Source organism: Grampus griseus, assembly GCF_964374135.1.
Source record: "Grampus griseus genome assembly, chromosome: 1".
In the NCBI taxonomy this organism is placed as follows: Eukaryota; Metazoa; Chordata; class Mammalia; order Artiodactyla; family Delphinidae; genus Grampus; species Grampus griseus.
In genome coordinates this window covers 166,793,114-167,041,958 of record NC_139017.1, presented here as the reverse complement: position 1 = coordinate 167,041,958, position 248,845 = coordinate 166,793,114, and the positions used below count along the sequence as shown (strand labels likewise).

Here is a 248,845-nt window from a genome sequence, read left to right as displayed (position 1 = left end):
AGTTTCTGCTGAAAGATCAGCTGTTAACCTTATGGGGATTCCCTTGTATGTTATTTGTTGTTTTGTAGTTTTGCTATTTGAAGGGCAGTTGGGTTCAATGTAACATCCTTGGATTGCTTCCATAAGTTTCTTGAGAATGCTGCTCCACTATTGCTTTGCTTTGCATCTTATTTATTTGTTATTGCGTCAAAATATATATAAATATGTATAACATTTGTCACTTTAACCATTCATAAGTGTACAATTCAGTGGCATTAAATACATTTACAATGTTGTGTAACCACCACCACTATCTATACCTAAAACTTTTTCATCATCTCCAGTAAAAACTCTGTACCTATTGAACTATAACTTCCCCTTCCCTCGTTCCCTCCAGCCTCTGGTAATCTCTATTCTATTTTCTGTCTCTATGAATTTGTCTATTCTAGGTACTTCATATAATGTATGTTATTTTTTAAAAAGTCTGCCTAAGTTATTTCATAGTTTTGCCTGGAGGCTCTGCTTTCTATCTTTAAAGTCCAATAGCTTTACAAGGATCTATCTTAGAGTTGATTGCTCAATGTCGATTTACATAGTACCCAGTGAACCCTTTTGATGTGTAGACCCAGGTCTTTTATTTCTAGAAAGTCTTCCTGGATTACAGTTTTAAATGTTAACTCTTTGCCTGTCTTTCATTTCCACCATTTTCTCTCTGACCGTTTTTACTTCTTTATCTAATTTTCATTCTCTTGGTTGTCTTCCTGCTTTTCTTCAATGTCCTTTAGTAAGTTTTCATTTGAATCTATCATCCTTGGACACCTTTTAGTTTAATCTTCGTTTATGATATGATTTTGTTATTTTCTTCTCCAAGATCAATATCAATTCTCATTTCATTTCTTCCCCTTTTTTTGGCCTATTTCTGCTGTCAGATTTTGTATTTCTGATTTGAGGTATTTTTCCGTATCCCTAAATGCTTATTTGAGGATATTTAATTCAGTTTGGAGTGTCATGTTAGTTTTCTTCTGCTGAGATGCTCTGATTTGCATTTATTTTCTCTTTTTTTTTTTTTTAACAGTAGTTTTGAATGTATGTGATCTGCCTTTTTATAGTCCTAGTCATTCATGGACAGGAGTTCTTATTCAAGCTTGCCCTCTGCTGTACGTCCTGCAGCCCCTGTTCAACATCCTTTATAAACAGTGTGGAGGAGGAGGAGGTGGTGTGGTGGGGAATTGGCTTTTCTTAGGTCTCACTTTTTAAAATTCAAGTATAATTGACTTACACTATCATATTAGCTTTCTTGTTTGTTTTTTAGGATTCTTACTTTTCCCTTTTTAATCCCTTCTTTCCTTCACTATCACATCTACAAGGGGACCAGCCCTACTCTATATATCTGCTTCTCTCCAGGAAGCAATGCTTCTACAAGGCTACCCTTTCTATTCTTTCCAGATTCCTCCCGGGTGCTGGTGCTGCTGGTGTCTATTATGCCCCAACTGTGTTCAGTGTCTTGACATTTGGTGTTGGACATCCTGAGAGTGGTTTTGTCTGTGGGTCATCTAAGACTGCCACGCCCCTCTACTGTTTTTCACAATGTCTCTGAAACCTTCTCTCCATCACTCTTGGCGCCCACAGGCTTGCAGCTGTATGTGGTGGGATTTCTGTTGGAATTTGGATTATTTCTCTACTTCAAGTAACTCAAGGTTCCTGTGTGGTTTTATTTCCTTTCTTTGTTGATTTACCTTCCTTTGGGGGGAGGGTGAGTGGGTACACTTGAAATTAGGGTGCTACCTTTGTCCTCCAAGCCTGGAAGTCCTGGTACATGCACTTGACATTTAATAAACACTGTCAAATTGGCCCTCACAGTGGGTGGCAGTACCCAGTTCCCTACGTCCTCACCAATGCTTAATATCAAATATCATCACTTTTGTTGAACTGATGGGTGAAAAATGTTACCTCATCGTAATTTTAAATGCATTTCTCATATTATTAATGGAATTATCGTTTCAAAAATTATTTTTCTTTTTGTATTTTTTTTCTTCTCTGAATGATCTCTTTAAATCTTTTGCTCTCTTTTTCACCTGATTGGGTTTTTTAATTTTTATGAGTTGTTTATATATATTCTGGATCATTAGCTATGCATGTTGCAAATTTTTTCTTCCAATCTGTCACTTAAAAAAAATTTATTTATTTGGCTGCATCAAGTCTTTGTTGCAGCGTGCAGGCTCTTCGTTGTGGCACGCGCGCTTCTCTCTAGTTGTGACGTGCGGGTTTTCTCTTCTCTAGTTGTGGCGTGGGTTCCAGAGCTAGTGGGCTCTGTAGTTTGCAGCACGCAGGCTCTCTAGTTGAGGCGCACGAGCTCAGCGTTTGTGGTGTGTGGGTTTATTTGTCCCGCGGCATGTGGGTTCTTAGTTCCCTGACCAAGGATCTAACCCGTGTCCCCTGCATAGGAACGCAGATTCTTTACCACTGGACCTGTCACTTGTCTTTTAATTCAAAAAATTTTAAATTGAAGTATAGTTGATTTACAATGTTGTGTTAGTTTCAGGTGTACAGCAAAGTGACGCAGTTTTTATATATATGTATGTATATATATATTTTTTCAGATTCTTTTCCATTATAGGTTATTACAAGATATTGAATATAGTTCCCTGTGCTATATAGTAGATCCGTGTTGTTTATCTAATCTTTTAATTTTATTTATTGTATCTTGTTTATAAATGAATTGTCTTCATGTTGCCAAATGTATTAGTCTTTTCCTTTTATGTTTTTTTTTCTTTATTCACTTGTACCTTTGTGTATGTGTCTTTAAAGGGCTTTTTAAAAAATTTATTTATTTTTGGCTGCGTTGGGTCTTTGTTGCTGCCTGCGGGCTTTCTCTAGTTGCGGTGAGCGGGGGCTACTCTTCATTGCAGGGCTCAGGCCTCTCATTGCGGTGGCCTCTCTTGTTGTGGAGAACAGGTGCCAGGTGTGCAGGCTTCAGTAGTTGTGGCACGTGGGCTCAGTAGTTATGGCGCACGGGCTTAGTTGCTCTGCAGCGTGTGGGATCTTTCTGGACCAGGGCTTGAGCCCATGTCCTCTGCATTGGCAGGCGGATTCTTAACTGCGCCACCAGGGAAGTCCAAGTGTGTGTGTGTGTGTGTGTGTGTGTGTGTGTGTGTGTGTCTTTGGATGATAGGATTATGGTAGATTTTCATTTCTTTAGAGTTTTTTTTTTTTTTTTATATTTCACTTGCACTATAGTCTTTTTTTTTTTTTAACATCTTTATTGGGGTATAATTGCTTTACAATGGTGTGTTAGTTTCTGCTTTATAACAAAGTGAATCAGTTATACATATACATATGTTCCCATATCTCTTCCCTAGAGTTTTTTAAAAAATATTTTTAGAAATTCTACAATTACCTTCATATTCGTGAATAGCGTCTTTTCAAAGATGACTTTGCCTACCCAAAGTCACGAACATCTTCTGTAATATTTCATCTAATACTTTTATAGTTACTGCATGTTTAGGTCTCCATATGTGTAGCATTTATCACTGTGATCACTGTGTGTGAGAACTGTGTGAGAGAGGCAAGATCTAGATTCATTTTTCCCAAGTGGATATCCTAACACGATTTATTAAATGGTTCATCATTTCCCAACTGATTTAAAGGGCTTCCTTTATCCTATACTAGTTCCCACGTATACATAGAATTGTCTCCCTAATCTATCCATGTTGTTTCATTTCTCCAATCCTACACCAACATGACATCATACTACTTACTAAAGCTTTATAACATATTTTGAGAGAACCAGCTCCCTCATTATTCTTTTTCAAAATTGTCTTGGCCGTGGTGCATTTTCTATTCCATGTGAATCCGCTTATCAAATTCCATGAAAATTATCTTGGAAGTTTGGTTGAAAGTACATGGAAAGTATAGATTAACGTGGGGGAGAACTGACATCTTTTATTATGTTGAACTTTTCCATTCATGATAAGGGTATTCATCTGCATTTATTCAGGTCTTCTTTTATGGTCTTCTGGAAAGTTTTAGTTTTCTTTGTAAAGGTCTCACCCATTTTTCATTGTTTTATTATTGTAGTAGATTCTTTAAAGTTTAGAATATTGTCTCATCCCTCCCTCTGCAGTTCCTCAACACTTATGGAGAGTCTCTGCTGAATCCTGTTGCTTTCACAATTAATTGTTATTATAGGTTGTATACATTTTCTAGTTGTTCTCAATCGCATCTTGCATGTGTTTCTATCTCCTTAACTGTAGGATAAACTCCTAGAGGGTCGAGCTGGGGTTTTAATTCCTGCTTGGGGAGGGGGGCATGCTTTGGAAGCGGAGGATCTGCTGCTAACAAAAAAGGGAGGCAGTTCGGGAAGGGAGAAGCAGGGGCCCCAGGGCTCAGAGTGGGGAAGAGAAAGGAGCCTGTTCACTCGGTCATTGGGAAGGGGAGAGTGTCAGTAAGATGGGCCTCTGCAGGACAAAATGTCTCCCTTCTGCACCTTCAGCCTGTGTGTGTGTGTGTGTGTGTGTGTGTGTGCGCGCGCTTCCCGAGGCGGTACTGTTTTTAGCAGCCTCTCATATTTTCATGTGAGATGAAGACAGACTGGAGTGATGCTTCTACAAGTAGGCAGCACTAGAGACTGCCAGCAAATCACCAGAAACCAGGCTTCTAGCCTAGATTCTCCCTCACATTCCTCAGCAGGAATCAACTCTGCCGACACCTCAGTCTCAGACTTCTAGCCTCCAGAACTGTGAGACAATAAATTTCGGTTGTATTAGCCACCACGTTGTCATAGTTCGTTATGGCAGCCCTGGCACTAAGACACTCTGGTAGGAGAGGGAAGCCTGTATGAGCCACCTGATCGGGACTGGAGGTCAGGAATGGCTTCCTAGAGGTGATGCTGAGCTGGGCATTGAAGGATGGGTAGGAGTTTATCAGCCAAAAGAAGTCAGCGAAGAGTATTCCAGGCAGAGGGAAGAATACATGCAAAACCCAGGAGGAGGCATGAGTGTATGTCAGAGACTCTTCCTTGAACTTCTTCGAATGCCCCTTCTCCTGCCTGGCCCTGCCCAAGCACCTGAGGCCTGGAAACCCACTGTTGACATCCTTTGCTCCAAGATAATGGAAAAATTATTTTTACCGGGAGGTCCCTTGAGCTCATGTGGTGACATGCATCATTCTCACCAGCAGGGGGCCCTTACACGGTCATAGGGATGAAGTGTGGCCAGGTGGGCATAGGCACTGCGTAACCTTCTGGCATTTGTCAGGGTCCAAGGCCTCTGCTCTGGAGAGGAGGTGCAGTAGGCCCTGGGGGTGCTAGCAGCTCTGTGCTGGCCAGGCGCCCTCCCTCAGCTCCACAGGACACACACTTGGACCAACATGGCCCTCGGTACAAGTACTTTATTTCAGTTACAATAGTGCCACACCCAAACTACAGTAGCACAAAACATGATAATACAAAAAATAGATTCCCAGCTCCAAACCCCACGTCCATGTGCCCACGGAGAAGCTGCCCCGATGGCTCCCCAGGCCTAGGAGGAAGGGGCCTCTCAGAGCGCAGCTGCCCAAGGCTCTGCGGGGGAGGCAGTGGGAGTGCTTCCTTTGCTTCCATCCCCGCTGGTCCCGCGTCCTCCTCGGCCTGCCCCCTCCCACTCCCTGAAGCAATGAGGGCAGAGGACGTTCCCTCCGGCTGGACCCTCAGCCCTAGGACCCCTGCTTCTGGCTGGCAGGTCCCAGTCCATGGTGCCGGGACTGCGACCCTCCTCGGGGAAGGCTGGAGGGCAGGAGGGTGAGGGAGGGGAGGGCGCCAGGCCCAGGAGAGCCGGTCCCTCCGTGGTGAGGTGCGCATGGCGGGCTCCCGACTCCAGCTCCTTCTCTGGCTCCTGTCCTCCCTTTCCTCTGAAGAGACAGCAGGCCTGCCTCTGGTGGGGGCCAGGGGCCTCACCTGGAGCCCACTGCCAACACCCCTGCCTCAGCTCCAGGGCCGACCTGAAGGTGGGCGAGGCAGTGGCTGAGCCTCTGCTCATCTTGGGCGAGGAGAACTCTGGCTCCCTGTGGGAGCGGGGCTGGCCCGGTGGCCTGGCTACCAGGCAGGAGGGCTGAGGCAGCTCCTGCCTTGGTCAGGGGTTGCCTGCTTCCTCAGGGCCAGCCTGGGGCTACATGAGCTCCACCAGGTGGGGGAGTCCAGAGAAAATGAGGCCACAGGGAGGGGACGACATTCCTGGTCCCCTAACACCTCAGGCCAGACCAACCAGGTTGGGGGAGCCTTCCCCTCGCAGCCTCCCGTGGCTAAGAGCATCCCCCAAGAAGAGCAGTGGATCTTGCTACAAGTATGGTCTTGATTCAGCCCAAGGGGCTGAGGGTGGGCTGGAGCCCAGGGCAAGTTCAGGGGCTCTTCAGATTCCTGACCTCAGTGCCGTAGACCTGTAGGTCAGAGCCTCTGGGTGGCTATGAGGGGCAGCTGTGTGGCACTGGAGTAGGGGGTATGGCCTTGTGTTCCAGTCAGGACACTTGGGGGGCTTCACTGAGGAGGCCAAGGGGCCCCTGGGGGCGGAGGGCTGTCTCCTTGTGGGGAGCCCAGGCGCAGCCTTGGATAAGGCACTAGAGAAGGGAGGGCGGGCCTGGCTGCGGTCCTGGGAGCCCGGCCCGGGCTAGTGGTAGAGGACGGAGCTCGAAGGGAGGATTTGGGCCCTTGGGCAATGAGAGCTGCTTTCCCTTTCCTTCTTCTCTGGGAGAAGAGGGTGTGCAAGGCAGAGACCCCAAAGTGGCTGGGATGGCAGGATGCTGCAGAGAGACAATAGGCCCCAGGACTGACAGGGGGCAGTCAGAAGGCGGCGGACGGAAAGAGGACATCTAGGGCACGGCAGAGTACACCTGATGGGGATGTCTCAGCCTCGCAGGGCTCCTGTGACCCGGATCCAGGGTGCTCGGGCACCTCCAGACAGGGTTTGAGGGCCCTGACCTGGCCTCATGCAGCCATCAGTCCTCTGCTGTGACTTCGGGGTCAGATCTTCCTTGCTGGGGTTCCCACTGTTGGACTCTGGGGACAGAGGCAGGCACACTGAGGGGGTGGTACCAACGAGCTGGCCCCTCCCTCTGCCGGGCCTCTATGCCTCTCCTCTCTGCACCAGGGGACCAAGAACCAGGGGAGGAGGCTGAAACCGCATACCCCAGGGACTGAGGCAGCTCTCCACTGGGGGACCTGCTCAGTGGCTGGGGATCCTGCTTCAGCCCAACCTTGCAGCAAGTGAGGAAGCGAGGGGGGGTAAATCAGTGGGGCTTGTCCACAGGTTATTTAGAAAAACAGAACATAATAAATATACCAATCCTTTCCTTAAAAAAAAAAAAGTGTTTCAAATGCGTTATTTCCCTGAAGATTTCCAGTGTATTCCACAATGTTTAAAAAATAGTTTCCCCAAAAATACATCTTTAAAGCACTGACACAGTGGTGTTTGTGGTGTATCTGGCGCTGGATGTGGGCAGGAGGCTGTGTCCCGCTGCCCGTGTCGGCGTGGGGCCCAGGCCTGGTGAGCAACCGGCCTGACACCCAAATGCCCATCAGAGTTGACACACGTGTGCCTGGGATGACCGGGTCTTCACAGGGGAGCAAATCTCGGATTAATGTGAGAACCCACATCACAGACTTGGTTCGGGCTGAAAACCCTCCAGCGAGAGGAAGGGGGCCCGTGGTGGCCAGGCGCCGCCCTGGGCGCCGGAAGGAGCGGGCAGCCTTGTTGGCCCCGCCCCGGGGGCGGTCCTCAGCCCCTGCCCTGCTTCCTCCTTGGCTCTTGATGCTCCACCCCTCTCACCACACTTCACACTTGTGACGAGGGTTCATGGGTGAGCCGGGCGGGCAGTGGAAGTGTTCCGAGAACTCCCTGGAGTTGGAGATGGAGCCGATGACCCGGAAGCGGGACGGGCTATGAGGATCGGTGATGAGACCTTCGTGCGAGCTCTCGGGCGTGCGGACGGAGCACCAGACCTTCGGGGGAGGGACATGGGAGAGGCCGGGGTCACCACTGGCCCCATCACCACAGCAGGGAAATAAGGGCCCCGCCTGGTTCTGAGACCCCGGGGGGCCAGGAGAGCCTGTCAAGTGGGTTAGGAAGAGACAGGGGCTGGTGGGACCCCATCCCAGCTTCCTCTGCTGCAACCAGAGCAGCTCTCTGTCTGTTCCGGGCATCTTTGTGACATTTCACCTGAACGAAGGATTCTGCCCCCAAACCACTTTGAGTCCAGATCAAACTGTCTAATGGCCTGGTGGCTCCGGGCACCAACAGAAGGCTACATGCTGAATGCCAGCTCAAGGAACAGCCCGGGACGTCTTGAGTTTTCAAGACATTGCTAGAACCCCAGAAGCAGAAGGGCCCTTAGCAGTCACCTCGTCCTCTCACCTACCTGATGCAGGAATTCCTCTAACAGCATTCTTGGCCCTTCCTTGAATTTCGCTAATGATGACGCTCACCTCCTTACAGGGTAACTGCCCTGCGGACGGACCAGTGAGCTAGGGCTTCCCAATTTGAGGAAACTTGCCTTTTGATTTTCAGAGCTCCTGGAACTCAAGACGGCAGACTGTGTCTGAGTTTGGCTTTTCTCTAATGAACTCACCTGTGCAAACCCCAGGAAGAAGAGCTGGTTATTGGTGAGACCCAGGGTGGGCAACGTCTGCTCAGCCCCGTACTTCTTCACCCAGTTCTGGTAGGCCTGGGGGGAGAGAACAGAGCTCAGGGTCCCCATGACACAGGAGCGAGCGGGGTGGGGTGGGGGCTACCATGGGAGATCAGGGAAGGTCTACCCAGCTGGGACAGGGACTAGCTTCTGGTGGTGGCCTCAGCTTAGCCTAGAGGAGCCGTCCTCTTTACCTGCACTCATTCTGAGGGGAGCTCATTCAACACTATGGCTTTGAATACCATCTACATCTAAATACCGACGGCTCTCAAATGCACACCCTTCTAGCTCCAGCCTCTTCTTGGGTATATTCAACTGCCCCAGCTGGATATCCAAGATGCATCCCAAACTTAACACACACACACACACACACACACACACACACACACACACACATATCACTTTCCCATCACAGTAAGTGACATCACCAACCACCCAGTTACTCAGGCCCAAACCCCAGGACTCTCCCTTGATTCTTCTCTTTCAATCAACCGAACAACCCAAATCTAACCACTTTTCACCTTTCCCATTGCTCTATCCTGTCTCTTGCCTGGACAACCTCACAGCAGCTTTCTAACTAGTCTCCGTGACTCAAACTGGTCCAATTCCAATCCCCTCCCAACTTAGCAACTCAAGTCATCCTCGTAAAGCAGGCGTTGGCAAAATTTTCTGTAAAGGGCCGGAGAGTAAATATTTTCAGCTTTGGAAGCCAAACACTCTTTTCTACAGCAACTCAAGGGTGCCACTGTGTGAAAGCAGACACAGGCACCATGGAGACGAATGGGCATGGCTGTGTCCCCCCCCCCTTTTTATTTGTTTTTATTGATTTATCCAGCCGAGGGCCGGATGTGGCCCAGGGACTGTAGGTCTGCTGACCCTGTCGTACAGGATAACTTAGATCATTTCATTCCTCTACTTAAAACCCCTGCAGCGGCTCTCATTGTCGCCAGAATAAAACCCAAGCTCCTTGCTCAGCTGGCAGAGGCCGGCAGCCTGGCCCAGCCCCTCCTCCGGCCTCCCCCCTGCCCTGGGCCCTGCCCTGCCTCCACGCTGCCCCGTCCTCCTTCCTGTCCTTGACCATGCCAGGCCTGGGTCCATCTCATGGCCTCCGTACTTACTCTCCTTTCCCAGCTTTCCCTGCCTCTTCCTCATCATTTAGGTCTCAATTCAAATGTCATCCCCTCCAGAAGGCTTCCCCTGGCCATCCTTCCCCCCATTTTCCTTTATTTCTTTGGCCTAGTTTATATTCTTCTTTTCCTTATCAATACCTGAAGTTGCCTCATTTATTTGTGTAGGTATGTATTGCCTTTCTCCCCCTCGCCACCCCATTAAAATTGCGAGCTTTAAGACAGCAGGATCCCTGTCTGTTTTGTCACAGAATCTCCAGCGCCAACAACAGTACACGGTGGGTAGAAAGTTCGCGATTCCCTTTCACTGACTAAGGGACGTCAGGCAAGTTGCTGAATGTTTCTGGGTTGGTTTCCTCACCTGCAAAACGGGCTTGTGATTCCTAACTGTAAAGCTGTCGGGGGCGCTGAGCACAGCGCCTGGCGCACAGTAAGGCCTCAATACCGGGCACCTCGCAGGATTTCTGCTCTCACTACCACGGGGAGCTGGAGGCTCTGCACTGGCCTCTGGTATCTCCCTTCCAACTCAGCTAACATCTCCGAGTGCCACTCCGGAACAGGCCCTGAGCCCAAGTAGTCACATGCTATCTTTCTAACACCCAGCGATGCAGGGACTAGGTAGCCACAGCCATGTATCCTGAGGCTCAAGGAGGCTGACTGACTTACTCCAGAACCAGGACGTGAGCCGGAAGTGGCTCTAAGACCACTGACCCCTCCCTCCTTTCCCGGGCCCACTGCTGCCTGAGTCAGTGGCGGCTTCCCCTGTAAAGGGAAGAACAGGCAGGTCTTCAGGTGGGTCTAGCCCAAGCCCTTTCTGGTGACCTTCAGTCGGGCTGGACTCAGAGTAGACAGTCTTCTATGTGCCAGTTCCGTGCTAGGTGCTTCATAGACCCTTTCAATCAGTCCTCACTGCCACCCATTCCACAGATGTGGCAACTGAGGCTCGCAGGGCTGCTGCGCTTGCCCCAGCTTGTCTACAACCACCCTTAACTGAGAAGCAGCTGGACAGTCCCAACCTTGGCCTGGGGTGTGTGAGGAGGGGGCCTCTTACCCGATAGGCCGCCTTGAGGCCCCCATTATCAGCGATGTTCTCCCCGAGGGTATGCCGGCCGTTCACCGGCTCCCCGTTCACACTGTAGTTGCCGTACTGCTCCACCATGCACTCGGTCTGCTGCTTGAAAGCCTCCACGGATGAGTTTTTCCACCAGGGCCGAAGGTTCCCGTCCTTGTCATACTCCCGTCCTGCGGGGTCGACAAAAGTGTCAGGTCAGAGGGAGAAGAGGCAGAGCCGGGACCCGTGCTGCTGGTTGTGCCTCTCCTCCCAGGGAGAAATGATCCACCCATCTACCACCCAGCACCGGGGAGATGAGGCCGGTCTGGGTGCTAAAGGAGCTGCATGAATCAGCTGCTGGGGTGGGGGTGGGGGATAGAGGAACCTGATCTCGGCAAAGGACCAGCATGTTCAAAGCTTCGGTGGAGCTGGATTCACTGTCAAGGCTGGTGAAGGGCCTCTGACCCTGAGCCAGGAGAAGGTGAATGCAGCCAGCAGTGCTAGGGTCATGGGACAGGGCCTGGCCTCCAAGGCCTTGCCTCCTCCTCCTTGGCCTTGGAGTCCCCAAGGCAGGAGGCAATGAGGAGGATTCTGGACATTAGCTGGTGAGGTGCTAACTCTTCTGACTGTGGTTGGACCAGAGAAATCTCTGGAGTGGTGGAGAAATGTTCTCTCCCCGCTGACTACTGGTACCCACCCCTGGCACTGCACACCATCCTGAAGCAGGGTGCTCCCCTTTGAGTCTGCCCTGTCCTCACAACCACCACACAAGCATCATGCCCATTTTACAGAGCAGAAAACAGAGGCCTGCAGAACTGATGGGACTTGCTAAGGTCCACACAATTGGCAGGTGGCCAGGCCAGGATATGAACCCAGATCCTTCTGTCTCTAAGGCTAAGACCCTTAGACGTGAAGGGAGCAAAAGCAGAAGCAGTGGGGCCAGGAAGCTGGTGGGGGAATCATCTGAAGGGGACCCCAAGGAACCTGTACCTTGATCGTCAAAAGCATGAGTCAGCTCGTGGCCCACAACGACACCGATGCCACCAAAGTTTAAGGCGCTGAAGGGGAGGACACGAAGGTGAGAGTGATGCCATGTGGGGAGGGACCACTGCTTTCCCAGCCTGGAGACACGGCAGAGTCCCGCAGGGCTCCAGTCAGGCCCCCGAGCCAGTCAGAGCCTGGTGAGTCTGCTGTGCCCTGCCTGTGCCCGCTGGATGCCAAGCACTGTGCCAGGTGCTCTGTGGCACCGCACGGTCCTCTTTGGTCATCCCAAGGAGTTAGGCCTTGGTAACTAACTCTATAAATGAGCAGACAGAGGCGTGGAATGGTTCAGGCATTTTGCCCAAGGGCCACACAATCAGCAGAGAGCAGGCCTGGGATTCGGACCCAGGCCTGTGTGGATTTCATTTCTGAGACAGTGCCCTCACTCTTCCCACCTTCCCAGCTGAGACTGTTCTAGAACGCTGTTAGAGGGGAATTTCCCTATATGTGGCTCCAACCCCCAAGTTCCCACCGTGCAGAGGCTTCCCGGGTCCCTGCGACCCCAGAGGGAGGCACAGGGAGTAAGGCTGTTGTTTCCATGGCAACATCTCCTGGCCGGTGGGACGAGGAGCTCTCAGCGAGGTGGGTGTGCACGTGGGGTCAGCTGTGGGCCACAGGGCTGGGCTGGGCCGGGGGATCCACTGAGGGGTGGGGGGAGGAGACGGGGCGGGAGCAACAGAAGCATCGCGTACTTGGGTGAAGAGCGGGTGTAGAACGGTGCCTGCAGGATTCCAGCCGGAAACACTATCTCATTCTTGGTGGGCGAGTAGTAAGCGTTCACCATGGGTGGCGTCATGCTCCACCTGCAAGCGAGACACAGGGGCAAGCTCAGAGCCTGCTGGGGGAGCGCAGGTGGGGACGGCCCATCTGGAGAGTGTCCAGAGCCCTAAGAGTGTGGATTCCCCTTGACCCCAGGCCCCAGGCCACACAAGCACACAACAGTCCCAGAAACTATTAACTTTAGCCACGTTAGCAAGCGTACCGTGAAATCTTACTTTATGTTTAATTTCATTTCACTGACTATTAAAAATGCTGAGCATCTCAGGACTTCCCTGGTGGTCCAGTGGTTAAGACTGCGCTCCCACCGCAGGGGGCATGGGTTCAATCCCTGGTCGGGGTACTAAGATCCCCCATGCCATGCTGCGTGGTCAAATACAAAATTTAAAAAATGTTGAGCATAAAAAAAAAAAAAAAAGAACAAAACAGATCATTACATACTAAAAAGTCGTTACAATCCAGGCTCAAAATGTATTGGTCAGCAGTTTTCAAAGTGTGCTCTGTGGACACCTGGCGCGATGGGAATCCCTCAGTTCCCTTTCAGGGGTTCTGTGAGGTCAAACTATTTTCATAATAATGTTAAGATGTTATTCGCCTTTCCCATCGTGTTGACGTTACACTGATGGTGTAAAAGCAACGCTGGGTAAAACTGCTGGAGTCCTAGAGCTGAGTCAAGCTGGTGGTACCGGCTGTTCAATTGGTCACCGTGTTCTTCACCAGAAAAAAAAAAGTCATTTTCACTTAAGAACATCCTTGATGACGCAGCATAACTATTAACTTCATTAAATCTAGACCCTTGAGTACAAGTCTCTGAATATTATGCGTGACCAGATGGGAACCACTCATAAGCATTTCTGTTTTTTTCATGGAACACCATTTGTACTTGAGAGGATGACGGGTGTTTGACAGACATATCCTTGAAAATGAATAGCGTGAACTCATCACCTCAAGGAAAACAACCGACACCATTTGTTGCCAATGATAAAAATGCAAGGTTTCCAAAAACCTGAAGTTTCAAGCAAAATTTTGAAAAACTGGTATCGGCCACCACAAACTTGATAGCTGCCCAACATTTAAAGACTTCTCTCTGGAGGTCAGCAGTGATATTAACAAAGGTGGATTTTTTTTGATATTCTAAAATGAAGAAGTTACTGTTTGGAAGATATGTGAAGTTCAGTGAAGCACTGTTTTCCCAATGACCAATGCACGGTGTTACAAAATCATATCGCGGTAAAAGATTCATTCAAAGCGCAAGACAGACCGACGGATTTTAGTGTAACAGAATATGAAAAGTTTATGAATATGGTTTCGGAGGGCGGTGCAACTAACCTTTAAGAAAGTTACACCTGTCGCGTTTTGGTATAGTATCAACGAAGGATGTGCACATGTATCAAAAAGCCTGTTCAAAGGTTCCTCCCTTTTCTAACTACATGTCTGTGTGAGGCTAGAATTTCTTTATTCCTATCTTTTCTTTTTTTTTTTCGGCCACACCGCATGTGGAACATCCCCAACCAGGAACTGAACCTGTGTCCCCTGTACTGGAAGTGTGGAGTCTTAACCACTGGACCACTGGGGAAGTCCTAGGGTTTCTTTATATATTTCAAAAACAATATATTGTAACAGAATGAAGGCAGAAGCAGATGTGAGAATCTGGCTGTCTTCTATTAAGCCAAACATTAAAGAAATTTGCAAAAAGTAAAACAATACCTCTCTTCTCAATAAATTTAAAAAAAAATTTTCTTTTTCATAAAATTTTCAGAGAAATCAATATAACTCCCATAGGGCTTCCCTGGTGGCACAGTGGTTAAGAATCTGTCTGCCAATGCAGGGGACACAGGTTCGAGCCCTGGTCTGGGAAGATCCCACATGCCACAGAGCAACTAAGCTCGTGCGCCACAACTACTGAGCCTGTGCTCTAGAGCCCGCAAGCCACAACTACTGAGCCCATGTGCCACAACAACTGAAGCCTGCGTGCCTAGAGCCCGTGCTCTGCAACAAGAGAAGCCACTGCAATGAGAAGCCTGCATACTGCAACGAAGAGTAGCCCCCGTTCGTCACAGCTAGAGAAAGCCCGCGTGCAGCAACGAAGACCCAACGCAGCCAAAAATAAATAAATAAAATAAATTTGTTAAAAAAAAAAATATATATATATATAACTCCCATAAACAAAAAAGCTTTGGGGGGTTCAATAATTTTAAGAGTGTAGAAGGGGCCCTGATGGTAGATAGTAATGAAACACTTGGCTTCCAAATGGTTTTTCTGGTGGGAAGGGCCAGTGGGGAGTGGAGTGAGACAGAAAGGATATTTTCTCCAAGAGCCTCGACAGTCACTATGTCTCCTCCAGTAAGCCCCACAGAGATGTATTAAGGGGTGGGTATATTAATGAGTAGGAGACTAACTTTAGATGGAAAATTTTAAGCTCAATTAAAAGACTTCAAATAAATTCACAGCACTGGGGCAGTGCCTGTGCCTTATTCTGGAAATCAAAAACCACCTTCTTGTACGTTTATGGGGAGCCCTGGTTGAAGACAACTCAAACCCCTGTTGTCCACAAGAGGGAGCCAGAGGCAAAGAAGTTGCCTTCTCTTTTCTCTAAGATTTACCCTGCAAAATGTTTTAGGCATGGAGGGAGTTTAGTCTGAGAACTAGTACTAGGCTGATTACATCTGAGTTTTCTAGGAGGCTATTAAGCTCCCCCCATCCTATCTACAGATAATGAAGGAAAGGCTCCGAACGCTGAAGTGGTGGAGCTGGGCGGTGATGCCAGGCCCGCTCAACTCCAGGGACGAAGCTCCGTCTGGCAACAGGCTGGGCTCTAAGGGCACACAGACTCGGGCTGATCTCAGCTCCCGGCTTCTGAGCGGGGTAACAGCCGCCCGCGCTCCTCAGAGGGCCCTCGTGACAGTCACATCCCGCACCCTACTCGTGCTGAAGGAGAGCTGGGCCCCCATACCTGCCTGCAGGAGCCCGTGCCCTCCCAGCGAGGCCCGGGGACTCACTGATCTCTGTTGGGCGCTTTCCGGAGCTGGTCGGCAGTGACCCTCCATGAGAAGTTGAAAAACCGCATGGCGTTCTCGAAGTAGAGGTCTGGAACCGCGGTGTACTGGACAGGCGGGAGCAAGCCACAGGGTCAGAGCCCACTCAGGTCCCTGAACGCAAACCGTGTCTTCTAAAACCGAGGAAACTGAGACCCCATGCAGTCAGGGGGCTGGTCCGCAGGGCAGAGACTAGAACGGAGGGCTCAGAGCTGCAGGCTTGGGCTCTTCCCTTGGCCCTCACCCTCCTGGGGCCTGCCCCCCCCCACCCCCTACTCCAAGGACACACCAAGAGCTTCACCCAGGGCCGCCCAGCACCCAACAGTGTCTCAAGGCACCAGGAAGCCCCTGCAGCCGTGCCAGGGCCTTAGGTGGGAAATATGTCCAGTGGGGTCCAGAACTTCCTGCGATGATGGACATGTTCTACGCCTATGTTGTCGGATACGGTCGACAGCAGCCACATGTGGCTTGTGAGCATTTCAAATGTGGCTAGTGCAACCTTTTAACTTAATCATTTAATTCATTTTGATTTTAATTAATTAGCCATCTGTGGCTAGTAGCTACCACGCTGGCCAGCACAGACCTCATAAATCCAGCTGGGATCTGTGAAACCTCAGGGGACAGGCGTTACTGCACACCTTCCTCACCACTCAGCCCCGCCTTTCAGCTCTTGCCAGGGGCAAGGTTCTCCCTTAGATCTGCTCTAGGACTTTTTGGCTTTACATCAGGGCTCTGGTAAAATGCTAGGCCCTTGGGGTCATGACTCCAATCCCGTGGGGTCTGCCTGGGCTGTCTCCAGGAGCTCCTCGTCTTATATCATGATACCCTGGAGCATCTAAAATTACTCTCAAGGAAAAAGGCTGCAGAATGAGTCCCATATTCTCAGAAGTAGTTTTAATATTCTTTGGTTTTAAATATAACCATGATGAGCGGTTATTACAATTTCTAAAATGCCTGAATTCACAAATTTCAATTATAAGGTATAAAACTTTATCTTTCGGGGCAGAAGCACAATCCGTTTAAAGGAGTGATTTGCCCAAAGGTCTAACCGCCAGGGATGTATCAACTACGCTTGTTGCCTAAATTAAGCTTAAACGTGCACTTGGGATTTATTCTTCCTCTTTCCCATTAGCATTTCCAAGTCCGAATGAGAGGTCCAGGTTTCTCTGGGGAGGTTGGGGAGAAGCCTGGGGATAGGAGGCAACTCGGGGGTCTGGGAAGTGTATGAGGGGTTCCACTCTGTACTCCGCCCCCTGATGCTTTAGGGACACCGATTCTCTCTACACCTTCTAGGATCTGTTTTCCCCCGTTATTTCCCACTCATTCAGTAGAGCTGACTGTGCTGTGCTGGTCATTGACTGCTAGCGGCTCTGGGGAGGTGGGGGTCACCGGCTGGCCCAGGAGAGGAAGGAGCAGATAACGGCTCCTTAGTTCGCGGTCCATGCCCAAACCCCACAGCACATCAACTCCAGATGTCTTGACAGTCATGGTGCCTCCAGTGGCCCACCCAGACCCAGCCTCTGCCCTTTCCCAAGCGGGGTCCCCATGGGTATTCAGGAATGCAAGGGGGCAGGGTGGGAGCCACTCACATCACTGAACACTTTGTCCAGCTCCTTGGGGTCCATGATAAAGTTGGGGTAGCCTATCATGTTGTAGATCGCATCCGCCTGGGCAGGAGAGACACAGAGGACAGTGAACGCCCAGCAGTGCTCTGTGGGTGCCGGGCTCAGGGTCTGGGCCAAGGGGAAACGGCCCAGCTCCTCCCATCTCAGAGCTTTCACGTCCCTTCCTCTTGTCTAACTTCCACTTATCCTTGGGGTCTCTGCCTAAATGTCATGTCCCGAGGGAAGCCTTCCCTGGTCACCACCCCCTGCTGGGCTGCATCTCATCCATGGTCACACCTCCCTTGCGCACTTAGCACAGTTTGTTTTCATACAGTCGTTAATCCGATCATGTGTTCAAGGCTGTCCCTCCATCGTGCTGGACTTTCCACCTCCTGAACGCAGGACAGCAACCGTGCTGCGCTCATTGGATAAAACTAGTCCCTCCTTCATCCACCCTCGTCTCTCTGAGGCTGCTGCCCTCTGTGCGGGACCCCTCCCAGCACCCGTCCAGCCTCACCTTTTCCTTGGCTGATTTCCGAGTGTCTTCATCCATCCACTTCAGGGTGCTCAGGCTCTCTTCAAACGCCTTCTTGATCTCCAGGATTATCTCGCTGGCCTGAGGAGACAGCAGCTGAACCAGTCAGGTCTGGGCACTGGACTTGCCTAAAGGCAGTGGGCATCCCAGGGAGAAGGATGACGCCAGGCCAGAGACTCAACTCAGATCCTGGCTCGAGGCCTTGTCCTCCAAGGTGCTGGGCTAAGGAGGGGGGCCACAGCCATGTTCCCCCAAACTCGTTCCTCTGAACACTAACAGCCTGTGAGAAGAGACTGGACTTCTGTAAACAGGGCTCCCTGGTCAAATACACTCAGGGCAAGCTTTGGAAAAGTCTCTTTGCTGTGGGACTTTTCAGAGCCTTTACTGGGTACCAGGCGCTGCAACTCTTTTTAGAGATGCCGGAATATGTAGCTGTTCTCAGATGTACTGGACCACAGAATTCCTTTCTGATGGACTGGGCTTTAAAATCTAGAGAGGTCGAGTTCTGAGGAGCGGTTTCAGAAATGCTCTGCTTGGGCTGGAGATGAATGGCTGCTTTTGAGGGTGATAACGTCGAGAGCAGACCCGGAGACTGAAGGCTCTAGGGCAGGGGAAGGTGGAGTCGGTCAGCAGAAAGAGCAGAGGGACTGATGGCATCAGCCACTAACAGGTAGGTCATGGTCAGTCACGTAATAGATTTGAGTCTCAGTTTGCTAACCTCTGACTGCAAATAATATCTATGCAGTTAAACTTAGAAATAAAAGTGGTACCAAGGACGTAACAGCTACCATTTATTGAGCCCTTCTTCTGTGCCAGGTGCCCTCTTGTGTGCACTATGTCATTTAGTCTCCACTGGCAGGATAGACACTCCCACTTCCATGTTCACGGAGTGAGATTATCCCAAGTCACCCAGCCAGGAAGAGGTAAAGCCAGGATCTGAGCTGGGGCCTGGCTGTCGCCTGGTGCTCAGCCATGAGGTTCCTCTGTCCGTCACCCCTCGAGGTCAGGGTGCTCTGTCAACATTACCTCTCTGGGTCCTGCCTGCCCCTTGGAGGTGGAGATGGCTGGAATAACCTGGCCGGGCTGCGGTGAGGGTTACATGAGCTACTACAGATAAAGTGCCTGGTAACCGATCATAGTAGCTATTGTGCCTAACTTAGATTATTCAAGGCTTTAGAAAACAGGACCTTGGAGTTAAAGCTGGAGCCCTGGCCTGGGGTAGGGAAGGTCCAGAGCAGACCAGAGCGTGGGCTGTCAGGCTCGTGAGGGGCCATGGCAGGAGTGATGTCACAGCCTGTGTGCACAGGGAGACACTTACTATGTTCTTGCTGTCCTCGGCGAAGGTCGCTTTGACGAACATGGGGCCCAGGGCGAAGCCCAAGGTGTTCTCTGTGTCACTCACGCAGAACTTCCAGCGAGGAAGACAGGTCTGGAAAACACAAGTCAGAGGGGTTACTTGGCCCCCATCCTTCTTCCCAACCCCTGGCTGTCTGGGAGGTAGCACCAGCTAGGCCCGTGCTCCTGTCCAGAACTTGAGGGAGACCTTTTCTGACCCAGTGGAAGTTATTTTAGGCACTGGACCAAGAGGCCACGGGATAGCCCTAATCACCGGCATCTACTACTTCCTGCAGAGCACTTCACAGATGCTGATGGTATCCTCCGGAGCCATCAAAATGAACCTGGGAGCCTGATGAGGAAACAGATACTCAGCCAGGGGAAACCGCTGGTCCAGAGGCCCCCAGCCACCGGAACTCTCACGTGCCTGATTCTACATCCCACGCCCCTTCTGGAAGAGGATGAGGATCCTGGTGGCAGAGAGCCTTGGGCAGTTAACTTTCTACCCCCCGGTGAGGCGCTAGCTTCAGCCCCACTTGCTCCCCTGCCCTGGCAGTCTTTGTGGACAGTCCCACAAGTGGTGGCCCTGCTCACATAAACCCCTGTGCTGCAGAGGAAGCCCAGTCTTCTTAACCCTGAAAAGCAGGTGGTAAAAACCACCCAGGCTCAGGGTAGCCTGCTTCATAACAGCCATCAACTGGAAACAGCACAAATGCCCATCGACAGGCAGATGGATAAACAAAACGTGGTATTTTTATACAACAGCACACGACTTGGAAACAAAAGGGAAGGAACAACTGATGTACACAACATGGATGAATTTCACAGCTGTTTTGCTGAGCTAAAGAAGCCCGCACAGTTGCGTGGTCCCATCTACGCCCACCTCTGGGGATGCTGGGTCGGGGAGACTGATGAGAATGGCGGGCAAGGGACCCTCCTGTGCAGAGCACGCTGGACAAACGGCTGATGGAAATGTTCTCTGTCTTGATTGGGTTGGTGGTTACAGGAGTGATTTCATTTGTCAAAACTCACTAACCTGTATACTTAGTGTATACATTTTATTGTGTGTAAATTACACCTTTTAAAAATTTTTCTTAAAGGCAAGAAGGAAGAAAGGAAGGAAGAAAAAGGCACTCCAGCCTTCGCTAAGTTCTTTTTTTTTTTTTTTTTTTTGCGGTATGCGGGCCTCTCACTGTTGTGGCCTCTCCCCTTGCGGAGCACAGGCTCCGGACGCGCAGGCTCAGTGGCCATGGCTCACGGGCACAGCTGCTCCGCGGCATGTGGGATCTTCCCAGACCGGGGCACGAACCCATGTCCCCTGCATCGGCAGGCGGACTCCCAACAACTGCGCCGCCAGGGAAGCCCCTCTAAGTTCTTTTAAACTCTCCCAGCCGTGTGTCCACTTGGCCGCCCTTCTCCTCCCCCCAACCCCACCCACTGCTCTTCCTCAGCTTCAAAGCCTACAGCTGGACACGGGCTGTACCCGGACCTGGCGGAGCCTGACCCCACAGGAGGTTGGGCCCAGGGGGATTCTAACTCCTGGGCTCTGTGGGGGCTCCAGGCTGGGACGGCTGAATCACGGACTGATTCTTATTGTCTTCTCAGGGGGTTCTTCGCGTAAACCCGTTCATTCACGCACGCGTTCATTAACTCACACAGCCAGTGTTCTCTGAGCAGTTCTGCTGTGCCCTGACGGTGCTATGTCTTGCCCTCTGGGCTCAGCTGAAATGCCCAGAACATTCGGGGGAGAGACAGGTGCATAAAAAGCGTAACAGCATCAGCAATAGTAGTAAATGTTTAGTAAGTGTTTACTGGGTGCAGGGCCCTACCCTGCAGAATCCTCGCTGTTAACCCGACGAGGCAGGTACCCTCTGTGCTCCTTTCTGCAGATGAAGAACACGGTGTGCAGTATGGTAGCCTTTGCAGCAGACTTTGCAGGGATTCCCTCATGTAATCCCAGACAACCCTCTGGTAAATAGGGCAGTGATGAGTTACCCCTTTTTACAGATGGGAAGACTGAGCTCCCTGATCCAATGAAGTGATTTGCCCAAGGCTGTATGGTTAGAGGAAGCACTGCAAACTCAGAACTTCTGACCCAGAGCTCTGTGCTATTACCTCCCTACAAGGATGGGCACCTGGATGCTCTATAAGGCTTTACAAATTAAAAGTGTTTTCCCAAATGGAGGCCATTCCCAAGCGTCCTGTGAGATGAGGTCAGGGATGATCCCAAACAACAGATGAGAAAACTGAGGCTCAGAGAGCCTGGGAGACCACGTGTTCAGGGGACAGAGTCCCTGCCTTGTCGCGTCTGTGACCCAGGCGCTCACCCAGGACTGGTCCAAGATAGCAGCAGGTAGGGCAGGAAGGAGACTACCCAAGGTCACACAGCGGGGCTGTGCTTTGAGTTGTGCAGGACGCAAGCTGGACAGATCTGGCCTGGACCCAGAAGCAGCCATGGTGGGGAGTGGGGAGGGCCAGAGAATGAGAAACAGATGAGCAGTGTCTTCCCCCCTCAGCCCCGGGGCATCTAGTGAGCCCCAGCTCAGAGCCTCCCACGTCCAGGGTCTCCCAGCTGCCCTTGCTTCTGCCAAGGCCTTCCTGTGTCCCACCAGCTTTCAGCACCTCGTTAGTCAGCGCAGCAGCTGCACGTTGAACCTGGTCCGGGAACTCTAAGCATACAGTCCAGTAGTGTTATATCTACTGGCTGTGCAACCAATCTCCAGAACTTTTCATCTTGCAAATCTGAAACTCTCCACCCATTCAACAACTCCCCACTCTCCTCTCCCCACCTGCTGCCCCTGGCAACCACCAGGAAGCCCAATTTTAACTTTTGGTTCCTGCAGAGTAGAGGCTGAGTGGTGCAGAGCTCAGGGGTACGGGCTGTGGAATCCGATGTGCTGGGTTTCAGAGCCACTCCACTTACAAGCTGCGTGACTGAACAAGTCCCTTCCCCTCACTGAGCCTCAGTTGCCTCATCTGTAAAATGAGATAACAGTTTCCAAGACACAGAACTGTTGTAGGAGCTTGGTGAGATAATGCCTATAAAAAGTAAACATCCAGTGACGATATAGTTTATTCATTATCACTAATAGTGAGTAGCCAAAAGTGCCAAACGTTGTAGTCATCCAGACCTGGGTGTGAATTTGAGCTTGGCTGCTTCCTTGCTGAGTGACTAGGGAAACCCCTTACCTCGCTGAGCCTCTGTCTCCTCATCTGTAACCCGGGGTGGGGATAAAGTGATGATGGAGGCGTGTGCCCCCGACACAGAGCCGTCTCTGTAACTACCATCCCGGGTCCTGGTCAGGCCCTTCCCGTATAAAGTCTCCTGGGAGACCACGTATTCAGGGGACAGAGTCCCTGCCTTGTCGCGTCTGTGACCCAGGCGCTCACCCAGGGCTGGTCCAAGATAGCAGCAGGTGGGGCAGGAAGGAGGGCAGGGCAGCCAGCTCTTCCCCTGGCCCTTCTCTGCGGGCCCAGGGTGGCCTTCGTGGCTGAGCAAGCCCCTCTTGTCAGGAACAGGGATTGTTCCCAGCCTCCCTCTCCCTCTGTCCCCTTCCTGCCAGAGGTGGGTGTACAAGGGGAGGGAGAGACAGAACTTTCCCCAGGATCAACTCCGGGGCCCACATGCTGCCATTCTCTGCCAGTCCTCATCTGGCTCTGCCCACTGCCCTGGACTCTGGGAGGGGCTGCAGGAGCAGAGTCCACCTGGCGCCAGCTCTGCTCGCCCCCTGGGGTCTTGCTAGCTGCGGTCCTGGGCGTGGGCAGGGTGTGCCGGGGCAGGGGGGCTTGGCACTCCAGCCTCCACTGCTCTGTGGCTGGGGCACCTCCTAGCTGCCTGCAGGGGTCCCGGCTTGGTGTATCCCCTCAGCACGTGAGGACTGATCGGTTTCTCTCAGCCCCCTCAGCAGACGTGGGGGCCTGGGGCACAGAACCCATTTCAGTGTCTCCGTACTGGGCTCAGAGTCTGGCACTTGGTGGCAGGGCGTCAGTGAACACGCACTAGCTGGCCGTGTGAACGACACAATGACCTCCACTTCCTTGGGGAGGTGGAAGTAGCTGGAGGGCAGGGGTCACAGTGGGGCAGTTAAAGCTGGTGAAGGGACTTCCCTGGTGGTCCAGTGGTTAAGACTCCGGGCTCCCAGTGCGGGGGGCCCGGGTTTGATCCCTGGTCGGGGAACTAGATCCCACATGCGTGCTGCAACTAAGAAGCCCACATGCCGCAACTAAAAAAAAGATCCCGTGTGCCTCAACTAAGATCCCGTGTGCCTCAACTAAGATCCCGCGGGCCTCAACTAAGACCTGGCACAGCCAAATAGAGATAAATAAATAAGTACTAAAAGATAAAATAAAATAAAATAAAGCTGGTGGAAACCACCTGGTCTGGGGCTTGGGAGGATAATGGTATCAGTGGACACTCGTGTCGTACTTACCGTGAGTCAGGGGCTGCTCCGAGGGTTTTAAATTTATGGTGAAAAAGTAGTATTATTGGGGGGGGTCCCTGTGTGAGAGGGGGCTGATGAGCATACCCACCTTGCAGGGATGTGACAGTCACATGAGTTACACAAGGAAAGCCTCATCACCGTCACCATTGAGAAGGAGTCGGAAGGGAAAGCCCAGAAGCCACCTTTTGCTGTAAATTAGCTAAATCACTGAGCGTCCTCTTCACACTTGAAGACGGTGTAATCACCTCTTCCTGGAAACTTCTGCCCACCCCTGGCTGGCTTAGATCCCCTCCTGCGCGCCCAGGGACACCATGGTGGATCCCTTCAGTGGCCCTCTTCATCCTCTGCCTGTCATCTACCTCCCTCGCGAGTTCTAGGGCCTGGCGCACAGCAGGTGCTCACCTTCTTAGTCCCGTACATGACTTCCATGAACTTCTCGTCGGCGTCCTGAAAGCGCTGATCGAGGAAGGAGCTTGTTTTCCGCACCAGGTTCCAGATCATGTAGTTGTTCAGCAGGCTGGGGCAAGAAGATGACAGACAGGCTCAGAAGTGCCCCAGGTTGGATGCACAGCAGCATTCCCCCCACTGGCCTCTAGGGGGCGCTCACGGAGATGTACCCTGGATGCTGTGTGGTACTGGGCTGAAGAAGGGAAGGAGTGGCCATTTCCAATGCTTGGGGAAGACCCAGCCAGAAGGCCAAAGATGGGAAAGCGGGCCTAAGAATCGGAGGGGAAGGAAGGAAGCTCTGGCCAGCCAGGCCAAGTTCTCTATGAATGAGAGCTCTCACTGCCCCCATCCCCAGGGCACAGAGAACCATCTGTGGCTGGTGTCACCTTTGCAAACAAGTCACCTTCACACATAGATATAGTGTTCACTATGGTGGACATCCAGCCTCAAACTGGAACCAACCTGAAAGTCTGACAAGTGGGGAACAGTGAGTAAATAATCATATTTATACTTGATGGAATATTATGTAGCCATGAAAAATGAGACCTGCAGAGGGTCTGGGACGACATGGGGAAGGTGCTTATGGTAAAGGTCAAGGGAAAAGCAGACTATACACGTGGTCACGATGATGGCGAAAAAAATCCACCTCTGTGTTAGAAAATCCACCTCTTGCTTTCTCTCTCACATACCTGCTTCTCTCTACAAACACATATACACATCCCATAAGATCAACATGAGTGTTTTGGGTAATTTGAATTTTTTTCTGTAGTTAAAAACATTTCTGCAACAAATCTTTACAATTAAAAAATCATAGGACTTCCCTGGTGGTCCAGTGGTTAAGAATCTGCCTTCCAATGCAGGGGACGCAGGTTCAATCCCTGGTCGGGGAACTAAGATTCCACATGCCGGGGGGCAACTAAGCCTGTGTGCTCTAGAGCCTGCATGCCACAACTAGAGAGCCCGTGTGCCGCAACTAAGACCTGACGCAGCCAAATAAATAAATAATTAAAAAATTATTTATTATTTTTGGCTGCGTTGGGTCTTCATTGCTGTGCGTGGGCTTTCTCTAGTTGCGGCGAGCGGGGGCTACTCTTCATTGTGGGGCGCGGGCTTCTCATTGTGGTGGCTTGTTTTGTTGCGGAGCATGGGCTCTAGGTGCGCGGGCTTCAAGAGTTGTGGCACACACGCTCAGTAGTTGTGGCTCGCGGGCTCTAGAGCACAGGCTCAGTAGTTGTGGCACACAGGCCTAGTTGCTCTGCGGCATGTGGTATCTTCCCGGACCAGGGCTCAAACCCGCGTCCCCCTCCACTGGCAGGCGGAGTCCTAACCACTGCACCCCCAAGGAAGCCCACTAAATAAATATTTTTTAAAAATCATAAATATTAACTAAATTATTAGCTAACATTTACTGTGTCCCATTCAGTGTCAGGCACTGTGTTAAAATACTTCACACAGATTATTTCACTCAGTTCTCTGTATTTGTATCCCCATTTTATGGATGAGGAAAATGAACCCGAAAAAGGGAAAGAAACGTGCCCAAGGCTACCAAGCTGGCGGGCGGAGGAGCCTGGGTACCCTGCAGCCTCTCACAGAAGCCAGCCCAGGGCCCATGTTCCTAGTCAGTGTGGCCCCCGTCCCGGCCGGGTGCCCTTACCATTTGTCTGTGATGTTGATGAGGGTGGAGACCTGGCTCAGGTACTCTTTGTCATAGACGACTATAGGCTCGGATTCGTTGATCTCCACGGGGTAGAAGATGGTGTTGAGGAACGGCAGCCAGTTGATGGCGGGCGCCAAGGCCTGGAAGGGAAGCAGACAGCGTGACTCTGGCTGGGCTGCTTCTCCTCAGAGCCCAGGACTCTAGGTCGTTCTTCTGAAGAAGGTGCCATTGAGCCCTCACCGCAGACAAAGCAAAGAGCTGGGCGCTGGCTGACGGTGCACTGGGCAGATGCGATGTCAAACCCAGGCTGGCTGACTGTTGTAAGGGACGCTGTACGTATAGAACCGTAAGGCACCAAACACCAAACTGTAACTCGAAATGGAATAAGAGGAGACACAGTGACAGCAGCGGCAGCCACTGCTGGTCAAGCCCCTCCTGGGCCAGGGGCCACCATCAGTGACACACATCTTCTCTCAGTTGGACCTCACGACAAGCCTAGGCAGTAGGTACCATTATCCCCATTTTACTGATGAGGAAACTGAGCCTCAGAGGGATCTGCAATGGATGTGTGTAGAATCGGGAGCCAACTGCCTGGGTTCATACGCTTACCAGCTGTGTGACCTGGAGTAAGTGGATGAGCCCCTCTGTGCCTCGGGATCTCATCTGAAAAGTGAGGCTCATCATCATCATAAAACCCACCCCACAGGGTTGGTGTGAGAATTAAACAAGGAATCCTGTCTGTTCTACTCAACATGTGGTCCTGTAACATCAACTAGATTCTATATGATCAGTCTTCTGTATGATTGGTAACTACAAGAATAACAGCAGTAGAGTGCATAGAATTCTCTGGTCCACAGGAGGTCTTTCTCAGGCATGGGATCTGGAAAAGCAAGCATAGGATGATAACCCCAGCAAGAGAGGAAAAGCCCTCAGCTTAGCCCATGCCCACACAGGAAGCCAGTCAGCTCTATTTTAAGATAATTTAAAAGGAGCACCTGCACACAACCCTCCCCACAGAGGCACATGCCACTTTGCATAACTCTCAGCTCCCAGAGGGCTGCACTTGCCCTTGGCCCGCCTAACGGCAGCCCCACTGCATAGAGCTCCCATCTGTCTATCTTCGGGTGCCACAGCCAGGAGTTCCATTTCCCACCAGGCAGCCTCCAGCCATGCGAGCTATTTCTCAAGGTTCCAATTACTGTCTTGTGAGTGTTTTGATGACCAAGTGGCACAACTTTAAAAAAAAATTGTGGTAACATAAAATCTACCACCTTAGCCATGTTTAAGTGTACAGTTCAGTGGCATTAAGTATAATATGTTCACGTTGTGCAACCATCACCACCATCCATCCACAGAGTTCATCTTGCAAAACTGAAACTCTGAATCTATTAAAAATAACTCCCCCATCCCCCTCCCTCAGCCCTAGACAACCACCATTCTACTTTCTGTCTGTGAACCTGACTACTCTATGTACCTCATCTAAGTGGAACCATGCAGTCTATTTGTCCTTGGGACTGGCTTATTTAACTTAGCATAATGTCCTCAAGTTACACAACTTTTGAATGGACTGCTCTAGTCCTATTTTCCCCATATGTTCTGTTGTTTTTAGTTCTTTTCAGTCCTGTAGTTTTACAGGATGCAAGGTTTTTCAGGACTGCATATACTGTGTTACAGCAAAAATGCCTGTAACGTCCATGGTATCTGGCATTTAGCAAGCAATCAGTGTTAGCTATTATAATCATTGATGAGCTATTGTAATCACTGCTCAAAGTCTCCCAAGAGTGGTCCTGGGACTGATTCCAAATTCTGACCTTTGTTTCCTTGAAAACGGGCAAAATGTGAGACAAATAAAGGAAGCGAGAGATGCCTTATAAATGGCCTTCACACAGGAAGATCAATTAAGAACGTAAAATCAGTGACATCGATGAATCTATAACCTGCTGGTAAATACTTATAATGTCCTCAGTGACAGAGGCAGCCATAAAAACCTCCCACTTGACAGTCTCTCTGGTTTTAAAGGGCAGCTCAGCTGCTGGGGAACAAGGACCTAAAAGGACTGAGGAGGGCAGGTCCCGTGGGCAGTGGTGTGCTGGTAAACATTTAACAACTGGCTCTCAGTGATGCCGGATAATTTGCATTCCCACCATGACCTACTGCAAACTACCCACAGAGTTGGGAAGAGCTGTGCTCAGTTGCCCCAATACATCCCCATCTGCCTGGCACCAAGGTGAGCTGGAAGAGCCCTGTTTTGGAGAAGACCTAGATTGGGGTCCCCACCATGAACCAGCTCTGGATCTCAAGTCACTTTGCAGCCTTTCTCTCAAATGGAGACAAAAATCCCTACCAAGGGGCTTCCCAGGTGGCGCAGTGGTTGAGAGTCCGCCTGCCAATGCAGGGGACACGGGTTCGAGCCCTGGTCTGGGAGGATCCCACATGCCGCGGAGCAACTGGGCCCGTGAGCCACAACTCCTGAGCCTGCGCGTCTGGAGCCTGTGCTCCGCAACAAGAGGCCACGACAGTGAGAGGCCCGCGCACCGCGATAAAGAGTGGCTCCCGCTCGCCACAACTGGAGAAAGCCTTCACACAGAAACGAAGACCCAACGCAGCCAAAAATAATAAATAAATTAATTAATTAAAAAAAAAAAGCTGACGCAGCCACAGATAAAATAAAAATAAAAATAAATTAAAAAAAAAAATCCCTGCCAAGGGTGGGCTACTCTGTGCCTCTCGGGACAGCTTATACAATAAATCGAGCTTCTTTTTTCCCGTAGCTTGTCCATTCCTCCCTCTCTTCCTGGCAAGAGCTCCTTAAGCAGGTGACCTCTGGGGCTCCCCATCAAATTTCTGTGGCTGCAAAACTTGAAGGTGTCCAGGTGAGATGGTCAAACAGGGCTCAACACTTAGAGCTACCTGACAGTGTGACCTGCTGGCAAAGCCCCCCGGGAAAATCGCCAAGTTTACAAAATGTCGCTGTTTATACAATTAACAAGAGCTTCCTAAACTGCAGGTGATTGGAACTCTCTGATCAGGGTACAGATACAGGGGATGATAAATCCCCGTATACTTAACACAAGCCTGTTCCTTTCGGGAGAGCAGGTGTTCTGTGCAGGTAAATTCCCGCAACTCTGAAACAGAGTGCGTGTTGAATACCAGGATTTTCACATTTTCAATCTTTACTGATTTAGTGAACACTTCACTTAAACCCGAGTGCCTGGGTCCATCTCCATGGAGACGGCTGTTTTAACCAACCAGGACATTCCACTTGTGACTCAAAGCCTTTGGGGCACACAGATGAGCTCTATTTTCCACACTTGCAGCCAAAGAGCACTGCTGGTCACCAAGCACCCAGCTCAAGTAGGCTTGCAACGTGGGAGAGGAACGAGGACGCTCCCAGGCTCTATCTCAGCTGAAGAATTTAGAGCAGAGGATGGGGCTCATTCCCAATCAATTTTTGGTGTGGAAGGTCCTAGAAAGGAACAGGAAGGTCCTCAAGCCCCTAGAGAAGCAACACAAGGATGTTGGATTCATGGGTCTGAATTCAGACTCTGCTGCTGGGGGCTTGCCTGGAACCGCCGTGTGTTCCTAGAACCACACTGTGAAAGGCTGGGGCGTCTTTCCCTGAGCCTCCTGGAGTCTGGGAAGAACACCAAATTTCCAGATACCAGGGAACAAAAAGACATTCTCTGTCCAAGGGTGGAATGAATCAAACTGGTTTAGGGCTGGAGACGTGGGCTGTCATCACCGATGACACAGGAATAATACTAAGATCGATTACTGTAATATGTTCGAATTGCATGTCAGTTTACAAGATGAGATCCCATCCTTTGCCTTATCTCACCGTCATGCAACCCCATGGGCAGGGCAGGCCAATTCTCATCCAGGACACCAGGCTTCAGGGGTCCAGGACTTCTTTAAACACTAGATATAATATTTTTATACGTAACCATGCCCATTTCTCCTGAGAGACGCGCCACAGTTTTCAACCTGTCCTCAAAGAATTCTGTGACTTAAAGTTAAGAACCACTGCCCCTTATGAGGGCAGGGGCTGTCCCTCATTTGTCTCTGTGTTCTGCAATGGAGCAGGTGTAAATGAGCAAGCAAAGCCCATTTTACAAGGAAGGAAACCGAGGCTCAAAGAGGGGGTTATGTGACTTGCCCAAGGCTCACGGTGGGGCTGGGCCAGAGCAGTCTTCTGACTCCAAGCCCAGGACTCACACAACTCCAGGCTGCTGCCTCTGCTAAAATCCTCCCCACCTTGGGAGCTCTGTAGCTGGGAGGGAGGAAAAGCCTTTCCTTGCTTGCTTGGAAGAACAGAGCGAAAGCAATGGTGAAAAGACATCTAGGGGCAGAGCCTGGAAGCCACGCTGGGGCAGATGTGCCCAGGGCTGCTGTGCTTTCTCGGCCACTCTCGGGCTGTCAGTTGCCTTCGTGGCCACTGCAGGGGGGAGAGGGACTGCTGGAGCCCTTCTGGGCTGAGAACTGGGCAGCTGGAGCAAACCAAACCATGTTGCACAAACAGCATCTCCCTCGACTTCCTGGCCTCGGAGCGGAAAAACAGTGCCAGATGGTGCCCAGCACAGGCTGCTGATCTCCATAACAATCCACTCAGCACCACTCCCCCCGATGCCAGCTTCTCTGGGGACCTAAAGGGCAGCTGGCACCCAGAAGGAGGCCAGGCTCTCTTGCCCTCATCCCCAGCCTTCGTGTGGGCTGCACCTCCGCCTGGGACACTCAGTCAGCCTGGCCCCTGCTCACTTATTCATTAGACTCACCCTCCCTGACTTAGCTCTGCCCCTGGCCCCAGTGCCCTGCTTCTTTTGTCCAAAGCACTCGGCAATGAGATTGAGCTTGTTTCCTCGCTGGTGTCCCTTACTCGCCTGGAAGCACGTCAAGAGCAAGGCCCCAAGGTAGACCCACAGACACCTGTTGGACGGAGGGATGGAGGGAGAAAAAGGGGTAGGGACCTAGGTGTTCTTCCCTAAAGCAGCAGAGATGAGCCAAACTCTAATGGATGGGCAGGACTCGGCTGGGCAGAGGAAGAGTGAAGCCTCCACACAGGTGGCCTGGACATCCTTCCGAGCAGGGAAGCACGGCCTAGCCGAGCATTCCTGGGCGATGGCAGGAAACAGGAAGATTGACTAAGGCCATTCTGCTGATTCCTCTGCGACCCCAGAGCCTGGGGGAAGGCTGGACACCAACATGCCACGAACTGGAAAGAAGGAACTGGCAGGCAATCAGTTCACTACCTGCAAGTCCCAAGCAGCCACCAGGGGGCAGGCTTTGCTAGAGGCTGACCTACAGACGAGACATCGACTTCTCAGATGGGTACACCCAGTGCAGAGGGCGACTGACCCCAACCCTGTTACAGCTCCAGGAGGTCACCAGGGGTCGTGGTCAAAAGCAGAGCTCCAGTGAGCCAAGCCTGAGTCCAGGTCCCAGCGCCCCTGCCACTTAGGAGCCTAGAGGCCTTGAGCACATCACCTAACCTCCCGGCTCGGAAAAGGGAGGTGACATCAGAACCCAACCTTCACGTTTATTGTGCACCAGGCTTGATGTACTTGAGCTTGAGAGACTGGAAATGCCCAGTCAATGTGAGCCAATATTATCACGACCACAGAGTCTCCCCAGGCAGCTGCTGTTGTAGAAAAGCAGCCTGGCGTAGGGCAAGAGACTGGCTTTGGCTGGTCTCCGGCTGTGTGGCCTTCAGCAGGCAACTCTAACTCCCTAAGCCTCAGCTCCGTCTGTGAACTGGGGACAACAACCATCCCTGCTTCATGGGGTTGTTCTGAGGGTCTGGTGAAGGGGGTGTCAACACCCCAGCCTAGTGCCCTCCATCCTGAGTTCTGTGCTGCCTCAGCCTCCGCGTCAGCAGAGCTCAGCTACCTGCAGTTCGGCTGCTGTCACTTTGTGGTAGAGGAGCTCCTCGTCCCGGCGCTTCTCCTGGGGGATGGTGATGTTGGCCAGTGCTGTCTCAAAGTCCAGGATCTGCTGCATCTGGGGCCGGATGGTGTCCTCGTCCCCTCCGCCCAGCAGCTTTCCCAGCTGGACCATGTAGTTCAGGTATCCCGTCAGCACCTGTGGGACCCAGCACCCCCCATCCGTCAGTAGCTGCTACCCACTGCCCACTGGACAAGGGGGGCAGGGTGGGGCAGGCCAGCTGCAGCCCTGCGCAGGGAGCCAGGGGGTTGGGGGGTTTCATCCAGGATACCCGCCGGAAACTAGCTTCAAGAATGGTTTTGGCAGTGCACTCCTTCCCTGGTTCCCCATGGCCCTCAGGATAAAGCCCACAAAGGTCCCGAAGTGGGCTGGTCCCTGCTGTCCCAGCCCACACTCCCTCCTGGACGCCCATCACATGGAAGCCACCAATTGGGCCATCGCTCAATTATTGGAACGCACTTCTGATCCACCTGCTCTACCAGGCCCCCAGATTTGAATTAGGTCTCCAGGTTACTTTCTCAGCTCACCCTTCCCTTCTCACAATTTATCATCATGCCTCTAATCGGGTGGTTAGTTACTTAACATCTGCCTCCCCTCCTAGACTCGAAGCCCCATGGGGCAGGGACCAAGCTGGTCTTGTTCACCACTATCTCCCCAGCATCAGGCACTTGGTAGCCACTTGCTCAATACAGTGGGTGGAATCATGAATGGACAGTCAACGAACCTCAGGCCAGGTCTCCCTGGGACATCACAGGAGGCAGCCAGGGGGAGGGAAAGGTGTGGGCTTTGGAGTTAGCGGATCTGGATGAGAATCTCAGCCTCACCACTGATGACTAGCTGTGTGACCTTGATAAGGTCACTTAGCATCTCTGAGCCTTATTTCCTCCTCTGTAACAGGCCAGGTAAAAATAATGTCCATGTGACACATAAGGCGAATGAAGTTCAGAGGTGTTCAGTACCTGCAGGGTGACTGGGAAGGCCAGAGGTGATGTGTGTATGAGGTGGGCATTATCACTGCCTCGCTCTAGAATGGGGACAAATGACACCTGTCCCCTGTGCCCACGGTGCCTGAATATGGAAGAGCCTTACTCTAGAATGGGGACAAATGATACCCCTCCCCTGCCAGGGACTGCCAGGTAAGGGACACCTCTATGCTCCTCTAGCTTCAAAGACCTGCAGAGGTGTGTACACTGAGGGAACACCGAGGGGGACGGACGAACCATGGAGAGAGGTGGTCTGGGCGGGAGCCACTCTCTGAAGAGGCACACCTACCTTCTCATTCTCGGTTTTGTTCAGGTAATAATCCCTCGAGGGTAAGCCCAGGCCAGACTGGTCCACCTGAAGAGAAAGGCGGGGGTGAGAGGGGATCTCCCGTTGCGCTCGCACACCTGCGCACGCACACCTGCACGCAGTCTCTGTTCGCTCCAGGGATGGCAGGCACATGGCAGTGGAGGAGCAGCTCAGGCCCCAGCAGGAGCACAAGCTGGTAGCCGAGGCCGCCCCTGGGATGGGCCCCCCAGTGAGGGGACAGACACATGTCGGGCTACATTCCTTCCCACACATGTGGTCAGCCGTGGGGATTTGGGGCCCTTCTGAAGGTCAGACGGAACCACCCTCCTCTTTAAACTCCTTCTAGGCTCCGCAGAGCACTTCTGCTTCATTGAACACTTCCCAAGGTGGTGAGCAGTCCAGAGCCACTCACAGCTGTGTCACCTTGGTCAAGTTGCCGAACCCTTCTGATCCTCAGGTTCTTTACCTGGAAAATAGGGGAACTATCTAACCCGCAGAGCTGGAATGAGGATTCAAGGAGAGAGTGCCAGTGAGGGCCTTGTTGGGTGCTGGGCAGGTAGGGAGGGCCAATCCCTGATAGCTCCTATCAGAGCCTTGGGCCGCACCTTGACATACCTAGAGTAGGTATTGCTGTAGTTCATTTGACTGACAAGGAAATTGCATCTCAGAGAGGCCGAGGCACTTGCCCATGGTCACGCAGTGAGTGAGTGGCAGAGGTGGGTGGGAACTTAGCCTTCAGAAGGCCCAACCCGGGTTTCTCGCTTCTGCCTCTGAGGGTGGGCAGAGCAGGGCTGGGGTCCCCTGGGTGTGCTGGTACTCAGTCTGGGGCAGGCTCTGGCAGGAAGAGGTGGACTCAAAGCTATTCCGAGCAGAGCCACAAAGGCCAGAGACTGAGCTGGGGTGACTGGGAGGTGACTCCAGCTGTGCCCAGGACTTGACATCACTCCTGGGACCCACAGTAACCAGTCAGAACCCCAAAGATTCACCTGTGCTGCAGTGACCCCCACCTACCCAAGGAAGGCAAGCCTGTCCTTTCACAACTTTCCTGCAAAAATCTCACAGTTGGGAGCCTCCAGAGATAACCAAGCTCAGAAACCAGAAGCCTGTCGCCCAAGGGCAGGTCTGCCATCACGGCGCTGCTGGTAAACTCAAAACAGGTCCTGGGGTCAGGCCCGGCCCTCCCCCCACCCCCCACCTTCCGGCCCCTCACCTGGATCACATTGCTGCTGGAGTTCTTAGAGTCGGCGCTGACGTAGACAGAGAAGAAGGGCGAGGTGCGGTAGTGGGACGTCACCACCTGCAGCGTGCCCTGGAAGTTGTCCTTGTCCCAGGGCCCCGTGATGTTCCAGCCCCCGAGCTGTGGGGAGGGAGGGGGGCCGGGGAGGGGATGAGGCGGGGTCGGGGGAGACCGGGTGTGGATTCTGACTCTGCTGCTGACTTGCTCTGTGACCCTCTGTAGTCCTCTGACCTCTCTGAGCCTCAGGAGTAAATGAAAGGGCTGGTCTGTCTTCCTTCTTTTTTTCTTTCTCTCTCTTCCTCCCTCCTTCCCCTCCCCTCCCCCTCCCCCCTCCCCCCTCCTTCCCCCCTCCCCTCCCCTCCCCCTCCCCCTCCCTTCCTCCCTCTCTCTGTCTGTCTCTCTCTTCCTCCCTCCCTCCCTCCTTTCCCTCCTTCCTCCTTCCCTCCCCCTCCCTTCCTTCCTTCCTCCCTCTCTCTGTCTGTCTCTCTCTTCCTCCCTCCCTCCCTCCTCCCTCCCTTCCTCCTTCCCTCCCCCCTCCCCTCCCCTCCCTCCCTTCCCCCTCCCTTCCTTCCTTCCTCCCTCTCTCTGTCTCTCTCTCTCTTCCTCCCTCCCTCCCTCCTTTCCCTCCTTCCTCCCTCTCTCTTTTTCTTCTGGCCGTGCCATGTTGCGCAGCTTGTGGGATCTTAGTTCTCTGACCAGGGATTGAACCCACGCCCCCTGCAGTGGGCTCCTAACCACTGGACCGCCAGGGAAGCCCCTGGTGTGTCTTCATTAGGGGTTTCTGACCAGTCATGAAAACATATGGCGGCTACTCCCTAGGCAGCTGGGGATGGGGATGGGAAGGAGAATCTTCCTGTGCTCTGTTCACTTTTGCGTACTCCATCACAGGAATGTAATTCCTATTAAAGCAGAAATTCAATTGTGCCTATAAAAAAGGGTCCTTATTCTTTAACAGGTTGGTGAGTTAAGGTCTATCAGAGTTTCTCTCCGAGTTGGGATGCTTTTCATCTCCTCAGTCTTCCCTGGTTGGGCACGTGCTGGCACGTGAGGCCTGTGCCAGCAGGGAGGGGCTGTCCCGTCCCCGATGCCCACAGCTCCCCACCCGGCTGCAGTGCCTCCCCTGAGCCCACCTAGGAGGCGGGCCTCTGGGGAGCAGCAGTTCCCCCGAAAACACCCACGGCCACCCTTCTGTGTGCACTGGGCAGTGCGGCCAGCCTTGGGCGCCCCCCCGACCCCCAAGTCCATCCAAGGCTGACTGGAAGGTGCCCAGGAAGAAGAAGACTCATTCTGCTCAGGGTGACGGGGGGCCCGGGTCAGCGTGGCCCTCCTCACAGGGAGGGCTCTGCTTCTGATCCCAGACTTTCTGTTGGTCCTTCCAGAACACACCCCTCCTCACACACAAACATGCCCCCTGAGGAAATGGAAGTAGCAACGTAGAGAAACATCTTCCCTGTAAATAGGGCCCTTGTCCCACTCACAGACGCCCAGAGACATAAACATGTGACAGACAGCCCCACATAAATACATACAGACATTCCCACCTACACAGAGATGTGCACGCACACACACACATACACACTCACTCAGACAATCTGACACACGTCAGCAGACAGATAGACTCCATGATCCAGCTGGTCAAGGTGGCTGGAGGTGTGAGGTGGCTGGGCCCTGGTGGCAGCTGAGAGCTGGGGCAGAAGCCAGGGGCATAGGCTAGTGGCAGGGGCAGGAGGAGATGGGGGCAGGGGGCAGGGGCGGGGGAGATGGGGGCAGGGGGCAGGGGCAGGAGGAGATGGGGGGCAGGGGGCATGGGCAGGAGGAGATGGGGGCAGGGGCAGGAGGAGATGGGGGGCAGGGGACAGGGGTAGGAGATGGGGGGTAGGGGACAGGGGTAGGAGATGGGGGGTAGGGGGCAGGGGTAGGAGATGGGGGCAGGGGTCAGGGGTAGGAGATGGAAAGTGGGGGCAGGGGTAGGAGATGGGGCAGGGGTAGGAGATGGGGGGCAGGGGGCAGGGGTAGGAGATGGGGGCAGGGGCAAGAGACGGGGGGCAGGGGCAGGAGGAGATGGGGGAAGGGGGCAGGGGCAGGAGGAGATGGGGCGTAGGGGCTCACCTTCTCGATCAGCTCCATCAGGGGTTTGGCCTTGAGCTCCTCAATCCTGCTTTCGTTCATACATGCACGGTAGTATACCTGGGCCTTCCTTTCTGCCTCACTTACACTGGCCGTGGAGTTTTCTGGAACGACAAGGGAGAGCAGTTTGCAACACACCCCCATTTGCACACTGGGTGGCCCTGGGCGAGTCCCTCTTGGAGTCTCGGTGTTCTCAGCTGTGACAAGAGCTGGGACTTGGGCCTGTCAGTGCAGGTGAGGAACCGCCACGGTGGGCATCTGACCGCCGTGGGCAGACTGGAGGGCTCCTCATTCACTGAGCATAGGTAAGGAGAGGAGACTGTGCTTCTCCCCGTCTGTTGGATGGGTTCTCAGACGTGTCCCTGGCCTGGCAGCACGGGCCACCCAACGGGAGGACAGTCTGCTTTCCCTGCCGGCTAGCGTGTGACCCAGATACCCCCGCCCGGTGTGTGGGACAGAGACCTGTCTATTTTTTTTTTCAGATCCCAGAGAACCTTTCTTGTGGTAAAGACAGGGCTTGGACGGAAGCTTTAAGGCCTCGTTCATTACAAACTGACTCTCCGCTTCTTCCTCAGAGGGGCCGGGCATGTTCATCAGACCGAGAGCTGACTCAGAGGCCCTTTGCCATGTCCCTTCCCGTCCCCCACAAGCAGCAACTCAGTTCCTGACACCGGGACACCCGGGAGCCTCTGTCCCTTCTCCTTGTCCTTGGTGCCCTGGCCGGGATGCCACCTGCTGAGGCCACACTCCTGCACGGGCACAAGTGGGGGCAGTGTCCCATCTGCAGCCAGGGCACAGAGGATCCGCCTTTCTCTCAGAGCCCTGCTCCAGACCCCCACCCCGCCGGGCCCCCGGTTCCCTCCGCTCCCGCCCCGCCTTGGGGAACTCCTCGCTGCTCTGGCCACTTTTCCTCTTTTCATTCTCATCCCTCCTGGACCCCGAAACCCCTTCCTTTGCTTTCCTTTTCCGGCAGAGCTTTATCCATTCATTCACTAAGTGGGTACTAGCTGCTCACTCTGTGTTAGGCTCTGCGCCAGCTTTGGGGACACAAAAGACAACGTCCCTGTCTCCATGGAGCTTCCTTTCCAGTGTGAGGACACAAGTAACAAACAAGTAAACACATGAAGAAAGAGCTCCCCTTGGCCTTCTGCATAGGATACTGTCAAACCCTACTCAGCCTTCAAGGCCTCTCAGAGGCCACCTTGCCTATGAAGCTTCTCCTGAGAGGTTCATTCACGAAGGGCCTCAACACTGAGCACCTATGGGTGCCAGGCGCTGGGCTGGCCACTAGGTTTTATGGACACAAGTAAGACCCGCTCTTGCCTCCAGGGAGCTCATGGTCAAATGGTGACACATACATGCAAAGACATGACCCCAAGACAAGATAGTGCTTTGACTAACGCAAATGGTTCTGGAACCCAGAGAAAGTCACACCCTTTGGTGGAGTGGGGAGGGCAGGGGGTGGCGTTTCTCCAGAGGATGTTCTACGATTTGAGCTGGTTCTGAAAGATGAAAAGTTACCCACCAGGTAGAAATGAGGGGAAAGGGTACTGGGTTTGGGGGGAGTGGACAGTATGAGGAAAAGCAAGGAAGCATAAAAGGGCATGGGAGAAAAGAAATGTTTGGTGTAGCCTGTTTCAAAAGGGCTGGAGTCATTTCCTGACGAGCCTAATTAGCTTTCCCAGCCCCTCTCCCGAGAGTTCCTCTGCCCCCCAGTTCTTACCACGAACAGCATCACTGGTGTCAATGGTCAGAGAGCATCAGCGCCCCGTCTTGCTGCAGTCAGGGTGACAGCCCTCAACAGGGGATGGGACAAGCCTGGGACTAGTTGAAGGGAGATACAGAGACAGAGGTCCAGGGGCCTGCGTGCTGAGGGTCTGTGGAGGGCACACACAGCCCTGGAGCCCACAGGCAACCACTGCTGAGCCCCGGAAACACCCGAGTGTGCCCCAGGCCCTACTGGAGCATGAGAAGAGCCTTCCGGAGGGGGAGCGCAGACGTGGGGAGAGTTGAACTTCGCCCTGCTTCTCAGACTAACGGAGCACAACATGAGGGAAAGCAAAACCCCTCCCAGGGGCCTTGTTTCTGTGACAACACCCGCCCCCAGCAGCTAGGCTTCATTTATTTATTTGTTTATTTTCCACATCTTTATTGGAGTATAATCGCTTTACGATGGTGTGTTAGTTTCTGCTGTATAACAAAGTGAATCAGCTATATCACCTAGGCTTTTGAAGAATCATCACTGCTCACCAGACTCCAGAAGCAGCATCTGACTCTGGCCATAACCCTGAAATGCCAGGCCAGTGTCGGGGGAGGCGCGTCCTGTGTGCTCTGGCCCACGAAAGGGCCTGGCATCTCCCTCCTCCATGGCCCCAAGGCCACCAAGATAAGAGGCCCAAAGAAAGACTCCCAAGGAACAACCCGGCTGTGTTGATTACAGCGAGTTCCAGGCGGAACCCCTGTTCCCCGACACCTGTACACGAGCCCCATATGATCGCTGAGAGGAGGGGGAATGCATCGCCTCCCTCTCTCCTTCACTGTCAAGGTCAAACTTCCTTCCTCTCAGCCCCACACCCTGGCTGTTACCTCCGCTTGTTTTCCCACAAATGTTTAGTAAGTTCTGAAGGTTTGGAGGCTGCCGGGCTGGGTGTGGGGAGGCAGCAGGCAACACGGCCACGGGCACGGGGCCAGCCTGGCGGGTCAGGCGGACAGCAGTACGAGCATCGCAAGGCATCTGATTATACGTGGGGCGACTGCTATAAGGAGAAAGTCCAGGGGGGCTGGAGAGGATGGCAGGGGGAGGCCTGGGAACTCCCTGCCGGAGCCCTGGGGATGAAGGATGAGTTGCATGTGGAGCGGCAGTGGGGGCTGTGCTGGGGCTGCCTCGCCCACTAGTCCATATCCTAGTCGCCCCTGTTCCCCCAGCACCGGCGGGCACACGGTGGCCCTCAGCGACGCTTGATGAAAGAACAGAGCTCAGGATCTGCTTCTGATGAGGACGGATGCCCTATCTGGGGGATGAGAGGGTGATGAGCCCGGTACCGCTGGAGGCTTGCACGGGGAGGAAATGAGGCAGGTAGGGCAGGAAGGGACAGGAGTGTGAGCCCCACCAGGGGTTAGCACATGTCCTCCCCCTCCCTCATCCTGGCTTCCCACGCTGATGCTGGCTGGGGCAGGAGCCCCAGGAGCAAGTGAAGCTCCTCCACTGCCCCACAGCCGCCCCCTGGCTCCTGTGCCCATCAGGACAACCCATGGCACATTCTCCACCTCCTCTCCTTCCTCCTCACTCACAGGGCACCTACTACCTGGCAGGCTCCTTGGGGGACAGGAATCGAAGCGAGATGGCCAGGTAAGAGGCCGCTGCAACAGACCAGGTGAGCGATGGAGTGATGGTGGGGGCTTGGGCCAGGGTGACAGCACAGAAGGGGTGAGAAGCAGGGGGAACGCGAGAGAAACAGGAGTCAAGATGCTGCCAGGCTTCCTTGGCCTGAGCAAGGGGGTGCTAAGATGCAGAAACTGGGGATGGAGGGTAGGCTCGGGGACTGGAATAAGCAATTCGGTTTTAGATGTTTTAAGTTTGAGATGTCTATTAAACATCCAAGTGGAACCCTGGGGGGAGTTCATAGAGCTGTTGTCTTGAATACTTTCAGTTCAAATAGGCACTGGAGTATACACATTCCTTACAATGTCCTAGAAGGCCCTATAGCATGCATTCTCAACTGGGACAATACTGCTCCTAAAGGCGGGGAGAGAATTAGTTCTTGGATGACAGAAACATCTTACTCTGTTTTTTTTTTGTTTTTTTTTTTGCCACACCGCACCGCATGCAGGATCTTAGTTCCCCAACCAGGGATTGAACCCATGCCCTCTGCAGTGGAAGTGTGGGGTCTTAACCACTGGACAGCCAGGGAAGTCCCCCAGAAACATCTTATTCTTTTTATGCATACATACAGTACAGAAACAAGCATACAGTATATCCGTGGTATTAAAATTTTAGGCAGGAAGCAGTCATTAAAAAAGGTTGAGAGACACAGTCCTGGATGATTTGGGCCCTGCCACCTCCTGGCTGCCAGCTCTAGCCTGTCTTCTGTTCCTCCCCTCTCGATTCCATGCTCCTACCCCAGGGCCACCGTGCTCACTGTTCCTCCTGCCGGCCACACTCTGCCCCTCACATCCTTGTGGTCTCTTCTCTGCCTCAATTCAAGCTTCTGCTCAAATGTCCCCTTCTCTGCAGGCCCATCCTTCCTGATCACCGTGGCTACCATGACCTCTCCCTTCTCTGGCCCTGCATCCTACTTGATTTTCTTCAAGGCCCTAACTGTTCACAACCATGTTATCTATTAACTCATTTATTTGTTTATTGTCTGTCTCCCCTGTGAGAATGTAAGTTCCACACACAGAAAAGACTGTTGTTCCTCACAGGATCCTAGGCACCTAGGGATGCCGGCACACAGTTAGTGGACAGTATGCAACTGTTGAGAGAGTGAATGAAGGCGTGTCTGGGAGCGCCACAGAGAAAGGCATCCATCACTTCAGCCTGAGGGAGGAGGCTGGGTTTCAGAGTGAAGTCAGGCCCAGTTAATTTTCTCCTGAGGAAAAGCTTGGTTTCCTTTAAGACACCCCCCGACCTGTTTACTTCTCAGAAGTAGGGAGCCGCCTGGAGGGATGGACAGGGCAGCGCCCAGGGCCCAGCAGGGGCCACGTGTTTGAGATGGTGGCACTTCCAGGGCCCCAGTGGTCTGGAAACAATCTGGCAGCCCAGGACCAGATAATAGGACTCCCAACTGCCTGGGTACTTCCTTTTAGGGACCCCAAATTCCAGAAACTTCCTCAGTCACTTCCCCAAAGTCCCAGAGAGGAAAGACAGCATACCATTTAATCGGCCCGCTTCTTCCTCTGGGAGTTTTTACTGGAACACCAGTTCCCACATCACCCCTGGGGAGGAAACAAATGCTCCAGCAGCCGGGAGGCTACAGAGATGGGGGTTCCTGGGATTCTGTGGCACTGCCACCGCCCCCCCCCCCCCCCCCCCGTGCTGCGGCCAGACCGGCTGGCCAGGAGCCTGTGGGGCCCCGACTCCACATCAGGGCAGGACCAGCGTTTGTTTTAGATAAAACCACAGACACAATTCAGACAGTCACAGGCCTCAGGAGCCCCATGCGGTGAGGGTAAGAGGGGGAGCTGATAAGGCAGTGCCTTTTTCAGTAGAAGAACGAAAAGCATGGCAAGACCATTCCCGTTTACTGGTGACTGCCGCTCGTCAGGCCGCGTGCTGGGGTCTTTCATCACCACACTGACACCCTGAGGTGGACACGGCCACCCCGTTTCACACAGAAGGGAAACGAGGTCCAGGGAGACGAAGGAACTCGCCTATGGAGGCAGAGCTAATGGGCGGCAGGCCGGAATTTGAACCCACGCACTTTTAAGCCTCCCGGAGAAAACGAGCTACTTCCTCTGTGTGTGGGCATGGCTGCATGTGTGTATCTTGTCACAGCCGTTTCCACCAGCGGGTGCCAATTTATAGGCAAGAAGCTGGGTAACTGGTCCAAGGTCACACCAGCGAGCAGAGGCCTAAGCTCTCTCTGCTTCCCTTTCCTCTTCTGCAGGTTGGCTTGGAAAACCAGAGGTAGATCTGAAGCAGTCCAGCCACCCCTAAGAAGCCCTGGATACCCACTCCCATCCTTGGATCAATTTATCAATCAGTCCATCTCACCACTCCCCAAGCATGAAAGAAAAAGCAAGGCCTGCTGCTGCAGGCGTGATATTGGATAGAAAGCATTTCAGACGCAGAGCTTGTCTGTAGAATTTCCGATGTGTACAGGAAGATGAAACTACATTAGACAGTAAATATTGGAAAAAGATCAAAATGAAAATAGAAGAGATGTCACAGCGTGACATGATTAACTGCCAAGTCACTGACAGTCACATGGACAAATTTAATGCTACCGGAATGATTCTGTGTGTATTTCTCAGGGAGACTGGTGTCAGGAGTAGAAGAAAGGGAAACCACTAACTTTTTCTTTATGGAATCTGTGTTACTTGAATTGTTACAACAAGCAGGCATCGATTTTTTTTTCGTGATTAATCTTAGAATATAAAATGTAGTAAATATGACAAGTACACAAAATATAACTGTAGCTCAAGCCGGAGAGGCCCTTGGGTATCCACAGAAGGCATAACGGGAGAAGCAGGTTTGACCAAAGTCTTGAAGGACTGGGAGGTATTCCAGATGGCAGAAGAGTCTGTGCTAAAAGCCCTAAGGCAAGGCCCAGCCTAAGGGGTGACGGGTCCAGCTGTACCTTTCCTGTGATGAAGTGAGGACACTCTTGTCTCCCCAGAGCCTACGAGGACAGCCCAAGCTGGCAGCTTGGGTGGATGGCAGAGTGTCTTTTGGGAGAGGCGTCTGTGTCTCGTGCAGCTGAGGTCACCCCCCTCCAGCCAGCAGGCAGCCAGAACATGCCACGGTGGCGCCTGGCCCAGTTCAACCCACCTGCTACAGGTCTGCCTGGATTTCCTCTGAGGGCGCTGGAGTCAACTCACCGTTCACAGAAAGAAGTGGCTTGCCCAAGGTCACACAGCAAGTTGATGGTAACAGCTGTCCTGCCTGGCCAGCTGACACAATCCTTACGCCTCTGAATTGTCCTTCTTCTCCTAGAGAAGCTGCTCCCCAAGCCAGCCTGGACAGCAGGGCACCCCTGTGTGCTCCAATCCCCACCAGCTCCAGCTCCCTCCTGAGGCCTGCTGGCTGACCCCTTTGTCTTGGGGGAGCTGAAACCAGCCTGGCCTTAAGCCCAAGAATGCACTGGCCCACACTCCTGCATATTTTGGTCACCCACTCACCTACTTCCTGCCTCTTCGGGAGTTTCCAGGTATCAAAGTCCCAGGTATCAAGGCCCATAAGTGAGGCGCCGTATCCAGACTGGTTTCCAGGAGTGAGCCCGGGGAGAGGGGATGCCAGGATATGCCTTGTGGGGAAGCTCTCGGTCACTACGACATGAGGTGACCCCAACTACTGTGTTCATCAGGCCTCGGCCCGGTCTCGCCTGGCCTGGAGAACAATATCAAGCGGCCTTGGGGCAAGGAGGTTGGCAAACCACACTTGTGGGCTGCCCTGTGACCGCTGAATCAGTAAAGAAAGAATACAGGTCTGAGGCCTCACAGGTCTGGGACTGAATTCCAGCTCCACCATTTCCTAGGAAATATGTTTCCTTTGTATTTGTGTCTCATCTGTAAAATGGGCATATACTCCATGGCGTGAATAAAATAATACAAGTAAACAACCCAGCATAGTCATGGATACACCCCATCCCTCCTTTCCTGATGAGAAGCTCTATCAGTGCTTCTATAAGAAATAAAATAAGCAATAATTACTCTTTCTTCAACCACCCAATTAATCCTTAGAACACACCTGCCAATGCTCGGCGTTGGTTCCCACTCCACAGGTGAAGGGCTGAGGCGGGCTGAGCAGGCTCTCTGTAGTCACACAGCTTGTAGGGAGACGTCTGGGCTGGAGCTCATCCACCACCGAGAAGGGCAGTCCTACTCTGCCGAGCACTACTAGGTGCTACACTCTGTGCTAAGTGCTCTGACCCATCACAGTGAGACAATACCCAGAGTAACCCTGAGTGCTAGGTGGCATCGTTATTCCCATTTCACAGAGAGTGAAACTAAGTTGTAGAGAAGCCGGGTCACTCGTCCAAGGCCACACGTGATAAGCTAGCATGCTAGGGCTCACTCCTGATACCACTGGGCCCTGGCCCCGGGGTCAGGGTTCCGGCTGCTCCGTGCCCGGCTCAGTGCACTCCCCCACCCCTACCTTGACCCTCAGGGACAGCGGGGATGTAAGGCCAGAGCCCAGGACTGCTGCCTGCGGGGTAGGGGAGGGGGATGAGCTCGGTCCTGGCCTAGACCCAAGGTCTTCCTGATAGGACCCAAGATCCTCCTAGAACCAGCAGGATCAGGACCCATGGGGGTCCTACACAAGGGGCAGTTCTGGACCTGACTGGGGAGTTAGAGGGCCCGTCCGCCTTTCTCCCCCATCCCCTCTGGGTGCTAACTGCTTCCCCTGGCTGGAGACCCTCTTCATCCTGGACTGGCAGGGTGTCCTTGGCAAGCTTGACTTTTCTCAGGTTCCTCACCCATAAAATGGGAACCACAGTTCCTAAGTCCCAGGGTAGCTGTGAGGATTAAGGAGGCAGTGGATATGATGAGCCTGGTACAGAGCACGGCACATAGCAGGCACTCAGCAAATGCCAGCCTCTTTCCTTCTTTCCTTCAGACTCTCAGAGCTCCGTGCTTCCTGCAGGCTCTCCCCAGCAAGATGGGCAGGGAGCCGTACTGCCCCTGGCACCTGCTGGAGGTGGTGTGGGACAGGGAAAGGACACGTGACCAGGAGTCAGGCAGTCCCAGCTCTGCCACCTGCTAGCCTGCCTTGAGGAGCTCTCTGGATTTCAGTTTCCTCGTCTATCAAGCAGGGTGAGCAACAGTTTCCTAGCTCCTACCTTACAGGGTCACATAGGGTGATATCTACAAAAGAGCTCTGTAAACTGAAAAGTACTGGGCAAAGGTCAAGGGTAAATAATAATGGTAAAACCAACACAGACAGCAGCCACCACAATACACCTGGCCCAGGTAAAGCGCTTTAAAGACATCTTCCCATTTAATTTTCCAAACCTGGAGGAGGCATGGTTCCCATTGTACTGATGAGACAAGAGCCCAGAGAGGTTATGTAACTGACCCAAGATCACACAGTAAGTGGCAGAACCAGGACTTGAACCCAGGTCCCGGTGACTGAAGCAGAGGCACTAGCCCATCTCGTTATCCTATCTGGACTGTTCCCCTGCTTTGGTTGATGGTCCCTGCGCAGTCCCTGGCTGCGTCTTTAGGTGCTGGAGAAGGGACATCCCTGAGTTCCAGTCTGGCTACCACAGACATATTTGCCTTTAGTTCTGGAATAAAAGGCTGGGTCCCCTTGCAAAGGCACTCGGGTAGCACAAAGTGCACAGGGGGCTTTGCTGCTCCTGACATATGGGGTTCCCTCAGCCCCGCCTTCACACACCACCCGGCTCTGTCCCTCAGGGAGACAAGCAGGGGGCTGCCAGGGGGCCCTGCCCAGCAGCTGCTGGGGGCCAAGAAGTGGTGGGTGGGTTTCACCCGCAGCAGCCACGCCCCCTGGGGCTGAGGTGGGGTAAACAAGCAAAGGTCTCCTTAACCTAGTTTGCTTATTTCCACTTTCGTCTTAAAGACACAGTTGCCTGAAATTCATAATCATCAAATTAGACTCTTTTCCTATCTCATGGGAAGGTTTCTGTCCCTTTGGGAAGATCTGCCCCCTTTTAGGTATCTTCTTCAATTTACCTACTTTTGAGTATCAAGATGCTTTTTTTTTTTTAAACTGAATAAGTATTTGTCAAATCTAAGTTCTGTCATTGATGGGATTAATTGACTGGCTTTTCATGACCTAGTCTCTCCCAGCATTTAGGGTCCCAGGATGGGGCAGGGGTCAGCAGGAGACAGGTATGGTGAAGGTCTCGGCCCTGAAGGGTTTAAGTCAGGACCTCTATAAGTTACAGCACAGGGTGTTTTGATTCCACATGGAGAAGCACCCAACAGGCAGATGTTAATTCAACAGACATTAACTAAAGATACAACTTCAAACAAGACCAACATGGGATTCTAACCTGAGGATGAAACAACCAACAACAAGGTCAACTAGAGGTGCTGAAGGCCTAACAAGGTATAAAGAGAAGAACTTCGGTTAGATGGCTTATCACGCAAGCTCGATTACCATGAGGCCAAGGAAGACTTCTGCCTACAATGAATAACTCTCAGATAAAACCGTTGTTAGAACTCTGATCAGCTCACAACCTTAAAATCTGATCTAGTGTGCTCCGCGTTCATTCCTTTTGCTCGTAACTTGCAAAACTCACAGTCAGTACTAGTCAAAACCTAAGGAAGAGCTTAAAGACAGAAGAGCAATGACCACAGCTACCAGTTCTTGTGCACCTACTACATGCCACACATGCCACGTCAATGCTTCACACATGTGCTCACTCGTTCTCGAACCTCTGCAGTTTGGGTATTATTAATCCTGTTCTCATAGATGAAGAAAGTAAGGCTCAGAGATAAGTGACTTGCTCAGGATCACGCAATGAATGATGGGGCACATTTAACTCAGTCTCACCTACTCCACAGCCCTTCGTCTCCCCATCCTGCCAAGCTCTTCCTTCAACCGGGCCTGGCCAGGTAGGTCTAGCGGACAGCCGTCCTCTGCAGCCCGTCCACTGGCCCCGCTGCCGGGTGCTTACCGAGGAGGTGCTTGATGATGGCTTGGTTGTGTTCCCAGAGGTTGCTGAAGGTCCCCCAGCGTGAGTGGCCGTCAGGCACGGGGTTGGCTTTGATCCAGCCGCCACAGGCATAGGTGAAGAAGTCCTGGCAGGGGTCCACCGTAGGGTCCATGGAGCTCAAGATGGAGCTGGTCACCGAGATGCAGGCGTCACTTAGGCACACCGAGGGGGTTCCTGGCAGGGGTCAAGGACAAGAGGCCAGTGAAGGGAAGGCAGGGAAGAGGCTATGGCAATATAGCGCAGGTGGCCTGGGGCTCTGGGGTGCCATGCCCCACCCCAGCCCTGACCAAACAGATTTGGAACTGGACAGTCACTAGACCACTACGGAGGAAAGATTTCAGGAGATTTACGATCTCCTGATGTGTAAAATTAGACTTCTGTCTAGCTGCCTAAAATCCTTTCTATGGCTTTAAAAATTACCCTGAACCAAGGTACTTCTTTTAATCAGTCCTTCCTTCCACAAATATTCATTGATTTTTTTATTATTCCCTGATGTTCAACAAATTTGTTTGCTCATTCATGCATTCATTTATTCAACAAAATAATTACTGAGTATCTTCCAGGTTCTTTGCAGAATGTGTGTCTGTGTGTGTGTGTGTGTGTGTGTGTGGTATGTGTGGTGTGTGGTGTGTGTGTGGTGTGTGTGTGTGGCATGTGTGTGTGTGGTGTGTGTGCATGGTGTGTGTGTGTGTGGTGTGTGTGTGGTATGTGTGGTGTGTGTGTGTGGTATGTGTGTGTGGTGTGTGTGTGGTATGTGTGGTGTGTGTGTGGTGTGTGTGTGGTGTGTGTGTATGGTGTGTGTGTGTGGTGTGTGTGTGTGGTATGTGTGGTGTGTGTGTGTGTGGTGTGTGTGGTGTGTGTGTGGTGTGTGTGTGGTGTGTGTGTATGGTGTGTGTGTCGTGTGTGGTATGTGTGGTGTGTGTGTGTATGGTGTGTGTGTGTGTGTGGTATGTGTGGTGTGTGTGTGGTATGTGTGGCGTGTGTGTGTGGTGTGTGTGTGGTGTGTGTGTGGTGTATGTGTGGTGTGTGTGTATGGTGTGTGTGTGTGTGTGTGGTGTGTGTGTGGTATGTGTGGTGTGTGTATGTGTGGTGTGTGTGTGTGGTGTGTGTGTATGTGTGGTGTGTGTGTGTAGTATGTGTGTGTGTGTGTGTGGTATGTGTGGTGTGTGTGTGTGTGTGGTGTGTGTGTGTGGTGTGTGTGTATGTGTGGTGTGTGTGTGTGGTGTGTGTGTGTGGTGTGTGTGTATTTGTGGTGTGTGTGTGGTATGTGTGGTGTGTGTGTGGTGTGTGTGTGGTGTGTGTGTGTCGTGTGTGTGTATGGGGTGTGTGTGTGTGTGTGTGTGTGTGTGTGTGTGTGTGTGTGGTGGGGATATAAAAGGCATAGTCCTTTCCTCCAAGAGTTAATAATTTAGTTGGGGATACACACATTATACAAGAAAAGTAAAAAGACAACAGTAGGAGAAATGTCTGTCATTTATTCTACCAACATAGACCGAGGATACTTAGTCCATGCCAAATGGGTGATGCAGACAATACGGTGCCAGGACTCAGGAAGAAAGAAAGAGTCTTAGGAATAGAAGGAACTATGAAACATCATTCCCACTGAGTACAAGGCAGCAGAGTTATCTCATTGGATCTTCAAAAAATAAAAGTGAAACAACCTAAGAGATCACTTTAAGGCCATCTTTACATACAAGGAAACTGGGGCACAGAGAGACTAAGTACCCTGCTCAGTGGCCACTGGGGTTTGAACCCCAGCCTCTCTCTGCTATGCCTGCTATGGGCCTGGAAGGGAGCCCTCCCGGTGATGACTGGCCCAGGAGGCAGGGCAGCCCCATCTGTCAGGTGCTGCCATGAGGAGGGATGGGAGCTGGCGCAGGTGGGCAGCGTGGAGGGCTGCCAAATCCTCCAAGTGCCCCCAACACACAGTGCACAGAGGAACCAGCTTCCTTTGAGCCGGTTCTCACAGGACATGGGGCAGAGGCAAGAGGAGGGGGCTGGACTCCCGAGGCGAGGTTGGTTGGTGGGCTCAAGCAAAGCAAGCAAACGGTGGGCAGCCTTAGCCGTGGCCCAGCCCCAGGTGACGAGATGAAGCTGACTGCAGGAGATGGAGGCTTGTGGCTAAGCACACAGGCCCAGCCGCACCGCCCATTGACCCAAGCTGACTGGCAACAAGAGGGACCGTTTCCTGATACGGGGGCGACACCCCCGTTGGAGGATGAGGACGCCAAGGCTCTGAGCAAGTGAACGGAGCAAGGTCGCTCTGTGGTGTGGGAGCGCCCAGGCTGACCCCACTCCAGGCTGCTTCGGCAATGCCAAGGCTGAGGTTTTCCCACTTTCCCTCACCACCCCTTGGCCAGTCGTGCCAGGGGCTGCTGCAGCCCTTCTGGCGCTTTCAGTTCCCCACTGCACAGGGAGGAAGGCAGCAGGGCAGGCGTCAGGGGCTGTTTCTTAGACCTGGGTTCAAATCCCAGCTTTCTGCTTCTGGCCTCGCGCAAGTGGCCTCGTCTCTCTGAGGGTCGGTTTCTCCATCTGGAGATGAGGAAGGACGGTAGAACCAGTTTCACGGTGATGATGATCTCATGGCTGGGCGGGGGGCTCAGCTCCCTGGAGTCTTAGGGTCCAGTGTTCCCAGGCCAATCCTCAGAGAGCAGAAGAGAATGCATGGGCTGGCAGGGTGGTCTTCCTCTCACTCGGAGACACAATGCCAGCTGGGGCTGGGCAGCCTGTGTGCTTATTAACATCTGATGACAAACCCAAAGTCCTGAAGGCTGACAAAGGGCTCAGAACAGTCGCACAACAGCACAAAAATCAGGGCGACTCTATGTCGAGGTAATTACTTGTTTTGAGATGACCGTACAACAATGAAAGATTATTGAGCCCTTAGGCATGAAAATAGAGAAAGGAAATGGTAGGGGACACGGCACCATTTAAAATATCTCTAAATGAGAACTTTGAGTCGCATGCCCCACTTCCCGACTAAGGGAACCTACCAGAATCTTTATGGGGGCAGGGGATGGGGGGAAAGAATTTCTGTGTAGTTTGAAAAAGCCTATTCACTATTATGATATAACTTCATATCTGGAAAAGGAAAAGAATACCTATTGTTTTTATACAACAAACTGCAGGAAGTAAAGCTTGACAAATACTTGGCTGGTGGGAAAACCCAGAAGCCAGCTGTTAAGAGGGTGATTCTCAGGGAGCAAGACACATCAGAGTGTGTGTGTGTGTGTGTGTGTGTGTGTGTGTGTGTGTGTGTGTGTGTGTGTGTGTGTGTGTGTGTGTGTGTGTGTGTGTGTGTGTGTGTGTGTGTGTGTGTGTGTGTGTGTGTGTGTGTGTGTGTAGGGGGACTTGGTTTTAAACCAAAATAAGAAGCCAGCCCCCAGGAATCAGTCTGAGAGGCTTGAGTTCTCCACTAAGCACCTAATCTGCTAGGCACACTGCAAGGTACCCAGGTGGTACTTAAGCAACAGTCACTTGATTATTTAACTATTACTGGTTTGTAGATGCTTTACCAACTATCCTTGGCCTACCAGGTGCTTAATGTACATGTGATTAATTAATACACGGTTTCCAGGCCCCCTAATCTCCTGTCAACACGTTCAAAACTCAGCTCAGGCTCCCTCTGCTCAGGGAAAACTTCCCAGACCCTCATCCTTCTCTGTGCCCCTTGGCTGCCTGGGTGTCCGCTATCTGAGCACAGACCATGCTATGTCATGGCCGTCTCCTTGTCTACATCCCCCACTAGAATGTGAGCCTGAGGGTAGAGCCAGCATCTTACTTGCATTTATAGTTCCTTTGCCCAGCATTGAACTTGGCACCTAGCAGCTATCCAATACATGGGTTTTTTTGTTTTGTTTTGTTTTTTGCAGTACGCGGGCCTCTCACTGTTGTGGCCTCTTCCACTGCGGAGCACAGGCTCCGGATGCACAGGCTCAGCAGCCATGGCTCACGGGCCCAGCTGCTCCGCGGCATGTGGGATCTTCCCGGATCGGGGCACGAACCCATGTCCCCTGCATCCACAGGCGGACTCCCAACCACTGCACCACTAGGGAAGCCCCCCAGTACATGTTTGTTGAATGAATGAATGGCTGAGTGCATAAAAGAGCTTTGTCCAGGCCTTGGTCACCACCGGTGGATGCAGAAGATGTTTCTTCCCTTTAGGACGTGAATGATCTGTCGAGCAGGTCCCAGATCCAGCTCACAGACTCGTCCGGATGGTGCCTGGCCTCGACACTAAGTAAGACACTTCAGAGTATTTTCCAGAGAATTTATCGTTTGTTTTGCTGTCACTGCTTGCAAAGCATCTGTAAGTTTCTGGAAAGGATGGTGCAGCAGGAAGGTGGATAAATATGTATTCAAGTGCCCAGACATAACTTAAAGGTGAGTCTTTCAGAATCACCAGAATTTGCGTTGACTGATGTTTGCACAGATGTGGCTGATGCCAGCCAGCACCTGCTGCTGGGTAATGAGGTTATTGTCAATATCTGGGGAGGCCTCTGCTTTCCCAGGCCCAGGCAGCTGATGAAGACACATGAATTGGCTCAAAGGTCACCGGATCCCCGGCCCAGCTCCACCCTGGGGGAAGAATTCCCCTCACCCAGGTCCAGCCTGGGGAAAACCCTTCTGCAGCCCCGAGGTGGAAGGGACAGACAGAAGCAGGATTCCTCCCTGCGGGCCCCACCTGGCAATGAAAGAAGTGTTTGGGGCCCAACCACTAGAAGCCAGGCCTTGGGGGCTCCCTTCTGGTTTCTGATGGAGAAACAGCCTGGGAACTCCTAGGGGCAATCTCAGGGCAATACTGCCTGCTGGAGTCTAGCCTGCTCCCCATTCACAGGGCCAAGAGCTGGGCAGACGAGGCTGGCTAGGGCCTATACTTCCAGGCAGGGTGTTCTGAACTAAACCTGATTTAGCATGAAGCAAGATGGCGGCTGCAGCAGGACTTCCCTGGTGGTCCAGTGGTTAAGGCTCCGTGCTTCCAATGCAGTGGGCGCGTGTTCGATCCCTCGTAGGGGAACTAAGATCCCACATGCCTTGTGGTGTGGCAAAAAAAAAAAAAGAAAGGCTGTTCCCACTTAATCCTCCTTCTTGCTCTTCGTTCATTCAATTGTTTACTTATTCATTTTGCAAAGTATTTGCACATCTATGGCATGCAGGCACTATGCTAAGCACATATGGCTAAGAAATCATTAATTAATTAATCAGATATGCATTAATCACCTGCTGTGCTAGGCGCATTTGGTAAAAATCTACAAATCATTAAATAGTCAGTTAAACAATTAAGCGATTATTTCTTAGGTACCACTTAGGCACCTGACATAGATTAAGTTCTCATTAAATGTTTGTGGAAGGAAGAATGAATGAATGAATGAGTGCTTGATCCAGGAGCGATGTAAGGATGACTCAGATGAAGTCTTGCCCTCCCTCCAGGCCCCCAAATTCCTTCCTCATTCCAGTGCAGCATGGCCACCCACACAGGCCAGGAAATTCACAGTGGAGAAGGCTCAACAAAACCTGCAGTTGACGTTCCCCAATCCTGTGAAGGTTCACGATGGCTCTGATGGGATGAGTACCACGTGACCAAGTTGATGGGGTTAAACTCTTGGCAGAGGCCCAGAGGCTACTCAACCAGGTGGCCTACTGTCATGAGAAAGCTGGATCTTGGGGCCCAGGGGAGAGATCCTGGAACTGACTGAACTCCCATCCTTATTTTTAACTTGGATCTGCCCTTTCCAGGTCCATAAGAGTTCATGGATCATTGATTCTGTGTAAGACACTTGCTACATACACTCAGCCAGACACAGGGAACCAGTCTCGGGTCGCGGACAGTGGGATTGAAGTGGGGTCTGATCATATACAAGGCAGGACAGAGAAATGAGATGACAGAGGTACACAAAGGTCCCTGGCTCACAGAAGGACAGATTTTCTGGGAGTACTAACCCACGCTGGAGTGCACCACGAATTACAAAGCCTGAGCTCTGGGGTCCGCCAGCCCATGGTTGAACTCCAGCTGCCCCACTCCCTCTCGCACTAGCCACGTGATCTTGGGCAAGTTACTTAGTGCCACTGCCTCAGTTTCCTTGTGCGGAAAACAGGGCCAGAAGCAACCACACCTCACAGGGCTGCTGTGAGGAGGCAATGAGATTACATCCGTAAAGGAGAGGGCTGGTATTTGGTACATGGAAAGTATTCAGCAAACGGAAGCCATTATTGCTATTTTGTTGGAACTAAGGATGGAGGACAGGGCCAGCCCGTGTGTTGTGACGAACCAGCCCACATCCTAACAATAATAGTACCTGGAGCTAAGGCTAGAGAAGGCCTATTGGGCACCAGGTATGTGATAGACATCATCTCGAATCCTCAGAGACAACCCCAAACTGAGCACTATTTTCTCCATTTAAAGTAGAGAAGACAGAGGCTCTGAGAGATCGAGTGACTTGTCCAAGGTCACATGGACAATAAGTTGCCCGGCCAGGATTTGAACTCATGTCCTTCTGACCCCAAAACCTTAACATCACCCATCTGCCCAGCTCCCAGGTCTTGGTCTGTTGCAGCAACCCCAGCCTCCAGACCCAGCTCTCTCCTTGGCCTCAGAGGCCAGTCCTGGCTTGAGCAGGGAAGCCCCCTTCTACAAGTGGACACAGCCTGGGGCGGGAGTGAGTGAAGCCCATCATGCAACACGGGTGCACCTACTTGTCCGGTACTGGATGCCTAGCGCTGCCAAGCAGGCCACCATTCCTGCCGCCAGAAGTGCTACCAGCATCACCAGCCGCTTCTCCAGCTGGGTCCGTGCGGCCCAGCACCTCCGGCCACTCCGGGGGCTTCGGAAGTTCACCTGTAGGGAAGGAGACAGGCGGGGCGAGGAGAACGTGAGCCCAGGGCCCCCAGTACCCAGGAGGAGGGGGCTCCACGGCAGAACCCAGCCCTGGGGAGACACCAGGGCTGCCTGATGTCCCCTCCTGCCTCAGGGGTGGTCTGGTTCCCATGGAATCGGTCCTAATCCAGGAAAGGAACCAGCACCCTGCTCGGCAGCTCAGATTCGCTGCTAAACATCCGAGTTAAGCAGTCAACCCAGCTGGGCTTGTGTTTTTTGTGTCACCTGATACGGGTAGAAGAAAAAAAAAAAGATCAGCTTTTCCCTGTTTCTCCAGTAAGGAGTTCAAAAAAAACCCAGGATGTTTGGACTCGCAGGCATCCAGCAGACATCCAGCTGGGCTCTCTCCAGAGCCCCAGCTTCAACAGGCCGGGGGTGACACAACCCCCATGATAACACAACCACAGTGCATACTTCCCGGGGCACAGACAGCCTTAGCGGTCGAAACCGTCATCATCCCACGAGGGCTGTGTTCTTAGTTTCTTTTTACAAATGAGGAAACCGAAGTCCGGAGAGGTGAGACCCTTGCCTCTCATCACACAGCTAAATGGGTAGAGCTCGGATTTGAGCCCAAGTGTATTGATTCTAGAGCCCGCCTGTGGGTCAGAGATTAGAGTCTTGGGAGATGTCAGGGGAGATGCAATGGAGAAATTGCTCCATTGGAGCAGGTCCTCAAAGGGAGGAAAAAATGTCCTCAGCCTAACAGCAGCTAAACAGGAAAGGAGGCACAATGGGAGGAAGTGGAGGGCGTGACAGGGCCTTCCAGGCTGAGGAGGAACCCACCAGTCTATAGCACTCAGAGTCCTCGGCCCGGCCCTCAGACCCAAGGCCAGCTGGGGGCTCCCCTCTGTACTACGAGGCGCTTCCTGCAAAAGCCAGGGCCGCGGGACAGGAAGGGTCCCCTGAAGGTGGGGTTCAGTTTAGTGACATTGTGGCCAACAGTCGAGCACCAACTCAGGGCCACGTTGGAAAGACCGAGGGGGAAGATAGACTCCCTTGCTTTCAGCTGCTCACTGCCCAGCAGAGAGGCAGATAAAGAAACAGACTGGGGTGGGCAGAGGTTCAGTCTGGGAAGGCTTCCTAGAGGTGGGGATGCCTGGGCTGGGTCTTAAAGAATAACTAGAAGCTGGCCAGGTGAATGGGGAGGGGAAGGGAAAAGGGGGGCCTGGATCCTAAGGAGTGCTGTAAGCCAGGTGAAAGACTGGGGACTTCCTCCTGAGGGCTGGAGTGATACGATTAGATTTACCCTTTGGAAAAGCCAAGGTGGAAGGAGCAAGGCTTGGAGGGGAGCAGGCATGCAGGCAGGGAGACCCACAGCCTGCCAGGAGGTGAAGGGGGTGATGTCAGGGGAGATGAGGAGACCCAGCCTCTGACCTGCGAGTGCCCCCCAACAGCTGAGGGGATGGCGGCCCCTAGGAGCAGGTCACAGCCTTCAGGGAGCCTCACACTGGCGCCTGGGGAATCTGAGGCTGGTCACCTTAGGGAAGGGCATTGAACAGCCTCACGGTCATCACTGGCTATTTTGTGAACAGAAAATGACTGGGGGGGCTTCCCTGGTGGCGCAGTGGTTGAGAGTCCGCCTGCCGATGCAGGGGACGCGGGTTCGTGCCCCGGTCCGGGAGGATCCCACACACGGCGGAGCGGCTGGGCCCGTGAGCCATGGCCGCTGAGCCTGCGTGTCCGGAGCCTGTGCTCCGCAACGGAGAGGCCATAGTAGTGAGAGGCCCGCGTACCGCAAAAAAAAAAGAAAAGAAAGAAAATGACTGGGGGTTACTGCTCTAGAGAAAGAGGAAGACAAGAACTTTTTGTGGAAAAAAAAAAAGGTGGGTCCTACAACCGAGAAAAGGAACTTGAGGCTTGGTGACAATGCTGTGGAGGTCCGGGAGGCTCGGACACAGAAGCAGCTGTGTCAGGCGGGGGTCAGGGCAGGTCGCCTCCTGGAATCCCATAAGAACCTTTTTAAAAGCGTGAGACATGCAGATTCTGACCACGCTACTGGTGCAGACACAGCCTGGGACGAGTTGACATGCTCACAGCAATCGACGTCTATAAAGTGCTTTTTCAGAGGCATCAATTCTCTCACGCAGTTTACCCTGGGCACCGGCATCTCAGAGGGCCCCCAAAGGACTTGCCCTGTCTGGGGATGCTGACATTTACTTTTCCTGGGCCCCTGAGCTGGTCTCACCTTCTGCCTCCCACTCTGGGCCTCTCAGTGCCCCCATTACCAAGGCTCAGCTCGTGGGGGGAGAGGGGTGAAAAGCTAAGAGATGGAGCGATCTTGGTGTAACAGGTATCCCGTCCCCTCGGAGGCCAAGGATCACAGCCGTCAGGGCTGGGGAAGCAGAAAACCCTCTCTTATGTGGACAGAGCAATACCGAGGTGCAGGGAAGCTGAGGAGGTGAAAGGGAGAGAAAGAAGAAATAAAAGGGAGAGGATGAAAGACAAAGGGAGGGAAGGAAAAAAAGAGTAATCATGGCAGGGATTGTTTGAGGGCTTTCTGTGCTTCTGGCATCACGTTCATTCTATTTTGTCGCTAGATGATGCTATTCTATCTTCACAACATCCCTAAGAGTAGGTATGAGTACTAGCTCCAGAAGAAACACAGGAAGTGGGGCGAGGAGACAGCGTGAGAAAACCCACGTCCCTCCCGAACCCACGGCCTCAGCCGAGTGGCCACGCTGCCCCCAGGAGCCGCGAGCCGAGCTGAGCCTCATTGTTTAACGTCAAACAAACAGATGGTGTTCGCTGCAAAACTTAAACAGAATTAAGTCAGAATTAAATTAAAAATTCCTATTTCTAGGCAGAAATGGCAAACGGAATTTGAAAATAGGGTTTTTAGCCTCTGTGCTGTTCTCTGCTCGACTTGAACGACCAGGTTGACGGGCCTCGTGGTTTCTGCACAAGCCTCACGTCTGAGGGCAGAAATCCAGAGGCATCCTCCCGTGGCAGGAGAAGTCACCGGGAGACTGCGCCGGGATCAAGGGGCCTCTCCAGGAGAGCCTGTCCAACTCCTGGGTGCAACGGACGGGGCCGGGGCTGTGGGTCTGAGCTGCCGTCTGGCTCCGTGCTGTCTCCTCCCTGAGCCCCTCTTGTCCCCACCTTGCCTCCTTCAGAGCCGGCCTTTTGGAAATGAGGGCGTGCTGATCATGAGAGAAGGGTCTGCAGGGACGTGGAGGGTCGGGAGGTTAGTGACGGGCAGCCCTCTTGGTCTCTGGAGAGGTAACAGGGAAGGGGCATCAGCTAAGGCGCAGAGCTGACGTCTGGAAGATGGGGTAAGGATGACCGTGAACGCTCAGCTCACTGGCAGGCTTAACATCCTAGCGACTGTCGTGTGAGGCAGAGAGAGAATGAAACAGAGAGGAAAGGATGCGCCGGCAAGACAGGTGGAGAGGGAGACCGAGAAGGAAACAGAGCTGGAGAATGAGAAAGAGGGAGGAACTGTCTAGCTGTCCAGCCCAGGAGTTCCCAGGGTTTCCAGAGCCAAGGGAACAAAGCCCTGATGAGGGACAGATATTCGGTTACAGAAGTGAGGGCCTGGTGCGGCAAGGTTCTGCAAGAACGAGTTCTGCAGGCGAGGATGGGACACCACGCCCGGGGCCCAGGAGACAAGCCAGCAGAAGGCGCGGGGAGCCTGGTTTTCAGAGGAAACAGGGGCTCCAGAGGGAAGGCAGAGTCTTTTCCTGAGTCACCGCCTGGCCCCCCAGCGACCTGGCTGAGTGGAGCAGCGCACAGGAGTCAGTCTGGCCAAAGGATTGGCAGGGAGCGCACCCGCTGCAGCCCGAAGGCCAGACCACTCCGTGGGGGCTGGCAAGGAGGTCTGGCTGCCTGCCTTGAAGTCAGCCTTTCGGAGCAGACAGACCAGGACAGCCTGGCCCTGCGTGATATCCTGCCTCCGTCAGGGTGTCAGGTTGGGGAAGTTTCTTCTAGCACAGTTTCTATACGGTGAGCTTCTGGCTGAGGCCACTGGGGCCAGGCCAGAGGGAAACTAGAATGCCCTCCTGTCCTCCCCATTTCCCTCCTGAGCCCTACCTGCCCCTCTGCCCCTGTGCCTGACTCTCTTCCAATGACTGAGAACAGCTTATAGTATAGTACCTGTTGGGAGGGAGGGGACTCCTCATATATAAACAGGATCAAAGTCTAGTATTTAAAAGAAGCACTTTCCAGCTCTCTTTGCTTCCCAGAGAAACACCCAGCTGCTGATGACACGACGGCACTGGAGAAAGGGCACCAATCCGAGAAGTCAAAGGTCACCCTTGACTTTTTCAAGATCCCTCATGCGTCCCTGGGCGGCCTCTGGACCTCAGTCACCTATTTTTAAAATGAGGAAGTTGGATGAGGTGCCAGGTCTGACCAGCTCAGATCCCAGAACAACTCGAAGGCCAGAAGCATAAAGATCTAACAGGCAGGTAGAGCTGAAAGGGTCTCCTGGTAAGCAAAGAGGTCTCTGTAAAGCACTCAGTGGGACTGTCTCTGAAATCATCTGCTAAAGACAGCTCTGTGCATGGCGGGGGGCAGGGGTAGAAAAATGAGAAAACCACCACTAAGAATTCAATATCTCAACTTTCCTTTTTCTTGAAAAAATTGATTTTTAGGATTAACTGGATGAGTTTCAAAGGTTTTGGTAAACAGTTGGGGCCCTCTGCTCCCCAGTTTAGGCTGCAAGTGTATCTTTAGCTATTTCTCTTTGGGCCACTGGGGTGTGGGGAGACCAGGCAGCCAGTTTGAGCAGAGCAGAGGCAAAGGTATTATATTTAGGGCATCCCTGAGATACCATGCCTGGTGAGTTTTGATAATGATCCCGGTAACAACCAAATGCATTTTCTGTTGCATTATACATGGTGCTTTCACTTATATTGTCTCATTTCAATCTTTGCAACACCTCTGAGAGGTGGATTAATATTAACCCCATCTTGCCAAAAAAAGCGGTTTAAGTGAGTAGTTTTCAGGTCTCAGAGCCCACGAGAGGCGAAGCTGGGGCTCCGTGTTAGAGATGGGGCTTTCAATTCTGTACTCAGTCCACAGTGACTAATTTTAGTTGACTGTAATTAACTTGTACCTCAAATATGAGATCAAGGGAAAGAAAAATCCTTTCTTTCAGGTGAGGTACAGGTAGAAATTTGCTCCAGCTAAATACAGCACTTTGTCAGCATGTTCAGGCAAAAAGGTGGCAAGTTTGGCTGAAAGATGCAAGTTTTCATTTACTAGTGTTGGTATCGATGACTTTGAAGTTCCGAGAACCAATGGGCTTCCAAACCTTAAAAAATCAAGCAGCTGATTTTTATAGCTGCCCGTCAAGAGAGGGAGATTTGGGGGGACTGGGTCCATTTTAAAAAGCCTAAAATTGAGGGAGCAGTTGCGTTTCTAGCAATCACTCACAGGAAATTATTCGAAAGTCTAGAAAATGGTCACCCACAGTGTTAGAGATATTGGGCCTACTGTCCAATTGTAGCAGATTGAGTAAATATACTTTTATACATTGGTACCGTAAAGTATTATGATTTTTATTGGTAGCATGTTTTGGAAGTATTTTTTTATTGTATTTTATTTTTTTGGTCCCACCACATGGCTTGCAGGATGTTAGTTCCCCAACCAGGGATCAAACTTGGGCACTCGGCAGTGAAAGCACCGAGTCCTAACCACTGGACCGCCGGGGAATTCCCTGGAAGTACTTTTAAAATTGAGGTACAGTTGATGTTTTCGAAGTTTTTAACAACATAGAAAAATGCTTATGAAGTGGCACTAAATGAAAAAAGCAGGACAAAATACTGTGTACTTAGAGTGAGCTCAACTATATTCTAAAATATATATAAGCAAATGTGAAAAACTAGAAGCGGTTATCTCTGAGTGGTGGGGTTACCGTTTCTTTGTAAATCTTTTTTTATACTTGACTCTTTTTTTTTTTCCCCACAAATGAGCATGCAAAGTTTTTATACTGGAAAAAAAATCCCTATGATTAAAAACATAAAATTAATAGAAAACTCTGCTTTGTAAGATGAGATAAATAGGTTCTTGACTCTTAGAAGAACGATTGTTAGCTAGTTCATGTTTGCTTTAGGGAAGTCGGGGAGTCTCAAGGAAAGCCAGGCTGGGTACCCACAGAAATGCCTCCAAATCCTTGGGGCAAGCTTTTTGGCTTTTCCTGTAGTAAAAATGGGCGATTTACCCAGTTTGGCAGTTTGGTGTACTGCCAACCAGTGGCAGTTTGCACTCCAACCACATGATAGCTGTGTGACCACAGGAATGTCCCCAACCTCTCTGAGAGTCAGCTTTGTCATGTGTAGCATAGCCACAGGGGCCCTTACCTCATGACCAGAAGAAAAAACAAGAATCCTAGCAGGCCCAGAAATATGTATTACATCCATTTTCTCTAACTCCATTTTAAAGATGAGGGAATTGCGCCTTAAAGAGATTAAGCTGCTCACCCAAGATCACAAGTGGTGTCAAATTCAAAGGTGGGCCCCCGGCTTCAGAGACTGGGCTGCCTCCACTCTGCCAGGCAGCCTCAGGCGGATGAATGTACTTTGTGACCTGAAAAAAGGCTATACCCACGTGGGCTGCTGTTGTGATGATGACAACACAGCATATTATTTTGTTGTGAATTCCAAAATGCTTCTGTGCTGATATATTTAGAACCTTCTGTGAAAGATGAGACTGAAAAAGATTGCTGATTAGACTCTGTTTTGATTTGGGAAGGGAAAAGTGCTGCCACAGGAATCTAATTTCCTGCTGGATTTAGCCTCTTAAGAAGGGTCTACGGGGAAGAGGGTCTAGACAGACTGGGTTTGATTTCTCACTCCCAGATTTCTAGCTCTGTGACCTAAGGCAAATTGTCTCCCCTTCTGGAGCCTCAGTTTCCTCATCTGTAAGTGGGAACAGTAATCCCTATAGCTCATGGGGGTGGTCCTGAAATTAAGTGGGATGATGTAGGTAAAGGTGCTCTATTCCAGTGGGCAGACCACTTGGGATCATGAGTTTGGATCTCCCTGGGCCTATTTAACCAGTCTGGAGGAGGGACTCAATCAACACTGTTTCCCTTTACTAATATTATTATCCCAGCTTCTAAGAGCCTGAGTAGGGCTGGGCCTGGCAGCCTAAGTTTCCACACACCCTAAGTTTGCCCTTCAGAGGAGTTGTGATTTGTTGTCAGTTCACTGGGCAGCCCCAATACTCTCCTCAATGCCCCCCTTGGTCAACCTGGCAGAAGTCCTCCTGGACTGCTCCAGCCTCTCTTTAAGCCAGTTTTTCGGAAGTCAGGTCACAGGGCCCCCCTTGGGCATCCTTCATATTCCAACTCGCTCCCATCCACCTGCCTGAGTCCAAACCCAACCAGGGCTGAGGTCCTGGTCAGGACTGTCCCAACTCAGCCCCACAGGGGAAGAAGAGCAAAAGAAGTGACACTCACTGGTCTGCTACCAGGCAGGGAGGCAGTGGGCATATTGGAATCCCATAGGGGCAGACCCTGGGTGGGGGAGGAATTGGGCTTCCTGAGGAGGCTGAAAGGGGCAGGGAAAGGGGGAGCAGAGGATGGGCTCCAACCCTCAGCAAACTCAGGGACTGGGAGGAAAGAGGAAGAATGGGGTAATGCCCACCAGACAGGGTGACCAACCACCCCAGCTGGCCGAGGACTGATGGGATTCCAGGGCTTTCCATGCTACAACTGGGACAGTTTTAGACTCTGCCAGTAACGGGCTGTGTGACCCTGGGCAGGTCTCTCAGTACTCAGGGACGGCCTCTTCTGTGAAAAGAGAACTGGACCAGCTCACCTCTACAGGATGCTTCAACTCTGCCACCTGGCCTGTAGCCCCAGTAGCAGGTGGTCGTCAGGAGGGTTTGGGGAGGTGCAGGGCTGGGGAGGGGAGGCCGGTGGGGGGAGTCCAGAGCCTCAGGGGCACTCCTAATCCAGAAAGACTTTTTCGACAAGGAGCCCAGAGCTGCCGGTCTGGCACTGGCCCCCTGCCTCCCGACTGGCAGGATTGGGGCGGGGGCGGCAACAGCGCGACTGCCTGGTGGGCCTGGGCTGGGGGCTCACAGAGGGCCCGGGTTCCTACCTGCAGGTGGTTTGGGTACACGTCACCCTCGGAGAGCGAGTCCACCAGGTCCTCCTCGTCCAGCGTAGCCCGCTTGTAGGTTGACATCTGCAAGGCCAAGTGCAGCACGGACTCTCTTAGCGCCTCCATGGCTCTCACGCCCGAATGGGGAAGCGGCCACCCGCCGCCTCCGCTGCCGCGCCCCGCCCCGGCCGGGACACCGAGACCGGCCCACGGACCGGCCCGCGGCGGGGGAGGGGGGTTCCCGCCTCCCTCCGCCACCCCCTTCCCCGCTTATGCAACACCGCGCCTTACCCCCAGCGCCGACAGCGCGGCTGCCACCGGCCACGGCGGCCACAGGCTCCGCATGGTGCCCCCCGCGACGCCCGGATCCTCGCCGCCGCCGCCGCCGCCGCCGCCGCCGCCGCGCGCCCTCGGGTCTGGCCCGGGCGGGCCCGTATGTGAGGCTGGGCCGGGCTTCGCACCACCTTCGCGGGCGGGGCCTGATCGGCGCGGCTCCGGTTCCCTCCCTGGCCGCGCGGGGGAGACCACCCCAGGGCCGGAGTCCCCGGGGAGATGGAGGCTGCTCCCTTTCCCAGAGATGGGGTGGAGGGGCCTTACCCCAGCAGGCAGGAAGGGGGCTCGCAGCAGCCCCTCCTTCGAAGAAACATTAAATTCCCCTTCAAATAAACCTCTATGGCAGATACCAAAAGTCAGGTATTAGGAAAGTGCCCCTAATTTGGCCTACAACAGTCAAGAAAGAGGTTCCTCACCACTGTCCCTTAGGGGCCCCAAGAGCGGTCTTGCCCATTGGAGCTAGAAAGATTAGGGGGGAAAAAAGAGGTGGTATAAAAAAAGGCATGTGTCTCCCCTCTCATTTCCGCCATCCTCTATCTAGCTCAGGGGTCTTTAAGTCAGAGTTCATGATGATCTCAGAAAATTCCAGAGAACTCTCCTGACCTAGAATGAAAAATGTTACGTGTGTGCGCTTGGGTGGCTGGAGGGGAATCCCATGCTTGTCTCCAGGCTCACAGGTGTGACCTTACCCTCAAAACATTAACAGCTTGGGGCCTAGTTGAAAATCAGGAAGGTGACCCTTCCCTCAGATGTGGGGTGCTCAGGCACTCTCCCTCCCACCCGAGACCCCAGACAACCCTACCCAGCAGTTTCCCAAAGGACCCTCCGTATCCAGTGAGACCTGGGATCCCCCGCATTTATACATTTTTTTCAGTTTTCCAAAGTGCGCCTCTGTTCATTCCCATATTTCACTCTCACAGTCACACGTGTGTGAAGGAACAGGCACAGAGGGCTGAGGTGACATCCAGGGTCACAGACACAGTAACAGCTCCTGAGGTCTCCTGGCTTCGCCTTCTGCCTTCTTATAGCCCTCTCTGCAGCCGGAGCGAGCCTTTAACAGGAAATTCTGATCTTGTTACCCTTGCTTCAAACTCTGCAGTGACAGTCCCTTTACCAGTCCCCCATGGCCCCTGCTCACCCTGACCCTCATCTTGTGCTGCTCCCACCTCACTCACTCAGGCCCCAAATTCTCTGGCCCTTCCTCTGTTCCTCAGATTCTTCAAGTTTCTCCTTCCCTCAAGACCTTTATAGCGCTGTTGCCTCTATCTGGAACATTCTTTCCTCATCTCTACTCCTCCCACGGCCGGCTCCTGCTTCAGATGTCAGTTTAAATGTCGCCTCCTCAAATATCCCAACCATCCCAAGTAGACACCCAAATTCTCGATCACGGCACCCCATTTTCCCCTTCATAGTATTTACTGCACTCTGTTATTTATTTATTTATGTTGGTTTTTAGGTCCATCTCCTTCCCCCTCCCCAGAATTGTGAGTTTTATCAGGGCTGGGACCTTGTCTGGCACAGAGAATCCCCATCACCTGGCATACCACAGGTGCTCAATAAACTTAAAATGAATGGTAGAACAATTAGAGGGGAAGTGAAAATTACTCTGGGGAAGTGCCTTTGAATCCCTGTGCATCTAATTTTGCACTGCCCAAAGACAAAGGAAACATGTCTAAGCACCCTGGGAGAGGCAGGGTGCGTGGGAAGAATTTGAATTCTGGGGTCTTCTGCTCCACTCCCACTGGGTGCAGGACTTCCCATTACCCACCCGAGAGAGAGAAAGGGCTCCCAGGCTGCTTCATTTCATGCTGGGCTACAACTGGGCTTTTTCTGAAATCAGGACTCTCAGCTACGCTAAGCCACAGGTGTTACCTGCCCCAGGAAAAGACCCTTGAAAAAGAAATTCAAGTCACCAAACATCTCTACTGCCTGGCACAGCAGCTACTATTCCCTAGGCTCCTAGGGGTATGAGGTGTTTGTCAGTTCTACATCCGTCATCTCATTTAAGCTCTTGGCTCTGAAGCAGGTATTCCTGGCCCCTTTTACAGAACCTGAAACTGAGGCTCGGGGAAGTAACTTGCCCAGGGGTAGTGAAGCAACGGCTCCTCCTTCCATCTCAGCTCAGAGGTCAGCCCTTCCGGAAAGCTCTCCTGACCGTTCTTCTCTGATCCCAAGCAGCATCTGGCCTCCTGTTCTGTATCCTCCGCCTCCCCAAGCCCCCCATCCCATGCTTCCTTCTGCTGAAAGCGCACAGCACCTTAAGTAGGAGAACCTTGAAGGCAGGGGTTGGGTCTCGTCAGGCCTTACATCCCCAAAGGCCTAGTCGGGGGCTGGAGCCTCCACAGGCATCTGAGCGAAGGTGAGAAGCGGAGGAGGAGGCTGGCAGCCCATCCCAGGGGCCGAGGCCAGCCTGTCCGTGGAGGGGTGACGAGGGAAGCTCACATACCTCCCGAGCAGAAATCCAGAAATCCGCGGAGATGAAGAGCTGTTTATTTTTCAGCACACAAAAGATGAGGGGCCCTTCCTGAAATGCTGCCGGCCCGGGGCTGGGGAGTGAAACCGAACCCACCTCAGACGTGGGAATGGCTTAGCTGGCTCTGCCCCATGGGGAGCACAGTGGGCCCCAGTCAGCAAGTGACATTCCAACGACAGGGCAGCCCTATCTCTTACCTGCCAGGTTCTGGGCGGGGCCTTCCACACAATGTCTTGCTGGATCCCCACACCCACCAAGAGCCCCAACCTCAGCAGGTATCACTTCCCTTTTAGAAGGGGGAGGGGACTAGGCAGGGAGAGGGGCTGGGCAGACCAGACACCTAGAATGAGCCACTGGGCCCAATGTATCTCTCCCGACCCCGTGAAGCCCTGTGAGGTGGCGATCACCACCTCCACTTTACAGAGGAGAAGACTGAGGACTGGGGAGGTGGCGGCACACACCGTCCCCCGCCCCTACTGCCCCCCACCCCTGCCCCAAGTCACCTGGCTAGAGAGTGAGATGCCGGGATGTGACCTCACCACGCTGCCTCCAGAGAACCCCAGGCACTCAGCTAGTGAGGGGCAGCGCTGGGCCTGAAACCTGGGTCCTGGCCCCCTGGTCCCGTGCTCTTTGTGGAGGGGGAGCTGCTTCTTCAGGTGGGACCTCGTGGAGTCCAGAGGCGCTGAGTGGCAGGGCAGCCAGCGCCGTTCTCCCTAATTCCCTCATTTGCGGTTGTGGGGATGCCCGCAGCCAGGGAGCTTCAGGGAAGGGGAAGAACCTCTGCTGCTCTGGGGAGAGTCTCTGCCTTGATCTGCTCGCTCCTCTCCCAGCTCCGCTGAGCCCCTGGATGTGAAATGTGGGCCTGGTGTTCGCGTGAGAAGGGCTTGGCGGAGACCAAGAATGGAGGAGTGGGAACCATGGTCCCCAGTCCTCCCGCTACACAGAGAAGGTGAGGAAAGCCCAGCTCTGGAAACCCCACCCTGTGCAAATCAAAGGCCTGGGGTGAACAGAAATGAGAAGTATTATAAATGCTCGTGTGTTTCTGACGACAAAGGCCTCTGGCCCCGGGGCAGGGCACTGGGTGTGATCCCACCGGGGATTTGCCCCGACTATGTTAGTCACTCAGATGGCTCTTGGGGTTGGTTTGCTCAAGGGCGGGGCTATCTTCCAAGAAATCTAGGAGCCCGTCAGAGGCAGCTGTAAGTGAAATTCAGAGGCTTGCGACTCCGTGGCCACATCCTCTGAGCCATTTTCACATTCTGTTTCTAAGTTTCAGCTCCTTAGGGATGCTGCCCTTTGTGGCCAAAGGCCCCATCAGTTCTTGCCTCTCGTGCCAGTAATTAGTTGAGATCTGTTGAATCTTTACATGTCATCTAATACACACTCAGGTTATATGTTAGTTAAATACTTACACTTAACAAGCACAATGATAGAGTGAGTAATAGCTCTAGTTCCAAACCTCAGTTCAGATCCCCACTATGCCACTTCCCAGCTGCGTGAGCCCGGGCAAGTGACTCAGGCTCTCTGTGCCTCAGCTGTCTCATCTGTAAAACGGGGATGAAAATAATAGCACCTCCCTCGTAGGACTGTTGTGATACTTAAATGGTTAATATAAAGTGCTTACAACAGTGCTGGGCACACAGCATGTGCCCACCAAGTGTTACCTGTTGTTATTTGTACCATCAATTCTTATCAAACACGAGGCTCAAAAGCCTGCAATAGATCCCCACCACCTAAAGAACAAAACCCAAACTCCTTAGCTTGGCATTCAAGGCCGCCTGGCAATTGGCCCAAACCTACCTCTCCAGACTCAACCTTTCCACGTACCTCTCAGGTGTGTGGCCGTCACCCTGACCCCTGATCTATTCCTCACTCAAAAGGAGTTTTCTGAGACCTTGATGTTTGTCAGGCCCTGTGCGGCAAGCTGAGGGGGCAGCCCTGAGCAGGACTTGGTCCCTACCCTCAAGGGACCTGTTTCCCAAGACTGTGCCCCCTCCACCCCAACTACTGCTCTCCATGACTGGCTTACCTCCTCCTCCATGAAGTCCCCCGCCTCAGTCAGAGGGAATTATGCCCTTCCCTCTGGTGTACCCCCGGCATAGCACCTGCATTTTGTTCAGGCCTTTCTGTCTCGCTGTCTTTATCCCAGGGATGGACCTCGGGGGGATGGGCAGCAATCATTTTATTTCCCTCCATCCCTGGTGTCCAGCACAGAACCTGGTATATAGATAACTGGTTAATTTGTAGCCAAGATTTTCACCAAGGCAAAGGCATCTGTGAGTTCAGCAAAGAAGAAACAGTGGAGTTTAGTTACTTGATGACCATGTAAAATTCAAATAGGACAACTGTGGGCAAGGGGCATATAGTAAAAATATAGTCATCACTCCTGAAGATGACACCATGTAACATCTATTACGACCATTACATTATCTGTGACATTGCTCAGTGTCTTTTGCATGAGAAATTTCCATGTGATTAATTTCTTTTTAAATTTACCACCAAGTTCTTGGAGGAGTGAACTGCTTCTTAGCTCTTTGATTACAGGAATCACAGGAATTGGCTGAGGAAGCTCACAGCCAGATCAGAAGCTCACCTATGGGCACTTTTCTGGTCCTTATGTTCAGCTTTGTCCTTGTCCACATTTTCCACTCTATTTTCTCTGCTCCTGATTTTTCATTTCTATTGCATATCATTATATTGGATGTGTTTCAGTTATAACCCATCAGGAATCCTCTGTGGAATAAAGTGAATTAGAAAAAACCTGTATCAGGAACATACCTTCCCTACTCTACTCTCCTGGGAATGCAACTTCAAAATATTTATTCAACAGTGGGAGTGAGGCAATAAAGACAGACCTGGGCCCAACTCCAGGTTCCCTGGCTCATGTGACCATGTCATTTCCCTTCTAAGGCCTCAGTTTCCTCATTTATGAAAAGGTTCAGTGTAAAGATTAAATGAGCTGAAACAAATTGCCTGGCATAGAGTGTCCCACTCCCAAGTGACCTGGCACCTGGGGGACACACTACAGCACCCACCTCATAAATTGCTTTTCTTTATTTTCCTTCGTCACCTTTCCCATTTGCTTCCGCTCTCATCCAGGTTTTCTGATCTTGGCCTTAGTTCAGCTGACATTTGGAGAGAATTTAGCTCTGTTGCTGTACTCCAGGCAAAACCAACTGACTTCCTGGGTGTTGAGGCTAACGTCAGCAATAAGTCTAATTACCAAAAGATAGTATGTACTCTTGATACGATGTGATAAGAATGGTACTTTACCTCTGTGGCTTTCCTCCCCAAAGCACATTACCCCAGTCTAACCCTAAGAAAATATCAGACAAATCCCAATTGAGGGACAACCTATAGAATATCTGCTGAGGACTCCTCAAAACTGTCAAGGTCATCAAAACGAGAAAAGTCTGAGAAACGGCCACAGGCAAGAGGAGCTTAAGGAGACATGACAGCTAAATGTAATGGGGTATCCTCAGTGGGATACTAGAACAGAAAAAGGACATTAGGCAGAAACTTAAAGAAAAGTGAATCAAGTATAGACTTTAGTTAGTAATAATGTATCAATGTCAGTTCATTAATTGTGACAAATGTACCATATATTAATAATAGGGGAACTGGGTGTGGGGCGTAAAGGAACTCTCTGTTCTATCTTCCCAATAATGCTATAAATCTAAAACTATTCCAAAATAAAACATTTGTTAAAAAAAATAACTGGCTGCCCCCTAAAACAGAAAACAAAGTTGTCGGCACTGACACAAGCCCAGCACTGCCCAGTTCTCAAGGTTCTTTTATACCCTCATCTTATTTGTGTCTCATGATCAGTCACCCTGTGAAATAAGCCCAGGGATCCCCATTTTACAGATGAGGAGACTGAGGCCAGAGAAAGGAAGCAGCTTGCCTGTTAGTGGCAGACCTGAGACTCAAACCCAGATCTTCCTGACCCTCTCAGGGCCTCTTCCTCTTTTTCAGGTTGACCTCTTCTGGAGACTGTAGGCTGCCCATTCGGGATGTGGGAAATAGGGAGGGATATAACGGCGGGGGTGGGGGGCTGGGAAGGGAGATTCCACTTTGTGCCAGATGGAGCTGGAGGCCTGAGCATGGAAAGCAGGAAGGTGGGCAGGAGCTAGGGTGCAGTTAGGAGAGGTTTGTTAGGAGTTAAGGGAGGCCTAAAGGTGAGAAAGACTGGAAGGCCAAGGGCACAGAGCATACATGGGAGGTCAAGGCTGCTAACCACCTCCTCCTGGGAGGCAGCAACCCTGCCGGCCAATGAGTCGATCACCCTAGTCTGGACCAGAGTCCCAGGCTGGGCTCCCCTTAACGTGCCGGCAGTGGGAGACTTGCCTACACATGCCGGGAACTGAAAAACATTCACCTACTTGGCCTGGTGTTGACTCACCTGCCTGGGGGCCCCGGAGGCACTGAGAGCCTTACCTAGTGCTGCCGATGGACCGTGACTCACCTGCCTGGGGGCCCCGGAGGCACTGAGAGCCTTACCTAGTGCTGCCGATGGACCGTGCCTCAGCGCCTGCCGAGGAGGCCCGCCCACACCCAAGCCCCAAACCTGGCTAGCAACCTCTTCCTTCTTCCCCGCGTAGGCCCTCCGACCACACCACCGACCGTTCAGGCCCCCTGCAAGGCTCCTACCATGCCTCTCTCCACCCCACCGTCCTGATGGTCTCCATCTGTCACCTCTGCCCCTCTGTCCAGGCCCACTTGGCTCTGCCCCGCCTCTGCCTGGAAGCCTTCCCTGATTAGACCCCCAGTCCGCCATCTCCCAGCTGGCTCCAGCAGAACCTTCTAAACTAATTGATACGATCCAGTCACTCTCCTTCTCACGCAGGCTTCCTGGAACTGGCAGAAGAAAGCATGAGCCTTGGCTGGGCTTCCAGCACTGCCCCCCCACCCACCCCAGGCCCTGATCGGCTCCTGGTGCCTCTCCAGCCTCTCTCACCCTCCCTCGCATGCTCGAACCTCAGTAAAACATGGTCAGCCCCCTAAACACACCATGCTTCCTCTTCCAGGCCTTTGCATGTCCACCGGCCTCTGCCTGGCCTTTGCTCTCCTCCCTCCCCTGGCTAACCCCTCAGCTCCCAGGCATCTTCCTACAGGCAGCCTTCTTGGACTTTACTGTGACCCTTGCTCTATGCTACCCAAAGGCAGCTACACAGCCTTCTAGCATCTCATCCCACCAGAGTGACCAGCAGCCAAGTGCAGCTGTGTGACCTTGACAAAGCTTCCTGCGCTTTGGTTTCCTCATTTATCAAATGATTATGGCATCCACTCCATAGGGTCTTTATACATATTCAACAAGATGCATAAAGTCCTCAGTCCAGTGCCTCACAGAGAAGCAGTGCTCAGTAGATGTTAGTGTGTGTGGCGGTGGGTTCAGAAAGGGCTGGCTCTTCAGGTCACACTGAAGATGATGGAAGATGGGAAGAGGAGGAACTGGGAGGACCTATGACACGCCAGGCACCGCGCCTGGTCTCCTTGACTCTTCCCGGTTACATAGCGTAAAACTACTGTAATACAAGGAAGGTCTAAAACTTCCCTAAAGTCGCACTTCTGGTAACTAACAAAGCCTGGGCTGGAGCCCAGGTGTATCTATTCCCAAAACTTGTGGTTTTGCCATTATGACAAATACGATGTCAGCCCCAACCTGCTCCATCCCTACCACTTCAGGCACCACCTCTTGGCCGGGTTAAAGGGGCTGGGTTGTCCACTCTTACAGCCAAGCACCAAGTTCAAGGCAGACCAGGAACATGCAGCGGGCACTAAGCTGTGCAGGATGACCAGGCTGGGTAAGTCCCAGGCCGGGAAGACCAAGCATGCCCAAGCATTTGTCGATATAATCACATAAAACTTCGGACAAAGCTAATCTGTCTCCCTTAGTGATATTTATAATGGTGATGACTGAGCTGCCCAGTAATTAGGCGCAGCCAGGAAGCAGTTCATGGAACTGGTTATAATTAGTATTTGTGTTACACAGGTGGGATGCTGACGACGGGGATGAGGGGGAGGAAGCAGGCGGGGCAGGAAGCCTTGGGGACTCCTTGGATCCCTAAACAGAGGTGGCCAGGGCCCTCGCACTTTGTGGCAGGCCCTGTGCCAACCGACTCCTGTGGATAATCCTGTGTATCTTTCATGATAACTCCATGATGTGGGCCCCATTATCCCTTTTCTAGGGCGAGGGAACAGGTTCAGAGAGGTCCTTTCACTTGTGCAAAGTCACACAGCCAGTGAAGAACAGAGCCAGGGTCCATACAGGCCTGCCCATCTTCCTCTCCAGCCCAGTGATGTCCTAGACATAAGGAAGTAATCAGGACTTGGGCTGGGAGGCAGGAGATCTGTATTCTGGACTGAGTTCCAACACTGCCTTACCCTGGGCCTCAGCTAGTGACTTCCCCTCTGCAGGACAAAAAGAGAAAGTGTGCCTGTCAGGCTGGGAGTGGCTGAGAGTGTGAACTTGGGAGCTAGGCTCCTGGGATTCTAAGCTCTGGGCAAGCCACTTAACCAACTAAGCCTCAGTGTCCTCATCTGTAAAATGGAGACCAGTATTGTCCTCATAGGGTTGTGAGGGTTAAGTTAAAAAACTCACAACAATGCCTGAATATTATCATCATTTATGGGAAAGGCACATGCTTTGGAGTCAGTTTTTCCATCTGTAAAATGGGGAGGTAGTTACTGGATTCAAACAGTGGTTTGAAAGCATATGCTTTTTAACCCCATAGAGCCCTCTATTTATTATTTTTAGTTAACACATCCAGTTTTTATTTTGTTTTAATTTTATTTATTTTTGAAGTATAACTGACCTAAACACTATGTTAGTTCCAGGTGTACAATATAGTGATTTGATATTTCTATACATTACAAAAGGATCACCACAGTAAGTCCAGCTAGCATCAGTCACCATACAAAATTATTTCAATATTATTGACTATATTCCTCATGTTGTACATTTCATTCCTGTGACTCTTTTATTTTGCCACTAGAAGTCTGTACCTCTTAATCTCCCTCACTTATTTCACTCATCCCCCTACTTGCCTTCCCTCAGTCAACCACCTGTTCACTCTCTGCATCTACGACTCTGTTTCTGTTTTGTTACATTTGTTCATTTGTTTTTTTAGATTACACATGTAAGTAAAATCACACTGAATTTGTCTTTCTCTGTCTGACTTATTTTACTTAGCATAATACCCTCTAGATCTATCCATGTTGTTGCAAATGGCAAGATTTCATTCTTTTATATGGCTTAGTAGTATTCCATTTTATATACACACACGCACGCACGCACACGCACACGCACACACACACACCACATCTTCTTTTTTTTTTTTTTTTTTGCGGTACGTGGGCCTCTCACTGTTGTGGCCTCTCCCATTGCGGAGCACAGGCTCCGGATGCACAGGCTCAGCGGCCATGGCTCATGGGCCCAGCCGCTCCGCGGCATGTGGGATCTTCCCGGACCGGGGCACGAACCCGTGTCCCCTGCATCGGCAGGCGGACTCTCAACCACTGCGCCACCAGGGAAGCCCCCACATCTTCTTTATCCATTCAACTATCAATGGGCACTTAGGTTGCTTCCATATCTTGACTATTTTAAATAATGCTGCAATGAGCGCTAGAGTGCATATATCTTTTCAAATTAGTGTTTTTGTTTTCTTCAGAAAAATACCCAGAAGTGGAATTGCTGGATAATATGGTAGTTCTATTTTTGAATTTTTGAGGAACCTTCGTATTATTTTCCATAGTGGCTATACCAATTTATATTCCTACTAATGGTGCATGAAGGTTCTCTTTTCTTCACATCCTTGCCAACACTTGTTCTTTGTTTTGATTACTGTAGCTTTGTATTATAGTTTGAAATCAGGGAGCATGATATCTTTAGTTTTGTGCTTTTTCAAGATTGTTTTGGCTATCTGGGGGTCTTTTTTGTTTCCATACAAATTTTAGAATTATTTGTTCCGGTTCTGTGAAAAATGTCATTGGTATTTTGATATGGATTTCATTGAACCTGTATATTGCCTTGAGCAGTATGGTCATTTTAACAACAGTAACTCTTCCAATCCATAAGCATGGTATATCTTTACATTTTTTGTGTGTCTTCTTCAATTTATTTCATCAGTGTCTTACAGTTTTTAGTGTGTAGGTCTTTTACCTCCCTGGTTAAACTTATTCCTAGGTATTTTACTCTTTTGGATGCAATTGTAAACAGGACTGTCTTCTTAATTTCTTTTTCTGATAAATCATTGTTAGTGCATATAAACACAATAATTTATTGAATATTAATTTTGTATCATGCAACTTTACTAAATTCATTTATTAGTTCTAATAGTTTTTTATAAGATCTTTAGGACTTTCTATATATGGTGTCATGTCATCTGCAAACAGTGACAGCTTTACTTCTTCTTTTCCAGTTTGGATTCCTTTTATTTCTTTTTCTTGCCTGATTTCTGCAGCTAGGACTCCCAATACTATGTTGAATAAAGGTGGTGAGAGTGGGCATCCTGTCTTGTTCCTGATCTTAGAGGAAATGCTTTCAGCTTTTCAACATTGAGTATGATGTTAGCTGTGGGCTTGTCATATATGGCTTTTATTATGTTGAGATATGTTCCCTCTACACCCACTTCATTGAGAGTTTTTATCATAAATGGATGTTGAATTTTGTCAAAAGCTTTTTCTGCATCTATTGAGATTATCATATGATTTTTATTCTTCAATTTGTTAATTCGATGTATCACATTGATTGATTTGCAAATATTGAACCATCCTTGCATCCCTGGGATAAATCCCACTTGATCATTGTGTATGATCCTTTTGATGTATTGTTGAATTTGGTTTGCTAATACTTTGCTGAGGATCTTTGCTTCTATGTTCATCAGTGATATTGGTCTATAATTTTTTTCTTTTCTTTCTTTCCTTCCTCCCTTCCTCCCCCCCACTCCCTCCCTCCCTCCCTCCCTTCCTTTGTGCGGTGTCTTTGTCTGCTTTTGGTAACAAGGTGATACTTGCCTCTAAAGTGAGTTTGGAAGCATTCCTTCCTCTTCAAGGGTTTTTGGAATAGTTTGAGAAGAATAAGTGTTCACTCTTCTTAAAATGTTTTGTAGAATTCACCTGTGAAGCCATCTGGTCCTGGAGTTTTGTTTGTTGGGAGGTTTTTTTTTTTTTAATTATTACTACTGATTCAATTTCATTACTGGTAATTGGTCTTCATATTTTCTATTTCTTCCTGATTCAGTCTTCAGAGATTGTAGGAATCTATTCATTTCTTCTAGGTTGTCCACCTTATTGACAAATAGTTGTTCATAGTAATCTCTTAAGATCCTTTCATTTCTGTGCTGTTGGTTGTAACTTTTCCTCTTTCATTCCCGACTTTATGTATGTGGGCTCTCTTCTCTTTTGGGGGGATGAGTCTGGCTAAATGTTTATCAGTTTCATTTATGTTTTCAAAACCATCTTGTATTCATTGATCTTTTCTATTGTTCTTTAGTCTCTCTTTATTTCTGCTCTGATCTTTGTGATTTATCTCCTTCTATTAACTTTGGGTCCTGTTTGTCTTTTTTCTAGTTCCCTTAGGTGTAAGGTTAGGTTAAGATTTTTCCTTGTTTCCTGATGTAGGCTTGTATCACTATAAACTTCTCTCTTAGAACTGCTTTTGCTGCATCCCATAGATTTTGCATCATTGTGTTTCCATTTTAATTTGTCTCCATGTATTTTTTAATTTCTTTTTTGATTTCTTCAGTGACTCATTTGTTGTTTAGTAGCATATTGTTTACCTCCATTGTTTGTGTTTTTTGCAGTTTTTTTTCCTTGTAATTGATTTCTAGTCTCATAGCATTGTGATCAGAAAAGATGCTTGATATGATTTCAGTGTTTCTAAATTTATTGAGACTGGGGGCTTCCCTGGTGGCGCGGTGGTTGAGAGTCCACCTGCCGATGCAGGGGACACGGGTTCGTGGCCTGGTCCAGGGAGATCCCACATGCTGCGGAGCGGCTAGGCCCATGAGCCATGGCCGCTGAGCCTGTGTGTCTGGAGCCTGTGCTCCACAACGGGAGAGGCCACAACAGTGAGAGGCCCGCGTACCGCAAAAAAAAAAAATTTATTGAGACTGGTTTTGTGGCCTAGTATGTGATCTGTTCTAGAGAATGTTCCATAAGCACTTGAAAGAAATGTATACTCTGCTGCTTTTGCATAGAATGTTCTATATACATATATCTATTAAGTCCATCTGCCCTAATGTATCATTTAAGGCCAGTGTTTCCCTATTGATTTTCTGTCTGGATAATCTGTCCACTGATGTAAGTGGAGTGTTAAAGTCCCTGCTATTATTGTGTTACTGTCAATTTCTCCTTTTATGTCTGTTAATATTTGCCTTATATATTTAGGTACTCCTATGTTGGGTGCATATATATTTACAATTGTTATACCTTCTTGATGAATTGATCCCTTTATCATTATGTAATGTCCTTCTGTGTCTCTTTCATTTTTACAGTCTCTGTTTAAAGTCTATTTTGTTTGGTATTAGTATTGCCACCTCAGCTGTCTTGTTTGTTTGTTTGTTTTTGGCCACCCTGCATGGTTTGTGGGATTTTAGTTCCCTGACCAGGGATTGAACCTAGGCCCCTAGCAGTGAAAGCACAGAGTCCTAACCGCTGGACCACCACGGAATTCCCCACCCCAGCTTTCTTTCCATTTCCATTTGCATGGATATCTTTTCTATCCCCTCACCTTCAGTCTGTGTGTCTTTAGATCTGAAGTGAGTCTCCTGTAGGAAGCATATATATGGGTAATTTTTTAAAAAAAAAAAACCATTCAGCCACTCTATGTCTTTTTTTTTTTTTTTTTGCTGTACGCGGACCTCTCACTGTTGTGGCCTCTCCCGTTGTGGAGCACAGGCTCCGGACGCGCAGGCCCAGTGGCCACGGCCCACGGGCCCAGCCACTCCGCGGCACACGGGATCCTCCTGGACTGGGGCACGAACCCATGTCCCCTGCATCAGCAGGCGGACTCTCAACCACTGAGCCACCAGGGAAGCCCCACTCTATGTCTTTTGATTGGAGCATTTAGTCATTTACATTTAAAGTAATTATTGACAGGTGTGTACTTATTCCCATTTTTTTTTGTTGTGTCCTGGTTGTTTTTGTAGTTTTTTGTTTCTTTCATCTTCTTTTGCTCTCTTCCCTTATGATTTGATGACTATCTTTAGAGTTAATGTTTAGATTCCTTTATTTTCTTTTGTGTCTACCTATTCCAGATTTTTGGTTTGTGGTTATCATGAGGTTTATATATAACAACATATATATACACACACACACACACACATATATGAATATGATATTTATATGAGTATTTTAAATTGATGATCTCTTAAGTTCAAATGCATTCTAAAAACCTTGCATTTTTACTTCCCCTCCCCACAGGTAATGTTCTTGACTTCATATTTTATATCTGTTTGCTTTGTGTATCCCTCATTGTGGATATAGATGATTTATACTACTTTTGTCTGTTAACCTCCCTACTGGCTTTATACGTGGTTGATCTACTACCTTTATGCATATTTGCTTTTACCAGTGAGATTTTTCCCCTTGGAATTTTCATATTTCTGGTTGTGGTCTTTTACCAATTAGAGAAGTTCCTTTCACATTTCTTGTAAAGCTAGTTTAGTAGTGCTGAACCCCTTTAGCGTTTGCTTATCTGTAAAACCCTGTATCTCTCCTTCAAATCTGAATGACTGCCTTGCCAGGTAGAGTATTCTTGGTTGTATGTTTTTCTTTTCATTACTTTAAATATATCATGCCACTCCCTTCTGGCCTGCAAAGTTTCTGCTGAAAAGTCAGCTGATCATCTTATGGGAGTTCCCTTAAATAGTTGCTTTTCTCTTGCTGCTTTTAAGATTCTCTCTTTATCTTTAATTTTTGCCATTTTAATTACAATGTCTTTGTGTGGACCTCTTTGGGTTCATCTTGTTTGGGACTCTGTACTCCTGGACCTGGATATCTGTTTCCTTTCCCAGGTTAGGGAAGTTTTCAGCTACTATCTTTTCAAATAGGTTCTCTGCCCCTTTCTCTCTCTCTTCTCCTTTTGGGACACCTATAATGTGAATCTTAGTGTGCTTGATGTTGTTCCAGAGGTTCCTTAAACTAACCTCATTTTTTAAAAATTCTTCTTTTTTTTTCTCTTCAGCTTGGGTGATTTCCACCATTCTGTCTTCCACTTCACTGATCCATTCCCCTGAATCATCTAATCTATTGCTGATTCCTTCTAGTGCATTTTTAATTTCAGTTCTTGTATTCTTCAGCTGTTTGGTTCCTCTTTCTATTTTCTAACTCTGTCTTAAACTTCTCACCGTGTACGTCCATTCTTCTTCCAAATTCATTGATCATCTTTATGATCATTCCCTTGAATTTTTTTATTGGGTAGACTGCTTATCTCCATTTCACTTAGTTCTTCCTCTTGGGTTTTATCTTGTTCTTTTGTTTGGAACATATTCCTCTGTTGCCTCATTTTGCATAATTCTGTTTTTATTTCCATGTATAAGGTAGGTTTATTACATTTCCCAATCTTGGAGAAGTGGCCTTTTGTAGGAGATGTCTTATGAAGCCAGCAGAACACTCCCACTGGTCACCAGAGCTGTATACTCTAGGGATTCCCCCTCTGTGGGCTGTGTGAGCCCTTCTGTTGTGGTAGGGCCAACTACTGTGGGTGGGGTAGGTGGGGGACCAGTTGGCTACCAGGCCCTGCCTTGTGCAGGGCCTGCTGGCCTGCTGGTGGGTGGGTCTGGGTCCTGTAGAGCCCTTTGTTTTTTGTTTTGTTTTGGTTTTGTTTTTGTTTTTTTGGGCTGCACCATACGGCTTGCAGGATCTTAGCTCCCCGACCAGGGATCAAACCCGGTCCCCTGCAGTGGAAGTGTGCAGTCCTAACTACTGGACCACCAGGGAATTCCCAGAGCCCTTTGTTTTTAAAAACTTAACACTGCAACCCAAAATACCAAAGAGATATAAGTGGAGTTGCCACTTACGCATTCAATGACCCCATATCCTGACCCTGAGCCTGGTTTCCTCAGAGGTTCCAAGAAAGAGAGTTTGAAAAATCCCTCATCTATGTTTCTCTCTGAGAATTAATGGTTCTAAAGCTCTGATATCAAAGTGAGGTGGATGCAGGCAATGGTGGTCTGGGGCTGGGATGGTGTCACCCAGTGTGGGTGGGACAGACTGGGCCACACCTATGGCAGAGTTCACTGGGGCCTGTTGGCTGTCACCATTCAAGCTAGATAGCTGTTTCCCCAAGAGGTGACTGAGAAGCAGGGGAAAGAGCACTGGACTTGGAATCAGGTGGATGGACCCACATTCCAGCCCAGCCACATGGCCTCGGTCAAGTCGCATCACCTCTCTGGGCCTCACTGTCCTCAACTATAAGATGGGCATGATAACATCGTTCTCATCTAGCGACATCAGGACCAAACTGAACCACATGCATGTAAAGGCTTTGCAACTGTGAAAGACTGGCCCAAATCAATATTTTCACTTATTTCTGGTAGATTATTTTCCCTTCCTAAGAGCACAGAGTCTGCAGCCAGACTATGTAGGTTCAAATCTCGATGCCACCATGTACTGGCTGAGGGCCCAGGGTCCAATTATCGAGCCTGTTTCCTCCTGTGTAAAATGACGACATAAAGGAAGGGCTTAGCATAGTGCCTGGCACACAGTAAGTGCTCAATAAGTGTCTGCTGCTCTTGGTGCGGGGAACAATAACTAACGGCAAACTTGCTCCCTAGTGCCCTCATCCAGTGTAGACATAGTTGAAGAGAGGTGAGTGGCTCCTTTTGACCCTGTAAAGCATGCAAGTTCAAAAGCTGTAGTTGAGATTTTTTGGTTCTGCGCTGAAGTGTGGAGCAAGCTTTCCCGGGCTACACTGGGGATATGCCTGTCCTCTGTCCTTAAAGTCCAATTCAATTCAATAGCTGTTTCCTAGAGGTTCTGTGATGCCTGGATATTGAGCACCTATCATATGCCAGGCCCTCACCATAACCCTGCATGGTAGGTAGCACTGTACCCATTTGACAGATGAGGAAACTGAGGTTCAGAGAGGTGACATGAGCACCTCAAGGCCAGGCTGCCCCTTCATGATGCACAGGATCTGGAGCCAGGCCCAGGGGGCTCCCCTGGTGTGGAGGCTGCTGGAAGGCTTGTGAGGGCCCTGGGGTACCAGCCCATGTTACTTGGTGTTTTGGTGGGTAGTGGTGTTCTGGCCTCACCCTGTCATGTCCCTCAGGCTTCCGAAACACTTCCCTGCCAATGAACACAGCCCAGCCCTGCCATGTCATCCCTCCTACAGCCCACGGCCCACGACCCTTTGCTGTGCACCAGAACGGTTGTGAGCACTCTGCATTCATCACTCATTCAATCCCACCAACGACTTTCTGGAAGTGATCTCTACCTCTCTGAGCCTCGGCTTTCTCATTGGTAATATGGGTAATAATAAGAGTACATCTCTCAAAAGTGGGTGTGAAGACCTAACTGGAAAAAAAAAATAACGGCAAACACTTATTTAGCACTTACTTCAGGACAGGTCCTGGCTCAGTGACACAGGCAAGGGCCAGAGGGGAGGGTCTGGCCTCTCCCTGTCATGTCCCTCAGGCTTCTGGAACACTTCCCTGCAGTGACCACAGACCTTCTTTCCCCACAACTCCGGGTCCTGAGGAATGCGGCCAAATGGAGCAGCAAAAGCACGGGAGTGGGAGCTAGAAGTCCAGGTCTGGTCCTGGCTGTGCCCTCTCTGGGCCTCAGTTTCCTCTCCCGCGGATGTGCTAGAGGTCAGGGGAAATGCAGCACTGTTCGGCCTGGTGATCCTATCTTCCCCTTTCCAACCTCCCCAGGGGACAGGCTTGTCTGAACGAAGCGCCTGTGGGTGGAGATGCCCCAGCCACCAGCTCTCCGCAGCGGCAGCCTGGCCTGGCCCTGGGCCGGCTGGCTGACTCTTCTGCTGTCACCTCCTCCTCTCCCCTGCCACCCTCTGGGCCTGGGCCCTCTCCCTGCCAGGTTCCTGCTGCTTCTGTCCTTACTTGCCCAGTGCTCCCTGACACCCTCATCAAGCATCAGCCATGCTTCCATCCTTCCAACCCCACCCCTGGCTGCTTTCCCAGCACATCCTAAAATTGGGGCTCCATCAACTGACAGCCAAGGTGCCTGGACCTGAAAACGACCTGTGCCAGGGCAGTCCCAGCGGGTGGGGCCGAGCCTCTCTCACCGCTCGTTCAGGGTGGTAGCACCCTTGGCTGGCAAAGCTGCACCCCAAATGGTATAGCCATCCCAGGCAGCTTCGCCCTCCATCCCCGCTTCTGTAGTGGTTAAGAGCGGGGACTCAGGAAGCAGACAGTCGGGGTTCAAATGCCAGCCAAGTACTCTGTAACCTTGGCCAAGTCACTTAATTCCTCTCTACATCTCAGCTTACTCATCTGTAAAATGGATGCATTAATAAACTGTTAGGAAGATTAGATGACTTAACAGCATCGAGTACTTAGAACAGGACCTGAAGCAAAGGAACCAGTCCACAAATACCAGCTACTATTGTAAGTAACATTCTGATCAGCCCAAGGCCCAGCGCACACCCTGGCAGTCCACAGGTCAAGTCTGGCCCACACGTGTGAAGTATCTGGCCTGTAGTGTTGTAACAGGTTTCGAAATACCAACATTAAGGAGATTGTACATGAAAATCAGTATTTTCAGCTTTCCTTTAAAAAAGACTTGGCAGAAGAAAAAAAAAAAAGAGAAAAAAAGACTTGGCAGTGCTGGGCCCACATTCTCAAGTGGCAACAGCCAGCTGGACCTGAGGGGCGGCTGTGCCCTTTGGACCGACCACGAATCCCCAGGGTCCTACAGCCCCCCACCCCTCCCCATTTCTTGTCTCCTCCTCATGGTAGCCCAGGCTCAGCTGCCACTTTTCATCATGCTGGTACTCTACTTCAACAAAGACAAAAGAGATATTTCTTATCATCTTGGCTTAGTCAAAAGTGGGAAAATGATTTCTGTGCGGCTTAAGAATAGGCAAAACTAATCCATGGTGACGGACGTTAGAACAGCAGCTGCCTCTGAGGACAGGACTGACTGGAAAGGGGCACGAGGGCACTTTCTGGGGGAATGCAAATGTTCTGGAAATGTCCTATACCTTGATTCCACTGTGGTTACACGGGTGTCTACAGTTGTCAAAATTCGTCAAACTGTTTGCTTCTGGCCCGTGCATTTTACTCTGTACAAGTGACACCTCAGTAAGAAAAAAAAAAAAAAAGTGGAAGACTTAAAATGGGTTAGGAGGGTCTCGTGTTTCAAAGAAAACATTGTCTGACTCCTTTGTGGGTGTGAAGCAAACACCTGTGAGTTTAATATACTGACAGCTGGGAAAGAAGACAGAACCTAAGGTGTGCCCCGGGGAAATCAACGCAGTGCCCCTGCTCACATCTGAGCTTGAGACCTACCGTCCAAGGCCACGAATGACTGATCTCAAAGGACTCTCAGACCCATAGTGTCCAACCCAGTAGCCATTAGCTGCATGTGGCTACTGAAATTAAAATAAAATTAAAATGAAGAATTCAATTCTGCATTTGCACTAGCCACAGTTCGAGTGCCCGATAGTCAGACATGGTTAATAGCACAGATACGGAACATTTCCGTATCACAGAGAGTTCTATTGGACAGCGCTGGTGTACACGCTGGCTATGTAGCTGGGCTAACTTCTGGGCCCTAGGCCAGGGCAGGCACTGTGATCACTGCTGCACAGCGCCTGACACACAGTAGCTGTTCAGTAACTGAGCTGAATGAATGAATGAGAATAGAAGCAGCAAATGGCGAGACCTGAGTTTGAACCCTGACCCTGGCCCTCGCCAACTGCAGGGCCTCCAGCAAACCTGCCCTCTGAGCCTCGGTGCTGTCTGTACAGAGGGCAGTAGCGAGCTCTCCCTCGCTCTCAGGACTGGGCACTTAACCCGATGTTCTCGGGGTGCTCAGAGGACCGGAAGCCAAGAAAGGCCTGCAGGGGAACTGATGTACCAGCAGTCCCCCTCTGAACATTCTAGAACAAGTAGGAGGCATGGGAGTGGCGGGAGGGGCGGCTGGGGGCATTTCTGTTTGTTAGGGTTGTTTCTGAAAATGCTCTGGGGTGGGATGGGTGGGCACGGGCAGCGGTAAAGATAAGGCAAGCTGGGCCCAGCTCTGTGGGTCTGAGAGGGAGGGCTGCTGAGCACAGGGCAACATCTGCATTAGCCCCCATGCCCGGCTGCCGGAATCTGAGCTGGGAACCAGCATCGGACACCCACAGACGTGGCTGTGGTCAGGGTGTCTGGTACAGGGAGCCACCGCCATTCCCAGAGACCCCTCTGTCCCCTCAGGAGGTGGACTCCCAGCCGGGCAGGCCGGGATGGGGCCCACCATGCGGGCTGCTGGGAGCAGAGAGGGCTGGGCCCTGAGCCGGGGCTGGCCCAGGGTCGTCTTCCCTGCATCCATCCTTCTCTATATCCAGCCATACAGAGCCTCTTAAGAGCTGGGAATGTCAGCGCTCATCTGTCCATTCATTCATTCAACAAATATTTATTAGGCACCTACTGTGTGCTAGGAAATGGCTCCACGCTTGATGTATATCACTGAATAAGACAAAGTCCTTGCTCTCACAAGCTTGAAGTTTAATAGGAGGGACCCTAAACAATGTTGCTAAGAGTTATTATAATAATAGCATCTAACATGTAATGAGTGCTTACTGTGTGCTGAGCACTGTAAGTGCTTTTTAATGCATTTCTTATTTAATCCTTACAAAAATAATAATATATATTATTATTGACCCTGTTTTATAGGTGAGGAAATTGAGGCACAGAGAGGTTACAGCCAAGATCACCCAGCTCTAAGTGGTGAACTTTGGGATTTGAACCCAGGCAGTCTGACTCTGGAGTCCCTAACCCTAACCAGTACCTCGACTGCCTCATTTCAGAGAGTGACTTGTGTTACAGAGAAAGGACAGCAGGGCGGTGCGGTGGGGAACTCTGCGGAGGAGTGGAGAAGACCTCTGTGAGCAGGTGACACGTCACGTGAAACCAGAATGATGGGGTGTCAGCGGTGAGGGGGCTGCTTCAGGCAGAGGCAACAGCCAGAGCAAAGGCCCGGAGGTAGGACCTAGCAGAGATCGAGGAGCAGGAAGAAGGGCAGTGTGGCCGGAGGGGTGAGCCTTGTCCGACCCCCACGCCCACGCCATCCCATTCTACAGATGAACTAGCTGAGGTCCAGAGGAAGTCCCCTGAGTAAGCTGCACCAGGGGCACAGCCAGGACCAGAAGACAGGCCTCTGGACACTCCTTCCAGGGCCCCGCATGCCTATGCCACGGCTGCTAAGAGCTCGGTGGTGGTGAAGGAGCCAACTTGGGCTTAGGATGACTGAGGGCCGCTGATGGGCCCTTGTCTCCCTGCACCCAGATCCCCGCCTTCCTTCTAGGTCCAGTGTGTCAGCTCCTGGACTCGCTGCTCAGGTCACCTGTCCCCGTTTGTCCAGCCCAGGCTGCACAACACTGGACTCCCTGCTTTATCACTCCTCTATGTCTGCTTCTGCTGTGCGCAGCAACCCCGAGGGCTCGGAGTTAGCATCGCCACGTCATGGACGGGAAAACAGACTGACGTCAGACGCACTTGGCTTAGCTGTTCATTGACGATGATGTTGAGCAAGTTACGTCACCTCTCGGAGCTGCAGTTTCCCCCACCCCACAAGGAGGAGAGCAGTGGCTTCCTGGCAGGGTTGTCCTGAGTGTCCAATGAGACCCTGGGTGGAAAGTGCCAAGCGCAGGGACAGGCACAGAGCAGGGCTTTCAGAAAGGGCATTGCTCATCGTCACAGTCGCTGATGGGAGGAGGTCAGGGGCACGAGGACAGCCAGGAGAGCTTTCCTTGCACCCCAGGAGACTTTCTGGTTACCTGTCCCCACCCGGTCTACAACTCTGGCTCTAGAGCAAAGAGTTTGGGGTTCTTTGCACCGCTGAGGAAAACAAGCGAGGGCCGGAGGTGGAAGCTCTCTCTGCCTTGCCGGCCGGGACCGGACCTGCTGTGATGGCCAGGCTGTGCCCACAAGGGGGCTGCTGCTCTGGGGCTCCGGGCTCGACAGGAAACGGGAAGGAACAGATAAGCCTTTGGGAAAGGCAGCCAGGCCCAGGGGAGAGGCCTCTGTCCACTTGCGGGTCTGAGCCCACCTTAAGCATCCTTGTGGGGCAGAGATCTGGGCCAGGACAGGAGAGGAGCCTGTTTTCCTAAGACCCCAGTGGGTCACATACCTTCTGGATCCTTCTAGAAACGTGCCTGCCCCGCTCTTGCCTGGTGCCACAATCCAGCCCCTCCATCCACGTGGGAACTGCCAGCCTCCCCCTAGAGCACACCTACTTCTCCACCTCTGGACCTCTGTTTGCGCCGTTTCCTCCACCTGGAGAGCCTCGCTCCTTGCTCTACTCTCTAAGGACTAACCTGAGGCTCAGCCTAAAGGGCCTTTCCTTTGTCCCCAGCTGAAGTCATCCTTCCTCGGAGCTTCAGTCTAACAAGCAAGATTGGCTCCCTTTCACATATCCTGCCAGGGCCCGGACACGGGGGCACAGTTGGAAGCCTTAGTCCCCAGCCTCTGCCCCAGAGGCCACCTGTGTAGGAATCCCAGGGGCTGCTGGGCTCCTCCCTTGGAGGAATGGGAAAGTCCTGTCTCATGGGGGAAAAAATCCCTTCTGTGGAATTGGTGGTAAGAAGGAAGGTGTCCTGTGGTAAGAAGAAAAAAGGTGTCTTGTGGGAAGGGCCAGGAGACCTGAGGGAGCTCTGGCATGTGTTCCAGAAATCCTTGAGTTCAGGGATGAGGCCAAAGAGGCAGGAGTGAGGCTGTCCAGGAAATCTGGACATAGACCAGACCTGGGAACTCTGGCTGTGTGACCCTGGGCAGGTCGCTTAGCCTTGCTGAGCCTCAACCTCCTCACCTGTAAAATGGGGCTGATGCTCCTTAACTCCGTAGGTATAAGGTAAAAGCTGTTGACACACGGGAGATGCCTGACCCTGAGGCAACCTGGAGCTGTGGACTGACGCTGACGCTTCCCAGGGCTCCATTCTCAAAGGCCGCAGCTCGGAGTACTTCTTCCCTCCCTGCCCGCCCAGGGCCTCCCCTGCTGGGAGTGGTTTGAAAACTCTCCAGCACCTTGGCTAGAAGCCAGAGCTTCTTAAAGTTACTGAGCTCCTGCTGAGGGCTTAGCTGGGCGCAGCCAGAGCCCATCATCACAGCTCACAGAAACGGCAGGGCGCCTGGCAGGAACCTAGCCCCAGCTCCTTGCTAGCCTGGGATGCAACTGGGCCAGAAGAGCACCCACGTCCTCTGAAAGAATCCACAGGGCCTTCCCCCCCATCTCTTCCCCATTGCCCAGGCCACACTGGGGCTCTGGGGTCCTGGAGCCACATCCCAAGCATGGGCACTGCAGTTCCACCCCCAATGGGCCACGAGACGTGGAGTTCCACGAAAAGAACTCTGCAGTCAGGGCGTTGCAGTCACGGGGTGGTCACTTCCACTCTGTGATTAATAAAATAACTCCGGAGCCAGACTGCCTGGGTTCAAATGCAAGCTCTGTCATTTACCAGCTATGTGACCTTAAACAAGTTACTTAACCTCTCTGTGCCTTCATTTCCCCATCTGTAAAGTGGTAAAATAATAGTGCGTACCTCACTGGGTTGTTAGGAGGATGTAACTGGGCACTGCCCAGACCTCACCCTCTGCCATCACCCAGGCAAGTCGCGACTGGGCCCTTCCCACCAGCTTCCATTGCCTGGAACAACCTCACTATTGCTGTTTATCCCAAGAACTCCTTTGACACGTGGTTCAAATGCCATCTCCTCTGTGAAGCCTCCTCAGTCAGGCCCCTCAGGGTTGTAAGTGACAGAAACCCAGCTTGAACTGAGTTTTGTAACTCAGTTCAAGCAAACGCCTGGGCTTGCAATGCCTGGGACGGAGGGAGGATCAGGCATCAGGCAGGAGGAGATCCAGTTCAGATGCTGCTGCTGGGGTCTCTCCCTCTGTCTGACCCCATCCCTCAAGTTCCCTCTGTGTGCTACCCTCCTTCTTATCTCCTGAGTTTAGACATCCTTCAGGCCCAGAGAACTGGGCCAGGCTTACGTACTGGCAGCTAAGAGCCCTAGAGAAAAGAACCCTTCTCTCTCCCTGTGTTGAATTATAAAGTCTCAGGGAAGAACTCTGATTGGCCAGGCCTGGTTCGTGTGCCCTCCCTGGGAAGAGGTGGGGCAAGATCCTGTGATTGGCACCCAATTGATAGCACAAGGAGCGGGGGAGGAGCAGTTTCCAAAGGAAGGGGCTGCTGTTAGCAGACAGAGTGGGTAGGGAAGCTGACAGATACAACCCGTGTCCATGCCATCACCCCTGACACCCTGGCCCTGCAAGTTTTCCTTGCTCTGTGCTCCCCTGGCACTCTGCACACCCCTCCACCAGATCCCACCTGCTACCGGATGACAGGACGCCATGGGGACTGGGTATGTGGCTGTGCTGCCCACTGAGCCATGGAATCTTCAAGGGCCACGGCTCTGGTCATCTGGGCCCTCCAGCACTCAACTCTGCCCTCTAATTGTAAGAAACTTTCAACAAACGAGGGAAAAGAGGCTCAAGAAGTAAAAGGGGTCACCCGAGGGGCCAACCTGGATGCGAATCGTTGTCTAGGCTCTTCTGACCCTACCCTGCAGCCTCCTCCCTCCACCCACAATCATCAAAATTCATCTTCAGAAAAACCCTCCTTGACAAGGAGACTGGAACCCATCCCTCAGAAAGCAGGAGATGGACCCCAGACTGGTGCCCTGTAGGGGTAGGGCTCTGGCTTTGCAGTCAGCTGGACTTATGTTCAAAACCAGCTTCTTCCGAAGACACACGTTACGATCTTGGGCAAGATGACAGACGAAGAGAACGCGGACAAAGTATGTGGAGTGAAGCCGGGGCCTGAGGGATGGGGGCTGTTGCTTCCAGAGTTGGGTTCCCTGTTCCTCTCAGGGTAACCAGTGGGTCTAACTGGCTGCCCAGACCGCAGAGTACTGAGAGTCACAGCCCTGGTGCCTCCCCTCGCCCAACGTGCAGGGATGTTCCCAGTGTCCACCCACTCCTCTGTTCACCCACTTATGAGCTCAGCAGGCCTGTCCCACAGGCCACCGAAGGCACTGGCTTCTGGGGCAAGCAGGAAAAAGACCATGTGGCATCGCCCGCCGAAACGGCACTTTTCTCTTATGTCATCACACACATCACCGAGAGGCAGGATAGTGGAGCAGCAGAGCGTGGTGGACCTGGGACCCAGGGACCCTGGATTCAGATACCAGCTCTGCCTCCTATTACCAGTCTGACTTGGGCAAGTGGCATGACCTCCTGTGCCTCGGTTTATCAGTAAAACAGAGATCATCACAGCACCACTCTCACGGGTGGCTGTGAGGATGAAAGGAATTAAAATATACAAAGCATTCTGACCCTGGTGCTTTTTATTTGAGTCCCTCATGCATCCATGGGGTAAGTACTACCACTGTCTCCCATTTTGCAGAAGATAAAACTGCAGCCCAGAGACAGGCAGTGACTTGCTTGGGTTACAGTGACAGAAAGTGACAGAGCCAGGACTGGGCGCCAGGTCTGACTCTGAACTCCTTGTTGTTCTCTCTCTGCCCCTCTGCTCCCTGTTATTCCCTCCTGGACTCTGAAATCCTGTCTCAGCAGGAAGTGCTCGTCCCCACCTGCCACCACACCAAGGCCTCATGGGAGGGCAACTCCCCAAGTCCAGCCCCAGCCAATCGGGGTGGCCCCTCGGCCAAACCAGATGCTACTGAGCTGGCGTTGCCTCAGTGATCAGGAATGTCCGCCTAACAGAGCCCACCCCAGGCTCAGCCTCCCATCTGGTCCCCATTACCCCCCCTCAGCACACATGTGTCACGCTTCCCGGGGAGCCCGGGAGGAAACGCCTGGTGGGGAGAGGAGGCCTGGCTCCTGCTGACAGTGGGGGAGCGATGGCTGTATTGGCTCCAGGAGACACGAGCTGCCCCATCTGCAGTCTTGGCCCAGAGTGGTGCCCAGGCGCAGAGCAGAGCCAAGGGGGTGGAGAAGCAGGGACAGGGGGGGACGTGACAAAAAAGGGAGTGGAGGGTGACTGCGGGAAGGGAGAGTGCCAGGCTCATTTTCTATGGGAACAAGCCACTCCCCCATCCTGGAGTGGGAAGAGCAAAGGTTTGAGAGCAGAGAGACCTGGGTTTGAATCCTGTAATTTACTGCTGTGTGACCCTGGGCAAGTCACCTCACCTCTCTGAGCATGTTTCTTCATCTATAAAATGCGGTCATCTGAACCTACTTCACAGGGTGAGAAATAAGAGGTAATCCATGAAAAGGCACACAGGAACTCAAATTCCACCTCCTCCTAAGAGGGGCACTGCCAAGGGCACAGGCTGTGATGCTGGACGCTAATAAGACGGCACAGGAATGTCCCGGCTCATGAGGAGATGGCAGGGGCAGCTGGGATGACCCCGGGCTTCACCCTGAGCAACAGCCTGGTCTGGGCCACAGAGGCGTGATGGCGGGTATTGGCCACAAGGGTGCTGCTGTTACTGCTGCTGAATCACAACAACTATGACAGCAGCAGCAACAAAACCAATTCCTTGAGCAATGACTTCATCCACGCCCTGTGCTACTAAGCACTTTACATGTGTTTTCTGGTTTAACCATCACAGCAACCGCAGGTGAGAGATTTGAAAGTAGAGGCACAGAGAGGTTAAGTAACTGGTTCAAGGTCACATAGCTGGGGTGAGGATATAATTCAAACCCAGGTCTACCCAACTCTTGGGCACCACAGGATCCTGCAGAATGGAGGGAGTTCTGGGCAGGGAGGCCTGACTAGGCCAGGCGCGTGTCCCTGCCTGGGACACTCACACAGCAGCATTCCCAAACCCCCTCCTGGGCCCCTAAACTCCTGGCTCTGTGGCCGTCCAGCTTGGGCTCTTCCTCCTTCCCTCTGGGTCTTGGCTTCTGCTCAGCCTGGCTCAGGAGCCAATTCGCAATTGCACAATTAACAATTAGGAACAACTTTTCTTCTCTTCCAAAGGAGAAAACAGTACAAGCCTTGGTGAGACGGACACAGCAGAGCTTCTGCCGGAACCCATGAGATCGGTCCCTAGTCCCCTGCCAGGCTGGGGAGGCCCCTTTCCTGACCCAGCCCAGCCAGGAAACCAAGAATCAGGCAGCCCCTCTCCCTCTTGTCTTCCTTTCTCATTCAAGCCCTACCCCTCACCCCCAGGACTTCCTGACTGCCCTAGCCCACAGTTTTCACATGTTCCTCTGATCCCAATACCACTGATTCCTGATTCTTTGTCTATGTAGTCAGCACTTGGTCTATACCACTGTCACAGGATCATGTATCTCTGTCAAATTGTAAGCAATTCGCATTTGTTTTGTTTTGTTTTTTTTCCCAAGCAACACTATGATGTTCCTCTCAACACCAAGTCTAGTCAGGACACATAGAAGTTGCTTGACTCACAGTATACTCCTGGGCTTGGAGAACTCCTATTCACCCTTCAGAACCCAGATCAAATATCATCTCCTCCATGAAGTCCTCCTCTGTGTCCTAAACCATCCCATCTCTGTGCACCTGTAGTGATTTGTATGTATTGCTAACAGAATGTCCTTCCCTCCTGCACTGTAGTTTCTATGCAAGATTGTTACACTCAATTCTAAATGTACCAATAATTCTGCAAGAGAAAGTTAATATCCCCATTTAACAGATGGAGATGATATGGCTCAGAGAGACTGAGAGACTTACCTAAAGTCACACAGCTAATAAGTGGCAGTCCTGGGATTTGAATCTGGGTCTGCTCAAGCCCCACGCAAATGATTCTTTGGTGGGGTCAGACTGCCTCCCCCATGATGGGTCCTTCCCACTGACTGCACTAGAATTCTGAGCCTAGCATGGTCCCAACCTTTGTAGTTCCCCCATGGATCAGCCCCAGAGGTGAGATGTTACTCACCCCGACCCCACTGTGGCATTCCAGGACAAAGGGGACCAACCAGCTGGGCCCACCTCACTCTACCAGTCTCCGGACCACCTTAAAAGCATGTCTATCCAGGCAGCTAGGCTTTAGAAGCAGCTCTCGGCCTCTGAAGCCACTCCCTGGCTACACAGATAATTTCAGGGGATGCCTAGGCTTAGGAAAGAGAGCAGGCTCTGGAGCTGACTGACTTGGCTACTGGCTGTGGGACACTGGAACCATGACTCAACCTCTGAAGCCTTAGTCAGCTCATCTGTGAAGTGAGAAGAACCCTTCCTCACAGCAGACTGATTAAGATCAAGGGCCTCACACAGGGCCTGGAACACGCACTTACTCAGTCAACATATATTTACTGTGCACCTACTATGTGCCAGACACTCTTCTTCGTGCTGTTCACAGCAGCAGACAAAATAGGAACACTCCTGTCATTAAGCGGTTTTTTGGTTTTTTGGTTTTTTTGCAGTACACGGGCCTCTCACTGTTGTGGCCTCTCCCGTTGTGGAGCACAGGCTCCGGACGCGCAGGCTCAGTGGCCATGGCTCTCGGGCCCAGCCGCTCCGTGGCGTGTGGGATCTTCCCAGACCGGGGCATGAACCCGTGTCCCCTGCATCGGCAGGCGTACTCTCAACCACTGCGCAACCAGGGAAGCCCCATTAAGCGGTTTTTAAACTCTTAGAGCAACCCTCCTCAAATTATCGATCAGTTCTCTCAGCAAAGAGTCCTATGATACAGTGGACTTATTGGATCCCCCTCCGTAACATAAATAACATATATACACCTTGGACACTCTCCCGTGGTCACCAGGGGACATGGACAAGGAAGCTCCACAGCATCATCTAAATAGTGAATGAGAGGGCTTCCCTGGTGGCGCAGTGGTTAAGAATCCGCCTGCCGATGCAGGAGACACGGGTTCGAGCCCTGGTCCGGGAAGATCCCACATGCCACGGAACAACTAAGCCCATGAGCCACAACTACTGAGCCTGTGACCTAGAGCCCGCGAGCCACAACTACTGAAGCCCGTGAGCCACAACTATTGAGCCCAAGTGCCACAACTACTGAAGCCCGCACGCCTAGAGCCCATGCTCCACAACAAGAGAAGCCACCGCAGTGAGAAGCCCGCGCACCGCAACAGAGTAGCCCCCGCTCACCACAATTACAGAAAGCCTGTGCACAGCAACAGAGACCCAATGCAGCCAAAAATAAATACGATAAAATAAATAAGTTTAAAATAAAAAACAGTGAATGAGAAACACCTAAACGGCCACCTCTCACAGCCTGCATAACTGTGTAGATTCATGTGACACAACACATGACACGGCACTGCAATGACATGGACACAAAGTCAAACATGACATGCAGAGAGAAAAGCTGCAGAGGGAAATACAGAGCCTTGTACCAATTAAAGTTTTAAAACACATGAGCAATGCTATGCATCATTTGGGGGGGACAGAAACATCTAGTAAAAGAATGCAGGCAGTCATTTAAGAAAACAGTTTCTTCTGGAAGAGGGGTGGGTAGGGAATGGGATCAGGGAGGGACCCATGTGGGACACTCAGCTGCATTTGGAATGTTTTAGTTCTTAAGTTGGATGGTGGGTTCACCAGTATTTGTTTTTGCTGAACTCTATGCTTTTTATATGTCTGAAATATTTTGTCCCACACCAAAAAAGGCATGGGCTTTGGAGGCAGACACACTTGGATGGAGAGCCGGAATCGGGCTTTGCTGCTGTGTGAGCTGTTTTTTCCTCTGTGAAGTGGGGAATCATAAGACCCCTCTGCTAGCTCCCACGACGACTCTTCTGAGACTCAAACAAGGTTGTGTTTGTAAAGGGCCTGGCGCACAGTGCAGGGGCAGGTGGGCTGGCGCACAGTGCGGGATAGGATGGCTCACAGCACGGCCTGGCACACGGTGGCTTGGCACATCGCAGGGCTTGGCGCACCGTTGGGGGCTTGGCGCACTGTTGGGGGGCTTGGTGCACAGCAGCTGTTATTGTTCTTACTGCTCTCAGGAGAGTCTCCCAAAATGAATGGACGGAGGTGAAGGGCCAGTCCACAGGCCTCAGATCAAGGGGAGAAAAGGGTTTACTCCTCCCAAGGCCAGGCTGGCCTTCAGTGATTCTTAACTGGTGACGCATATGGGGCTCTGGGGATTGGGTAATCTTGGTCCTTTGGCCAGGACACAAAAAGAAAGTCATGGACCTGGGCCGGCTGGACTCCCTCTAGGGCCCCACCCCTACTCAGACTCTCTGTCTCTGGCCTTCTAGGTGCCTGTCCCTGCTGTGAGTTGGGCAGGAATGCTGGGCTCCCTCCCTGCCCAATTCTCCTCAGCCTCTCCCGAGATCCTACTCCTCATTCTCCAGGTGGAGTCCTAGCCACGTTGTACCCAAACAAACCCTCTGGAGCGACTTCCACAGGTCCCCAGGCTCCAACAGGTGTGGCCAAGGGAGTTGAGCCCGGGCGTCCATCTCCTGGTTCAAATCCAGGCGCAGGGTGCGGCCTCAATGGTCCCAACCTTCGACCGGGGCCACCGCCGCCCCTCACAGTGGGGGCGGGGAACACCTGCGCCTCCCTGCTGCACCCCACAGGTGTTAAATGGGTCACTCCGGCTGCCCAGGCTCAGGCTGCTGCCACATTTAAATGATTCCTCTGGCTTTGGCACAACCCAAGTGGCAGTTCTGCTGGACGCCAAGATGAACCCGGGCAGGGGAACGTGTGAATATACAGCAGGACAAGACCCGGGGCAGAGCGTGGCAGGAGGCGGGGAGCAGGGGGCCCGGCATGGGCTTCCAGCCACTGGAACCAAGTGAAACCACCCTGCTGGCACAAGCACAGGAATTTATCAGAGTTTCCGAGAGCCCAAGGGCATTTCTGGGGCACAGCTTGGAGAGGGCCGAAGAAGGGAGGGGGGCGGCTGTGAAATCATGAAGCATCTGGGGAACGTGTTTGCTTCATCCCTGCCTTTTCCTAACCCTGTCCCACCCCCATTAAGAGAGGACGAGGGGCATCCTCCCTGGAGACCCGGGCGTCAGTTCTGCCTCGGCCACTCAGTGTGAATCTTTGGGACAAACATTTCTCCTCTCTGGGCTTCCTGCTTCTCCATCTATAAAATGGGTGGGATGATACCTAAGGTCTTATTGATCTGTCAGACTCACTCCACAAGGCTGCATAACCAGAGTCAGCAAAATCCCCTTTCCTGGGTGAGAAAGGGGCAAAACCCCTGAGCTGGCCTTCCTCAGCCCGGCCAGTCCCACACACGGTGATGCGCTAAAAAGTACTAAACCAGAGGAGGTGATTTACAGCAAGAACTACAGCTCCCAGGTGGGCACAACCCAGCGGGAGAGAAAGTGAATTAGGGTCTCAACAGAGTTTGCATGGGAAGAGTGGTACCTGCAGAGGCAGATGCAAAGGAATACTGTTAGGCTTTCACAAACTCACCCTCTCAGCAAACCAAATTTTGTGGGCTTTTGACAGCTGGGGCTGTGCCATTCCCGGGGCTCTGTTTCCTCATCAGTTAGGTAAACATAATAAGAGACCAAAAGGGATAAGATGCGCGTAAATGACATGACACATACGAGGTGCTCAGGCAGTGCTGTCCCATCGGGCACCAGGAGGCCCTGGACGCTGGTTCCCCGGCGGCCTCAGCTCCCTCAGCAGGCCCACAAGCAGTCCGGATGTTTACACTGGCCAGCCAGGGCCCCCTGCCTAGAACAGGCTGAATAAACACACGTGCTCACAGGCTCCCGTCTCCAGCCCCCGCCAGGCTGCTTGCCTCCCAGGCTGGTCGTCACTCTCACAGGAGCCTCCAGCCCACTCCAGATCCTCTGTTTACAGGTTCTCTCCACGGATTATGTTTGGGGTTTGCTGCATCCAGCTGATACCTGGCAAGACACCCTAACCCAGGCCCTGATGGTCTCCAGAACAGGGGCAAAGTGAGAGAGGGCCAAGCTCTGGGAGTCAAGGGCTGTGTGGGTTTGGACAGGAGGCCCAGCTTCTCAGAGGCTCAATTTCCTCATCTGCAAAATGGGGATAACAGGTGACAGTGAAGGATACATGGGGTGACATGATGATGGCACAGAGTACAGTGCCTGGCTCCTGAAAGGTACTAGAAAAATAAGCTCTTAAAATTAAAAAAAAATGTTATGGGTAATTAATTGAGGAGTCTGGCTAAGCAGTTGGTGGGCCCTTGAGAACACGTCTTAAAAATAAATAATAGGAAAATTTTGGCCAGACTGTGCCAAGCACTTTCCATGCAGCATCTCATCACCTCCACAGCAGCCCCAGGAGATGGGGTGCATCATTATCACCCGTTTCACAGGTGGAATGCTGAGGTCAGAAAGGTTGAGTCACTTATATGGGGTCACACAGCCCTTGGTAGGTGGAGGAAGTGTGTGCTTGATCCAGAAACTGTGCTCTTACCCTCTACCCTTGCCCACATCCCTGCAGGGGCCTCATCTGTGTCTTCCCTCCCACCCTTCCTTCATTCTGAGGAAGCTTCCTGAGGTCCCAGCCTCCTCTAGGCCATGGGGGTACTGGGAACTTCCAGCAGCCGCAGGCTCAGCTGTGCAGCTACCCCTGCCCATTGCCTGGGTGGTGACTTGATCATCTGTGATCATTCTTCCCTGGCTCTGGGTCAGAGCCTGTAGGATCCCGCGGCTGCGGGGCCCCTGGTTTGGAAAAGAGGGGGATGGGCTGTCACTGACTCATCATCTACCCCGTGCGATGCGCCGAATGACATTTTCTCATGTAATCTTCATGCCCACCCTGTGCTGGAGGGATTATCATCCCCATTTTACGGAAGAGAAAACTGAGGTTCCAAGAGGTGAAGGCACTTGCCCAGCATCTCCCAGTTAATCAGTGGCAGAGCTGGGGACTCAAACTCAGGTCACTCTGACTCAGCAGGCTGCCCCTGTCTCCTGGGGGAGATAAGACAGGACACAAACAACCTAACACAAACCAGAAAGCGATAAAGGCCTTCAGGGAAAGCCAGATAAGGGGCTGGGGACATTTACAGAGAGGGGCTCGGGCCTTCCTGGGGAAGTCTGTATGAATAACACAAGAGGAATTCCCCATGGGAAGAGCACATCCTGGGGGCGCCCAGCAGTGTGCCCAGGAAGGGGGTCTGTTGAAGACCCAGGTCTGTGCAGACAGGGCTGACCACAGGAATACCCTGCCCTGAGGGGCTGTGACTGGCCAGTGCCTTCACAGGTAATCAACACTTAATGAGCACCTACTGTATACTGGGCCATTTCCCCAGCAATCCTGTCATACAGGAAGAATTATTTTCGTTTTAGAGAAAGAGAAACTGAGGCTTGGAGAAGGAAGGGTGCTTCCTCAAGACCATACTGCTTGGAAGGGGCAAATCTGTCTGATTCTCAAGTCCTAATGAAACAGAGTTGTGTCCCTTTGGTCTGGTCCTGCCTCCCTCCTGCTCTGTCTGAGGCTCCCAGGACAGCTTCTCCAGGCTCACTGACCACAGTCCCCATCTGGCTCATGTGGGCAGCTGGAAAGACTTCTGAGATCAGCATTATATCCCCATTTTACAGATGAGGAAACCGAGGCTGAGAGAAGTCACAGGCAGCTTCCCAGTGAGATGGACTGGGGACGGGGTGTGTGTGGATGAAACCAGAAGACCCCACAACCCGCCTGAACTGAGCACTGCTTCCCTCTCCAAGAATTGGGGGCAGGTCAGTCAGTGCTGCCCACTTCTGGCCTCCTAACAGATGCTTCCGTTCCAGGACCATGGGCACGTGTGGGGAATTTGGTGGCCCTTTGTCCAGCAAGAGCCAAGGGATCCTGGCTGCACGGCTGCCATGGAAACACCAGAGGATGCTCTAAGGGCAGGAGACCAGTCAGCCTTTCTCACCTGGCCAGTGCAAAGGGCAGGCCGAAGGCACAAGCTGGGACTGCCAGGGCCCCTCCTCCCACGCACTCCACCCCAAGGCCCCAGGCCCTGTGACAAAAATGACAGTGCCAACCGTTGGCATAGGAGACAGGGAGGTGGTGCCGTTTTGGCACTAGGAGTTGGAAACTGGCCTAAATACCTAGCCAGGTGAGGACAGAAAAACTCAGAGATGAAGAGGAGAGGAAGAAGGACAGACGGAGGCACAGTCAGAGAATGGAGTCGAGAAGGACAACGGGGTTCAGAGCTAGAAAGCATTGCCTGAGCCTGTGGGACATGCCTGGCATCAAACTAGCATCTTCTTCACATTAGTTTTGTCACCCGATCCTCTAAACTGTCCCACTCTACGAAAAATGAGGATAAATTCCAAGAATGAGGAGAGCAAGTGAGGCTGGAGGAGGGCCTTGATGGGCCCAGCCCAAGGGTACAAGTTCAGGGGTGATGGAGGGAGAAAAAGGGGATGCAGGCAAACACAGCAAAGCCGTCTGGGTGAAGGGGACAGTGGTGGACCCAAGGCATCGAGCTACAGAGGTGGACACCCTCCCCTGACCGTAGGCCAGTGGCTTCTCCTGCCAGCTGCCAGCCAGTGGGGCTCATCTTGTCCTTCTAAGCATCAGGTGGAATGAAAAGAGCACTGCTCTGAAGTCCTGAGTTCAAACCCATCCCTGATGCTCACTTACTGTGTGACACTGAGCAAATCATTTGCCTTCTCTTTAAAGCAGAAGCGTAAATTCAAATCCTGGCTCTACCATCAACGAGCTGAGTGATCTTGGGCAAATCACTTAACCTTTCCGACCTTCAATTTCCTCATCTGTAAAATGGGTCTATTAATGGTACCTATATCTGATAAGATTAAATGAAAATATGTAGGTTAAGCATTTAGCCCATACTAGGCTCTCAATAATATTAGTTGCTATTAGTATTACCATACTTTTTATTGAATTATCAGCAGGTCGCAGTTTGGGGCAGTTCTGCCCCTCTAAGGGGTTTTTGTATATATGTGGGAGCATTTTTAGTTGTCAAATGACTGGGGAGTAGTCGCATTTAATCCTGGGGGCCACAGTTGTTAACTTCCTGCTATATGTGGAACAATCCTGCAAAATAATAAAAAACTGTCTCTCTCAAAATGCCAAGAGTGCCTGCATTCAGAGGCAATGGCTGCTAACCTCAAAGGACCCTCCCAGTGCCCTTGACCTCCAAATCTAACAAGAGGCAGTGCACAGTACCGGGTCTCTGAGTCAGGTATACCTGCTTTCAATCCATCTCTGCCACCAATAATCTATGAGACCCTGGGGATATCATGTCACCTCTCTGGGCCTCAGTTTCCTCATCTGTGAAAAGGGGACGCTGATTCGTCCCCTGCATGAATGCCTGTGGCTTAAACAGGGTAATGACTCCAAAGCATCTCCAGCAGGGGACTTGAGAAATGGTGGCCACAGAGTAGGACAGGTGGCGCTCTGAGGGCAAGTGGGCAGGAGGAAGGGGCTGGGTAGGTTCCCGAGTTATCAGAACAGGAACAGCCCTTCCACACCCAGACCCCTTAACCCCAGAGTGAGCCGAACAGATCGGCTGGCTTTCCTGTAGCTCACTGGTCCCTGCAGGACTCAGGGAGAGGCAAGCAATAGGGATCCTAGCATCTTACTGGTCAGAGCAGGAGGTGGGTCTGGGTTGGGAGGGACAGTCAGGCATTGCCTTCCTCCCTTCAGGGCAGAGGCTGGAGGTGGCCTGAGATGGGAGGGAAAAGGGGAAGGACCATGAGCAAAGGATGGCAGGGCTGTGAACAGGGCTTGTTAATGTCTCTTTCACAGCTTGCAGCTGGTGGGGGTGGGGGTGGGGTGGGGGGTGGCGGGGAGGAGGGGGGTGCGGTGCGTGACAGAGGGAGGTAAGAAACGGGACATTTATCAGGTCCCCAAATATGCACCATAATGCGGTAAAGTGCTTTATATCATTTTATGCACCCAATGACCCTGCAAAGTAGGTGGTTCTGTCCCCATTTTATAGACAAGGAGGCTGACACTCAGGCAGACGAAATGATTTGTCCAAGGTCACACAGCCTAGACATAATCATGATTCTTTCTCTCTCCCTGTCTTCTCCCTCTACTTTTCTCTCTCTCTCTTTCATATCCCATTCAAAAGCCTCATACTGCTCTGAGGATAAAGATAAAACTACAAGCACCCCAGGCTCTGGCACCACCACCCTGTTTACCCTCATTTCACAATATGCCCTCCCCCTCCCTACCCCAGGCCCCAGTGACTCTGCTTTCCTTGTAGTCCTTCATTCCCTTAAACCACTGGGCCTTTGCACACACCCTGTACCTGGAACGCTCTTCCCTTCCTTCCTAGTTACACCACCTCTCCTTCGGATTGCAGTTAGAGCGTCACATCTGCAGAGAGGCCCTCTCTAACCTTTACTGTCAAATCCCCCTATTACAGGTACGTGCAGCATCAGGACCCTTGTCTTCATGGTATTTGTCACTGCTGCAATTTCATGCTTATCTGAGATTATTTGATAAAGAATTTTCTTACCTCCATGCTCTTCTTATATTGATTAATAGGTATTTATCAAGTACCTACTATGTGGCAGGTGCTGTCCACGGTACTGCAGGAAGGTGGAGAACAAGCCAGATAAGATCTCTATACTCATGAAATTCACATTCTAATGGCAGGAAACAGACAAAGATGGCACAGTCTATGCAAAGGGGCAGAGGTGGGAGTGCAGAGTAAGCTGCACTGGGGGGTGGGAGGGGAGACTGTATTTCTGTTTGGCTGAAGCAGGGAGGACAGGGTAGGGAAAGGCCAGAGATGATGCTGGAGAAACGGGCAAGGACTAGGTCACAAAAAACTCCTCCTACGGAGGAGTCTGACTTCCTCCAGGACAATGGGGGGCATTGGAAGGGGTTTAAGCAGGATGGGAACAGGGCTTGACATGTGTTTCAGAAAGCTGTCTAAGGCTGCAGTGAGGAGGCAAGGTTGGAGGGGCAAGGCTGGAGGCAGGGAGGGCAAGCAAGAGGCTTTGCCTTAATCCAGGCAAGAGGGAGGCTGACAGAGGGCGAGGGTGGAAAGAAGTGTACGGGAGGCAGAATACTGATTGAACTACGGCAGGAAGGCATCTGGTTGGTACCTGGAACTTCATGCAGGCAACTGTGAACAGAGGTGCCGCTGACCGAGAAAGCAGGGCAGGCAAAGCCGGGTTCGGGAGGCAGGAGGGTGGGTGCAGAGGTGGCCTTCACCATGGAAGGACAGCATCAGTGAAAGAGAGGATGGGCGGAGTGCAGGGCAGAGGAAAAGGCCATGGCTTTGGGGACCACTCCAGTGTGCAGCAGACAGAGAGGAAGGCCACAGTACATTCTACAAAATACCTGCCCAGTATCCTCAATACTGTCAAGGTCATGAAAAACAAGGAAAGCCTGAGAAACGGTCACAGACCAGAGGAGGCTAAGGAGACATGATGACAAACTGCCATGTGGTGTTCTGGATGGGATCCTGGAACAGAAAAGTATAAAAGCTGGTGAAATCGGAACAGAGCGTGGATTTAATTAACTGTAATGAACCGATAATGGCTTCTTGGTTTTGACAAACCTACCATGGTCATATGAGATGTTACCATTAGGGGGAGCTGGGTGAGGGGTAAACAGGGACTGTGTATCATCTTTGCAACTTTTCTGTAAACCTAAAATTATTCCAAAATAAAATGCTTATTTAAAGAAAGGGGGGGGACTTCTCTAGTGGCGCAGTGGTTAAGAATCCACCTGCCAATGCAGGGGACACGGGTTCAAGCCCTGGTCCGGGAAGATCTCACATGCCGCGGAGCAACTAAGCCCGTGCGCCACAAGTACTGAGCCTGCGCTCTAGAGCCCACGAGCCACAACTACTGAAACCCGCGCGCCTAGAGCCTGTGCAACAAGAGAAGCCACCGAAATGAGAAGCCCGCGCACCACAACGAAGAGTAGCCCCCTCTCGCCGCGACTAGAGAAAGCCTGTGTGCAGCAACAAAGACCCAATCAGCCCCCCCAAATTAATTAATTAATTAATAATAAATAAATAAAATAAAATAAAGAAAGGGGGTTTCAGCGGGACTTCCCTGGTGGTGCAGTGGTTAAGAACCCGCCTGCCAATGCAAGGGACACAGGTTCGAGCTCTGGTCCGGGAAGGTCCCACATGCTGCGGAACAACTAAGCCTCTGTGCACCACAACTACTGAGCCTGCGCTTCTAGAGCCCGCAAGCCACAACTACTGAAGCCCACGTGCCTAGAGCTCGTGCTCTGCAACAAAGAGAAGCCACTGCAATGAGAAGCCCGGGCGCTGCAACAAAGAGTAGCCACCGCTCGCCGCAGCTAGAGAAAGCCCACATGCAGCAACGAAGACCCAACGCAGCCACAAATAAATAAATAAATAAATTTATTTAAAACAAAAAATAAAGTCATTCCCAGGGAATGACTAGATGCGCTGGGATTTGCGCCCTGTAGAAATCGTGCACGTTTGCTGAAATCCCTGACAGGGGCTCAGGAGGGATGGCTTCATGGGGCTTCGAGGCTGGGGTCACTTCCAAAACCAAGTCTCCTCACACCTTCCCAAAGGTTCCCAGAGACTGACCCTGTAGCCAGGTAGGTCTGAGGACACAATAAAAAGTCTTTGTTGAAGCTTCATTTAAACAAAAATCTTAAAAATTCATGCCAATTCTGCATTCTACTCCAAAATAGTACCTTTTAATTTCACTATAAACGTCCCCCACTGTACTCCCCAGGGCAATCTCGTGCACTGGTATGAAACGCTCAAATACAAAGTATGAAACCTCAAAAGTGGACAACTGACCTGGGGAGAGTGGGGGAGAAAGGACTCTGTTGTCTAGAATAACGCAGCTGGAGAAGGAGGAAGAGGTACCCGAGCCCTACGACTGGCTACAGACTGTGGCACAGGCTCAGGTGCCTTCATTCATTTTTTCATTCATTTTTTTCACATACTCATTCTTTTTACCAATATTTATGTGCCTCCCATGTAGCAGCACTGTTCTAGGTGGCTAAACCAGGGAACAAGACACACAGAAACCCTTATAGGTTAGTGGGAAGAGACAGAGGAAATAAAATGAATAAATAGGGAGGGGCTTCCCTGGTGGTGCAGTGGTTAAGAATCCGCCCGCCAATGCAGGGGACATGGGTTCGAGCCCTGGTCTGGGAAGATCTCACATGCTGCAGAGCAACAAAGCCCGTGCGCCACAACTACTGAGCCTGCACTCTAGAGCCCACGAGCCACAACTACTGAGCCCACGTGCCACAACTACTGAAACTCGTGCGCCTGGAGCCCGTGATCCGCAACAAGAGAAGCCACGGCAATGAGAAGCCCATGCACTGCAATGAAGAGTAGCCCCCTCTCACCCCCGCGTGCAGCAATGAAGACCCAACACAGCCAAAAATAAATAAATAAAATAAATTTTAAAAAATAAAATAAAATACGGAGTATCTTGGATTGTAGTGAGTGCTAAAGTGAAAAATCAAGCAGGGAAGGGACAGAAAATGGGGGGAGGGACGATTTTCAGTAGTGTGGCCAGGAAGGTCTCTCTGAGAAAGTGACATCTGGGTAACGACACAAAGGAAATGAGGTTGCTTTGTAGATGCTTTCTCATTTATTTTTCACAACTGTGGGTGGTATTATTTGCCCTGTTTTACAGATGAGAAGAGTGTCTCAAAGAGGTAAAACGACTTACTTAAGGTCACCTAGGAAATAACAGGGAAACTGGGGGAGAGCAGTGAACCCAGGCCCATCAGTTCCTCTCCAGGAAAGGTGATCAGGAACACCTGTCTCCACCCTGCACCCCTGTCCCCAGGCCCTGGCAGACATCACCAACTGATGGAATCCATCACACCTCTCTCCCTTGCTGAAGTCAGATTTCCAAATCCTCAGAATAGTCACTGCTAACTAACACCCCCCACCCCCATATACCTCCTTAATCTGACCAGGTTAAAGACCGGTTAAGGGGTAGAAAGGACTGGCATGCCCCCCGCCCCGAGGGCACTGGGTGGGCAGAGGAAGGGGTGAGGGATCAGCCTCGCTCAAGGGGAGGGATGTTCTATTTGCTCAGCTCAGCACAGTTCCTTCCAGGGTGACCCTGGTCGCTGTCAAAGCTGCAGTTTATTGACTTCCCTGGGTCTGGCTGCCCCATCCAACAAGTCGCCCTGGAATCCCTCCCTCCACGGCCAGAGAAACAAGTCTGGAGGGAACCAAGAGGGGCTCTCCCCATCCCCACTCCTTTCCACATAAAGAGAAACATGTCAGGGTTGAAGAAGTGACTCATTTTCCCCCAGAGAGGGCCAGGGCTGTACCGAGTCAGGCTGGAAGAGCCCTTGGGTCACTGACCTGCCTGCCTGATCCAGCTGAGATGGCTCTGGGCCCCAGGAAGGGAAGACAAATGGAGGTGGAGGTGGCAGAGACAAGTGGCTGGTGGAGTGTGCCCGGCTTTCCTCACCCAGCCTCGAGTGTGTCACTGGGTGTCCCGGCACTGCCCAAATGGAACCTGATGGAGAAGGAAAATTCCTCTGGACTTTCCTGAATGAGCTTTACGGCTGAATCACTGGCACTTGGGGACAGCAAGAAAACTCACAAATCACCAAAGAAGGAAAAATCCCTCTTCAATGGAGGGATCCGAGATCACCGGCAGAAATGCTCCCTGACATTTTGTTCCTTAAAGAAACACATTACACAATAGATGGGGGTCAGAATTGCTTGCAAAGTGCAATTACATATATTGAGTTCTATTTCTCCGTTAGCTGGCATTAACGCTTAGAGACATGTCTCTAATAACACTATGAACCATGCACTGGCTCCAGGACTGTCGCCCTGGCACAGGAAGGCTGTTCCCCATCCCGCCCCCTCCCCTGTTCCAGCCCTGTGGGGTGGCACCCTCCCTCCACTCAGTCTTTCACGTGTGTCTGCTGAGAGCAGGTGGGCCAAGACAGCCAGGGTCTCTGCCCTCCAGGGCTTCCCCTCTGGGGCAGAGAAGTAACAGGCACAATTAAAGGGCGAGAGTGCCCGGAGGACAGAACAGTGCCAGTTCCTCATGCAGCTCGAAACTTGCTTCCAGCTGCCTGGCCCCTCCCCGAAGGGGACCACCTGCTTCCCTCCAGAGAGATCCCGAGGAGGAGTTCCAGAGCAACCTTCCTCTAGTCCTCCTCGGCTGGCCCCTCTCTCTTCACTGCCTGAAGCCTTTCTGAGCCACAAGCCCACCCAGTCCCTGCCCTGAAGTTAGACGCTCCAGAGGAGCCTGCAAAAAACTCCTGGCTCTGGAGTTACAGCTCTAAGCTGTGTGGCCTTGGCCAAGTCACCTCGCCTCACCAAGCCTCAGCTTCCTCATCTGTTAAATGGGGACATAAGAGGACTATCTCTTTAGATCTGACTCTGATGAAATGAGTCAGCACACATATCGTTTGCCACAGAGCCTGGCTCAAAGTTAACGCTCACCAAACTACGGCTCCTCCCTCCTGCTCTGCGGAGCAGACAGGAAAGAGGACAGAGAGAAGAGGTGCCACAAAGAGCTGCACCAAACCAGGGGTCAGGGTACTGTCTTCCTGACGTCGGCCAGAGGCTCGAGGAGATCCTGGCTTCTTTCTCCAGGAAGCCGCCAGCGACTGTTAGGCCACCCCCCCCCCACCTCACTTCCAAACCTGCTGCCCATGTCCTGCCAGCGCAATGATCCCAGTACAATGAGCTCCCGGCCGTGGGAAGGGGACTTCCTCCGACTTGTCCCAAACTTGCCTCATCCCGATCCAACAGGACATCAGGACCAGGGGGCTGAGCCGGTACCATTGAGCTCTTTCCCTGTCCCTTCTCAGCCCTCATTTTTCTTCCACCCGACGTTCTGAGTTAACAGTAGCTGCTTCCCAGGCCCGGCTGCCACACCGCATGCAGCTCCCGGAGCAAAACTACCCATGTGGGGGTGGGGGTGGGCCTGGAAAACGTGGCGGCAGGAGGAAGAGAACACATTTCTTGAACACCTACTGTGTGCCAGTTCTTGGGGTGTGGGTGTGTGAGCGCACGCGTGCGCATGTGTGTGTGTGTAGGTGTCTCATCTCTAGGAGAGCAGGGGACCCAGTCCCCAGAGGGAGATCAGGCCTGGGTCCAAGTCCAGGGGCAATTCCCAGGGAAAAGGATCCTGAAGGGAAAATGGGCTCTGGAACCTGGAGAGAAAAAGGGGGAGCCTGAGCCCCAAAGAGGAAAATGGGGGCTCCGATACAGAGGGAATGAGGTCCACGACAGGGGAGCTATGGCTATCTTGGATCCCGAGAGCGGATACTTTAGACCAGGATGGGGAGGTGGGGAGAGGCCTGCAGAGCTAGAAATTCATTTAACTGAACATCTCAGAGATTTTACTTGCCAGAGAGTTAATGTGAGGAGGGGGCAGGAGGGGGACAGAAATCTTAAAGGGCCAGCTTCCAGTACAAGAGGTTTGGATGAGGGGGCATCTCCTACTTCTGGGGAAACCTCACCGGCTGAGGCCCAGGCTTCAGCCCTTGTGTTTCCTTTCTCTCCACGGCAGGGAGCCTCCTCAGGTCCTTGGAAGGCCCCCACCCCTGCCCAGTGAGGGGCCGTGTGGGCACAGCGACTCCAGTCCCCACCCCAGCCCCACTTCTGTGGACTCCTTCAAAGTCTGGGGAGGGCAGCGGGGTGCAGAGGTCACGGAGAAAGAATCCGGAGGGCAGAGAGCTGCTCCTCCCCCGTTAGATGCTTCAAAGACAGAATCTGTGCCCATAAAGCCTCCCCCTTCTCTGAAGCCAGCAGACTCCACAGTGGGAGAGCTGGGGGGCACAGGGAGCGGGTATAGCCACCAGAAGGCCTGGAAGAAGAGCTGCAAAAGCAGCTAGCAGGAAGCTGGGCTTTGAGTCAGAGTTTAGCTGGAAGGCCCACTACCAAGCTGTGTGACCCTGACCCAGAGCAGCTCACGCATCCTTCTGGGCTCAGTTCTCACCTGTCAAAGCAATGGGCTGGATGCCCTGTCCCGCCCCAATCAATCACCAAGACTGTCAACTCTACCCCTCAGTGTCTCTGTCTGCCTCTCCCTCACCACTACCACGGGCTTGGGCTGGACCACCATCTCCCACCTCCATTCCTGCCCCCTCACCCAAGGCCATCTCCACTCGGCAGCCAGAGAGAGTTTAAAAAAAGGCAATTCAGGTCCTGCCATCTCCCTGCTGGCACTCTTTGCAGGGCCAGGTGGACCCTCCACCCTTCCAGTTATAGATGTTTGCCTTTTCTTCCTTTGCAGGCTTAAGTGGGGTCTTTCGGTGTAGAAGAAAATTAAGCCTAAACTTTATTGATTTGAAACACACACACACACACACACACACACACACTCACCTGGTCCACATAACCCCATGAGGCCCAGGCCCTGGTGACCCCTCAGCCTCACCTTAGGTCACTTTCGCTTTCTACTCCAGCTGCGCTGAACATGCTATAGGTCATCCACCTCAGGACCTTTGCACATGCCATTCTCTCAGCCTAGAATCCTTGTCTATCTTTTTGCCTGGTTAATACTTAACCCACCCTTCAGACTTCTTCTCTAATGTTTCTTCCTGAGAGATGTCTTCCCTGCCACTGCTCTCCCGCCAGCCCCTGCCTGGGACGGGCTCCTCAGACATAAGGTCACACAGTATCCTGCTCGAAATCAGAAATCTATGCAATTACCTAAGACCATTTCTGTGTGTTCACCATTCTATACCCTGTGCCTGGCACAGAGCACTTGCTCAATAAATGGTAGTTACCACCACCACCAATCTTCTCATATTTACCTAGATTCCATGCCTCTAAGAATCTATGTGGGGGAGTGTGCAAAAGAGGCCGTGTGGGGGCCTGAGAAGAACACAGGCATCAGCAGCTGAGGGATCTGGGTTCTAATTCCAGCTCTGTTCGATGAGATTTTTGGCTTTGGGTAAGTCACCGAACCTCTCTGAGCCTCAGTTTCCTAGCCAATTAATCTAAAGATTAAATTAACACTTACAGCACGTTGATTACAAATGTCTTTATTATGACTGGTAGAGGTCTCTTTCAAGACTCTCCACCTCCTTTTGCATCAATTTCCCTCACCAAGCAATGTTCTGATGGCTGAAGTGACAAAACAAAAGGCCCAGGACAGGGCTGGGCCCAGAGCATACGTGTAATAAGTCAGGATTTCCAAAGTGTGATCATTCGCCCACCAGCGTCAGAATCAGGAAGTTCGCTGGAAATGTAGGTTCCTGTACCCCACTCCAAACATACTGAATCAGAATGTCTGTGACAAGGGCAATGAAATATGCATTTGTCACCGGAATTCCTGGTGATTCTCATGTACACTTGGGCTTGAGAAGCACTGCAGTCAATGCAGTCTTACTGTTACCACTAACCTGCAATTCCCGGGGCCCTGATTGGGAGCCCATAGGTTATGTGGAATGGGAGTGAGAGCATCTGTCACCAGAAAGGCACAGGCCTATCATGAACTGTTCTGCTTCCTCGTGGCTTAAAAACATGAGCACAGGCCTTGGAGTTAGACAAGCTGAGGAACAAATTCTGGACTCTCTACTTGCCTAGTAGCTGTGTGACCCTGGACATGCAGCTCAACCTCTCTCTGCTGCCTTCTGCAGATGTAAAATGGTAACAACCAACCTCTACCTGCCGGGGTTGCTGGAAATGATCTGAGGAAGTGCCTTATGCAAAGCTCATTTCAGGTGCTGGGGGGCGGGGAGATGCGGAGAGCTGCAAAACAAAACAGGAAATCCTTCACCGACTCCTCATGCCTCTTTTGATGCCGCAGGTGCACCGGAGGTAGAATCTGTGTGTCCTTCTCAGGACACAAGTCCTGGCCATCTAGAGAGGGCAGAGACTCTCCATGCAAGGCTGGTCAACCACCCACCACCCTTGCAGAAGGGGTACGTAGCAGGGTTTGCGAGGACAGAAGCAGGGGTTGGATGGGAAATGGCTGGACAGTTGCCCAGGGCCCGCACTGAGTGGCCCAGGACCAGAAGAATCACTCTCCCAAGGCCAGGCCTCGCAGGGCAGTGGAGCCAAGCATGCCACGGTGGGTGACAACACAGACTCTGGAGACAGACTCTTCAGGTTTAAATTTTGGCTCTGCCACTACTGGCTCTGCCTGGCTGGTGAACTCCTAATCATCCTTCAAGACCCAACTCAAAATATCACCTCCCTGGGCCAAGTTAGTCATCCATTCCTCCAGCCTTTAAAGGCTGTTGCCTTTCACTTGTGGCCAGTTGACTTGTCTATCTCTCCCACAGGGCTAGGAGTTCCTTGAAGGCAGAGATACCCCCATACCTGGCACAGAAGATGCATTCAGCAAATATTGGTTCAGTCTGAATTCCAACTTTTTCAGCCTTCTGAGTTCCCTTCCTCACCCCACTAAATGCCTCTATTCTAATCCCTATTCCTCTCTCAGATACAAGCCCTTTGTTTTCCAGGGTTTCAACTTCCAGATCCCTTTCTCCTGAAAGGACATCAGCTCAAGCCAGAGCTGATGCTTAAGGGAGGATATACAGAAAGACCTCATATTAACTTCTTAATCTTTGCTGGCTGCAAAGGACTCCCATGGAAGGGGAAGCAGTCAGGATCTGCGAGACTGCCTAGTCATAGGACTGTGGGGGACAGTCAGTTACAGACAAAGCACTCTAGTGTAGTGGTTAAGAACTTGGGCTCTGGGCTTCCCTGCTGGTGCTGTGGTTGGGAATCCGCCTGCCAATGCAGGGGACATGAGTTCGAGCCCTGGTCCGGGAGGATCCCACGTGCCGCGAAGCAACTAAGCCCATGTGCCACAGCTGCTGGGCCTGCACTCTGGAGCCCGTGAGCCACAACTACTGAAGTCCGCGTGCCTGGAGCCCGTGCTCCGCAACAGGGATGCCACCACAATGAGAAGCCCGTCCACAACTAGAGAAAGCCTGTGCGCATCAACGAAGACCCAACGCAGCCAAAAATAATACATAAATAAATTTTTAAAAAAAGAATACCTAAAACACCTAAAAAAAAAAAGAACTTGGGCTCTGGCCAAACTGTCTGGGGTTCAAATCTTGCTCTATCACTTATTGGCTCAGAGAGATACATTACCTCTCTGTGATTCAGTTTCCCCACCTCTAAAATGGGGATAATAATAAATACTTCATAGGGCTGATGTTATCAGTTAAGAGAACTGATAACATAAAACACTTAGCACTGTGCCTAGCACACAGTAAATACTCAAGAAACATGATTATCTTTTTTTTTTTAACTTTTCTATTGGAGTATAGCCAATTAACAATGTTGTGAGAGTTTCAGATGCACAGCAAAGTGACTCAATCATACATATACATGTATCCATTCTCCCCCAGACTCCCCTCCCATCCAGGCTGCCACTTAACATTGAGCATGGTTCCCTATGCTATACAGTAGGCCCTTGTTGGTTATCCTTTTTAAATATAGCAGTGTGTACATGTCAATCCCAAACTCCCTAACTATCCCTTCCCCCCACCCTTCCCCCGCTCCCCTCACCCTGCCCCGTAACCATAAGTTCATTCTCTAGTCTGTGAGTCCGTTTCTGTTTTGTAAACAGGTTCATTTGTATTATTTCTTTTTAGATTCCATATATAAGTGATATCATACAGTATTTCTCTTTCTCTGCCTGACTTACTTCACTCAGTATGATGACCCCTAGGTCCATCCATGTTGGTGTAAATGGCATTATTTCATTCTTTTTCAAGGCTGAGTAATATTCCATCGTATATACGTACCACATCTTCTTTATCCATTCCTCTGTCAATGGACATTTAGGTTGCTTCCATGTCTTGGCTATTGTAAACAGTGCTACAAGGAACACTGGGGTGCATGTATCCTTTCAGACCATGTTTTTCTCCAGATATATGCACGGGAGTGGGATTGCAGGGTCATATGGTAGCTCTAGTTTTAGTTTTTTAAGGAACCTCCATACTGTTCTCCATAGTGGCTGTACCAATTTACATTCCCACCAACAGTGCAGGAGGGTTCCCTTCTCTCCACACCCTCTCCAGCATTTATTGTTTGTGGATTTTTTGATGATAGCCTGATTATCTTTATGTAATAGCTGAGACCAGTAAACGCTATGGCAGGAAAGAACAAAAGGATTATGGAAGAAAAATCAAAGGTAGGCAGAAGTTAACACATCATTTCTCCCAAGGAATCATCAAGTGTCACCAACCCCAGAAGTTTTCTCTGAAGTCGCCTGCCTGGCCAGTGCTGACCATGCTCGAATTGGATCAGAACCATGGTGCCTAGCTTCCCCTGTGGACTGTGAGCTCACTAAGGCAGCCCTGCGTCTGCACCTTCTCCCACACCGTCTAGAGCATGGGGTGATGCGGAGTAGGCTTGTGGGAAATGTCTGCCCACAACATGGGCATAAACAAGCTCACAATATGACCCGAGTCCCTGACAAAGGTCTTTTCAGGGAGGCCCAATTCACTGGTAAGGCAATACAACTCTCTGTTGCCCATGGTGCAAATCCCTACAGAACCCAAATCCCTTCCAAGCCCATCCTTGCCAGGTGCTGGGAATACAGATGTAAAGAGGTAGGGGCTCTGCTCCTTCAGAACTCCATCCGATAATAAAATCAGTTAACATTTACTAGGCACTTATGGTATGGATCCCAGATTATGATAGGCACAGACTCTGGCTCTTTACAAGAATTATACTGCTTGTTTAAACAGCTGTATGAGTTCAGTACTATTATTCTTCCCATTTCAGTTAGGCAGAAAGAGAGGCTAAGAACTAAAGGGATTTGCCTAAAGTTGCTCAAGTAAATGCAGAGCTGGGATTCAAACCCAGGCAGACCGGCTCCTGATCTGCATTGGTGCAGGAGACAAGAAAGAGCAGGAAATTCCGTCCAAGGTGACTTGTAGCCTGATAGAAGGCAGTCGGGGGTGGGGAATGAAGGGGGCTGAGGGACAGTCTCCTTCGTCCATCAAAGGGGATGGGTGGGCCGGGGACTGTCAAGAAAGTTTCTGAGAACAGCTGTGGAAAGAGGAACAGGCTAACGGGTTTGGGACATACATATGTGTGTTGTAATTAGTACGCCCATCTCGCAGAGTCAAGTGCTGAATATGCCACACGTGCTCTGAGCACAGCTTCCCCCGTTTAATGTTTGCAAACGCCCCGGAGCAGGTTGTTTACCCACACCACAGATGGGAAACCCAAGGCTCAGAGAGGAAAACTTACCTGCTCAAAGGTCCTTTACAACAAATAAGTGGTGAAGCCAGGGTTCAAGTTCAAATTGATACCTCAACCCCTGCTCTTGGCCCCAAGGCCATGCTGCACAAACAAGAATCAGTGAGTGTGTAGTAGGGACCTGGCGCAAAAAGTGGGAGCTGCCTAGGGTTCCATCCCGGGCCTGCATTTAATGCCTGTCTGCTCCCTATTCAGGCTGCAGGCAGACAGAATCGTTCCACCCCACCTAATCCTTTCACGCATGCACGTGTGTGTGTGTGTGTGCGTGTGTGTTTGTGTGTGTGTGTGTGTGTGTGTGTGTGTGTTGGGGTGGTGGTGGTAATTAAGGGCCTTGTTAAAGGGTCTCCCAACTATATGGGGAAGTAAAATAAACCAGCAGTGAGATAGGCTGATGATGGGAATCTCCTCACCTCCCCAGCCTAACTGCATTCACCAGAACTAGAAAACAGCACAAGCGAAGCCTAGCACGCAGCAGGTCTCTCCAGCTCTTCGCGAGGCTCAGAATTACAGAACTGCAATAGCCATGTTATTCAATCCTACTAACATTACGTTATTGACAGCTCCTGTTACCGAGGACCCACTATGTGCACATCCTATGAGCTCTACAAGAATCATTTCAACCACTCTTTAAAACACCATGAGAAAGGAATTACTATCATCCCATTCCACAGGGGAGAAAACCGAGGCTCAGAAACAGTCCCTGGCCCAAGATCACCCAGCTAGGATTAAGTGGCAGAGCTGGGACTAGAACCCAGGTCTATCTGGCTCTGAGACCCACATCTTAACAGAAAGAGCACCGAATTAGGAGTCCCGGAAGTCAGGGTCTAAGTCCTGCTTCTAACTCATGTGGCCTCAGGCAAAGCCTCTTTCCCTTTCTGAGGCTTTGTCTCCCCGCGAAGAGGTTGTTCTAGATGATGTCTACGTCCCACTTCCATGTAGATCTTCTGAGACTCTGTGAACTCCCATGCCCTCCCTCTTCCTTCTCTCCACCGGCGGAAGCCCAGCAGGATACCGAGTAACCACCCACTCAGGGGCAGAGAAAAAGGAAGTACTGCTTTCTCGTGGCCGCCTCCTGCCTCAGACCAGCCCGGGACACCCAGGAACCACCAAGCCACAGGATTTCCTCGAGCCGGGCCGTGGGAGCAGCAGCCCGAGGGCAGAGGGGCTAGGCGTGCCTTTGAGGCCATCACTTCCTCCGCCTCACTTCTCGGCAGGGTGTGCGGAAGCGGGGGAGGCAGGCCCTGGCTCTGTGCCCTTCTGGCTCCATGTCCCTGGGTCCTCAGGGCCTGGGGTGGTGGGAAAGGGGTCACTTTGGGAGAATCCCAAGCTCCCCCTGGAAGGCTGAGTTCAAATGGAGGTTTTAAGACAGGTCTATCTGGCTCCAAAGGCAAATTTTGCCCACCATGCTCTGCTGCCAGGAACATCCTGCAGCACCTGGGACGCCCCCACTACTGCTCGCCCGTCCTCTGAAGTAGCTGCTAAAATCCCACATCCTAGAGTAACACAAGCCTCCTTGCCCTCAGGACAGGAGAAAGTACTGAGGCCCACTCTCACCAGACACTGGCCTCCCTGCCTCACTCCTGCCCCCTACAGGCCATCCCCCCACACAGCAGCCAGGGCTTTTCTAAAACATAAACCAAAACGCGAGTCATCCCCTACTTGGAGCCCTGCAGTGGCTTCCCGTCACTCTAAAAATGAAATGCCAGCTTCCCCCCGTGCTTGACAAGGCCCTGCAGGACCTGGCCCCTCCACGCCACCTCTTCCTACCCACTTCCCCTTGCTTCCTGTGCCCAGCCACATCGGCCTTCCTGCCACTCATAACGTGCCAAATCCCTCGTCCCTGCCTCAGGCTCTTTGCACCTGCTGTTCCTTCTGTTTGGAACTCTCCTCTCCCGCATCGTTGCCTGGCTGCCCCCTCCTCATCCTTCCCGGCCGTCTAGAGTATCCCACCCGCCACCGCACAGCCACATTGTTTTCTTTCCTTTCCTTTCTCTGAAGTGATCTTTCTGGTTGGTTGGTTTGTCTGTTTGGTCTCTGGCTCCCTCCGCTAGAATGTAGCTCCTTAAGGGCAGGGACTTTGCTGCCCCATCCACCTCTGTCCCCACAATGATGCAAGACCTCATTTCGTCCTTATAACCCTGCAGATGAGGATTCAGGAGCTCAGAGAGGTGGAGAGACTTGCCCAAGGTCACAAAGCCCAAAGTGGCAGGATACAGACCCAGGTTCGCTCCATCGCCTTTGCAAAGCCTCCATGGGTGGGGCTCCCACGGCCAGAGGCCTGCTCTGGGGGGCTTTCACCCAGGGAGGACTGATTCACAGTGAGGTGCGTAGGGAGGGTACCAAGATGAAGAGCCTACCCACACTTTCCCAAATGGTCCTTTCTCAGAGATACGGGACAGCTGGGGTTCACAGGTGGCACAGGGGCAACCCTGGAGGTGGAAAAGCACAGAGCAATTGGGAGCAAATGGCTCCCAAATGAGGGGAGCCTACCAGAAACTGGGGAGCTGCGGAAACCTCAATCCACACAGTGTTTTGCAGAAGGGGAAACTGAAGACCAGGAAGGGGAAGGGACTTGCCTAAGGTCACACAGACAATCAGTGGTAGAGCCTCATGGCCTGGGGTCTCCAGGGCCAGGACCCCCTCCCTGCCCTGAGAAATGACAGACGCCTAGAGAAAGCTCAGGCAGGGTCTAGGCAGAGCCCCAGCCTGGCTGCCAGGCCCTGACAGCAGAGGCAGGGCCGACAGTGTGGATCTGAAGCATTAAGACAAAGAAAGGACTCAAATTCCATCCTGCTTCTAAAAACATTCATCACGAAAGTACTCTAGGTTAGGCCATGGGGCCCTGGGCAAAGAGGTGAACAGTACCCTCCTTGGAGAACTGTGTGGCAGTTTCTAGGAAATTAAATACGCACTGACCCTACGGCCCGGCAGTTCAACTCCTAAGACCCACCCAAGAGACACGCACAGGAATGTCACAGCTGCCCAAACTGGAATCAATTCAAATTCTCATCCACGGACATTTACATGCACATCTACCCAGTGGGATGCAATAGAGCCTAAAAAGGCCCAGATACTGGCAACAGCACGAAAGAACTACAAACGGTCAGTATTGACTGAAGCTGAAGGAAACCAGACCCAAGTGTACATACATATGAATTCATGCAGATAAGGTTAAAAATCAGGCAAAACAGAGAATAGAAAGTAGGTCAGCAGCCCCCTGTAGCAGGGATTGACAGAAGGGGGCACGTGGGAACTTTCTGGGGCAGTGGAAAGCTTCTACATTTTGATCTAGGGGGTGATTATGTAGGTGTGTACATTTGTAAAAACTGAGCTGTACAAGATGTGTGCATCTTATGCAAATTATACCACAATTTTAAAAAAACGTACAATCTTGTCCTCAAGAAGCACCCACACAAGCAGCACCAGGACTGGCGTGTGGTTCTCGTGAGGCTGATACCGGCTGAGCCCCCTGCATGTGCCAGGACTGAGCTGGGTTCTTCTGAAACAGCACCTGACGAAACTGTTCCAACTACTGTACAAACTAGGCCCCAGCATCTCCATATTAGCGACGAGGAAAACACGGCTCAGAGAGGCGACATGCTGTCCAAAGTGACAGAGCAAAAAGCGTGGGAGCCAGGCTTGAACCTGGGCCCACTGGTCTGTAGGTCCACTTCTGCTGACCGGCAGCTGCCTCATCCCATGCCTCCTCCTCTCCAGGGCTGGAGGGAACAGTCCTGTGTGTACTGGACTCGGAGCTTCTGTGAAATAGCTGCTTTGGAAATGCATCCTTCCTCCCCGCTCTGCCTCCTCCACCTTTCCTTGCTGCTCTCACTGCCACAAGTCTCGGAGGTCAGTCCTGGACCTCCATCCAAAAAAAGGACCCTCAGCTGTATGTGTGTGTCCGTGTGTGTGTGTGTGTGTGTGTGTGTGTGTGTGTGTGGTGTTAACCAAGGGGCTTTTCCAACCCTTGGGTCCCCCCAGCCCAGCCAGTGGCCCCAGAGTACTAGGAGGGCTTGAGGTTAGAGTCCCCACCCTTGGCTCCAGTCCCCAAGTGACGCAACCCAGCGTCTGGATTCAGAGAATCATAAAATGTTTCTCCGGAGTAACGGCCACCACCACCATCACTCAGTTCTTACCCTGTGCCAAAAGCCATGCGCATTAATGCATCATCTCGTTAACCCTCACCAACGACCCTCCAAAACAGGTATGTTAGGATCTCATTTTACAGACGGAGAAACGAAGCTCAAAGGGGTTAACTGACTTGCCCACAATCTCACAGTGAGGAAACGGCAGAGCTGGGATGCAACCCTCGTCTGGCCAACTTCACGCCTGTGCTCTGAACCAGAGTATTACGCTTGTGATCCTACAGGTCACAGCTGAAAAGGCCCCTTGAATCGGTCTATCCCAGCCATGTCATTTTACAGATGGGAAAACTAAGGCTCAGGAAGGGAGAGTGTCTTGCTCAGGGCCACACGGAAAGATAGAGGCAGAGCTGGGCTGGAAGCTACATGTATCTCCACCCTTGGCCTTGCCTTCAGTGACCAGAGCGGCCTGGAGCAGGCCATGTGCACCCAGAGGGGCAGCGTGTGGGAGGCAGAGGCTCTGGTTCCAGGCAGAGGTAAATATTGACATGACGGTGTTTACACTTGTAACCCTACTCCTCCTGGCTGCCACCCGCCCCGCTCCTGCCTACAGCCAAGGAGGCAAAGGAGCTTGTGGGGAGGAGCCCAGGGAAGGCGAGGCTTATGTGTCAGGCTCACACTCACGGGGGCATGTGGTCAGGAAGCTTGGGACATCTCCAGTCAGGGGCCACTGGAGACGTGGGCCAGGGCCCCTGGGGCAATGCCGGGAGCTGGGGAGCTGGGGGTCTGGGCGGGGAAGCACGGGCCTGGGTTGAAGTCCTAGCTCTGCCACTGACCGGCAGTGGGACTCAAGGACAGTTGGTGAGTGGGGAGGAGAGGACTTCACTGTCAAGTGCTGTGCAAAGGTGAAAGATAATCAGTATTTCAGCCTGGCCCCAATCAGCTCCCAATGCCTCTGGCCACTGCCCAGGAGTCCCATCCAGGTCCTCAGGGGGCTTTCCCAGGAAGGAAGTTTCTGCTAAATTGAGTGGTAGTTTGGGACTGAAGCCAGAATCTTGAGGAATCAGGAGGCCGCTGCCCAGTTCCAGCTCCTAATTCCCTAAGTGGCCGTTGGGCACCAGCTTTCACAGCTCTGTAATGGGGATGAACCTACTTCCTGTGGTTGGTGTGACAGTCAAAAGGGTTACATTTAAGTGCCAGGCACATGGTAGAGGCTCATTGTACCCCTCAGTCTTCCCTCCTGTAAAACGGGGACGTTGAATTAGACGGTTACAAATCCCCTTTTAACACAAGCATTCGAGGTTTTAAGAAGATCTAGCAGCCAGGCCTACCTCCCTATCTCTGGGCCCTGACATTGGGTCCTCCCTCAGCTAATTTCCTGAATGTTCTCCAGAAACTTGTTCCTCTGTTTCCATCTCCCCTGTCGGTAAACCGCCCCCCACCGCCCACCTCTCCAGGAGCCTGTGGGGAGGAGGGAGCCATTCTGAGGCTTGTCAGCGAGCTGAGACAGGCCAGCGGATATCCCAGGCACCCCATCCTCAGGGCCGCTGGGGAAAGGGCAGAACCCTCAGGGCCTAGACCCCCAGCACCTCTCACTGGCAGTGGGGTTCAGTCAGTGTTGCTTGCTCATTAAACTTTGCCCCCCAGACTATAACTCTTTAAGGACAGAAGAGTATCTCCTCGTTGTCATGTCTCCAAAGCTTGGCTCCTAGGAAGCATTCCATTCCACTAACTGTTGCCATATGAAGCAGCTCAGATGCCGCCTCCTCTGGGAAGACTTCCCTGATACACCTCCATGGCCAGGGTGACTCTGGAGCTGCATCCCTGTTTTCTACCTTGTTTCAGAGCCATTCTGAAGCTTCACCTTTCTCTCTTTTAGGTCAAAGTTCTTGGAGGCCAGGAGCCCCGCTAGTTATCTGCATGAAAGCATGAGAAGAGAAAGGTCAATGTCCACAGGGCTGTGGGACCTCTGTGGCCACAGCTCCCTCCTCTCCTCACTGCCCATTCTGGGCAGCATGATGGGGATGTGGGGTGGGGTGGATGGGGCAGTGACTGGTGTCCAGACTACTGTCATCTCTCCTAGGGCCACTCTGGCAGCCTCCTAAATCGTCTCCCAGCCTCCAGCCTCACCCCTCCTACCCATTCTCCAGAAAGCAGCCTGTACCATCATCTCAAAACGCAGACCTGACCACATCACTCCTCTCACTGCCCTTAGGATCGAGCCCCGAATTCTTAACCTGGCCCTCCCTGCGTGCGCCTGCCCCGGGGCCACCTCCCAGCCTGCAACTGAATTAACTCCCGAGTGCACCATGTTTTGTCCCATCTCCCACTTACTGCTCCCTCTGCCTAGAATGTTCATTCTTTAGGCTACAACCTTAATGTCACGTCCTCAGGGAGCCTCTTCTGATCCCCAGGCCAGGTTGCCCTATCTGTTCCTCGGCACCCTGCAAGTCTCCTTGGTAACAGAAATCACACTGGTAATTTCCTGCTCCATATCTGCCTGCCCACCAGACTGTGGAAGACAGACCTACCCGTCTCGTTCACACCACACACAGCCCCAGCTCCTGGCATTATGCCACGCATACTTGTTTGGTGAATGAATGAATGAACGAATGAATGAATGAATGCAGCACTCTGACGGGGGCGAGGTGCTTAGCTAGTCAACCAAAAAGAAAAAATTGAGGGGAACGAAAAGTCGTCAACATTCGCTGATGGTTCCTCCCTCGCTGTCATCGAAGTGTGGACTTTAGCCAACCTGCTTATGTCTTGGCTGACGCCTGAAACTTTCTGCTGAATCCACCCTGTAGCCCTCTTACTCCTCAAATCCTGCTGCTCTCCTGGTCTCTCCAGTTCTGTCTGGGAAACAATGTACTTATTCTTTAACAAAAGTTAACAACATGCCTATTTACTAAAATGTTAGCAATAACCCAGTTATGAGCACAGGCTCTGGCCACACCAGGAAAGGTACTTCTGTGTTCCGGGAACCCCCTACAGACTGGTTCAGGGGGGATGTGGCTGGCCTCCCACCTTTAATTAATAATACTTTTTCCCTCAAGTGCTTAATAGGCAATGAAGCATTTCTACATTGTATCTTACCGAAGGAGCAGATATGCCCCATTTGGTAGGAAAGGAGGTGTAGAAAGAGGGAATAACTGATGCAAAGTCACGCAGCAAGTTGGTGGTATAACCAGTATTCAAACCTAGGAGCTGGACCTGTCCTCAACTCAGCCACTTACGGTAAAGATGATTCCCAACCCTTAGCTGTGGCTTTGTGCTCGGCCCCTAGTTTGGAATGTAAAGGAACATTCTCAAGGCGCCACAAGAGTGGACTGGCAATGCCGGGTTGGGCCTCCTTCCCCCAACCTGTCCATCTGGTAACCCTCCAAACATCTAGGAGGTCTGTGCCTGCTCTGGCGCTATCTTGCTGTGTGACCCTGGGCAATCTCCTTCACCCCTCTGTGCCTGCTGCTGTGCCTCCTGAGAACCCTCATGTCAAGCCTGCACTGGGGGGGTCTACCTGAGGTCTCTGAGAACAGCGCTGACTCCCCGCCAAGGGGTTAGAGACCTGGGTGGGGAGCTTGGAACCATCAGGGAGCTTGAGCCAGGACAACAGGAAACAGCCCACACACTCTCCAAAGGAGCCCCACTAGGAACCCAGGGGCCAGGGGAAACTTGGCAACGATGGAGGGAACGCTGAATTGTTTAAAACCCATGGAGCAGGAGATCCAAGGAATAAACACTCTAGCGGCCGTGAATCACCCCCACCTCAGGAATGAGCACAGGGACTAGGGTTTAGGGGAAACCAAAATGACGGGGGCCAAGGAGGCCTGACATCAGCCTCCTCTGCACCCACATGCAGTGGACCAACAGTCCACAGTGGAGTTCTGGCTCCTCGGTCTGCCTAAGCCTCCAGCCATCCAGCCCCATCAGCATCCCTTGCCCACTCTCTCTCCTCTCTCCTGCCTCTCCGATGCCCAGGTGTCAGGCAAGCCCCATTCAGGCCTCTCCCGTACTCCCACACCTCTGGTCCCCTGCTCACACAGGTTCCCCTAGCTGGGATGTTCTTTCCAACTCAGATGCCACCTGCTGGGTGAAGCTTTCTCTCACCTCTCCATACAGAAGGGAGCCCTCACCTGGCAGGATCTCTCTACCTCTCCTAAAGATATGCCACCTAGCCTGAGGATTGCGAGGACATTTATGAACTGGTGGAAGCTCTCCTGACACAGTGTTTACGACTGTTTTTCCCTCCCTAGACAGCGCTTGGCATATAGTAAGTGTTCAATAAATCTTTGTTAAAAGATAAGCCAATGACCCGTTCTCTAAGTATCACTCTTCCCTTCTCCCCACAACATGATGAATTTTAATCCTTCTTCCAGACTTAGCAAATAGGTTAGATGTCAGGCAGAACTTCCCACCTTGAGCTTACGGTTGTACAAGAAAGGAAAGTTAGCTGTATTTGAGCAAAGCACTCTCACTGGGTTATCTCACTGAATCTGTACACCATCCCTGTGAGATAAGACCCATCATCTCGCTTCACAGATGAGGAAACTGATACTGGGAGGTGATGACGTAATTTGTCCCTCTGGGGAAGTAGAGGAACTAGAATTCAAATCCAAATCTGTTTGATGCCAAAGCCAGGGGCCCCTCTGACAGGCTGGGAGGCTTCTTAGGTTGTAAGGCTCTGAAAAGTGTCACCAACGCAAGGTGACCTCTCTTTCTTTACTGATATTTAAGGAGAAAACAGTTCTCTTTCTGAGTAACTTAGGTCAGGGTGGGCTTGGAGGCAAAGTGGATGATATGACCTCAACCTCAACGACACCCCTTTTATTTCCCATATACTGAGACCTTAAATCAAGTGCCGTCCGCAGGGAGTCCAAGCAGAGCAATCCAGGGGCAGGTTCCTGATCTACGAGGTGGGCTGGATCCAAGATGGTCTCTAAGCACCTTTGGGTGCAGAGTCAAGCCATACCTGCATTACTACTGACTCCGGAGAGGCAGGTGGTACAGGGGAGGCGGACACTCGTGGAGCGAGAAAAGAGGGGACTGGCTTGGAGGGAAGATGAAAGGGATGTTGTAAGTGCACTCCAGCCCTGGGCAGAGTAGGGGCTGGTCCTGGGGAGCCCCTGGGGGGACTCGTCAGTCTACAGGGGATCCCATCCTGCCCCCACCCGGGTCCCCACAGGCTTGGCAGCATTGCCACGGAGAAGTGGAGGTGGCTGCATCCCCAGGACTGGCAGCCACCATCACTGGCACGTGCCCTCCTCAGGCCCTACGTGGTGACCTGTATCCACTCCGCAGGGTACAGAACTGGACTAGAGAATCAGAGGGGCCTGTCCTTGGGGAAAGAAGCCACAGAGAAGTAGGTGGCCTTGGCCCCCAAGATGGAGACGTGATCACTGGGCCCCAGAGAGATATTGAAAGGTCTTAGCTTTCCTTCCAGAGACAACCCTCCTCTCTAACACAGCCTCAACAACTCCGGCCCGACCAAATGGGTTTCTCTCCTAAGGCTTCAGAAACCCCCCTGAAATCCCCATGCCCAGCTCCCTTCTCCCCGGTACCACTGCCCATCCAAGTCAGTGCTTGGTCTCAGCAACCCCCTCCTCTGAAGACCCATTACCGGGAGATGCTGGGGAGACCAGATCGCTGGGCCTAGGGTCCCCAAGTGGCCCCTGGACTCTGACAGCCGCAACCTGGCTGCCCAGCCTCCACTCTCAAGCCCCTAGGGGAATACTGGATTCACAGTCCCAGGGCGCCCAACCTAGTCTTATGAATGCGCTCGGCGCCGCCACCCACGATGCCCCAAGTCGAGCCCCGGAACCACCTCAGAGGCCCGAATACAGCCTCTTCAGATTGCCCCCGACCCCATTACGGAACCAGCCGAGGGTCTCCAAGCCCAGCCGGGTCCAGGGATTTCCGGACGCCCCAGCCCAGAACCGCACCAAGGGACCCCGAACCGAATCGGCCACCCCAAGACCTCCAAACCCGGCCGGGTCCAGCCGCCCAGAACCAAACTCGGCGCGGCCGCCCCCGACGGGACCGAGCGCGGCGCCGCCAGGCGAGCCGAGCCCTGCCCGCGCGCCCCCCGACTCCACGCCCTCCCAGGGCTGCTGCCTGCGCCCAGCCCCCGCGAGCCGGGCGGGCCCCGAGTCCCACTCCGGCGCCGCCGCGGGGGACCGTCAAGGCGGGCCGGGCGCAGCACTCACCATAGCTCGCGCGCTTCGCTCCGGCCCCGCGCTGCTCCCCGGGCCCCACTACCAGTTCCCGGCCGCACACCTCGGACGCCGCGGCTGCCTGCCGCGGCGGCGCACTGGGGCCCCGAGGCTAAGCGCGGCACCGGCGCCGAGTCCCAGGAGGCGGGCCCGCCGAGGGGCCAATGGCGGGGCGCGGGGCCCGGGCAGCTCAGCCAATCACGCCCGGGGACCGCCTGCCCCGCCCGCGCCCGCGTCTTAACCCTCTGCGCGCTGGGACTGGGGCCGGGGCCGGGGTGGCGTGCTGACCCCCGAGGGCAGAAACGGGCTGGGTCTCCGGCTTCAGGGTACGGGGTCCAGACCTCGCCGAGACCGGCTCGGGGCTGGCGGAGCCCGGGAAGCGGCTCAGCTGTGTCAGGTGCGCGGCGCCGGGAGCCTCGGCGACCTTTGTCTCCTGCCTGGCGCCAGCAAGGAGTGTGACCCAGCGTGCTGCAGCTTCGTGTGTGTGTTTATGTGGGGTGTGTGTGTGTGTGTGTGTGTGTAAGAGGGCAGGAGGAGACAGAAAAAGCGGAGGGGGGATGGATCCCGCGTGCCTGTGTGTTTATGTGTGACGGAAAGGCAGAGACTGACTATTTTGGGAGTTTGTTACTGCCTGCTTCCGTGTGTGTGTGTGTGTGTGTGTGTGTGTGTGTGTAAGAGTGAGAGGGTTGAGAGGAGAAGGTAGAAGGGAAGCAGAGAGAAGGATGGATGTTTCTCTATGCCTTTACGTTTGTATGTCAGAGGAGAAACTGTCTCTACATGTGGTTGTGTAACTGCCTGAGTGAAAGAGGTGTGTGTCTGTGTATTTGTATGAATGTGTGATCTGTGCTTTTGGGGCCTGTTTTGCATGCACGTTGGTGTGGTAGAAAGAGACTTTGTGTCCCTGCTGTAAACAAGTGGAGCCCAAACCCCTCTGGTGTTGTGGTGTAGCATGTGCACATGAGAGGGGCAAGGCTGTTATTTGGTACAACTGTGTGTGTAGCCCAGTTTGCAAAAAAGAGAGAGAGAAAGATTGTGGGTGAGGTGAAAATGTGTGTTTTGTTTATGTGACTTTGTGATTATCTCTATGTTGTGTTGAGAAAGAGAAACTAATATGCAGGGACCATGATAAGTGGATGTTTAGGAGAGACAAAGACATTCCAGAGGAGATGGTGTTTGGGCTTTGAAGGATGTATAGGAGTTCATGAGGCCAGAAGGAAAGACCTGGGGAATCTTGCCTACCAGTCACGGGTGACAGAGGTGGATTCTGGAAGACAGGGCATCTACTGCCAGCCACTGTGGTCAGGAGCTGGCCCAGAGTGATTCTGAGCATGCAGAGGAGGGGTCTGGGCACACAGTGCAAGGTTACAAAGGGACCATCTGCTCCTGGGCAGTGTGTGTGGCCACCTGGAGGGCAGGGAGGGAGCTGTGGAAATAACTCTCCCTGTTTCCATTCAACAGCCCTCTGAATTCTCCAGTGTGGAGGGAGGGAGACAGGGAAGAGGCCACTTGTCAGCATTTACAAAGCTTGTTGAGTGCCACAGACTAGAAATGAGGGGTGGGCCCTGCCCAAAAGGTGACCAGAACTTCTCTGGACTTGGATGCCCAGACCCTCTTTCCATCCTGGAGGACTGGTAGCTTATACCCTCAGCTGCCCAGGCCTGGACTGGTTTCAGATTCCTGACTATTCCTGGTTTCAGATTCGTGACCATTCCTGATGCCTGGAGGGACATTCTGAAATCCAGGGAGACACGAAAATGGAACCAGTTATCCTAGCTTTCCACTTGCCAGCGGTGTGATTCTGGGGGATTCCCTTCTCCTCTCTGAGCCTCAGTTTTCTCCTCTGTAAAATAGGATTTGTAATTCCTGCCTACCCCCCAGTACTGATGTGAAGATTTAATGAGTTAATGTACACGTGGGCCCTCTGTAAGCTATGACCCACAGGAAAATGTTAAGCGTTTCTCCATTTATATGAAGTTCAAAACACTTCGATACTGTCAGAAGTCTGGCCAGTGTTGCCTTTGGGGAGGGAATGACTGGAAAGGGGGCAACAGGGGAACTTCCGGCTGCTGGTAAGGTGGTTTTGGGATGGAAGGACTGGGGACAGGGCTGTGTTCAGTTTGTGAAGACGCCTTAGGATCTGTGCATTTTTTTCTGTATATGTTATACTACAACAACATGTTCCAAAAAAAAGAAAAGAAAGGTCAGGCATCCTGACCACATTTTATTCACTCACACGATGGGCATTCTGGAATACTCTATCAACGAGGCAGGAACCGGGCTGAGTATTGGGGATACAACAGTGAACATGATGTGATCCTGACTCTATGAAGAAAAGAGGAGAAAGGGCGTGGCTTTCTCACCTCTGAAGGGGGCACATTGGCAGGGGAGGGGCTTGCCCAGAGCCACTCCCTGGGCTGGCAGCAGAACCAGGACTAGAATGAAGGACTCCTAGTGCTATGGCTTGGTCTCTTCCATTCCACCAGGCTGCCTGGGAGAGACAGGCCCTGGTCTTATGCTGCTCAGGGGAGAACAGTGAGAAGGTTTGCTGCTAACTCTGACCCTAACCTCCAGCTCCTTGAGGATCCTCAGAGCTCACCTCCACCAAACAGCCTTCTAGGAACAATTCTATTCTATAGATGCTATGATTCCCACCCCAGCCCCATGTTACAGGTGAGGAAAATTAATGTTCAGAGAGGGAAAGTGACTTCCCCAAGGTGGCACAGCCAGTCTAAGAGGATTTGGTCCTTTGCTGGCATCATGCTGCTTCTGTTGACATTTGTGGACTTGCTGTGCTCTCTGACAGGAACCTGGGTGGTTGTGTGGAAGGAAACATGTTTCCCTTGTCAGGCTCCTATAGACTGGATGGTGAGGGTGCTTCCTCCAAATACTCAGGTTTCTGGGCACAGCAGTCAGAGCATCTGGGCTCAAACTGGCAGAAAAGCTCCCTTAAACTGAAAAGTACAGGGGTAGAGCTAGCTTTAGTCATGGCTGCATTGAGGAGCTCAGATGATTGTCAGGATTCAGTGTCATTCTCTTGGTCTGTCAAGACTGTTTCCCTCTCTGCTGGCCTTGTCCTCTGGCAGACTCTCTCCTCATGATCACAGGGTGGCTGCCAGCAGCACCAGCCAGGCATCCTAGTCTCTCAGCAGCTGCAACAGAAACAGGGACTCTTGCCTCAACAGTTCCAACAACATTCCTCAAACCAAGTCTCATTGGCTTTTACTGAGACATGTATCCATTCCTTGGCCAGTCACTGTGACCGAGGGTTCTGACTGGCCAGGCCATGGAGAGTGAGGGCCTCAGAGGTACCTGGCATTTGAGTCTAGTTGTGATTTCTAGCCATCCCAGCCTCAGGACTCACCAAGGTCCAAGAAGAATCCTCCCGAATTTGTGGAGAATCTTACATTTCATAGGCCTTCAATAAATGGCAACCGTTATTATTGGTATTCTTCTTCCTCTGCTTTGCCTCTGTCATCATCTTGTACAGAGTAGACATTCAGTAATGTCTAGCATACAGTAGGTACCCAAAGAATCCTTAGTGGTTGACTGATTTTTGGGGGGAGTGGGGGGTTGCTGATGCCATGTACCAAGTCAGAGAGAGTCTGGACAAATTGGACAGCCCATGGCCTGCAGACAGGATGAGACTCATTATGAGAACTATTTAATTTTTTATTTTGTTTTGTCTTCCATAATTGAACTGAAGCTATAGTCTAGAGCTCCTGGGGGCATCACCAGACTCTCCAGGAACAGACTCCCCCATCACACACATCCACCCGCCAGCCTAGGAGGATATAATCAGGTAAGCATCAGAAAGAGCCCGTTAGGAGGCTGGTCCGGGAGGAGCAAGCAGAACTTGTCAGACCCAATCAGACTATTTCTGCAACCCTGCAGAGAGTTTGCCTGGGGTGGGGCTGGGGACCGGCATGTCGCAGCCTGATCCCTTTCTCCTTGGGCCACCAGCTACTCTGATTCAAGTGGGCAGTTTGAGTTTCCATGAGGGGCTGGAGGTCCATTAGGTCTTGACTAACAATAGCTGCTATTTATCAAGTGTGTGCTGGGCCCCATAGTTGGCACTTTGCATGATTTAACTACAGGACCAGTGGAATATATTTTGGATACTCACATTATCCCTGCTTTTGCTTTACTCTTTCTGCTATTTTCCCTGATTTCAAGTGCAATTAATATGTGCTCACTGTAAAATAGTGTAAACAATATGGAAATGAATACAATAGGGAAAAAGTCCCCCATAATCCTACTCCTCAAACATCAACCACTGTTAACTCCTTGATGAGATTCTGCATTTAGCTGTATTAACAGATGTATGTCTGTTTTGTGAGAGGAAGAACATTACATTATTCACCTGTTCATAGCCTCCTTTCCTCCCTGCCTTTGAGGAAGAAAACTCTGTAGTTCAGGTAGCTTCAGCCTGGTTTTATTCTGTGGATCTGAGTAACAGGAGGAGGGAAGGGAAGGAAACAAGCTAAGAGGGAAAGGGCAGAGGTTGCTGGGTGGGAAAAGATGGGAGAGGCTGAAGCAGGGGGCAAGGAGGTAAGAGCAGTGCAGCCTGAGCTTTGAGAGAGCATTTCAAGGACTCAGGATACAGATTTGGAGGCTGTCTGCAGAGGGTGGGAGGGAAGACAAGAAAAAGAAACAGAAAGAGGAAAAGGAATGTTAAGAAGTTTTTTTGAGATTATGAATAAAATCACCTTTAACATTTTCAAAAGAATTGAATAAATATTTAAATTGCCTTTTGGACTTCCCTGATGGCGCAGTGGTTAAGAATCCACCTGCCAACGAAGGGGACACGGGTTCGAGCCCTGGGCTGGGAAGACCCCCACATGCCATGGAGCAACTAAGCCAGTGTGCCACAACTACTGAGCCCATGCGCCACAACTACTGAGCTCATGTGCCACAACTACTGAACCCGTGCGCCACAACTACTGAGCCCGTGTGCCACAACTACTGAAGCCTGCTCTCCTAGAGTCCGTGCTCCGCAACAAGAGAAGCCACCGCAACGAGAAGCCCACGCACCACAATGAAAAGTAGCCCCCGCTTGCCGCAACTAGAGAAAGCCTGCGCACAGCATCAAAGACCCAACGCAGACAAAAATAAATTAAAAAAAAAAAAAAAAGCCCTTTAAATTGCCTTTCAATTTTTTTGTTGCTGTGGGGGGAGGGGAGGAACTGGTGTTTCTTTCTAATTCAATAGTGATTTGAGGTTGTCCTCAAAGTGGCTCAGCTGTACCCAGGTTACTTTTTTATAAACAAAAAAACGAGATTACATAATATTAATAATTGCTAAAATGTATTGACTATTTACTATATGCCAGGCATTGTGCTAAATATTCTTCCATATTACTTTATTTAATTCTATAGTATCCCAATGGGGGCAGGTACTACTATTATCTCATTTTACAAATGCGGAAGCTGAGGCTCAGAGAGGTGAAACAACTTGCCCAAGGTCACACAACCAGCAAGTGGGGGAGCTGAGATGAGATAATTTTTCCATTATTTTAATCGTCTGGTATGTAGTTGCTCAGTTTTTGTTGTCGTTGTTATTTGTGTGTTTATTTGTTAAGGAGCTTCAAACCCCTTTCTGCTTGTGATTGGGCAGGAATATACATAAATAAAAGTTAGGCATGCGCTGTCGTTGACCCCACAATTCCCTGCGGTCAGTGTTACCCCTGTTTTCTATGTTAAGAACCTGAAGCTGAGTGGGACATGCTCACTAATCTAGAGTAAGGCAGCTTTTAAGTTGTGTCATGGGATTTGAACTCAACTGTGTTTTCTCTGAAGGACCATACAGGAGCCGGAGCTGGGGTGGGGATCTGGGCTACATCTCGGTCACCCAGGCACAGAGTCACAGACCCTGTGGGCTGGACCTGAAAGAGATGTGAAAAGTCATCTATTCTAGTCCCTCTTTCCATTTATAAATCTCCTCTGCTGCTTCCCCCACAGAGGTCACATGGCCCAAGTCTGAACACCTCTGCTGATGGAAAACCCACTACTTTTGCGGAGCCCAGAGCCGGGGAAAGTAGGCCAGGCTGGAGCGGTGAAGCAGATGAAATGCTTGAGAATTAGCTGGGACAAGCACGGAGACTGCCAGCAGGGACAGGAGTGCAGAGAGAATGGAAAACCACTCCCTCCAAGTAACAGGAGGAGGGAGGGGAAACAAACAAGCTAGGAGAGAAAGGGCAGAGATTGCTGGATGGGAAAAGATGGGAGAGGCTAGAGCAGGGACCAAGGAGGTAAGAACAGTGCAGGCTGAGCTTTGAAAGAGCATTTGAGTGACATAGGCTCAAAGGCCTTCCCTGCCAATAGCAGCTCTTCTATATACAGCCCCTCTCAGTGGGGGGAGTAAGGATGTGTTTTTTCAAGAGACCAAGTCACCCCAGAGCCAGACTACTCTAACCCAGTATATTTCCCCTTTTGCTTTGGCTGCTAGGAAGCTCTTAGGTAAGTTATATATTGAACCTCAGTTACTAATTTGGTACAGAAGCCTGATAGATTTCTCCCTATCTCTTTCTAGTAGCTTTCAATCTCTCTTTTATTTATTTATTTATTTATTTATTTATTTATTTATTTTTGTGGTACGCAGGCCTCTCACTGTTGCGGCCTCTCCCGTTGCAGAGCACAGGCTCTGGATGCGCAGGCTCAGCGGCCATGGCTCACGGGCCCAGCCACTCTGCGGCATGTGGGATCTTCCCGGACTGGGGCATGAACCCGTGTCCCCTGCATCAGCAGGCGGACTCTCAACCACTGTGCCACCAGGGAAGCCCTCAATCTCTTTTAAATCCATGTTTTATAATGTTTGCTTTACCACCGAGCAGCTGCTCCACTGAATTTTTGTAAATGGAGGAGATTTTGATCATAAACAAAAACATTCTGTAATGTGAATTTGTTGGTTGACAACTGGAGAGAGTCGGGTCCTAGAGAAATAGGATAGGGCATAGGACTGGACTGGGCCAAGGTGGGGGAAGGTGGATCAGGCAGGAGGGAGAGGATGTCAAGACCATCTTAGCAAATATCTTTTTTTTTTTAATTAATTTATTTATTTTTGGCTCTGTTGGGTCTTTGTTGCTGCACACGGGCTTTCTCTAGTTATGGCAAGCGGGGACTACTCTTCGTTGGGGTGTGTGGGCTTCTCATTGTCGTGGCTTCTCTTGTTGCGGAGCATGGGCTCTAGGTGCACGGACTTCAGTAATTGTGGCACGCGGGCTCAGTAGCTGTGGCTCACGGGCTCTGGAGCACAGGCTCAGTAGTTGTGGCGCACAGGCTTACTTGCTCTGCGGCATGTGGGATCTTCCCAGGCCAGGGCTCGAACCCATGTCCCCTGCACTGGCAGGCAGATTCTTAACCACTGCGCCACCAGGGAAGTCCCTTAGCAAATATCTTTGGTCACATGGGGAATAGGTGCTTGGTGCTGGAGATATTCCACGTGGTGGGGAGGTCAGGGGCACTAGAGAGGGAGTAGCTGAGTGTGAAGGATGGAGTCACACACCCAGAGAGAAGGGAAGAGGGCTCAGGCAGTGGGAGCAACCTGTGCAAAGACCCGGAAGTGGGAAGGGTGCTGGAGGACAGGAAGAAGGCTCCAGTGGCTGGAGTGCTTAGAGAAGTGAGGACAGTGGTGAGCTGGGGCTGGGAGTGGTAGAGCCAGGCCAGGGCTTGCCACTCAGGGAGGTGTCTTTTATCCTAAGGGCTGAATATTTGTGTTCTCAGGAGGTTTCCCAGGGAGCTGCTGTTTCCCACTCCTGGGTGTTTTTGACTTTGGTCTGGGGGAGCAGGTGCAGGTAGGAGAAAAGCATCGAGCCAGGTGCCCTTGAAGCAGACCAGCTGCTCAGCCCCACTGACTCAGGGGACAACTCCCCAGGGGCTGCCCAGCCAGTCAGAACCAAGGATGGTGGACTAAGACCCCCCCAAAAACGCCATGTGACTAGGGCTGGGGACCATGGGATGAGCTTCCACTCTGGAGTCAGACTCCTTGAGTGGATTCTGACCTCAGCTGAGGGACCTTGGCCAAGGTTCCGTACTTCTCTGAACCTCATCTCTAAAATGTAAGTAATGTTACCTATCCTGAGTAGACAAAAGCAAAAGACTTAACATAAAGTAGTTATTTCAACGAACATTCACTTCCCCAAACCCAGGGTACTAGGAAAGAGGCCTTTGATGGAACCATCCCCATACCCTACACCCCTGCCCCATCTCAAGTGTGATTAGGGCTCCCACGCCTGTGCTCCCACAGCCTTTGTTACTGCTAACATCGCCCCTCCACTCTGTCTAGCCCAGTCTGTTTCCTGTGTTCCCTCTGTCGGTCTCCCCTGTCTGATCCCAGCTCTGTGGCCCCAGAAACAGGCACCAGCCTATAGCTGGTGCTCAATAAATGTCTATCGAACTGTACTGACGGTCTCTTCTAGGGGATGCCGCCTGATTAACGAGCACCTCCTCTCTGCATACACTATCTGCTTTAGACTTCACATAACCCCTATTTTCACAGGTGAAGTTCCTGAGGGTCAGAGAGGTGAAGTGACTTGCCCCAGGTCACACAGTGTGTAGGTAAGTGACAACTTGGAAATGAACCCACCTCTATCTGATTACAAAGGTCCCGCTCTGGACTGAGGCTTTGTATGTCCTCACTATAGTTCTTTCACACATAGGGGATAATTCAAAAGACTCCAGCTCAGCTTCAAATGGCTGGAGGACCTTGGGGATGGGGCCAGCCACTCAGAATCTCTGGGCATCAGTCACCCCATCTCTAAAATGAAGGGGTTTAAACAAGGAAAGAAAATGAAGGGGTTGGATCAGTGATTCTCAACCCTGGCAGCCTATTTATTTGAATTATTTGGAGAGCTTTTAAAATGTACTGGCGCCTGGGCCCCACCTCAGGTCAATTAAACCTGATCCCTGAGGGTGGATCCCAAAGTCCATCAAACTCCCCAGTGATCTGATTGCACGGTCAGGGCTGAGAACATCCAGATAGCCCCTCAGTGAGGCCCATTGCAAGAAGCCATTCTATCTGGCATGGCGGAGAAACCAGGGCTTCAGAACCAAGCGGGTGTGGGTTCTAATCCTGGATCTGTTCTTTCCCATACCCCAACGTCCTCATCCTGCAAAGGAGGAGAGCAAGGCTCAGTGAAGTCCAAGGTCACACAGCTCAGAAGTGCCGCTGTGGCAGTTTGAATCCAGGTCGGCCCTCAGGGGCATTAGGTCTAGATATGGAGAGGAGGTGCAGGCAGGCAGGTCCACTTGAGGCCTATAGCTCCCCTGGCCCTCTGGACTGCCTGAGCCCGGGCGGAGTCTGTCAAGGGGGACCCTGCAGTCATCCCTGTCCCGTGACTTACAGTTTGGGAAGCAGGTGCTGGGGTAGCATCAGGTCACACATACCTTGGCCGTCTCCTTGCCTAGCATGTGGCCAGGCACCTCTACTACCCACTGTGTCCCAAGCCCTGGGCAGTGGCAGGCCAGTGTGGACATGCTGGGCAGCTTCTGTGTAACTGGGGCAGTCGCAATGGCTGCAGGAACAAACAGGCAGGAAAACTGATGCCAACTTAAGGCACAGGCAGACCTTCTTTTAAACACCTGCCCCATCGCTCATGCGCCATGTGGTTAGTAGGTCGGGGCACCTCTTTGAAGCACTACAAAATATGCATAAAAGTATAGCTCATGGGCTTCCAACCCTGACTTTGACCATGCCGTTCCCTCTCCTGGAGTGCCCTTCCCATCTGTCCTCCTTGTAGGTCTCTATCCAAATGACACCCCTTCAGATAGGCCTTCCCTGGCCGCCTCTCCAAGGAGCTTCCCCTTTTTATTCTCTGTCACTGCACCCACTGTATTTCCTTCCTTCTCTTTGACAGACTTTATTATTCTATACTTAGGTGCTTGGTTACTCTCTCCCTAATTAGATGATAAAACCCATAGATGTAGGGCCTGTGTCTTTTTTGTTTTGTCATGTCTCTTTACAAGACATGCCAGAAAACTCTCCCATTCTAAGTGTATAATTCCATGATTCTTAGTAAATTCACAGAATTGCATGACCATCACCACAATCCAGTTTTAGAACTTTCATCACCCCCAGAAGATCCCTCAGACCTGTTTGCAGTTAATCCCTGCTTTTACCCTCATCGCCAGGCAATCACCCATCTGCTTTCTGTCTCTCCAGTTTTGCCTTTTCTGGGAATGTCACATAAATGGAATGAGTATAATATGAGACCTTCTGTGTCTGGCTTCTTTCACTGACCATGAAGTCTGAGCTTCTTCCGTATTGCGAGTATTGGAAGTTTGTTTCTTTTTATTGCTGAGTCGTAGTCCCTAACATGGTTGTGCTACATTTTGTTTATCCATTCGCCTTTTCAATTTTGGATTGCTTCCGGCTTTCTCTATAGAATAATGCTGATATGAACATTTGCCTACAAGTCTTCGTGTGGACACACATTTTCATTTTGCTGGAGTAAATACCTGGATACCTATGAATGGAATTGCTGGGTTTTATGGTCAGTGTATGTTCAACTTCCTCAGAGACTGTCAAACTCTTTTCCAAAGTGGCCATATCATTTTACATTCCCACCAGCAGTGTATGAGGTGGCAACATGTCTTTTATCTACCAAAATGTCCCCAGGATTTAGCCTGAATGCCTGGCACAGAGTAAGCAGTCAGTTAAATAAGTGAGTAAACAAATGCTGGCTGAACTGGCGTGTGGTTAGACCCCTACTAGGCGTCTAACACTGTGCTAATCACCCAGTGGCTGTCCTCCTCTGCGGGTGACATTAAGCCAGCAGACATTAAGCCACTTTATACCCAGGCTACATTGGTGGAACCCCAGCCCCAACCCCCAGAAGGACCTTTACCAAATGATGTCTTTCTTTTTTTTTAAATATTTATTTATTTTTGGCTGTGTTGGATCTTCGTTGCTGCACGCGGGCATTCTCTAGTTGCGGGGAGCCGGGGCTACTCTTCGTTGCAGTGCGCGGGCTTCTCATTGCGGTGGCTTCTCTTGTTGTGGAGCACAGGCTCTAGGCGCGTGGGCTTCAGTGGTTGTTGCACGCAGGCTCTAGAGTGCAGGCTCAGTAGTTGTGGCGCACGGGCTTAGTTGCTCCGCAGCATGTGGGATCTTCCTGGACCAGGGCTCGAACCCGTGTCCCCTGCATCGGCAGGCAGATTCTTAACCAGTGCGCCACCAGGAAAGCGCCTGAATGATGTCTTGATAGTATGTCCTTGCCTCTCTGACGTATGATGGAGGAATTAAATCCACATGGAGCGGAGCATCTCTGCATTGTCTCTAAAAGACTACTAAAGAGATTGTTCAAAACATAGGTTCTTATAGCAGCACTTACGTGAAAAATCCTTCTTGTACTTTAACACCAGGGTAAAGGGTCTTTCACAGCTGAAATAGCCTTCGTTCTTTAATCATGAGTTGGAGATAATACATCATGTTTCCCTTTTTGCCTTGCATGAGAGGATGCTCAGGGCAACATTTAATTGACTGTGAACTCCTGGAGGACAGGGACCAGGGCCTATTTGCCTCTGGTTCCCTGGGGCCTGGCACAGCTCCTATCCTGGAGAGCTTTCTCAACAAATGTTGGTTGGGTGGAATGGAATGGAAATGCAGTAACTTCACTGACTTAAAACATTTTAATCAAATATTTTCCAGAAGTCCATGTATTTTTTAACAGTCTGCATGTGTAGTTTACTATAGATGTTGTATATGTTACTTGGAAGTGTATAAATTATGAAAGAATAACATTGAAGAAAATAGAATTCCTGATACTAAAATATTTATATCTGGAGCAAAGATAGATCACACACCAAAATAGCTGTGGAGGAAATGAGAAAGTGATGAATGTTAAACAAGAGTTATTAAGGGCTTTGAAAGTCCGCAAGCCAGATTTTGGCCGAGGGAAGAGGAGAAGCGGCAGGAGAGGTGAAGGTGTAAGGACAGTATTTCCAGAGGCAAAAGCTTTAAGGGTGCGACTGGGCCAGATTTAGGGGAAACAGGCCCTCGTACCCTTGTAGGAGGTGGGAGCTGGTGGAAGGAGCAGTTGGTTCAAGAAGTCTCAGGGAAGTTGGTCTTGAAAATACATATCCCTTTTGACCCAGAAGTTCTACCTTTATGCGTTCCTCCTACAGAAATAAAGATATGCTATAAAAATATAGCTGCAAAGATACTCCCTCACAGAGTAGATTTTAATAGAAACTAATTATGCCTATCTTGATTATGTTGAGAAATTTTGGGCAGAACTTCTATAGCTGTTAAAAATATATTAGGACTTCCCTGGTGGCTCAGTGGTTAAGAATCCTCCTGCCAGTGCAGGGAACACAGGTTCGAGCCCTGGTCTGGGAAGATTCCACATGCTGTGGAGCAACTAAGCCCGTGTGCCACAACTACTGAGCCTGTGCTCTAGAGCCTGCGAGCCACAACTACTGAGCCCACATGCCACAACTACTGAAGCCTGCGAGCCTAGAGCCCGTGCTCCACAACAAGAGAAGCCACCACAATGAGAAGCCCACGCACCGCAATGAAGAGTAGCCCCTGCTCACTGCAACTAGAGAAAGCTCGCGCACAGCAAGGCAGACCCAAAGCAGCCAAAAATAAATAAATAAATTTATAAAAAACAAAACAAACAAACAAACAAAATATATTGATGTGGGATAGGTATTGAAATGGAAAACTGTTCATGAATTGTGAGTGAAGTAAGAAAAAGGAAGGTTATGATATTGCATGTGCCCTACAACTCAGCAATTCTGTCTTGGGTATTGATCCCAGAGAAATTCATGTTCCCAACACAAGAAGACTGTACGTACCAAGGTGTTCTGTAGCACAGTCTGCACAATCAATTATCAGTGGAATTGGTAAAGAAACTGTGGTCCATTCATTCCACGGAATTGTGAATGGCAGTGTGAATGAACAAACTAGGTGACATGAGTCAACACGAACGCACCTATAGAACATAGTGTCAGACCCAAAGGCAGATTTCAGAAGGATATATGCACAACAGTGCAATTCATTTGAAGTTTAACAATATCTAGAGCGTGGATGGGAAAGCTAAACCCCAAATTTGTAAGAGAGATTGACTCTGGTAGGGGGATGCAGGGGAGGGATTGCCAAAGAGCACTAGGTCAGGGGTAGAGGGGGCTTCAGCCACATCTGTCAGGTTTTTTTTTTTTTTTTTTTTAAGGCGCTGAAGCAAATATGCTAAAAGTGTTAAGTTTTATCAAAACTCTATTGTGAGGAGTACATGTTATAGTACTCTCTCTGTTTTTATTTACTTATGATACTTCATTTGAAAAATCACACTCATTATATTTTGTTAATATAAATATATGCATGTGGAAAACTGAAGTTAAAGAGTATATATAGCAGATAATCAGTTCATCATGATTATTTCTCTGAGATGAGATCACTGATCATTTTTATTTTTTTATTTTCCTATACCTGTATTTTCTGATTTTCCTAGAGTTAACATGTATAACCCGCACAATGTTTTAAAACCTTAAAAAAATAAAATAGTCTGAAAACTGTAAGGGGGTCATTTTGAGCAGAGACAACAGTAGGATCAAAGGCTGGCTGTGGAGAAGCTCCTGTATCTGGTATCGGGTAGGGGAGTGATGAGGACAAAACCTCTGGAAAGGAGAACCAGCCGTACAATGTGCAGCACTTGGTCCCAGGCCAAGGTGCTGCGACTTGACCTTGAAGGCCCAGGGGCCTCAAACTGGGGTCTCTGACCTCTGGGGAACCTCACGCATGTTCCCAGTAATCTGGCTTCACTAGGGTTTTCATAATTTAGGGCTTTCATTTCACTGATAATCTAAAAACAACGAGTACAAGCATAATTCTGACTCCTCTGAATGACCCAGGTCTCGTAACCCAGAGCAGCCAACCCCATTTTCATGCCCGTATTGGTCTGTGCTTGGGATCAGGCTGGTGCCAACTGCCCCACTTTAATAGTCTTGGGCTGATGAGGAGAGAAAGAAGCAGGCCTCGGCTTGGCTGGTTTATCTTCCAGCACTGTGAGCTCAGCCCTTGGGCCTGGGAGAATTCCAAGGGCCCAGACAGTGTTTCACATCTGAGAAAAGAATGTTAATGACTCTGAAGTAACAAACAACAACAACTAAAATAACAGACACACCCGCAAACATTGTTCCTTGAAATAATTTCAACTGCAGAATTATAAAAATAAATCCCTTTTAATAGCCAAAAGAAAAAGTATAGTTGATGTGAAGTGTGGGTACATGTTCATATGTTTGACAGGGGGTGAGGTGGAGCCTCCAAAGGTAAGAATTCTGGGGGCCCATGAAGGTCCTTGTAACAGTCCCGGGCTTAAAACACAGAGGAATGGACATGGCCACAGCAAGGGAGCCAAAAGATGGGCTATGTGCTCACCCTTTGAGAGGGTTCCCCTCACCCACATGAGAAAAGAAGTGAGCAAATCAATTCAGCCCACACAGTTGTGTAGGAGCTCCAAAGTAAAAACAAACGAACAAACAAAGACAAAACAGAACACCACACTGGCACAGCCAATAAAATGCTCAAAATTGCAAGGGGGTGATTTTGATTCTGCAAAACCACATCATCCAGCCCATTAAATGAACAACATTCGTCTGAGTGTTACCAGGTTTGTAGTGTGTTTGTATTGAATTTATAACTCGGTTTTATGGTTGTATAGGAGCCCTTGGAGTTTGGACCTAGCTTTATATCTTAAGGAACAGTGTAAAAAAAGCATTTTAAATCAACAGTATCTGGCATGGGAGGATCAGCTTCTTTTTGGAGAGCCTGCCTATACATTACTCAAGTTGGGAAACACAGCTAGGGGCACGGCGACCTACTGAAGGGCTCCGAGTCGGGGATGAGCTGGTGGGAGCACGGCGCCAGGGAGATGAATTGGGCAGCGTGTTCTGGATGACCAGAAGCAGTTAGCGTAGGATTGGCATGAGGCTTGAACTCCTAAGGGCAAAAATAAGGGTCTTCTTTTGAGCCCTCACAGTGCCAAGGGTAGGACCCAGGATGCCACAGAAGCTTGATGAAGACTGGCCGCCAGCCTGCAATTTTCTGGTGGGGGAGAGTCCTGGCTCTCCGGGCTGAAGGCAGAAGATGTACCTCTTCTGGTCCCGGTGGGTCCACTGGATCGAATCAGTACACTGAGGCCTCACTGCACGTTTGCCAAATGCGAGGGGCCAGAAAGAACACGCTTCTCCTCTCTTCATCCTTCACATGCAATCCTCCAGTAAATTGTTCAGTTCTACCTCCAAAGCATATCCAGACCAGGCCTAACCCTCCCAGCCTCCGCCATCCTTCTCCTGCACTGTGCAAATGGTGCCCTCATCAGTCTCCCTGCTCTGCCCTTGTCTCCCGAGAGCCACTTCCCCACACGCAGAAAGAGGGAGATGCTGAGAATGTAGATACTCTGCTCTCAAAACTTTAGTGGCTTCTCACCAAGCTCAGAATTAAATTCAGGCTCTTCATGGCAGCCTCCAAAGGCATGAGCGATCTTCCTGCACAGCCCCTGTCACCTCCTCTCCTCTCCTTTGCTCACTTAGCTCCCACCACACTGTTCTCCTGCTGTCCCTAGAAGACACCACACTCATCAGGTTTCAGGGCCTTTGCCCCTGCTGTTCCCTGTACTCGGGACCTTGTCCTCCAGCGCTGAGCAGGATGGCCCCTTCTTACCTGTTACGTCTCATCACAAATGTCACCTTCCCAGCGGCACCGTTTCCCCTGATCCCCTGGATGAGGCAGCTCCGCCACCACTGCCCTTGCCCTGCCACCCATACTCTGCTTCAAGTCATCGTTGCACTTCCTGAACTTGTCTGGTTAATGTATTCATTACTCCTTGAATATCTAAATCGATAGTAGGTCTTGGGCCCCCATGAGGGCAGGGCCACCTCTGTCCTGTTCACTGCTCATCTCTAGCACCTAGAACAGGCTTGACACATAGTTCGGTGCTCCGTAAAAGCGTATCGAGTAAATGAGATAACATTTCATACCCACGAGAATGGCTAGAATCAAAAGGGCGAGGATGCGGAGAAATTAGAATTTCCGTACATTGCTGGTAGGAATGGAAAATGGTGCGGCTGTTTTGTGTGCCATATGACGCTGCAATTCCAATCCGAGGTATATACACAAGCGAATGAAAACACATGCCTACACAAAACCTTGTTCATGAATGCTCATAGCAGCACTATTCATAATTGCCAAAAATTGGAAACAACCCAAATGTCTACCAGCTGACAAATACATAAATAAAATGTAGTATATCATTACAATGCAATATTATTCAGCAACAAAAAGAATAAAGTAATGATACACGTTACAACATGGACAAACCTCAAAAACATACACTGGGCTTCCCTGGTGGCGCAGTGGTTGAGAGTCCACTTGCCAATGCAGGGGACACGGGTTCGTGCTTCGGTCCGGGAAGGTCCCACATGCCGCGGAGTGGCTGAGCCCGTGAGCCATGGCCACTGAGCCTGTGCATCCGGAGCCTGTGCTCCGCAACGGGAGAGGCCACAACAGTGAGAGACCTGCGTACCGCAAAAAAAAAAAAAAAAAAAAACTAAGTAAAAAAGGCAGACACAAAAGGCCACATATTGTATGATTTCATTTACATGAAACGTCCAGAATAGACAAATACACAGAGACAGAAAGTAGATTCGTGGTTTCCAGGGTCTAGAGGGAAGGGGAAATAGGGAATGACTGCTAATGAGTATGGGGTCTTTTGTAGGATGATGAAATGTTCTGGAATTAGGTAGTGGTGACGGTTGCACAACTTTGTGAATATACTAAGAACCACTGAATTGTAGTCTTTAAAAGGATGAAGTTTATGGTATGTGAATTATACCTCAATTAAAAAAACTGGAAAGCTAATGTTCATAGCAGTGTTATTCATGATAGCCCAAAAGTAGAAAAAAACCCAAATGTCCATCAACTGATTAATGGATCAAGTGTGGTCTATCCATGCAATGGAATATTTTTCAGCCATAAAAAGGAAGTAAGTACTGATACACGCTACAACATGGTTGAACATTGACGACATTACACTAAGTGAAAGAAGCCAGTCGCAAAAGGCTGCATATTCTATGATTCCATTTATAGGAGACATCCAGAATAGGTAAATCTATAGAGACAGAAAGTAGATTAGTGGTTGCCTAGGGCAGGGAGGGAGAGGAACAGGGAATGGAAAGCTGGGAAGTGATTGCTGATGGGTACAAGGCTTCTTTGGGGGATGAAAATGTCCTGAAATTGGATTATGGTAACAGTTGCACAACTCTGTAAATATACTAGAAATCATTGTCTTGTCCACTTTAAGGGGGTGAACTTTTATGGGATAGAAATTATCTCAATAAAACTATTTTAAAAGTTTATTAAATGAATGAATGAGGAGACATAAAAGTAGGAGGGAGACAAGGGAGGAAAAACAATTGAGAAACTTTTCTCTAGATCTGGCCAGAGCCGATTCCCTAAGACACCCGATAGCTGGGGAGTCTAGCAGCCTTTTAGCTCCCTTCTGTCCCCTAGATATCTGCTTCTCTCCCCTTCTCTCCCCATCCCAAGCCGCGCTGGTGGAGGAACCATCTGAGATGGAGCACAACTGCCCCCTGGTGGTAGTCCGATGTGGAAATGTGATGGTGGGGACAGACCTGGGTAAGAGACCAGCTTTTTTTTTTTAATATAAGTTTCAGGTGTACAATATTATCATTTGACATCTGTATACACTACAAAGTGATCACCACCACAAGTCTAGTCACCATCCGTCACCATACAGCTGATTCCCCTTCACTCATTTCGTCCACCTCCCAATACCCTTCTTTGCTAACTACTTCTCTGATCTCTGTATCTGTGAGTTTGTTTTTGTTTGTTTGTTGTTGCTGTTGTTGCCTGGATTCCATACATGAGTGAGATCATATGGTATTTGTCTTTCCCCATCTGACTTATTTCACTTGACGTAATACCTTCAGGTTCCATCCATGTTGCTGCAAATGGCAGAATTTCACTCTTTTTTATGGCTGAGTAGTATTTCATTTTATATATACCACATCTTCTTTACCTATTCATCCATCTATGGACACTTAAGTTGTTTCCATACCTTGGTTATTGTAAATAATGCTGCAATGAACATAGGGGTGCATATGTCTTTTTGAATTAGTGTTTTCCTGTTCTTGGGATAAATACCCAGAAGTGGAATAGCTGGGTCATATGGTAGATCTATTCTTTTTTTGAGGAATCTCCATACCTTTTCCCATAGTGGCTGCACCAATTTACAGTCTTGCCAACAGCGTGCAAGGGTTTCTAGCCTCTCCAACATTTGTTATTTCTTGTCATTTCAATAATAGCTATTCTATTAGGTGTGAGGTGATATCTCATTGTGGTTTTGATTTGATTTTCCCTAGTAGTTAGTGATGTTGAACAACTTTTCATGTGCCTGTTGGCCATCTCTCTGTCTTTTTTGGAAAAAACTGTCTATTTCAGATCCTCATTTCTTAACAGGGTTGTTTGTTCTTCTATTGTTGAGTCTGTGAGTTCTTTATATATTTTGGGTGTTAATCCCTTATTGGATATATAATTTGCAAATATCTTCTCCCATTCAGTAGGTTGCCTTTTTGATTTGATTATGGCTTCCTTTGCTGTGCAAAATTTTTAGTTTGATGTAGTCCCATTTGCTTACTTTTTCTTTTGTTTCCCTTGCTTTTGGAGTCAGATCCACTAAAATATCACTAAGACCAATGTCATTGAGGTTACTGCCTATGTTTTATTCTAGGAATTTTATGGTTTCAGGTCTTTAATCCATTTTGAGTTAGTTTTTGTGTATGGTATAAAATAACGGTCCCGTTTCATTCTTTTGCATGTGGCTGTTTAGTTTTACCAACACCATTTATTGAAGAGACTATCCTTTCTCTATTGTATATTCTTTGCTCTTTTGTTGTAAATTAGTTGTCCATATATGTTTGAGTTTATTTCTGGACTCTCCATTCTGTTTCGTTCATCTGTGTGTCTGTTTCTGTGTCAGTACCATACTGTTTTGATTACTATAGCTTTGTAGTATAGTTTGAAATCAGAGATTGTGGTACCTCCAGCTTTGCTCTTCTTTCTCAAGATTGTTTTTGCTATTCAGGGTCTTTTGTGGTTCCTACAAATTTTAGAATTATTTGTCTAGTTCATGAAATGTGCCATTGGAATTTTGATACAGATTGCATTGAATCTGTGAATTGCTTTGTGTAGTATGGACATTTTAAACAATATTAATTTTTCCAATGCATGAGCATGGACTATCTCTCCATTTTTTGTGTGTGTCTTCTTCAAATTATTTCATCAGTATCTAGCAGTTTTCAGTTTACAGGTCTTTTACCTCCTTGGTTAAATCTATTCCCAGGCATTTTATTCTTTTTCATGAACTGTAAATGGGATTGTTTTCTTAATTTCTAATATTTCATTATTAGTGTATAGAAATGTCATGTATTTCTGTATATTGATTTTTTATTCTGCAACTTTACTGAATTCATTTACTAGCTCTAAATATTTTTTGGTGGTCATTAGGGTTTTCTGTACATAGAGTCCTGTCATCTGCAAATTGTGAGTTTTACTTCTTCCTTTCCAATTTGGATGCCTTTTATTTCTTTTTCTTGCCTAATTGCTGTGGCTAGGACTTCCAATACTATGTTGAATACAAATGGCAAGAGTGAATATCCTTGTCTTGTTCCTGATCTTAGAGGGAAAGTCTCAGCTTTTCACCACTGAGTATGATGTTAGCTATGGGTTTGTTACATGTGCCTTTTATTATGGTGAGGTACATTCCTCCATAGTCACTTCGTTGAGAGTTTTATCATAAATGGATGTTGAATATTGTCAAATGCTCTTTCTGTATCTATTGAGATGATCATAATTTTTTCCTTCATTTTGTGAATGTGATGTATCAAATTAATTGATTTGTGGATACTGAACCATCATTGCACCCCTAGAATAAATCCCACTTGATCATAGTGTATGATCCTTTTAATGTATTGTTGAATTCAGTTTGCTAATATTTTGTTGGGGATTTTTGCATCTATGTTCAACAAGGATATTGGCCTGTAGTTTTCTTTTTTTGTAGTATCTTTGTCTGCTTTGGGTATCAGGATAATGCTGACCTCATAAAATGTGTTTGGAAGAATTCCCCCCTCTTCTACTTTGGAAGAGTTTGAAAAGGATTGGTATTAATTTTTCTTTGAGTGTTTGGTAGAATTCACCAGTGAAGCCATATGGTCCGGGGTTTTGTTGTTGTTGCTGTTGGGAGAGTTTTGATTACTGTTTCAATCCCCTTACTAGTAATCAGTCTATTCAGATTTTCTCTTTCTTCATGTTTCAGTCTTGAAAGATTGTATGTTTCTAGGAAAATATCCGTTTCTTCTAGTTTGTCCAATTTATTGGTGTACAATTGTTCATGGTAGTCTCTTATGATTCTTTGTATTTCTAAGTTATCAGCTGTACCTTCTCCTCTTTCAGTTCTTATCTTATTTATTTGAGTCCTCTCTCTTTTCTCTTGGTTAGTCTGGCTAAAGTTTTGTTGATTTTGTTTTTACCTTTTCAAAGAACCAGCTCTGTTCATTGATCTTTTCTAAATTGTTTTTAGTTGCTATTTCATTTATTTCCACTCTGACCTTTATTATTTCTGGTAAGGGGCCAGCTTTGGCAAGCTAGGGAGGCCCTGGGGAAGGGCTGGGAGCAGAAGAACTTCCAGATGTCCAGAGACAGAGGTGGTGGCAGGGATGATGCCTAAAGCACTTGGCTGGGTTTCTAAACCTGATATCACAACTCATAATTATTAGTGGACTTTTCTCTGCGGTGCTATCCTGCCTCCTTCCACAGTGATGTGAGTGCCAGGGGAGCAGGGATGTGTCTTCTGGTTCACTCCACTTCCCCAGCTCCCAGCTCAGTGCCAGGCACTTAGTAGGTACTCAGTAAAAATGTGTGGACTGTAGTTTGTTGTAGGAGAAAGAACAGAGAGAGAACAGACTGGGTGTGAGTACAGTGTCCACTCTCTTAACCCGGTGACCTTCGGTAAGTCACATGACCTCAGTGGGCCTGAATTTGCACAGTTACCTGTGACATGAGGAGACCATCCCTTTTCTCTCAGAGTTATGGTAAGTTTAAATGATGGGCAGCCTAAAATGGTAGGGGAGCACTGCATCCAGGGTCTACAGGGTGAGTTCCCTGAGCTCCACTGACTTGCTGTATGACATCAGGTAAGTCCCTTTACATTTCAGGCCCGTATTGTCTCCCCTTTAAAACAGGAAGAATGATACTCTTGTCCTTCAACGTCTTTAATGAACATGTACTTAGAACTTACATGTGTCAGGTACTGCGCTATTGCTGGATTCACGGTGAATAAACAGCCATGTCTCTACTCTCTCAGGGAGCTTACATTCCAGTAAGTGAAGCCAACAATAGCCAATTATCAGACACCTAAACATATCATTGCAATGGAGGCTGAGGGTTATGAAGAAGCACAAGCAGCTAGAAAGAAAGTGGAGGGGGACTCTACCCTAGATCAGGTCAGAGAAACCCCTGGAGAAGGGCCCTCAAGTTGAGAGCCAAGAGAAGGTGAGGCTTGGTGAGAAGAATGTTCCAGAGATGTATGAAGACATTCAGGTGGGAAGGAGCTTCACCTCCTGTCAGGAGGAGTCACTGGAGGCCAGGGCTGTTGCAGCCGAGAGAGAAGTAAAGTAAGAAGAGGTGGGCAAGGGCCAGACCACATGGGGCTGGTAGGCCACCTTCAAGACTTGGATTTCATCCTAAGTACAACAGGAAGTTATCAGAAAATCCTGAGTCAGGTTGTCTTGATATAACTTAGGTTTTCAAAGACCACTCTGGTTACCACGGGTAAAATGGCTTGTTTGGGGGTGAGATGCAGAAGTCCAGCAAGTGATGAAGACAGCTTAGACCAAGATGATGGTGGTGGGGATGGAGAGAACTGGACCAGTGTGATATGGGATCTGTAGACAGAATCCCCAGGGCTTGGGAAGGATGGATATTGGGGGTGAGGGAGAGGGTGCTGAGGGCTCCCTGCTTCTGTCCAAGCAGCTAGGTGAGCGGAGGTACCATTTGCTGTGGCGAAGCAGGTCTGAGAGGGGAGAATGAGTTTGGCTCTGTTAATTTTCACATGTGTGTCAATTTTGAGATGTCTGTTCGACAACTGAGGGTCACGAGGAAGCAGCTGGAGAGCAAGGTCAGAGCTCAGCAAAAGAGATCCATCCAGGCTGGAAGCTCATTTGACATTTCAGAAAATCCTATTTGTTTTTTTTTTTTAATTGCAAAAAGAATACATGCCGGGCTTCCCTGGTGGCGCAGTGGTTAAGAACCCGCCTGCCAATGTAGGGGACACGGGTTCGAGCCCTGGTCCGGGAAGATCCCACATGCCACGGAGCAACTAAGCCCGTGCGCCACAACTGCTGAGCCTGTGCTCTACAGCCCGCGAGCCACAACTACCGAGCCTGCGCTCTAGAGCCCGTGTGCCACAACTACTGAAGCCTGTGTGCCTAGAGCCCACGCTCTGCAACAAGAGAAGCCACCGCAATGAGAAGCCCATGCACCGCAACAGAGAGCAGCCTCCCGCTCACCACAACTAGAGGAAAGTCCACGGGCAGCAACGAAAACCCAACGTAGCCAAAAATAAATAAATTAAAATAAAATAAATAAAACATTTAAAATTAAATAAAGTAAATCCCAAGTCTTAGTGTAAAAGTAATTTAAAAAATACATGCCAGTCATCACAAAATCAAACTATTCAGAAGGGCATAAAGTAAAGAAATGAAAATCATGCTTCTCCCACCACTGCTTTACCCTTCCCAGATCAAGTCAGTCTTGACTTGACGTTGGAGAAGAGACCTGATCAAGAGAAAGGGGATTGAAAACTCAAAGTGGTTTGGCGGCATGGCCCAGCCAGGCTTACCACTGTGCAAGGCCACCCCGAGAACCAGCTTTCTGAAAGAACTGAGGTCATTTGCTAGTGCAGACATAAGGATTCTCATTGCTGCACAACTAGGAATAACAAAATGTTGGGTGCTCCCTTTGTGGCCCCAAATATAGGATTCGTTCAGTTAGTGGTTCCCAACCCTGGCAAGCCCAGTAGAATCTGCAGGGGAAATTTTAAAGTAGAAATACCTGGGACCCACCCAAGTCCTCCCAAATCAGTCTCCTGGGCGTGGAGCTTGAAATCTGTATTTTAAAGAGCTTCCTGGTATTCTAATGCAGCGGGTCCATTGAGAAAGAATCTATACACTGTACATAATGGGATATTATGCAGGAAAAGCAATAATAAAGAAATGTAACTCCTGACACCCTCTATACCTATTGTTCATGCTTTATTGCTCAGGTTAAAAAGTAGTTTGCGAAATAGTACGTGCAGCAGGATTATATTTTCTTCCTTTTGTTTATTTGTATTTCTGATTTTACCATCACAAGCATGGATTGCTTTTGTGATAAGGAAGGAATAGAAGCAATGCCTTTCAGGGGAAAAGAGAAGGTGATGACTCAGATGCTTCTTCTTGGTGTGATTCACTGTGTTGCCAGAAGGAAAGATCAGATTTCACTCACTCTATCCTTCAGAGATTGTACTGACCCCCTCTAAGTGCTCGGCCTATGCTAGGGGCTGGTGAACAAGCACAGATGTGGTCCCACCTGGTGGGCACAGAATCAACTCAGAGAGACAGACATTAACCAGGTCATTGCATGGATAAGCAGGGAAATTACGTGCTGAACTAAGTTTTGTGAGGAAAGAAACATGTCTCTTTGATAGGGTTTACCATAGAACTTGACCTAGATGCTGGGGTCATGTAATATCTCCCTGAAGTGGTGACCTCTGAAGTTATTGATATATCTAAAGGATGAGTAGGAGTGAACTAGGTGAAGGGAATGGAAGCAGAAGAAGAGTTCAGGCAGAGGAACAGCATATGCAAAGGCCCTGGGGTGGGAGGGAGCTCAGTGGATTTGAAGAACTGAAAAATAGAGCAATGGTGACTAGAGTGCCGAGAGGGGGGTGGGCAAGGGCTTTACGAGAGGCTGGAGAATTGCCAGGGTCCGGAACATGTGGCCTTGCAGGCTGTGTTAAGATTTTGGGTCTTAATCCAAAGAGCAATGGGAAGCCTTCAGTGTTTCAAACAAGGAGGTGTCACAATCAGATCCGCAGTTTGATGTGGACCACTCTGGCTGCTGTGTGGTGAAAAGATTGGAGGGAATCCCCTGAGATATTGCCAGGAGACCAGACAGGATGCTTTTATAAAAGCCTAGGCAGGAGATGATGGTATCTGGAGTAGGGTGTTGGAGAGATGGTAAGAGAACATGGGCAGTAGCTGGTGATGGACTGGATACTGAGGCAAGGGAGAAGGAGGTTTCCAGGATGACATTCCCAGATTTGTAGCTCACATAACAGGGTGCAACTGAGGTGGGGAAGATTGTTAGAGAATCAGGTTGGGGTAGATCATGAGTTCAACTTGCACAAGTTGAGTTTGAGGTATGTTTGAGACATCCAAGTGGAGATGTGGTACAAGTGGTTGGATGTACCAACCTGGGGTTCAGAGGAAGGGCTAGGCTAGAATGGGGTCCTCAGCCTGGGTATTGCTGACATTGGCGGCTTAGACAGTTCTTTGCTGTGGGGACCGTCCTGTGCATTGTAGGATGTATAGCAGCATCCCTGGCCTCTGCCCACTAGATGTCAGTAGCATCCCTCCATAGTTGTGACAACCGCAAATGTCTTCAGACATTGCTGAATGTCCCTTGGAGGGCCAAACTGCTCCCAGTTGGGACCCTGGGCTAGAGGAATACACTTGGGAGTCATCAGCATCTATATGGGTGCGGATGAGATTACCCAGGGTGAGAGAATGGGATGAAAAGAAGAGAGGGTCCAGGACCGAGTGTAGAGGAGCGCCAGCATCTAATGGCCAGATAATTATAACAGGCCGTCAGAGGAGGCTGGGGCGGAGACGTTTGAGAGGTGGGAGGAGAACCAGAAGCCAGAAACACAGGTGAGGGACTCTTGCCAGAGGAGGGTGTGGCCAACAGCATTATGCGCAGCTGAGAGAGAAATCAAGTGCCCAGAGCCTGAACAATGTCTCCTGAGTGGTGACCTTAGGATGCTTTGCTGAAGCTGTGGGCCAAAAGCCAAAATGGCCTGGGCTGAAAAATGAGGAGGAAATGATGAAATGAGCACAGTGAGTGTAGACAGCCCTTCCAGAGAAATAGGAGGGTAGCTAGAGTTCAAGAGCAGGGGGTGGAGGGGTTGTTTGACTTTTTTTTTTTTTTTTTTGGCGGTACGCGGGCCTCTCACCGCTGTGGCCTCTCCCGTTGCAGAGCACAGGCTCTGGACGTGCAGGCTCAGCAGCCATGGTCCACGGGCCCAGCCGCTCCGCGGCATGTGGGATCCTCCCGGACCGGGGCGTGAACCCGTGTCCCCTGCATCGGCAGGCGGACTCTCAACCACTGCATCACCAGGGATGTTTGCTTATATTTTTAAGAGGAGAAAGACTTCAGCATTTTAAATGTCTCCGGGAAAGTTTTGGTTGAGATGGGGGGTGGAAGGAGCTGGAGAAAGAGGGATAATTAGTTGGCGACAGGAAGGAATAGGACCCAGAGGACAGAGGCAGACTGGCCTGCGGTGGGTAGTGGGAAGGAAGTTGAGGAGGGATGCAGGTGTGGGGAGTTTCGCACGTGTTGTGGGCAGTTTGAGGGTCCCTAGCTGAGAGCAGGGGAGACCATGCAGGCTGTGTTTGTGGACGGGGTGGCTGCCGTGTGGGGCCCATGGAGAACCTTTGATACCAGGTTGTGGAAAGTGGGAGAGAAGGTTTAAGGAGACAACACGTTGGAAAGGCCTGATGCAGTTCTGAATCCTAAGGAAGAGCTGGGTTGATGAGCTGCTCTCGTCCTTATTCCTAGTTGTACGGGGTGCAAAACCAGCTCCATTCATCCCAATGTGTAAAATAGGGGTAATAACGGAACCTTCCTCATGAAGCTGCTGTGAAGATTCAATTAGATAAAGCATATTAAGTGCTTACAACTTGTGGTAAGAGCGCAGCAGGGCAGCTCTGCAAGCCTCCCTTGGGCCTGGAAAACCGTTCATGTTTTATAACCAACTGACCAGCAGGGGGCAGCATGTCCATGGAGGGAAGGACTTGGTGCAAACCTTCAGGTTGTAGTATACTCAAGGGGGCAATGACGCAGGCTGGAGGGGGCCCAGGCCAGCATGGAGCCCCAGTCTGGTAGGTAATAAGGTTAGGAGTGGCAGAGGAGGGGGAGCCCCAGCTCAGGTGGGGTGGGAGCCAGCGGGTAGACTCATGGAGTGTCCCTGGGAATAGCTAGGACAGCTTCATGGGCAGCCTGGATGAGTCAAGAGGGAAATAGATCAACACTAGATATTTCCCTGGGCCCAAAACAGACCTGTGTGGGTGACCAAGGACACCCTGGGGAGAATGAGATGAAGAACTCAGTTAAGAATGAGCCTTGTTTAGGTAAGTCTGGGGGAAGGAATTGTACTGGGATTGAAAGGGCAGAGTTTAGGCTGGGATTTGGGGGTTGGGGCTTGGGGTGTGAAATGGGCTTTGCAGTTGGGAGTGGGAAAGCTGAGCTGGCAACCAGGAGCTAGGGCAGGGAGTCATGGTGGAGGTGCCAAAGGAGGAGGGCCAGGGAGAACCAATCAGGCCTCCAGGAGAGTCAGGCCCCAGATGCAGTTTTCTGCTGGAGTCCCAGACCCAGCAGCCGGAGCCCCGCTGAGCTGGCCTCCCCTGGCCTCAAGCACTCCTCTACCCAGACGAGGCCTCTGAAGGGTTAGGGAGGTCCTGGGGCGGGGCCGGTGCTCCAGCAGGCTTGACTCTGCTGCTAGTCAGTAGTAAGGCAGTCTGTTCTTCCTGCTGCTTCTCCCAGGTCCTTCACTCCCCTGCCCATGGCCTCAGCAGACACATCACCCAGAGCCCATTCTCTCAGATGTGGAGATCCACACACGGCTGCCATCAAGGCCAAGACTGGAATCACAAACAAGGCCCTGGCTGCCCGTGGAGATGATGCTCCCATCAAGTACTTCCCTTTTCACCAGATTCTATTTGTGCCCTGAATCTCGGCCTAAAACCCCAGGAGGGTGTCTGAGAATGACAAAGGCCTCAACTGTCAGGGATAGAACAGGCTCAGGGTTGCCTGATCCCGTGTTCTCATTTTAAGGAGGAGGAAAGCAACGCACAAGGTCATAGAGGCAAAGTCCTGCGGCAAAGCAAGCACTTGAACCTGAGGCCCCAGTGTTCTACCTGATTGGTCACACAAAGTATAGATAATCACGCAGTGGTTGGAGCACTTCTGCCTGACAAAGGAGCCCAGGTGGGTGACATGTCCAAGAGGGATTTTTTTCAGGGTAGAAAACGTCACAGACTCTCCTCTTTCTGTGATCTTTGTTAAATCCATCCCTCTTTCTGGGTATCAAAGTTTCAATTCTCAAGCAGAGGGATCAGAGAAAAGGGGGAGAAGAAATTGTTTAAGACATTTGATGAGGTGGTATAATCTTACTTTCAAAATTGGAAAAATAAACGACAAGAATTATAGGTTCTTTCACCTATGAACATGAAGATGAAAATCCTAAACAAAATATTGGCTAACTGGATCCTATGTTGTTGATGTTATAAAATCACAGCCAAGTGGGGTTTATCACATATAAGAAACGAGAATTGGGCTTCCCTGGTGGCGCAGTGGTTGAGAGTCCGCCTGCCGATGCAGGTGACATGGGTTTGTGCCCCGGTCCGGGAAGATCCCACATACCGCGGAGCAGCTGGGCCCGTAAGCCATGGCCGCTGAGCCTGCGCGTCTGAAGCCTGTGCTCCGCAACGGGAGAGGCCACAACAGTGAGAGGCCCGCATACCACAAAAAAAAAAAAAGAAACGAGAATTAACCATCAGAAAATTATTTCTTTAAATTTTCCATGTTAATTAATAGACTGAAGGAGAAAAATCGTATTTGTTTCATTATAGGCACATATACACAAAAAAAGGTTTTGATAAATTTAGCAATAATTTATGATTTAAAAAATTCTTCTTTACAAACTAGAAATAGAAAATAACCTGCAAATTTTGATAAAAATTATATGCCAGGAGCTTCCCTGGTGGTGCAGTGGTTGAGAGTCCGGCCGATGCAGGGGATACGGGTTTGTGCCCCGGTTCGGGAAGATCCCACATGCCGCGGAGCGGCTGGGCCCGTGAGCCATGGCCGCTGAGCCTGCGCGTCCAGAGCCTGTGCTCCGCAACGGGAGAGGCCACAGCAGTGAGAGGCCCGCGTACCACAAAAACAAAACAAAACAAACAAACAAACAAACAATTATATGCCAAAAATTTAGAACAAATATATTCTTTCTTTTTTTTTAAATAAACTTATTTGTTTATTTTTGGCTGCATTGGGTCTTTGTTGCTGCATGCGGGCTCTCTCTAGTTGCCGCGAGCGGGGGCTACTCTTCGTTGTGGTGTGCAGGCTTCTCACTGTGGTGGCTTCTCTTGTTGCGGAGCACGGGCTCTAGGAGCACGGGATTCAGTAGTTGTGGCTCATGGGCTGTCTTAGAGCACAGGCTCAGTAGTTGTGGCACACGAGCTTAGTTGCTCCGCGGCATGTGGGATCTTCCCAGACCAGGGCTCGAACCCGTGTCCCCAGCATTGGCAGGCGGATTCTTAATCACTGCGCCACCAGGGAAGTCCAACAAATATATTCTTAATGGACAAACTTTAGATGCCTCTAAGACCAGAAACAACTCAAAGGTGCCTGCTATCACAGCTACTATATAACTTAGCCCTGAGATTCTAAGCCCACATTACAAAGAAAAGCAAAAGAAATGTAAGGATTAGAAGATAACAGGTAAACCTGTCATTACGTGCAGACTATTTACTAATCACCTACACAGAAAAACCAATGCAATAGTCACCACATAAAAGACCTGCCTATAAAAAGTGAAAGCATTTTTCCATATCAGCAATAGCCAACTGAAAAATATAAAGGAAAATAAAATAGTAAAGTAACAGGGAAATTAGCTTCCTCTCCCTTTTTATTCGTTTTCCTGCCCTTCCCCCAGAAATTAAGTCCTAAAGCCATTAGGCAGCACACAGAAAAGTGACATCTGTGCAGAGGGGCAGCCTGTGTGGGGTGTTGGGGCCCAAGTGGGGTGAGGAGGGCATCCAGCATGGGGCAAGCCTGGCATGAGAAGCTGGGGCCTGAGACAGGTGAAGAGAGCAACATATATTCTTTAGCTTTGAGAGGGCCTGGGAGCAGTGATACTCCAGCAGCAATAAGCACACCTGTTCTCAGCTCTTAGTTTCTAAATACTATTCTCCACTAAAAGGAACCAGGTGTCTTTAGATGAATCGCTGATTCCAGGTTTCGGGCAGAGAAAGTAGAAAAGGAGCCTAGATCATCTTGTTATAAGAGAAAGCAAGGAAGGGCTCAAAGAATGATGAGGACATGCCAAAAGGACATGTCCAACTTGGAAGGGCTTCCACTAGACAAAAATAGGACAAACTGAGAGCAAAATAAATAATGATAATAAAGGCCTGAATAAAATGAAAACCATGAATAAATTGAAAGTTTCATGAAAATAGATTATTTACATAATTTTAAAGTACCACTCCACAAAATACTTTTAATTACAAAGGGAAAAAGAGTAACTTTACAATGGCAAAACCTGGCAGATGCCACCTTAATCAAGCAATCAAAGTAAACACCATTAGCAACAGGACAAACTGAAACTGTGTGCCATCTGGGAGGATGCCACAGGAAGAATGCAGCATCACTTCTGTGATGTTCCTGCCAAAGATGCATAATCTGGATCTAATCATGAGGAAATATTAGACAAATCTAAATTGAGGAACATTCTGTAAAATAACTTGCCTGTGATCTTCAAAAGTATCAAGGTCATGTGAGTCAAAGAAAGACTGAGGAACAGTTCCAAACCAAAGGAGATTAAAGAGACATGAAAAGCAAATGCAAGACGTGTTCCGAACATGTGATTCCTTTTGCCATTAAGAACATTATTGGGGGGCTTCCCTGGTGGTGCCGTGGTTGAGAATCCGCCTGCCAATGCAGGGGACACGTGTTCGATCCCCGGTCCGGTAAGATCCCACATGCCGTGGAGCAACTAAGACAGTGCACCACAACTACTGAGCCTGTGCTCTAGAGCCCGTGAACCACAACTACTGAGCCCGCGTGCCACAACTACTGAAGCCCGCGTGCCTAGAGCCCCTGCTCCACAACGAGAGAAGCCACTGCAATGAGAAGCCCGCGCACCGCAAAGAAGAGTAGCCCCCGCTCACTGCAACTAGAGAAAGCCCTGCGCGCAGCAGCAAAGACCCAACACGGCCAAAACGAAATAAATAAAATAAATAAATTTATTTTTTTAAAAAAAGAACATTATTGGAACAATTGTTGAAACTTGAATGAGGTCTGGGGATGAGATGATAGTAATGCATCAGTGTTAACTTCCCAACGTTGATGGTTACAGGGTGGCTATGTATAAGAGTGTCCTTGTTTGTATGGAATACCCAATAAAGTATGTGAGGATGATGGGGCATCAGATTGGCAACAAAAACTCAAGTGGTTCAGGAAAAAAACTCTTTGTATTGTTCTTACAACTCTCCTGTATGTTTAAGATTATTTAAAAAAATTTTTAAATCCTAAGATTTACATTAAAAGTCTCTAGGACTTCCCTGGTGGCACAGTGGTTGAGAGTCCGCCTGCCGATGCAGGGGACACGGGTTCGTGCCCCGGTCTGGGAAGATCCCACATGCCGTGGAGCGGCTGGGCCCGTGAGCCATAGCCGCTGAGCCTGCGCGTCCGGAGCCTGTGCCCCGCAACGGGAGAGGCCACAAGAGTGAGAGGCCCGCGTACCTCAAAAAAAAAAAAAAAAAAAGTCTCTAGAAATTAACTTAAGGAATGCAAAAGATCCCTAAGGTGAAATTTTTAAAATTCTATTAAAGAATATAAAAAAAGATATAAATGGATACCTACTCCATACTCATGGTTAGAGTAACTTAACATCATAAATTTGCTGGTTCTTCTCAAATTGAGCTACAGAATCAGTACAATCCCAAGCAAAATTCTAGATGGATTTCATTTTGGAGAAACTCATCAAGCTTGTTCTAAATTCTATATGCAAGAATAAGGTCCACAAAGAGTTAAGTCAACTTTGTAAAAGAAAAACTAAATGGGAGAACTTGTCTTATCATATACACAGATAGATAGACATAGATACAGATGATGACAATGATGATGGTGATGATAGATAGATAAAAATAAATGATAGACAGATCTGATATATAACAAAGATGGCACCATGAATCAAAGAAGGAAGGAACAGACTTTTTAGAACAAAACTGACTCCTTGCCCTTGGCCACCACAAACGTGGATTCCAGCTGTATGAAAGACCTAGACGTGAAAGAAAAAAAATGTAGAATATTTTGTGATCTAGAAAGGGGGAAAGCACCTCCTAAACTAGACCCAAAAAGCAAAAGCCATGAGAAGAAATGTTGAATTTGATTATATCAAAGATTTTTGTTCCGTGAAGGACCCTGTAAACAAAATTAACAGATGGAAAACTGATTTGTAAAAGATGTTTTCAATGTCAAAAGCTGACAAGGGATTCGTATCTAGACTATACATGGAACTCCTGCAAATCAATAAGAAAAGGAACCAAAACGTGAGGGCAAATGAGTGAAGGATGTGATTAGGTGACTCACAGAAAGGGAATCCAAATGACTAACAAGGTGCAGAGATACTTAGATGCATCTATAATCAGAGAAACACAAAGTAAACCATCAGTGAGATGCCATTTCACATCCATCAGGCTGGCAAAAAATGAGAGAAGTGGATAATGCTGAGCATTGGTGAGGATTCAGGGAGACACCCTTGTGAATTGCTGGTGGGAATGTAGACTGGTGCAGCCATTCTGGAGAACAGTCAGGCAGTTTGTAAGTGAAATTAAGCATGCACGTACCCTATGACTCAGAAAGCCCAATGCTGAGTTAGAATCTATGTAGACTGAATAGTGCTCCTAATTATTTATTTTATATCCTTGCCACAACCTCAGGATGGGCAGAGAGAATTTCCCAAGCCCTAGACCTTGGGGTTAGTCATGTGACTTGCTTTGACCAATAGTGTATTGGCAAATGAGTCACACGTAGCTGCCTGAAATATGCTTGTGCCCTTGTTCTCTTGCACTTCTGCCATCACCATGAAAACACCCAAGTAGCTCACTGCCCTTCCAGCCTAGGCTGGAGAGTCTGCCTGAGAACTAAATGAATACAGAAAGATGAGGATAAAAAGTACAAAGAGCCACTCCTGCAGCAGCACTTAAACACCTAGAGCCAACTGTGCGTAGAGCCAGACTTCCCCCTGGACTTTTCAATTATGCAAACAAATAAAGTCTCTTATTTGCTTAAGTCAATTTGATATGGGCTTCTGTCACCTACAACAGAATCCAGTCTAATTCGTCTCCCTCACAGCATTTCAACTCCAACTTAACTGAATTACTCACCATCCCTTAAATATTGTGTCTCTCTGCTCTTGTTCAAATTCAGTTTAACTAATACTGTTGTAAGCATATACCATATAAAAGGTAGAGGGTTCCAAGGATAGGTACTTTCTGGCACATGTTCTGTCATTACCTCAATACCCTGTCTATGATAGATACGACTTACTCAATTTTTTGTTAATATTGATACTTTCAAAGAACCAACTATTAGCATTGTTGATTTATGCTTTTATCTTTGTTGTTTTCTCCTTTCCTTTTTTCTTTTTTTTTCCCTTTGCTGTTACTTTTCAGCTTCTTGAGATGGACGCTTTAATCACTAATTTCCAAATCTTTCTCCTTTTCTAATATACCCATTTTGAGGCTACAAATTTTCCTTTAAGAACTGCATTAGCTACATCCTTCAAGTTTTAATATGAGGTATCTTTATTATCATTGAGTCCAAAAAGTTTTCTGATTTCTCCTTTGATGAGCTTAATGTTTAATTTCCAGGCACTTGGGGTTTTTAATTTTTCTTTTTTGTTATTGATTTATAGTTTAGTTCCTTTGTGGTTAGAGAATATAGTCTGAATAATTTCAATCTTTTGAAATATGTTGAGTCTTTTTTTATGGGCCAGTATATGGTCAATTTTGATAAATATTGCATGTTCACTTGAAAACGTGAATTTTGAGTTCTCAGGTCAAATTTGTTAAGAAAATATCACTAATTGATCACAGCCCTTCTTACATTATATATCAGAGGCAACCTCAGAATCCTTCTCAACATAGGGTTCCAGGCAGCCACTATCAATTGATAGAAGTATGACCTCAATAGGGAACCTTTTTCCTGTAGAGTGTAGGGGTTATGGGCCAGGTGTCAGATTGCCTGCATTCAGATCTCAGCTCTGCCACCTTCTAGCTGTATGATCTTGGGCAAGTTGACCTAACCACTTTGACCCTCAGGTTCTTTGAAAAATGTTGCTAATAATAGTTCCCCTGCTGCCTACATTTGTGAGAATTAGGTATGAATAAAGAGCTGAGCTCAGTGACTGTCATCTAGTAAGCACTCTCCAGCCAGACATGTAAGCCCCTGCCCTGGTCTGAACCCCTCCACCCTTCATACCCCTTCCAGACTAAGTCTGATCACTCTTCAAGGCGCTGGTAGAATCAATGCCTCCTCTGAGAAACTGTTGCTTGAGCCTTTGCCTGTTCTTGTTTGTTTTGACTGCCTGACATCTGAACCCTCTTTCCTATTCTAGAGGAGTCTCTTCCTTAGGAGTCGTGGGAGGAGGCAGAACTACCTCCCATTTTAAAAGCAAAAATTTCTAGATGTTTGTTTTCCCAGCTTCCCTTGCAGTCTGGGCATGGTCACGTCACCTGGTTCTGTCAATCAGATGTTCCCACTCTAAACTTTGAATTCAAAGCAGGGACAGAGAGACTGTGCCCAGTGGGGCAGCCTCAGCTAGGCTGGAAGTGGCTGCCCTCATCTGGTACCAGTTGTGGGTCAGGATTGGCACTGCAGGCTGTGGCTCTGGGGCTTGGCTGTTATCCACCTGGCCAGTTCTGTGGGTGATTTCGGTAGTTTCTTGGCCTTGAGGCCTCTGAGCCTGGTTCTCCCTCCTACCAATACCTGGAATGAATCCGATACTCTTCCAACAAGTCTCCTTGCTCCTTAAATTAGCCAGAGTCAGTTTCTGTTGTAACCAAGACCCCCCTCTGCTAGGTCCTTCTTGGTTGTCCTTCTCTCTCACTTCTAAGGCTCCTGCAGCACAAAGGATCTCCCCCTCCCTGCAGCCAGCAAGTCCTGGCTATAACCAGTCATTATTTTGTGTCTCTATCATATCTCCCTTACGATAAACTCAATGTCCTCTATCTAAACTCTAGGGGCCTGAGGTGATTCAGAATTCAAAATTTTTCAGACTGTAAAAAGGTGATTTGGTGCCTATTCTGGGACCACACCTGGTAATCCACCACATTAACATACAATCAGTGGGTTATTCCATTAAGACTGTAAATAGCTTGGCATCCATTCAGATCAGGTTCTGCCATCAAATGAGTTTTGGTGGCCAAGTTACAAAAACACTTGCGTTTTCAGAGCTTTATGAATTTCAAATTGCAGATAAGGGATTGTGGATCTGTAGTAAAAGCTAATGGCCAGCATTAGCAAGCATTTCCTGAGCACTTACTATGTGCCAGGAACTGTGCTAAAGTGTTAATCCTCACCTCCATGCTATAAGGTGGGTAAGATTTTTATGCCCATTTTACAGCTGAGGAAATTAAGCCTTAAAATTCAGCATACAAGCAGAAACTGTCCAACACTGGGAAGAGATGTTATTTTAATGGATGAGAAAATGGAGGCCCAGAGAGGTGAAGTGAGTTCCCTGGATCACAAAGCAGGAGAGTGACAGGATACGATTCTGACACCTTGGGGTCCAGCTCAGCCTTCTCTCCTGACCTTGCCTCTTTCCTGCTCTGCAGAGCCTCACCTCACCCTTGCCCTTCTCTGTCCCAAATCTGGGTAACAGGGAGCAGGCAGACACAGGAAGGAAATGCCAGCCCCAGAGAAACAATTGTTCAAGCAAAAGATAATAGAAAAAAAACCTTCCTAGGAACTCGTTCCCACACGCAAATGTCTACTACTTCACTGACTGGTTATAAACATGCAAATACTTGAGTGAATTCAATTTATTGACTCGGAAGTTTGGCTCTCCCTGCCCACTGAGCCCCCTTCAGGTGTCCTTTGAGTAAGTGGTTCCCAGACTTGGGATTTCACAAGACTGTACAGTGTCAAAAGACACAGGGACTGACGTAGAATTGCCATATAAGGTCATTAAAAACCACAACTCCTGGCAACCTAGCTCCATCTGTCCAGAAATTAAGGTCATTTTAATGCAAGCATAGGGGCATACTTAATTTTATTGAATAGTCATAACACTTGTTCTTTTATTGCTGACAAAATTATGTGCTCAATTGTCAGCACAGCTACCCTGGTCCCCCGGCAGATGGCTAACCTCTGTTTTAGACTAGAAACTCCTTGAGGTAAGAAGCCATGACAAATGGATTAAAGACCTAAATGTAAGACCAGATACTATAAAACTCTCAGAGGAAAACAGGCAGGACACTCTCTGACATAAATCAAAGCAAGATCTTTTTTGACCCACCTCCTAGAGTAATGAGAATAAAAATGGAAATAAACAAATGGGACCTAATTAAACTTAAAAGCTTTTGCACAGCAAAGGAAACCATAAACAAGATGAAAAGACAACCCTCAGAATAGGAGAAAACATTTGCAAATGAAGCAACTGACAAAGGATTAATCTCCAAAATATACAAAGAGCTTATGCAGCTCAATATCAAAAAAAACCACAAACAACCCAATCCAAAAATGGGCAAAAGACCTAAATAGACATTTCTCCAAAGAAGACATACAGATGGCCAAAATGCACATGAAAAGATGCGCAACATCACTAATCATTAGAAAAATGCAAATCAAAACTACAATGAGGTATCACCTCACACTGGTTAGAATGGGCATCATCAGAAAATCTACAAACAATAAATGCTGGAGAGGGTGTGGAGAAAGCGAACCCTCTTGCACTGTTGGTGGGAATGTAAATTGATACAGCCACTATGGAGAACAGTATGGAGGTTCCTTAAAAATCTAAAAATAGAACTACCATATGACCCAGCCATCCCACTACTGGGCATATACCCCAAGAAAACCATAATTCAAAAAGATACATGTACCACCGTGTTCATTGCAGCACTATTTACAATAGCCAGGACAAGGAAACAACTTAAATGTCCATCGACAGATGAATGGATAAAGAAGATGCGGCACATACATACAATGGAATAGCCATAAAAAGGAATGGAATTGAGTTATTTGTGTTGAGGTGGATGGACCTACAGTCTGTCATACAGAGTAAAGTAAGTCAGATAGAGAAAAACAAATACCGTATGCTAACGCACATATATGGAATCTAAAAAAACAGTACTGATGAACCTAGTGGCTGGGCAGGAATAAAGATGCAGACATAGAGAATGGACTTGAGGACACAGAGGGGGAAGGGGAAGCTGGGATGAAGTGAGATAGTAGCATTGACATATATACACTACCAAATGTAAAATGGATGGCTAGTGGGAAGCTGCTGCATAGCACAGGGAGATCAGCTCGATGCTTTGTGATGACCTAGAGGGATGGGATAGGGAGGGTGGGAGGGAGGCTCAAGAAGGAGGGGATATGGGGATATAGGTATACATATATAGCTGATTCATTTTGTTGTACAGCAGAAATGCATACAACATTGTAAAGCAATTATACTCCAATAAAGATATAAAAAATAAAAAAATAAATGCTGGAGAGGGTGTGGAGAAAAGGGAACCCTTCTACATTGTTGGTGGGAATGTAAATTGGTACAGCCACTATGGAGAACAGTACAGAAGTTCCTTAAAAAACTAAAAATAGAGCTACCATATGATCCAGCAATCCCATTCCTGGGCATATACCCAGAGAAAACCATAATTTGAAAAGATACATGTACCCCAATGTTCACTGCAGCACTCGTTACAATAGCCAGGACATGGAAGCAACCTAAATGCCCATTGACAGAAGAGTGGGTAAAGAAGATGTGGTGCATATATACAGTGGAATGTTATTCAGCCGTTAAAAGAGAATGAAATAATGCTACTTGTAGCAACCTGGATGGACCTAGAGTTTCTCATACTGAGTAAAGTAAGTCAGAGAAGGACAGATATTGTATGATATGGCTTACATGTGGGATCTAAAAAAAAAGGTACAAATGAACTTATCTACAAAACAAAAATAGAGTCACAGATGTAGAAAACAATCTCATGGTTACCCGGGTGGGAAGGGAGGGAGGGATAAATTAGAAGGTTGAGACTGACATATACACACTACTATATATAAAATAGATAACTAATAAGGACCTACTGTATAGCACAGGGAACTCTACTCAATACTCTGTAATGACGTATATGGGAAAAGAATCTAAGAAAGAGTGGATATATATTAGTATAACTGATTCACTTTGCTACACAGCAGAAACTAACACAACATTGTAAATCAACTATACTCCAATAAAAATTTAAAAAAGAAATGCCAAAAAAAACCCCAACAAAATGCCCAAACAACAACAAAACAAACAAAAAACCAAAGGAGCCATGGCAGTTCAACCCGCAGTCTCAGCCGATCCATCTCTCCATCACCCTAGAGCAAGCCTAGCTGCTTGTAAGAAACACTTGCTTTGTGCTAGGACCAAAGCTAAGTGTCCTCCATAATGCAAGAGTCAATCTCTATCCTCAGCCTCTTTTTACAGGTGAGAGACCTATGACTAAGAGGTTAAGCAATGTGACCAAGGTCACACAGTTAATTAAGTGACAGAGCAGAAATTCAAACCTGAGTCTGACTAGCTCCAAAACCACTACCCTGTAATTCCTCTCTAAGGAAGTAGATGAACAGGGGCACAAAGAGCTTTGTGTACTATGCACATACCTCACTTTAGGGAGAGGCTCCTGGGAACAACGCGTTAATAAGCAAAACAGGCTGTTGGGACAAGGATCTCGGAATTTCCAAAGAACTTGGATTCACATGGTGCTTGGGCCCATGGAATGAACTTTGGAAATTCTTTGCCATTTTATTATCCTCTGTTGACAGAAATATAAGAAACACCTATATATGCTTCACCGAGATTTCCCATTTGCTAACATTTTACCACACTTGCTTTATCTCTATGTATATCAACACTGGCCAATAAAAATTTCTGTGATGATAGAAATGTTTTACACCTGAACCATCCTAGTGGGTGTGAAGTGGCATCTCGTGGTTTTTAATTGCATTTCCCTAATGACTAATGATGCTGAGTCTCATTTCATGTGGTATTGGCCATTTGTATATCTTCTTTGGAGAAATGTCAATTCAAGTCCTTTGTCCATCCTGTAATTGGGTTGTCTTTTTGTTGTTGCACTGTAAGAATTCTTTACATATTCTGGATACTAGAACTTTATCAGACATGATTTGCAAATATTTTCTCCCATGCTGTGGATTGTCTTTTCACTTTCCTTTTTTATTGAAATATAGTTGATTTACAATGTTGTGTTAAGTCTTTTCACTTTCTTGATGGTGCCCTTTGATGCACAAATTTTTTTAATGTTGATGAGATCCAATTTACCTAGTTTTTCTTTTGTTGCTTGTATTTTTGGTGTCATATGTAAGAATCCATTTCCAAACCCACGGTCATGAAGATTTAACTCTATGCTTTCTTCTAGGAATTTATGCTTACAGCTCTTATGTGTAGGTCTTTGATCAATTTTTACTTAATTTTTGCATATGGTGTGAGATAAGGGTTCTACTTCATTTTCATTCTTTTGCATGTGGATATCCAGTTGTCCCAGCACCATTTATTGATAAGACCATTTTTCCCTATTGAAGGTCTTGGCACTCTTGTAGAAAATCAATTGACCATAGATTTATGGGTTTATTTCTGGTCTCTCAGATCTGTTCCATTATGCCAGTTCGACACTGTCTTGAATATTGTAGATTTGTAGTAAGTTTTGAAATCAGGAATTGTGAATTCTCCAATTTTGTTCTTTTTTTCTTTTGAGATTGTTTTGGCTATTCTGGGTCCCTTGAGTTTCCACATGAATTTTATGATTATCTTGTCCATTTCTGCAAAAATATCAGGTGGAATTTTCATAGGAAATGCATTGAATCTGTAGATCAATCTGGTATTGCCATCATATAAATATTGTCTTCCAATCCATGAACATGAGATATTTTTCTATTTACTTAAGGGTTATTAAATTTCTATTAATAATGTTTTGTAACTTTTAGCGTACATATATTATATCTCCTTTGTTAAGTTTATTCCTAAATATTTTATTTTTCAATGAAATGTAAATGGAATTTTCTTATTCATTTTTGGATTGTTTATTGCTTAGTACATAGAAATACAATTTATTTTTGTATATTGATTTTGTATTCTCCAACCTTGCTGAACTTGTTTGTTGGTTCTAATAGTTTTTTTAATGGATTCCTTAAGATTTTCCATATATAACATCATGTCATTTGAGAATAGAGATAATTCTACTTCTTTCTTTCCGATCTGTATGCTTTTTATTTCTTTTTCTTGCCTATTTGCTCTGGCTAGGACCCCCAGTACAATGTTGAATAGAAGTGGTGAGAGCAGACATCCTTGTCTTGTTCTTTATCTTAGGCGGAAAGCATCACCAGTCTGATGTTAGCTGTGGGTTTTTCACAGATGCCCTTTATCAGGTTGAGGGAAATTTCTTTCCCTTCCTAGTTTGTTGAGTGTTTTTATCATGAAAGGATGTTGGAGCTTTTCAAATGCTTTTTTTTGGCATCAGTTGGGATGATCATGTGGTTTTCTCCCTTTATTGTATTAATATGGTATATTACATAGATCGATTTTTTTTTTTTCCGGTACGCGGGCCTCTCACTGTTGTGGCCTCTCCCGCCGCGGAGCACAGGCTCCGGACGCGCAGGCTCAGCGGCCATGGCTCACGGGCCCAGCCGCTCCGCGGCATGTGGGATCCTCCTGGACCGGGGCACGAACCTGTGTCCCCTGCATTGCCAGGCGGACTCTCAACCACTGCGCCACCAGGGAAGCCCTACATCGATTGATTTTTGCGTATTAAACCAATCTTGCATTCCTGGGAAAAGTCCCACTTGGTCACGGTATATTTGGTTTGTATTTGGTTTACTAGTATTTTGTTGAGAATTTCTGCATGTATATTCATAGGGATATTGGTCTGTAGTTTTCTTTTCTTGTAATGGCTTTGGTATCAGAGTAATACTGGGCTTGTAGAATGAGCTGGGAAGTGTTCCCTCCTCCTCTATTTTTTTGGAAGAGTTTTGGAAGGATTTTGGCTAATTCTTCCTTGAAATGTTGATATAATTTAACAGTAAAACCATCTAGTCCTGAACTTTTCTTTGCCGGAAATTTTTTGACTACTGACTCAATCTCCTTACTTACTATGTATCTATTCAGATTTTTTTTAAATTTACAATATTATTGATATATTAGTTTCAGGCATATAACATAGGAATACAATATTTCTATAGATTATACTCCATTTAAAATTATAAAATAATGGCTATATTTCCCTGTGCTGTACAATATATTCTTGTAACTTATTTTATACATAGCAGTTTGTACCTCTTGATCTACCACCCCTATAATTGCCCGTCCCCCTCCTCCTCCTCTCTCCCCACTGGTAACCACTAGTTTTTTCTCTGCATCTGTGAGTCTGTTTCTGTTTTGTTATATTCATTTGTTTGTTTTATTTTTTAGATTCCACAAACCAGTGGCAACATACAGTATTTGTCTTTTTCTGTCTGACTTATTTCACTAAGCATAATACTCTCTAGGTCCATCGATATTGCAAAGAGCAGAATTTCATTCTTTTTTATGGCTGAGTCATATTCCATTGTATATATATATACCACATCTTCTTTATCTATTAATTTGTTGATGGACACTTAGGTTGCTTCCTATCTTGGCTATTGTAAGTAATGTTGCTATGAATATTGGGGTGCATCTATCTTTTCAAATTAGTGTTTTCATTTTCTTCGGATACATAACCAGGAGTGGAGTTGCTGGGTCATATAGTGGTGCTATCTTTAGTTTTTTTGACAGTTTGTGTCTTTCTAGGATTTTTCCATTTCATTTACATTATCTAATTTATTGTCATACATTTGTTGATAGTATTCTCCTATAATCCTTTTTATTTCTATAAGTTTGGTAGTAATGTCCCCAGTTTCATTTCTGATTTTTAGTCATTTGAGTCTTCTCTCTTTTTTTTTCTTGGTCAGTCTAGCTAAAGCTTTGCCAACCTCTTGACAAAAAATTTGATCTTTTCAAAGAACCAACTTCTGGTTTCATTGACCCTCTCTATAGTTATTCTCTTTTCAATTTCATTTATCTCCACTGTGATCTTTTTTATTTCCTTCCTTATGCTTGCTTTGGGGTTAGTTTGCTCCTTTGTTTCTAGTTCTTTAAGGTGGAAGGTTAGGTCATTGATTTGAGATCTTTCTTCTTTTATAGTGTAGGGATATATAGGTATAAATTTCCCTCTGAGCACTGCTTTCACTACATCTCTTTGTTTCTTTTTATTCCCAATTAATATTCCACTAGACAGATATACCACATTTTTTTAACATCTTTATTGGAGTACAATTGCTTTATGATGTTGTGTTAGTTTCTGCTGTATAACAAAGTGAATCAGCTATACATATACATATGTCCCCATACCCCTCCCTCTTGTGTCTCCCTCCCATCCTCCCTAATCCACCCCTCTAGGTGGTCACAAAGCACCAAGGTGATCTCCCTGTGCTATGCAGCTGCTTCTCACTAGCTATCTATTTTACATTTGGTAGTGTATATATGTCAATGCTACACTCTCACTTTGTCCCAGCTTACCCTTCCCCCTCCCCACGTCCTCAAGTCCATTCTCTACGTCTGTGCCTTTATTCCTGTCCTGCCCCTAGGTTCATTAGAACCATTTTTTATTATTTTAGATTCCATATACATGTGTTAGCATATGGTATTTGTTTTTCTCTCCTATGAAAAACTTCTCCTTTTTCATTTCTAATTTCATTGATTTGAGCCCTTTCCCTCTTTTTCTTGATGAGTCCGGCTAATGGTTTATCAATTTTGTTTATCTTCTCAAAGAACCAGCTTTTAGTTTTATTGATCTTTGCTCTTGTTTTCTTTGTTTCTATTTCATTAATTTCTGCTCTGATCTTTATGATTTCTTCCCTTCTGCTAACTTTGGGCTTTGCTTGTTTTTCTTTCTCTAGTCCCTTTAGGTGTAAGGTTAGATTGTTTATTTGAGATTTTCCTTGTTTCTTGGGGAGGCTTGTATTGCTATAAACTTCCCTCTTAGAACTGCCTTTGCTGCATCCCATAGGTTTTGGATCGTCGTGTGTTCATTGTCATTTGTCTCTAGGTATTTTTTGATTTCCTCTTTGATTTCTTCAGGGATCTCTTGGTTATTTAGTAACGTATTGTTTAGCCTCCATGTGTTTGTGTTTTTTACGTTTTTTTCCCCATAATTGATTTCTAATCTCATAGCATTGTGGTCAGAAAAGATGCTTGATATGATTTCAATTTTCTTAAATTTACTGAGGCTTGATTTGTGACCCAAGATGTGATCTATCCTGGAGAATGTTCCATGTGCACTTGAGAAGAAAGTGTAATCTGCTGTTTTTGGATGGAATGTCCTATAAATGTCAATTAAATCTATCTGGTCTATTGTGTCATTTAAAGCTTGTGTTTCTTTATTAATTTTCTGTTTGGATGATTTGTCCATTGGTGTAAGTGAGGTGTTAAAGTCCCCCACTATTATTGTCTTACTGTCGATTTCCTCTTTTATAGCTGTTAGCAGTTGCCTTATGTATTGAGGTGCTCCTATGTTGGGTGCATAAATATTTACAGTAGTTGTATCTTCTTCTTGGACTGATCCCTTGATCATTATCTAGTGTCCTTCCTTGTCTCTTGTAACATTCTTTATTTTAAAATCTATTTTATCTGATATGTGTATTGCTACCCCAGCTTTCTTTTGATTTCCATTTGCATGGAATATCTTTTTCCATCCCCTCACTTTCAGTCTGTATGTGTCCCTAGGTCTGAGGTGGGTCTCTTGTAGACAGCCTATATAGAGATGGGTCTTGTTTTTGTATCCATTCAGCTAGCCTGCGTCTTTTGGTTGGAACATTTAATCCATTCACGTTTAAGGTAATTATCGATGTGTATGTTCCTATCACCATTTTCTTGTTATGGGTTTGTTTTTGTAGATCCTTTTCTTATCTTGTGTTTCCAACTTAGAGAAGTTCCTTTAGCATTTGTGTAGAGCTGGTTTGGTGGTGCTGAATTCTCTTAGCTTTTGCTTGTCTGTAAAGCTTTTGATTTCTCCAGCGAATCTGAATGAGATCCTTGCCGGGTAGAGTAATCTGGGTTGTAGGTTCTTCCCTTTCATCACTTTAAATATGTCATGCCACTCTCTTCTGGCTTGTAGCGTTTCTGCTGAGAAATCAGCTGTTAACCTTATGGGAGTTCCCTTGTATGTTATTTGTCTTTTTTTCCCTTGCTGCTTTCAATAATTTTTCTTTGTCTTTAATTTTTGCCAATTTGATACTCTGTGTCTCAGCATGTTTCTCCTTGAGTTTATCCTGCCTGGGACCCTGTGCACTTCCTGGACTCGGGTGGCTATTTCCTTTCCCATGTTAGGGAAATTTTCCACTATAATCTCTTCAAATATTTTCTCAGGTCTTTTCTCTCTCTCTTCTCCTTCTTAGACCCCTAAAATGTGAATGTTGTTGTATCTAATGTTGTCCCAGAGGTCTCTTAGGCTGTCTTCATTTCTTTTCATACTTTTTTCTTTGTTCTGTTCTGCAGCAGTGAATTCCACCATGCTGTCTTCAAGGTCACTTATCTGTTCTTCTGCCTCAGGTATTCTGCTATTTATTCCTTCTATTGTATTTTTCACTTCAGTTATTGTATTGTTCATCTCTATTTGTTTGTTCTTTAATTCTTCAAGGTCTTTGTTAAATATTTCTTGCATCTTCTCCATCTTTGCCTCCATTCTTTTTCCGAGGTCCTGGATCATCTTCACTATCATTATTCCGAAATCTTTTTCTGGAAGGTTGCCTATCTCCACTTCATTGAGTTGTTTTTCTGGGGTTTTATCTTGTTCCTTCATCTGGTACATAGCCCTCTGCCTTTTCATCTTGTCTCTCTTTCTGTGAATGTGGTTTTTGTTCCACAGGCTGTAGGATTGTAGTTCTTCTTGCTTCTCTGTGCCACATCTTCTTTATCCATTCATCTGTCAGTGGACACTTAGGTTGCTTGCATGTCCGGGCTATTGTAAATAGTGCTTCAATGAACATGGTGGTACATGACTCTTTTTGAATTATGGTTTTCTCTGGGTATATGCCCAGAAGGGGGATGGCTGGGTCATATGGTAGTTCTATTTTTTGTTTTTTAAGGAACCTCCATACTGTTCTCCATAGTGGCTGTATCAATTTACATTCCCACCAACAGTGCAAGAGGGTTCCGTTTTCTCCACACCCTCTCCAGCCTTTACTGTTTGTAGATTTTCTGATGATGGCCATTCTGACCAGTGTGAGGTGATACCTCATTGTAGTTTTGATTTGCATTTCTCTAATGATTAGTGATGCTGAGCAGATTTTCATGTGCATCTTGGCCATCTGTATGTCTTCTTTGAAGAAATATCTATTTAGGTCTTCTGCCCATTTTTGGATTGGGTTGTTTGTTTTTCTGATATTGAGCTGCATGAGCTGTTTGTACATTTTGGAGATTAATCCTTTGTCAGTTGCTTCATTTGCAAATACTTTCTCCGAGGGTTGTCTTTTCATCTCGTTTATGGTTTCCTTTGCTGTGCAAATTAAGTTTCATTAGGTTCCATTTGTTTATTTTTGTTTTTATTTCCATTTTTCTAGGTGGTGGGTCAAAAAGGATCTTGCTATGATTTATGTCAAAGAGTGTTCTTCCTACCTTTTCCTCTAAGAGTTTTATAGTGTCTGGCCTTACGTTTAGGTTTTTAATCCATTTTGAGTTTATTTTTGTGTATGGTGTTAGGAAGTGTTCTAATTTCATTCTTTTATATGTAGCTGACATTTTGTTTTACTTTTATTTTTTTCAGGTTGAGATTTTTTCTTTGAAAATTATTTGTTCATGTTCTTTCTACTTTAAAAAAAACATATTTTATTCATCTATTCCTCAGCTGATGGACATTTGTGTTATCTCCACCTTGGGGCTATTCTGAATATGCTGCTATGAACATTTATGTACAATTTTTGTGTGTGGGTGTATACGTGTTTTCAATTCTCTTAGGTACTAGGAGTGAATTGCTGGGTTACATGGTAACTCTGTGGTTAAACTTTGACATAATTTAGCATTGATACAATAATATTAGCTAATGGAGACATAGTCAAATTTCCTCAGTAGTACCAACTATTCATAGCTGTGGCATGGAGGTAAAATTCATATATGGTAAAATTTACAGCTCTAAGGTGCACATTTCAATGAATTACAATAAATATATACATACCTGTGCTACCACCACTCCAAACAGAATACAGACCTTTCCATTACCCCGAATGTTTTTCTTTCCAACAACTCCCCCTCCTCCCTCCACATCTATTATGAATATGGTAATGATAGCTCTGGGGATGGTCATAAAAGACTAATATTTATCTCAAGAATTTGCAAAACACTTTCTTTCACATTTTTAACTTGGAGGCAGACTGGGGAACAGGGGAGATCATGAGCATTGGAGTTAAATAGAATATGCTCTTATCCTAACTCTACCATTTATTGGCTGTGTACTATGGGTGGGTTACCTAATATCTTTAAGTCTCAGTTTTCTCAGATGTAAAATTGGTGGTTCGTGAAAATTAGTTAGAACAATGTATCTGAAACACCTAGCACCATGTGGGCACCTTCCAAACATTAATTCCCTCTCCATTTCCCACTCCCTCTTCTTTATTTGCTTCTCAGAACAGCCTTCATACGATCGTTTATTCACTCAACTACTGTGTGTCAGGTGCTAAGCTCTGGGACAACAATGTGACTTTAAATAGCCACTGTCCCTCCCTTCATGAAGGTTACAGTCAAGAAGATGGTTAATCAAATAACCACATTAGAGTAAGGTGAAGAAGTCCCCAGTGCTCTGAGAGGGTATAATGAGGCCCTGACTCTCTCAGGGCTGCTGATCAGAGAGGGCATCGAGGAGGAGGTGACCCTTTAGCTAAGAACTTAGTAAATAGGACAGAATGAAGCAAGGCTTTGGGGGAGTAAAGGATGGCTTTCCAGGAAGAAGAAACAGGATGTGCAAATGCCCTGTGGCAGGCAAGAGCATGGTGCATTCAAGGAACCAAAGGAAGGCCCAGGTAGCTACAGCAAGGACCAGATGTGGCTGAAGGTGGTGAGGGCCAGACCTCACAAGGCTCAGGCAGCCGTAGTTAGAAATCAGGTCTTTAGCACAGGAACATGATATGATCAGATCTGCCCTGAGAAGAGAGAGCAGTGTCACATCCTGAGACCATGGGGAGGACCTGCACTCATCTTGGTGAGGAACTGGTTTCCTGGAGCAGGATGGTGGTGGTGGGCATGAAGGGGAGTGGTCAGAAATATTTAGGGATTTATCAGGTAAAACAAACAGGATTTGGAGATGGTCTGGACATAAGGAGGGAGAGCCAGGGAGGACACTGGTGTGAGCCATGGATAAAAGGCAACGCCAGTGAGGTAGGAACTCCTAGTGGGGACCAGACCTGAGGGGTCGGGAGACCATTCTGAGCTGAAGAAGCCAAGGTTCTGTGAGGTAAAGGGACTGGTTATGGCCAGATGGCAGGATGAGGTGGGGATGGGTGGTAATGCTATTCTGAACACCTGCTGCGCCTGAGGAAATTTCCAGCTGGCGTGTAGGGGTGGGGTGGGGAGTGGAGGTGGTAGTTAGAAATGCTCCATTGCTTAAGATCTGGGAGCATTCTTGTCTGGGCATTCTGGAATCAACTTCACACCTCAGATGGACGACAGAGCCAGCTAGAACGAAGCCAAGAAACTGTTTCCTAAGAGCACAAGAATATCCTGGCAGTAGCCACCCGGCTGACAGTGCACAGTGCCTGGTACACAGTAGGTGTTCAGTAAGCAAAGGCCCTCTGCTGAGGGGGGCCCAGAGCCTCCAGGCTGGGGGCCTCGGGGCTGATACTCTACCCAAGGCAGGAACTAGGTATCAGAACAAAGAGGTCAAGATTGGTTCTGAAGCCCCCAGGGCTCGGAAATTTGAAAAGATGAAATATAATTGCCAAAGTTGAATTTCAAGTTCCAAAACACCTCCCCCGCTCCTGGATGGTGGGGGAAGAGATAAAATTCGCAAGCTGGGAATGTAACTCCATCCTATTCAAACACTTGGCAATTTGCCTCAAATTAGCAGCGAAAGCTGAAAATAGGCAGAAAGCAAACATTGGCTGGAGGCCACAGGAAAAGTGGCAACAAATTATTGTTCTTTTAAGAATTACAAATACCAAAAGGCCAATTCATGGATTGTGTTGGGCGTTGTTCTCCCAGAAAAGAGGTCGGCCTCACCCAGCTCTCCAGACCCTTTTGGGTCACACCAGGGTGAGGCAAGTGGGGAACTTTCACCCCAGCCCTGCCCTGCTTGTAAGACCCTGGGACCTACTGGCAGTTCAAGATCGTGAAGCTCCATCCCCGACTCCTACCCATAGGCTCTTCCACCTCTCACCAAGTTAGAAGTCTGAGGGAGGACCTGGCCCCTGGGCTGTCACAGCCCTGGCAGGCTGCCCTTGTGCTCAGGGCACCCAACACGTAGACATATTTACCGTGCACTCAATATACGTAAGACATTCTGCTAACAAGGACATCAACCCACCTCTCTCTCCCAGGGAGCTCACAGCCTCATAAAAATGACCCAGGGAGGGAGGGAGATGCAAGAGGGAAGAGCTATGGGGATATATGTATATGTATAACTGATTCACTTTGTTATATAGCAGAAACTAACACACCGTTGTAAAGCAATTATACTCCAATAAAGATGTTAAAAAAAAATGACCCATAATCACATCTGGGGTGGTATCCAGATGTGATCTTGAATAACCTCAAATCACATATTGAGAAAGCTTTCCTTTTTCAATTTTATTTCACTCTCCCTGGGCCAATACATCATCACCACCTCCCCACCACTTGTTAAAAGCCCTTGGCAGGCAACAGATTCAAGCTAGCATTCATTGAATCTATGGTCATGGTTAGCTTCTAATTATGGCAAATGAAATTGGTTTCCCATTTGAAATAGTGATTTAATTCTAAAATGAATCTATTGGAATTTAGAAAAATGTAAGCGTGCACCCACTTGAAGAAGCGTATCAACCAGTAATAGCACAGGTGGTGACCCACACAGGCCAACAACCACCTGGCGGTAAGCAAAAGGAAACAAGCTCTCTCCGCCCAGCCCCACAGCCTCTTGACTGTCCCGTGGAATCCCTGTCCCACCTATTTCCAAAATACTCCAGAGAACGGAGGATTTTCCTTTTGGTCTGGGATCAACTCAACCTGCTTGGGATAAAGAGCAATTAACAACCTTGGTATTAATTTCTGCAGGGACTGTTTTCCTCCCTCCAACCCCTCCTCCTGGGAAAAAAAGTTAATATAAACAAAGCCACTTGGATTCAACTAGTTAAGTGTTGTTTGGGTGAGTTGAGCGTTGTTTTGCAGCTACGGTCTTAAGATATTTTAAGAGATGGTGATAAGAAAACAGACAGGGCCGTCCACCCAGAGAAAGAGAAAAGCGATGATTTGGGGCCACCAGTTCCAAGGTTGCGGACCCGAATTCCAGCACCAGGGCCCGCTTTAGACCTTTAGTTGTCTGAGCACTGTGGCGCCCCTTACTACCTTCTTCCCGTGTAATTTGAAATATAAATAACATTAAACCACAAACACCTAACACATAGGCCAAAGTTAAAATTAGCTTATATTTCCATATTTTAAACTTACTGATGGCAGAATTTGAATAGGATTGTTGAAATGAACTTCTGTTCTTGGGTATTGTTTGGACTGGGGGTGTTTCTTTCACTTTTCTGGCACCCTGGCCACATTTTTTTCACCTAACCACTAGCTGCTAAGGGAGGGTGGGTGTGGAGCAAGATGAGGTGGGAGTGTGACCTGGCCCAGCCCAGGGACTGCCGCTGCACCTAGGCTCAGGATGTTGCCATGTCACCTGTCAGGATCACTCTGTGCTGTCAGTCTGACATCAGGCTTTTAGCCAGCCAAACAGGAACCTGTCTCATCTCACAGGCACTAGCTGGATTCTCAGCAAGCAATTATCAGTTTACTCCACACAGACTCTCTGTGTTGGGGACACCAAGAGATCAGGAAACAGGTGTAGAAAATGGCCCAAGAATAAAACAGTCTACTATCCACTGTCATAACACACGGTAGCAATGAGATACCTCATTTCTGGACCATCAGAGCAAGTCGGGGCCTGAGATCATACCTTGTCCAACCTTGTCATTTTATAAATAAGGAAATAAGATTTCGGTGTTAACAGTGTCTCCTGCCGAGGAGGAATTAGCATGTGTGTAATTTAATCATGGGCAGGTCCTAGCACACCATGGGCTGAAAAAAAAAAAATCATCACTGAATTCAAATAAATCTTCTGATTTGCTGCAGGAGAGAGGAGTTGGAACCAGGTCTTGGTTGAGCTACTTACCCGTGGTGGGAACGTGGTGGGGAGAGAGGTGGCCTCTAGGGACTTCCAGTATTGCAGTGGTTAAGAATCCGCCTGCCACGGGCGGATTCTTAACCACGGGTTCGATCCCTGGTCCGGCAAGATCCCACATGCCGCAGAGCAACTAAGCCCGTGGGCCACAACTACTGAACCTGCGCTCTAGAGCCTGCGAGCCACAACTACTGAGCCCGCGTGCCACAACTACTGAAGCCCGCATGCCTAGACCCCGTGTTCCACAACAAGAGAAGCCACTGCAATGACAAGTCTACGCACCGCAACGAAGAGTAGCCCCTGCTCGCCGCACCTAGATAAAGCCCACGTGCAGCAACGAAGACCCAACGCAGCCAAAAATAAATAAATAAATAAAATATATATTAAAAAGAGAGAGAGAGGGGTGGCCTCCGTGGCAGATTCTAACCCACCTCCCTCCCAGTGAATGGTTGCTTAGTCTACACTGAGAGTGGTGCTTCGGAGGAGATATTTTCCTCAAAGTCCTACTCTGGCCCCACTTTGATGTGCCATGACCAGCCCAGCTCTGAGGCATGGAGAAGGGCCGTGCACACTGGGGATCTTCCCCTTCTGCCCCCAGGGATGCCATGCCCACAATCTGGAGTTGGCAGTCATAACGATTGTTTCTACTGGCCATTTTGGCAAAGTTGCTTTCTGTCCTCTCTCTACTGGGGGAGGTCAGGTGGCGTCGGGACAAGGAGAGTATTGTGGCACCAACCATTGTTCTAAGTGTCCTTAAATGGGTGTTTCTGGTACACGCTCTATGCACACATGTCCATGGGGCTTTAAGTAGGAGAAATAAGGGGGTGGGTTGGTTGTGGCGTCTTCTCTCCTCGGAGAAATAAGGAAGTTGGATTATTTGTTTTAGGGAGAAATAAGAAAGTGAATTTTTTCTGGGCAGGGCACGTTTGGTGACATGAAACAAAACCTTGGGTGGAGGGCATTGTGAGGCCATATGGGAATTTCCAGGGAGCTCCATGGGCCCAGAAAAGCTAAACGCAGCCAGGTCCCTCTGGTGCTGGACATGCGAACTGGAGAGTTGGAGACTGAAGCTACCTGCCCAGTGTCTTGGGCTGCAGGTCTCTCGTACCTCAGTTTCTTTCTGAGCAACTGCTCCCTTCTCCTCTCATCCAGCGGACACACTCCACTTGCTCAGATTCCACATAGCTCCACATGGCCCCTGGCACCCAGGAGAACCTGGCCTTCCCTTTCTCATGGTCAACAACTGCCCTCCCATTAGTGCTTCTTGGTTCAGACTCTGATTGATTGTGGAGTCAGGGGACAAGTCTAGGGATTGGCTGAACCTGAGCTGATCAGCTACGTCCAGAGGGGTGTGTGTGTGTGTGTGTGTGTGTGTGTGTGTGTGTGTGTGTGAAAGGGTGTGTTGTGGTGGCTACCTAGAGTAACAGATGCTGTGGTAGGGTTTCCCCTGGGATGAGGGATGCTGCAAGCAGGCCCTCTAAGTAAGTGTGGTCGAGTGGGAATGAGAGTTTGTTCTCTCAATTTGAGAACCAAGGAGCAAACGTGGTTTGTAACAGAAGGAAGTGGAATGATAGCCTCTCATCATCTGAGTGTACAGACCCCTTCACAGGCCAGTCCCTAATTCTTTAAGAGCTGCCATGTTGGCACTGCATGACCCCGACCCCATCCATAGTTGACTGGACCAGGAGTAGACATGTGACCCAGACGGGACTATCCAATTTTCTCTCCTGGGCGCTGGCACTGCAATGACTCAGTGTACTTGCCAGATAGCCCTGGGGGGCCAGGTCCTGCCGCAACGACTGGCAAGAAGAGAAAGTGGGTCTGCAGGGAGGGCAGAGTGAAGCAGGTACAGAGAGAAGAAACTAAGTTTGAAAATGGTCTGAACTGGTGACTGATCAAATCCCTGCTTCTAGTCACTGTGGAAAACGTATGGAGGTTTCTCAAAAAACTAAAAACAGAACTACCATATGACCAGCAATTCCACTCCTGAGTGTATAGCTGAAAAATAATGAAAACACTAATTCAAAAAGATACATGCACCCAATGTTTATAGCAGCACTATTTATGATAGCCAAGATATGGAAGCAACCTAAGTGTCCATCGACAGACGAATGGATAAAGATGTGGCACATATATATACAATGGAATACTACTCAGCCATAAAAAAGAATGAAAATTTGCCATTTGCAACAACATGGATGGACTTGGAAGGTATTATGCCAGGTGAAACAAGTCAGACAGAGAAGACAAATACTGTTTGATATCTCTTACATGTGGAATCTAAAAGATAAAACAAACTAATGCATATAACAAAAAAAGAAACAGACTCACACACATAAAGAACAAGCTAGTGGTTACCAGTGGGGAGAGGAAAACAGGGAGGGGTAAGATAGGGGTAGTGGATTAAAAGGTACAAACTACTATGCATAAAATAAATAAGCTACAAGGTTATATTGTGCAGCACAGGGAATACAGCCAATATTTTACAATAATATAAATGCAGTGAAACATCAAAAATTGTGAACCACTATGCTGTACACCTAAAACTTATGTAATATTGTACATCATCTATATCTCAATTAAAAAAAGAATTGAATACAAAGGCTTTTGAATGTTTCCCCCAGCCAAAAAAAAAAAAAAAAAATCCCTGCTTCCAGTCGCTTCTGGAACCCTGGCTGCCTACCTTCATGACAATCTTCCCTTTAATAAATTCCTCTTTGGGGCTTCCCTGGTGGCACAGTGGTTGAGAGTCCGCCTGCCGATGCAGGTGACATGGGTTCGTGCCCCGGTCCGGGAAGATCCCACATGCCGCGGAGCTGGGCTGGGCCCATGAGCCATGGTCGCTGAGCCTGCGCGTCCGGAGCCTGTGCTCCGCAAAGGGAGAGGCCACAACAGTGACAGGCCCGCGTACCGCAAAAAAATAAATAAATAAATAAATAAATTCCTCTTTTCTGTTAGTCCAGCAGGAGTGGTTTTCTATTGCCTGCAACTAGAATACTCATTAACACATATATTTAATAAAATAATAATAATAATAGCTGATATTTATTGAATGCTTATTATATGCCATACACTCTCCCAAGGGGTTTAATATAGATTATCTTATTTAAACCCCTCAACAACTCTGTAGGGGTATGTATTATTATTCCCATTTCACAGCTGAAGAAACTGAGCACAGATAAGTTCACTTGCTCAAGGTCACACAGCTAGTGGAGCCAGATCTGACCGCAGGTCATCTGGCTTCAGAGTCTGGGCCACTGTCCGTTATGACAGCCTTTTCATTTGAGACTGCTGGGAGGTGGGGACTCAGGCCTTCTGAGCTGCCCCCGCATCACATGCTCATTCCAGCCCTGCACCCACACAGAAAACTCAAGCTGGAGGAGTTGGCCTCTGAGGGGGAGTGCTTGCCCTCTGCCCCCTGCCCTGCCTACCCCACCCCCAGAAGTAGAGGGAGAGTCCAGAGTCCCTGGGTTTCCATGACACTGCACTTTGGGGTGGTAAACATTAAACCCATTGGTCTTCCTTCCTCTGAGTGCCCAGAGACCTCTGGAACCACCTCGAAGGAGGCTGGAAAGGGGACAAGACTGTTCGGGAGGTGCAGCACGTGGTCACTCTCACCTTCCAGAATTGCTTCTGGGCACTTCCCGAATGACCAGCAGCGTATCCTCTCTCCCACTTGAAGCCACCATGGTGAGGGGCCTGGGCTGGGAATTGCACCCTGGCTGCCTGCTCCTAACTTGATCTCCAAGCCTTGGATTTGTTATCTGTAAAATGGGGGTTATAATAACCCCTACCCAGAGGAGAAAATAGGTTAATGGGAAAATGTTTATGTATTAAGTGAGAAAAGTGGGGGCCTTTGTGCTTTCCTCAATAAGTGAGAGAAACCATGTCCTGATTACATCACTGAGCCACTGGGAAAAGCCTCACCTAAATGTAGACTTTTTTGTTTCATATGTATCCTACGATCGCATTCTTAGAGTTTTTGTTCTGTTTTGCTTTTAAATTGGGAAAGATAAACACCAAGGCGTTAAATTGGATATCCCTGTGTGATGAGCCTACAGGGCATTTTAATTCACTTTTTATTTTTTGGATTCAAACTTTCTGACATGAACATGGATGATTTATGTATTTAAAAATATATCTTACGGGCTTCCCTGGTGGCGCAGTGGTTGAGAGTCCGCCTGCCGATGCAGGGGACACGGGTTCGTGCCCCGGTCCGGGAAGATCCCACATGCCGCGGAGCGGCTGGGCCCGTGAGCCATGGCCGCTGAGCCTGCGCGTCCGGAGCCTGTGCTCCGCAGCGGGAGAGGCCACAACAGTGAGAGGCCCGTGTACCGCTAATTATATATATATATATATATATATATATATATATATATATATATATATATATCTTACTTTACACATATAAAATATTTTTATTATTATTTACTTCAAAGTGCTTTGGCAAGTACAGAGCCCATAAATGTAGAGTGTGAGTACTTGTCCAGGTCCTAGAGTCATGTGGGGGGGCCATTTGTGAGTTGCCTCTCCCACATCCACTTCCCTCTTCTCCTCTTGGAGCAGATTGGGTAGGTGGAAACCTTATCCCATCTCCACAGGTGGGCCTGGATCTGCTTAAATCAATCACTGTGGTGACTGGATTAGGGAATCCGTGATGGAGGTTTGGTGCACGAGACTTAATTCCAAGGCTTGTGTTTGTCTGGGGAAACAGATTTCCACGTTTTTGATATATTATAGGTGACACACATCCATATGTCACCTGGGAACCTCCACCTGGGTGAAATTGGGGCCAAAAGAGAGGAAAAGGAGCTGAGAAATGGAAAGAGAGGGAAACCAGGTCCTGATTACATCACTGAACCGCTGGGGAAAAAAGCCTCTCCTGAATGTAGACTTTTCTGTTTCACAAGCCAGTAAATTTCCTTTATTTTCAAAACCAGTTTGCGAAGTTAGATTTTGTTATTTACAACTTCCTAACTATGAGGAAACAGGGACCTGAAGTGGGATAGGGCAAATAATAGACCCTGTGGTGCAGAACTTGTGGGGCTGAGGAGGGAGGTATGGTGTAGGCGGAGCCAGGGCTTCTGCCTGGGAGGTTGGCAATTCTCAAAGAGCTGGTGGTGAAGAAGTCAGTTAGGCTGTAGTCGGAATCTTGGAATTCAAACCAAGGTACCTCCAAGGCTGCTCTTTTGTGAGACTTGTGGGAAAATTTCAGGATTTTGGAGGTTGCTCATGTCTTGTAGTCTTTAGTAAATTCCTACAAGAGACGTGCGTGGTTCCTTTGAAACTGGCCTGTTTGAAAGAAGATAAAGAAGAACTAGACACTTTAGACCTGAGGTCTGTGATCCAAGTTAACAGTGAGTCCAGGATCACAGCCAAAGAGCTGAATTCTCCATGCCCAGCTATATTCAGTGTAAGCAGAGGCAGGAGGCGGGGGACTTGGCAGGAGATAAAGCTGAAGACCCCTCAGGTCCTTCCCAAACTCATCCCGTTAAGCATTCTTTGTCTGAGATGATTTTTTTTTTTTTTTTTGGCTGCGCCAAGCGACTTGCGGGATCTTCGTTCCCCAGCCAGGGATTGAACTTGGGGCGCAGCAGTGAAAGTGCTGAGTCCTAGCCACTGGACCACCAGGGAATTCCCAAGTATTCTTTGTTTGACAAGGAGACCCAACTCCTCCTCTCACGCTTCTGCTGGGATGCAGACTCTGGACAAGAGGTCAATTAGCAATATCTCTCCACACCTGCTATGGCTCTGACACGTCAAGGAAGAAGCCATCCATTAAACCAAGGGCAGGGGCGTGCACTGAGCCCAACGTTAGTTGTCAGGAGACGAATATCCCCAGGTCATGTCCTAGACACAGATAAGTGGCAAAGGTCTCCATGTATTTGGCTAAAAGCAAATAAGTCAGACACCTACTGAGCCTTTTAGAACATTGCTAAAGTAATCCCCAATCTGCCCATTATCAGCCTGCCATTGCCCAAGGCCTAAAGTATTCTTGGGTCCCCAAATTTGCATCTAACAGGAAGTGGGATGCTAAAGTGGTACAGCCCCCAGGGAGAGCATCTCCAAGGCCCATCTCAGGAGTGTCCATCCAAGACAGGGAAATGGATGGACAGACTGATGCACAGCCAGGAGGATGGGTGAATCTTCAGGAAGGTTTTATCAGTGATGATAAAAGCCATTATATGCATGGGGGAGAGGGGGGCGAGGGTGGAGGAGATCTCTCCGCCGTCCTGCGTACGGCCAAACTCTCTTTCTGCTTATTCAGAATGGCTTCCTTCCTGCCTTCATTCTGGAAATGCCATGGAACTGCTATGGCTGGGCCTGCCTGAATCTGCACTGACCTCTGGAATCCAGCCCCCAGCAGACAGCCTTGACCCTTCCTTTTGGCCTGCAGCCTTCTCCGGGGCTGAGAAGAGGAAGCAACATACTCCCTCTTGGAGCTTCGAGCCTGCTCACAAGTCCCTTTAGAAATAAAGGGCAAAATGGGGACACTGTTCCTCGGACAATGGGGTTTTCTCACAGGTTGGGCTGCCCAGGCCTTTGTGAGGAAGACTTCCTTTAATTGCAGCCGGGGCTGGAGGACACCCTCCGGTCTCGGCCTGAGCACTGAGCTGACTGCGGGGGTGGTGGGGGTGGTGGTGGAGGGTGGGGCCTGGGACTACAGATGGGGCTGGAAGTGTGCTTGAGTTAATACTGCCTGAGAGATTGGCCTAAGAGAGAGAAGACGATGGCTGAGCGAGGGCAAGCCTCAAGACGGGACAGCACAGGGACCAGGGCAGGACTGGGGCGGGTGGGTAAGTCTAGGCCTGGGGCTGCAGCCAGGGCTGGGAAGCTGGGAAGAGGCTTGGGGGTTAGAGCTGGTCCTGGGAGAGCATGTATACTGCTCAAAGCACAGGCTTTAGCCATGGGCGGCCTGGGTTCTTCCCTGACTGTCTGGGTGGTCTCAGGCAGGCCCTCTCTCGGCTTCCATCTTCGCTCTGATCCCATCTTCTCTCCCCTGAACACTCTATTTAATGCCACCATCTGGCCCCCTTGGCACTCCTCCTCCCCCTGTATCTGTGCTCGTTCTTTACTCATTCCCTTAACATCTTCTCATTTACTATATAATTTACTTAATTATACTGTTTATTGTTTATCTGTCTTCCTTAGCTAGAATGTCAGTTCCATGAGGACAGAAATCTTTATCTTGTTCACTTGTGTCCCCGGATCCTAGCACGGTGCCTGCCACTGAGCAGGCATCCAATAGATATTTGTTGAGTGAATAAAGTTGTTAAGTCTCTCTGAGCCGAGAGCTTTCTCATTTGAAAAGCGAGGATGAGGGCTTCCCCGGTGGCACAGTGGTTAAGGATCCGCCTGCCAATGCAGGGGACAGGGGTTCGAGCCCTGGTCCAGGAAGATCCCACATGCCGAGGAGCAACTAAGCCCGTGCGCCACAACTACTGAGCGTGCGCTCTAGAGCCCGTGAGCCACAACTATTGAGCCCGCGCGCCACAACTATGGAAGCCTGCATGCCTAGAGCCCGTGCTCCGCAAGAAGAGAAACCACTGCAATGAGAAGCCCATGCACCACAAGAAGAGTAGCCCCTGCTGGCCACAACTAGAGAAAGCCTGCATACAGCAACAAAGACCCAACGCAGCCAAAAATGAAATAAATAAATTAATAAAAAAAAAGAAAAGAAAAGCGAGGATGACATTAATGATGCTGCCTCGGTGTTGCAGGGAGGAGCCAATGAGATCTCGCCTGTGAAGAGCTTTGCACCAGGCTGGCGGGCACTTCTGCAAATGACAGCTCGTATATGCCTCAGTTTCCTCATCTGTAAAGTGGGAATAAAAGTTGTTGTGAGGGTTAGCTGGATTAATATGTACAAAGCCTCATATTAGGTCAGAGCCTCACATGAGGTCAGCTGGGCAGTACCACCCTTAGTTCCTTCCATCTCAGGCTTTTGGGTCCTTGTTTTATTGAGTTGAAGGAGAGGCTGGAGGTGACTCTGGGAGTCAAATCGTTGAACCTTTGGTTATGCTTAAGCTTAAGATAAAATGATTCCTCAAATCCAAGGCTAAAAACAGACAAAGGGTTTCCAGACTCCCTCCTCTTTAAGTATCTCCCTAGATTTCAGGCGCTCCATCCTCCAGCGCTGGGTCACAGCTGACTCCTCGATGCCACCCATAAATAGGCCTTGGAGTTTTGTTCTTCTCTCTCCATCCTTTCTCCTTCATCCTTCACCTTGAGGACCTGACATCCCTGTGATCTCCATCTCAGCCTTTATCCCTGTGGGAACCTCCCCAGGATTAGTGGAAATGAGAAAACTCTGAGCTCCTGGGTCTTTTCACCTCTAACTCAGTTTCTGATGCCTGGTGAGCTTCAGACCTTGCTCAAGGCAGGGGGCTCATGGCATGCATTTAATAAACATGGAGTGAATGAATGAGTAGGAAAAGCCCCAGCTCTGACCCTGACCATTAGGTAACTAACATCTCTGGCCTTCGGTTTCCTCATCTCTAATGAGGGTTATAAATGCCTTCCCTGTCCACCTTAAAAAACTGTTGTAAGAATCAAATGAGATCATCAGCTCTTAGAATAAAGGGAGCTTGGAGGTCACGCAGTCCAATTTGCTTATTTTTTCAAGAAGGAAACAAATCCCCAGAGACACGGTATGTGTAGATGCAGAGAAACCTAATATAATGAACTGTGTTCTCACAGCTGAGTGGTCCAAGAGTCCTGGAATTCTAGAGATTGTCCAGTCCAGCCAGCCAGAGGAAATCTAGGCCTGGACAGGGAAAGAGATTGCTCAGCTCACCCAGGAAGCAGAGCTGGAAGATGGGGCTCCTGGTTTCCAGTTCGGGCCTCCTTCCTGCTGTGTTGACAGCACCAGGAGGGGTGGCATCCAGGGAACAGGGGAGGCAATGGCTGCTGGGTGACTCCACCTCAGTTGAATTCTTGGGGCACAGAGCCCAGGAGCAGGGTAGGGAGAGAGAGGGAGGAAGGTAGCAGGACTGGCAAGGTAGTGGTCCGTCTTGCTCCCAAGGTGGTACCTGGGGAAAAACCATCAACACACAGGAGGCCCAATGCTGGCCACGTGGTGCAACCAGAAGTGTCCATCCCCCCCAGCCTTGGGGAGCTCAGAAGTCAGGGGCAGGCATGGAGGCCCAAGATTGGTGAAATGGGGTCCTTCCAACTCCCTGTTGCCTCAGCCCCCCAGCCTCTGTTCAGGCTGGGACAGGCAGACCTCCCATACCTGGGGATTTACCCCTGGCTCACTGAGGATGACACCATCTCAAGCCTCTTCGTATCCCTGAATCCTTCCTTGGAGTTTGTGAGCAATTACAGAACCCCTCCCACGTCCTGGATGCTTTCACCCACAATTTCTTATGCAAAAGTGTTGTTTCCCAAACTTGAGTCATTTACCACCTCCATGATTTTTGCCATAATAATCTAACCCACTGAATACATAAATAAATAATATTTAATGAATGTTTTGCTTCACTTTCTAAAAACATAAATTTATGTCAAAAAAGAAACTTCATATCACTCCTGTAAATAAAGAAGCAGTATCAGTTGCTAAAAATACAAGAAAAAAGAAAAATAAATACATTCTTGGTTTCTGGTGCCAGGCCCCAGCTCTTGTTCCAATTATACTGACAAGCCGCCTGCATGTTCTCTCTGGACCTCTGTTTTCTCCTCCCTAAAATGGGGCTGTTGGGAGATAAAGTATGCAAGATGCCTTGCTCTGAGCTGGCATGGAGTAGGTAAGAGAGAGAATTCTGGGCTGGTATTGGTTCTGCTGGTGCTGACACCTTCTCTGCTCTGCTCTGGCCTCAATCCCCTCCAGTCCCAGCTCCAACCCCCTTTATCTAGAACTTTAGAGTTTCCTGTGCACTTTTCAACCCTGTCTCATATTAATCTGCCTCTCAGCATGTGATAAGGGAAGCCAGGGGAGATCATGTCTGCCTATTAAGGGGCCAGCCATGCCACAGGGCTCAAATGATTTGCCCAAGGTCACCAGGGTGGAGTCTTGAACCTGGGCTGTCTGTTTCTACTGCATGGGGCGTGTTGGCTTCCTCCTCTGGTCACCCAGGAGACAGGTTCTCAGGATCTGGCTGGGATGCAGTCTGCAGGAACCCTAGCTGGCTCTAAGGAGAAAGAGGGAACAGTCCCTGTCTAGGAGAGTTGGCCCTGTCTAGGGGAGGCTCCCCTCCCCGAAGCCACCCCCTTCTAGGTCTCCCTCTGCTTCCTCAGCCCCTAGCAAAAGACTCAGCCCAAGGGCAGGGGAGAGAGAGACAGGCTAGTGGTCTGGTTGGAGTGGGAAGGCGAGAGGGGACAGTGAGGAGAGTCAGAGACACAGGTGCACAGAGATGGAGAGACAGGCTCGTGGACAGAGATGGGTAGAGACAGAGACCCAAATAGAGACAGGTTGTCAGACACAGAGGCAGACACACAGAAAGGGCCAGACGAGACAGAGGGCACGAGAAAGACAGCCACAAAGAGACACAGAAGGAAGTTGGATCCAAAGCTAAAGACAACCCCAAAGAGTCGTGCACAGAGACGGAATCAGAGCTGGAGCTCGTGGAGAGAAAGTAGAGAGAGAGAGAGAGACAGAGAGAGACAGAGAGACAGAGACAGAGAGAGACAGAGAGACAGGGAGAGAGAGACAGAGAGAGAGACACACACAGAGAGAGAGACAGAGAGAGAGACAGAGAGACAGAGACAGAGAGACAGAGAGAGAGACAGAGAGAGAAGCGCGGAGGCGGAAAGAGCAGGAGAACACGGAGACAGTGGCACCCCAGCCCTCCCCAACCCCACGCGGGACCCGAGCCGAGCCAGGGCGCGGGAAGGGGGAGGGTGCCCCACTCCCCGGCAGGGGGCGCCCTGGCCACGCTGCGGACCGGCGGGTATCGCTCCAGCCGGGGCCGGGGGCGGGGCGGGGGCGGAGAGGGGCGGGGCGGGGGCGGAGAGGGGCGGGGCGGGGGCGGAGAGGGCCGGGGCCCCGGCCGGGGGCGGGGTCGGGAGCAGGGGAGGGCTGCCCCGGCCGCGCTCGGGCCCCGTGGTCGCCTTTATAAGCCCGCGGGGGAGTTGGCCCCGGTAGCGTCGCGCTCCCGCCACTCCGCGCCTTCCGTCCCAGCGCACCGACCTCTCGTCACTTGTGCCAGGACAGACCTTCGCCCACGAACTCTGCGCAGGTAAAGACTCGACGCTGGCTCCAGGCTCCCCGCGGCCCCAGGGATGTGGTCGATTCCCCGGCCCCTCCCACATCCTCCCCTCGCCTGGGGACGGTGGCGAGGTCGGATATCAGTGGCGGGGCAGGGACCTCTGCGCCCCGACACCTCCCAAGGCAGCCCATTCGGAACCCCCCAGCCACCTGTCCCGCTCCCGTGCGCGCGTGCATCCGAGGCTCCCGGCGGGCGCGCTGGGCCGGGCTGGAAATCAGACTTGGCGCTCGCGGAGCCGGCGAGTCAAGGGGACTGCTCTCGCGACCGCTGCTGCAGCCCTGGGGTCTCCTACCTCCGAGGCCGCTGCCCGAGACCCCCACCTTCAGTCTAGGCACCTCCTCCCGGTGCTCCGTGACTGAGCGGCTTCTACGGAACCCCCTGTGTCCGAGATCAAGCGAGTCAGGTTGCCCACCCAGAACTGCCAACCACCTAGTAATCTCTAGATCTTGCCACAGTAGTCGGGGAGGGGGCTGGTCTGCCTGGGTGGGCTCCAAAGTACTTTGGGCCAGAGCTGGGAACAGTAGGGGGAGGGAGGCACTTGGGTCCGGGAGCCGCAGGGGGGTGGGAGTGGGGGAACGGACATCCGGCGTGTTGGAGTCTGTTTGGGAGTCCGGGGTGGCCACAGCAGCCTTAGGGCAAAGCTCCGGAGCCCGGGAAGCTGAGGGAGTTTGCGATCCATCTCTGGGCATGTGCAGGTGAGCAGATAGCTCAGGGTTGGTTCCCAAGCCTAGTCTCGATAAGAAAGTTAAATGCATGGTAACAATGGTGGGGCGGGAAGCTAAGGAAAGTCCCATCCTTCCCATACAATGTCCCTTCTGACCCTTTTTCCAAGCGTAATGGGATTGGGGGAGGGGGGGCTTTACAAAGGCCTGAGGGTGGAGGGGGAAAACCCTGGAGATCAAAAGGGGGCAATTCTCAGGCCAGAAAGGGCCTCTGGGCCCTGGGAAAGAAAGACTCCTCCGGTGGGCCGGGCTTCCCTGGTGAGCAAGGGGTTGGCTCCCACACCAGCAAAGATGACAGCAACTGTTTATTGAATGCCTACTGTGTGCCAGACTCCAACACTTCACATGCATCATCTTGTTTACAGATAGGAAGACTGAGGCCTTGGGAAGTTATGTAAATATGAGACCAGGATGTGAACCCAGACTCTAAACCTTACAACCTTAGCTCCCTGCTTCCTTTTTTTTTGTTTTTTTCTTTTGTTTTGCAGTAAGCGGGCCTCTCACTGTTGTGGCCTCTTCCGTTGCGGAGCACAGGCTCCAGACGTACAGGCTCAGCGGCCATGGCTTACGGGCCCAGCCGCTCCACGGCATGTGGGATCTTCCCGGACCGGGGCATGAACCCGTGTCCCCTGCATCGGCAGGCGGACTCTCAACCACTGCGCCACCAGGGAAGCCCTTCCTGCTTCCTTTATGTGACCCAAGAGATGAGGGGCTGACCTTTCCTCTTCTGGCCCTGCTGGTGCTCAGGCTTACCTCCGCCCATGCTCTAGACCTGCCTTCTTCAAATCTTTAGTCCTCCCCACTGTGTTGTTCCCCCCCACCACCACCTACTCCACTCCCTGCCCCTGCTCTTCTTGTCCCTTTGCCTCCTTTTTTCTTCCTGAACTTCATGCCTCTGAACTCCCTAAGCAGAAGAGGCTCCTGGACATGGCTTCCTAACTTCCCATCCCCTGGAGTAAGACAGACTTGAGTGATGGCCCCTGTCTGTATTTGTGGCCCCACCTGGAAAATAGGGAGTATGCCTCTCTCATGAGACTATTGTGAGGAAAAAAACTGAACTGAGGCCAGAAACAAAATGCTATCTTCATTTAACAAATACTTGTGAATGCACCAAGCCCTGTTCTAGGTGCTGAGAATGCAGCGGGTAAATTAAACAGCCATCTGGACGCTTGTGTAACAAAATGTTTTCAGGCTCTGAAATTGACACTTTAGAATTGGAATTAAGCAGTTCACAAGGAAGGAGATTAAAATGCAATAACACAGGTAAAACTGATCAGCCAGCCTTTGGTTTTCACTAATAGAAAAGGCAACCTAGCTGTGTGACCTGGGACAAATTCTGTTCTCTGTCATGCCCCAGTCTCCTCCTTTAAGTTGAGGAGATCAATAAATAGTATGATTAATGTATGCAAAGTGTTTAGCTGGTGTCTGTGCCTAAGAAAATATTGTCTATAATCAGCTCTAATCTCAGCAGAAAATGCAACCCTGAGACTGGGCATAGGGTTATGTCGCTGCCCCTGAACCCTGGAAACCTGTCACCCCCCTGCCTAGGCCCTGTCCTTTCCCTCATGGGTTGTGCTGTGGAGTGGCATGGCGTCTTCCTTGCCCACACTCAGGTGCCACCTCCTGTCATCCTAAACTCAGCCTTGGCCAGGAGCCTGGAGGTCCTTGCTGGGAACAGGCCTGGGGCTGTTATCTCCACAGTGCCTTCTGCCTCTGTGTGTCCCAGCTTTGAAATGAGGTGAAACCAAACTCAAGCCCTGCCTGTCCCATGGCTTACATACCCAACATTCCCTGCAAACTAGGAATCAGTCCTGGAGAAGGGAAGTGACTTGTTCAAGGACACACAGATGCTACCTGGGGAGCTGGGGCTGGAGCCCTGGTGATGACTCTAGCGACCTTCACGAGTACCCATCTTTGGGGATGAGGCCTCTTAATCGAGGGGTAGGATCCCGTGACATAGCTCAGAGTTCTCACCTTGAGTTATTAATACAAAACTCAGGGCTTGAAGAGAACATTACGGGGAGAGTGAGCAAGCTGAGCTGAGAACCGGCACCCAGCAATCTCCGTGTGGCCACAGGAATGCACACTCAGCTTTCCCGTGCTACGTCGTCGTCCTCATCCTCAGCAGGCTGGAGCTAAGCTGCGCGGTGTGTTTTTTTGTTTTGTTTTTAGAGATGGCCTCACTTTTAGAGGGCAGTTGTGGGCAGTAGATTGGAGGTTCATTCCCAGCACTGCTGTGTGACCCTAGACAAGTTTATTTCCCTCTCTGAGCCTCAGGTAAGGAAATCATCTGTAATATGGGTTAATAATATGTACTTTGTAGAGTTGATATGTGGGGCCAGCAAAATCATAAATGGCTTTTCACCATGGAATGGCTCAGCTGGGGCTGACCCACTGTTGGAGATTGTTGTTGAGAAGTTAATATTTCCTATGGGACAGTTTCTTTGCCACTACCAGGTGATCCATAAGGGCCAGAGGGAAAGCCCTATGTAGGTTACAAAGGCCTAGACAGGAGGGAAAGTGCTGGCTTTGGGATCAGCATCTTGGGTTCCAATCCCTAGCTGTGTGACCTGAGGCAAGTCACTTGGCCTCTCTGAGTGCTGGGTTCATAGTAGGCCCCCAGGAACTCTTCTCTGATGCTCAGTGTCCAAAGAACATTCAAGAATAGTCTCCATATTTTTCCACCCCCCTCATACCACCCCCCAACATTTACTAATTACTCCCAGAAAAACTTCATGCTTAAAGTTTTCCATGCTGAAATTCTCAACCTCACTGTGGCATGAAATCAATTGTTTGCATTTAATTTGACTTCTCAAATTAAGAGGTAAAATTTGAGATGAGGATAGGGGGTGGGGGGGAGGAGATGAGGAAAATGAAGTTAAACCAGATGTGTTTTTGTTTAACTGTTGGATGGTGGTTAAACTGCCTGGGTATTAAGATCATTCTTTCTGAATTCCAGTAACCAGGAGTCAAGTTTCACTTAAAATTGTAGTGTTACTTCCTGGCTACCGTGGACTAGCCCTCCCCATTATTATTATTATTACTATTTTATATTCATCTGAGGTCACAAAGTACTGGCCAGAGACGAGACCTCATAGATTCCTCAGAGCTGGAAGGCATTTAAAGGCTGCCTCTGTCAACCGGCTGCTTTGCAGACCAGGGAGACTGAGGTCCAGAGAGGGGAACGGCTTGCTCAGGGTCACCCATGACTGTCCTAAAAGTAACCACTATCTTGATTTTGGTGTGTATCATTTCCATAGCATATCCTTAATATATCTTTTTTTTTTTTTTTTTTTTTTTTTTTGCGGTATGCGGGCCTCTCACTTTTGTGGCCTCTCCCGTTGCGGAGCACAGGCTCCGGACACGTAGGCTCAGCGGCCATGGCTCACGGGCCCAGCCGCTCCGCGGCATGTGGGATCTTCCCGGACCGGGGCACGAACCTGTGTCCCCTGCATCAGCAGGCGGGCTCTCAACCACTGCGCCACCAGGGAAGCCCAATATATCTATTTTTTAAAAAGAAAGAATTGTTGAAGGGAGAATACAGGTGGTGTGAGTTGGTAGAAAAAGATCCGCAACTCAGAGCAGAGTTTAAGCCCTTGAACTGTTGATATACTACCTGTGTGACCTTGGGCAAGTCCCTTCCCCTTTCTGAGCCTCAGTGTCCTCATCTGTAAACCAAGTTGCCTGAAGAGCAGGAGTTGGGGGGTTGGGACATCCCTAAGACTTGGAATGGGTCTGATTTAATTTGAGTTGGTCCTCAAACATTTGTGACTTAGGTTATGGCAGGTCAGTCACAAACTGCCCTCCTGAGGCAGAAAAGGGTGGGGGTGGGGGCATTGTTGACTCCCGCAGTGATTTTTTTTTAATTTTATTGAAATATAGTTGATTTACAATGTTGTGTTAGTTTCAGGTGTACAGCAAAATGATTCAGTTATACATATATTCATTCTTTTTTAGATTCTTTTCTCATATAGGTTATCACAGAATATTGGGTAGAGTTCCCTATGCTATGCAGTAGGTCCCCGTCGGTCATCTATCTTATATATAGTAGTGTGCATGTGTTAATCCCAAGCTCCTGGTTTATCCCTCCCCGCCACGTTTCCCCTTTGATAACCATAAGCTTGTTTTCGATGTCTATAAGTCTCCTGCAGTGATTTTAAAACGTTGATTTCATTGCTGGTGATTGCATTTTACATAAAAATAAGGGTTTCTGGCTTCTCTCAAAAGATCAAAAGATGTGGCCACTCTGGGCTGCATCCCTGCCTGGCCACCATGACTGGAGCTGATTAGCAGCTGCTCCACCCACTTGACCGCAGTCCCCACTGTGCCCTGCTCTCGCACCCAGCCCATTTGCTTCATTGCCATTCCCTGCCTGCCTTCTGAGTTTGCAGTTTCTGGGCTAGGTGCATGAGGCTTGGGCCAGCCCTCAGGAGGCTCAGGTTAGGAATGTGGGACACATAGACACCAACCCCTCTTCCGGGGCCTGGCAGCATCTCTGAAACATGTCAGCCAGGAGGAGGGAGCTTCCTTTCTGCTCTTCTGGTCCCAGGAAGAGGCTAAGGGCTCTAGAGTTTGGGGGCTAACAGAGCATCAGCCTGTCAGTGCTTAGGAAGCTGGGCCTGGGGCCCACCCCCTAGGGGACAGGCAACCTGGGGTGCTTCAGACTAGAGATTATGCAGCCCCCTGAGGGGAGGGACCCCCTTTACATCTGCCACCTCACCTAATACTCCCAGTAGCCCTGTGCATTGGTGTCACTTCGCAGACAGGAAACACCGTCTTGCACTCTGAACCCACAGCTCTCTGTTCTGCCCCCTTTGCTGGGGGCCAAGGCCTGGTGTTGAGGACAGGCCATAGCCCCGCTGTAGCACAGATCTCCAAATCGCCGTGTCTGAGCTCAAGGGCAGTGTAGGAGGCCATGAAACCTTATGGTTAAAGCTCACGGTGAAGGCTCTGGAGTCAGCTGTCTAGCATGAGATCCTAGAAGGTCTCCACAAGCCAGCTGTTCTGCGGGGTACAAGATGAACAAGGGGGAGCCCTGATTCCTGACAGAGCCACAGGGCCCCTGGTCCCTGCAGCTGCAGAGGAGTGCTAGGAATGACCTTGTGTGGGAAGTAGCATTTTGTGAGCACCCGCTGGGTACCAGGCACTTTCCACATCATCTTTGAACCTCACCTACCCCTCACCCCCTGCCATTTGGCAGTTGAGACTCAAGGGATGGACACCTTGGGTCCAAACCCCTTCCCGAGGTGCCTCAGTCACCCTGCCCTGACCCAGAGAAGGGAGAGAGGGGAATGGCGGCTGGGAGGCTATTTCCTCTGAGACCCTGTAGTGAGGCACTGACCCAGGGCTTGTTTGAGAGAAGCGTCTTCATCTTCCCAGATCTCAGTTTGTGATTCAGGTGGGTGAACTTCCGCTGGCCAGGTCTGCAAGCTGCTGGCCAGGCCCAGCTAACATTTTATGTTCTTTAAAAAAGTGTTTAGGTGGATTTTACTTGAAAAACCATAAATCCCACTTAAAAAATTTTTTTTTTTAATTTTTTTAATTTTTATTTTTTGGCCGCGTTGGGTCTTCGTTGTTGTACGCGGGCTTTCTCTAGTTGTGGTGAGCGGGGGCTACTCTTCGCTGCATGCACGGGCCTCTCATTGTGGTGGCTTCTCTTGTTGCGGAGCGTGGGCTCTAGGCACACGGGCTCGGTAGTTGTGGCTCGCGGGCTCTAGAGCACAGGCTGAGTAGTTGTGGTGCACGGGCTTAGTTGCTCTGCGGCATGTGGGATCTTCCCGGACCAGGGCTTGAACCCATGTCACCTCCATTGGCAGGTGGTTTCTTAACCACTGCGCCACCAGGGGAGTCCCCGTAAATCTCACTTTTAAAAGGATCTGCCATGTGACTTTTTGTGAAGTCAAGCTCTTGCCTTCTCTGATCCACCTTTTACTTTGTCTACAGAACAGCAGGGTGGGCACTCTCCCAGACCTCAGGTTGAGGTTGTCAGTTCCATGTCCTATAATCCTCTAAGCTGGCTGTGTCAGGCTTGGCCTCTCTGAGTATCATTTGTCTCTTTCTACTCCACCTGTTCCCACTTTGACTTACTGGCCTCTTAACATACAGGAGTTAATAACGTACTCATCTGCCACCATTCTGGGTGGAAAGTGTGTCAGCTGACTCTGAGACCCCCTCCCCTCCTTCGCTCCTTCTTAGCACCTGTATAGCTGCTCTGTTTCCTCTGCCTCATTAAGCGAGCACCCCCCTCCCACCTCCACACACCACCGCTAACGTTGCCATGCCACATGCCATGTGGTACTCAGTGCTTGTCCTGGAACTGTTCAGTTGGTCTAACGGCTGCCCTATGTGGCAAGTGCAATTATCCCATTACAGATGAGGAGACTGAGGCACAAAATCACTCAGCCTGAAAGTCGGAAATATACACACTCATCCCCTACCATTGCCAATCCACCCACTCAAGGTTACTTCCTTCTTTGTGACACGAATGACACACCCTATTTCCCTAGAAGGGTGTGGTTGCTTATTTTGAAATGATCAAATATAGTAATTCATATTTCAGCTTCAGTTAGCCTATCAGGATATCAAAGATAAACAAGTTCCTCTCAAAAGCTCATTTGAGCCTTGCCTTAATCACCTGAGTAGTTTTTGTGAAAATGCTGTGAGTTTTCATTTTTCCCCTTGACCTCATCCTTCCAACTAACATTTAAGGTCTTACTCTGTGTCAGGAACTGAGCAAATCACTTTTAAGGACCTTATTCTATTTAACTTGTTGTCCTCTCCATTTTATAGAGATGAAAACTAAAGCTCAGAGAAACTGAGTAACTTTCTCAAGGTCACACAGCCAGAAAGAGGCGGTGAGACCCAAATTTAGGTCTCATGCCTTCCTGCCCAATCAGATTAGCATCTGGATTCAATTTTTTTGTCTGGATACAAGCCCTCAGGGGACCTTGCTGTATATATTTGTTTTCAGTGGAACCATCTGTCTCTAGGGTTTGCAAAGTCATATGGGAGGTCTCAGAGGGAGGGGACCAAGCACAGGCACACTCCTGGTTGGATAGACGCTTCTGTTCTCCCAGACAATGGGTTTTGGCCTGGACACCTCCTCTTCTGGTCAAGAGGAAGGAAATGACAATCCTAGCAGGAAGCATCCTCAGAAAGCCAGAGGAGCCTGGGTTTGAATCCCAGCCCTGCCATTTCAAGCTGTGTGACCTTGGACACATCCCTTTCCCTCTTGGCTTTCAGTTACCCTGCCTGACAACTATGGCTTGTTTGAGGGAGGCAAGGTTAGGACTTTTCTAGTTCACGTGTGGCAAATAGTTGGCATGCATGCTGTCACCCTCTTGTCCTGTACATGTCAGACATGACTAATCAACCACTGCTCTCTTTCCTTCTAAACCTTAAGTTCCTTCTAAATGCAGTCCTACAGGCAGCCATTATCCACTCATTAGAATTGGCACACAAGATGGAAAGACATCCCGGAACCAAATTAGACTTAGGCATTGTGTGAACAGGGGCAGAGAAGGGACAGGCCCAGGGTGGTGCCCAGGTCGGTGTCACTGTGCTCCTCAGTCTTCTTTTCCTGGTCTGGGAAAGCAGGAGGACTCCTGAGCTAGGCTGTGCCAGAACTCACCTCTGGTGTAGGGTGCAGACCTTCCATGGAGCTGTGTCCCTGGTTCACTCCTCAAGGAAGGGTGGGGAATGGTTTCTGGGGCTGTCACAACTCAGGCTTAAAGTAAAAAGGAGAAGGAAGAGGCTGGTTTCAGATCGTCCCGGAAAGAGTTTCGCTAACCCCTTCCCCCACCCTCCATGATAATATCCGTAGTAGTAGTAATAGTAGTAATAAGAGTTATTAACAGCTACTGAATATTTGTTATGCACCAAGCCACTCTACTAAGTGCTTTATATACATTCATGCTTTTAATCCTTATAACAGCCCATTTTTCAAGTGACGGAAATGACTCGAAGGTGAAATAATTTGCCCAAGTGTCCTCAGCTGGTGAACCAGCGGAGTTGCTGAGATTGGAATTTTCACATCCGTCCAGCCCTGAAGCTGGCTCCCCTCCCTGGCTCAGTTTCCACACTGGCTCTTCCTCACTCACCATCATCACCTCTCATTTGTGACCCTGACATTCCTTCACCTGTGGAAAGTGCTCTTCCACGTGCAGAGCCTTCCGTGTACACATGGGAGTAGCACAGCAAATGGTATCTCCATGTTGCAGGTTAGAAAATTGGGCCTGGGATCACACGGTGAGGAAATGGTTATCCCTGGGCCCTGGATTGGCCAGGGGAGCCTGGGTTGGGGGATGGGAACATGGGAGTGTTGCAGCTGAGGTGGGGTTGAGTTGCTGACCCCTCATCCTGGATGAACCAAAACTAGATCCTGTTTTAATCAGCCATGGGACCGCAGATGAGTCACGTTAACACTCATTTAATAGTAACTTTAATACTGGATACTGCCAGCCTCAGTATCCAGACTCTTATACTTTTCCATTTTTAAAGCTCTTTCTTATTCATGAACTCGCTGAATCCTTGAAACAGCCCAATAAAGTATTATCTTCATTTTGCAGAATGGAAACAGGCTCAGGTCAAGCAGATGGCAGAACCAGCCCTCAAACTCAGGTCAGGATCACAGGCTAAAGATATTTCCCCAAATGTGTCCCCCAACCTGTCCCATCTTTGCCTTTGTACCTGCTGTCCCCTCCCCTGCAGTGTCCTCCCTGCCTGTGTTGCCAGTTGGCATCATGGCTGCTTTTCTAGATCTTGCTTGGAAATCTTCAGCCCTTTGTAATCTGATCATCCAGGTAGTGTCTGGCTCTGTGTGAGTTGAGTTTCTGGAGGGCAGGAACCCCAGCTGAGCCATTCGTGAATCCCAGTGTCTAGCAAGGTACCCTCATTCAGCAAGCGTCCAATGACGTTAACGTAATGAAAGGCTGCCCCGCCTGGCAGGGGTTTCTGCAGCCCAGCTGGGCTTGGTTCCCATGGGGAAATCTGAAAAGGCTGTCCCGCTGGGTTTAACACCTGAGCCACTCCAGGCTGAGCCTGGCTGCCCTTCCCGCATCTGCATTGGTGTCTTCTTCTCTCCATCAGTGACATCAGGTCATGAATGATTGGTTAATGATTGGAAGCAGGACAATCCAGTCTCCCTATTGGTGGCTCAGACCCTTAGTCAGGTATGAGTTTCCCCAGCGTCATACCTCTGACCAATCTTCTTGTTCACAGATGGACCCTCAGTGCCCAATAACCTTAATTTCTTTAAAAATAGGAACAGCCATCATTTGCCGAATCTATATAACATGCATCCTGGTGCATAGCATGCACTCAATACATATATGGTGAATGGGTGAGTGAATACTTGCAGGAAATAACATCTCTTAGGAACTAAGACCTTGTATGACCTCCGTGCCTGTTTCCTCCTCTGTCCCTGAGAGGTACCCGGAGGAGTGATTGATACATATATATCAATAGATATTTGTTTTAAATATGTCATGGACCAGGCTCTGTTTTAAGTGTTTCACTTATATTTATTCATTTTTCCTCACAACTGAGCCCCAGAGAGTCTAAGTAATGTCTCCTAAGTCACACAGTCGGTACCAAGTGCAAATATTTTCATACCTTCCAGGGCACATGTATTCCAAGTAATATAATGTGGTGGCCATTTTCCCCCAACCTCTTTCCATAGCACAGAAGCCCCTGCCCCAGAGCCTGTGGTCATAAGTAGTAGGTGAGTCCAGTGGTGGTTTTGCCCCCTGACTAGGAAACATCTCCATGGATATAAAATATGCTGAAATGTGTTAAGACACAGTGCCGAGCACATAGTAGATCTTGTGGTCCTCATCCGTGTAACAGGCGTGGATCCTGCCCTGTATAGAAGGAGGGAGACCTGAGTCTGCTGGAGAAAGCCAGGAGATCCTTCAAGAAGAAATTAAAGCAGTCCTGAATGACTATAATAGCATCAGCTCATACCTCCTAGGAGCAGACACTGCCCCGAGTGTGTTAGATGTAGGAACTCTTCAGCCGTGGGAGGCAGCACCATAATTAATCATCCCCACCCCATGGATGAGGAAACAGAGAAACGAACTCACTTGCTCGGGGAAATGGTTAGCAACTGGCAGGCCGGCGTGTAAATCCCAGCCATCAGGCTATAGAGTCTGGCCGTACTGCCTCCTTTTGTAAGGAAAGGCTCATCTAAGTTTCCTGCTTGTCAGTTCCTCTCGCCTCTGCTCAGGGCTGGCTGTTGGCAGGCAGGCCTGGATGAGTGTACACGCTGATATTACATGATCCTTGCAGTGGAGGAGAGTTTCCCCACCTCCTGGGGAGCCTTCCCCACATCACACCCTGAGACTGGGCCCAGACGGAGGTTTTCAGGAAAGGAAACCAGCCCATCACCTTACCCCTGCCTGGGGCAGCCCCTGCACGTGTCAGCTCCCTAATTCCCTGGCACTGCTCAGAGCCGACAGCAACAGGGACTAACATCCCCCCCACCCCACGATGGGGAAGATTCGTGACAGTTCTGAGGGAGGTACTACTGTGGTCTGTAATACACAGAGGCAGAAACAAGACTCAGTGTGGTTAAGTAACTTGCCCAGGGTTGCAGAGCTGATGGGTGGAGGAGCTGGGATTTGAACCCAGAGTCTGGGGGCTTTCCCCTCTGCTTTTCAGTCTGCTCTGAGCTGACTGGTTTTGCCTCTGGTGAGGGAAAAATTGTCTGTCTTGGGGATGCCTGGTCCAGAGACTTAGGCTTGCCTCCAAACAATCTTAATTTGTTTAATAATACTAAGAGTTGTCATTTGCTGAATCCCCATGTATGGCCTGCTAAGTAAGTGTTTTACACACCCTTTTTCATTTGGTCCTCTTAAACTTCCCACCGAGTAGGTACTCCAATCCCAGCTTTTACAGGTGAAAAGGAGAAGCACGGAAAAGGGAAGGGACTTGCCCAAGGTCATGCAGCTCAGACTTGGAACCTGGGCAGCCTGGCTCCAGAGTGTGGGCCCTGAGTCACTTAATAAGTATTAGATAAATCTCTGCAGGTCAGATGTATAAACTCTTCTTGCACCTGATGGTTCTTCCAGAGCCTGACTCAGAGAGGGGGTGCAAGGCAGGAGTTAAGCAAGCGGCAGGAATAGACTGCGGGACACTCCCTGGCCCCCTGAGCCGAGGATGCAGAGTTTATCTACCCCTTGTGTGATCCTGGTCAAAGGGAGGAACGGACAGGGGTGGGGAGCACAGGGGGGCAGTCCCGGTGTCTCCAGAACCAGGGTCAGAAGGAGGCCAGAGTAATTAGCCTGGCTGGAGCTACTGCTAACTGAGAATCCTCAGTGGGGGACTGGCCCCAGCTTCAGTCCAGGGCTCTGGCCTTGGACCTCACCCTCCTGGAGTTCCGTCTCAGGCTTCCAGAGTCTTCCTGGGGTGGCAAATCTCAGAGCCCTGGTTTGTGTGAGAACTGTGCTCTGCAATTTCCCCCTTCGACACCCAAGTCCCTGGACTGGCCTGCCTGCCCCACTTCGTCCTTTTGGAGGAAGCAGATCCTTTCCTCTTGCGTGGCGACTTGATTGGAATAATCAAGTATTTCCCCACTGGCCCCTGGCCAGGCTGAGCTCACTTGGCACGGCCTCTCACTGGGGCTCTGAGGCAGGCCTGCCAGCCTCCCCATCCTGTAGCACGCTCTAATCAGCGAGGCTGAGGTGCACAGAAAAGCCTGTCCCATTGGCTTTGCTGGGCAGGCCCCAGATGGTTCCTGTGGCAGAGGCAGGGCTGACCTTGGGCTTTGTTCCCTCACTGTCTGGAGTGACTACTGGTTGGTGGAAGGAGGGGCTGTCCCCACTTCAGAAAATTCACGCTGGAGTGGCCTTTCTTGTCAGCTCACCTGGGTGTCACCTCTTGGCGCCTGTCAGGCTGGAAAAAGGAGGGAGCAGAGTCAGGAAGGGGGAAAGATGGGTGCAGAACATTCATTCATTCATTCATTCAACAAACATTTCCTTAGCCCAGCTGCCTTCTAGGCCCCAGGCTGGCTGCTGGAATTCGCAGACGAATCTGGTCTAGCTTTTCCTTCAAAGATCAACCAGTGTGTGCAGGAGATGGTCATGTAAACAGACACATTCAGACACACTCACCAGGTGGTGTAGGGTGAAGGAGAAAGTTCAAGAGCTGTGGGACCAGAGGAGCCATCTAACCAAGCCTCAGGCAGAACAACCACAAAGCGTTTCTGCGGGAGGCAGCATCCTTTTTATTTTCCTCTCTCTTTCCAACAAATACTGAGCATCTTCTGCAGGCAGGTGTGGCTCTGGGCGCTGGGGATACAGGAGCTCCTCTGTAATGCAAAAGACAGACCACACAATAAAATTGGGTTAATTTCAGCCAGCGATGAGCAGGGTTGTGAAATAGTGAGAGACTGGGGTGCGGTAGGAGCTCAGAGGAGGTGGCCTTTGACCTGAAGAATGAGGAGTGATCCAAGCAAGACCTTGGGGATGAGTGTTCCAGGCAGGGGAACAGGCCGTGCAAAAACCCTGAGAACAGAGCACAGAAGGTTTGAGTGGTGAGCGGAGGGGGCCAGGAGGTGATGTCAGAAGGTGGGCTGGACCCAAAGCTTGCAGACCTCAGACCGACTCTGGGAGAATCAGCAGGGCCTGCCAGGAGAAGTAAGGTAAGGGTGACCTGTTTGTTGGGTGGCCCCTTAAATGGTTGTTTAAGCAGGAATGGACTTTGGGGTTTGCCACTCCAGCCCTCTCCAGGCACAGAGAGGGAAAGTGACCCTCCCAGGTCGTGAAGGGCGGTGGTAGGACTGTATCTGGGTCCCCTAGCCACCAACCAGTTTCTCTCCAATATGCCCACACAGCCCCTCTGAATTAAGGCAAACACTTATTAAGCACTTACTGTTTGCCAAGAAAGTTACGTATCTTGCCTACTTTGACAGGAGGAGGTGACCTGGGTTCCAGATGATTGACCCTGGCCGAGTGACTGAACCTCAGTTTACTCATAAAATGGGGACAGTAATGGTTTCCAGCTCGTAAAACTGTTGAGGATTCAATGAGATATGAAGCGTGTTGAACAGTTTCTATAGCGCTTGACAAAATGTGAATATTTACTGAGCATTTTTATTTTCATTTAAGTTGTTTTATGGACCCTGGGATCTCTCAGTGGATTAATCATGATCCTTGTTCAAGCACATTTATCACTGGTTCATAATGGCCCTCTTGTATATTTTATTATTTTTATTTTTTGGCCGCACCGCGTGGCACGTGGGATCTTAGTTCCTCTACCAGGGATCGAACCCATGTCCCCTGCAGTGGGAGCGTGGAGTCTTAACCACTGGACTGCCAGGGAAGTCCCTATTTTATTATTAAAAATAAATTTTAAATGCCTATGAGCCATCATCCAATACCTTACATCTTCCTCTGGGTTCCTCCATCTGTCTCCTATCCACCTTTCTTCATGTGAGGTAACCACTCTTCTGAGTCTGGGCTTTCTCATTCCCTTGCCTTTTAAAATTATTATTTTAAAATTTTGATTAATACTTTATTAGTATTATTATCACACACAGATATACGTGTTACACATATGAAGTTTCTCATTCGCTTTGCCTTTTTTTGATTAGTATTTAAAATCATATATGTGTGTGTGTTATACACATTATGTAAAATATATATTTGTTTACTTTATGAAAGTGTATCATGCTTTACATAATCTCCTGGGACTTGCTTTTTTCACTCAATCTTACGTTGCCGAGATTGATCCAATGGTTGCATGTAGCTGTAATTCCTTTTTTTAACTACAGGATAATATTCCACTGAGTATTCCATAATTTTTTTTTTTTTTTTTGGCTGTGCTGCCCTGTTTGTGGGATCTTAGTTCCCCGACTAGGGATTGAACCTGGGGCCTTGGCAGTGAAAGCGCCAAGTCCTAACCACTGGACCTCGAGGGAATTCCCACCACAGTTTTTATTTAGTCAACTTCTTGTTGATGGCATTTGGGTTGTTTTCAGGTTTTTGCTAGTGTAGAAAAAGCACTATGAGTATTCATGTATATGCTTTCTAATGCATATATATAGAAATTTTCTCTTGATATATAACTAGGAGTGGAATTGTGGGGTCATAGGGTATATGAGTATTTGTTCAGTATCACAAGATAAGAGCAAACTGTTTTCCAAAGTGATTGTATCAGTTTATACTCCCACCAGTAACATATAAGAGATCCTGTTGTTCTACATCTTCCATAAGTGTTGTCAGACTCCTTATTTTTTCCAACCCAACAAGCATAACGATTTCTCACTGTAGATTTGATTTACATATCCCTGATTGCCAATGAGGTTGAAGAAGTGTGTATGAATGTGTGTGTGTGAGATGTCTTTTGCCCATTTTTTTCTTTCTTTTTTAAAAAATATTTATTTATTTATTTTTGGCTGTGTCGGGTCCCAGCTGCGGTGCGCCAGCTCCTCCTTGAGGCTTGCAGACTCCTCTATAGTTGAGGCATGCAGGCTTAGTTGCTCCGAGGCATGTGGGATCTTAGTTCCCTGACCAGGGATCGAACCCACGTCCCCTGCACTAGAAGGTGGATTCCCAACCACTGGACCACCAGGGAAGTCCCTTGCCCATTTTTCTATTTGTCCTTTTTTTGTTCTTTTCTTATTGACCTGTAATAGTCCTTCCTTCCTCCCTCCCTCCCTCCTTCTCCTCCTTCCCTCCCTTTCTTCCTTCCTTCCCCCACTGTGTGGTTTGCAGGATCTCAGTTCCCTGACCAAGGATTGGACCCAGACCACGGCTGTGAAAGCCCGGAATCCTAACCACGAGGCCACCAGGGAACTCCCTTGTAATAGTTCTTTATATTTCTGAGTCTACTGATGTTTTGGAAACTGAAATTCTAAAATTTAATAGAGTCGAATCTAGCACTGTTTTATTTAATATTTAGTGCTTTTTGGATCTTATTTAAGAAAGTGTGCCTTAACTCCAAGATCAGAAAGCTGTCACCTACAGTTTCTACTAAATGTTTCAAAGTTTTGTTTTTCACATTTAAGACCTTGATCCACGTTCAGTTGATTTTGTGTATAGTGTAGGATAAGGATCCAATTCAACTTTTTTCCCATCTGGGTACCCATTTTTTCTTATGTTTTCCAGTTCTCTTTGTAGCTGATGTATGAAAATGCAATAGGCTTTTTTGCATTTGATCTTATCAAGCTAATTTGCTAAACTCTATTTCCAATTATTTGTCTGTAGATCCTATGCAGACAATCAGTTACAAGTAATGATAGTTTTCTTTTGTCTTTTTAGGTCTTTATGCTTTTAACTTTTTTTCTCATCTTATTACACTGTCTAGGACTACCAGTACAATCTTAAAAATTTAAAAGGTGGTATTAGGTATCTTTGTCTTGTTTTTTATTTTAGAGATAATGCTCTAATGTTTCCCCATTTAATATATATGTATTAAAGATTCTTTATAAATTGCTTTTTTTAGGTTAAGGAAGCTTTGTTCTATTCATAACTTACCGAGAGCTTTTTAAAAATAATAATTTGTGTTGAATTAATTTGCATTAAATGCTTTCAAAAAGTATCTTGAGATGATTATATGGTTTTTCTCCTTTAATCTGTTCATGTAGTTAATTACTTATTTGATCTTCTAATATTAAACCATCCTTGCAGTCCTAAGATAAGTCTAACTTGTATATTGGTTATTCTCTTATATCTTGTTTAGAATTATTTTATCAGTTTTCATGAATAAAATGGGTCTGTAATTTTCATTTTTTATGTTGTGCTTTTCTGGCTTTGGTATTGCAATAATAATGGCTTCACAGAAGTAGATGGTAATATTTTCTCTTTTACTGTTTTCTGGAAAAGTCTTGGTAAAATTGAGATAATTTGCTTCTTGAAGTCTGATAGAACTCACCTGTAAAATCACCTTGGCCTGTTTTCTTTGTGGAAAGATTTTAACTACTGTTTCAATTTTTACATTTAGTTTCCTTATTTCTTCTTGAGTCAGTTTTGGTATGTTATATATGTATTTTTAGAAATGTATGCATTTAATCTGCATTTTCATATTTATCAGTGTAAGGTTGCTTATAGCATTTTCTTATTGTATTCCTCTTTTCCGTAATAATTGTGTATTATCTCTTTCTCCCTCTGTTTAGTTTTTAAAATTAATCTTGCCTCAAGTTTATTGACTTTTTTAAAGGACCAACTTGTGGCTTTGATCTTCTCAGTTTAATCTTTGTTTTCTGTTTTGTTGATTTCTGCTCTTTGTAATCTCCTTTTATTCTCTTCGAGTTTCTGTTTTTTCTAATTTCCTAAATTGGAAACTTAGCTCATTAATTTTTAGACTTCCTTTGCTGCATTGCAGTTTTTGATATATAGTGTTTTATTATCGTTCAGTTCTAAGTGGTGTTTAATTTCTACTATGACATTTCTTTGATCTATGAGTTATTTAGGGATTTTTAAATCTCTAAGTGTATGGAAAATTGTTTGTCCTTTTAAAAACTAACTTCAAATTTAATGGTCAGAGAATGTGGACTATGTGAAGACCTGTTATTTAAAATGTGAGACTTGTTTTGTGGTCTGGTATGTGATTAATTTTTAAAACGTTTGTGTGTTCCTGAAAAGTATGTGTGTATCCTACTTTTTAATTTCAATTTATCTTGCTTTTTCTGTTTCATTTTAATATTTTATTACTTTAAAAGAATTGTTAGCTGTAGCTCTTCCCTGCAAAGACAAGATTAGCGCTTTCTTATACCCTTTGGTCTCTCTCTTCCCTTTCAACCCTTATACTCTTCAGTGACATGCCTTTGAGCCCCCATGGCAGCACATTAAAACTGTCTCGGTTTTACAGTTCTCAGTTGTTTAGATATTATATATTTGTCTTGTTCTTCTCTTTGATCTGGGGATTTTTTTTAAACTAAGTTATTTGCTCAGCTTTCACATATCTTTAGTATCATATGTGGAATTTGTTTCTATTACTGAAGTAGTTACTTCAAAATTTTTTTTGGGGGGGGGTGTCTTTTTGTATAAACCTGAGCCATTGAATGTTTTTTTTTTTAGCCTTTAACATTTGAATGGCAGTTTAGCTGGATATAAAATTCTCAGTTCAAATTCTTTTCCTTTGGTACTTTGGTCAATTCAATTTGTTACTTATTCCTTTGTAAGTGATCTGTTTTTCTCTAGACTTTGAGAATGTGTCTTCTGATATTCACTCTAATATTTCTGAGTGTGGGTTTTTCATTATCTATCCTGTCTGATGTATTTGGGATTCTTTCAAACTGAGATCTATCATTTTTCTTCAGTTCCAAGGTTGTCTTCATTATTTCTTCAAATATCTCTTCTTTGGATTTATTTTCCTCTCGTGGGACTCCTAATATCTAGATGTTGGTGCTTATATTTCCATCTCTCTCTTTTTTTTGGTTGATGTATAGTTTCATTCAATAAAATGCACAGATCGTAAGTGTTCGATTCAATGTGGTATTTTGACCAATTACATTACCTTGTAACCATAACCCCAAAATAAGATTAAAATAAGATTATTATTTTAATAATAATAATTATAAGATTAAAAATAAGATTAAAAATTTTTCTTAAATAAGATTTAAAAAATTTTTTTAATTTTTAAAATAAGATTAAAAAATTTTTTCTATCTCTCTAGCAAGTTCCCTCACAACCGTTTCCAGTTTATTTTTCCTCCCAAATTGCAATCATTATTCTGATTTCTTTTACCATATATTAGATTGGTCTTTTCTAGAGTTTCGTGTAAGTGGAATCATACAGCAGATAATCTTCTATGTCTAGCTTCTTTCACTTAGCATAATGTTTTTGAGATTCATCTATGTTTGTTGCCTCAATAGTTCTCTCCTTTTTCAGTCAAGTGGTTTTCCGTTGAATTAATATACCACCATTGTTTATTCATTGATCTCTTAGTGAATATTTAAACTGTTTCCAGGGACTTCCCTGGTGGTCCAGTGGTTAAGACTGCGTGCTTCCAATGCAGGGGGCGTGGCTTCAAGCCCTGGTCGGGGAACTAAGATCCCACGTGTCATGCTGCCAAAAATTAAATAAATAGCGTGTTTCCAGTTTGGGGGTATTATAAATAAAGTTCCTATGAACACTTAATGTATGACTCTTTGGGTATATTTTCTTTCTTTTTTTAATAAATTTATTTTTGGCTGCGTTGAGTCTTCATTGCCACGCAGGGGCTTTTTCTAGTTGCTTGCGAGCGGGGCTACACTCTGTTGTGGTGTGCGGGCTTCTCATTGTGGTGGCTTCTCTTGTTGCAGAGCGCGGGCTCTAGGTGCCCGAGCTTCAGTAGTTGTTGGCACACCGGCTCAGCAGTTGTGGTGCATGGGCTTAGTTGCTCCACGGCACATGGGATCTTCCCGGATGAGGGCTCGAACCCGTGTCCCCTGCATTGGCAGGCGGATTCTCAACCGCTGCGCCACCAGGGAAGCCCTTTGGGTGTATTTTCATTTCTTTTGAGCAAATACCTAGGAGTGGAATTGCTGGATAATGTGATAAGTGTATGTTGGTTTAACTGCCAAACTCTTTTCCAAAGTCAGTGTACTTTATTACATAACCATGAGTTTTTCTACATTCTTGCCAATGTTTGATTTTGCAAGTCATTTTGATTTGGTTTTAGTCATTCTGGTGGGTGTGAAACGGGTTTAATTTTCATTTACCTGATGGTAATTATGTGGAGCACCATGAACTATTGGTCATTCGTATGTTTTCATTTTGAAGTGAGTACATCTCTTGCCCATTGTGTGTGTGGGGGTTGTTAATCATTTTATTGGCAACTTTAGGAATTCTTTTTTTTTTTTCCGTTTTTTTTTTGTTTGTTTGTTTTTTTGCGGTACGCGGGCCTCTCACCGCCGTGGCCTCTCCCGCCGCAGAGCAACAGGCTCCGGACGCGCAGGCTCAGCGGCCACGGCCCACGGGCGCAGCCGCTCCGCGGCATGTGGGACCCTCCCGGACCGGGGCACAAACCCGCATCCCCCGCATCGGCAGGCGGACTCTCAACCACTGCGCCACCAGGGAAGCCCAGGAATTCTTTATTTACTGGATACAAGTCCTTTGGGAGCTATGTGTATTGTGCGTATTCTTTCCCATTACGTGTCTTGTCTATTCAGTTTCTTAATGGTATCTTTTGATGAGCAGAAATGTAAAATTTTGATGAAGTCCAAATTATCATTTTTTTTAATGAAGTTAGGACTCCTTGCCTTACCCCAGAGTCACAAAGGTATCTGCTTATGTTATCTTCTAGAGGCTTTATGGTTCTGGCTTTTATAGTTAGGATTATGGTGACTTCGTGGTTGTCCAGGGGTTAAGCCGCGGCGTTTCCACTGCTGGGGAACTAAGATCCCACATGCTCTGTGTTGCGGCCAAAAAAACAAACAAACAAGATTTGTACAATTAGGTTTATGATCCATTTCAAATTAATGGAGTAAGATTGGGGCTGCTGTTTTAACTTTTAACAGATCTTTTACCATTTCTTTCATATTTCCGATTTCTTAATCCTTCCTGGCTTCTTCCTGGAAATATTCCTCCGTCTGATATCCCAGTTCCCTATTTCATTCCTCAGCTGCAGTATCCATTCTGCAGTTAATTCTACCTGTTATGTTTGTTATTTCAACTGTTTTTTCATATAGAATATTTCCACTTGGGTCCTTTAACACTCTCTTATTCTGTTTTGTTTCACTAATATCTTTCCTTATTTCTTTGGCGTGTTTCTAATGCTTATTTTAAAATTCTCAGTCCATCTGTTGAACACAGCCAATTCCAGTGGTATCTCTAATTGGTTTGTTTTTCTTTTGAAGCCAGTGTACTCCTCGGATTCCCTGTTCTGTAACCCGTGAGCTCATTCCTCGGGGTGGGAGGGTTTCATCTATTCTGTCTGGTGCTGCATGTTGGGGTAAGAATCCAAGCCTGACCCTGGTCTCTGTCAGCACTGATGAGCCCAAGGAGATGACAGTCCCAGAGTGGAGGCCCCCAGGTGTCAGAACTGCATAGTTCCTCCCTGGGTTTGTCATCAGGACCCTCACCCCCAGCCCCCCCACCAAGTAACTAACTCTATAGCATTGAGCCTCACTTTCTGGATGCCAGGAAGAAGCAGCAAGGGAGAGGGCTGTCTGCCTAGGTCAGAATCCACCAGCCTCCAGGTCCAGAAGAGAAGGGGTGGTGGAGTGACCGTGGAGGCCTGTCAGCTCATTAGTTCCCTCTTGATTTCTGCAATTCCACGGTGCCTGCTGCACGGCCCTGATTTTACTCCGGCATATACTTGGACCGTCTGCCTGGGCCCCACGTGTGCAAGTGAGAATGCTGGCCTCGATTGCTCCAGGGCACGTGGGCATGTTTGGGGGCAGGGGGTGTGGGGAGGTGTGCTGGGGAAGGCTTGATGCAAAGAGGCAAGAGCAGAGCTCAAATCCGATTGTCTTTTCTACAATATTCTCCACCTGCTAAAGACTAGGCCCTGCCCCTTCTCCTGGCTGCTGCGTTCCCACCCTCCAGCGCTGCACACACCAAGTTAAAACCCCGTTCCGTCTCCCCAGGAGATTCCGTGTCTCTCTAGGATTTCCTAGGCTTAGTGACGTTTTTGCTCTATTGTTACTCTGGTGTTGATTTGAGGATGAGGGGCCGGGAGCCGTATGTCTTCCCTCACTGTTTCTAGGGATGGTATGTGCAGCACCCTCAACCCCACTGTATCAGCAGCTGGAGCACAGAGGCTTCAAAAGAAAAACAGCAAACTGACTTGAGATAGCGCTGGAGTCAGCGACATTAAAACAGATAGACCAAGAATTTTTAATTAACATTAGAAACATACGAAAGAAATAAGGAAGTATATTAGCAACATAAGACAGAATGAGAAAGTGTTAAACAATAAAAGAACCATGTGGAAATATGAAATATGGTTTAATATGAAAACCAGCCTTATCATCTGTTCCAGCCCCAACCTTTGCATGCACCTCACAGCTCACTCTTCTCCAAAAAAAGACTTTCATGGCCGCCAGACCTTTGCATGGGCTCTTCCCTCTGATTAGTCTGCCTTCCCTACACTTCTGCTGGAAAAATTCTGGTACATCCTCGAGACTCCTTCCCTGAAGGCCTCTCACGGTCATTGCGATACTCAGTGATGGCATGGGGTTCAAGAGTTAGGAAACCAGGGTGCTTGTCCTATTCTTCAACTAACTGACTGTGTGACTTTGGGAAAGTCACACTACCTCTCTGGACCTTCGGCTCCTGCTGGGAAAAAAATGAGAGTGCTGGGTTAGATTAGTCCTAGAACCCCTTTCAGCTCTGACAAGCTAGTACAGTGGTTAAGAATGAAGGTTCTGGGCTTCCCTGGTGGCGCAGTGGTTGAGAGTCCGCCTGCCGGTGCAGGGGACACGGGTTCGTGCCCCGGTCCGGGAGGATCCCACGTGCCTCAGAGCGGCTGGGCCCGTGAGCCATGGCCGCTGAGCCTGCGCATCCAGAGCCTGTGCTCCGCGGCGGGAGAGGCCACAACGGTGAGAGGCCCGCGTATGGCAAAAAAAAAAAAAAAAAAAGAAAGTTCTGGACTTAATCGCTGTGTTTCAAGCTCATTTACTAACCTAGCATAATGGTTAACAGCTTATACTTTGGGGTTGGACAATTTGGGTTCATAATCCCATCTCTGTCACTTGCCTGCTGTGTGACCATAGGCAAGTTACTGAGCCTCCCTGTGCTTTTTTTTCCCCTCTTCTGTAAAATAATGTTGATATTAAGGGTGCCTACCTCCAAGTGTAGGAGCACAATAAATGCAGCTGTTGTTGTGCTGTTGGTGGTTGTTCACCATTATACAGACTTCCCATTCCATTCAACAAAATCTTGATGTTTGTCTGCCAGGCTCTATCTAAATGCTTTTTTAAATTCTACCAAATTTTATTCCTTAACAGATACTCTCTTTTGCCTTTTATCTTTTTTTTTTTTTTTGCGGTACACGGGCCTCTCACTGTTGTGGCCTCTCCCGTTGCGGAGCACAGGCTCCGGACGCGCAGGCTCAGCGGCCATGGCTCACGGGCGCAGCCGCTCCGCGGTATGTGGGATCTTCCCGGACCGGGGCACGAACCCGTGTCCCCTGCATCGGCAGGCGGACTCTCAACCACTGCGCCACCAGGGAAATCCGATCTTTTTTTTTTTTTTTTTGGCTGTGTTGGGTCTCTGTTGCTGCGCGCAGGCTTTCTCTAGTTGTGGCGAGCTGGGGCTACTCTTCGTTGCAGTGAGGGTTTCTCATTGCGGTGGCTTCTCGTTGTTGTGGAGCACAGGCTCTAGGCGTGCGGGCTTCAGTAGTTGTGGCACTCAGGCTCAGTAGTTGTGGCTCGTGAGCTCTAGAGCACAGGCTAAGTAGTTGTGGCGCATGGGCTTAGTTGCTCCGCGGCATGTGGGATCTTCCCGGAACCGGGATCAAACCCGTGTCCCCTGCATTGGCAGGCGGATTCTTAACCACCGCGCCACCAGGGAAGTCCCTGCATTTTATCTTTAAAACAACCTTGCAGAATGAGGATCTGTAACCCTGTTTTATGGATAAGGATCCTGCGGCCCCAAACATAAAGTCACTTTCAAAGCTACACAGCCAGGACTTAACCCGATATCCAGCTCCTCCATGGTCAAGGCCTTTCCACTATGCCACAGTGTTCAGAAGAATTAGTCTGGGGTTTTGGGAGATTACTGAACAAATCCAGATGGAAAAGCTTGGTGAGAAACTCCCCCTCCCCGTTACACATGTACGCCAGCTGTCTGTGCGCCTAGGCCGTCCACAAGATGTATTTTGTAGGTTTCATGCAAATGCAGATTTAATGATGGGCCAGAAGTTAATTGAGGAGGCAGAACAAGGGTGGGTTGGACGATTAGCGTCTCATGTGACCTGGGATAGAGAGCCAAAGGGGCTCTGGGAAAGAGAGCAGTGGTCTTGGAGGACACGGAGTCAGCGAAGAGGAGGACTGAGATTCAGCAAGCCCAGAGCTGAAGCTGAAGAGCGACGCCTGTGGAAGCAGATGTAGGTCTTGCTAAGAGGCAGTTCCAGAGGGTGGCACTAGGGCTGACTCCAGCCCCGCCCTGTACTCTTGCTGGTCCAGATACGTGGCTTTACCTCTCAGAGCCTGCAAAAGGGCTGCTAGTACCATTTGGTAGGGGAGAGGGTACGTGGGGGAGCGGCAGTAGCCCTGCACCAGAACCTCAGCTCCACAGCTGATTAGATTGGCATGTGTAGGCTCGATTTAATCCTGAAGCCTCAGTTTCTGTATCTGCAGTTTGGGAATCACATTCTTGCCTGCGTGGGATTATTGCAAGCCTCCAGTGAGATGACTTCGTGGTGAGACCTTCTCTGATCTCTTTATTTAAAACTGCAAATACCACCTCTCCTCCCCCACTTCTTTTCCTCCATCTCACTTACCACTACACTACCTGGCATCCTATTGATTTTACTTACTTTCTTATTGTCTGCTCACCCCACCAGCAGGGATTTGAGCACCTAGAACAGCCCCTGGCATATAGTAGGTGCCCAATAAACAGAGGTCATATGAATGTTGGTTGAATAACATATAGGGAAGACCCTAGGGGATAGGGGATGTTGAGGCCGTGTCAGTTGGATCTTAGAGATGCAGGACAGAGGCACGAGAGAAGCCAGGACAGCTCACTTGGGGTGCCAAGGGCTGCCCATGAAAGCAACTGGGGCCTGGACTTTAAGGTTGTGGCTGGGCCGTCTCTGGCCACAGCCTGTAGGAGGTGAGTCCTTTAGGAGAGTAAAGCTGGATGGGCCTGAGTACTGGGGCTTCTCATGGAGCCAAGACTCTTGGGGCAAACAGGAAGCCCATGATACTTGGCTTCCCTGCTTTCTTTAGCTTTTTAAACCATTCTGATGGCCCCTAAGTGGAATAGACTACCTCAAAGAAATGTCAGTCCCAGTGCCATCCCTGCCACCACAAAGGCTAGAAGAAAAAGCACTGGGTTTGGAGGCAGGCAGATCCGGGGTTATGGCCTAGCCCTGCCCCTCTTTACCAGAGGGATGTTCGGCAAATCACCGCACCTCTCTGAGTCTCTGTTTCCTCCTCTTGTGAAATGGGTGTAGCAGTTTCCCCCCTGTATGCCAGCCTCCTAGGGCTTTGTGTAAAATACAGTAAAAATGTGTATTGTGACCAATCATCACTAGACTGAAGGGCCTACAAGGCAGAAGTTGTACCTGCGGCCCTTAGTGCAGGGCCAGCCACACAGTAGACACTTGGAACCTAGTGGTCAAAGAGTTGTTAAACTCAACTGACAACAACCTTGGAAGGGGAGGGTCTGAGTCCTGCACACAGTAGGGCTTTTAGGCAAATCCTGCCCAAGGACCTCCTACAATTCTACAAGTTTATAGATTCCAAGAAGAAAACCAAGCTTGTATTGGTTGGCCTCATTTTACCATGCACTGGAAACTTATTGACCCATCTTTAGCTTGTTTGCAAGATTTTTCCTTTGGTAGAAACAACTAGATGAGTGACATGATGTGGTTGCTTACAATGTAAGGGGCTGAGAAAAACAGGCTGAACTGGAGTTCTGAGGTCAGACTCTGTGTTCCAAGTAACAGAAAACCCAAGGTAAGCAATATGGGGAATTAATTAGCTCCTGTAACTTGAATGTTCAGAAGCAGGCTTCAGGCGTGGCTGCATCCAGGGGCTCAAGCAGCAGCATCAAAGACTCAGATTCTCTGCATCTCTCTACTCTACCTTCTGAGAGCTTGCCTTATCTTCAGGCTGCACACAGTGCCCCTCCCATCGCCTCACTCCCTCACAACACACCATCCAGGTGGAGAGAGCCTTGAGCTTAAGCCAGTCAGTCAGGACCCACCTGGAGCCGCTGGAGGTAGGATCAGCCCTACCCAAACCAGTTGGCTGGAAAAGGGAGAGCCACTTCCCAAGGAAACTTTGTGGTGTTGTTAGGAAAGGGGAATGGATTCTGGGTGGCCAAAAATTATAGCACGTATCTACTACAGTCATCAGAAGGGGAAACAACAGAAAGCCATAGAAACATCTGCATAGCACTTTACAGTTTGCAAAGTTCCTTCCCTCCTAAGAAGCCAATATTGGAAGCAGAATGGCACTTATTATCACTGCTTTGCAGATGAGAAAACAGCCCTTGAGTAACTGGCCAGGACTCTGACTTGTAACCCCGAGCTGCCCCCACCCACCTCAGCCTCTTTGTGTAAAATTATAAACCCAGAGGGGCTGACCTGGGCGGGAGGGAGCCAGTGTGACTGAAGGCCCTCCCTTTACAGAGGGAGTGCCCGTTCCAGATATGAGAGGTCCCCAGGAAGCTGCAATCATGTGAAAGCCCAGGAGGAGCTGGTCTGTGGGCAGAGGGAACAGCCTGATGTGAGGACTGGTCACGGGGCTGGGTACACACACAATGGGAGCCCTGCCTCGCTCACTGCCAGGACCCCAGCATGTGCGCGCATACACGTGCACACAAACTCACACACGCACACTGCCACACAGGCAGAGGGAGGTCACGTGACACACTGACGTGGGGCTCCCTGTACCGGGGGTGGCCAAGGCATTGGGGTCTGCTGCCCATAATGGTGACCATGATGGAAGCTGTTCTGGCATGTGACTGAGACAGGGGAGCCAACACACTGAATACGGAGCCAGTCAGGCCTGGCCTGCATCCCAGCTCTCCCACATGGTTGCTGTGTGACCCCGCACTTCCCTCTCCCTTCTGAGCCTCAGTTTTCTCTTCTGACCCAGGCTGATAATTCCCACATGACTGGTTTCTTAGAAGGCTGAACAAAAACCTCCCAGTACATAATAGGGGCTTCATTCATTCTGAGTTTCTCCTTTTCCCCCTTCATAGTGTCCTGTTAATAGCTGTGTGACCCTGGCCAAGTTACTTAACTTCTCTGTGCAGTGGGAGCAATGATAGCACCCACCACATGGTGTTGTGAGGAGTAGATGAAGGAATGCCTGGAAAGCACTTAGAACAGTGCCTGGCACACTCGTTATCACCTTTACTACTAGCTAACGTTTATTTTGAGTGTTTAATATGGGCCAAGCCCTGGGCCTTGATCTCATTGTTTATTGTGCAATTATCCTTCTTATAATAGCACAGTGATATAGGCACTCTCTGTGATTATCCCCATTGGACCAGTGAGGAAACTGAGGCCCAGAAAGGGGAAGTGATGTGCCCAAGGTCATAAAGCCAGTAAGCAATCTGGGGGCTCTGCTCAGCTGTGCGCCCTTGGGTGAGACCCTCACCTCTGTGGGTCCATATTTCCTGCCTGGAGGTTGGGGTGCATCCCTGCCCTGTACCTCCCAGGGTCACCATGGATATCAAACGTAATAGTGCCAGGAGCCTCTACCAGCTGGAAGGTTCTCTGGGAATACGAGGAGTGCTGTTACCATGGGCCCAGGGCAGTGAGACCTGTCTCTGGGAACATCTGTGTACTCCCTGTTCTGACGCAAGCTGGGCATTCGAGAAACCGGGCACTTGCCACCCAGGGATACTGCTTGTGTTGGCCGCCACTCAGAAGGTTACAAGTTCATGGCCTATTTCCCTGAAGTCCAGAGCCGCCTCAGCCTCGTCTTACAGGGCCTGTGTGGGGCTGTCTATGGAATGGAGGTTTCATCTCCTAGGGGAAGGCTGCCAGAGCACATGGGGCATCGGGGGCAGGGAGGGGGGAAGAGCCACGGTGGTCCAGGGTCCTGCATGGGGACCAGCTGAAGTAGGAGATTGTGGGGGAGGAGGGGTGTGTCCAGGGTCACTGGCCTGTCCAGGGGTGGAGCCAGGTCTCCAGCCGAGGTCTTCCCCACCCCGCCCCCCGTCTCTGCTGCACACCGCAGGGCAGACCACCTGTGATCAAGGACTTGGACTCAGTCAGTCCTTGGCCACTCTCATGCTATGTGACCTGGGGCGAGTCACCTCACCTCTCTTCCATAAAGTGGGGATGAGAAGCCCTGCCTCAGGGGGCTGTGATGCACATGCAATAAAATGACATCTGGGAAGAGTGTGTAAGTCAAATGGTAGGTGTGTGTACTCCATTCATCTACAAACATATAATGTACATGTTGCAGATAGAACAAATGTGGCTGGTCTTCAGTCTTACCGACTGCTTCAGGAGTTTGTACTGGGCCCTGGGACAGAAACATCTACAGGTGACGCTGAATTCTGGCTGTGTGACCTTGAGCAAGCACGATGTCTCTGTGCTTCTGTTTGTTACCTGTACGATGGGTATAATAATAGTGCCTACCTAGTAGGTTGTTGTGGAGATTGAATGAGTTAATATAGGTAAAGTGTTTAGAGCAATGTCTGGCACATAGTAAAAGGTATGCTATTATTAGTACAAATACAGCGACAAAGTATATCAAGTAAGGGTTTCTCTAGAGTAGCCTCAGTTTGAAATGTTCTTTTCAGTTGACAGAAATCACTGATTTCGGGAATTCCAAGACGCTGGTATCCATGCTATGCCTCACAGACTGCCTTGTGCTTCTGGTAATAGCCTCCCAAATCTTAGCTGGTTAGTGGGGAGACTTATCCCTGCTGATGATTGCTGTGTGACCCTGGGCAGGTTGTATACCCTCTCTGTGCCTTCCTTTCCTTGTTGTCCACTGTGATAGCGACGTCTCCTGGTACCAGAGGGGCTCCCACTGCAGGAGTGCTGGGTGAGGTACCAGAGTGCAGGGGATGACAAACACAGCACATGCTCCTTCCCCCGATCCTACCACTCAGCTCCCAGGCTTGGCTCAGAGCAGGGTGGCCTGGGACAGAACATGTCCTCTGCGTGGGATGGTGGGAGCCTGTGTGCCCGTGGAACAGCCATCCCTGACACCCCTCTGCCCGGGCGCTCCAGCCACCCCAGGCACGGTGCCTCTGGGCCCTGCCATCTCCCTCCCCCGCCTCCCTGCTGCCAGCTCTCCTCCCACCAGATGAACCTTGACTGGCTCCTGTCCTCTGCCCACAGAGCCAGTCTGTGGCATCCAGACCGGCCAGGCACCCCAGGAAGCCACAGAAAGATCTTTAGCTCTGGAACCCAGACCGCTGAGGCTTCCGATTCCAGCTCTGCTGTGTGGCCTTGGGCGAGGGGCAGACCATCTGAGCTGCAAAGTCCTCACCTGTGAAATGGGCTGGCAAGAGACGTGTAAGTCAGGCGGGGACGCCAAGCGCCCGCTCTTGACCAGGCTGAGCTCAGGGAGCGAAGAAGCCCTTTGTGGTCGGTCCCGGCTGCCTCTCTGTCCTCTGTCACCAGCTGTCGGCTCCTGCCTTTCTCCCCGACCTCTAAGTACTTCATTCCTACCTCCTTGCCTTTGCACGTTCAGGTTCTCCTGTAGAGAGCACTGTTTCTCTCTCTGTTCATCTCAACCCTACCATCCTTCCCGCCTGGCTCTCCTCCCACCCACTCCATGGAAGCTTCCCGGCTGACCCTAGGTGGTCTCTTTCTCTTTCTCCTTCAAGAGGAAGAGAAAGCATCTGGCCTCCTGGTGGGATGTTTGTCTGTGAGAGAGAGACAGGCAGACAGAAAATCTGGTCCTCTCAGGAAACGTAGCGCCCCTTGAGTATAGGAACTGGAACCTCCACCCCCTAATTAACCCCTCCCCCAAGTGGAGGTGCATAGCAGCCAGGTAAGCTTTTTGGTTTCTAGAGCCTTGGAGCTGGAAAGACCTTGTGGGCCTTCCAGGTGGGCAGGTCTGTGATGAGCACAAGGGTAAATGGCTGCTGGCCGAGTGGGCAGAGAAGGGTCTGTCCCTTCTCAGCTCCAGGCCCTCACCTGCCCACTTACCCCTCACTCCATCCTCCCCTGCCCGGTGATCACGGCTGCTGGGTGAATTCATTGCCCACTTACTGTGTCCCAGGCCCTGTTTTAAGCCTTTCTGTGCATTAACTCATATAATCCTTACAAGGACCCTATGGATTTTATTCGTCTCCCACTTTGCAGATGAGAAACCTGAGGCCCCAGGGGTGGGGTCACTGGCCCTGAGCTACTCAGCTTACGAGGGGCAGAGGCAGGATCTGAGCCTGGAGCCCTGGCTCCAGAGCGTGCTTCCTGCTGCCGTGCTGCCTCTTTGGTCACTCACTATTGACCCGCCACCCTTCCACCCACCTACCCACATTCCTGCCCGGCCAGCCGGCTGTGCACCCGGCTCTGCCAGCCGTGGGGCTGCCAGCATCCACAGAGCAAGATCCCTGCTCTCTAGGAGCTCACCCCATGGTTCTCCAACTCTGATAAACGTGACCAAGGTCTTGAGCGGCTGGGTTTTGGGAGACTGGGGAGGAACTGTAACTACCGCCTGGGCTGGGGCTGGGCTGCAGGACAGCCCAGCAGAGCTGAGGTCAAGGGGGAAGGGTGATGGGAGGACTTTATCGGGTGGACAGCAGGGAACATTCCAGACCAGGGAACGCAGTGTGCAGAGGTGCTGAGGCTGGAGGTGCTCAGAGGGACAGCTGGCTTGTCATCACAGCCCTAAAGATGCAGTGGCTTGGCAGCAGGCAGGGCTGACGCCAAGCCTCCCCAGGCGCTCCCGCCTCTGTTTTTTTGTCGAGATGGGGTGCTGTCTGCAGCGGCTGGAGGTCTGAGCCTTGCTCTATGCCAACACCTGGCCTAGCACCCTCTGGGGAAGTCCCTTCTTGGGTCTGACCTGCAGCCTACTCTGACCAGCACACACTCCTTCCAGAGCCCTTCACCCAGAGGCTGCTTTATGGCAGCCATAAATGACTCCATCAGTGAATGAACAGAGTCCCAACCAGCAAGGCTTGCCGGAGGCGCTGGGCGGTTCTATGTTCCCTCTCTCTGACCCTGCAGGTGAGATGTTCCTGGGCTGACCTTTAGCGGCACTCCCTCCCCGAGCAGCTGCTGCAGCCCAGTTTGATGTTGCAGGACCCCCTCCAACTCCCCTCCCATTCCCCACTGAGGGAGACTGTGTCTGTCCTCCTCCGCACTGAGTCCTTAGTACCTAGAACAGAGCCAGGTACATAGCAAGTATTCAGTAAATGTTTGGGAATAAAGAATAAATGGACAAAGAGGAATGAACAAGCTTCAGGTGGGGAAGGACTGGGCTGGGGGAGGGGAGCCCCATGGACTGTCCTCCCTCCCATTTCACCCCTCCTGAGCTAAGCCCCAAAGATTAACCCCAGGGAACAAAGCCAGGTCACCGCCACTGACCCAGAGCTTTGGAGCAGACATCCAAGGCTACTGTGACTAGGTGTTGCAGGTTGTGCTGGCTACTCCGTGGGGCTCTCTTCACCCAAGATGGCCCTCCCGTTCCCCACCATGGACGTGGTCCTCACAGCGGTCCTCAGCCTTCTCCTCCTGGCGCTGACCTTGAGCCTGGTCTGCTTCTTCACCTGCCGCCTGGCCAGGCCGCTCAGGTAGAACTCACCCCGGCCCGACCCCTTCCTCTGCCAGATCTCCCGCCCTAAGTTCATTTGGCTTCTATTTGCTCTTGAGGGATAGTGGAAAGGTGGGCGCCGGTCTCTCTCCCTCTCCGTGGTGGGGAAACTGAGGCCCAGAGAGGTTGAGTCAGCTTGGGATCGAATTGCACTTGGCCATGGACGAGCTGAGATCCTTTGCTCAGTTTCCTAAACGGTAAAACAGGAGTTAATAACACTTGTGAGGATCAAGTGAGATGCCCAAGAAGTGGTAGTGATTCTTATCAGTCCTATTGTTCTGTCATTTGTCCTGGACCTTTTGAGACCCAGCCCAGGGCTGGCTTTCTGCCCAGCTCCAAAGGGCTCCAGTGCCCTCTGTCCCAGGATGCTGAGTCAGTCCCCAGGGGCAAGGCCCAGCCTCCGCTCCCTCCCCTGACCTGCCAAGTGGCTGTTTCTCCTCCAAGGCCAGAGCGCAGCCAGGGCTTCTGCACACTTGTCATGAATAGTCAGGGCATGTAGCTGGGAGCCTGGCAGAGATGGTTCGGCTGGGAGGTGGGGAACGATGGGGCTGGCACACACCCGGAGGCTCCATTATGAACTGGTGGAGCATTGGCAGAGGGTGGTGGGCAGCTGGGGCCCCTCAGCCCCAGGCTGGGCCCCACGGAGCCCAGCATCTAGGGCTGCCAGAGAGCGGACCTGGAGCCTCTGAGTAGGGACGGGGGCCGTGAAGAGGAGCCAGCAGGGGAGACTCTGGCTCCTGAAGGGTTTCCTAGATTCTCCTTTCCAGGCAGAGGCAATGGGAGAAGGCACCTGAGTGTCTCCAGAACAGGCCCTTCTCAATGCCACATCTCTGGGGCCAAAATTCAAAGCATTCCAGCCTGAATCATGGAGCTTTTCATGAAGTTAGCATTTTCAGAGCTGATTCTATGTGCACGGGGTTGGGAGTCAGAGATGGAGAAGAGATGGTCTTTACTCGCACAGAGTGTCGGGCTAGCAGAGAAGAGAGACGAATGAGAATAACCGTGCAGGGCTGCATGAGCCCTTTAGAGCTCCTGGAGCCACGCTTCACTTTTATTTTTCCTTATTTATGTGTTTGCTTTGGACCTTATTTATGTGTTTGTTTTGGACCTGCGGTGCAGAGGGTTGAACAAGTCATATTCCTCAGTGCGTGGGGTACTATCATGAGCTCAGTTTTTGTTTTATTTGCTCATTTTCCCCTTCATACCTGCTCCCCAGTACCAATCCCATCACCCTCCAAAGGTCTTCATGCTAATATGCTTTATTTAATATGTTGTTGAATTTATAAGTGTCCTTGCAAGTAACGCTGTGTTGTGTATATGAGTGTGGTTTACACTGACATACGAACTACTGAAATCCTGTGTTTTTAAACTCCACCGATCCTACTGTTTTACTTCTAGTTTTAATACTCCTGCCACATAGTTATTGCCCCACCACTCTTTATAACTTCCTTCCCCTAGTTATGGACCTAGAGGTTGCCCCCAAATCTTCTAATCATAAGCCAGTGTTAAAGGGAACACGCCAAAAGTTTCTTCAATAAATATGATCGTTCTGTAGGGTTTTTTTGATATATAAAGTCTTTATCAATTTAAAAATATTATTTCAATTCCTGGTTTTCTGAGGGCTTTTATCATATAGTTCTGTACACCCCCATTCCCTCTTCTTAAATGATCTTGTAAGTTTGATTAAGGTTTTAAATGCCACCTTTATGCCCAGGGTTCCCAAGTGTATACCTCTAGCCAAGAACTCTTTCCCGGTTGCCAGATGCCTATATGCAATGTTCCGCTTAACATCTCCACTTCATCTTAAACTCAACATGTCCAAAACCACGTTCCTGATTTTCCCCACCAAATTTACTCCACCTCACACCTCAAAACACCGCCCCAAATGCTGAAAGGCTGAATGCTTTTCCTCTAAGATTAGGAACAAGGTGAGGATGTCCACTCTTCCCTCTCCTATTCAGCATGGTGCTGGAAGTCCTAGCCAGCACAATAAAGCAAGAAAAAGAAATAAAAGGCATAAAGATTGGATAGGAAGAACTAAAACTGTCCCTATTTGTCAATGACATGATTGACTACACAGAAGATGGCAAGGACCCAGGTTCAGTTCCTAGTCAGGGAACTAAGATCCTGCAAGCTACGCAGCACGGCCAAAAAGAAAACAAAACAGAAAAGGGGCTTCCCTGGGGGTCCAGTGGTTGAGACTCTGCACTTCCACTGTAGGGGGCAGGGGTTCGATCCCTGGTCGGGGAACCAAGATCCCACATGCTGCATGGCGTGGCCAAAAGAAGAAAAAAGCAATGCTATTTTAATAGCTTCCCCCAAAGTGCAATACAACAGTATAAATCTAACAGGATCTGTATGATGAAGACTATAAGATTTAAACGCACAGAGAGACATACTGTGTTCATGATTGGAAGACTGAATATTGTCAAAATGCAAATCTTCCCCATATTGATCCACAGATTTAATACAATATCAATCAAAACTATACTGATGGGGCTTCCCTGGTGGCACAGTGGTTAAGAATCCTCCTGCCCATTCAGGGGACACGGGTTCGAGCCCTGGTCCGGGAAGATCCCACATGCAGCGGAACAACTAAGCCCGTGTGCCACAACGGCTGAGCCTGCATGCCACAACTACTGAAGCCTGTGCACCTAGAGCCTGTGTTCCGTAACAAGAAGCCACTGCAACGAGAAGCCCGCGCACCGCAACAAAGAATAGCCCCCACTCACTGCAACTAGAGAAAGCCCACGCATAGCAACGAACCCAACGCAGCCAAAAATAAATAAATAAAATAAATTAATTAGTTAAAAAAAAAAGCTATAGTGATGGAGAATAGACCTGTGGCTGCCAGGTACAGGCATGGGCAGCTTCTGACTACAAAGCGAAAGCACAAGAGAGTTTTTTGGGCTGGCAGAGCTGTTCTCTATCCTGATTGTGGTGGATATCCATGTGGATATCCATATCCACGAATCTATCCATGTGTTAAAGTTCAGAACCTTCATCCTGTAGTTGGTGAACCTGTAGTTGGTGATCCCACCCTTGGGGGATCACCGTGGTAACCTCGTTGCTAATTTTGTAATTGGCAGCTTAGTGGTTAGAGTTCAGCTCTGCTACCTGCTTGTTTGTAACCTTGGGCGAGTCACTTTTCCTTTCAGAGCCTTGTTTTTCCTATCTACAAAGGAGATCATACAGCTCTGTCTACCACATAAGTTATTACGGTGAACATTTTATCAGTGTCCTTTAGGGATTGTTCATATAATCTGAGAGAGTAGTGCTTTCATTTTATTGAAGTATAACATACATACAGCAAAATGTCTATATCCTCAATTGACAGCATGTTGGATTTTCAGATTGAACCCACCCATATAAGGCAGAGTGCCTTTTTTTTTTTTTTTTTTTGATGTTCAATATTCACTTTCTTGTCGCTGCCATAACAAATGACCGCAAACACAGTGACTTAAAACAATACAAAGTTATCCTCAGTTCTGGAAGTCAGGAGCTCCAAGAGAGTCTTTGGGGCTGAGAATCAACACATTGGTGGGGCCGCTCCCTTCTGGGGAGGCTCCAGAGGGAATCCACTTCCTCGCCTTTCTAGCTTCTGGAGGCGCCTGTATTTTTTGGCTTGTGGCCTTTTTCTTCAAAGCCAGTCGCTTAGCATCTTCCTTCTATGAATCTTCTGTCCTCACTCAGCCTTCTCTTCTGTGTCAAATCTCCCTCTGCCTTTATCCTGTCTTGTAATACCCTTAGTTGGTTTTTATACTTTTCAAAAAATTCTTTTAAATTGAAGTATATAGTTGATGTACAATATTATGTAAGTTACAGGTGTACTGTATAGTGATTCACAATTTTTAAAGGTTATTTTCCATTTATAATTATAAAATACAGGCAATATTCCCGATGCTGTACAATATATCCTTGTAGCTTTTTTTTTTTTTTTTTTTTTGCGGTACGCGGGCCTCTCACTGTTGTGGCCTCTCCCGCCGCGGAGCACAGGCTCCGGACGCGCAGGCTCAGCGGCCATGGCTCACGGGCCCAGCCGCTCCGCGGCATGTGGGATCCTCCCGGACCGGGGCACGAACCCGTGTCCCCTGCATCGGCAGGCGGACTCCCAACCACGGCACCACCAGGGAAGCCCTGTAGCTTATTTTATACATAGTAGTTTGTACCTCTTGATCCCCTACCCCTATATTGCCCCTCCCCCCCCTTGGGTTTTATACTTTATATCAACGATCCCCAACCTTTTTGGCACCAGGGACCCATTTTGTGGAAGACAGTTTTTCACGGGGCGGGGGGAAATGGTTCAGGTGGGAAAGCGAGCGATGGGGAGCAGTAGATGAAGCGTCACTCGCTCGCACGCCGCTCACCTCCTGCTGGGTGGCCTGGTTCCTCACAGGCTGAGGACCAGTACCGGTCCGAGGCCCGGGGTTGGCGACCCCTGCTTTATATCATTAGAATCACACTATATATACTCTCGGGTCAGCTTCCTTCGCTCAGCCTCACCTTTGCGGGATTCATCCATGTTGGTGTATAGGGTTCTCAATTATTCATTCTCATTGTTGTGTGTGGCTTACCTTCTTGTGAACCCATACAATGGATTTATCCATCCTGCTGAAGTTGGACAGAGTTTTGAAGCCATTATGAACAGGGCTGATATGAACATTCTTATATATTCTTTTGGTGAACACATGTACATTTCTGTTGAAGTTAAATGGGTCAGAGGGCATGTGTATGGTGTCACCTTGGTAGTACTGTCAGTTTTCCAAAGTGGTTGTACCAATCTACACTCTACCAGCAGTGAACAGATGCTCTGGTAGTCCCAATTCCTTGCCAACACTTGGACTTTTCTTCACACACAAAGGGAGGATTTGGGGGTGATTCCTCCCTACCTCCACTTCTTAGAGCACTGACTTTCAACTGATGATGTAAGTACTTACTATGCCAGGCACTGGAGTGGAAACGAACAAGGCAAAGTCTCTGCTCTTAGAAGCTCCCAGTGTGGTAGGTGAGATGGACCAGGAAGGAATTACTTTCAAAACAGAGAGGTACATGCAGTGATTGTACCGATATTGTATATCAATTTAATAACTTTTTTTCTGATGTTAGAATTTACTCTAGTAATGTTTGGAAACTGAAGTAGACTTAAAGAATTAGAAGTCGTCTGAAATCCCACCACTCAGAGTTAAATGCTGTTAGACGTTAGATGAAAGGTATTTCCTTTCAATTCCTGTGCTTTCCTTCCCGCCACCTGTCCCTGCCCCAAGCCACGTTTGTAAGGAGCCAGGTGGACAAGGAACGCAGTAGAAAAGCACCGGAGTGCACTTAAAAAAAATTTTTTTTGGCCGTACCTCATGGCATGTGGGATCTTAGTTCCCCAACCAGGGATCGAACCCGTGCCCCCCTGCAGTAGAAGTGCAGAGTCTTAACCACTGGACCATCAGGGAATTCCCTCCATGCACATTTTTAAGGTTGAATCAAAAGCCCTTTTTCCAGTTAGAGTGGTTTCTTACCTAACAGCCCACTCTGTCTAATGGTAGAATGTTGTGTATCACTGCCATTTCCCACAACAAATGAAATGATCATTTTTCTCTTGATTTTGGTGGAAATAATAACATTATTTCCCAGTGAAACTCTTACCATTTAAAATTCCTCATCTTCCAGTAACATTTATACGCAACATGGTTAGTATTTACATTTCACAGCTGCCAATGGGATTATCCCATGTGATCCTAACAGGATGACCACAGTTTAAAAACATTCTTAGGCCATTAATACATGCTCATTTTAGGCAATTTGGAAAATTCAAAAAAAAAATTAAAGAAGAAATAATCATTCACAGTCCTACTGCCCAGAGAAAACCAGTTAACATTTTGGTGTATTTCCTTCCAGTTTTTTTTTAATAACATTTTTTTAAAAAATTATAAAGGTAACATCTCAACACAGAAGGAAAATTTGGAAAATGCAAAAAAGACAATGAAAAAATAATGAGTCATCTAAAATGTCACTGCCCAGAAATGGCCACATTTATAAGAATCTTTTCCTGTATGTCCCTCCTATAGTTTTTATATCTCTCGCCATAAATGACAAGCTGTAGAACGTAGCAAATACAGTTGTCCTGTAAGAGCAAATGTAGGTGTCCCTGTAAGAAAAGGTGGACTCTTGGTTTTGTCTCTGATGTGCTTGGGACATGGGTAATTCAAGGCTAAAGGCTGATGTTCTAGAACAGTGCTTCTCAAAGTGGGGTCCACGAACCAGCAGCAGCAGTAGCTGCAGCACCTGGGAGCTTGTTAGAAATGCAGCTGGAGTCTCTGGGCGAGGGGTGGAGGGTACTGGAATCTGTTTCAGCAATCCTTCTAGAAGATTCTGATGCATGCTGCAGTTTGAGAAGCACTACACAGAACGTGAACTCTGGTGGGTTCTGGGCTTCAGGTGGATTGAAAGTGGGAATTCACTTGGGAAAGGAGAAGGAACCGCTTTGCAGCATGGAACTCATTTATGTCTATACAACTGTTTATGTGATGAAGCTTCTTGAGGGAGGGACCCCCTAGGCTTTGCATCTAAATGCCTAGTGTCTTGTAATAGGTGAATAATGAATGAATCAACGAATAAATAAGTGAATGAACAAATGAACTCTGGAGCTGTGACCTTCATGTCTTTTTTTTTTTTTTTTCTAGGATTGGAACATCAATTAACTACTGACCACTGGCAGCCCACCCTTCCCACCCATATCCATCATACCTCTGGGCTCCAGAGAAACAGCAGGTCTTGGAGTGCACCATGATTTCACCATTCTTAGTGCTGGCCATTGGCACCTGCCTTACCAACTCCTTAGTGCCAGGTAGGATTGGGGGCAAGGGTGGAGGGAGGGGGAGACATGGTGCAGGTAGGATAGGATGAGGGCAGTGTCTGTGTTCAGGGTCATAGAACCATCCAAAGTATTTAAGAGCTGGAAACAAATGTTCAGAGCAGGAAATCCCAGCCTCTACACGTGCTAGTGTTGGAAAGGTCACTCTTTTTCCCTTTTTATTATTCTTTAATTGGGGTTTCTATTCTCTCTTAACTCAAAGAATCTGAAATAGAACTTTATTCTATAAACTCTTCCAAGTCGCGGTATGTTAAGTCTCCTGTTGGCTTCGTCTGCTTAACTCTCCCTCATGATAGTACATTTCCTTATATTTTGTAATTCTTGCTTGTAAACTCACCTTCAGCAGTTCTTTTGTTGTTGTCGTTTTGTATTTGTTTCCTGTTGTAAACTCGTACAAAAGTGTTTCTACAGTGCAGTATTGTGTTTGATTCTTCAACTAATTCTATGAGAGTACTTATGTTAATTTCTCAGTTTTTGGTTCTTACACTATAAATTCAGGCGCAGATTTGGAGTTGAGTTCACATTTTGATGACTGGCTTTCTGTCCCCATCCCTTCCATAGCTCCCAGGCAAAACATGTACCTGAAAAGTTTCAGCCTAGACTTGTGTTTGGTCTGACACTGCAAGGGTCCTTCGGCCTCAGCTCCTGTTTACCTTTCTGGTTTTGAATACCCTCTGAATTTCTGCCTCCTGGGGGTTTCCCTTCCCCCTTTTCTTCCTTTTTCAAGTAATATACTGTTCTTGATTTTTTTTTTTCAACATTTTAGTGTCTGTTGTAGGAGAGGAGCCCTCCTTGGCTCAGTCCATCATGTGGCTGGAAGTCCCCACTTGCCCTCCCTGAACCTTAATTTCTCCATCTGTCCAGTGGAGATAATAATCTCTCCTCCTTAGGGCTGTTGTGGGAATTATAAGGGACAGTCACAGTGCAGGCAGGGAGTGGGTGCTCGTAGGAAGAATATATTTCAACAGATGAGGGAATTGGGATTCAGAGAAGGGACTGGCCCTCCCAGGTCACACAGCAAGTCAGTAGCAGCCCTGGGGACTGAACCTGAGCCGCTAGATTCCCAGGCCACTGCTCCCTCTGCGATCCCATGATGCCTTTCGGCTTGTGTCCTTGGGGGCCCAAGGTCACTCTGGGACCGAGTCCCTGCTTTCTCAGCACTCACAACCCACCTGAGCAAAAGATGAGCAGATGGATGAAATGTGAGAAGACGAAAAAGTGACAAAACGAAAAATCTTCAAATATTCAGCACTTCAGTTTTTTGCATGTTTCATTTTAGTCATTCTGATGGGTGTGTAATGGTGTTACATCATGGTCTTTAACTTTTTTTAAAAAATTAGGTGTAACTTACAGCAAAGTGCACAGATCTTAAATGTATAGCTTGATGAGTTTTGACATATTTTTGTACCCATGTAACCATCACTGGGATCAAGAAAGAATATTGATCATGGGACACCAAGGGCTTTCCTGTGCCCCTCCCAACCACTGCCCCCGCCCTGCCCTGCCCCAAGCCAGAGGAAGTGATTAGGCTAACTCCTGTCACCTTAGTCGAGTTTTGCCTGTTTTGAGCTTTGTATAAATGGAGTCATACAGTACGTACTGACAAGCACTCTTCACGTAGCATTCATTACAGCACGAGCATTTCTGAGTGTCATTTAATGGTCTCCAAACACAATGGCCTCCTGATACTCACTTGTCCAAAGCCACCATTGCTTAAACCAGTCCTCTGACAATAAAGTCAGTTTGACACCCACTGAACCCTTCTCGGACCCTGGGATGGTGCTGGTGAAAAAGACAAGGGCTCTGCCCGAGTCCCAGTCCTTCAGGGAGCAGGCACAGCAGGGAACTGGCAAACGGGTAACAGGGCTCACCTGGAGAAGTAGCAACGGGAATGGGGAGGCTGATGGCAGCCCAGCCCCGGGGGTGCTGTGCCAGGTGCTGGGGGAGGGCAAGGTGGGTAGAAGTTCATCACCACCCAGATGGCACCCAAATGGCCAAAGAAGCTCCTTGACCAAAGCCCTGGCACCGTGGTATGTGGGAGGAAGGCAGGAGGGAGATTGAAACCCGCCCAGAGCTAGTGGGATCCCTGATGAAAACCACTAGCCCAGGGAGTTTGCAGTTAGCAGATGCAAACTGTTACATGTAAAATGGAGAAACAACAAGGTCCTACTGTATAGCACAGGGAACTATATTCAATATCCTGGGATAAACCATAATGGAAAAGAATATGAAAAAGAACGTATCTATGTGTATAACTGACTCACTTTGCTGTACAGCAGAAATTAACACAACACTGTAAGTCAACTATACTTCAATTAAAAAATAAATTTATAGGACTTCCCTGGTGGCACAGTGGTTAAGAATCCTCCTGCCAATGCAGGGGACATGGGTTCGAGCCCTGGTCCGGGAAGATCCCACGTGCTGCGGAGCAACTAAGCCCGTGTGCCACAACTACTGAGCCTGCACTCTAGAGCCCGTGAGCCACAACTTCCGAGCCCATGTGCCACAACTATTGAAGCCTGCACACCTAGAGCCCGTGCTCTGCAACAAAGAGAAGCCACCACAATGAGAAGCCCGCACACTGCAACAAAGAGAAGCCCCCACAATGAGAAGCCCGCACACTGCAATGAAGAGTAGCCCCCGCTCGCTGCAACTAGAGAAAGCCCGCATGCAACAACGAAGACCCAATTCAGCCCAAAAATAAATAAATAAAATAAATAATTAAAAATAGATAAATAAATTTATAAGAAAAGCTTATATTTGGAAATAAAACAAACCCAAGTTTAAAAAAAAAAAAACACTGGCTCAGGGCACTTGCCCAGGCTTTACCTCACTTGATCCTAGAACTGCCTGCGAGTAGCTATGTCCTCCTATTTTTCTGGGGCAGAAACTTGAGTGGCAGGAACTTGCCTAAAGGTGCACAGCTGGATGGAAGGGCCAGGGCTCTCCGGGCTCCAGCCAGGGGCCTCCGCCCGTGAGGTCTGAAATTGGGGAGCTTCAGAAGAGAGATGTGGCGCTGGGGGGCTGCCAGCGTGAAGGTGGGGGACTAAGGGATCAGGGTGGGGATGGGACCTCTAGGGGGAGGAGTGGGGCGTGGTAGGTCCCAGGCTTGAGGTGGAGAACTGCTTCCTTCCATCTCCTTGCCTGCGCTACCTGCCCCAGGCAGGAGCACAGCCATGGAGATGTGTGGGTTCCCCTGCGGCTCAGTTTCAGAATCCTGTTTCCTCATTCCGCAACGTGGAGGAAGTAATGGTAGCCACCCTGTAAGGCTGGGGGGAGGGGAAAGCACTGTTGCCGTGTACGGGGCACTTGGCACGAGCCTGGGTACCATGAGTGTGTAAGAAAGGAGAGCTGTGCTCTTCACCCGCACAGCATGGGCCTGAGCTGGGCCAAGGGATGAGGCCTGTGTCTTCAGCCTATGAATGTGTAACATGGCCTTGGACAGGACCCTCCCACCTCTGCTGGCCTCAGCCTTCCTTCCATGCAATGGAGGCCACTGAAAGAGAGAATCCCCAAGGAGCTCCCCTCTGTAGGCTTCTGTATTTTGATGGGCAGGTTTGATGGGGCCCAAGTACAGAAGACAAACCAGCAGATGGTGGCAGGGACCCCCACCCCCGTGGAAAGGGATCCTGGGCCTCTGCTTGTATGAAAAGGGGATTCCAGGACTCACTGGGGTGGGGGGGCATCGATCCTCTCCTGTGGGTCAGGTATGTCGCTTTCCTTATCTAAATCCCGTCCTCGTGAAGACCCCGAGAGGAAGGTACAAACACCTGCATCTGACGGGGAGGAGACTGAGGTCCAGGGAACTCACTTGTCCACACAGCTGCTGCTTGGCACAGATGCGGTTCTAACTGAGGACTGTCGGGCACTAGAGTGTTCTTTCCACTGGAGAATTGACGACTAGACTCATGGACATGAGAGAGAGAGAGGAGAGGGCATTCCTGGTTCCCAGTTTTTCTCAAGATTAGGGACACAGAACATCTTTGCTAACTTATCCTTACAGGAGGGAGGCTGTTCTTGGCTACTTTAAGTTTGATACGTTAAACAACAGGCAAGTCTTGCTTTCCAGCACAGCTAAATAGCTGTTGCTAAGTCAGGTTCCTGCGGAGCCTACTTTAATGAATAAGCCAAGCAGGGTTTATAATTGATGGCTGGATACATCTGGGGGCTCCTGCAGTTGGAAGTAGTTTGTTCTCTTGAGTGAGTTAAACATCACCCTCCTAATTGTGCTAGCACAGTTCATTTGCTGCCGTAGCACAGTGTCTCTCTGCTGGGTGGAAGGAAAGAGCGTGGGCTTTGGAGCGAAGCCCAGCTCTGCCAGTGTCTGCCAGAGCGGTGTGGCCTTCTTGGGCAAGTCGCTTGGTGTCTCTGAGCCTTGGTTTTTCCAGTCTCAGTTGTAGGTAGAAGACCCAGGGTCCACAGGCTCGTTTGGAGGATGGGACTGGCATAGGTTTTGCAGATCTCACAATGGCTGTCTGAGATGGACAGCTACTGCTTCCTCTGCCGAGTCCAGGCAGCCTTCTGCAATGAGAAGTCGGTGTCTGTAGTGGCTGGGGATGGGAAGCTGCCCCACCCCCTCCCAAATAACTCTGCCTCTCTGTCGGTACAGAGAAAGAGAAAGACCCCAAGTACTGGAGAGACCAAGCTCAGCAGACCCTGAAAAATGCCCTGAGGCTTCAGACTCTCAACACCAACGTGGCTAAGAATGTCATCATGTTCCTTGGAGATGGTGAGGCCTGGGGGCCAAAGGGAGGGGCTGGATGGGGGCCCAGGGAGCCAGGCAGAGGTGAAGGTGGCTGTGTTGTAGAGGCTGGGGCCCTGGGGCCATGTTGAAGAGGATGGGAAAGCCGGGCTGTGAACCCCAAGGGTCTCGGGAGGGAAGGAGGAAAGGGACCACCCAGTCATGCTCTGGTGCCCACTGCTCAGCCTGCCTTGGCACCTAACTCTAGGGAGCTCTGGGTGCCCAAGAGAGCTGATTGGAGAGGCTGGGAGCCCGAGAGACTGAGCCCCCCTGACCCCCGTTCCCCACCCCCCGCCACAGGGATGGGCGTCTCCACGGTGACGGCGGCCCGCATCCTCAAGGGTCAGCTCCACCACAGCCCAGGGGAGGAGACCAGGCTGGAGATGGACAAGTTTCCCTACGTGGCCCTCTCCAAGGTGAGCTCCAGCCCCAAGCCTCCCACCTCTCAGGAGGAAAGGGCAGGGGAATGGCATTCGCTGGAGCCCTCAAACCTGCTGGCAATGCAGTCAGCCCTCCCGGGGGCTCTGTGGCCCCTCTGTGAATTGAGGACAGTAGCGGCTGCTTCCTAAGACTCTGGGGATTTCAGCTCATTGATTTCAAAATCTATTGACACATGACATACATAGAGAGAAGTGCACCGGTGTACAGAGTGAATTTTCACAAACTTGGCACGTGTCTGTATGACCAATATCCAGGTGAGAAACTGAACATGACAGCAGCCAGGGGTCCCCCCGCACCCCGCTCCAGTCCTTGCTCCTTGACTTCTAACACCATAGCTTAGCTGTTCCTGCCTTTGTACTTGACGTAAATGGGTTCACGCAGTGTGTACTCTTTGCATGGGGTTCTGTTACATTCGTTCTCTCCCAAGGCGGCTCAGATAGAAAGTGGTAGCTTTGTTTCTGGTGTTGTAATTGCTGGTGGCCATGGTGTCACATAATAAAGGTCCTTTAGACACTCTGGGCCAGGCCCTGGGCTCCCTTCTGGGGGAAAGCAGGGACCGTAATGTTTTCTGGTCTTCAAGGAGCTCTCAGGCTGGTGGGGCAGGGAGACGGGCAGATAGTTTCAGACCAGAGGTCTGAATAGTGGGGGGGTCTCCATTTCCCCATCCTAGATCCTGCCTCCCCCTAACTTTCCCTCCCCTTCCCCAGCCTCCCTCACTCCCTCAAGAACCCTCTCCGTCTCCCTTCTCCACGGCTCACCTGCCTCCCCCTCCCCCTTACTGGCTTCTGCAGCCCCAGACCCAGAGAGAGCTGACCCAGCCCCCATTTCTCTGCCAACCGAGTCTCCACATATTGGAACATTGCGTTCCCGCCCCTTCCTGCAACCCTGGCTGCCAGGGCACTGGGCGTGGGCAGGAAGCAGGCAGCTAGGTGATCCTGTGGCTCTGGGGGGACCTCGGTGGGTAGCAGGGCTCGGCCAAGGCCGCAGGAGGCCTGTGTCTCCCTCATGCCCAGGCCCCATGGTGTGAGTGGGGGTCGGAGGGCAGCAGAGTGGGCCGAGGCCGGGCCACCTCCTGACCCTCCTTTCCCGCCTGCAGACATACAACACCAACGCTCAGGTCCCTGACAGCGCAGGCACCGCCACCGCCTATTTGTGTGGGGTGAAGGCCAACGAGGGCACCGTGGGGGTGAGCGCAGCGACCCAGCGCACCGAGTGCAACACCACTCAGGGCAACGAGGTCACCTCCATCCTGCGCTGGGCCAAGGACGCAGGTGAGTGGGGCGAGTGGTGGGGAATGGGCCTGGCTCTGTGGCCTGTCTGAGCCTCTTTCCAACCGTACAACGGGGAGAGGGAAGAAGAAGATGCTCTCCAGGGCCCTTCCAGCTCTGAGGTTCTGGGCCTCTGTGAAATAGTCATGGATTCCTTTCCATGACAGCGAAAGCTAGTGGTTTAGGGGGTCACTCAGGTGTGCGTTTGCTCCCAGCTCATTTCCCTGAGTCTATTCCTTTGACTATGAAATGGGCATGAAAATGTAGCCCCCTCCCAGGTTTAGTGTGAGGGAGGTCAGGAACGAGCCCAGCACTGTTCCCGTGGAAGTCCAGTAAATGTCTACCCCTTCTCCCTTCCTCCTGGGAATTGGGAGGCCCTGGCACGTGCCCCCAGGGACTTTGGAGTCAGGCTATGAGGCTGGCTGACATAGGTGACGGAACCACACTCCACCTGAGAGCCCTTCGGAGGGGCCCTTGTGTTCCTGCAGGGCAGCGGGGGGGCTTCCTGCAGGCTGGGGCTCTGCAGGGTCCTTGGTGGAAGGGAGGGCTCCAGCCCAGGGGTTCACAGCTCAAGGGCCCTCAGGACAGGGGAGGGTCACAGAGGCAGAGTATCTGAGCTGCCGGGATATTTGGAAGCCACCAACCCCACCTTTAGTACGGATGCGGAGACTGGGGCCCAGTCAGGCAGCAGAACTAACCTGTCTTTAGCTAGGAGAGGGAGGGGGAAGACAGCTTGGACACGCCCATTTCCAGGCGAAACCAACCCCTCCTCTCCCACACCCCAGGGAAATCCGTGGGCATCGTGACCACTACGCGAGTGAACCACGCCACCCCCAGCGCCGCCTACGCCCACTCTGCTGACCGGGACTGGTACTCGGACAACGAGATGCCCCCGGAGGCCCTTAGCCAGGGCTGCAAGGACATCGCCTACCAGCTCATGCACAACGTCAGGGACATCGAGGCGAGTGCGGGAGTGCAGTCAGAGTAGGGGCTTGTGGGTCCGAGACCTCAGGCCTAGACTGGCACGGGAAAAGCAGTTTGGCCTGGCTCCCCACACACCTGGGAGGGCTCCCAGCCCATTAGGGGATTTGCGGTTGGGGCAGGGAGGCACTGTAGGATTTCTCCGCAGTGGGGCTGAGGGATGAATCCTGATGTGGCCGCCACCACACCTCAAGAACCAGACGCCCAGGGATTATTCTGTAAATGGGAAACTGGCACTGCACTGGAGCGTGGGGGTGACACAGTGCCATCTCAGGGGAGTACCTGCCCTGTACATTCCCACATGCACAGACAGGCACGCGTCCCGTGCACTCAGGCAGCATGCCCAGAGAAAAGGTGGTGTGGGCCGTGGTTAGCCCGAGCTCTTACTTTTAAAACTTGGGTTCCAATCCTTGCCCTGCTGTTTGCTAGCTGTGTGACCTTGGGTCAGTTACTTAACCTCTCTGAGCCTTCCCTTCTACAGCCCTTTTGTGAAATGTACCTACCTTATAAGCCCATTGCAAGATCTAAATAAAATAATCCCTGTAGAGCTTAGCCCTGGGCCCAGTGCTGAGTGAGTGCTCAGAAAGTGGCAGCATTTATGCACGAGCAGCCTCATGTCCCTGCCCTGAAACACCAGCTTTGACATACGGGGCAGGCTCAGCACATGTGCACCCCAGCATTGTCCACCTGATGTTCAGATGGGTCCCTACTCTCTGTTCTTAAATGAGAACCTCTGGCTTGTTCCCTTTTCAGACTCTTGTTACCTACTGCCAGGGGCTGGTGAGGGAGTGAGGGGACTTCGGCCCCCAAGCCTAGAATGGGGGTTCAGTGAGGCTCAGAGAGCCCCCAGGTCCCTCCTACCCCTTACCTCTGTTTCTACCCCCACCAGACAAACTTCCTGGCTCCCAGACCCACCCTCTGCCCCCCATGCCATCCCCCCAATTTCTAAGTGCCACCTGGCCCCTCTTCCAACCCCTTGTTTTTCTGAGCAGTGGACTGAGTTGCCCCTCTCGGGACACGTAGTCCCGTTGATCGCTCCTAGCAAGCGACCGTGTCAGGCAAAGCCGCCGTTCTGACTTTGCCTGTACCCGACTCATGTCCTGGGACAAGTCGCTTCCCCTCCCCAAGCCTCAGTGTCCCCACCTGTGCAACAGGGGCCGAGAGCCCCACCTGCCCCCTCCCAGGGCCACTGGAGGCTGAGATGAGGTCATGGACGTGAGAACATTTGTTGTACAAGCACAGGGTGTAATTACGGGGCTGCTCTTGAGAGAGATTTGGCAGCGACAGCCTGAGAAGGGGACAGGAGCTTAAATGAAGGCTTCTGGGGGGGGGCGGTGGGGGGAGGGGTGTTAACTGGGTTTAGGGGGGTGGTAAGCCACAGAGGCCACTGGGGGATGAGCTAGGGCGTGAGTGTGGAGGTGGGGCAGCTGTGAGGATTGCCCCTCCTCCCTTTCCTCTCTCAGCCTCCTCGTCCTTCCCTCTCCCCTCTGCCCCTGCACCAGCACCACCCCAAAGCCCCCCAGCCCCCAGGCTGTACATGAAACAAAAATCCTAGTGTCCGCCCTGAAAATAAATATCTTTTGCTAAAAAAAAAAAAAAAAAAAGAAAAAGAAAAATGAAAGACACAAACCCAAACCCCAAAGCCAAACAGCAAGTCTGTTATTTGGGAGTTTAATGAGTGTGTGAAGTGCGTGCTGGGGCTGGAAATGATGAGGCTCCAGGCAACAAGATTGGGGGCTTCATTTTCCATTCTGGAAATGGCAAGGGGTCAGGTTCTGTGGGAACAATTGGGGGGGGCGGGGGACCAGTGACCCGGGGTCCCCTTCTCCTTTTTTAACAGCCTGCCCTGCCCCCAGAGCTCCTGGCTGGAGCTGGCAGTGAGGAACTTGGAACTACTTGGATCTCTACTGCTTCTGGCCGTTGAGAATACCTTCCACGGGAGGCCAGCCCCAGGTGCCGGGACTGCACTGCGTCACTGCATTTCCTCCTGGGACAGTCCAGTGGCTGGGACGGTCCTGTGCGTGGGCATTACTGCCATGTTATAGTTGAGGAAACTGAGGTGCAGAGAGCTTAAGTGACAAGCCCTTGGTCAAGATGCAGGAGAGTCAAGATTCAAACCCAAGTCTGACTTCAGAGCTCTTTCTGGTTCCCCAGGATCCAGGCTGGTCCTGGGGGCCAGCGTGTACCCCTCACCTGTACCACCTGTACCACCGGCCTGGACTCCTGGCTCCCCCTCCACCCTGTGGAACCTGGGTTCTGAGGAGGGAGCTGGAATGGAAGGTTGAGAAGGGTGCGCATGAAATGCCAGTGGATCTGAGGCCAGCTGTCACTGGGTCTGCTCTCCCAAGGTGTCAGCCAGGGGCAGCGGCCTGGGCTGACGCCCATGGTGACAGGAGGACACCGGTGCGGTGGTCACTGCGGGCGGCGGCTAGTATGCTCTTGGCCTCCGTTCTAAAAATAGCCAGGACTTCAAACACGGACTCCCCAGGAAAACAAACAGTCCCGCGTCCGTCTGCCCAAGCGGGTGAGCACAGTGGGTAAAATTAGCCTGGCGGTGACTACACAGACGTGAGCACTGGTCCTCTGTTTGCCAGGCTCCCAGCTGGGCTGCCCCAAGACCTCCCTGGCTGTGGGGGGAGGAGGCTCTCAGAGTCCCCATCCTCAGCTCCATGGACGCCGCCGGGCCCTGGTGCCGGGGCTGGAGGAGGCTCGGGTTCGAATCCTGGCTCTGCCCCTCACTGGCCGTGTGGCCTTATGGGAAAGAAATCACATTTCTACACCCATTTCTTTATTTGGAAAACAGGTGACACGGGTTCCCTTACAGCCTTGGTATGACGTTGAATAAGATCATGTATCTCAAGTCCTTAGTGCCTGACACACACTCTGTACACGGTATTATTCTCACAGAAGCCCAAGTTATGCGTCGGGCTTCTGGAAAGCCGAATAAGGGAGGTTAGCTCCAATATTTCACCCAGAAGCCCGAATCACAGTCCCAATAGCCTCGTGATTTCATCCCTGCCCCCGAGCTGGAGACGTGGAGGCTCGGGGAGGGCAGCGTGGACTGAAGCCAGGACTCGCCATGCTGGAGAAGCTTCCACTCCACCCGCCGGGCCTCCAGGAGCCCAGCTCTCCAGGCGGGGCCTCTGGAGCCTCTGGATGTCATGGCGCCCTGGGCTCCTCATGGCTGTGTCCCCTTTAGGTGATCATGGGGGGCGGCCGGAAGTACATGTTCCCCAAGAATAGAACCGATGTGGAGTATGAGATGGACGAGAAGGCCAGGGGCACGAGGCTGGACGGCCTGAACCTCATCGACATCTGGAAGAGCTTCAAACCGAAACACAAGGTAGCCTGTCCGGGGGCCTGATGGCTGCAGGGTACGCCTGCAGTGGGCAGGGCTGCGGGAGTCCTCTCTGAATCCGTGTTCATTTCTGTAGAATGGGGTCATAATTCTTACCTCAGCGGGCTCAGAGGGCCTTACAGATATATGAATGGCACATAGTAGGTGCCCATCAATTCCCTCCTTCAAGACCACAGTGAAATACCTTCAGGCGGTAAGGAGGAAGGCAGGCCAAGGATAACCTGCAGAGACATTCAGTCCACCTGCACCCCTACTGTGTGCAGGGCCCCTGGCTAGGCATGAGGTCCAAAGGATGAGTCAGATGGTTAAGGAAACGTGGAATGCTGTGTGCTTGGATGGCGAGACGCCCAGGAGCTACGGGAACCCAGAGGGGACAGACCACAAGGGTGGGGCTGAGAAGCCCTGACAAGGGGGAGGAGGGGGAGGAGGCAATATTGGGAGGGTCTTGCAGGCAGAGGTGGCAGGGAGGGGCCGGGCTGGGCACGTGCTGGCCCGCCGGAGCGTGGGAAGACCTGGGCGCTGGCTCCCTGGAGCAGCTCTGGCCCTTAAAATCCATCTGCTGGCCACTGGGCCTGGGGCAGCTGGGGTCTGGAAATGACTGCGGTCAGGGCTGAAGACAGTGGGAAGCAGCCTGGCAGCCACTTTGATGTCACTCTGGGGTTGGGTTTCTGAGGGTTCCAGGACTGGCCCCCGGGGAGGCCTTGTGGGATAGGGCTGGGCCAAGAGCGAGGTGGGGGGTAGGGGCTGGGAAACGGCCCCCTGGGGCTGGTAGGGGTGGGACTGAGCTGCTTTGAACCTTTCCCACTCCTGAGTCAGCTCAGGCTGGACCAGAGCCCCATCCCAGCCCGAGTCAGAGAGACACCGCCACTCTCAGCCTCAGTTTCTCTACCTGGAACATGGGACCGGAGCTTATAATTCTTCTTGCCCAGGCAGGGGGCTTACCCTGGAACTCAGTCTAGACACCAAGAGGGAGAGAGGCACCCACATCACTGGACCGAACAGGGCATCACTTTGAGGTTTCAGATAAGCCACACATTCTTTGCAAATCGTGCCTTAGTATGGGCTAATCTGTGTGTCTCAGTGTCCCCATCTGTGAAATGAGAATACAGTACCTACCTTGGGTGGGTGATGTGAGGGACAAATGAGATAACGTAGGAGAATCATCTCAGTGAAGGAGGGGAGCTCCACTTTCTTAGCCTTCCCACCCTCCTTCCCAAAGCAGCCCCTGAGGTTCAGAAACCTCTGATCCCAATGCCATTGGCCAGAGAAGGCAAGGGGCTCTCTAATGGACACACAGCTGATTCCTAGTAGTTCGGGACCCCCCGGTCTAGGCCTGAATGGTACCATCACCAGGCAAGCTGGCCAGCCCTTCCCATGGCCTCTATGCCCTGGGGAAACAGCACTTCCTTTATCTCCTCCTTGGAGGGGGTCCCCAGGGCAGAGCTAGGGCTTTGCTTCCTCCCTGGCTCTCCACAGCTCTCAGAATACACATAGCCCATACCTCTCAGTGGGCACTCAAGGCCGCCTGTGATCTGCGCCTCCCTCTTTGCTCCCTGATGCCTCCCCGTGCTTGGAACTCTGCTCCCTGACCCCAGGCTGATCAATTCCTGCTTGTCCTTCAAGGCCCCATTAGGACATCAGGAAGCTGTCTCTGATCCTGCCTCAAGGCTCACAGTGGTCTCTGGTCTCCAAATTCTCATCTCCCTGCATTAAATGTTCCCATTTGTTTGCCATTTCTTGAAGACAGGGATGGTGGGTCTTCGGGGAGGGATTTTAAATGACTGAAGAGAACCAGTACATGCCGTAGACTCTGAGACCAGCTGGGGTTAGTCCTTCCGACTTCCCCAGCCCCGCATGGCTGACACCGCCCTCCTTCCTAGCACTCTCACTATATCTGGAACCGCACCGAACTCCTGGCCCTCGACCCCTACACCGTGGACTACCTCTTGGGTAAGTGGAGGGGGGTGGAGTGGACATCCAGCTGGGTGCCCCGGGGACGAGGTCCCAGGCTGCCCTGCTACTTAGGGACCTTCGCCCTCAGGCTCCAGGACCTGGGAGGGGTGAGGGAGGGGTTCTGGTTCATAGAATTAGACCTGAAATCTGCTGGCTGTGCAGGGTGAATAGCTCCATTGAGCACAAAGGGAAACAAAGCTCAGAGAAAGGAAGCGACCTCTGGCATGCCACACAGCCGGTTAGAATTAGGGCACAGGTGAGTTTGAACCCTGGCTGGAGCTGGGACTTAAACAGATCCCAGACTGAGGAGCAAGGGGACCCAGAGCCAGCCCTGCTGCGTTGCCAGGGCAGAAGCCAGCTAGATTGTCGCCAGTGGTCTTGACTGGGGGGGGTGAGTACCCCCATTTCCCCAGGGAATGGGAAACAGGTGTGGGGCCTGGGGGCGGCTCCAGGCCAGGTGGAATGAGACCCTGAGTGCCACCATGCAGACATCTGGGTCCTCTTTCCCTTCTGGCTATTGGGCCAAGCAAGTGGTGGCAAGACCTCCTGCAAATCTTTCTCAAGGAGCACAGCCCCTGGGTCCTGGGTGTATCACTGGAAGTTATGGGCTTAGAGCTGGGCACCTGGAGGATCCCTCAGATACACACACAGCTCTCTACTTGCCTGGCTCACACAGCACACACCCCATGCCCCACACTGGCTGTGTAGAGTTATGCATGTACCCATGGAGCAAGAAAGTTCTGTTCATGGATCTTAGAGCCAGAGTGCTGGGTTCAAATCCAGCTCCTACCACCCATGAGCTGTGCAACCTTGGGCAAGTGATTTCTCCTCTCTGTGCCACAGTTTTCTCTTCTATAAAATAAGGATAATGAATTCTCCGTAAAATGGGGATAACAATAGGGCCTCCCTCAGGGTTGTCATGAGGATTAAGTGAGCTAATATATGTTACCTGTTGCTGCATAACAAATTATCCCAAAACTTTACAGTTTAAAACAACTGTAAAGTTGTTTTATTTATAATGATTGTTGAACAGTTTATTCCTTCACAGTTTCTCTGGGTCGAGAGTTTGCAAGTGATTTAGCTGGGTCTCTCGTGAGGTTGCAGTCATCTGCAGACTTGTCTGGGGCTGGGGCTTCCGAGGTGGGCCACTCATATGGCTCATAACTTGGTGCAGGCTGTTGGCAGGAGGCCTCAGCTCCTTGCCACGTGAATCTCTCCATTGAGTTGCTTGAGTGTCCTTACAACATGGCAGCTGGCTTCCCCCAGAAATGTAAGAGTATGCAAGGCCGAGGCCACAGTGTGTTATGCCCTGGCCTGGAAGTCACACGCCATCATTTCTACAGTGTTCTGTTGGATACACCGGCCAGCCCTAGTCAGTGAGGGAGGGGCACACGCGGGCATGAATTCCAGGAGGGAGGGTTATTGGGCACCATCTCGGAGGCTGGCGCCTAAGTGCTTCCAAAGCACATAGGACAGCGTGTGGCACAGAGTAAGCACTCTGTTCATCGGAGCCCTTGCTTGGCTGCGTGCAATTATGGAAGGGCGAGGTGTTCTGGAAGGACATCCAGGACTGGAAGCACCAACCCAGTACTTGTGGAATCTTGTGACATGGGTAAGAAATGAATCACTCTCCTTACTTCACAAGGGAAAAAACCGAGCTCGGTGAACAGAAGGGACAGTGACCCCAACCCTTCTTCTGTTTCACTGCACAGGGCACTGAGCCCTTCAAGGCTGACCTGTAAATGACATGTAAATACACGCCCAGGCTGCCTTGTGGAGGCCAGGACACAATCCTCTGCCATGTCCAGGGCTCTATGGGCTCAGGGTGGGCTGACGGATTGGAATCCCAGGTCTCCCACTTAGCAGCTGAAAATAGCAAGGTACGAAACACCTGAGGCTCAGTCTCCTCCTCTGTGAAATGGACACAGTGGTCCCTCTCACCATGGCGTGGCTAAGAAGATGAAAGGAGGAAGTGCGCCCAAAGCACCTGGCACAAGTCAGGCCCGCAAGAGCCACCCAGATGAGCTTCCATCCCCCCACTTTACCCCCAAGCTGTGTGTGGGGAGACACCCACATCCTCCCGGGTCCTCCTCAGGTCTCTTTGAGCCAGGGGACATGCAGTATGAGCTCAACAGGAACAACGTGACTGACCCTTCACTCTCCGAGATGGTGGAGACGGCCATCAAGATCCTGAGCAAGAACCCCAAAGGCTTCTTCTTGCTGGTGGAAGGTAGGGGTCCAGGACCTGACTGCAGGGCCACTTCCCTGGCAGCTTCCAGATGGGTTCAGGGGTAGGGCGGTCCAGCTCTCAGAACTGTCCAGTTTGGGGATGAGCAGGGAGATTCCTTTAGGGAGATGGGTTGTGGAGGGAGGGGGGAAAAGGGGGCGGTGCTGAAGTTCCCAGCCCAACAAGCAGCTCTCCTCTGGGCGTGGAGATGGCACATCTGGCTTACTAGTCCAGGAAGGCTTCCTGAGAGAGGAGGCAAGTTTCTTCCTTTTGGAAATACCTCCCCAAGGCCTGGCTCTGGAGGGGTGTGCAGGCCCCTCAGCTTCACTCCTCCCGAAAGACAAATCAGCAGGCCCCGGTAGACAAATGAGCTCTTAGCAGCTGCCTGGCTGGGCCCAAGCACGCCGGCCCAGGGTCCTCCTCTGTAGGTGCCCATCGGTCTGCAGGAACCCTCGCAGCTGGACAGCAGACCTCTCATGTTACTGGGCCCGTGTAGGAACAAGGTCAGAGAGGAGAAGGCCCAGGGCGGGCCCTGGGATATCCCGCGGTCCCCTGGGTTGGGAGAGCCAGACCCTTCAGGAGGCAGCGGTGCTGTATGCCGACATTCCTGGGGTTTCCCGGCACTGTTGTGAGGCCCTGGAGTCATTGTCCTGATGCTGCCACCCACTGGCTCTGTGACCTCTACCTGTACATTTCTGTAAAACGAGGCCAAAAATAGTCCCCCTCTCCAAGAAGGGTTATTAGCATCCATTGAGTTCAGAGACATAATGTACTTGGAGCAGGGCCCAAAAGAGAATAAATCCTTTATGCTTCTGTTATTATCATTATTATGATTACACAGTAGCTAAGTCAATCACAATAGGAAGTGAGAGGAAATGATAAAGTTTCCAGAATCTTCCAAGGTTCTAACAACTATTGTCTTTCATGTTCTAAATGGACACACGCACACAGACGTATTTGCACACATCCTGTCACCACACATACGCACACGCTCAGGCCCCTCCGCCCTCCAGAGGCCAGCGGCCGCCAGCCCAACTCGGCGGCTCTCTTGCCAAGCCCCGGGGTTCCCACTGAAGCACGGCGGTCTCGGCCTGGCCCTGAACGGGCCTCTGATGCCGAAGAACCAACCAGGAACCAGTGGTGAGCACGGGCTCCCCCGGGAGCGGTCTTCTTTGTGAGCGCGGCCAAGACTGGGCCTGCCAGACCAGCTGCTCCCAGAGCCACAACAAAGGAGGGACCCACCCTGCTAGCCTGCCGGGCCAGAGTGGTGAGGCCCAGGCTAGCAGGAAGGAGGGCGGCCAGGCCCCCAGGCTCAGGAGCCTCAGAGACGGGAGTGTCCACCAGGCATCGTCTTCCTGTTAGAGATGGAAGGTGTTCTCCGAAGTCACACAGCCTTAGCCGTGACCTTTAAGCCAGGCTTAACGCCAGGCCTCCTGTGCTCGTCTGGGGAGGTGGCATGAGGTGCAGGCTTCCCCGGGCCTTTATGGGAGGCTGCTGTAGGCACTGCCCAGGCATGGAGGGTTTTTCCCCTTTAGGAGCGTGCTTAACCCTCGGAGGGGATGTATTCAAAGCGGAGATGGAAAAACAGGGCTTTACAGCGAGTCACGCCTGAAATCAAATCCTAGCAGATCCCACCTTGGACACATCACTTCCCACTCCCGGCCTCAGCTGCTCCATCTGTAAATGGGGCTAATCGTACCCATCTCTGCCCACGGTTGTTGTGAAAGGGAAACAAGACATCAGCTTATGATGCCTGGCACCTAGTAGCCATTCAGGCATGTTGGGTCCCTTCCCTCCCTCTCCGAGGTCTTCAGGGACCCCGAGAAGCTGAAGAAGCAGTGCTGGGAGCCGAGTGGGGTGGTGGGGCTGCTTTAAACCCTGGCTTTGCACTCTCCATGCGTGGGCCTGTGGTCCAACAACTCGCCTTCTGAGGTGCTGTGAAGGTCGAATGGCTGTGTCAAGTGCCTCGTGTGGTGCCTGGCCCAGGGGAGTCCCCTGGCCATCATGGGATGGGAATTGGGGGTCAGATCTCCTTCCCTGCCCCCTCACTGGAGGCCTTTGCCTTGGTGTCCCAAGGGGGAAGGATTGACCACGGGCACCATGAGGGCAAAGCCAAGCAGGCACTGCACGAGGTGGTGGAGATGGACCGGGCCATCGGGCAGGCAGGCGCCATGACCTCCGTGGAAGACACGCTGACCGTTGTCACCGCCGACCACTCCCACGTCTTTACCTTTGGCGGGTACACCCCCCGTGGCAACTCTATTTTTGGTAGGTGGGCCTCCATTGGGGTGGGCATTGGGCACTCCCAGGGTCTGCCCTCTGGGAGCAGGAGTGGGGTGGGAGACCTGGCAAGCCCAGGGCCTGGCACGTGTGAGACTCAGAATTGGGCAGGGAGGAGAAGTCACTGACAGGTGGGGGAACACAGGATGGGGGATGGAGTGAAGTGATGCCTGGGTGGGTGTATGGGTGGCCACCTGGATGATGGATGGGTAGAAAAATGAGAGGGAGGATGGATTAATGGACAGGAGAGAGGAGAGGATGGATGGATGGATGTGAAGGATGGAAGGACAGACCAACAGATGGGAGGATGTGGGCACAGTGAAAACTGAAGGGTGGCTGGTTGGAAATAAATTGGGTTTGGAAGGCGACTCCATGAAAGGGGACCCAGGCGTTGCCAAGCTGGGGGCTGGGGACTGTACTCCAACATGACCCCTGGACCAGTGCCTCCCTGCGCAGGTCTGGCCCCCATGGTGAGTGACACAGACAAGAAGCCTTTCACTGCCATCCTGTATGGCAACGGGCCCGGCTACAAGGTGGTAGGCGGTGAGCGAGAGAATGTCTCCATGGTGGACTATGGTAAGGCTGCACGGCCAGAGCTGGGGGGGACAGGGCGCCCCCTAGGGATGAGCTTGGAAACAGCGTAGTCCTGTGGTTAAGGCTCGGGGGGGTGTCTCAGAATAGCCAGGACTTGAGTCAGAACAACCTTAATTTGAATCCCTCCTAAAATCTAGCAGCTCTGTGACCTTGGGCAAATAACTTCACCTTCCTCAGCTTCTGTTTCCTCCATATCTGCCTCCCAAGTTTGTCTGAAGGACTAGATAGATCTGATGAGCTTAGCGTGGTGCCTGGCACGTGTAGGTACTTGCTATGTTACACTGTCATTTTTACTGGCTGTATGATATTCCAGCGTGTGAGTCTTCCCAGTCTGCTTATGCAATTCCATATTGTTGGATGTTTGTTCATGATGTCCCCAGGGGTCCCTGGGGGCCTAATGGCACAGCCAATGGTAAGAGGCTCTCCTGGGTTGACTCTTCCCTTCTAATCCAGACGGCCCGGATGAGGTCTGGGGGTTGAGAGTGCAGGCTTCTGTGTCAAAACAGACTCAGGCCCAAATCCTGTGGCCTGGTGCGAAATGACTTCCCTCCAGTGAGCCTCAGTTTCCTCTTCTATAAAATGGGGGCATTCAAGCCAACCTGGAAGGGGCACGGGGAAGCTACTGCATAGTGCCAGGCCCCTGGTAGGCTCTCAGCAAGTGTTTCTTCTGGCCCGCAGCTCACAACAACTACCAGGCACAGTCCGCCGTGCCCCTGCGCCACGAGACCCATGGCGGGGAGGACGTAGCCGTCTTCGCCAAGGGCCCCATGGCACACCTGCTGCACGGCGTCCACGAGCAGAACTACATCCCCCACGTGATGGCTTACGCAGCCTGCATCGGTGCCAACCGCGACCACTGTGCCTCCGCCAGCTTGTCAGGCAGCCCCTCCCCAGGCCCTCTGCTCTTCCTGCTGGCCCTGCTCCCCCTGGCCATCCTGTTCTGAGGGCCCAGGGCCTGGGCATCTACCAGCCCACGACAGATGGCTGGCCTCCCTCTCCAAGTGCTGCCCACCCCCGGCAGCCCACACCTCAAGGGGCGGGAGGCAGAGGCCTCCACAGCCTCTGCAGCTGCCAGAAAGGGGACCCAGGAAACCAAAGTCTGCCTGCTGCCCACCTCGCTCCCTGCTGGAAATCTCCACCAGTTGCTGGCCTCCAGCCTCTGCCCCCACCCGCTGCCCCTTTGGCCAACAGGGTAGGTTTCTCTTGGGCAGGCAGAGAGCATAGACTGCAGAACTTCTCAAAGCATCTGATTTTTCTAGCAGACGTATTTCTCCAGACCCAGAGGCCTTGGAGCTTCTACAGAACATTCCGGATTGACCCTCCCACTCCCCTCTCCTTCCCTCTGGAAGCCACCAGGCCCCACCAGGCTCATGTCCCTGTCCCCAAGCCCAGTCCTAACTGCAGGGGAGACCAAGTCCTTCTCCTCAGGATGGGGGTTTGCTCACTCATTCCAAGGCCGCCTGGGGCTCCCAGGAAGTCAGCTCCTGGGACTGGCCATCCAGCCCAGGGTGGCCCAGGCTGGGAAGGGCAGCCTGGCAGAGCAGACACTTCCCAGCTCTGAACACGCATGCCAGCTCCTCTCTGAAGTGACTCTCCTGTTTGGAGCAGCCAAAAATTTTTCTCTTTTTGATGTTGGTTAAAAGGGAACACAAAACATTTAAATAAAACTTTTCAAATATTTCTGAGGACAGGACTGAGTCTTTGTGGTCAGTGAGGAAGAGACTGAAATAAGATCATTCCTCTGGGAAGAACTGGACTCAGGGCCCAGGAGCACAGGTGGGGTTGGACGGGGAGAAAGGGGTCTCCTGCTGACCTGGGGACTTCACCGCTCATTACCTGGGCGACTTTGGACAAAGTCCTTTGTGTCTCTGCCTCTCCATTTCCTTATCTGTAAAATGGGAGGCAGTCCACTCTGGGGTTGCCATGAAGATTAAAGAAGACTACCTCGGTGCCCTGAAACCCACGGCAGGAAGGCCTTCAAGGGCCCTGGGACACCCTTGCTGCATGGCGCTCACAAACAACTGCCCACCTTGGCCCATTGTAGCTGTTCCTCCATTCATTCACTCAATAAGCATTGAGTATGAGCCAGGCACTGTACTAGGTCCTAAGAATTTAGTGGTTGCCCTCACAGAGCTTCAGCCTAGATGATTGTGATTTTTCCATTCCTGATTGTCAAGCCCGGGTACCAGACTCAAGATTACACCCGATATTGGGGGTATACAGAGTTGCCCAAGTTTGCTCCTCTTTCCTCAATTAGAATCAAAGTCCCAATAATGATACTAATCCTAACAATTAATATTGATCATTTACCATCTGCCGATCTCTGTGCTTGATGCTTGTATGCGTTCAGTTCATTTAATCCTCACTAGGAAGTAGGCCTCCATCATCCACATTTCTAGATGATGAAGCCAAGGGTGCAGGAGGGGATGTGAGTGCCCAAGGTCCCTCAAGTTGTGGAGCTGGAATTTGATTACAAAGTTCCCATACTTAATGACACGCTTTATTTCTTTATAATGCATTTCCGACCTCCTGCCAACCAGGCTCTGAGGCAGCCAATACTAATGACTCATAACAGGGGCCAGTTAAATATGAACTCGGAAAGATGAGAAATTGTATGTCAGAAGCAGACATCCTTCAAGAATGAAAATGCAGCTGAGCAGATTTCTCTTTGAGTTTCCAAGCAGTCCTGGCAAAAAGGGAAGCGCAGCCGAGCTGATGCTGGGATAACAAATAAAACTACATGCCTACATTCTCGCCAGGACGGAGACCTCATCTTCAGCTGTACATTACAGCATTTTCATTTGTTATTCTCATACCATCCTCACAATTTTTGTCATATCTCTGTACTATCATTTCCTAAACACTTCTTTTTTCTTTTTTTAAATTTATTTTGGCTGCACCGGGTCTTAGTTGGCGGCATGCAGGATCCTTAGTTGCGGCATGCGGACTTCTTAGTTGGGGCATGCAAAGTCTTAGTAGCGGCATACATGCAGGATCTAGTTCCCTGACCAGGGACCAAACCCACATCCCCTGCACTGGGAGCATGGAGTGTTTACCCCCTGGACCACCAGGGGAGTCCCCCTAAACACTTCTTTAAATTCACATTTAAGCAGTCTGTTTTTAAAAGTTTGCCAGGGACTTCCCTGGTGGCACAGTGGTTAAGAATCTGCCTGTCAATGCAGGGGACACAGGTTCGAGCCCTGGTCCGGGAAGATCCCACATGTCGTGGAGCAACTAAGCCTGTGCGCCACAACTACCGAAGCCCGCATGCCTAGAGCCTGTGCTCCGCAACAAGAGAAGCCACTGCAATGAGAAGCCTTCGCACTGCAACAAAGAGTAGCCCCTGCTCGCCACAACTAGAGAAAGCCCATGTGCAGCAAAAAAGACCCAACGCAGCCAAAAATAAATTTTAAAAAATTTCGCCAGTACCACCCAAAATCAATTTACATGTCTCTGGGGTATTCAAACCATCCTTTGTGTCTTCTTAGGTTGGGTTTATCCAGAGGCAGACTCTGAGACAAGGATCTGAGTACAACTGGTTTATAAAAGGAACCCAGAAAGCACCAGGCAGAGTGAGGGAGTCAGCATGGAAAGGGAAGGATGTGTTATTAAGCAGGTTACCATTCTGGACAACTAGGGCTCAGTCCCACTGTGGGCCTCCAGGAGACTGTGTAGAAGATGTATCTCAGAGTTATACCACTGTGGGGCGAGGGAGCTGGGGTATTTATTCTCCAGCTCTAATCCCTCGTTGGCTGAGGGCTGCTCCCAGGAAAATGAACACCCTGGCCCTTCCAACCGGCCCCTGGAAGGGCTGAGACAAAGCTCCCAAGCATGTGCTAGAACAGTAAATGCTCAAAGGATACAAACAAAGCACCATCACATCTGTTAGACTTTGGGATGGGTTCAAAAGCATGGGCTGTGAGTCAGAGAGATAGGGGTTCCTGTCTCTGCTCCATCACTTTCTCGTTGCCATGAGCTCAGGAGAGTTCTTTAACTTCGCTGACGTTCCATTCCTGCATCTGAATGTACAGTCCCAGCACCATGCTGAACACATACTGAGCCTTTAGGATCCCATGAGAAACAAGGAGCTCCTCCTGCCGTGAGTCCAGGCTGTGGGCTGATGTCTGCTTCAAGGGTAATCAAGGATGCTCCGGCGCCACTGCTCCAGAGTCTTCCCCATGCCTCCCTCACCCAGGCTGCACCCCACACCTTCACGTCACTCATCACCCCTTTAGTCTAACTGTTGGTGGCTCTGAGTCCTAATCCAGGCCAGGGGTCCAGACAGAGGTCCCAGCTCCACCCATCCACCCGCAGAACTAGAAGCTAAGGGTGACAGTAAGATGCTTTCTCAGGGAGGAAGACTGAAGCTAAGCTGACAAGTCCTCTTCTAGTCATCCAGATAACCCTGTCTTCTGTTAAAGAGAAATCTAGAACTTAACACAATAAGAGTTTATTTCTATCTCAAACAGCTGGTGGTGCCTCTGGTCAGGTGCCTGGGACCCAGGTTCTTTCCACTATGTGGCTCTGCTGTCTTCTAAATTCCAGATGTTCTATCTAACCAGAACGTCTATCTGACCAGCTCACCAATGGGTGACCCACTTTTTAACCACTTCTTCCTGGAAGTAACATATGTCCCTTCTACTCACGGTGCATTGGTGAGAACTAGTCACATGATCCCATCAAATGCAAAGGAGGCTGGGAAATGTAGTCTTCAGTTGAGTGGCTGTTTCCCACCAACAACTCTAGCAGGTTCTCAACTGCGGCACTACCAGCACTTGGGGCTGGGTGCTTCTCTGTTGTGAGGACTGTCCTGTGCATTATAGGATGGTTAGCAACATGCCCAGCCCCTCCTCACTAGATTTCTAGGGGATGCGACCACTGCCCCCCACCCCACTCAACAATGAGCACCTTTGCTCCACAGAAAGGAAGGGGTGTAGGAAGCTTGGGTTGTCTTGTCTTAGCTTCACTTACGCTCAGGCCACCTTCCAACTCACAGTGTTTCAGAACATTGGGAACTTGCACAAAAGATTTGAATTTCTGGCTTTTTTTGAAAAATTGGAAGGTGTGCTGGCACTGCCCCACATTTCTGCAAGGCAGTAGTCAGCTGGAGCAGAGAGACGGCTGCCCATCTTGGGGGTACCTCTCCTGTTTGCCTCAGTCCCCAGGGTTCCCTGGACCCTATGCAAAGCCCCTCTGGACTGGTGTTACTTGTCTGGTCGTTGTGGAAACTGAGCTTGTGGCCCCTGCCTTATTCTGGGCCATAGCCTGGGCCACGCCTGGGAGACAACTGCGAATAGCCCCAGGACTCTGTCCTCAGGAAGTTCATGTCTCATGGTAGAGACCACCAGGGGGAATTCCAGGGCAGTGGGGAGGCAAGGAACTGTGGGGGCATGGAGGGGGCACCTAACCAGCTGGGGGCACAAGTGGGGTGGGCACAGACAGAAGGCAAAGAATGAACTGGGGCTTGACAAGGCGAGGAGGACTGAGGCAGGCATGAGGCTACAGAGGGGAATTCAGAGGAAATGTTGCGGGAAAGATGGGCAGGAGGGCCTCAAATGCCATTCCAAGAAGCCGGGGGTTGACCTTGAAGACCCTGGGGAGCCATGGAAGATTCTGGAGCTGGGACATGAGCATCATTTTTGAAAGATCATCTTGGCTGCCAGCTTTGAGAAGAATTAGAGGCTGGGAAACCAACAAGGAAGTCTGCTGCAAGAGGCCAGGCAAGGGAAGCTGGGGTCATGGAGGTGGGGAGGAGGAAGCAGTCCCCAGACCTGTGCCTGAGAGTCTCAGTCCTGTTTGTGAAGAAGGAAACTGGACCAGCATGTAAGTGGATAGATTGTCAGCAAACTTACTGCTCTGAGATTGAAGGCAGGAGGGAGCAGGGGACCTACAATGCATCGCACACCCTACTAAGCACCCCAGACATGGCAGTGAAGTTGTAGGACGGTTAGTAGCATCCCCAGATGCTAGACACATCCACATACCCCACCACCATCCTGTGAGCTGGACAATATCATCCCCATTTTACAGATTAGGAAGCTGAGGCTTGGCAGGGCACAGGGACCTGTTCCATGGCTTGTTAGTGACAGCTGCAAGTTGAACCCAGGTCTGCCTGACCCCCAGTCCACCTCCTCCAAGGCCCTCCGAGGCGCTAATCTCTCCAAGGAAAACAACCCCAGCCCCATCAGCCACAGAAGCCCTTCGATCAGGTAGTGAGATCCCCAAAGCAGCAGCGTTTATAATTAGCCCTGGTGGCTAACCCTGAGACCTCCCACCAAGATCTAGTACCAGCCGATCTGGGGGTGGGGTGGGGGATTAAGTTCTCAGAAGAGGATTTGGGCTTCCGAGTTCCTGTGTGGCTTCCTGGGGCCTCCTTGTGATGCTGCCTTGATCATGGCTCCAGGCTCTTTTCCGGCTCCTCGGCCATCTGCCCGCAACCTCAGGATGGGGGGCACGCACATGACCCACCAGCCCAGCAGGGGCAGGCGGGGCGTGGGGCCGCCACCGGCCAGTGCTGGCTCTCCCTCCTGCCCACTGGAACCGAGGCTTAGAGTCGCTGAGGTGTTGGAAACACTGGCTATAGGCACAGCCGTGGACATTTCCACGGTGCTCCCTGAGCGCCAGCATCCTTCCTAGTGCTTCACAGCGCACTTAACTCATTTATCCGCCCAACCACTCTCCGAGGGCAGGGACTGTTACTGTCTCTGGTTTACAGATGAGGAAAAGGAAGCAGAGAGCAATCTGATAACTTCTGTGAAGTCCCACAACTAACAGGAGATGAGAAGGATGTGAAGGCAGGCAGTGCGACCGCGCACTGGGCCGGATGAGCAGCAGAAAGCAGGAGTCGGGATTGTAACTCTGCAAAGGTTTGAGGGAGCAGGGCTGCCGGCGTCAGTCAGGAGATCCTGACCTCTTGGGCCTGTGCCCTTGTCCCGGTGGGGAGTGCCCAGCAGCCTCAGGCAGAGCCCCTGCCTCCCCCTGCCTCCCCCTGCCTCCCCCTGCCTCCCTCTCCCTCCCCTCCCTCCTCCTCCCTCCCCTCCCTCCTCCTCCCTCCCCCTCCCTCCTCCTCTCTCCCGCTGCCCAGGCCAGGGCAGGTGGCCCCAGGGTCTCTGAGGTCAGCCTGGGCTTGAACACTCTGGCTGAGGGCCCTGTAATCAGCCTCCTGCCCACTCAGGTGATCTGGTTGGGGAACAGTGGTGGCTAAGAGGCTGTGCCCTGAGGATGGGGGCTGGGTCAGGATGAGAAGAGGGCTCTGGGGCAGAATATGGACAGGCTCAAGGTGTGACCATTCCCTCTTCTCCCAGAGCCCTTCCAGGGCTAAGGCCTGAGCAGCTGCTGCCTGTTCTCAGGGTATGAACAGGTGCTGTCCTGACATCCAACCTCAAGGCAAGATTCAGTGCTGGATGGGCCTTTTGCCCTGATCCCTCCACTCCTGAGGGATCTCCTGGGGACAGGCCTCTTTCCATTGTCACCCAGACAAAGCTCAGGGCTGGAGTTGGCTTCTACAGGCCAGGGAGGAAGGTAGCCAAGAGAGGGTCAGAGACCAAGTTGAAGTCACACAGTAAAACAGGCAGAGGAGCCCAGCTTCCACCTCTGGCAAAGGGTTCTCCCCGTCTCCTGACCCTGGGTCCAGCCAACTCAGGGTCAGCCATGCCTTGGGACTGTGGGTGCCAGTGAGAGAGGAGGACACAGGAGCCCAGTGCCTGCCTCACGCTGGCATCTCAGCACCCCCTCCCCGCCAGCCATCTCTCTCCACCCTCTTAGGTAGGGCACTGGCACTGGCCCCATTTTACAAATAAGAAAACCAAGGTCCAGAGAGTGCCTGGGGGCCCTGCTGTAGCTGGTGGGCAGGGAGGACTTGTCTGAGGAGGTGACACTTGGTTTGAGACCCAGTCGGTAAGAAGGTGGCCTTTCAAAGAGCTGGAGGAAAGATTATTCCAAGTAGGATAAAGCAAGTGCAAAGACCCTGGGGCAGGAATACTCTTAATATGTTTGAGGGACAGAAATAACCAATGTGGCTGGAGCCCAGAGAAAGGGGAGACGGTGGATGGGATGAGGTGGGAGTGGCGGACAGGAGCTGTGTCGCGTGGGGCACGATAGGCACCTGCATCTTCTTCTGTCACACGGGAAGGTTAGACGCAGGGAGCGACACAATCCAGCTTATGGAAAGATTGCTCTGGCTGCCATGCAGGGATCAGCAACGCCAGGGGCAGATGCCAGAGGGCAGTCTGGAGGCCTTTCTGTTGCTGGGGGTGGAGGTGGTGATGGTTTGGACCAGCTAGGCGTGGTGGGAAGGGGCTTCATCCCAGACACGTTTGGGAATTAAAGCCAGCCGGGCTTGCTGACGGGCTGAATGCAGGGAGCGGAGGAAACAGCGGAAGCAGGGATGCCCCTTCAGTTTGGGGTCTGAGCACCTGGGTGGGATGCCATTTATGCATATGGGGAGCAGATTTGGGGAGAAAATAGAGAGTTGGTTTGGATCACGTTAGCTTGGAGATGCCCATTGGACTTTGGAGTGGACATGCTGGTAGGTAGTTGGGAAAGAGTCTGGAGTTCAGGCGAGGAGCCCAGGCCGGAGATAGAAGGATGAGCGTCACAATGGCATTTAAAGCTATGGGGGAGGGAGAGGAGGAAACGTGCCCAAGATCACAGAAAGCCAGTGGCCAGGATTTGAACTGGGCTCTGTCAGACTCCAAAACCCATGGGAGCTCTTTCCACTCCATCAGGCAGTCACCTGGGAGAGGGGAACAGAGGGGGCTGTGTCAGAGGTGTGGGCGGGGGCTGTAAGACTTGGGGGCGGGGGCAAGAAGAAGCCCCTGAAAATGACTTTGGGAACAACTGAGATCCTTGCAGCCTGAGCTGCCCACCCCACAACCACAGCCTGCCCAGCTGGTGGAGCCCTGGTCAAGCATGGAGTCCTGACCCCTGCCCATTGTACAGATGGAGAAACTGAGGTCCAGAGGAGGGCAGGGCTGGACGCTAGGTCTTCTGCCTGCCAACCCTGGCTTCTCCACCAGCCTCTAAGGAGGGCTCCTGTCTGAACCAGTTCAGTGGTTGAGTTGCAGCCACCCAACAATGACAATCCTGAAGGGGGTGGATGTTTCTCTTGAGGTCCTCAGAGAGAACTGGGGCCTGGGGCCTTCCCTCCTGGGCTCCCCACCAGGGCAATGTTTGCCCCAGTTTAGCCATCCCCGGCCTCAGGACCCTTCCAGGTCTCTGTCAGGGCAGCCTCGAGTCTGGAACCAGTTGTGGCTCCTGCCCCGTGGCCAGGATCGAGGCCCTCCCCGGCCCCTGCCCAGACCACCCAGCGCCAGGGCCTGGTGGAGCCCAGTGGGGCTGGCGGGCAGTGTTCCCAGGCCGGCCAGTCGTGGTCTGGCTCCGCCCGAGGGGCTGTGGCCTGGGAACCACTAGCTGTCTCCTCGGGGTAGTGGCTGGGACCTCCAGAACAAACAGGGAAACCACAGGCCTGCGCCCCGCCTGAGGAGGGGAGCTGCCTCTGACCTTGTCAGCAAACGCCAGTGGGGAAGGTGCATCAGCTGTGGGGCTCGGAGCCCCTGGGTGGGGTGGGGTGTGTCTCCTCCGCCTCAGGCCGGGAACAAAGCCTCGGAATCAGACGGATCTAGGTTTATATCCAGACTCTGCCACATCCTAGCTGAGTGGCCTGGGGCAAGTGACTTTTCTGCCCTGTGCCTCAGTTTCCCCTTCTGCAAAAACAGCCCCAGTAGCCCCTGCCTCCCAGAGCTGTAGTCACATGACCTGGAGTCCACTGCATGGAAAGCACCTGGCTCAGAGCCTCGTGCACAGTAGGTCCTGGAAGGACATTAGTCCCTGACCCATCGCTGGCTCAGTGGGAGCCAGAACAATCCTGGGGGATTCCTGGGCCTGGCAGGGCAGGCCGGGACAACCTCGCTGATTCAGAGCAGTGGGCAGGGCGGGGGGGTGGGGAATGGGGGAGCAGCTGACTCCACTAAAAGCCGCAATTAGAGCTCAATTTACAGAGTCACTGTTAGTTCTTCCCAGGGCAGATGTGATTATAGGCTCGGAGCTAACCCGTTACTAACAGGATGACACACAGAGGGCCCCGTCCAGGCCGTGGCAGGACATCCAGCCCCGCCCCCTCACTGTACAACTGGGGAAACCAGGCCAGAGCAGGAGGGACTAGCTCCAGCTCACACTGCAGCCCAAGCCCTGCCACCGGATGGCCACTCCAAGCTCTGTCCCCAACTCTAACTTTTCTCTGAAGGATTTCTTGCTGATCTAGAAGCCAGAGGCACCTTGAAGGAGCTGACATGCCTTGAAAAAGAGGGATGGGGTCCAAGATGGTTGAAGCCCCGAGAGGAAGCGGGCCTGTCGGGATGGTTCAGTGTGACACTGGCCATGGGACCTGGGCCTTGGGGCCAGCCACTCCCTGCCCAACCCACAGGGGCCTCAAAATGATACCGATAATATGGGGCTTCCCTGGTAGCGCAGTGGTTAAGAATCCGCCTGCCAGTGCAGGGGACACGGGTTCGAGCCCTGGTCCGGGAAGATCTCACATGCCGCAGAGCAACAAAGCCCGTGCTCCACAACTACTGAGCCTGCACTCTAGAGCCCAAGAGCCACAACTACTGAGCCCGCGAGCCACGACTACTGAAGCCTGTGCATCTAGAGCCCGTGCCCCACAACAAGAGAAGCCACCACAATGAGAAGCCTCCGCACCGCAAAGAAGAGTAGCCCCCGCTCGCCGCGACTAGAGGAAGCCCGCGCGCAGCAACGAGGACCCAACGCAGCCAAAAATAAATAAAATTTTAAAAAATGATACTGATAATAATAATAACAACAATAATCATGGTGGCTCCCCCTCTGAAGCTCTCTCACCAAGGGCTGGCATCATCTCATACCCTTCACAGTAGCCAGGGAGGGAGTTGCTACCGTTATCCCCATTGTAGGGATGGGGAAACTGAGGTTCAAAGTGGTCAGTGACTTGCCCAAGGTCACATGGGGAGCCAGTGGCAGGGCCAGCACTGGAACAGGTATGTTCCTACTGAGACCAGAAGAGATGCTGCAGTCCTTTATCACCTGGCCTGGAGCCGGGTCATCCCAGCGAATGGAGGCAGTGAGGGAGGGATCAGCAAGTGAATAAATGAATGGATGTATGCATGAATGAACACAAAGGCTGTTTAAGGGACTCTGTCCTGGGGGAGGTGTGGGAGAACCACAGGCCTCTCCCTAGTTGGCCCCTTCAGGAAGACCCCTGAGATCGATGCGCTTCAGGAAAAGTTCCAAATCTTACCTCCCCAGAAACAAGTGTCCTCAAGTTTCTGGGTCCCAGGATCTCCCAACTGTCCAAATGTCTCCCTAAGGAGCACTGATCAGCACCTCTTTGGCCCGCTCCCCTACCTTAGTCCCCAAAAGCCCCCAGTGCCGGAAGCCAGAGGTCACCCTGCCCTAGTTCCCAGCCCCGACCTGCATGCTTGCCCAGGCTGGACTCTGAGTTGGGACTGGGGTCTGGGGTGAGGGTGGGGTAGGAGAAAAGCTGGCATCATCTCTCTGTGCCCTCTGCCCTGCTCCTCCCCTCCACAGCTCACTTTGGGGAGCCCCTGGGGTGAGGGCGGTGCACCCTCCCGCTGGATCCAAGGAGCTTGGGAGGGGCAGGTAGGGTGCTGGAGCCCCTGCTGGCCAGGCACCACCCCATTGCTGTGGGCATGGGTTGGGAGAATTCTTCATTCATTCAACAAATATTTATGAAGCCCCTACTGTGTGCCAGGCCCTGGATGAGGCACCAGGGCTCAGGAGAGACCCTCCCTTCTGATGTCTATGGTTCCCCTGAGGAGGTAACTGGTGTCTGTGTATCACGTGAACCGCACCCCGCCAGCCAAACTCCTGAGGACTGGCGCCACCCCAGAAAACTGAAAGCTCCCTGTGGGTAGGAGCTGTTCCTCCCACATCAGACAGGGATTTCCCCCAGGCGTGGCTGTGACATCCCCGCCAGGCGGGGGCTCCCTCGGTCTATAGAACCTGCTGCTCCTAAGAAATTTCTCCTCTCATTCTTAGAGCCTCCCCGATAGGGCTGCCAGATAAAACATAGGATGTCCAGTCAAACTTGAATTTCAGATAAACAAGGGATGATTTTTAGTTTAAGTATGTCCCAAATATTGCATGAGGTATACTTAAACTAAAAATCATCCCTTGTTTATCTGAAATTCAAGTTTAACTGGGCTCTGTGTGTTTCTACTTGCTAAATCTGGCCACCCTACCCCTGGAGCTCAATTCTTCTGCTCACACCTGGCCTGGATGGATGGCCCAGGCCATGACAGAGCCCCTGCCTGCCCAGTTACAG

At 50.0% G+C, this 248,845-nt stretch overlaps 2 protein-coding genes and 1 long non-coding RNA gene across 4 annotated transcripts; 2 read left to right on the top strand and 1 right to left on the bottom strand.

The window, feature by feature from the left end:
- Positions 1–5,349: 5,349 nt before the first annotated feature.
- Positions 5,350–119,885, bottom strand: ECE1 (endothelin converting enzyme 1). Of its 2 annotated transcripts, none has more exons than XM_082680637.1 (19): positions 119,787–119,885; positions 61,545–61,631; positions 53,316–53,457; positions 46,584–46,796; positions 36,259–36,380; positions 34,123–34,269; positions 32,895–32,960; positions 31,569–31,760; positions 25,683–25,825; positions 23,984–24,098; positions 19,123–19,233; positions 17,787–17,885; positions 17,255–17,332; positions 15,630–15,733; positions 12,546–12,656; positions 11,803–11,870; positions 10,813–11,003; positions 8,575–8,670; positions 5,350–7,948 (listed from the first exon to the last, which is right to left on the bottom strand). In XM_082680637.1, exons 1-19 carry the CDS (start codon positions 119,787–119,789, stop codon positions 7,772–7,774), a joined length of 2,265 nt encoding a protein of 754 aa, XP_082536763.1. In that variant the 5' UTR covers positions 119,790–119,885; the 3' UTR covers positions 5,350–7,771. The 2 variants fall into 2 exon arrangements, with proteins under 2 accessions (XP_082536763.1, XP_082536762.1); XM_082680636.1 differs by lacking the exon at positions 119,787–119,885 and adding an exon at positions 61,839–61,966.
- A 145-nt stretch (positions 119,886–120,030) lies between these two features.
- On the top strand, positions 120,031–124,890 carry LOC309818319. Its single transcript, XR_014296340.1, has 3 exons — positions 120,031–120,189; positions 123,496–123,591; positions 124,565–124,890. It is a non-coding gene; the product is annotated as an uncharacterized lncRNA (long non-coding RNA).
- A 55,686-nt stretch (positions 124,891–180,576) lies between these two features.
- On the top strand, positions 180,577–238,204 carry ALPL (alkaline phosphatase, biomineralization associated). Its single transcript, XM_082647899.1, has 12 exons — positions 180,577–180,738; positions 218,493–218,656; positions 223,293–223,412; positions 223,725–223,840; positions 224,962–225,136; positions 225,919–226,094; positions 229,314–229,457; positions 231,353–231,422; positions 233,521–233,655; positions 235,729–235,920; positions 236,389–236,508; positions 237,205–238,204. Exons 2-12 carry the CDS (start codon positions 218,596–218,598, stop codon positions 237,468–237,470), a joined length of 1,575 nt encoding a protein of 524 aa, XP_082504025.1. The 5' UTR covers positions 180,577–180,738; positions 218,493–218,595; the 3' UTR covers positions 237,471–238,204.
- Positions 238,205–248,845: the final 10,641 nt, after the last annotated feature.

Excerpts from the sequence above, each read along its gene's own strand:
- ECE1 (XM_082680636.1), bottom strand. The coding sequence starts at position 61,892 with ATGCGGAGCCTGTGGCCGCCGTGGCCGGTGGCAGCCGCGCTGTCGGCG. Across the intron at positions 31,761-32,894 it reads ACAAAACCGAGAATGAGAAG|GTGCTGACGGGATACCTGAA; the intron begins GTAGGTGTGCCT and ends TGGGTCCCACAG. Across the intron at positions 11,004-11,802 it reads TCATGCTTTTGACGATCAAG|GACGGGAGTATGACAAGGAC; the intron begins GTACAGGTTCCT and ends TCGACCCCGCAG.
- ALPL (XM_082647899.1), top strand. The coding sequence starts at position 218,596 with ATGATTTCACCATTCTTAGTGCTGGCCATTGGCACCTGCCTTACCAAC. Across the intron at positions 218,657-223,292 it reads TACCAACTCCTTAGTGCCAG|AGAAAGAGAAAGACCCCAAG; the intron begins GTAGGATTGGGG and ends CTGTCGGTACAG. Across the intron at positions 235,921-236,388 it reads CCGTGGCAACTCTATTTTTG|GTCTGGCCCCCATGGTGAGT; the intron begins GTAGGTGGGCCT and ends CTCCCTGCGCAG.